We start from the raw sequence: 285,216 nt of genomic DNA, 5'->3' as shown, positions 1-285,216 counted from the left end.
AGCCCTTCACTGGCAGTTCACAATAGAATGTAATGGGATAGAGCAACACCTGTGTTTGGTAGGTTAACACAAACTCTGGGAGCACATGTACAGCTAGATAGGGAATGAGAGGTTCTCAAACACTTTATGTCATTGTATCCTAAAGCCTCGCTTTTAGGCTGAACCCTACCATCCAAATATCACTGAGATACTAAAGAATTGCCCGATGTTTGTCATAGTGTCGTGAATTGTTTGAGCTTGACCTGTGTTTGATTTTGGGAGCACAATAACTACCTTGGTATTAGACAATTGAAAGATTCATAAATTCGGCATCATCTGATTTTTTCCGTAGCAGTTGTGACAGCTTTAAACAATTTATAAATTAATTTGGAGATCCAAATTGCAACACTTGTTTGTGTTGCATTCTTCCCTCATTCAGACAATTATTCTTAAACCACCTGACCTTTCCCAGCGACAGGGAAACATACTCACTTGGACTGGTAGGGGTTCAGGCTGGCGATGGGCACAACTTTAGAGCTGCCCCCTGGAGTGCTGGGCATTGCAGACGGGGCTTTCTTCCCAAAGTCTTTATTGTAACTTCGTTGCACAGGCGGTGGAGCTGAAAGACAAATGAATGATCCATGAAGATGAGTCAAGAGAGAGGCACATATATAATTCATCTGAGGAAAATTACAAAAAAAAAAAAAAAAAAATCTAATTTCTGTGGATTGCAACTTCTTGATCACTGTAATTATCAAACTTCAGGAGGGAAGTTTCATCAAAGAAGAAAACCTAATGACTTTAAGTGAATTTAGCACCCTTATGTCACGAGTCGAGAAAGAGGAGCGACTGAAACAGGAAACAACAAATTCCACTCAACCCAAGTTGTGGGAGACGTGTGATCCAGCGTTTCAGCGAGAAGGATGATTCATATTTCACAGAATCGGGGCAGAGTGTGAAATGCTATAACAAACTGGAGCTGCTCCTCCCCAGGAGAGCGCTGCTGCCTGACTTTGAGATTTTTCCGTTTGAACAAGCGCTGCACATTTGATTTGTGTGCGTCTCACGTGGAGGATTAGAGTTCAAAGTGTCCACTTTAGTCCTCCCACTTTGCCAACCACTGCACTTCTGGTAATTAAGCCCCCAGATCAAGCAGCACACACACAGAGAAAGCAACAATGACTGTGCTGATGAGGACGGTGCTCGCCACAACCTCAATTCCCATAAGGCAGATTAGAGGGATGAATACCTGCTATGACACACACAAGAGAACAGCAAAAGCCCTCTGACGGCTGGACTGCACATCCATCATGGTCCAAGTTGTTTACTCTGCTGTGAGACACATCTGTACTTAGAAGGAACAGCTGCCGGCTTCATAAATTAAAAAACATATCGATAAATATTCAAGTAGTCAATGTGGCTACGTGTATTTATCATTCACTTTGCATCCATAACAGATAAACTGAATGATTGACATGCATGGGCAGTGATCGCCACTCAATCAACTCCAATCAACACAGGCTCACAGGTGTTAAGTTTAGAAAACTAAATATTCACAAAAGCGGGTGTTCTTCTAGAAAGAGTGACAAAAAGATCGGTGAAAAACTGAAAGACATGCGAAGGCTTAAGGAGCTCAATGTGTCCCTCAACAAGGCTGTCAAAATGACTCGTGTCCTGTAAAGGTGTGGGTCACCCATAACATAGAAAGAAGTGGAGAAATGCTGCCATCTAGTGGTCATTTACGAGCTTCTCATAAGCAAAATGGGACCTGAGCACTTGCACCCATTTTAATTTCCTTTCAAGAGTTAAATAAATAAAAACACACCATCATTTAAGTTCTGTGGCTGTAGTGGAGGGCGTTGTTCAGGGGTCGGCACTGGCTGTGGGGCTTTACCCTGACCTGCAAGGAAGACGATATCAGTATAAGTGTGCGATGGTACCACCTCTCATCAATGTTAATGAGAGTGTCACTTCAGAAACATATTCAGTGTTCAGTAACCAGAAGGTTTAATCAAATTGTTGTGGATTTGAGGCCTTACCCTCAGTGAAAGGTGTAGGGTCGCCTATTCTTCCTCCGACAGCTTCAGCAGGCTTGATGACATCAATTTCCAAAATGATTACCACCCGTCTGTAATAGGACACCCACACAAACATCAGATTATAGCCTTGAAAGTATTTAATAGTGGGCAATAGTGGCGATAAGGACAAGAAATTACAACAACTGCATACCTTCCATCCTTCAGTATATTGGTCACATGCCTTTTCAGGAGGCAGATGCAGTTCGGGACCAGTTTGTTCTCCTCAGCCATGAAGTTGAGCTGCGTTGACAGCATGAAGGCTAAAGACGGGGCAGAAAAGTCAAAAGAAATCAAACTGGAGCGGCAGCGGGATCATTCAACTTAGAAGCTTTAGAGAATAATCGCTCCTAAAACACAGCTAAAGGCTTCAACCCCATGTGCAGGACACATTCATTATGTGCTAAAACAACAAAAAAATAAACACAATTACGATATCAAATGTTAGAAAAAGCTTAACATCTGTCATTTTATTACGATAATATCTATTCAGGAGCGCAAGAAAATCCTCTAAGAGGGGTTTACAGACTATACATTTGTTAATAAACGAGCCACAACAAATAAATGAGAAAATACAAAGAAAACAAACTCACAGGACAGTGTGTGCCGTCCATCACTCATCATCACCCTCCAGCGAGTGTGACCACTTCCTCCTTCAAGCTTGCGAATATTCTGAAAGGTGATTTATCCACACAGTTATTAAATGTAGAAAAACATTAGGTTTGTACGTCTTTATGTGGATATATGTATTATTCATGTTATTTCAGAACTTCTTTTGTTACGTTTAGATGTGTTCAAATGCTACTTTGGTTATGTGAGTAAAGGCTCCTTTCCACAGGATTTCGTCGTCTTTCACATCATGAACTGTGTGTTAAATTATAAAAAAATTGAATGTTGGTAATTTTTTCACCCTAAAGTGCATCCTGCTTTGTTTAGCAGGCTGCGGCCTAAAAGTCGTATTCATACTGACTGCTTATCAAATGAAGATACATGGATGATTTGTGCAAAGATGTCATGTCAAGTGTTATCAAATACAAAAGGAGTTAATTCAGTGGAGATTTAGTGGATGAGTAGAGAAGTGCCATGAAAAACAGAATGTATGCTTTTTTTTTTTTTTGTTTTTTTTTAAACTCACCACCAGCTGAAGAACTAGGTCGTTTTCACCAGTGCCATTTGTGAGAGCCTGGAAACACATATTTTAAGTTTTCAGTAATGTTTTTTAATCATTTTCTCTTTTATTTAACTTTAAAGTAGGTCTTTTTATCCAGGGAAAAAAAAACATTTAACGGTCCTATAAAAGATTTACTTTAAATTCAAATTTAATAAAGGCTGATGTAAACATTTTTAAGAAACAAATGACACAGTTTAAAAAAATACCACCATGAAATTGAGCTAGCAGTGACAAACGTCGAAATTATAAATTGTTTGGTGAAGTTGAGATGGAAACAAATGACTGCTATCCTCTTAACTACTTTTAGCTGTAAAATAAAATTAATTCCCACGACTGTGAAAGTTGAAATGTTAAACTTACCTCTATAGCACCCTCTGATAGCTTTGTCATGTCTGCGAATAGGTTGTTTAGCGACAAAAAGGACACTTCACTGAAATGTAAGCAAGGTAACTAACTCCAACCCTCTCCTGCTGACAGCACTTAGTGAATGAATTGTGTCTGTGGCGCCAACAAGTTGGACAAACGCGCCAAGCGTAGTATTTGCTGCTTCAACTTCCGTTTCCGTTCACAGATCTGGCTTCAGTTTGGAGGCTGTGAGCACTGTGGATGTACTGCACTGCTTAACACGGTGAAACTGACCACAGATCAGCTACAGGAAAATCAGCGCCAAACAAAGTGTGACGTCAGGCGCTAACGTCGATGCGTTCAAAGCCGTAAAGAAATTCGAGTTTTCCGGACTCCACTATATAAAAAGGAATAAAAGCGCGGTGAAAGGCCACATTTGTTTTGTAATAATCCTGTTAATACATTTTAAATAATGCTATAATGGAACGTTAATATAGTGGGATGTGTTATTTAAGTATAGAGGTCTTAATCTTTCCGATTTTATCGGGATTCTTTTTTTGTTTACCTTATACATTGCTTTTGGAAATAACTGAAATTAAAAATAACATATAGTTGACGATATATTGAGAACATGGAATGGAATTATAACACTGAGAATACAAAAGCCTACTGAAACAAATACAAAAATATGTAAAGTGACTGTAACTCTTTAGGACACCTCTTTAATCATTCAACTGTTAAGCAAAGAAGATAGTTGAAAACTGTTTTAAAGACACTAAGTACCACTTAGTAACTTGCAGAATCACATTAAATAATGGTTATTAGTTTTTACAACAAATAGTTTAAATTTGAATCAGAAAGGGTTAATTGTGTGTTGACTACCACTATGGTCCCCACAAAGTCCATCGAGTTTTGTCTTTTCCTAAGTATCATCAATTTACATTCTTATTATCAAGGAGAAAAAACGTGGTTCAGATCCATTTATTACACCAGTAGATGAATTTAAAGTGAAATACATTACGGTAAAATGATAAGGTAAAAACGATTCCCTATCTTTAATTAAGAGTTGCTTGACAAAGATGTGTGATCGGATGCAGCAAAACTGTATATTTATATAGGAAATACTTTTCACAAGGAATATTGGTCTCCTCAGATGTTTATTCTGCAGGGAAAAAAAGACACACGAAGCATTTGCTTTCACACATTTCATTCCAGTGGTATAGTACATTTCAACTGTACAATCGTAGAGGTCTTGGTCTGGGCTTTCTCTGGTACATCAGAGCGGATATTAGTCCCTACTTGGGTGGGCCTCCCAATAAGCCTTCTTGATTCTTATCAATTGGGAATCCCACTTTATCTTTATTTCCAGGTTCTCCTCTCTCCAAGAAAGGAGCTCCAGGATTTGGGTTGTTGATGACACCCATGAAGATTGGTACTTGAGTCTTTTCATCAATAAGTGCAAAGAAGAAAGGTTGGGTGAGGTGGAAGATGGGGTTGGATGCCCTTGAGATCACAACGGTGGTGGCTGCAGCAGCCTCTGCACCCTCCTCATTTATCTCCATGCTGGACTTGTGCATCACACAAGACACCAGCAGGGGGCCGTCAGCCATGTCAGCCAAGTTGGGATTAGAAAACATCTCTCCAAGGCCTATAAACGAGCAGAGAGGACAGGGTCGATTATAGTCTATTGTACAACTTCCAACAAGTAACAGGTATTTGGATATGTGGTGAAAAAAGGGAAGCCTAAAAAAAGACCTTACCTAATTTGGTAAAAACATCCCGTAGCTCTTGAGCATACTCCAGTTTGAATTTGGGGACTTTAACCTGAACGGCCCTCTGCTTTGGCAGACGATTATACAGGTCAGAGACGTTAAGCTTTGCAATGAAAGAAGACATGTTCACCTGGCCCGAAAAAGGCATGACCACCAGGAGGCTCATGGACTTCTGGAATGGGAAGCTTGCTACCTGCACAGTAAAAAAAAAGAAACGGCCTTTAAGTTTTATCCTCAAAGTGTATGATCACCGCTCATGTAAATACAAACTGAGTGATGAAACTGTTCATTACCTGAGCATCCAGGTCATTGTCAATAAATAAACTCAAGGGATGTTTGGCATCTTCCATCACTTCAACATCAACCATGTTCTTGTCGTCAAGGTAGAAAACGCCTCTGGTGGTAAATCGCGGGTCAAAGCGAGCCTTCCACTCTCCTGTTGGAAGAAAAAGATGGGGACTCAGTAAACAAGCTCTCTAAGAATAAGATCTATCTTCATCCACATGTTTGACATTTCACCTTTGAAATGGACAGCATTGATGAGCATGACGAGCAGATTGGGTGGTAAAGCAGAGAGGAAGTCAGTCATCATCCCGTTGGTTGCATTCGCTACCCAATTGTTTATCTGCTCCAGGCTTTCCAAGACTGCTGGCTCCGAGTCATATAACCGCCGGGATTCATTGACAAACTCTTGTTTTGGCTCAAACCCTAAAACACAAGGCAAACACTCTCTCAGGCTTAAATTCACTGAAGGCCGACTAAATTAAAAAGTAAACAAAATGTTTATGAAAGCAGAAGCTGCTTAGTCTTAACTTTGATCAAGTAAAACATATTTTTTTATATATAAAAAGGAGTAACCTTGGCGCAGGAAGATACGGGTAGCTATTTGCAGGTCCTGCCTGAGATGAACTAAGACATTATGCAGGGACTCGTGGTAGCAGGGGAGGGTGTTATCATGAAGGTGATGCATCAGCAGCTTGTGCGTCTCATTTACTGCCCCTGTAAAGAAGAAGGGAGACATAATTGGATAAGAACCTTGACAGTCTCTAGATGACAATAACCACTTTCAAGATGCTGACCCAATTCATCAAATGTGATTAAATATTTGTAGAGAAAACACAATGTTGTCATGCAATGTGTCCTGTATAAGCTGCAGCGGGAGATGCATACCTAAAGCCAGCTGGGAGAGAGCTAATGCTATGCTGAAAGGAGATATAATGACATTTGGCTGCTCTGGTGTTGTCTCCAGGTTCTGCAGCAGCTGCACTCCTAATTTTTGAATGGCTGCGGCGATGGCCTCTCTGGACTGTGATCTTCGACTGATGGACGTACAGCTCTCATCTTCTTCCTCCGCTGATGAGCCCCCGAGGGCACCAGCAAGTAAAGGCTTTTCTGTGGTGTTCGCAGTTTCTGGTTGTTTTGTAGTTTCATTTTCTACTCGCTAAAGGCAGAAAAAAGTCAACAAGGTATTTTTAAAACTGTGAATTTACATGACTAGAACACTGAAAGGTAACTTTAAAACTCGTAGATCTTATTTTGCCTCTCACCTCTATGGGTTGACTGGGCATCAAAGGAACGAGAGGCACCAGAGGAATTGACTCATTGTCAGCTACCTCAGCATTCTGTAGATAATGGATCAGAGAGTATAAAACAACGCTATGTTCAAGAAATGTCTTTCAGCAATGATAGTAATGGAAAGGCAAAAACTTAACAGTGACTGAAAAGAAATGTGAGTGATTTACAGTGACTCCTCGGCTGCAGAGACAGATCAACAGGAGTGTCAGACGAAGGTCCATGTCTTTACAATGCAGCTGAAACAGGACAAAAGTTATGCAGTGTTACATGCCGTAGTTTTGTGTGTTTGTGTTTTCTCTCTCTCCTGTGTGTGCTCCCCAGGTGTTGCTCCTCAGCCTCAGAGTGCCCAGCCACACCTGTGGCTAATTACTAATCAAAGGCAAATTCTAAAGAGCAGGCATCTTGATTGTTAGTTTTGAGTTGTGTTCGAGATAGATTTGCATTTGTTTGGTGGTTTTATAGAAGACGCTTGTTTTGTGTTGCACATTTTGCTTTAGTTTGTTAATAAATCATTTTAAACTTTGCTTATATTTTCTTCCTATTTATTTTCCCCGGGTTATAATTCATTGTTACTCCCCTCATCCCCTAGCCATCTTGGGGAACGTAACAGTAGACAGAGAAATAAATTCCCTTTCTCTTTTACGAAACAGTAAAGAAATGCATTTCAAGTTCAAACCTATTCAAACACAACACTCCTACCTTTTTATAAAGTTCTTTAGATGTATTCTTTACAGGTCTCCAACACTTTGCTCCACTTAAGTCGCCCTCTTTTAAAGGAACTCAGATCATCTGGAAATGTGCCTAAAACACAACGGCCACACACACAAAAAAAAGATTTTGGAGAAACTGCATATTACGTTATTTCAGCTGATACTTGGGCTGTCTACAGCCACAATCTTACACTGCAGATATATTGTTCAACACAATTATATGTCAGTCAAATCAAACTGTTCTGGATATCATGCATTATAGTGTCTATGTTCAGTATTCAAGTCCACATAAAGCGTCTGAATGTAAAAACCACGATAAAAGTAAAAACTTGTAAAGAGCCATATTCCCATATGCAGACCAAGCACAACCATTCATATAGATAAATCCGTCAATAACTGAATCAAATTTAACATTCTATAACAAGTTTTCAAATCATTCAAATATGTAATGGGTCATCATTAAGTCATAAAAATATACTTGAGCTTACCTTAAATTTAAATTAGATAAAAAACTTGCTGCCTTGTCCAAAAAAGGAGCGACTAAGTGACTGTGGATGGCAGAATTCCTGGGAGTAAAAGATTGGCATTTGCTCAGCAAACAGTTAAATATCAACTTACATTGATTGGGGCCTCTTTAAGCCACTATTTGTTTGTAAAAGTAGCTGCTGACACTCATCCACGTTTCAATATTTGAGGGCCGAGCTTTTGCATGTCAACAGGCAGGTGATAAAACCATGACACAACTAAATGGTTGACAGGACAGATGACACATTAAATTCAATAATGATCAATCTCTGTGTGGACAAATACAAGTCTCTGACAGCAGTTACTCATTTGATTTCAGAGAGCACAAGCCCACGCTTCCCAGAAAGCATTGGCTTCCATGTTTCCAACTTCACAGAACAGAGAGTGACACTCGATTGCTGCGTCTAGAAAACTTAGTGTTAGGTAATGACCAAAAATTAAGTCAGAGAAAGATTATAAGAGAAAAGTGATCGTATTTGGTTGATTTGGGTCACCCTCAACACTTAAAAAGTGATATGTTATACATCACATGACAGCTGTGGACAAACACCAAAGGGGACTTTGTCCAATCTGAGCCCTAGTGACCCAACCATGATTTGAAAGCAGGCTGGGAGGCAGGAGGAATGCAGATGAACCACACAGAACAACTGGGACACTGGAAGCAATTTCTTTTTTTATTAATCCAGTTAATAAATAGGCATTTTCATGGACCTTTCATAAAATGTTAAAAGAGGTGCTGGAATAATTTTTAGCCAATTTTGCTGCTACAAATTTCCTTTTTTTTTTTTTAACAAAGTTTGTTATTTTATGATTACTGAGCTTTAACTCCAAGTTTACAAAATAACACAACATATCAAAAGATGTAGTACACTTGTCAGAGCATATTAGGCTTTGGGCAAATAATTACAAAATTAGGCAGACTGTTTTACACCATGAAGAACTCATAAAAAGGGCTGAGATGAATGGATGCTAAAGGGCTTGGAAAGCTTGAACAGAATCCAGCTGGTTGTAAGGAACACAAATCTCTACTGTATATTCATGTGCACTACACATACGGAGCAAGTTCAACTACTCTTTTTATTTTTTTTTAATTGGTTTACAACTTTTTCCATGTTTTTTCCTCATCATATTCTTCTGCAGTAACCTATGTTAAAATAGAAAATTGTTCATCTTGGCATTGATTCAATGTTAGCTTCTGTTTTCAGAAATGACAAAGTGGTGAGTTTAACTTCTGGGAAAACCCAGTCAAACCAGCATCTGCCACATACTCCCAGTACAATGCTGCTACAGGTTCTGACTGCAAAATAAAGAGTATCTAAACAAAGTTTAAAAATCCCAAAGCAACTTCAAGTAATTTATTAGTGGATAAAAACATTCAGTCTTTAAAATCTGAGTGAGGATCTACTTGTTCCGATTCAGGCCATACTTGTGCAGGATAATAAAGGCTGTGCATCAGTAACTGACTTTTGTAATGTGATGGCCGCTGAGGCGTCTCCACACTTGGAGGATGCACCTAGACTGTCCACCAAACAGTTAAATCATGAATGATGTATAAACAATTGATCTGTGGAATACCTCATGAGAAACACAATGACTCTAACACAAACAAAAAAAAAAAAGATTTGATCTACAAATACTGCATAGTTTAATCAGTGCATTTGGATACGCATGTCTTCTAACATCGAGGGAAATGAAAGTGGAGGTCGATGTATTTTTGGTGTTGTTATGCATCTATTTGGAAAGTGTAAACACTACATAAGAACCGTGTTGGTCCCACCTTCCTGAGCACTTCTAATTCATACGTTTGAACAGAACGACTGACCTTGTCAAAAGAATAAATGACCTTGTCAAGATAAGAATTTCCCATTATATACTATCTATACATCTATAGGCTTTTAAAAAAACGTCATGGGATCTTCTGTACATGATAAATGTTAAGTGCTTTGCAAGCATATCCTGTCAATCAAATTTGGTGCAAGATTCAGACACGTGTAGCTTATACAATGCCTTTGCTTGTGCTGCTTCATTGAAAAAGCAATTTAGAGGAGCTGAAAAACTGCCTTCTCGTTCAATTGACCTCGAGCTCAGTGGACGGGACATAGAGCTCAGACACCTGCCTGTGTTCACCAATAAGACACTTTGGAGGTCAGTGGTAAGTCTGTTTTCGTGGATCTGGGTGCCGTTGGTTTGTCCTAAGCTAACAACCGGATGGCGCCGTTCTCAGAGCCCAGCAGTAAGAGCCTCTTGGTGGGGAGGACTGCCAGGCTGGTCAGAGTGCCGCGGAAGTTCTCCGAGCTCAGCTTTGTGCTGCTAACAGGGCTATGGGAGATGTCCACCATGGAGTACACCCCGATCTTGTTAGCCACCGTTCCGGTTACAATCTCTGGGCCGTAAAGGTCAAAGGCGTGGATGGGGTCAGACTGCGACCTGTACTGGCGGAGAGGCTTGTTTTCCAGGTCTTTCCAGACATTGAGTGTGTAGTCAGTGGAGGAGCTGATGACCAAGTTTCCCTCTGCAGCCTGAAATGTAATAAAACAAGGAAGTCACAAAATGTGTGGACCGGCAGTATCCCAGCCAATATGGCCTCATGTTATCAAGTGCCTTGTGATGTGATTCAATGGTCCTTCTAAAACCTCAAAATTGATAAAAATATGAACAAGTGAACTAATAAGAAATACTTTCAAAGTACTTTTAAAATCACTACATTTCATTGATATTAACATTTGTCTATCATAGAATACTTGAAAGTAGAATCACATGGTACAAAAATACTCAGACAGATATATCTATACGTGTAATTTCCTGTCCTTAGTCGTACTGTTTACATATACTGACTCACTCTCAAGCACTTCTCAACCACATGTACCCGCTGACTTTGAGTTGAGAGTAATTGTATACAAGTCATTTACTACAAAACTAACACCAAACAAGATAACTTTTTTCTTCTTTTTTTTTAAACATGAAGTTAATTTGTTTTTGAAGTTTCTCAGCTAAATATGAAAGAGTCACCCGTTGATACACAAAAGAGCTGAGGGGACGTCTGAAGTCAAACGAATGTGCCAATGAGAGCCACTGTAGTCCATCTAATGAGTAACTTGTGTCCATATTTGCCTAAACTTGTGCCTTTAAAACTAGAGCTACAATCCTTGACCTCATTTGGGGTTAAATAAAGTTTGCTAATCTTTGCGCTCTGTTGACAACAGATTTGCTGGGTACAACTTTCCCCATCTCTGCACCGCTTCGTATTCACATCTATTCTTTGGGCCAAAATACATCCACCTGGTCGATCGTCTTTTTGAATATTTATCACACGACTACTGAAAGTACAGCCACACCTTCTGGCTTGACTCCGGGATGTCGACTAAGAATACAATACCTTGCTCTTAAAATGATCTATTAAAGTAATGATATCACATAAAAGCCAAGGATGATATCTAAATTATAGTTCATGATCACTAAAAGAACAACGTACAGTATATTTACACCAAACATTATTCCCCTTCCTTACAACTGCAAACCTACATGTTGTAAAATAAGGTTTTATTTTTTTGTCATAGCCGTCAGCTCTCATCCGCCATCAGAAAGACATAAACAAAAAATCTGATCCCATGATCCCTGTAGACAAAGACAAGCCAGTGTAGGTCAGACATACAGGGTGGAGATAATGTTGGTTGTTTAGAGAAGATACAGCACAGAAAGAGTGAAAAAGTGATTCATGTACACTGTTAACTTTGTGATTTCCACCCGATGTGGACATGAAAAAAAGATTTCCTCTGGTGACCCTGAAGCCTGAGTGTCCACCAGATTCTGCTGCTTAAAGGAATGAATGACAATGTAAATACTCTCCACCTCTGACTCCTTAAAACGCAGAAGATATTTTCTGCACTCACAACTGAAAAGGTAAGTGGACTCATGTGGGATTAACTGCCCACCTCTTGGCTGCAATCTATCAGGCAGAATACAAAGTTGGAGCAGTTGTCCATTTCTGTGACTCACTGAGTGACCCCATGTTCAGCCCACGACTCATGTAAACACTTGACCGTTAACAAGTCCCCCGAGAATGTCAGCCCAGTTATTGTGAAACACAGTATGGACACGGATACTTGATGCAGCTAGAAGTCACAGATGTTTCTGTAAACACTCCTGGATAGGCATATGAATCCAATAAGAAGTATTCGTAGTTACCCACATAAGAGTTTTTTTCTTACATGAATACACTGAAGTTGAAATAAAGAGATCAACAGGGACATACACAACGCTCTCTCCCTCTCCTGGTTGACATGTTTCTGTGGTTGTGACTTGTAAAATCACAGGTTGCAACACCCTTAAGTACATCTTGCTTCATGATCAAGCATGACTAGGACTTGAAAAAAACATGCTGTGATGAAGAAGACTTTTAATAAAAATTCAAACATTACACTACTCAATTGTAATTTCATTATCTGAGCAAAGAATCAACTATGAAGGAGGAGCATTTTCTGATCGGTTTGCATTCAAAGTATGAAACTTTTTGTTTTGTAAAACTAGTCAAGTCGACCTCTGCTGGACATTTAAAATGACTCATGTTTCACGCTTCACATTTTGCTTCTTTTTAGAAACCAAGAAGCCACCATCATTTCTTTAACACAGTCTATGCTTTTCTAATCTCTAGAACGTCTACCTTTCCCTGACTCACTCAGTTTCTCCAGCTGTCTCTGTAAAACTTTGCTGTCTGCTGACTTCTTTGGTGTTTCTGTATCATCACACCGACAGTGTTCACTCGTAATGCCTGATCTGAGTAAAAGATTAGATTGGCTGAGTAGCGTAACATGTGATGGGTCACCCTAATGAAGGCCACAAGCCGAAACGCGTCGGTCTAATTTGTTATGTTGCTGGAGCTTTTTGACCTCTTCAAAGCCTTTCACTCTTCATGCAACTTGGTAGTTGGTGAAGTTCTGCCAGAAAATGCCAGTACCTTCCTGGATGCTGAAATTGCTACCATTAAGGCAAGAAAAGCTGCGCTGTTTAAAACAGAAACACTCGCCAAAATAAACCTGCGTCCTCACATGACGGCAGCTGGTGCAAAAAGTTAAACTCAAAGGCCTAATTTTGCAATACATACATTACTGCCACACCTTTTCCGTCTCCTTTTTATAATAAGCTATCTGAAAAGATGCCAACAAAATATAAAAAGTCACTTCTTTGTTGTATGCTGAAGTAAAGCAATCCGCTTACAGATCACCATCCTGCGACAGCACCGTAACATCTACCCTCTGTTACTACCTCTAGTGGCAGATCAGGGGAGGAACAACTTCACCCCACTTTTCTGCCTCCATGCGTCAGACATAAGGTTGTATCCTGCCTTCAACTGGCAATCTGTAAGCCCTCACTGTAATGCTTCTTGGAAATAGTTTGACTCTAATTGTAATATTAAATTCCAGTAGTCCCGTAGTGACTTCTGAAATCTCATTTATTTGACAAACCATTAATGCTGTTAAAATAACCCAGAGGCAGCCTGATTGAGTTACACAGATTAAAGGTAACAACCCACACATTCTCAAAGTATACCTTCATTTGGAGGATATCTCCCTCATGAGCCGGCCAGCCCTTCAGAATGAGTCCGGTGCGTGCGTCGAGCAGAACAATGAAGCCAGATGAGAAACCTGCAGCCACGGTGCGCCCCGAGGGGCTCACTGCCAGGTAGCGGATGAGCCCAGCGCTCACATTGTTGTATGCCAGGCGGAATTCATGCTGCGGACACAAGGAAGATTTGTCAATGTCAGAGCTGAAATAACTCTATAGTGGAGGGAAAGTAAAATTTAAAAAAAAAAGCACTTCTATTTTGTAAAACACAGTAATCGATGTTAATTAGCAGATGTTTTATGGATTGGGTCTCGCCAGAATGAGCTTGCTAAATTAAATTACAACCTGCAATCCTGGTTTGCGAGGATCAATGAAGCGGAGAACAGAATCTGCGCTGCCAAACACAACACTGCAATGTGGAGCTGGCATGGTGGTGACAGCTGTGATGGGATTCTTCCCGTCCACGGCTTCGTATGAGCGGATCTGCTTGCCTGCAGACAACAGATAGAGACGTTAGAGAGGAAGGTTGAGTTTTATAAATTTGAGTTTAATATTCTTTAAATACATGATACTTTAGATGCACTGGTCTAATCAAAAGTTTGGATGCAATGTGCGGGATTTCTCTTACCAGTATACTGGTCCCAGAGGTGCACTGTGCCATCACAGCTGACTACCTCCTGTGAAGCTTCGAGCTGTCCGACATAGAAGATTGACTTTCGATGGTCATTATACGTCAGCCTGGGCTCTACCTCCTGTGTTCCATCACCGTGGTTATAGAGGGGCCAAAGCTTCACAGTTTTGTCTTTACTACCAGAGAGGAAGTAATCCTCCCCTGCCAGAGGAGCCAAACACTTCGTGGTGCCAGAGTGACCCAGAAAGCTCTGCAATCGGATCTGGTGAAAGTGGAAATGTGGATCCTGCTGGTTTAGGCCAATCTCATATTGCCAGTAGGCCAGCCAGTTCCCCTGCAGGGAGCGGCCACTGCGAGGGAGCTCCTGCTTCAGGGCGCTGTCCTCTGGGGTGGGGTCTGCCATCCAGGAGGAGGACAAGGACGCTGTGCCCATAGATGAAGTGGTAAAGGTGGAAGATGTGGTGATAATGGGTGTGATGTGACTGGTGCGCCCCCAAGAGCTGGCCAAGCCCAAGGTTGAACTACCATCAAAATCAGCGTCCCGGGACACTTGGATACGGTTTCCTACAAGGTGGCTCCCAAAAGTGCCTGACTCAGGGAGGGCTTCACCAAGTTGGGTAGAGTTGGTAGAGGGGGCAGGGAACGGGCTTCCACCAACACGTCTACCAAAGGCAGATGAGAGACCCGCAGAGGACGGAGGTAGGTCTACTTTCGATGTTGCCGTCAGGTTTGTTCCTGGACTCACCTGACTCACACTCTGGTGGTAAGACTGGGCTAACTGCCACACCAGCTCATGGTTTGGGACCAGTTTTCGAATTGCTGTGCCACCTAAAGAAATCATAATAGAGCTTGTTTTTTTTTTTTTTTACCATTAAAGAGTAAAATTCTATTTTCACACAGAGTATATTGCCTTCTTCCTCCCAAACAGGGTATTTTGTTACGGACAGAACGTGAAGGTGTCCCCCTACCTATGAGGCAGTAGAAGGGGATGTAGGAGGCATGGGCCATCTCAGGGTTAAACACAGTCTGCAGCTCCTCCAACACCCCCAACTCATATGTCACATTCAACCCCTCAGCAGTGCACACGTCCACAACCGAGACTTCTCCCACCATCCTGTGAGGGGCGCTTTCAAGCTACAGTGTAAAAATCCACACATTAGCACACATGTCGTTACAAGAAGATGCAACAAAAACACAACAACATCCTGCCACGCTAACAAAGTCATGCACTCTTTTGTTCTCACTGACTGTCTGTTTTGTTAAAATTAAAGGACAAGCAATAATGAATAAAAGAAAATAATGTGAAAATGTTTATTAAATTTGATACTTTATTGGTTCAAAATCAAATAGGTATTTTGTGTTTAAAAATGAATCTCTTATACTCGTATTTAAAGGTGTTCTCTGCACAGTCAGCCTCATTGTGTTTAGTTTGCTCAATAGAGGGCAGCACCTGAAGTTTTGTGCAAGGAGTGCGAGGCTAATTAGCTGACACAAGCCAGGTGTGTAAGCAGGCTGAGGTGACTTAATAGGGAGGCAGAAGCCGTCTCGTGGCTGTGTGTGTGTGTGAGCAACAGTGGAGGTGTTCAGTGGAGGTGTTCAGTGGAGAACTTCACAGGCTCAAGTCATTGTAGAGAAGACTATAGAGATGCCATTGGTAAGAATTGATTCATGTTTCATTGTAGTTTTTGAGCATAATAAACCTTGGTTAGATGATACATGTGGTAAAATAAGTTAAATGCTCTACAGTTACACATTGAGTGGTGCACAGTCTTTATTTTAAGATTTAATTGACTGTGCAGCGTGCTTTGTATTTGTTTGTTAGATAAACTAAAACAGCATGATAGTTAAATGCAGTGGTTTAAAGAGCTGTTTGCATAGTTCATGCTCTTTTGTTATTTACATTTATATCCTGTTTGTGGGAAGAGTTAATTTGACGTTCAATAATGATTGATGCTTCAGTTATTCGTTTGAAACAATTAGAAATTCTGGAAAGCAGATTAAATTTGGAATGCTGATTATTATTTACTCTGTTTAAATGAAAGGAATTAAGTTTTACATTTGTTAATCAAGAGATATAGATTGAGTTAAAGTTAAGCTCTTGAGTAAATGAACTCTGTATTTTTGTTCATAAGACTTATTGATTTAACATGTCTCTCTACTGTTTAAGGTTTACAACCGACTCATTCTAATTGTAAAGGATTGTTTTGAGAACTGTATTAATAAATACAATGGAACCAAAATCCGAGTTGTTCAGCGTCCTCTGTCACCTTCTAGGCCTTTTTCAAGTTCGGGCAGGCATTTTCAAACACACCATAAAGTAATTTGACACTGTCAGAGAGTTTATCTTTAAGTGTCTGTCCTCTGTCTTCTTAATCCTTATCTAATCTGCTGTTGTCTTTTATTTTACAGTTAATTTTTTTTTTTTTTTTTTTGTGACTGATCTCATATTCTGGAAATAAACCTGACAACGTGCATGTCAATCCTTTTTCCATTTGTGTATTTTGTGTTTGTGGGTGCATACCTGGGGCTGCAGAGAATGCAGAAGAGAGAAAACCGCAAAGAATCGACACAGAGTGTCGGCCATATGCTGTTGCACCATTTCCCTCCCTATGCGCAGACAGATGAGAGCCATCAGGCTCAGAGTCTTGAGACAGACAGCAGTGCGAGTCTGCACCCCGCTGGGGAACCTGAATACAGCAGGACGGATACAACCATCCGGAGGGTGAATGAGAAATGTTGCAGCAGATTTTCTGATGACATTTCATGTACTAGTACTCTTTATTTATCTGTTAAATGAGAAGTAATACACCTTAACAATCATTCGAACGGTCGCTTGTATATTTACCCCATGCATGGTGTGGTGAGCAGGTCGAGTAGAGGCAGGAGCACATCCTGATTGATCTTCATCAACATGTCCATTAGGGTGGTATCAGAGAGGAAGACAATGATCTTCTGTGTAAGTGCAACGGCTCCAAGCAGGCTTGCCTCCTTCCGTGTGTTAAGCCGCTGTGAAGAAGGGGGGGAAACCTGGAGCAAACATTTGTGAAATCAATCTTTAACTATACTGTAGTTTACAGAGAAAAAAATCTTTAGTACAAATTTCCTTTGACCAAAAAAAAGGATGCTTTTCTTTCTTACCAAATATCCGATATAAGGCAGGTACTGGTAAGTGAGCACAGGTTCTCCATACAGTTGAGCTATGTAGATGAGACACTCCAACACAGGTCCTGCCGTCTGGTCACCAACCACAGGTTTCTTCTCATAAACACTGCCCAATCCCACACTCTCCAGACTGCTGTCCTCAATTGAAGAGGCCACAAACTGGTGCTTCTCAGGCCCTATAGGAAGAAAACGTGCCAAGAATACGGTTTAAAAATACAAACACAAGGAGCAGCACTTGATGCCATTAAAAAAAAAAATAGATACAAACTCTAGAGCATGGTTTACTGTATGAATAAATAATACATTAATGTGCTTACCAATGTAACAATTTGTGAGCAATCGCAGCAAATTTCTGGCTACATATCGAGAAGTCACAGTTGGTCCAAGTTTGGCCGACAGCCATCGCACTGTTTTGCAGACTGTATCTGTGTAGAGACGTGATTTAAGACATTAGACACTATCAGCAAATAAATAACTAATACACAAGAACCTCAGTCTGTCACTTACCTAAAAGAATCTTTTGCTCTTTCTCCTCCGACTCATCTGAAGGACCATGATCGTCCTCTTCCCCCTGCTCTCCAGCAGTGTCTTTATCTTTCTCATCCAGCGCCATTCCGTTCACAAACTCGCCCTCCAGAGTGGCAACTGTGTCTATTGTGCAAGCAGAGAGTGTGAGATCCAGTTGGTAACCAGAGAGGTCATCGGTCTCTTCTTTACCCACATTAGTTTCAGTCACCTCTTCTTCCTCCAGCTCTCCTCCCTCCTCTCCTTCACTGGCCTGTTTGAGGTCCTGGCTGCTGTCAGCCGACTTGAGACTGGCACGATCCCTCATTGAGTCTCCATCACCCAGTGACAGCTCACTTGTGCTGCTTTTGTCACTAAGTTTCCCCACACTTAGAGACTCCTGATCTTGCTCCTTGGCTGCGGAGTTCTGGCTCGGCTGTTTCCCAGCAGCCACCCCTGCTCCGTTGTTGACATAGAACCCATTTTGAAAGTCTTCTGGCTCTGAGAGAAACACTTGGTCATTGAGACTGATGCCAGAGGAGTAATCAACCAGCCCCGTGTCTCCCACCCCACCAACTCCTCCACTGGCTCCGCTGCTGCCTCCCATAGTGCCGCTGACAGAACCAGACGATGACCGCTGCTCGCCACACTGAAAGTCCTCTTCCTCTTCCTCTCCTAGATTACACGTGACTCCCCTCAGTCCTTTGCAAGCGTCCCCGCCAGAGTCGGAGTTGCCGCTTTCAAAGCCAGTGATGACCTGAAGCACATGGGGGAGTAGGCTGGACAGAAAGGCCTGCAGGCCAAGTCGCACAATGAGCTGCAGAATAAAGCAGTCAGTGTAGAGATAGAAACGTCCTCGCAGGCAATGAGGGTTTTCATAAACATTGATCAGCGGCTTCAGCAAGTACTTGCTTGCATTTCTGGGACCTAGTACCCTAGAGATTGGCTCAAAAAGGTACCAAGCAGCATACACAGCTGTGCACTCCTCAAGCATGAGGCCTAAAATGAAGGGCAAGAGAATCTCAAGTCCCTCAGCTGTGATGTTACCCCGCAACAGCGTCTCAAGTTGCTGCCATAGGTGAAAGACGATATCTCTTCCTTGTTGACTACACGTAGTCTCCATCTTTGTGTGGTAGGAAAAGATAAAGTGATGTAGTGGTGCAAAATAGGAAGGAAAAGGAAAGGGAGTGATGATGGAGTTTAATAGCTGACAGGGGTTTGGAGGAGGCAGACCATCCCGGATTGGGTCATATTTGAAAAGAAGTGGACGAGGGCAATCTGGTTTTTCTCTATGTGCAATTCCAGAGTGCTTCTCTATTAGAATCAATGTCTCCAGAGCATGATGCAAACACAGTGGCACATCACGGAGGCTGGCAGAGCAGAGCTTCATAACAGCTTGGAAACGCTGTCTAAGAGGGTTTCCTGGTTTCACTCCCCGCAGTTTGCAGGAATAGAATATCTCAGCGATGAGAACACCCAGGGCCTGCATGTCCCTTTGGTAGAGCTGTGTAAGAGAGGGCAAAGACTCAATTATCACATCGTCTCTCGTGCAGCCACTTGATACTTCCGCATGCAGACTCTTTACCAGGAAATTGTTCAATTTCTCCAGCTCCTCCAAAGGCTGCAATGCGTTGAATCCCTCAGGGAGGCTAACTTTGATTTCATCTGCATTGGTGGCAGTCACACTACCCTCTCCGTGTTTTTTGTTGGTAGGCCCGCCTCTTTGTAACATGGCACTGCGAAAACCCGGGCCTAAGCTGCTTGCTAAATCACCAGGGAATGAACTTGGGGACTGTGATACAATAAGTGCTGTGTGTTCTCCTCCAGTTATTACCCCAGCAGTGTTGCCTGGCAGTGGCACAGCGCAGGACGCGGTGGATGTGAGTGAATCAAGGGCTTCCATTCCTTGTTCCAGCTCTTCCTCTCTGTCTACCACGGTCCAGCTGCTGGACTCACAGCCTGTGGACTCGGGCACCATACCATCCACGGTGTCCGCCGCAGTGTTGATTTGAGGGAAGTTTAGAGAAGGCACGTTAAGAGCAGCAAGGCCAAGGAGAGGAGGTTCTGTTGGGGCATACTGGGAAGAAGATAAGCGGGGCGGGTGGGGTTGGTCAAACAGCTGAACTACACCATAGGTAGTAAGATTGGTGTGGTTATCCACAAGGTGCAGGCACACATTTTTAGCCTTGACAGCCTCTTTACCAGAAAGCTTATAGCCAAATGTGAGATCTATCCAGTGATGCAAATACTGGGACACTTCTCTGCTCTCAAGAAGGCGCCGGTGGACCTCTATAAACTCCTCGTACGACTTGCACCAGGAAGGCACGTCCAGGTCTGGCATGTCAGAGTGAATTGAGCGGAAAATAGAGGGATCTGTGTAGAACTCTGGAATGCACTCATCAGGGCTCCAGCTCTGCATGCGCTCCATACTGGCCGGGTATTCATTAGGCTCCCACTGGGATCTGACGTGGCTGCACAACACTGACTTGGGTGTCTGCCGGGCTTTATAGACATAGTAGGTGATGTCTGAGAGCACATCGGATATGTGATGAGGTACATGGAGGTGCTCTGGCTGTCCAGTACCACCAGCACCAACAGAACCACTGAGGTCTGCGCCTATACCACCTCCACCGACCCCATTGCCTACTGCAGCAGCCAAAGCCTCTTTGGTCATCTCATATGTGAAGTCCAGCTGCTTATCTCCCTTTGTGAGCCTGAACTTTGACCTCCGGAGGTCCCGGAATTTACCAAATGGCACAGTGAAGTCCACCACCCAAGGAAGCACTGGATGGTAATTTGGGTCTCCTTCTCGTCGTCCTGCTAACCTGTTCAGCTCCATCAAGTAGCGGAAGTTACTGACTCGCCCATGGACCCAGTCCAGAACCAACGTCTTGAGCTCCCCGAAGCAATCTTTGCAAAGTATCTTGGTCTCTTGGCTCATACATGAACTGTCACTTGGCATGACACTTTTTGGCACTCGTCTGCCAGTAACATCACTGTTTGCATCCCCTTCTGTCCCCAGATCCTCGTAATGGGCTAGGTTGAGCTTCAGTCGGCTGCAGAGCTGCTCATCCACTGCTATGTCCTGCAGGGAGAGCTCTCCACAAGACAGACCAGCTGCATGACATGCCTGCAGAGCTATTAGTAACTGGTAGAGAATGAACAAAACTTTGGCATGGCTGTTGGCGAGCTTGGCTGGGCTGAACGAGACAATGTCATGGAGAGAATACTGAGTGTAAGGTAGAATCACATAGAGCATCTCTGCCGTCTCCAGCAGACACTCAGCAGGCAGAACATTAGGACACAAATGGTTCGACTGGGACTTGGAAAAGCAAGATGAACTAGATGGCAAGCAGCTTTCCTTCTCCTTCTCTCTTGCCGGAGAGAGGGAGGGTGAAACTTTTTCAGGGGAGATGAATGTGGAATTGAAAAGCTTCTGTAAAGCATGACGGACTGCATCTACAGCTGCAGCATGCATCTGCTCATTGGGTCCTGCATATGTCTGCACACGTTTCAAATGAGCTTCCCGCCACAGATTCCTGAAAGAGGATGAAAAAGGACAATCAAATTAGCAAACGGGAACCTATAGTGACAACTAATTTATCAATAATATTATCTAATGAAGCAAACACCTAGGTGTTAAAGCCGAAATATCCCAACATTTTACAAGGAGGTTAAAGTATGTTTTATAAATAGTATAAATTAACACCAATAACAGGGAAAGTGAAAAGTTGCCCTACCCATAGCAGATAAAGTGATATAGCGTAATTATGAAAAAACAATTGATTCTAAAACCATATGATTTCCCTTACAGTGGTTCTGATTAATTCAAAGGATCATTGTTAAGACATGAGTTTTACTTTCATTTTTCAATCACAGACACATTTAAGAGTATCACAATATAACTGTTTTACCTGACATTGTGATGCGACACACACTGCATGGTTTTGACATAAGAATCCTGTGGCATAAATTCTATTAGTTGATGGCAAGGGTCTCTGGCCAATCTGTACGTCAGCTTGCTTTTCCTCAGGCCCTGAATGCACACTCGCGTCCATCCAGGAGGCAACTTTGCCTGGGAGCACTGAAGGTAAGTGTTAATTTCAGTCTCACTGATGCTGTCAAAGCGGGCACAGCGCATGACCTTCTTCTCCCTCAGGCCCGTAGCCCAGCGTGAAGGAACAATGGCTATGAGCTCCCTGGGACGGGGACCTGGGCCTTGCTGCCTTCGGTCAATCCCCAAGTCTTTCTCAACTGCCAGCATCAGCCAATCCATGGTGAGTCTTGAATGTCTGCTTGAGTCCCACAACGTCCTGCTGAGTGCAAGCTCACTGTCTTCCACCGGGTGGCCTTTCAGACATGCATGTAGAAATAAATCCACCCCATCAAAACAGGGCTTAATCACCTCTTCCACCTGTCCCTCTGAGGAAACTGAAAAGCATAAATGGACAATTAGATCAGCAACAGATGCAATCAGAATGTAATGTTTTTGAATGCACATGACTCATTGTCCTTCTTTAAATCCCTGAAGTTTGAGCTCAGCTCACATGACTGAACTACCTCTGCCCCATCAGCACAGTTACTCTGCCCCCTGCTGGAAAGTTAGTTAAATGCCTCCAGTTTTAAGTTTAGATTATACCTGGGTATCTTTAACAAATACATTCAGTCACTGTGTCTAATCAAATCTGTTAATCACAGTGAGGAGGGAAGTAAAGATCGGATAGTTGTAGTTGTCTAAACTGTTCAGCAGAAATAACATCCAAGAAACAGCAATAGAGATAACAGTCAAACAATATGGACAACTTGAAACAAAGCATGCAAGTGTTATTCAACCAAAGACAGATTATGTCGCGGTTTTGAATATCGAAACGTTGTCAGTGATTTGAAGAGTCTCAAGACATTTTGTTTAACTAGCTTCAACTTAATGCTAACAGTTAGCTTAACGAAGTGGCTAACGTTACGATACCCGACGCAAGCAAGCACAAAGCTTCCGTGTTTGGACTAATATCCTAAACCCCCCAAGATTATACAAGAGCGGCCACACTGGTTGAACGCCACCAGCTGCGGGTACATGAAATCAACAACCGGTGAAAACTTATTATTTATTGTTAAACTCACCCTTTCAACACTTGTAGCAGTTGACAGCTAGGCTAGCATTAAAGCTAACGCGGCTCCGCTTCACGCATGACTATTCTGTTGACTCGTTTTGTTTTATTCAACGATGACATCCTGCGGGTTACTTCCACATTTAACTACGAGCTCCATTTCTGGTGTTCGCTTGAGCTTGTCGGCAAGATAGAAGACGTTCAGTCATCGGACGCTGTTTCGTTCTGTGCCACTTGGAGCCATGTTTTAGAAGGGACACCACACGTGACACAACACCAGCCCCGTCTCATGTGATCTCTGCTGACCGGAGAGAGACAGGACCACTTCCTCAATGACCCACAAACAACACTTAACAGAGAGACAGGACCACTTCCTCAATGACCCACAAACAACACTTCACAGTTAATGGTGAAATGACAAAGCAGAAGTGGACAGTTAACTGCACTTTAGGAGAAGTGACAACAAAGTGCTGTAAAACAACGGGAACATGTTTATTTTATTATCATTTATTCCCTCAATTCTTTTAAATCCCTTCTTAAAACATACTTTTACAGACTTGCTTTTATGTGATGTCGTCTTCTTAATGTCTTTTCTTACTGGTTTTACTTCTTTTACTTCTTACTGTTCTTTTATTTATGCTCTTATCTTGTATTTATGCTCATATCTTAATCTCTTGTGTTTTAACTTGGTAATTTCTTATCTTACTTACTTTGTCTATTTATGTTTCATATTTATATTTACTTTTTGTTTGTATTAATATTATATTTTTGGGTTTTTTGATCCTTTAACCACTTGTTTCTATTTCTTTTACTGCTCTTACCTTCTTATTGCTGTTATCTTTTGATTTGCTTTTATCTTTTAGTTTCTTACATCTTCTTAAATCTTTGGTTCCTCTTGGTCTCAGCTCTTGCTGTTGGGTTCTTGTGTTTCCTGGGTTCTTATCATGGTTCTTGTGATGGTCGGGTTATATATGTCTGTTGGGTATCGTGCACTTTGGGTTCTTTTCTGTTGAATTGTATTTAATTATTTTTAGTATTTTGCATCTGTTATATTCTTACTGTTGTTAATGTTCTTCTGTGTTTAGTTTAGTTTGCTTTGTTCTTGTTTTTGCTGTTTGTCAAAGCACTTTGTAAACCTGTGTTTTTAAAAGGTGCTATATAAATAAAGTTATTATATTATTATTTTTATCATTATAATATTTTATGTAATTTTAAAGATGGCTAAATGAAACTTGGCGTATTTTATAAAGAAAAGAGAAGTATTATAACCACAAGGTAGATTGTTCTGTAGGCTACTTTTCATGCGCTTTTCTTTATATGGGGAAACCACCTTTATCTACTGGTCATATTATTGCACAGCCTACTTTCCAAACAAACAGTCTTACAGTTGGCAGAGCCTTTTTATCGGCCTGGGTACGGTGGCTGGGAAGTGCAAAGCAAAATTACAAATGTGAGACAAATTTACATTTTGAAAAACACACTTACATTTTATAAAACAAATTTACAAGATGTGAAACACTTTTACAGTCGATGAGACAAATTTACAAACGACAGAATCTTGACAAAATGGGAACGTACCAAATGTCGTAAGTGACCCAAGCGATCGAGTGAGGGGTCATTTTGTGCGTTTTGTTTTGTCGCGGTACATTCCCTCTCTGTCAAGGTTTGTAAATTTGTTTGGGGACTGGTAAAAGTGTTCTGCCTCTTGTAAATTTGTCTCAGCGATTGTAAAAGTGTTTCACATCTTGTAAATTTGTTTTGTCCTTGGTAAGTGTTTTTGGTTTTGTAATTTTGTTTCATAAAATGTAAAAAAATAAAATAAAATCTAAACGTAAATTTGTCTCACATTTTGTAAAAGTGTTTAACACTTTGTAATTTTGCTTTGCCCTTCCCAGCCACCGTAGGCCTGGCCTGTTAGATTTGATGTAGTCTGAGTCATCTCCACAAGGTGGCATCATGTCTGTGATTTCACCAGACAAATCTGTCAGCAGTGTCGTGCAGAAAATCTGTGTAACGTCTCAGACGTTAAAGATATCCATTAAAACAAACTGAGGGAAGACTTTGTGTCCCGGTTCTGTTTTTTTATACAATGAATGTGGTGATGTCATATGATGGCTACAAGCTAAACGAGACTGTCTGGAACGTTTGAATCAGGACATCTTCCACATCATAGCTAATGTCATTGTTCTATCTCTAAAATTATACTGAGTGTTTTACATATTCATTTATGTATTTGTTTATTATGTCAAACTATTTCCTATTAAACCTTGTAATTTCAGTATTTTGAGGTTGAACGTGAACTTGCCTTTCAGTTTGCAAAAATATTTTTGTTCTTGTTCAGCACTTGGGAAGGCTGTCTACTGAATGGTGTGTACAAAGCTAACCTAACTTATTATTGGCATATTAAATAGATGAATATTTGGATGTTCTGCAAGAATGTCTGCTGGGCAATTTTCATACAACAAAAAAAAACAATCATGAAAGTCAAAATAGCCGGCAATAGATGAAAAAAATACAACATTGATAAAATAAAGGAGAATACAGTTATTGTCAAAACTCATCAAATGGCCTGTTCTGATTATGACATGTTTTGCATGTCTTTAGAAGCCTATTGGTAAAAATTAGTCTTCAGTGATGCATGTCAAAATCCCACATTGGGTAGATTCTCAATTACAGGGGCACAAATTAAAAGCTTTCCTCATTCTGCTCCACCAATGCAGCATAATTGGCATCAGCACTTTTAAAGAAAGTATACAGCCAAAGAACATGACATTCTTTGCTCAGTAGGTCTCATTATGTCTTGGGCTCTGCTGGCAGTCGTTTTAAAGCACTGCCAGGCAGAATATGTTTCATGTCCAAAAGCACAGTGTTGGTTTGGGTTAAAAGCATTCCTGCAAAAGGCCAGAATGCACGATACTTCCAAAGCGGTTGGACCAAATTAAGGAGTTTTTGCAATGTTGTATTTTGTAACATGACTTGAAATAATGTCTCCGTCAGCATACTGCCAAACTCATGCAGGCGCGTCCAAAGTGACATAATACAGCAACATCATTATGGGGAAATCAGTGGTTGAAAATCTTGACATTTCCATATTTTAGGTGTTCCGAAATACAATGTGAACGTTACATCCAAATAAACTATTACCAATATGATTTTTAAAGTTTTAACTTCTTCCTACTTCTTTTCAGGCATGTAAGAACGAATGAAGGACATTGACTTGTCTTTCCTATGTTGGGTATTTACTTTGTTTTCTACATACAGTATTTTTAATTACAACTTTTTTTTGTGTATTTTTTGTTATTTACATTTTCGAAAATAAATAAATATAATTAAAAGAATCCAAGCCATCATTTCCACTGCACTGACATAAAAACTAAAATACTTTTTTAAATCTGTTGAATCTTCTCTATCCTTTTTTTAGTTGTTTACCAAAAATCCCTTTGTCCACTGACTGGTAAATAGTCATTTGAACCAAAATGTAAGGTGTGCCATGAAATAAGAGGTTGAATTAAGAACACTAAGCACCACATAACCAAACAACACTGACACAGCAGGGTTACATTTAAAGCCAAGGTAATTGTATGACTTACACAATAAAGGAAAATCTGAATTACAGTAAAACAATAACACAGTGTATGGAGAAATGTATTTATAGAGAATCTATTGACCTACATTTAAAGAAAACATACAAAAACCAGTTCATGTCATTATGCTGGGCACTTTTGCCTTTAAAATTGGTGTGCAAAATAATAATTAACTTTGAGAGGTCATATGACCCTCCTCTTATACCTACCCCTCATGCCATACTCATGTGTTACTGCATTGCATTGAATTTGTGTCTATCATAACATGCAGACACAAATTCAGTCAATTTATCTTGTCAGGGAAAATGGGATGATGAAGGTCAAGCCTTTTTATGGTTGTTTCGTTGAAGTTGTTGTTAATCATTTCTAGTTTATAATTTCACACAGGACAGATGCTGAAAGTTACACAAGTCTCTAAAAGTCAACATCTAAGGTAAAGGAGAGTTATTCTAAATATCAACCAGTGTATTTTGGACAGATGTATTTGAAATTAAATGGAAGCTGTTTTTCCAGAAAAGTTGAATCAGTAAAGTTCATAAGCATGTAGATAGTAAAAAAAAACTTGCACAAGCAATCTACTGCAATGCCAATTATTTATCATTTTGCGATACAAATAAAAACAGTGACCCATTTCTGGTTTACCGAAATACTGAGGTGGAGCAGCAATGACTCAAATCACAATCCTCATGTGTAAACACTCGCTGCAATTGTATTGCATTGCTGAGCCTCGAGAAAACAGGTGTGGAAACTAATCCTGGCATTTTTCGGACCAGGGTATCCTCATTTTGATGTTATGCTACTTCAGATTATGAGCTTTACAGACCAATCTGTGTCGTAGTCTGATAGTGTCAGGGGTGTAATCGGCATTCAGATGAGGAATTTATGCAAGGAATTAACCCATTGTCACAATGTTTCAAAAGCTGAAGGAACAAGTTTTCCCAGTGCAGCAATTCAGCCAGTTTTGGGGTGGGGGGTAGGCCTATTTGTATTTCATTGCTTTGGTTCGTTTAGGGAAGACATTTTTTTCTTGTGGCTTCAAAGATAATCAACCAGTCAGTCCTTTTGTTTTGGTGCGAGCACCCTGCACATATCTCGCTCCCTCGCTCTCCCTCCCTCTCTCTCTCTCTTTCTCTTTTATTTGCTGTGGGACTCCCCCCTCCTCCTCTCCTCTGCGCCTCAAAAGCGCGGTCCATGGTGCGAAAGCCTTCTTTTCTCGGTTTTCCTTCAGGATGGCATTCCTCAAATATCTTCGCTCTGTTAAGAATGAGCTGATCCTTTTTTCGACTCCATTTATTCTTCTTCCTCTGCCTTTAGTGATCGGGACATCGGTATGTAACCTAACTTAATTGGATAAAACAATAGTTAAATTAATTGAACGTAGTTTTCGCACTGTTGGATTAAATTGGAGAAATCTGGCATCTTTTGGTATCCTATAACGCACGGCATAATTTAAGAGATGAAACTATGCTATTATTGATAGGCCTAGGCCTAAGCTAATTGTCAAAATATAAACAGCAACATATATATTTTTTTAAGTTCAGTCAGAGGTTACATTTAGCTGCATGTTTCTATTTTGTTTAATAAAATAATTAAATCAATTCATTCGGGAATTCGTCGCAGTCGGTCTTTTTTTTTCGCCTAACAAAAAGCCAGAGCCCCAAACGAGTCAGATTTGGACTGTTTCTCTCGTGCACCTGTTGCTCAGAAGCGCGCGCGACGCACTTTTGCAGTAAAAGCACGAGAGCTGTCCCGGTGTTGCCCCAGGCATGACCCCTCTAAGGTCTTGTTATTTTAACTTCTTGTTGTTAACATGAAGGGTCATGTCCAGCGTGGGAACACCGAGTGAAGTGGGGTTCGTCCGCGTATCTACCGCTACATGTGACTCAGAGATGTGCACGCAGGCTGTCAGCATGTTATCATAGTCACAGACTTCAATGCAAAGCAGCCACGAACAGGGGTGAACACGGGAAAGAGGGGGATGATTGAGTAGCCTATGACGTCTCAAACTTAGATTCCATTTATTGCCAACAAAATATAAAGACAAATGACTTTTTCTTTAAGCCAAAAAGTAAGGCACGTCATATCAAGTGAAGAATTGTGTTTAAAAATATGTGATTTAAAACAAAATGTGTTGGCAAACAAAACACCAACAAATAGAAACGTGATAAAATGATAATGTTTATTGGTGTTTAAAGAGCTAAGCGTGATGATCTAAGCAAAATGTTCAAACAGGTGACTGACAAGACATTAGAACAATAAGCGCTGTTATCTTTACCCTTTGAACCATCCCATTAAAGATTATGCAATATGTTGTGACCAGAGAAGATGTTTTCAGACCTTGCATGGCATCTTTCCAAGTTTGATCCTGACCCCTAATGCAAGGTGTTCCTGTGTGTTTGTCGCGCAGGAGGCAGAATGTGCCTATGTGATCATCCTGATGGCAGTTTATTGGTGCACTGAGGTCCTTCCTCTGGCTGTAACGGCTCTGCTTCCAGCCCTCTTGTTCCCCCTGTTTGGCATCATGCAATCCAAAGATGTAAGTATAATAACTGCAGCAGGGTGTTGGATTTGCTAAGCAAGTACTTCTTCAAACAACATATCTCCCTGTGCTCTCAGGTGTGTATGCAGTACCTGAAAGACACAAACTTGCTGTTTGTGGGGGGGCTTATGGTTGCAGTAGCCGTGGAGCACTGGAATCTGCACAAGCGCATTGCCTTAAGGGTGCTGCTCCTCGTTGGTGTGCGTCCAGCACTGTGAGTGCTAAAAATCCACACTTCCACTGTAGATTATCAGCTAGGTCTGTCATTGTTTAGTTACATTTCCGAAGCTTATCTAATCAACCATGTCATTAAAGGCATCAGCTAGATAAGGAAACTACATCCTAGGTTTTTTACTGCTGTCAGAAAGTCTTTCCTTTTTTCTTTTTATAGTTTGTTGTAAAACAATTGTGGTCACCTCTTCCTTACTATGTCCACTCACACTTTTTTCAATCTTCCTTCCAGCTTGATGTTGGGTTTCATGGGTGTCACTGCCTTCTTGTCCATGTGGATAAGTAACACTGCTACCACAGCCATGATGGTGCCTATTGTCCAAGCAGTGCTGGAGCAGCTCAACAACAGTGATGCAGAGATACCTCAGATTCTCAGCCAGGAGGAGCAGCTCCATACGTCAGAGCCTGATACTAAACAGCCTCCCCAGACAGAGAAACAGAATGATGGACAAGGTGATCCATGGCCCTCTTAAAGTACAATTCTCTCCCTGTTTTGCCAAGAAAATGTACAGTCTAAACAACTTTTATTTCTACCAACAAAACGGTGTAACAGTATTTATTGCTCTATGTTCGAAGGTTCATTGGTTGTGACTTTCTTGGATGCCACGGTGGAGGCTGCCAGGCAGATGGAGGCAGCAGAAAGGCGGAAAATGTGTAAAGGGATGACCCTGTGCATTTGTTACGCTGCCAGCATCGGAGGCACCGCTACACTGACAGGAACAGGCCCTAATCTTGTGCTCAAAGGCCAGATGAACCAGTGAGAATTTCCTCATGCATTGTTCTGTCATGTACTATTGCTGTGAAATTTGTCCTATAAAATTGCTCTTTGTTGTTTACCTTAGACTCTTTCCCGAAAATGGAGATGTGATTAACTTTGCCTCCTGGTTCGGCTTTGCGTTCCCAAACATGATCCTCATGCTCACGTTGGCCTGGCTTTGGCTGCAGTTTGTCTTCATGGGATTCAAGTGAGTTTGGTGATGGTTAAAGCCTAATTATAGTGACAGACTTGAAACTGCATCAAGAAGCTTTTACCGCATCATGACCATGACTGAGTGGAGAGGTGACACAAAGATTTTTCCTCATGTGATCCCTTTAGCATTAAGAAGACATGGGGCTGTGGGGCTGTGAAGACAGATAAGGATATTGCTGCCTTTAATGTGATCAGAGAGCAGCATCGTCTTCTGGGGCCGATGTCGTTTGGGGAGATCAGTGTCCTTGGCCTCTTCTGCCTGCTGGTAGTGTTGTGGTTCACAAGGGAACCAGGGTTTGTTCACGGCTGGGCTACAAACATCTTCAACTCCAAAGCAGAGTATGTAAAACCTAATATTTTTACACATTACTTTACCAACATTTTTTCCAAATTTACATTGTTCTTTCATTTCCTTTATCACTCGACTTCTCAGGTATGTGACAGATGCCACAGTGGCAATCTTCATCGCCATTCTTCTGTTTGTTCTGCCCTCAAAACCTCCACGCTTCTGTTCTCGGAGGTCTCATAGTTTTGACACGGGTGAGTCATTCTACGAGAAAACAAACTCATGTCAGACAGTTGTAACCAAGGTGGAGATTATGCAATCATTCAATAATGTCATTGGATTTTGTTGGATCTGTAGTATCCCGTCAAACTTCTGGCTCAACTCCGCGTCTGCTCACCTGGAAAGTTGTCCAAAAGAAGTTACCTTGGGGCATTGTGCTTCTTCTCGGAGGAGGTTTTGCTCTGGCGAAGGGCAGTGAGGTAAGTGGAATTGACAGTCACAATATTATAGGGAAAATAGCCAAGTAGCTAAGAACTACTATGGTAACAATCATCAAAAAATACATAAATCATACAATTATAATGTCTCTTGATGGTGGTGGCCTACTTGTTGTCTTTGTCCACACAAATTAATGAGATCAAACTGTTTTATACTATTTATTGTCTTTTTAAGCAATTGCCATTCCATGGATTTACATTCTGCAATTATCTTTCTTTAGGGTGGATTTTAATTATGAGGGGCAGATTTAGTCATATCCAAACTTGATTCAAAGGTACTAACTATAAACAAGAAGTTCATTATTTTTCTATTTTTTTGTTACTGCCATGCAAACTAAACATTTCCTCTTCCATTAAGCTTAAATGTCCCCTAAAATGAGTTAAATTGGATATAATAATGTCTATGATGCACAAACCTGAATTAGACTTTGCTCAAAGTAAATGAGCCGTTAACTCGGCTGATAGTAATGATGAGCTAGGTTGAATAGTTTGTACATATCTAGAGGAGACTTTAACCCTGTGTATGTTTACCTTCTTTGTAGATATCAGGGCTCTCAAAGTGGATGGGAGATCAAATGACCCCCCTCCAAAGCATCCCTCCCTGGGCAATAGCTATCATCTTGTGCCTGCTGATTGCTACCTTTACAGAGTGCACCAGTAATGTGGCAACAGCGACGCTCTTCCTACCTGTCTTAGCCTCAATGGTAAGTTCTCAGGGAGAAAGTAGAATGCGTGCAGGATCTCAGACTGCAGGAGACCAACAATTATGTTCAGTAGCAGTGGTTCAGTGAGGTGAAGTGCTACATAGTGTGACTTCTTTTGAACTGATGTCCTCAATTGGAGTCTAGCAATGAAACTACTTCCGGTGGGAGCCAGCCTATTGTCCCATGTTTGGTCTCCCATCTAGTTGGTCATTCAGACTGAATATGTTTGGTCCCCTTTCTCGGGCCCCTCCTCTCATTAATAACCTGCCAAACACACCAATTCAGCCCAGTGCCTCGTAATGCTGCCCACCCCACTGCTGCTGAAGAATGGCATTACTGTGCCCGCTAGTCTAGCACTCGAATGAACGCCAAAGCTTGGTTGTGAAAGACTGTGCCAAGCAGGGGGATTCAGAGAGATATTTATAGGGGACATAGCCAAGTGGGTGCCCAAGGGTGTCCAACCCTTGTGTGAACATAGAGTTGAAAAGAAAAGAGAGAAAGAAAAGAACATCTGATTTGTTACACGAAGCACAAAGAAGAGGGATGACACTTAGTGGTAGTCATGGCTTGCGGTATGTCACTTTATGTGTCAAACCCTCAAGTGAATCTTTCGCATTTTATCCAACTAAAACCATGAGACACTGTCATTGTTGTGTCACTGTCATTGTCGTAAGCTGATATACAGCCTACATTTGAACTTTGAACAGGCTACTGTGAAGTTTAAATCTTCACACATTGTTTATTTTGAGAAGTAGAAATTACTGTTCATTTGTAACATACTGTGAAGTTGGATATGTAATTCAGAAGCAAATTCCAGAGTAATGTATTTTTTTTTCATCCAAGTAGTCTGCTATTATCGCTACATGTAGTCCTTTTCTATGTCAGATACCATGACTCAGCCCAAAGCTTGCAGGAATTACATCTTAATTACACCCACCTAATGAGAGTTTTCACTCCTCACAGAATTGCACACATTTCACTCTGACTTATGAGTCAGTGATTACTGTCGCAGAAACTAGCCAGATAGTAGGAGTGGAGGATTTGTTATCGAGGCTATGTTCATCCCTGTCTCAGACTGTTGAATCTTTCTGTGTGATTATTGCAGGCTCAGTCTATTGGAATGAATCCACTCTACGTCATGGTGCCTTGTACTCTAAGCGCCTCGTTTGCCTTCATGTTGCCTGTTGCAACGCCTCCAAACGCCATCGTTTTCTCCTATGGATACCTCAAGGTTGCTGACATGGTGAGTTTGGCAGTAGTTTGTTGTGATGGGTCAGTAAATTATACTGTATGTTGAGCATACAAAGTGGTCGGTTTAGGGTCACTGGTACACTGCAAGGATATCTGAACTACATGTTCATTGACTATATTCACATACTGGCCGTTTTACTATCAGACATTTTTTTATTTAGCTGTGTGTCTTTGATGAACAACTAAAAAGACAACTCAGCATTAGCTACCATGAAACAGCAACTAACATAAACATTCAGACACTTTCTTGCTAATGTAACCGTAAGCTTCAAGTGAAAAAAACATGTTGGATAACTCTGGTCAGCTTTAACAGCTCTAACAGCTAATGTTAGCATTTAACCCTGTCCTTGCCAACCTCAGAATAACCTGCCTTTCCAAAGAATAAATGGATTTTTTGGAAAAAGGCTCATATAAGACTCTGTTAAGAGGATCGATACTATTAAAGTATTTTTAATACATGTCATTCACCAATGAAATATTTAGCTGTTTGTCCATTGTTGTGCACCAAATGGCTATACCAATGTTAGCTGTAATCCAAAATACCAACATACCAATGTTAGCTACTTGTAACATTAGCTGTAAGGTACTTAAAAATATATATGTACCAAGTAACATTTTTGGGCAGCTCATGCTCTTAACGTTGTAACTGCCTCTTCTGACACCTTTATAATACCTTTAAATCTTTCCCTGTGGTCCATCTTAACATACCCTTATATTTAGGGTTTTTGTAAAACTACTGGCAGTGGCCAGTTAGCTTTTTTTTTAGCATGAAGACTGGCAAACAAGAATAGAGCTAGCCTGGCTTTGTCAAAGGGTAAAATAATCTGCCCACCAGCAACTCTGAACCTTATTATTCAACCTCTTAGTAAAATACAAGATTTGACATGTTACAAAGTGAGGTTTAGATGTGCTGGTAAGTGGAACTTGTCCAATTAGCAGAGCAAGTGTAGCTGTTTCAAGGTTTTCTCAAACTAAGCTACCCTAACAAGATGAATGCATTCACTTCAATCTGTGGAAGGACCTGAGAGCTGTATGTGTATTTGTATTTGTCTACGTCTCAAAAGGAATGCCCGGCTGTGCTTTAATATCACAACTAACTGTTCTTTTCAGGCCAGGACAGGAATAGTGATGAACATCATTGGCATCATATGTATCACACTGGCCATCAACACCTGGGGCAAGGCCATGTTTGAGCTGGACTCATTCCCCGCCTGGGCCAATGTCACTGGGTTATGAGCCTTGGTCTGTCATAGGAGATGGTCCACAGAAACCCTGCCCTCCCTCTCCACATGTGCCGCACAAAGACCTCTGGTCAAAGCGACGGGACAACACCACACGGTGGACTGCATGCACCTGATTGCTGCTCGAATACAGGCTCCCCAATGCTTGTTTTCATTAACACCTGTGGGTTGCTTGGCAAAGAAAGTGGTGATATTATTGAAGATGCAAGGAGAGTAGTTGAAGAAATACTTTTTTTTTAAAATTTAAATTGTATTTATATTCTTAAGTGGAGAGACTTTTAATCCTCATGAGAAGCCAACCTTTGCAATAACATTCAGTTCCTGTTCAGAGGAAATCAAAGGAATGGCTTCTTTTTAAGGTCAGAGTTTTTAGAAATGTTTTACATAGTCATATGTAGCTACAGCTTAATATATATGAGTCATGCAAACGATATAATTTAAGGACTTAAGTCGGCACATTTACTCAAAAACTGCACTTTGTTTCGTTTTTAATTCTCATGTTTTTTACTTAAGTTTTACATTTTATTTAAGGACATTTAATAGAATAATACTGTATTTTTTTCTGTACTGTATTTATCAGTAAGAAATATCATAACAATTAAAATGTATACATTAAAAATGACTTTCCAGTACATCACATTTAGTACAACACTGACAAGTAATGCCCAATGAGTATTTTTTATTATTTATAGGTAATGTATTTGTCAAAATCAACTTTAACTTAATTTAACACTTGACTTCAAGAGTTTTGTTGACTTTTTTTTATACACTGGGGTTTTTCTTAACTTAGGCTGTTGGCTAAGTTTTCCATTTTGATATTTACAGATAATGGGCTAAAATGTATTGTTGAGAAGCAACTGGACGCGGGTACACTTGTACTTTTGCCCCTTTTGTATCAAAGCTGACAACCTTGCCTTGGGCCACATCAGGGCTGATGGTAATGTGTTACAGTTCCAGAATCAGTTGAACTTTGAAATGTATCCTCACTACTGTACGTAGCGCGAAACATATGTGCCTTGAACAAACAAAGAAACTGTACTGTAGAAACACTTGTGATATTATGGATCAATACATTTTGTGCTTGCATTTCCAAATAACTCACTGCAATAATATCTGTCTGAATTGCAATAAATGTTTTCTTGTCTGAAACACAAGCCCATCTTTTCTTAAAGACTTCTGTACCCCAGACATAACAAATAAGGTCTTTGTTGCCTGTGTTACAAAATTGAATGGGCAGAAGAAGACAAGGGGCTGCATGGTGATCCAGTGGTTAGCGCTGTTGCCTCACAGCAAGGATGTTCCTGGTTCGAATCCCCGTCGGACAGGGCCTCTCTGTGTGAAATTTGCATGCTCTCTCCGTGCATGCGTGGGTTCTCTCACAGTACTCCAGCTTCCTCCCACAGTCCAAAGACATGATTGTTAGGTTAATTGTTGACTCTACATTGCACGTAGATGTGCATGTGAGTGTGGCTGGTTGTCTATCTCTACAGTATATGACAGCCCTGTGATTGACTGTCAAACAGTCCGGGGTGTACCCAGCCTCTCACCCAATGACAGCTGGGATCGGCTCCGGCCCCCCAAAACACCTAACGGGAAAAATGATATATATAATGGATGGATGTAGTTTTATCTAAGTACCAGTATTTACTTCACGCAATAAAAGTCATTTTTAAAATGAGCGGAATAGATAGATAAGTCTTTGCTTTAAAAAACAGCAATGTCTTTCTACGGCATCATCCAAAACAAGGTCACCCCACTTTCATCAGCAGACGGCTTTTTTAACTCCTCAAGACAATTATGTCTTCTAAAGTGCACACGTGTTTCCCTGCCTCTTGCTTATGACCTCTTGTCTCGTGCATAAAGCTGATATAATCCTGTAAACACAGTGCGTAAAGCCACAGTAGTCCAGCAATGAAAGGCCACGCCTAATGTATGTAGGAAAGGGCTCTCTGTCATTGTCATTCTGCTGAGACACTGCATGAGCCAAGGGTCAAGATAGTCATATTGTCCGGCATTGTTTTTGCGTCATACACATTATGAGCTCAACAAAGACCTTTTACATGTCTCCATTTAAAGTCTCCAGAGCCCTTTATTACAGCCCTTAAAGTGTCTTCAATGATCTTGATGACTATTGGTTCCTTTTATGAGATTTTGAAGCAGAAAAAAAGTCAAAATCAAATTAAGCTTTATTTAAAAAAAAAAGAAAATGTATATGATTATATGACAATGACAAACATGTACCAGATGGTACAAGTCGGAAAAGGTTGTTTATTACGCTTGTTTCTTAACTCGGAACATGTAGAAATATGTATTAAAGTTGTAAGTAACTGGCACCTGTAAACTTCCCAACAGTCTAGTTGTTCTTTAGTGTGTGAGTTGGTACTAGATGACTTCAGTGTAGAACTTGGCTGAAGAACATCCTCTGCTGGGCCTTTTTGATTATTGAATCAATGTTCACCCAATAGTTGTTGTGGAAGATGTGGATTCCAGAAACCTGAAGGTTTCCATGGCAAAAACAGCACCAAACCATGTTTGAGGTTTTGTGTGACAGACTCACATGTCTCAGTCAAAGGTAGGGAGGAAACCTCATAGTATCACGACATACAGTACTTTTGACTTCAGCTCTGTTGGACAATTAAAATGTAACTCGGTTTAAAAGTGGTTAACAAGCGGTTGGGTAGATTGGGCAGCTCAGATCACTATGATCTTGGGTCGCCTGCGGGAAAATGCTTACGTAATTATAGTGCCTTTTTCTCCTTTTGCTGCCTCTCAGCCACCCACTCATTATCCAATTGAAACACGTCTTTATGCATCATAGCCTCCATAATTGGCTATATATATATATCAGGCTTTCAAGGCCTACAAGTTAATCTGTTCACTTCATGTAACTGAACACAAAAGAACTCTAGTGAACCCAAAAACTCATTTCTGTAACATGGTATATCAACCATGTCAGTGTTTGCTGACTCAGCAGTTGGACAAAGCTATGGTATGATGGGAAACACAATCTATGCTGTGATTTTCCAGGAACACGAGAGGCCAAAAAGCATCATTTCTTTTTCTGCCCAATCCACCTGTTGCATTTTAGAATATTTTATGAATGGGAATGGTTCTTAAAGCAATGTTGGCCTTCTTTTTAGTATCAGTTACACATGAGGACAATATGGAGCCTGTCTGATATAATCAATCCTAGCTGGCACATAATGACTTGTGTGAGATGGGTTCAGTTTGCAATCCGAGTATCCAATTAACCTGCGGGACATGCCTCAGGCCAAACACTAAAAGATCCAGACCAAGACAGAGGGTCTTTCTTTGAACCTTTGGCTACATTTATAATGACCAGTCTTTTAACAAAATGCTTTCACAATGATTGTCTTTTTGGGATCAAATATAAATAATTACTTAATGCAATGGATACAAGGGATAGAGGACACCAGCAAGACAACTTCAGATAGGTGTACATACAAACAGAATTCAAATAAATGAGAAACAGTCGACTGTATTAAAGGAGGTTTTCTTTATTTAAAAAAGGGCACTACCTGATTCAGAGATGATGACACTGCCAAAGCAAACACTAGCCTAATTACATTATAAACATTACAAAAACTATACAAATTGTACTTCTACTATTAATTAAAATCTACTATCACCATAAATACTATAATCTTCTGTATTTATGAGCAATTAGTTTACTTTTGGTGATGTTTCTGTTGCTACAGCTTCGACCATAATTTTGATAGTGAGCCATTTAGCACATTGGCTCATAAATGCAGTGTGGGTGAACATCACCAGTTCATCACCAATCCTTCACAAATAAACAACTACTGCACTGATTGCATTTAAATTTTGTGTAGCCTTTAGATTATTGTCATACAAAGAAATTGTATTCAAAACATAATCTTAAAAAGTAGCTTCATGTTGACTGTTTTTTCTGTTTCATCTACGGGATTCTACCTCTCAGCAGAAGATGCCACCAGAACCCTTTACTTTAAAGGAAACGTGTACAACACGTGCCGAAAGACAGGGCAAATGATGAGTCATCTGACTTTATGACCACAGTTCATGTGTTCTTTATGTGCTCCAGTCGCAAAAAGGACATTTTTAAGTTAATAAGAGGTTAAAGTGCTGCAACCCTACCATTGTGTCCGTCTCTCTGAAGTTCTAAAGAGACTGTTATATTGAAACTTTCTGGTCAATTGAGCTTCACGTTGACAGTTCCGTCAGCTGATTCAAAGTCTATTTTTCTCTTGCATGGCATAACAAAGAACAGATGTTTTTGTGATCATGCATCTCCGTCCTAAAGTTGCCACAAAATTATGTCTTTCCTACAGACCTACAGGACAGCATACCCTCAAACTGAGATTATACAACATAATAAACAACATAGTAGAGCAGTTTAGGTTGTTGTTATAGTGGCCAGAATAATGACAACTTTGTCTATAGCGAGCAAACGATGCCACAGACAGTAGGACCACAGCTACCAAGTTTGTTTCTCACTTTGCGTCTTTCATTCAGTTTGGCAGATGTTACAGCTTTGAAACCCTCCTGAAATTAGATAAAGTAGATACTTTGGAGATATATATATATATATATATATATATATATATATATATATATATATATATATATACATATATATATATATATATACATATATATATATATATATATATAAATATATATCTATGTGTATTTAAAACAAAATTCTCCAGATTCCATCTCTCATTGTGTAATACACAATCATTCATCTGTGAAGCACTTTGAACCTATATGTCATCTGTCAGTTACAATAAAGTTGAATTGATAGATAGATAGATTATTAACCTTTGAAATCTTGAAGGCAAGGCATTCCAACAATAATTGTGAGTCTATGACATTGGCTCTAAAGAAATTAAGGACATTTAAAGATGGACATGTTTTGCTCAATAATTCATGTTCATTCACGTCATGTGACGTCATCTGTCAACTAGTCATGCACACAGTTACACTTTACATTTTGAGAAGGTCTGCAGTCTCACCAGTGTGCATGTTTTTGTTATGAAGAAATGGCGCCATCTGTTGGTACAATACAGTAACAACGATCACATGTCCAGACCTATTTTCTATGACAGAAGAGTTAAGTCTACATTGCATTTTTTATAAATATATTTCAAATATTAAGTCAGACAGACAGATAACATAATTACTGTTTTCTAACAGTTATACATGAATAAATTATTATCTCAATGGAATTTCAGTGACAAGCAACGCACTGTCATAACAATATAACTACAAAACACGTTTTTATGAGTTTTATCTTAATTTTACAAGCTTTTTAAACGTTTTTGAATAATATTTCCTTAACTTTTTCCTGAGTTCATGTGCTGTTCAACAGCCTTGTATGGCCATGTTTAAGCAGGCTATTTCAGTATCACTGACTGCCTGCTATGGTGACTGTCACCTCACCTTTTGATATTTTGACTGGTTTAATATTTACAGTCTATGATAGGCTATAACTTCTTATTTTGCTTAATTGTCCAGCCAAAGATTTAACAACAGATCGCATCAAGCTATGCGGATAACCTCTGACTCTGTTCCATCCCACTTTCAGAAATGAACTACATTAGTATTTGGTAAAAAAAAATGTCTAAAGAATAAAAAGTTGTGTAAAAGTAGACTTCCTTCCCTAAGCTATTGAGTTGAGCATTAATGCACATTTTAGTCTTGTCCTTTTAAAATCTGAAATGTATACACATAAGTAGACATAAAGGAGTGCATTTATATAGAAATATTTATTTAATCTGAAAAACAACATTAAAAAAAGTCTGTTTTTATAGCAGAGATGAACATGTTTACAGCTTGGTACAAAACAAACAAATAGATCTGATTAGCTCATGTCTCGATGGACACACACTGTACGGGGGGGGGGGGGGGGGGGTGAATGTTTTGATGACTCATCAGTTTTGATTTGATGAAGGATAAGAGTTATTCACAATAAGGCGTGTAGCTGACCAGCTTGACAGGTGGGCGCGGTGTAACGGTTTGTCAAGAGGTTTAAAACCCGTCTCAGCTCCAGCTCTCAGTCTGTGGGTGACATCACTCAGGCCATCCGGGGGAGACCTCCCTCACAGCGAGCTGTTGAAGAGAAGCAACCGAAGTCCACCCCAGAAGAACCAACAAATACAGATGTTGTTGAGGCTCAGGTTTCTTCCTCTGTCTCTGCAGCTCTCTGGGCACCTCGACGGACAAGTCACCAATAATCCACACTGTGTCTATAGGAGAAATACAGAGGTGTTCAATTAATGCCTCACACAAGACAAAATGTACAGTTAACTACATGTGACAGCTCAGGGTGTTTTTTTGTTATGAGCCTCATCTGAAGGAATAATATTGAACAAGGTAGCTGCAACTCATCATAATAGATGCCAGTCTTAAACACTATTTTTTCTAATACTTAAAGTTTTTGGTGTGAAGCTGACACTTTCCACAGACTCCATGACTTCACGGGGTTCAATAGAAAACAAATATCTTATAATAAATACTAAAAAATTATTTTTCAACTGTCATGTTCACCTCATCGCTGTTGACATCAGTAAATATAAAACACAGACATTCCTCTTTTTGTCAGAACAGTAACATGAACTGTATGCTTTGTAATATTGATTTCTTCTGGATGTCTCATATTTATTTACAGTAACTCATTTATTATTAACATGAGCTCAGTACATGGCTGTATTCTTCAAACTATTTCTTATACTTTATATCTATGTGCTTTAAATCTTATTTTCATTCCATATGTTATTTATATTTTATATTTCTACTGCTATATTCTGTGTATGAGTTCAGTGAAAATTAATATGGTTATTAATATAGTTCTTAATGGTTACAGATGCTCTTACAAAGTGAAGTTTTTTTTCTTTGTTAACAGTTTGCTCAAATCTTAAGACACTACATCAACCATGTAACTTTAATGTCATCCTCTATAACCTACACAGCACATTAGGTTCAGTTCAGTTTATGTTACTGACGGATAATTACTACACAAAGTTTGTTTTTAATGTCCACATTTACGTGGAGTATAACATTCATCATAACGTCAGATAACCACCGAGGTGAACCTTTAGCTTCTAACATCACACAAACTCACTATTTTCAACAACAACATCTTAACAACAAACATTTCTAAACCATTGACCGTAAATAATGTAAATAATGAGCTACACAGTTAGCTGACTGGTTTACAAGCTAACGCTAAACAAGCTAGGTCCGTAAATATAAACAAATGAGTAAGCAGTAAATATAACACTACCATATCACTTACCGAAAAAAACTGAAGCATCAACTTGTTGGATGGTCACAGCAAGCCATGTATGTTGTCAGATATGTGTTAAACAAACTCTCCAAACAATGTAAAAAAGAGGAGAAATCAGACGGATCAAGCTGTTAGCCTCCTGACCTGCTGACCGCGCAGAGCTGTCAATCAAATCTGCCACAACCAAATATGGGCATAGTCGTTTTCCTAAATAGAATAAAATCCGATGAGTTATAAAAAAATTCACTTAGGCTTCATTTTTCGAGACCGGAGGTTGCCCCTTGGGATAACCTGAAAGTTATTACGTTTGTCTGCCGCCTGGTGTTCGTGGAGTTCCCTCTTGAGTGAGTGTCATCGTCATGGTCAGCAGACACACAGGAAGTGACCGCCTGTCCCGTGAATATTTCACATGAAAGCAGTTAGATTGCATAATCTTACTGTCTGACAGATAAATCGAGTGACCTGAACGGGTCCAGCATACAGCTGGGAGAAAAAGAGGAGAACGGGTCAGAAACCTACTGAATCATGGAGAGCAGCAACCAGACTTCCTCTCATTCCTCCTGGAGTGAATGTTTTTTATTCAAGCGGCTCCGCATGTTGGTCCCTGTTGGGTTCAAGACAGAAATAATCGAGCTGATTAAACTTGCCGGACCAGTGGTGAGCTACATGCTTAAAAAAAAAAAAAAAAAGGAATATCAGTGTCAAATAAGTCACCAGTACTATGATAAAAGACAGATCAACATTTTTGTATTTTCTTCTAAATTTGTTTATCTCTAATTTCCCTCTTGTTTTTTTCCTCTTCAGACTATATCCCAGCTCATGGTGTTTTCAGTGAGTTTTGTGAGCACAATTTTCTGTGGCCACCTGGGGAAGACAGAGCTGGCAGGGGTGACTTTAGCCATAGCTGTAAGTACAACTAAGTACAGAAATGTATCTGTTTAATGTTAAAACAGTAGATCAGAATAACATGAACCACACTTGTCTGTCTTTATCCTCAGGTTATTAATGTTACAGGAATATCTATTGGGTCTGGTTTGGCAGCAGCATGCGATACTCTTGTTTCTCAGGTAGGAGCCCGGCAGACACATTGTTTTCGTTATCAACAAGTATGGATAATGAATTTAAAGTAGTTCAAGACCATGACCCTTTTGGTTTTAGACCTTTGGGGGTCGTAATCTTCATAGAGTCGGGGTCATTCTGCAGAAGGCTATCCTCATTTTGATACTGGCGTGTTTCCCCTGCTGGGCAATCCTCATAAACACAGAGCCCCTTCTGTTGGCTGTCCGACAGGAACCAGAGGTGGCCAGGTCAGCTGAGTCAAAATTCACCTTTCAGATTGCTTTTGTTGTTTTGTACTGAATCATTGTTAGAAAAGTTATTGAGAATAAGTGAACATCTTTAGTTCATCTAGTGAGACAGAATGTGATTTTTTTTAAAGCCGTGGCTGAACAACAAAGCTGTATTCCATTTTTTTCCCCCTGTTGATATTGATGTTAGCTCTCTCTTCAGGTTGTCCCAGTTGTATGTGAAGATCTTTATGCCAGTGCTTCCTGTGAGTATTTCAAATTGTTTTGTATGAAACTCAACTTTCCTTGAACTATTAATTCTGCTGATATGTGGCATCAAGAAACTCATGTTTTCTCTTTTTTTTTTCTAGGCTACATTCATGTATTCATTACAAACAAGATATCTTCAAAACCAGGTACGTTTCTTCCAATTAAACTTTGAGGAGCTCCACAATGACTTGAAACAAGACGTAATGGACTGAATGAGCTGTTACATAGGCCTAGTGTGCTATTTTTATTTATTCATTTAATTTTTTATTTTACTTTAAGGATGGAGTGAGTATACAGGAATATTGGATTGTTTAGTTTTCCATTTATTTTTTTTGTATTCAAGATTTGTTTTGAGGCTTTTTATGCCTTTTCTTGAGAGAAAGGAAATTGGATAGAGTAACTGCCTGGAGTGGATAGAAACTAGGGAGAAAGAGAGTGAGGAAAGGAGCCACGGTTCGGATTTGAACCCAGGCCGCCTGCTCTCGAGGGCTAAGCCTCTGTACATGGGGGTGCACGCGCTTAGCGCTATGCTGCCAGTGCCCCAGCCTTCTATTTATGCCATTACCGTGTCACTCCTGCATTTGATCATTTGATCACAGTTTTTTCTCCATAGTTATCCCCAGTCACATCTTCTGGATTGTGTATTCTGTATGTTGCATGTTTTATTCAGAACTACATACTGTGAGGTATGGGGTACTTTGGAGGTCATTATGTTGCACATTCCTGCAAAAACTGTACAGCTCTTTTAATATCCTGTTTTATCTAAGTTTTTTTTTTTATGATTGTACTACTGTTATTTTTTTATGTGTATTGTTATGCCAAAAAACACCACAGCAAACATGTACTTGTATAAACTAACACAATTGTGAATCCGGGGTGCTGGTGGCGCGGTGGTTAGGGCGCGCGCCCCCATGTGTCGGGGCTGTGGTCCTCCAGGCGGGCGGCCCGGGTTCGGATCCTGATCTCTTTCTCCCTGATTTCCGACTCTATCCACTGTCCTATTTCTCAAATAAAGGCAAAAATGCCCAAAGATAAATCTTAAAAAAACCCAAAACAAAACAATTATGAATCCGATGTCTGAATTCAGTATGAAATAAATGTTCTTTATCAAGGCCCCTTAAATAAATGTGTATGAAACCACAAAGCTCCAAAAACTCTAGCGTATTCAAATTCTACTTTCCAAGTATAGAGTGGCCTCTGTTGATCAATTTAAATACTTACTACATCTAGATAAAGTACATTTTTTGTCTCGTCTTCTGAAAGTTGATGAGAGGATAACATAACATGTGTCTCTTCTACTTTAGGGCATCATATGGCCACAAGTTATCACAGGAGTTGTGGTCAACCTTCTTAACGCTCTCATCAACTACATCTTTCTTCACGTATTGAATCTGGGAGTAGCGTGAGTATTTCCCATTGACTTTTTAAGTTCCATCATTTATATTTCTTAGCATCACAAGAAATCACTATTTACAGAGGTTCGGCTGTCGCCAACGCCCTCTCTCAGTTCTCTTTGGCTACCGTTCTCTTTGCTTACATCATCTGGAAAGGACTTCACAAGGTCACCTGGGGAGGTGAGTACAGCTTTGGAGGAATGTGACCCCTGCATGTAATCAGAGGCAACACAGTTTACCTCAGCATGGGTTAATCAGTTCTCACAGAAATCACAGTCCTTCCATTAAAGATTTTGCAGGACAGGACAAAGGTGATGTGCTCTACAGTCACCGTGGAGAAATTGACATGTTTGAGTACAAATAAACAGTAGCTTACAACATGAAAATGAACTGTAAGGAATTGGAGATGATGAGTGAATAGTTTGTATAAGAAGGTCAAGGCATCTTGAACTGACTTTACTAAAGCCCATGCTCTTTGAAATAGCCCTCTTCAGTTTTTAAGAGTGCTTTATTTTGAATGTCTCAAGTGGGACACAATGTCCGCCATCTTCTCGAGCAGATTGCTAACTGTGACAGAATAATGTCATTTTTCTACATTGAACTGTGTCTTCCTCCAGTGACCCAAGTGCAACAAGAGCATCTGGCTTCAAGTTGACATTTAAAACAAGAGATAGAGGGTGAACTGTCATGTTCAGGAAAAAAAAAACAAGAGCGGGACCCAAGAGCAGAAACCAAAAAATATTTTTTTAAAGATATTTTTGGGGCCGTTTTGCCTTTATTATGGATGCTGACGACATGCAGCAAAGGACCGAGGTCAGATTCAAACAACACAGCTGCTACTGCGAAGACTTTATCCTCTGTACAAGGGACGCGCAACATAACTACTGGGCTATCTAGCACACCAACAAGAACATTATGTAGACGCTTAATAAAGTAATCTATTAACAACAGTATGACATAAATTTCCCACTCTATTTAGTGCTTTTAAAACTGATGTCACAACTTATTAGGTTCAAATTCAAACATCAAGTTTATTATGTTTATGGTGTTTTAGAAATCGAAAAACCAAAACTCAGTGATAAACTTTTTCTGCACTTCTTCCTACAGTAACATATGAAAGGGGAAAAAATAAAAAAGTCATCTCAAAGTAGATCATATATCATAAACATGCATACTCATGCTTACTGCTTGCAGTGGGACATTTTCCCAGCAGAGCTCTTTTATTTGAACAAAATCTGAATGTTGCCCCAAGATTTGAGACACAGTAATCCACCTTATTTGACCAATATCATTCTATTTTAAGTGATTAACATATTTACAAGCAGTACTATCATTGTCTCTGCATATCTGTAGTTTTAATTATTCTAGCCTATCAAGTAATAATGATATATTCTATCATTGTTTGGCCCTCCAGGCTGGTCCAAAGAGTGTCTGCAGGACTGGAGCTCGTACATCTACCTGGCCATCCCCAGCATGGTCATGTTGTGTGTTGAGTGGTGGACATACGAGATAGGAAGTTTTCTTGCAGGTAATGTCACCGTGGTGTCTTGTGATTTAAAGCATTCATGTGTGCTTAAGTTTATCTGAAATCTACCTGCTGTTTGTTATTGACAGGTCTCATTAGCGAGGTGGAACTTGGAGCTCAATCAGTCGTGTATGAACTGGCAAATGTTGCATACATGGTAATTTCTACAACTAAATCCACTTTTCTGTGTTTCAATTCAATTTATTTTTGTATAGTGTCAACTCATAACAAGTGTTATCTCAAGGCACTTTACAAAAAGCAGGTAAAATACCTTACTCTTTGTCTGTTAACATTACGAAAGAGCAGGTAAAAATACCTTACTCATTGTTATGTTACAAAAAGCAGGTGAAAGACCTTACTTATTGCTATATTACAAAGACCCGGCCTATCCATCATGAGCACTTTAGCAAAGCAGCAAAAGTTACAGTGGTAAGAAAAAACTGCCTTATTAAAAGGCAGAAATCTTCGGCCGGAGCCCCGGCTCATGAAGGTTTATTCTCTGGTGGGCCCACTGCCCAACAGACCTGTAGTATTGCTTAATATGTAAATTATGTAACCTGAAACTTTTTGTTGTTCTGTGTATCCCCATGTTTAATTTGTATTCCCTTTTCTTTTTTTTTTCAAAGTTCCCTTTGGGTTTCAGTATAGCGGGCAATGTGAGAGTGGGGAATGCTTTAGGAGCAGGACACACAGAGCAGGCCAAGCTGTCAGCTAAACTGGCAATGTTCTGTGCAGGTCAGTACGCTCTTTAACCATATTTATACACCATAAGATAAGTCTTTTTTTTAAACAATATTTATTTATTTAAAATGAAAACAGATCTAGAATTATTCTTGTGTTTGAATTTGACTCAAGCAAATGATGGCAGTAGTGGAAGAAGTTAGAAAAACAACTCTGTGTGACTGAAGCAGAGTGACATGGCAGAATCCTCTGCTCATGTTTGCGATAAGCTCCAGCAGAGCAACTCATTGGCAAAGAGTAGGAGAAAGTGGTTGTCCATTGTGTGAATGTGCGTCCACAGAAAATAAATAATTTCAGCACCTTCTAAAAGATGCACATTGTAGATACTTAATTCTGTTTCACTTTCCCACAGTGTCGGTTTCCATATGTTTGTCAGTTCTGGTTGGGAGCCTGAAGGATCATATTTCCTATGTCTTTACATATGATGAGTGAGTATATCTTTTATTTTCTTTACCACAACATAAGCTGGCTAAAAACACAAGTCTACACACGTAGTTGGTGTCAAGTGTGTGAGACATAACAGGTCTAGTAAAACAACCTTTGAATCCTGCCTTCATTCATCACCTTACAGTGCACTTTGCTTACACAATCGTTGACATATTAACCTGACGTAAATGTTTCTGACTCTTGTTCTTGAATTACACTGTAATGATTCATGTTAAGTCAGCGTCTAATGTATGATGTCACTTCACTGAAATACAACACATTAAAAAGAAATATCATCGTTTGTTACGTGACTGTGTAAATTAGAAATCTCTCTTCTTTCAGACAAATTAGGGAAAGGGTTGCAGATGTCATGACTTTATATGCCCCATTTGTCCTCCTAGATGCAACGTCAGTAAGTATCTACATAATTGTGTTCACACAGGACTGCATGACATGCTCATGCTCATACACTGTATTACAGAATTTGCAAAACATACCATGACTTGACACAGATTTATTCTGTTTGTGTGACCAGGCGGCCTCAGGGGGAATCATACGTGGAGCAGGTAAACAGAAAGTGGGGGCTATCTGCAACATTTTGGGATACTATGGTGTTGGATTTCCTATTGGAGTGTCACTGATGTTTGCAGGGAAACTAGGAATAAAAGGTAAGATTATTTAACTTCATTCCAAATTTAGTCCCCAGTATTTTTCAAAGGAAGAAATTCAGCGCAGATTCTGCCTCCCCATGCTGTGCTTAAAACAAGATGTAAAACTTTTCTCTTCCCCTCAGGTCTGTGGATAGGCTTGTTTACCTGCGGGTTTCTTCAGTGCTCATTTCTGATTTGCTACCTGGTGAGAATGAATTGGAAGAAAGCTACAGCCGAGGTTAGTATTCAGATGTTTCTCTTCCCATTCTCAATGGCCTCGGGCTTTTTCTTTTTGAATAGAAGTTGACACATTGTTTTTCTTGCAGGCTCAAAACCGAGCAGGAGTGAGTGGGAGCTTCACAGACACAAGTAAGTCTGATTGTGCAGTTTTTAAATCTTGTATGTTCTGTTCATCCTTTTGAGCAAATGATACATTCTTTCTGCGCTCAATTTGACGACAGGAAATGTATTTAAACAGTGCCATATTTGTAAATTAAAATATATATACATTTAGCTTTAATTCATTCATTACAAAAGCTTAATTTTTTTTTAATCATTTACGTCACATTTCACTAGCAGGTCCTGATCCCCAGTCAGATGATGCAGGGAGCTTACAGGACCTGACAGACAGCTTGGACCTGGTCGGTACTGAGGCAGCAATAAAACCTGTGGAGAACGAGCTCCCTTTTAGATCTCTGGTCCTGCGTCGGGGTCTAGCTGCGGCTGCCATGCTCTTCATCCTGGCTGCTGGAATCATTCTGAACTTGCTGATTACTCACTTGGTTACATGATCAGGGGCAAAGTCTATTACGTGGGGATTAGTCACACATTGGCCAACAGTGCAAAAATTAATGGCTCAGGTGTCTGCACTGTGTGATGACACAGCAAGACAGCCAGAAAGAAGGCACAGATGAGCAGAACGGAGACAGAGCGCTTTCTGAGGTTAATCTCTGAAAGCAAAAAATGTTCTATTAACATTTGATCATGAAATGTTCCAATGAATCTACTGGTGTTCGGCTCCCGAGAGAATGAGTCAAAGTACAGAGTTTGTTTTGACTACATTAAAGAGAAACATTGTGGTTATCTCCGACCATCAGGGTCAGCCTGACTCTTCATTTAAAATGTATTTGACGAGGAGAAACTTCAGATCAAGAATCTCATTTACAATTTAAGACTGGTGGTCTAGATTTGATCAGGAGTAAATGTAATGAGGTCGTAAGTTAGATTCATCTTAAAAGGCAGGGTCTCTGGTATGTCCATGAGCAAGTCATGTGAGTGTTCTGTGCCCAGCTTCCTTTTAGAAGAGGAACCCAATCTGGAGCATTAGCTCTGTCTAGCATACCTCCTCTGTCATTCTCACCCATTTCAGCTTGAAGAGAACAACGACATAAAACATGGATTGGTATATGACTCAAAGAAGCAGTCCCAGACAAAACCTGTAGAGGAGAAGACATATTAGTGAGTTAGATGGACAGACGGTTTAACTTGTAATTTGATTATTCTAGATGTATTTGACAAACTTTCAGTGAGACTCACCACGAGACTGTCAAAGACCAGAAGGGAACAGTAAGCAGGAATCAGTTGTCAAACCAGACCCCAGATCTTTTTGTTATAAGGGTTTATTATCGAGACCTATGTCACTCAGCCCCTCTTTGTATGTATGAGAATTCCAGTTGTAAAGATACACTCATCAGAGGTAAAGTTAGAGTCAATCGCTGATTTAGAGCAGAGAAAAGATCCTCAACGACTACAAAGTTACCTGGAAAACAGGAGCTCTTTAATAAGTGCATGTATAGAATAAATGCAGGCTTAAATGTAAACGTCTGAGCTTAAGCGGATCCTGAGTTTGAATGTGTATAAATAAGACTGTATGGCTCAGACTTCATTAGCACCAGGTTATGAAAGCCACCATTATGACAGCATGTTATGCTGCCTGCTCAGCTTCACTCACACATTCCCGATAGTTTGGAAACAAAGAGTAATCATATCCAATGTTTGGATTACATACAAATAATCTTCCAAACTAAAAAAAGACCATCATTCCAAACATGTCATTGAAGTAGGGAGGATGGCCTGTTTCATGTGGGAGCACCGCTGCTGCAGTGATTCTACGGAGCAGCCTGCAGGGGGAGAGAGAAACCTTTTTATATAGTCTGTAAAAACATGAAGGATGAACAGAGTGATGCATGAGAGCATATGCAAACTATGAATATTTAATCCCTCTCCTTCACACATTTTAACATGGAGCTTTTTCTACCTAATGAGTACAGATGTAAATCTGACACTGAGATATATTGATATCACTGTGTTTCATTTCTTTATCCTGATTCAAAATGCTATGAGGCACTGCAAACAGAAAAAAACCTTGTCAACTCTGTTAGAATGAGTAGCTACTGACATAATCTGCATACAAATTAAGAACCCATGTACTGGTGGGGAGTTTGTCAAGGCAATTGAATGTTGGGCTTATAATAGTCCTGTGACTAGAAACTCTAAAAATGTAAGGGTGACAGGTTCTCTAAAGTGTAAAGGAAGGAGCAGAAAGAACAACAGTAGGATGCTTATTCCCCTGTGAGGAATCACTTCTTCCTGCAGCAGGTTTTCTCCTATAAATGTTTGAATACAAACTCTGTATCAAGTATCAAGGGGGGCATAAGCGCAGGGTTCAAAAAAGGTCCAAGTATTTGAAGGGCTGTAAAAGAAACATGAGCAACTAAAGAAACACGTGCAACTCTCAGACCACATCCTGGTTTTTCCCTTGCAAAGAAATTTCCTCCTGCCTTTTTTGTTAGCCTCCACAAATCTGTGAGACATACAGGTGATCACTTAGGATAGGATAAGGATAATACTTTATTGATCCCCAGAGGGGAAATTCGGGAGCAGAACTTATACCTATAAGCAGCACTTATAGCAGAAGCTAATCCATAGCTGGCCATCTCTTCATTTCCCCTATGCCTACAGAACATTTTAACCCCAAATAGAAGCAAGTAATTGAGGATTTGAGAGAGCAGCTACAAAGACAAACAGAGATGTTGGTGCAGTTGTTAAAGGTGTTGTTAATTACAGCGGAAGACACAAGTTGCAATTACTTCTCAGCACTTTAAATTGGCTTTATTAGCCAGGTGTGTGTAAACATACACTCAGACCGTTTTGGCAAATGAGGTTCCACGTCCTCATACTTTGGCAGGCCCATCTACCAAACACTGCTTTAGGTCTATTGATTTCTGCTATTAACGCTTAGGCACGCAAGTCTGTGTTCCTGAAACCTTAACCTTTTTTTTGGCAACGATCAATCTTCTGTTTTATGACTCAGCTTTTTAGCAGGGGCACCTTCAATCCAGAAGGAGCAGAGTGTTTACAGAGCCAATTCATAACAGAGGCCCTGTCACCCCTTAGGGTTTGTTACAGTTCTTCTCTTCTAGCCAGAGACGCCCTGCTGTGCACCCACCAGCAGCAGCAAAGGCTGTCACAAGGCTACTCCATGTCCAATCACAAGATAGGGCTCTCCACCAACTTGTGTGTCTTGTCTCTTATGTACTCATTATAGTTTTTAACCAGAATGGAAATATTGCTGTAGCCAAGTCTTGGCAAGTCAAGAACCACTGAGATAACAATACAGATTTAATGAAAACGAATGTTACTGTGCAATAGCTCAACAGTGATGGGATTTAAGTAACAATGTAACTTATATTAGGACAATGTGTACTTGACAATTTTGTATTCTGTCCTCTTGTAATACTTAGAAACCTAACTTTTTTGCACATCAGTGAAAGTATTTTTCTCTCCAGACCAGAAACACGCTTGATTTAAACTCGAGGTATTTCAATTTCAAAGGTGTATTGCTGCTACTGATGGAGATTACATACTTTGTCTTCTTTATGTCTAATGTTTAACGTATCATAGACCAAATATAATACACACGCCTACAAATACTCCTATTTTACCATTTAACCAATAATGTTTTGTGCAAAGGCTGTGACTTTTTTCTTCACATTTTCAATAGAGCATATTTTCTTTTGTTTGTACTTCAAATTGTATATCGAAACTTTGCACATCTATTTCATGAAACAGGTGCATAGGAAAATAATGCACCCTGTCTTATTTGCAATGAACTAACTGGCATATACGGGACAAAAACGTTGCCAATTAATGTATTTATGCAATTAGACTGTGCAGGAGGCTGCATGCTGAATTAGACTGTGCAGGTGGCTGCATGCTGTTTTTTTTTAAATACTTTTAATTGTGACTTTGAACGTAAATCTTCTTTTTGTATTATTAAAAATTAAACGTATGTTGTCATTTTTATGTGTTGTGAAGTAGATATTATTGATTCGGTAAGAAAAGGTAAATAATTTATACATTTGTGTGGGTTTGTGCGCACATCACAATTCAGGCCACCCCTGCATAAATCAGTGCGTCAGTTGGGCCACCGCAGTCAAAAAAGTCTGGACACGCCCCTGATTAAATCCAGCCCTTTTTTAAGCACTTTATATTTAAAAAATGATTCAACAAGCATCTAAAATTCAATATTTTTATGAAACTGAGCACAAATTGTTATTTTCATTATCAAGGATGTCAAGGGCTAGTCTCACTCTTGTATTGACACCAACACAGTTGAGATCATTTGATCAGGGATAAATGTGGCATTAATGAGGTCCAAAGTAGAGTTGCCCCCAGTGAACGGGGTCTCTGGCAGGGGCACAAGGAAGTGCACACATGCTCCCACAGCCAGAAGAGCAACAGCTGCAAACATAGTGAGGCCTCGTCTGAGGATCAGCTGGGTAGTGGAGATATGGCCACCTTTCAGCTGCTGGACCACATGTCCAACCTGTGACCCCATGTTCCCATGCTCCTGTGCGCTCACATACATGTAGCCATCTTCTGACTGAAAGAACATACAAATATTTCCAATTACTGATTTAACTGGTACATTTATACCGGTGTCAAACAAACGATGAAAAGCCATTTGGGTTGTAAGTGTAAAGAATAAAAGGCCACTTACTTTCCCATTACTTGATGCCCCGTCAGGAGAGTTGTTACCTGCAGCGTCACACAGAAAAGGCGACCTCAATAATGTCAGCTGTGTCTTTTTCTGAGCCCGTTTCACGGCCTGCAAACAAGCACAAACAAAAACCTCACTGCCAGATTCTCCTCACAAATACAGAACACTTAAGAAGTAAAAAAATCGAATTTAGCCAGATTTTTCTTCCTTGCTGATAAGTCAGTGTATCCAAACAGCTGAGGCCCTACTACATAATCCTCATTGTTCATTTATAGGCAGCTGATTACCTCCTCTGTCATTCTCTTCCAGTTGAGCTTAAAGATGACAATGATGTAGAAGGTGGATTGTAAGACGACACAAATGAGCAGTCCGAGCCAAAAACCTGCAGAGAAAAAGACCGAATATTCTGTCAGGGGCACAGCAGGCTCCACTTTTAATAACCTGCTCTTTATAAGCAGCCATTCATCTGTAGGAATGCCCATTAAAGTGTCCAAACACGATTGTTTCATGCAGTTACCTAAAACTCTCAGTTTTGCAACAAACATCAAAGTAACACTCAGTGAAAGTCCTATGCAGTAGTATCCGATGAAGTTGGCCACAGCTGGTATCTTCTGTTTGCCTGTGCCCAAGAAGATGCCTGTGCAGACACACTAGAGGCGGATAAACATTCAACATTAATGTTTTTTTCCCCTCCATCTGAGAATAGATTTTGCTCAGAACACAAGATAAGACGGTAGACTTACCACAAGGCCATCAAACAATTGAAGGAAACAGTATGCATTCATCAAGTGCGAAACCAGACCTACAATCTTCCTGAAATGGAAATTAAATTTGTCTTCATGCATTTGGCAGTTGTGCATTAAATTGAGATATTTTATTGTGTGTTTAGCTGAAGAGACTTACTCATCAGAAGTGAATATGAAGCCAATCCATGTTTTGGTGGAGCCGAGCACAACACCTTCAACGACTGCAAAGCTTGCTGGAAAATAAAATTAAATGTCAAGCATAAAAAACCAACATGATATTTGAATATGATAACATCAGCTATAATGTTAATCACCGACCTGCAAGAGTTAATGACAATTTGGTGGTGAGGATGGCCCTGGCAGTGTCTCCTGCACCGAGGGCGTTTCCCACTCGAGCACATGCTGCAGCTTGAATACCAAGAGGGAACTAGGGATACATCAATATGGAGGAAAAAATGGAGGAGCAGAATACGTGAAAGAAACTCAGCTTTTTCAAAAGCTAAATCAGAAGATCTAGTTTGAATCTGGAAATGAGATTGTAAAACTCAGACTTTTTACAAGTACCATGTAGGTTATAAAAGCGATCATTATGACAGCGTGTTGTGCTGCCAGCTCATCTTCACTCAGCATTCCTGATCAACAGAAACACAGAAGAAAGAAACAGCATGAGTCAGAGTTTGTTTTACATGCTGGTTTGAAAAAAACAACAACAATAGAAAATGGGTTGTTTAGAAAAGTTATTTCAAACTCAGTTTTTTTTTTTTTTTATCTGTAAGAGTAGGCTCAATTTGATCAGAAAAATACTTCTCTTACCTGCGAAGAATCCCCCAAACTCATAAACCCACCATTCGAAACATGTCATTAAAGTACTGGGGATGGCCAGTTTCATGTAGGAGCCCCATTCCTGCAGTGATTCTACAGACCAGCCTGCAGGGGGAGAGAGAAACTTATTTATGCAGGCTATAAAACATGAAGGATTACCAGAGTGATGCATGAGAACATATGTGAACCATGAATGTTATACCCTCACCTCCCCACGTTTTCACATGGAGCTTTTTCCACCGAATATAGGCATACAGAAGAGCACAGATGTAAATCTGAGAAAGAGTATTTGCTGCTGCAGATCCACTGTTACACATGAAAACAGAAGGGTTAAGTAGGTGTGTGTAATTTAAAAATATATATATTTTGTATTTAATGTAATACCTGTATTGGTTGGTACACCTACCTGACACCCAGATCCAGCCAGTAAAGAAAGATGTAGTTTGTCACTAGGTTGGCTATGTTAGCCAGGGCGGCTGTGTACAATTGTGGCATTATTATACCCTGACAACACAAACACAAGAGAGTACAATAAGTACAAATAAGACTTCTCTCATCAGGAATATATTAACATGTATTCATTATCATTTATGTAAAGAGGACATAGGTACACCTGGTTCTGCAGATAAGACACCTGAAGCTGATGTAGAAACATCGCCTAAAAGAAAGAAAAAGTCAAGGTTTGTGAGAAAACAGTCACTCTACACATCACTATAAATGTATACAAAAAAGGTCAGAGAGACGTCACAACTCACAGGTACAGCTGGAATGAAGGCCGTCATGTACAATTGGGCTATTCTGAAATGAAGAAGCTATTTTCTTATTTAAGGAAATAATCGTTTGCGGTCATAAACACTGTTCAAGCTCATTCCTTTCCATTGATACTCAAAATTGTATTAATGTATAAAGACTGCCATTCAGGGTAAATATTATTAGAAGAAGTTATAAAGCACGTAACAGTATTCATTGATGTGGTGGCGCAAGGCATGTTAAACATACTGGAGAGGTTTAACAGAACTTCCCTATTATGTACTGTAGACTTAACACAGAATCAGTAATCCTAAATCAAGAGGTCGTGTCTGAAGCTGAAGAGTTTTTTTTATTCTGTATTGGTGCCTAAAACGTGGTATTGGGTATTGGAGAGTAGGCAAGTAAATGCTAAACCAATGTATAGGTATGAGCCCTCCTGCCGCTAGATTATTATGATGCAATGCTATTATAGAGCAGCATGGTGGTAGAAGCTAGCACATTTTCAGCAATCAATGTTCATCCTCAAATATCGTTCAGATATATTTTTAGCGCAGTCGGGGGAACCCAGTGTCATCCAAAACTCGAGTCTTTGCTGGAACCATGGTATCCCAACATTTTAAGGAAAGGTCGACAGGAGAACAGAAACCACTCAAGTTTTACGAGCATGTTTGGTACTGTCAGTTACCTGGCTACCTCAGGCTCCTGGCCCATGCATAGCAGGATGGACTGAGCATTAATGAGGAGACCCCAGCAGGGCAGACAGAACAACAGCAGGATGATGATGCCCCGCTGAAGAATCACTCCCACCCGCAGCAGGTTCTTTCCTCCAAATGTCTGAACAGCAGTACACACAGTGTTAATCATTTCAGAAAATAGAGAAATGTACAGTTAGGATCTGGACTGGAGTTCCATTGACGGTCAAAGGGCAAAATGTTTTTCAAACCTGAGACACTAAAGTATCACATGCCAGTCCCAGACCGCCTCCTGTAGCTGCAGTGGTAACATTAATGGTCTGCAATGAATAAGAAACATTATTCCTGTGATTCATTCAATGAAATGTCCTATATTGTGATTTAATCATCAAGCTTGTTACACAATTGTAAAAGCTATCATGGGAGAAGGAGGTTTTATTTGTTATGTTCAATTTTCTCCCTTGAAATGACATTTCCTCCTGTCTTTTCCTCGTGTTACCCTCCACAAGTCTGTGATGACCACTTACAGCAGAAGCTAATCCATAACCAGCCATCACTTCATTTCCCAGACGTCCACAGAACATTGTAACCACAAATGGAAGCAGGTAATTGAGGATTCGAGAGAGCAGCTAGAAAGACAAACAGAGAATATAATGCTGTTGCTGGCAACTACAAGCTCTTGCCAGCACTTGCAAGCAAGTACACAACAGGGGACAAAGGTTTCCATAAATTAGCCTGGTTCTCTATGCAAACGATGTGTCGCACTATCATCGCAGTTTGAAACTTGGCAAACACTGCTTTGGTTTGACTGATGTAGCTTCTAATACTCCAACAAAAAGTCATTATTTACTGATATATCAAATAAAGCACTCTAACCAAGATTAAATAAATCAACAATAATGGAAGAGCTGGGTTTGCAAACCGAGCCAATGCTTACCAGAGGCCCTGTCATCCTGAGGATGTGGTACAGTTCTTCTCTGTGGGTCAGTGGGATCCAGCTGCGCACCCACCTGCAGCAGAAAAGCTTGTCACTGGACCCCTCCATGTTGGCAGGATCAGGTGTTAATGCAGCAACCGTCTTTCCTGACATGTTGGTATCTTTGACGCTGGCTTAGAATTCATCACTGGGTAAAGTATTTCAACACCTGAAAAGGTTACTAATTAAGGCACTCTAGGTTAGTTTCTAAAGAGCCTTGACAAGGGTGCAGGGTTAATCACATTTGTGAGTTTTATAGTTAGAAGAAGTGCACATGAATGTCAATTGTAAGTATTTCAGATAAAGTCTCGTTTTGCGTTTCATTGCATTCAACTCACAACTAGTCATAAGGCTGATAGCTGCTCCTGTGTGAAGCATACTAAGTGCTGACCATGAGCTTCCTGTGTTCTATTTCTGTCGTTAGCTATGAAAGCCTATATGAATAGACAGAGGGTGCGAATACATGATTATTCATGAACTTCTTCTGCATATTAATAGTTGCGATGGTATACCCTTTGAAGAAATGAAATCAGTCAAATCGACCCTATCAATTCAGGTAGACGTGTTCATCATACTGTAAAGGATGATAAAACATTAACATGTCACATGGATTGGTGTTCCACTGGAGAGCACTGAAGGTTAACCAGTCAGTGCTCTGACAACATTTGAAATGAGATAGAGCTGTCTGCTGCAATCAGGCAGAAACCTCATTCAACCTGCCATCTGCAGCAGAGTGATAGCATGCATCAAAGCAAGCATGTTTTGCTGATTCATGCATAGAAAGTATTTTTGCAAATGAGACATGTGGTGCTCAAACTCTGGAGTAGGAATCTGGGCAGATGTAATGACACATAGATCATGTTTCAGCCTTTCCTCAAGTGCTACCTCAAAAATGAACTGTAAACATGATTTTAGCACTTTATTAAAAGTAATAATGTTTTCGGGTGAGTTCATCTTCCTTATGTTTGCTGCTGTGCCACATTGAAAACTTCTCTCATTATAAGCCTGAATTAAGGATGAAGCCTTACTGTGATGAGAAGTCATATCCATTTGGGGTACACTTGCAGAAAGAGACTGCTAGCACTCACTCGCTCAACTTGCTGGCATTGTATTGTATTGAATTCAATTGCAACATGCCCTCTTCGAAAAGCTTGACAGCCCCTCTTTCAGATTTGAAACCCTCTATTTAACTTAGCGAAAAGTGGAAAGAGAGTGTAACAATCCTTCCCAACAATAATGTGTTTTTGGTAAAAAAAAAGAAAAAAAAAAAAGAGGTTGCAATAAGCTTCAGAGAAACAAATCAAACGTTTGTGGATGCTGCAATCAATGTTATGCCTGGAGAACTAAAGCTGGAGGGGTTTAAATTTAGATTTTCTCTTTCCTCTCAGGTACCTCGCAAGCCTGAATGGGAGTCTTTGCTAACACAAGTACAGCATGTTCTGTTTCACAATGGCTTAGGGCAACAAAAAAAAAAAAGGTTTTGCTAAGATAATTACTCCTAACGCAGGGGTTCATGCATTGTAAGGCTGTAAACTTAAAGCTAGCTGCATGAAAAGGGTTTTTATAGGGTTTTTTATACCAGGAAAGGAGAGAACAGGGAAGGACAGACTAATAGTGGCGATTCTTTTTATTCTGCATGTCCTCTGAGAGGCTCTGACAGTCTCAGTTTGAGAGGCAATGAACCCCCTCAGAATGACAGCCCAAAACCCTCTGGGCTTCATGTTGGCTAAATCAATCAGGCTGCTGGAGTGAGAGCCATGGATACCATGTACTGCAGCTCATGTGATTTGTGTCTGTCACTTGTTATTTTCCCTAACACCACTCTTTCATTTGTGTTTGCTTGGTCAACATGGCAACCTCATATCTCTGCTGTCCTTTCTCAGCTTCACACTGCCGGGGTCTGTAGCCTATTTTTCTCAGTTTTATTTAGTTCAAGGATGACCAATATAGGGAATCATATTATTATCATTTCACATATTAAAACAACTCATGTAAATGTTACAGATTATGTAATTTATGTCTGTGACTAAGTGACTGACATTAGAAAACAAATGGTCACGTTGGCTTTATTGTAACCACGGAATTGTATGAGCACTTTATAGTCTTTTTTTTTTTTTTTTTTAAACTTTGCTGTGCATTAGTTATTTTTCTCTTAAAATATTGCCTGATGTCCCTCTGTATCACTTTCCAATGGCTTTAAGGAATAATGAGGTGAGATTCCAGACGCTTGTAAGATTTTAAACTTGGAATAGAACATTATAACAGCATTTGATCTTCCCACCAAAAGCGTGATGTTGAAGGAAAATGGTGGCCATGTGAAAATATAAATCAGTTCAATGCTATTTATGAATTTGTGGAACAAGCAAATTCACTTTTTATTAATGAAATATTCTGGAAAAAAAAAGCCAAAAATGCTTCAGAATGTAAAATATTCTTGTGATGTGACTTTAGAATTGAGACTCAAGCATAAGCATTGTAGGGTCAGTTATGGCTCTCTCAAAAGCCGCTAAAAGCTGTTCAATGTTACAGATGCTATTTCACTTTTCTAAGGCATGAATTAAAAATGATGTATTTTGATTCCGCCTCCAAACGGCGGTCTGTTAGCGCCATCCTTTTTGCCTGATTTGGGGATTGCACTACGTGGAAAATGTTGATTAACTTGAACTGAGACAAACACTTACTGGTAGCGTCAGTGTTAAGTAAAGATAAGGATATTCAAATCAGTTGATGAAATGTAATAAAGTGTTAGATATTTGTGTGTGTGTTTAAAATTGCTGACGTGTGTGTGTGTGTGCCTCTGTGTGTTTAGATTAGTGATGTTTGTTTGAGTGTGTATGTGTGTGTGTGTTTAAATTGGTACTGTGTATTCTATTAGTTTGTGTGTAGCTTTGCTCTTGTTTATGTCACTGATTTTGCACCTTTACTCTCACTATTTGTTTTTTCAGGTGTCACACTGAGTCTGTCCTCCTCTGGGAGCCAGCTCTTTTTGTCTCGTCTTTCCTCAATACGTTTATTTAGAGTATCAAGGTTTTAATTAATGCACAGTAGCACTGTCTCATGCTCTTTATATTCAGCTCCATATGTCAGCTCATCAGTTGTCCTCTCCTCTCAGTGGTCTGTGACTTGGCTGAGTGACACTGTGCAGTCATGTCCTGTATGTAAATCCATCTGTGCCACTAACAAAGAATAAGAAGAGAACCACAGTCTATGAGGACCATGGACATACTGTTGTCCCTTACACTGCCTGCATAATCACAATCTATTGATTTACAATGCTGATTGCGTCGTCTGTGCCATTTGAGGAATGTTGAAAGTTAGCCGTTCACTCTTATGTCTTCCCTCAAAGAAAGTTTCTCGGTCCAAAACAAAATGCTTTTCGCAATGCAACAAAGGCATTTCTAAAGTTAAACATTAAATTGCCAAGTCTATAAGCTTATCTTGGCTAAACATTAGCTGCGCTACAGGGTTTCACTTTAATCCCACTTCTCCCTGAAAAACTGAGTAAAGCACAGCCTTTGGTTTTCAGGTGGATAAATGGATCAAGAGACAAAGTTTTTCTTGACAATTTATTCCACCAGTGTTACATATTTGAAAGAGTTATACCTCAGAGGAGGCACATGCTGCTCATTATTTTGGTTCTTCCTTAATATTTCATTCTTATTCCGGCTTTCAAATTGCTGCAGGTAAAACAGATCGATTGCTCCCGAGCAACAGGCTTGACAACATTTAGCTGTAGCTTGAAAAAAAAAAATAGATACCAGTGTTAACCTGCAGGATTCAGATGAAATCCAAAATCTTAAAATTAAACCATACAGTGGTCTCTTGGTTTTTTATATTTGACATCTTGCTTGTACAAATAAAATGAATGATTCAGTTGAAATTTTGTTTCCTGTGAGTTACATAAAACCTCTTAAACACCACGAGGAGGCACATCTTTGAACCATCCTTTCCTAGAACAGTCAGACCATTAAGCTCAGTTAAATATTGATGACTCTGGTTAACGATGGCACTGAAAGATATGAGCTCTGCTACGAAGGGGCACAGCCTGTCACATCTGATGCCACTGTGAGCGGTGATATGTTGCTGTGGTATCTGACCCTCTCTTCCTGAGGGCATTTTTAGATAATTGCTTTCTGCAATGCAATCTACAGATTGTTTTTTTTTCTCGTGTAAATCTTCGAAAGTAGCAGGATGCCTAGTTTTTCATAATTTCTTGTGACCCAGATTGAAATTCACAGGCAGTGCTGAAGGCTAATGTAACAGGATTTTGTAGACATCTGAGTGACTGAGCTTCCAACCAGTTGCTCTGCCATCCAAAATCATGTTTAGGCTTAATTTTAATCTCAGAGCTGTGCACCCTCTTGGTCATTTCCCTGAGTCTTTTTTTAAAATAGCTAAACCATTTATTCCAGTGTCACCATGGCTACAGACAACATAGGGTCAAGTTACAAACTCATTTAAGTCTTGCAACCAATCTCAGGGCTCATGCACCACTGCAGGGACAAGTATTTGAAAGGAAATTGAATCAAAGCCGCACAGACAGAATTTGAAGCAAGAGTAATTTCAATATGTTTTTTTTTTTTAAAGATTTATTTTTGGACTTTTTATGCCTTTAATGGAGAGATAGGACCGTGGATAGAGTCGGAAATCAGGGAGAGAGAGTGGGGAATGACATGCGGGAAAGAAGCCACAGGTGGGATGTGAACCTGGGCCGCCCGCTTGAGACTACAGCCTCCATACATGGGGCGCGCACACTAACCACTGCGCCCCCAGCGCCCCGAGTAATTTAAATTTGTTAAGGAAAAATACAAAACCTGTTACCATGCCAGCTAGGTACAAACATTTGTCACTGTCTCCTTGTTGGCCGTCAGACTGTGCTTCGGTAAAAAAATGTGTACAGGGTCATTTACAGTATCTTGCCTAGAGTCAGGCTTCCTGGCTTATATTAATATCCAGTCTGTTGATCTATTCACCTTTGAATGCAATCCTCATCAAAGGTATAGCACCCAATAATCACCTGCCAGACCACAGGACAAATTAAAGCCTGGTCTACTGTTCTGGAATAACAAAAAGGCTGCTTCAGCTGTTAGTGCAGTGCAGCGCTGCAGAGGTCATGGTTAGTGTTGAGTTGCTGCAAGGCAACTGACTTGTTTGTTATGTCAGACACATTTATTTTTAAAGCACATTTTTGACAAAAGTGTGTCAGGGATCTGACTTCCTCAAGACAAAATATTCACCTCGTAAAAGTTTCTTCTTAGTCCTGCTATTTGAATCTCTACACCAACCTCATCAAATAATTCACAATTACTGTCGATCCATCTTAAAGACAGTTCTTGCTATCTGCTATGAGCAGATACACTGACCCAGTCGCTAGCATCAGTATTTATTGCTGACCTCACTAGTCGTATAATATCTTCAGGGTTTTTTTACGTTTACCTCACAGGGAGAACACAAACAAACAGTTTTACCTTGAAGCTAATTTGCAATGTCGTTTTTCTTACATCTACTCTTTGCATATGGTTATATGTTAAGTATATAGGCTTGCATGTATGTGACCAGTGGACCTATTCAAACTCATTCAGTGTCCTTGTATAAGCCCCTGTTTTGCAGGTGTAGGGCTGATAAGATGTTATCTACTTATCTGTGAGGATCTCACTGAAACAAGGCAGACAAATGCTGGCAGTTATCACTTCTGAATGTCCTGGTTGTGGCTCCTCAGCTGTTTCAGTTGTTGATCAGTTGTCGGATTATAGAGGAATTTCTTTAATTTTCAACTTTGGCACTATTATTATTATATGCTTAGATGTGTTAGTGATCTGTCAATTCAAATGTATAGGTGCTCCAGTAGATTGCCAAAGACAGCTACCACAACAAAGCTGCAACAAGTTGTAAACGTTGAAATTGTGGAATGTACCTATATGACGTACTATGTTGCTAAGTTTCTAGGGGAGCGACGTCACTAGATGCCGCCTTGTTTTCATCCTTGAAGTTAGTTTTGAGCTTTCACAATGGACAGATGCCTTTTACCGAGCTCCTACAACCGGGCTTTGAAAGGATGATGTGTAGTTTGTAATAAACGATGAGCATTGTGGAAACCCCAGACACGTGTGGTTGTGCACTATTTGGATAACTTATTGTCTCCAATGCTCTCCAATACACCGTTAACCAGGAGAGACAGACCCAAACCGTGACAATATCTCGTCCCTTTAAGATATTTGAACAAGTGATCTTGAGTGAGAGCATATTATATATACTGTAGGAATGCGTTCCGATGTTGTCAGGCACTTAGAATAACCACTGTCAGTGGCAAAACAAGCACTTTCACTGGATCTAACTGGGTGTCTATAATTGCCCCAATGGATTACTGGCTGTATCAATCTACAGGAGCTATGTCAAGTCATGTACTAACCTAAACATCTAAAGGACAAAAAAAGGAATTTCCATTCACTCTTTCTCTTTTCATTTCTTTATTAATGCCATTAGAAAGTTCAGTGTTTCAACTGTTGAACCCCCTCCATCCGATTGAGTGATTTTCATCATCAATTCAAACTGGCAAAGTAATCTTTTTATCTAAGACGTTAAATTAAAGTCCGATCATTCTTGGAACATCTTTGACCCTTTTTTTTTTTTTCTTCTACTGTGAAAGAAAATTTCACAGTAGCCACTAAATGGATTTTGTGATGGGACCACATTGTTTCCAAGGTCAAGATTAGTAATTTAACCTTAACCTGTTTAATTTGTAATGTAATTTGTTGATCAAGGCATGTGGCTTGCCTCTCACTTAACCACCTGGTGAAAACAGAGGACAGCGAATTAAGAACAGTACACTCTACCGAAAGAGTCTAAGCCTCAGGTTTTTTTTTTTTTTTTGCTGAAGATATTGATTAGCTGGTGTTACTTGTACAAACAAAAATAATAATTGACTAAAGAAGGTGCCTTTTTAACACTTGTCTTCAGGACAAATGGGAACCAAAGAGAGACACAATTAAAATCAGCCTGAAAAGGAGTTTGACTTTCAATCAGTTAATTTGCAGCTTAAGCCTTCTTCCATGTTAATCTTGAAAGCTGCAGAATAACAAACCAGCAGTCCCTCCTTTCACAGGGGAGCATTTTGTTTGCCTGTTTTCTTAACCCATATGTTACTACTGAAGTTTTAATGTGGCCTTAAGAATCACTGTGCCAGCTAGTTATACCACATGCCTGCAGGAACATGTAAAGTACTTCTTACAGATTTAGGTTAGAGGTCATTGTTGTCTCGTCACCTTCACGTTAATCAAGGCAATATAAAACTTGATAAAACTGCTGGTATTTGTATGGCAACTGTAGATTAAAGGATGGCTAAATGACATGGACATGTGTGGATATCTCATGGATACAAGGTAAACAGGTGAATAACCTACATGCATTGACCTCAATCTGTTGGCTCTGCCAGAGAGTACCACTGATCCATCCGTTGCTACACATATGAGTTTCTCATCGCCCAGTCCCGCTTGGCGATGTGCCCAATTATTTCAGCACAAGCATGGTCTGATTTATGCAAATTTTCCACATTTGCAAAATTATGTTTTTGTTGGGACATTACGGCAGGGAGCTTTCCCTTCATAACCGTAATTTCAACTGCTCTCCTGTGAGCCAAACTGTTCAGATGTTTGTAATTTAGGTTATTCTGTGACTTGCTACTGACATTACCATTCATCCGCACGAACTAAATGATAAGGAGGAGGACTTCAGGTATAAGAGGCAGCACTGTAATGAACACTGCAATAGAAAATTGCTTTCCACTGATTGAATGCTCCAACAATAGTTTAGTTAGTTTGGAAATTACACTTGTTAATAGCTAAGACGACCTCCCATATCAGTGGTGCACCAAATATTACATAAATACAATTTATGTTACAAATAATGAGTTTCAACATAGGATTTCGAGGGGACTTTTCACTCAAACACAAGACAGAACTTATAAAACAGCTTGTACAACAGGTCACAGGTTGGTAAACAGAAAATCCACAAAAACAGACAAATCCAAATGGGCAGGCGAAAAGGTCAATCCAAAACAAGGCTGGAATGAGGTTGCACAGAGGAATACACAACAAGCTGGCAACATGAGGGAGGGCACACAGTGATTAAGTATACAGACAATCAGGGGATAACGAGACACAGATGAGAGTTGGCGGTTTGACACACGAGATGGAAAGGACGGGGCAAAGAGACAAGGGTGAGTATACAAAATAAAACAGGAACTTACTAACTGAAACTATCTAAAAATACAAAAAACAACAATATGGCCTTTGAAAACTCGACTAAGTGTCATATTCTTGTCTTGTTGTTTTGGTTTGCTTGTTTTTTTGTTTTGATTTGCATGGTTGTCAATCACTTTGTCAACTCTTGTTTTCAACGAGCAACATGAAAGTTATTATTGTTATTTTAGACTTTTTTGACAGACTTTCATTCATACAACTTTTATAATACTTGTGCTACCTTTGTGAGTGAGCTAGAAACAAGTCTAGCAGAAATGAAAGCTTTTTAAATGTAATCTGTTACAGTGTCATTCCAACAATTGAGCCCTGTGGAACCCCACAGGTCACATTAACTCTGTTTGAAGAGATTATTCTAGTAGATTGAAAACTGGACCAGACAGTCCCACCCACTTTTGTGGTCTGTCTAATAAGATCCCACGATCAACAGCGTCAAACGCAGCACTAACATCTAAAAGTACAAGAATTGACAGTTTCGAAAAAAAACACAATTATGAACCATTCATCCTGACAAAATCTGTATAAGATGATATAACAGTCCCTGCATCAAAACTTCTTACCCAAAAGTTAAAAAAAAAATCATCACAGGTGATTCAGCGTCTACCTTTGGAGGTGAGCAGCATGTGGAAGTGAGCAGCATGTGGAAGTAATAATAAGACACTCTTAGAACCAAACTAAACTCTCCAACTGTGAAATATCTTTATTTATGCAATCAAGAGAGACGGACTGAGTCCAATAAACACATTAACATGTTTATCATCACAGGAGATCTGTACAAAACAAAAACGATGTAGCTGCGAAACCAATTAATTTCTTTTCATTAGTTAAAAGGCCAGTGTCAAATACTTATTAGACTGGTAATAAATCTACAACAAAAAATAACATAGGCTACTGAAGCTTATCAAGTCATTTATAATGTTACTAAATGGCCAATTAGGTCAACTCACAATAGTTAAGTCATGATTTCGTGAATACTACTCATTTGACAGCTGTAGTAAGTGGTTAGTTTAAAGGATAGTAATTGCGTTACTTAAATCTCTTGATACATACAATCATTTTATAATGTATAATAAACAGTAATTTGTCCTTTCTTTGTCATTTTAAATGACTTGTCAGTTTTGTATACGGGTCAAAGTAAAGGGTAACGTACCCTTCTATATTTATCTTAAACTTAAGTACCAATACTCAACAAATGGTGGTTGAAATTACATCGATGAATGATTTATCACCATGTATGTATAGACAATAACTCTTTTTAACATGCACAGAAAAAAATCATGGTTGAACCATAAGATCCTTATTTGCCATTTACTAACATTGCTGTACTCAAAATGCCCAGCATCAATATTTCCCTTGAATAATCATGGCAGAAATATATCAGTATTTATAATACAGACCTACAGAGTCACTTGGATTAGTGTGCATACATTGATGGGAATGAACATTTCGCTGCTTGTATAACAGTTTTCTAGAAATAACAAACTAAATGCAAAACAAAATGGAGTTAAATATTCCACTATAGTTTTTTACAATATTATACAATTACCAAGTAATGTTAATTAGTGCACTGTGATTACAGGGGCAGCACTACAGGGAGTTAAACATTTTTTGTAATTAAAGAACTAATTACCGCCAAGGCAGGGAGAGAAAAAGAGTCAAAGACAATTTCCTCCTGGCTAGCATGCTCCACTCTTTATGCAGGTTCTCAGTTTTTTTCAGACACTGTTAGAACTCATAAGCCCCTTTTCTTTTATAGCAGGTATAAAACCTGGACTAAGTTATCCTCTGAAACACTGCTTTAATCCAAAACTACAAAAATGCACAGTCAATCCTCAAATCCGCCAATAGCGAGCTGCAGTGACATGCAGGTATGTTAGCACTGGCCTCCCAGTTTACTAAAGCTTGTCGTAGCTGTCTTCATGTTCACAGTAAACACAACTCCACAAAAAATACCAAGACACACACTCACACATGCACAGAAATATACAGTATCTAAAACATGTCAATGCAAAATATCAACTAGATAAAATGCACTCTGTCAATAAATGACGTTAAAACTTATACTTTGGTCAAACAAATCTAATACATTTGTATCTTTACACAACATCAAAAATAATTTAAGGCAAAAATAAACAATTCAAAAAGTCAAACAACCCAATGTTCAAAAACATACATTGAAAATACTTCTTCTCACAATATTTCTTCTTAGAAAAATATGTTCGACTCGCACAGAGTTTCAAAAGTGACCAAAGTAAGACTGGAATCGACCTTCAGTGCACAAGACGGCATCAGATTTCATCCAAAATCTGAGTTCCAATGCAGCTGTACTAAATGTTGGAAATGGAACTGTATTCATGGGGTCTTTTGTACTGTACAACTAAGCCTTACTGCAGGCTAACAAGCAACGCAACTAAAGCTGCAAAACATTAAACTTGCATTGCCAGTTGAATTATGTGGATAAAGCTGATAACTTTTTACAACTGTGTCCATCACTATGTAAACATTTTTTGGTCATACCAACACTTACCTACAAACTACTTTTTTTTTTTTTTTTTCAGTAGTAACAGCCACCAACAGGCAGGGACAGTGCACAATCTGCAGGAAAAAAAAACCCAGAAACTAAATGGACAATAAAATGCAAACACAACTTTATGTTTCAGAAGCGGGCTGCTGCTGTATTGAGAACCACTGTGGTGAACTTTGATAGTGCAAATGTGACCTCAGAGGCCCGAGCGGGGTGCACCGCAGCGCTGTGGACCGCACTGGTTTGAGGTGGCTGTCCAAAGTCTGCCTGACTGGTTTAGGGGAGAGAAAGGGCTTTGGGAGGAGTAGTAAGCCAGACATAAAGCAAGGGAGACATTTTACAGTTGGAGAAACATGGAGAAGGAGGCGGCTGATATGAACTCCAGATTTCAGAGCTTCTGTAAAAATTGAACCTTTACGTCACAGTGCTTCTGTGTCCAGAGGCTAGCACAGGGATGATGTTTAATGAGTATTTACATGGATGGATGTCAAAGAGGAGTCAGTCCACATGACCACATGTCATGTCACAGAAGTCTGAAAGACACCATAATGAGGTGCAGCGTCGGATTTTGTTTCTCAAAGTCACAATGGGGTGTGTGTGGATGTGTCTGCATTTGTCTATTCAGGAATATTTGAGTATATCTGCAATCAGAAATACATTCTTTTCTTTTACAATTAGACACAATTTGAGCTTCCACAGACATTCACAGACAAAGTCGCGATCCCAGGCAACCGCTTAAAAATGTAGGCACAAAGACTGAGTGACGCGATCCATCGAGCAGGTCACAAAAAGAGCCACACAGGAAGTGAAGTGAAGAGGGCAAAGCAGGCGGTAAAGCTGAGCTGCGCGTGACACCAGCAGAAGATCCAAACATGTACAGAAGTGAGAGATGACACTCTGAAAAGAGAGAGGAAAAATAAGGGATTTGAGGACTTGTTGAATGAAAAGTCAACACACTGATTCATGTTTGGGTGTTCTTGATCAGCAAATTTGTTCCTTCAGTCCCTCTTGGTTAAACAGCCCTCATTTTTAAAATTGCACAGACAACATATCTAAATCTAGAAATAAGTGGATTACTAGCATGAGGGGACAATGCAGGATTAGCTCATCAAAACTTGCATAATCACAATCATGAAAGAATTAACATTCAGTCCTCCTAGGGAGCTGCTGCTAATAATAGCTTCTCTTATTCAGGTTGCAACAGGAATATTAATCATCCAGAAAAGAAAGTATTTCACCTTTTGGTCTTTTTACATGTTTTCATCTGTGCTGGTAGACTTCAGGTTATTAAAAAAAATAATACTTCTGTGACTGACAGACCACAATGTATCGGGTACATCACAGATTATAATCTAATCAAGATGGACGTTTATTGACTTTGCTAGAACTCGACAGTAGCCAGCAAAATCAATCTGTATTTGCTTCACAAGATTTGCTGAGCCTCGAGCTCTTAAAAGCTTCACACACACCACAGTAAAGTAAAAGGGGAACGGCTGCATTATTCAACAAGGACTTATTCATGCTACGCTGATGCTGCAGTCATTAATACAACAGTGATTGTTTTTTTTATTAAGTGGGGAACAATAAAACATGACTTCACAGGTGTTGCAGTGATCCGAGACGGCGTCTACAAACCACTTTCATGCTCTTAATGTCTGTTGATGGGTCCTATGAGAGAGCCGGTGCGTGATTAAACAGCAGGTAAAAGTGTTTGCATTCCACAACATAGGAACTATTTTCTATTGTGAAAAAAAGCAGAATGGCTGATCTTTGCAAATGTCAACATTTATTTGGAGAGGGGGGGCCAAAATTAGACCTCAGGTTACTTTATTTGAATCATGTAGCATCTTCTGTTTTCAAAGCCTAAACCAAAAGTAGGCTATTTTTTGCAACCAATATTATTTAAAGGAAGAATGTGTGACTTTTTGATCCAGTAGATGTCGCCCTTGAGCACCTGCATGAAACCAAAACAAACTGCTGTCTGGCTTCACCTTCACCATACTGAAGCCTCCACTCTCCTCCAACCACACTCAACTTGAGTTCCGACAAAGGAGTTTAATGCAAGTGGTGGACAAAATTGTCCTTGGCTCAAGCTGCAATTGCCTGTGGCCTGCATTATTGTGTTAGCAGGCTAATATTAGCAAACTTTAGTTAGCTCGCAGCTTCACATTGCATGTAAATTGACACAGAATAACTGAGATCTAAAGACGCCTACGTGACATCAAAATAAACAGTGAGTTTGAATCTCTTACATTTAAACAATTAAAATCTCACCGTGGCCCTGGACACTAAGACCCCTTTGTTTTCCAGTTCGATACTCCTGCAAGCCTTCTTTCTCTTTTTTTCTGATGTCAGGGAGTCGTGTCTCCACGATGCATGGAGGCTCGTCCCCATGCACCTTGTCCCACACCTCCTCCTACTCCTCCACCATGATCCTTGTCCGACTCTGGCTGGCTCTGGGCTCGCTCAGGCTTGGGGTTGGGTGTGCAGGGCGGGTCGGGCTGTTGGACCGACATGGTTCTTCGCAGGTGGGTGCGCTTGCACAGGAAGTCAGGCTTTGCTGAGAGACCGAATGAGCCTTTTCTCAGCACCATCCGAACCGAAGGGGACTTCTTTGGTCTGGCTCTGTGGCCAAACTGAAGTGTGGAGAGGTGAGCTGCATAGCCCTCACTCAGGAACTACACAAAACACACAATAAAAGGCTTGGATAAACAGAAAAATGATAAGATTGAAGTAGTTAAGGGGAAAAAAACAACTGAACTGAAGTAAGCAGGCAGACAAACCCTGAAATACAACCACTGAAAGAGATAAAAAGTCACAAATGGATATTGAATTACCGTGCACTGATTTTGGTACTTTTTGGAAGGTCTGCCAACAATATAAATCTGTGAGGGACTGAGGCCGAGCATGTTGTAAACAGAGATGTCCTTCATGGAGCCATAAGCAGAGTTGATCTTAATGTGACACTGGAGAGAGAGAGAGAGAGAGAGAGAGAGAGGAAACAATCACGTGGCATTTTAATACAGCACAATCAACTAACCCAAGCAGAAAGTAATGCAGAGGAAAGGAGAGAAATCTAGGGTAACTCAAGAGCAGAGAACAACATGTTTTGCATGCTTTATAAGAACTCCTGAATTGATGTCAGAGGGCTGGTTTGTCTCACAGTTTTACCTCCTGTATGAGGTTCCTGAGAAAGATGGTCTTTTGTCGCAGGGGATCATGGACAAGGCCTTCAGAGAAAAAGATCATCCCGTGAGGAAAATTGTGCTGCGAGAGCCACGACACCACGCGCTGCTTCTGCATATCAGGGCGGCCTGTGATGTAGATGATCAGATAGCCGAGGTCCTGCCAGTGCCTGCATGAAAATATAGAAGATTAAACACGCTTTTAAGTTGCTCTTTTAAATCCTAAATTGGGGCATTACTAGGAATGAGACCTGGTTAAATACTTTAAGTGTCTGCTGTGCACACAAGCATACATATGAAACCAGAATGATGATCCCTCTGAACTTTTCTTTTGTTAATCTTAAGAGAAGAGACACACTCAGAAGTTGTTACCTGACAACATCGACAGCTCCGGGACGGACCTTAGGGTCACTTCCCATGATTGACACGCTGGCAGCAAACGATCCATCGATGCTGAAGACCACACACTCCATGCCTCTTGGCAGCACAGTCAAGTAGGCCTCTGCACTTGTTTGATCCCCCCTTGGTAAAGGAAAATACAGTGATTCCAGCAGAAATGAGAAGCCGCAATCAATATGCAAGGCTCTTCATACTGCACTCTAATGTACCAATAAAGAGCATGGATAAAGGACTTATTTATAGAAACGATTCATTGTCTATTTGATTACGCAGAAGTCTTTCAAAAGGCATGCTGCGCGGTTGCTTACTTGACCACCATTTTAATAGGATAGACTCCGAGGTTGAGCTTCTTGCTCTTGGGGATTGTATATGTGACTCTACCGCTGCTGTTCGTCACCTCTGTGTCAAAGTGCACCCAGCGGCCAGACTGAGGTTGTGTCATCAGCAGGATGTCCACCTAAGAGTGATAGGTTGGTCAACAGGTGTGAATTAATGTATGTCTCAGAGGCACTTCAGTATATCTGTGGTCATCAATCATGTCATTGCTTTTCACCTTTTCTCCAGTCAGCGTGACCATGTCCAGGGGGCCGTACATGAAACGGCCAACCAGAGTCTGAGGTCCGTCCTCTGTAGCAATCACATCATTCACCCTGTGGTTGCCAGTGACATTCTGCAGTTGATAGTAGAAAATATCATAGTAAAGCAGTAGAGCCGAAAATGGAGGCTGAGAGAATCTGATTATCCTCTGACGATGAATGTGAGATAAAGTAAAAAAAATAATAAATAAAAAAAAAGGCTTTGAAGGAGCTGCTACATGGCAGTTGAGCTGGGCTGAATTCATACATTAATAACTCAAGCTCAAGAAATAAATGGCAACGCTCAAATCCTGAGAAAGCTTTACAAAAAAGGGACTGAGAAGAGCCATTTTAAAGCCGCTTTAATCATTTTTTCCAAACAATAATGGATCATGTTTTTTATTTTTGAATGGGCATGGCTTTGGTGAGGTGATAAAGCCATAGAATATGATCACAAAAGCTGGTTCAAGTGTTAAATAAACACTGGTTTTGTGAGTTAACATGGACATCAGCTCGAAACATGAGTCCAAATGAACAGCTCTATGGTTTTCATAGACTAGCTGTTTACATGGGAAACTGTTTGCTAATGACAACATCAACATGCCCATAAAGCAACACACAGAATTTTAAGCATCATTTAAAATGTACATGGAACTTAAAGTAACAAATAGGGAAGGCCTGGATAGTGATCTTAAGCCTGCCTGAAACGCTGTGGGGATCTGTGGTTTTGTCTTTGCATCCGTCACATGTCCACAAGACATTTAACTTTTAATAAGTTAAGGTAAAAGGCTGAAGTTTTAATCTGCTTTGATGCATTTACCAAATTTCTCTGCACAGCCAAATGCCCCTGAAGTATGCACCTTTGGTTGGTCCAGAAAAGCGGGTTTACTCTCTTTTACGTTTCCTTGTCTTGTTCTCTTCCTCATATTGCCACATCCAGTAAGTACCTCCAAGCGAGCCAGCAGAAAAACACTAATCCCCAAATCTCATTTTGCAGAGATGGGTTGCATCCTAATAGCTTATTATCAGCAGAATTATACATGACTTATAATTCTCAGGACACCGTGACAGAAAATGTAATCGTTCTACTGATTTCTCTGCTATTCCTGTAACCTTTACTTTGACCTGAAGCCTTCTGCTCAGCACAAGTACTTTTATTTAAACATCCTGCTTTTCTCCCAAATAGTTAGACTACTTAAAAAAAAACTAAAAAAAAACATTAGATCAGCTGATAAAGGCAACATCTCCTCTCGAAGCTTGTGAAGGATGTATGTATGCTGATGAAGAGATGATCAAATGTTTCTTAAAAGAGTTGCAGCTTATACAAACATACTAAATTGTGAGCAAATGTATGTCTAAACCGAAGCAACAGCAATAAATGTAATAGGTTAATTCCACCCTTGCTTATTGCAGTGATTGCATCAAAATAGAGAGGCTGTGATGAGACTTCGTTTACCATAAATCGGCACTGCTGTTTTGACAGCACTCACTAGGAAATAATGGAGCATCTGCGAATAACAAATATTGCTAAGTGCTGATGTGAGCAAACAGGTTGTGATTTTTTTACTAGTAATGATAAGAGGATAATGATAATTGAATCAAAAGGATGTGACGTCTAACAAGGCAGTTTTGACATTTACTGCTGTTATTCTGCATTAGTTTTGTCAACAACTAATTATTTTCTTGCATGAGGTCATACTGATTTTGTGATGGTAAAGCATGTAGAGTAAACATATACCATATATGCACACCTCCACACACACACATACAGCACATCAAAGCTAGTGGGCGACTTGAGGCAACCTGACAGTCATCAATATCTGGTTAGAATTTCCTCAACACTGCTCACTTAGTATTCTGTGTGCCTTCCTATGTGAGAACAGGAAAGCAACACTTGCCTCAGTATAAACCACCACTCACAGCCATGGTGTGGAAAAGATGAATGGGGGAGGGGGTGGGTCAGACCAGAGCAGTGAGAAAAAAGAGGCACGCAAGAGGTCCCCCTCAATCTGTGACAAAGACCTCTCACCAAAGCGAGGCAGATCAGAAATAGATGCTAAGTCTGTCTGAATAGTATCACTTTGCTGCAGATGAACTGGCTGTGCCCAAATTCAATCAGCATGAAGCACGTTCAGGACGGGGGCCAACCGCTTTTCTTGAGGCACTTACATCAGAAATGCATCACTCGGCCAAGGTGAGGCATGAATAAGATGACACAATAAAGACGCCTTCACAGGGTCAAATATAGATATGTTTCCATGGTACTCTGGCTGCACACTTCTATTTATAGCCTCATGAAAAGCAAGTAGTCCCTAAACTCTTGTCTTTAGAAAATGACAAATAAAGGGAACATTGGCTAGAAAGTAAAGTGACCTTGTTTTTTGTATTGCACAGCTCAGAAGCATTAAGTAATTGTGTGTGTCTGCTCACATCAGTGATACAAGGTGAAAGTGCAGGAGTAATTTAAGAAAAGCCAATCAACCAAACCACAGAGGTTTTTGACTTGATTGAATACACTCCATTGCAGCAGAAGAACAATGTCAGCTCTATCTACAGTATGAATTTGTATGTCTGTGTTCATGTGTGTTTGAGTTGATGGTTTTATTTCTGACAATACCCCAGGATGTGTAACACTTTGAGTCCAAGCTAAAGGGCTTTGTTTAATGAATCATGACTTTCTTGTTTTACATAAAGTTTGAATATGAACTACTAAAAGTCAATTCAGTTTCTATAAATTCAAATTTTCATTCTGTGATAAACTTTTAAATATACAAGATACAACTAGGAATTACCCTTAATTTGACATGTGTCCTCCTTCGGAGCCATTTCTCTCGTGGGCTGGAGGGAGAGAATGGAGCAGAGTCCAGATTGTCCGCTTCCTGGGCCTTCACACAGTCACATCGCATAAGCTGTTGATAAAAACAATGTGCATTTTTCAGAGTAGACAATCATATCCTGTTTTCTCTCAAAAATCCTACATTTGGAAGGCAGAACAAGTTTAGGATATGATACAATATAAATGATAATGTACGTACGGTAGGGTATGGTACTATACCATACCATACACATTAATAGTCACTACGATAAATACCATACACTTCATGGTCCCCTTCAAATGTTTTGTCTCAGACTTGAATATTGCATACATCTAAAGGACCAATATGTAAGATATATTCTACTGAATTAAATTTAAAAAATGACCTTTATTATATGATTAGAGATCAAGGAAATCTGCTATGTTGATGTGCTGGCTTCTCTTCTGGCAACAATGGAGCAGCCACTTAGTCCTCCCTCTGCGTTTTAATTCCGGTCCGGAATGGTATTTGTTTTGACCAGAGAAGTTAGGCTGTTTCGCTGTTCGACCGTTTTTGAGGCCCCTCGGTTTGCCAGGCAAACAGCAAACCAAGAGGTATTGCAGCAATGGAAGTGGTCAAGCAAACTCTCTCCCATGTTTTGAATTTGGACTTCAGTACCCATTTCAAATGCTACATATCGAAATTACATATTGCTCCTTTGACTGCCTCAACAGTGGTATCCCGTACTTAAAAAACAATAAATACAGCAATCATCACACACAGAGAAGCACATACCAATGATGTGCTTCTCTATTTTTCTCATAGCAACAACCCTAGATTCACCTGAGTACCCCATCTGCACAGTAAAAAGAGACGATAACAACATCTGAAGGTTTTAAATTGAAGCCGCATTTATGTAAATGGTTCATTAAACACATTTCTGATGGGAAGCATTCATGACAAGAGCACCTCTGACACAGATTAAGGGATGAGAGCTGATTTAGAGGACTCATAGAAGCAATCACACATCAGCTTGAAAAAATCCAAGAATATCGACTCTTGTAAAGACACTCTTTGTTCCCAATCTTTTGAAGACAATCTGCTGCATACTAAACTCGGACGGTGAGAATAGTACCGAGTAGTAAACAAATCGTTTTCTGTGCAGCCTTGGAATTCCATGACAACCTCTAAATATGATACAGCATTAAGCAAAGCTGAAAACCCTGAACAGAAATGATCAACCTCAGGTTTATTAGCCTTCTGGAGGCGTTGATAGCTCTCCTTTTGTTGCACTCACCTTATTCCATTCACGTTAGAGCACAAAGAAGACACGTTAGAGCACAACCACAGGTGGAAACAAATTGTTCGTCTTTTCTTCTCTGGGAGCTCGCCACTCTCTAATGATCAAGTTCAATGATTGCTGGTGTTTTTCGTGGCTTTAAATAGAACACGACGTGATGCTCTTCTTTTTTTCTTGTTCTTCAGAGGATTCAGTGAACATCCTGTATCAAAGATGTGATATTTTCCTGGGCAGCTCAGTGGGTAGAGGATTGTGGTAACACTGCTATGGCTTAAGGTTTAATTCCTACTTAGTGTTAGAAATAAATGCTCTGATGGTATTATTATTCTCTAAGGCTGGGTTCTTATGACTTAAAAAAAAAAAGTTGATGATGGAGATATGGAAATGAATGGGGACCCATTTAAGATTGGGACACAGCTGCGCACTGTTACAATTCGAACCAATACACCATAAAAGAACAAGAACCACACATTAGAATTCCGGCTTTTACGGTTTGTAGTCATGCACTTTTAGACACACACCAGCCCGTGCTACAAAAGCCTGGTTAGATTTGTTCAGATTCTAGTGGTGAAAACTTCAAGCATGTTTGATAAAAGGGTTTCGCCTTGTCTCAGGCTCAACTGTGAGGTGTGATGTGAATGTTAAACATCCTTAGATAAAGTGTGCTGACTGTTGATAGTAACCTTGCTGACGTTTTTCAGAGTACTTCACAATCCCCACAATCTTGACCGCCACTCATAGAGGCTAAATTGAGGTAAAATGGGCCGTTATACCGTGTAGTGTGTTTAGAGCTGTAGATCCACATGTCATGACTCGGTATTGGATTGTTGTTTAACATACTGAAATAATTCTGAGGTAGACTTCATATATTTTTGTATGGACCAAATCTAAAAGTAAATCTCCATATCATAGATTATTTCTTACTGCTGGTTCTTTACACAGCTACATGCAGCCCATAAAAGAGTTTTTACAAAATTCTTGGCTTGCTGCCAGACTTGTGTTTATTACACATTCAGGTTGTCATCTGCACAGAAGGAGCCCTTGAACAGCTAAGCAGCATCATACTTTTCTGCTTTATAGTTTGTGAAGCAAGAAGACGTGATTTAATGGAAACATCTGTTCCACAAGAAATTGCATTTGCTTCAAAGACATGGCATAAGAAAGCCAACAAACAAACCAGAGTCAGATTTCTTAACCTTAAACTAAACAGGAAAACATGAAAGTTAGAGAAGAAGTAGCAGACTATAAAAAACTACATTAACTTTGAGAGGACCAGTAGGACTTGCATTTAGTTCCTTCAAGTAGTATTATATTTATGAAGATCTTATCTTAAAGCAAGTATCAAAACAAACTGAAAAAGCATAGGAATTCCATCCATCGATCCATCCATTATCTATACCGCTTTTCCTGTTCCGGTTCATGGGGGGCTGGAGCCGATCCCAGCTGTCATTGGGGGAGAGGCCGGGTACACCCTGGACTGATCGCCAGTCAATCACAGGGCTGACAGACAACCAGCCACATTCACATTCACACCTACGGGCAATGTAGAGTCCATAAGGAGTCCCCCAAGGGTCAATTCTGGGACCCTTAAATAAACCAAAACAAGACTCATACATAAACTCTGTAAATTCATATTGGTTTTAGATTTGCAAAGCAAATTCAAAAATCACTGGTCTCTTATTATTTGTCACAACCAGTGTTTTAACACAAGTTTCTAAAACGCCAATACTTAAAATGAAAACAACGAATAATATAGAAAAGACTCTACTACTGTTTCAAACATCACCCTCTATCCAGTACCACACAGCTGTCAGCAAAGAAACAATTTGTTTACAATAAGTTTACCAACCTGCCGGAGAACAAAAGCTGCTACGTCAGTTGACTCCCAGTAGGAGGCATGAAAAAGGTGAGGCAGAGCCACAGTAGGGAAGGAGGTCAGCACATCAGGGCAGAACAAAGCAAAATCCAGCCTCTTTGAGCCCCACCAGCTACTGGAAACTGGAACGCACAGACACACATATGCAAGCATTGATTGTATATCTGAGTGCAACTAAAGAGTTGTGAAACGTTGCGAACCTGAATTCATCTCCAGGAGATAATTGAACAAATGAGACGTGGAAACTGTAGCTCCCCTCCCACTCACTGTTACTGATGGTGTTTCCCAGCTGGCTCATGGAGCAAATCGACGTTTCACTTTCCACACTGGTCACACTGGATCTACGACCTCCATCTCCTCCTCCTCCTCTTCCTCCTCCTCCGCCTTCGGTCTTTGTCTCAGACGACGACTGTGAAGCTGGACCTCCTGTAGTTTGATCACCCTCCAGAAACACATTCGGATGGCCTTGAATACTCTCGGCTAGAAAGAAAAGGAGAGAAAGAGAAAAGACATCAGAGAGGGAAGAGTTGATTAAATGCTATGATCACACAACAAATGACGGGTTTTAATCTTTAAATCAATGCTGTTATTTTCCCTAATACCACAGCCTCTTGCTGTGTATTGACTTGCTTTGTGTTTGAAAACCACAGAAAAGCACTACGAAGGGGTACAATTAAAGAAAAAGCCTTTACTCTTCATGGGGTTCATTTTATTTGTTTTGCTTCTATAAATCACAAAAAGCCTTTTTCTCTTAGCCCCTGCTGAGCAGAATACATTTATGAGGTTAGGTTCTTCTCTTCCAGAGGCATGCCTTAACACATCTTTTGTTCAGGGATAATACTGTGTAATAGGAAAATTAGAAATTTCCCTGAAGACCTGAATTCTACAGACATCATGGATCTACTTGTTATTCCCTGAGATGCACAGACAAGAAATTGCAAATTACATCAATAATTCAACCATCATAGAGGCTAGCGTCTAGCAGCTCAGTTCAATATGCTTTCATCTTCAACCCTAGGTTACATCAAGGGGACAAATGAGACTTAAACCCTAATGTAACATAACTTCTATTAGCAATCATAGCTAAACAACAGAAAGCTGAACAAGACAGCTTTAAAGAGGCATTTATTTTTCTCTGAATACACCTCATTTTACTTTTGTCCCTGCATTATGAAATTCTTAATGTTTTTTTTTTTCAGCCAGACTTCAGAGAGTACTTATTATCCTGTTACCTATGCCTTCAATGTTGCTGCATTATGACAGTGGATATGTCTTGACTCAATGAGTCTGCACAGTATGCTGCACAGTGTGCTTCAGAGGAGATGTTGACCTCAGTTGGAATGGATGAACCAAATCCATGTTCTACCAAACAGTTGAAGAAGATGTTATCTTTGTTTGTGCGTTATATAAAATTGTAAGCAGGCACAAACAGGCAGAGACCCATAGGAAAGATGACCCAGCTTCTGTAGCATGTCATTTACTCTCTGCCATTGACTGTAACATATATCAATCAGGGGAGATGTCTTCTTATGTGATGGAGGGGACATAAAGTGGTAACTGAGAGCTGGAGTAGGAATTAGAATGGCTGACGTGAGCTCTATGCAGATGGTCTTTGCTCAGAGAGAATCCTGCTGCATCCTGGGAAATAACAAATTCTCCAGATACTTTCCACTCAAACAATTTCCTGTCTACATAATGATAATAATAATGATAATATTAATATATCTTTATTTTTATAGTGCTTTTTAAAAAGTTAAAAGCAGTTTGTATATTGAATTAAAAAGCCAATAATCAACAGTTGATTGAAAAATATTATTTATCATAACGCACAGGAAAAAAAACAATAACACATAGAATATAAAAAAACAATTCTAAATTTGCAAGACACTTAACCCCAAGTTACTACCACTGCTTCGTTGTCAGTGTGTGAATGTCTATGAATGGTTTAGTAAATACTGATGCATACTTTACATAGCAGCCTCTGCCATCAGTGTGTGAATGGGTGTGAATAGGTAGGTGTGACCTTTGACCTGTGGTGTAAAAGCGCTTTGAGTAGTAAGAAGACTAGAAAAGCTTTATACAAGCTCAAGTCCATTTACCTTTTTCCATGACATGACATGACATGACTTCAATTCACACCAAACAGAACATTTCTCTCTCCGTTTAAAATCTCTTTACCTGATTCAATATTTCTATCTTTGGATCAGCTTGTGTTACTTTTTCACCCAGAACAGCCGCTAATTGGCAGATTACCCCCTCTGTCCCCTTCTTGCTGTAATGATTACAAATAAACTGTCAGATGCAGCCACATGTTGCGTGTTTGCTCGGTGAAGGATCGGCTACAGCAGAGGAATACAGATTAATAGCTGCCCCCTCAGACATGACAAGGAATCAGGTGTGATTCATAAATGAAGACAAAGACTGATTCACATTCGGACTGATGGGATCTGACACACACACACACACACACACTGGATGAGTTTCATGGATGCCAGATTGTTGTTGATTGATAGTTTTCAAACTAATGGGTTTGATTTGAGGGGTGGAAATTATATTTGTGGTTTGGAAGATATTGCAGAGAGAGGTATTAAGAAAAAGAATAGGACTTTTTTTTGACAATATTTATCCATAAAAATAAAAGAAATACCACATTACTTTTTTCTCCAAACTACAAATACAACGCCATCCATAGATGTTCCCTGTACATTCATGCATGTTTCCACAGCATTCATATGTGAGAGATCATTCTTTTTTAAACTCTTTAGGAGGCTAAACTGATAGTAGTAATTGGTTAGGTTTAGGCACAAAAGCTATTTGGTTCATTTTTAAAAGGAACATAGTGGTGCTATGTAGATGAGGATATTTTATAATGGTGAAAAGAATATGGGTAACACTTTATATGAACCCATCGCTTATAATGCATCATGAGCACATTTATAAAGTGGCTGTATAACAGTCCTTACAAGTAATTATAAGCATTCACATCAACTCATAGCAATGTTTAGGAAGTGTTATAAGCAGTGAAAATAATGCATTATGCATTATACCTTAATGCAAAATTAACAACAGCAATTCAGAAATAGAGCTATAAGATGTTGAGAATGCTTGTAAAAGCAAATAAGGGCTGCTATATAGAAAATACAATTTTCTTATTATGCATTATAAGTGTTGGCTTTTTGACTGCTGGTCAAACAGACATACCAACAACATCAAACAAACTATAAGCTTGGAGTTAACAACTTTTATTCTTTAGGCTAAAGTTTGTCAAAATCTAATCAACTGATAAACCCGTCATTCAAGTATTAACGGTTTTAGAAGGATCATAACTACTGCTTCTTTGATTAAGAGACTTCAATCATAACCTCATGGTTGAAGGCATGCAATTACATAAAACACTTATCAGAAGAAGAAATCAGTGAAAATAATTGTTCTTTGTAGCCCTGCGGGAACCACTTTGTGCTTCAAGGAAATGTGTTGGACATTATTCTTATACCATTTTTCTAAAAATGGGTAAAACAAACAGAACATATATTCTCCAGCTGAAGTGGGAGAAACGACACAGGTCTCCCTTTTCCTCTCCTGGCTTTCAATACATGTACAACTTCGGGGAAACCTAAACTTATTATGACCAGAAGATAAATATATGTCCTTTGTATCATGAACCTCTGTGTTTTTAACCTATGCTAACGAGTAGACTGAGCTAACATCGCTATCGAGTTGAATATTTCATCCATCCATTCCAATGCCGTCCATACAATCCATCTCCTCTGACGTCTCCTTTCTTTTCTTTCTTGCAATAATTGCAGTATATCGCAGTACAATCAACGTCTGGTCATTATTTATCCTCTCCAACTCCAACATAACACGCTTGGTTTCAGTCACCATGGTTTCCTTTACACAAAAAAGCAGAGAACGTGGCGGAAACAGAAATCGATGATTTTACTAGCATAGAAATCAGACCGTCAACTAACATTTGTAGGCAGACTACTGCAGAGCTATGCAGACACACGAACGCACAAGTGCTCACAAAGCGTAGGCCATGCCCAACGTAGGCCACTACTGTAGATTCAACGCAGAAGTATAAACCAGGCTTTACAAAGTAACCTTATTCTCCCTCAGAGTCTGGAACAGCTGTGTCTTTCATTGAGAGCACAATAAGCAGAGAGAAGCAAAGAGAGAGGAAAAGATTATTTCAGCAGACAGAAAGAGGAGAGAAAGGGACATTGACTATGACGCACACACATTAAATTTCAAATGATTTTTGCTGAAGGAGAAGCAGAGACAGCAGGGAGTAGCATCAAAAATCTGCTAGCAAGAAAGAATATGTTACATAAACATAAGACATAAAGGGGGGGGACGAAGGCGAGTTTAAAGAAATAAAATGTTCAGAAAACACCCAATCAACATGGAAGCAGAGAGATCATGATTAAAGCATGAGGCAGGGGAGAGTAAAACAGCTGATGACGGTGGTTAAAGGAAGGACAAGCAGAGAATTCAGACGGTAAGCAAGGATGATTGCTCCGTGGCCTTGAAACGTCTTTGTAACAAAAAGAGACAGAAAGTGACTTTTATCTCAGCACCCTTCTCTCAAGCCCTCATCACACTCTCAGCTTTCACATGGAGGGTGAGCAAAAACTACACCACTATCTTTACATTTAGGCACGGTTAGCCCTGTGATCAATACTGATAAAAAAGCATATAACTCCATGTGCATTTGCTGTCTTGACTGATAACATTTGCCATTGAACCCCAGCTGGAAATCAATAAGAAGAGGGCTTCTTCTCCCTATATTAGCAGCATTCATCATAATAAAAGCTCCACTGTTGACGGGTGTTGCAGTCAAAGTCATACCCAAAGGAGCCTGATTTGATTGGCTCTCCATGCCTTCGTAACAACTAATTACCATATTACAGAGCAGGAAATTGGTGATGTCTGACTGTGCGAGTGTGTGTGTGTGTGTGTGTGTGTGTGTGTGTGTGTGTGTGTGTGTGTGTGTGTGTGTGTGTGTGTGTGTGTGTGTGTGTGTGTGTGTGTGTGTGTGTGTGTGTGTGTGTGTGTGTGTGAGAGCAAGAGTGTGTTAGTGTATGTTTGCCTCTGTCTCTGTGCACCTGTCTGTGGTTTTTAATTTAACACATAATTTGACAGCTTCAAAGCCAAACCAATAAAACTGGGATGCTGCAGACTCATTATTAAAATCTTGTATAGCTGCAAGACTGAGATGTGTGCTTGCTTTTAAACTTCATCACTTTTATTAGCAGTACTGGCTAGGCGTTCCACCTTGTGACTGGCTGATCAGGATTTTATTTATAGATCACAGTTTAGGCAGCAGTTAACAGTGCTGTGTAAAAATCGTCTTATTTACTGTCATGTGTCAGACATGTTTTGTAAACAGGTCACATTCAAGCACAACCCATGGATAAATTATAGGTTCCCTGTTGAACAGGAAAACTGTACGGAGATTGATGGGTGCAATTGATTGGTTGTTTGGGTTAGCTAAGTTTAGTTAATAGATTGTTGGTTGATTTGTTTTGGCTTTGTTGGGTTGTTTCTTTGTTTTAGCAGGTTCATTGGGTGTTCGGTTTGCTTGATGGTTGGTTAGTTGGTTGTATTGAGCGATGGGTTTTTGGGTGGTTGGTTGATTGGTTGGTTTGTAGGTAGGCAGGTTGTTGGTATGGGATGACTGGTTGGCTGTATTGTTGTTTCACAATGTATTTTAGGGTTTGAACTATTTTTTCATGTTGTGCATAATAAATGATAATTGACAAATTTTTTGACAAATGTTATTTAAACTTGTGTCAAAATTGTTGCTGAGTTACTGATGTAGCATGGTTATTAATGTGTTTAAATCATCTGTAATTATCTGCAAATGGCCATTATTGTTGTATTAATACAAGGTGTATTAATATTGTTGAAAAAAAATGATGCCACTCTTAATAATAATAACCCTCAAAACCTTTATATCTACAACCTTTCTGGATTGGATAATAAACAAAACAAATTTGTCCTAAGGAATGTAAATACACTTAGCATTTTCCGGGTTTAAATAAAAAGCTTAAACATGAGGCGGCTGTTGGTAGAGTCGTCGTCTCTCAACCGGAAGGTCGAGGGTCCGATCCCCAGCTGGGCAACATGTCCGATGTGACCTTGGGCAAGACACCTAACCCCCGAATTGCTCCCGCTGCTTCGGTGGTGGTGTATGAATGGGATTAGTTACTTCTGATGGATGATACTACATAGAGATCACTACCATCAGTGTGTGAATGGCTGTGAATGGGTAGGTGTGACATGCGGTGTAAAAGCACTTTGAGTAGTCGGGAGACTAGAAAAGCGCTATAAAAGCTCAAGTCCATTTACCATATAGGGTCTTGTAGCAAACACATTTGTCTTTTTTTATCTCTTGTATTGCACTTTGTAAATCTGCTTTGAATTATACTTTTTCTGATAACCGGAATTGGAGTAAGGGGTTTAAAAAAGTGTATTAAGGCCTTACACCAAACCAGAGTCTTATCTTCTGATGTGGGTTCTGGCCCCCATGTTTTTAGTACGAGAGCCCAGTCGTCCTATTTTCTCTCAAAGAGGAGAGACTGGGAGCATGGAGAGACAGGGGATACTAGCGATGCGTCATAACTGCTGTTAAGAACGAGTCTCTCCGTCCCAAAAGTGGGTTAAAACATGCTTCAAATAAATCAGTGGCTCGTTAAGGACTCAGTCTCTACAACCAAATTCTCCAGAGGGATTACAGCAGTGTTGTGCTACAGTATATCAAGTAGACTAATAACTCCCATACCCTGTCTCATCGTCAGATCTCTGGCAGGCTAAAGGCACTGCATCACAAACAGATGAGGTGTAATTACTTCAACTTCAGACTACAGGGGCAGGATTTAGCACAGCCTCTGCAGGGAACGATCAGATGGATGGGATTGAAGTTCACATATGTGCCTGTGAAAATTCACACTTTTTAGTCATATGACTTGTCCTCTGCTGTAATCCAGTATCACTACCAGGATTCCTCAAAGGTTCCAAGCCAGCATAAAAATGCAAAGTCCAAAAAGGTTATTAATGTGAAATTTCAAATACACCAAAAATAATTAGACTCATAAAATATTCACAAGGAGCTCCCCTTGCATCTTTTCCATCCTGATGGTAAAATTGATTCCCATCGTCCAATCACGGCCCTACCTATGAGCATCGAGCGCCCGTCTCCTAGGGGGTAGCGCTGGTAGCGTGGAACAGCAAACGGGGGCAGCTTGTGGAAGAGGGGCTGCAGCAGAGGCTCCAGTCTGGAGGCAGAAGGGTCCGAGGGGTAAAACAGATTGAAAATCTGAGAGCAGGCTGGATGGAGCTGGCTCACTGAAAACACAATGAAAATTAAAAACCCATTAGGAAGAAGAAGTTAAGCTGTGTTGTGTTACAAATGTTTAAAATAGGAGTAGGGCAGAAAGTAAACCGGTACGCTAAACAACTAAAAGATTCACAAAGAGGGAAGAGCAGCAGCCTGCCACAACCCACATTCAAGAAACAGTCACGGCTTTCAGCAAGAAAATACATCTGCTAAATTAGGTCATCCAAACAACATTTTGTCTCCTTATTAATCTCTTCTAAATCATTCCGAATTGCTTCTGATCTGCCCTTGCTGTGTTTTAATCCGTGCTGGACGGAGCTCAGCCTGCTTTTATTACTGCAAGTTAACGTGGCCGCGAGCTTTCACCGGCACGTTGCAGCTGGCTGCAGCGCTGTGGGTTTTTGGCAGGCAAACGTTTTTGGCAGGCAAACGTTTGGTGCAAAACCTCGCAAGTCAAATTTGAAACGGAATAGGTTGTTAAGTTTCATGGTATTCTGTTTTATTCCAACAACACAGACAGCAGCTCAGGTAAGGTGTGTGTGAGATAACGATCAGGGGTTTCTCTGTAATTCATTTCAACAGTACGCGACTGTGCATCTTTCTTCACTTCATAAACACAGCACTTGAGGAGGGGTGCGTTTGATTTATTGTATTAATTTCTTTCTACTCCGTACAGGTATTATAATATGCAATCGTTTGTTTCAAGGATGCATGAAGCCGAGGAGAGGTGAACAATATTAAGCGATGAAGGTTGTCGTAATAGTACCTGCAAGAATGTATAACTACCTTCACCCCTGCATAGGAGGGTGTGGAAAACCCAAAGGGCTCACAGAAATCCTGCTTAAAGTCTTTTGTTGATATTGCTATACTGTCGGTGCAACTTAATCATCAGCTCAGTTACATTTTCTACCCTGTTACAATGAGGGGAAACATATTATGAGATCAGTTTTATGGTAAAAAAGGAACAAAGTTGCAGAAAAATCACATAAAACCACCTTAATAAGGGCAAATCAAAGTCAATACCAGTTGAAACAGAAGTCATGCCATTTTTTTTGTGTTTTACAAAAGAAAACATGAAAACCAAAGAAACCATCCAGGCATGTCATATTCTTATCACATATCAATCAATCAATTACACATTGGTCGGTGTATCACCTTTTTGCAGTTCAACGAAAACAGACAAGCGATTCAAGGGAGAATAGTAAAAACAGTACAACTTGAAGAATTTCATTCCCCCGATGTGTTTTTGAAGCGTTCGATTCTCACCTTGGACGGCGGGCAGCACTGTGCGTCTCATAGCCAGCACCAGGCCCAGCGGACAGCCGAGCAGGAAGCAGTCTGAAACCTCAAAGTCAAATCTGCCCGGGTTCAACACCAGACTGGTGCTACTGCCACCTCGCAACTCCACGCCTTCCTTCATCAGACTGGGGGAACGGACATGGACACAAATTATTGCCTGTTATTGCAGCAGCCCATTGTGGCAAACCTTAAAATTACTTTTTTTACTTTGTTAACACAAGCAGTGCTGTTGATTTATTAGTTAAATGCGGAAGAGGATTAGGGCCACTGATTTTTTTTTTTTTTGGGGGGGGGGGGGGGGGGTTCTGACTGTTTTTTTTTTTTTTTTTAAATCTGACAAAAAAAAGTCAGAAGTCTGACTTTGATCTCATATTTCTGACTTTAACCTTGTTATTCTGACTTTAATCTCCGAATTCTGACTTTTTTCTTAGAATTCTGAGATTAAAGTCATATTCTGAGGAAAGTTACAATTCTCATTTTTTTTCAGTGGCTCTTATCCTCTTCTGTAGTTCAACATTCGAGTGTTACCTCGGACTCTATTTATGCAGCAGGGAACAACCTTTTCAGAAAATGCTCAATAAGACAAAAGATAATTTAAAGACAGTAAATTTGGCTTTAAGTGAGGTATTTAAACAAAAAGATTTGGTCATATAATATATGATCAGATAATATAATAGCACTTAGCTGGGATTATTTTACTGTTCAAGTAAAACAGAACTGAACTCAAACTTTAAAGGTCAATCATATCCATACTTAAAATGGGGAAAGCAAATATCTCAGTCTTGGCAAAGATGAGTCAGTGATGCTTTTGCGTTGTCCTTATTTAATTGTAGCCTGGCTTGATTTAACATTCAGAGGTCGTTGTAGGCGCAGGGCCTTTATGACTCAGCCTGAGCTGGTCTTTACTCTGCCTTCACAGGCGGCTTCATACTCAGAGCTGTTTGAACAGCAGAGCTTCTCTCAGCCTCGACTCCCCGCTGACTGACGAGCTCTCTCTGCTCTCTAGCGAGCCAACATTTCCACATTAAGTCCTTCATGGGGAGAAAGGATTAGCAGAGAGGCTCCAGACATTTTGATGTTGAATCAATAATGCTTTGATTGCCTTCCACTTTCTTTTGTTTTGGTCTTTTATCTCATAATGTTTCCACTCCTTCTCGCCTTAATACCAAGCCATTTAATTTTTCAATCTGTATAAATTCTGCAGGCGTCCACATTGCAACTTCCTCTAAACATCTAGAAAGTTCTAAACATGAAAGGATAATTTATGCTAAAAACAAGGGGCAGTGGATGATTTGGACATTACTATTTGCAAGAAAAGTACATGTGAAAGGATTATTAAAAGAGTGGAGGACTACGTGTTTTCTACTCTGTAAGAAGTGCAATATTTGTTGGAAATGATTGTATTTAATTCCCAAAGGAATTGCTGCCTGGGTGAGCAATGATATGATAGATAAATCTGACAGATATTTTTCAGTTAAATAAACAGCTACCTCAGTTCTGATACTGATGCCTTCCTATCAAAAAATAAATCCATGACATGTTTTGTCATGAAAATGAAGTGTGAATGAAGCCTCTCAGCAGCTCAACAAGCACAGCATGTGTTTTCTTAAGAATAAGAGGTTCTTAAAAATACGTAGATATCGAAATGCTGTGTATTACAGTATGTCCTTTTTCAAGTATGAATGCCTTCTGTTTTTACATTACACTGTAAATAAATATAAACACATCCCAAGTGATGTCACCCATTGGTTACTGAGGGGGGCACTTGAAGCTCATGAATGGCGGTGGCCATCTAATCTAATCTATCTAATCTATTCTCTATAATGTGTATTTTGTATTTTGAGCTTACGTGTCCCGTGCTGCTGCAACGCCCGAATTTCCCCTCTGGGGATCAATAAAGTACTATCCTAACCTATCCTATCCTATATTGAAAATGCTGTCTCAACACACCTAACAACATTATTTGCTGTAGTTTCTTAACTATATGGCTTTCTATTTCTAACAGGCAGAGCTGGTCTGGTTTTAAGTCTCCTGACAAACAGCTACACCAAGCGCTCATCATTCATGTCAGCTACACGCTTTATTATGAATAACTTTTATCCTTTATTAAATCAAAAGGGATGAGTTAAAAAAAAAGATTCAGCCCCCATAGAGTGTGTCGATAAAGATGAGCTACCCAGACCGATTTCATATTTTGAACCAACATGTTTATTACTGTTTATCTAGAATGAGCTACAAATGAGGAGCAGAGGTGAGCATCCACGCTGCTGATGGGGAGTTTTAAATAAGGGAAAGGTGATGGATGCATTGCCATTAACACAGAGTTTTTAAACTGTGAACTGATCGGGTCCTCCCCTCAGTGACTCTGTGTCTTTGGTGGTGTAAGCCTAGTGGACTATGTTATTTGTAAAGGGAACACTGGTTGCTTGAAATGAGTCAACATGGCAATTTTACCCCCTCCAGCCACTCTGACCCAGCTAAATTCACAAGCACTACTCGGTCTCCCACACAAACCGGCTGGCACAGGCTCAAACAGGCTATTTATAGTTCAGCTGAGGCAGGTAGGCAGGAGTTGCAGTCAAGCTGCAAATAATGATATAGAGCAGGAGCGAAACAGGGCAGGGGAAACCTGGATGAGGGCTGGCATGAAACATCTGGGTCATCATAAGAGCCTCTAAAACACTTATCAGTGATCAACAGATGCTGTTTGACAGACATGGATAAAAGAGTTTCTATCAACAGTCTGTGTGCCCGATGTCTAAGATGCTTTTTTTTTTCCTAGGTTGTGAGTGTTTGTGTTTTCTTAATTAAGCAAGATGAGCGAACAGATAATCCAAATGTTGTTTTTTATTTTAGATAAACTGTATATAGTCAATTAATTAATGGAACAGTCATCTGTGAAATGATGATATTTTTTATTACAAAAAGACTCAGTCTCCTTTTGCATCAGTGTTTTGCCTGACTGATTGATAGAATCAAACTATTACTATGTAAACGTCATATAAGTTTGACCGTACTTGTGAACAGTTCGTAAAAATCATACGCGTAGAAAAATCATACAATGTTATCCACAAAGACACCTGAGTCTTTATTGTCAAAATGTCTTGGTGGAAAAAATTAAACCATCATATCACCTCTTGTGTTGGTGAGTTTATGTGTACTGTCTCACCTCGAGAAGAAGCTGTGCTGGCCCGTGGACGATGTGTCTCCGTCATATGAGTCACTCTGCTTGCGGCTGAGCGGCGGCCCACCCTGGCCGTGCCCTTCGTTTGGGGCGGATATGTCGATGTTGCTCTTACTCAACCTCTTGCTGGAGCTCAGACTGGACTCCCCGAGCAGGCCCGAGTTATCCTGAGAGGAGGCACAAGTATCACACCAATGGGTGTGCTGGTACATATAATCAGATGGAAGGCATTGTCCCAGGTGATCTGTTAAATGTAGGAGGGAAAATGGTGCATGTGCGAGAGGGACAGAACGGACAGCATGCGTGTGGGTTTTAATGGCTGACGGGAGAAGTGAGAACACAATAAAAAAAAAAAAAAAAGGAAAGAAGGGATTCACATAGAAATTGACATGAAATGACCAGCTGCTTCAGGAGAGCAGATCTTGCAGATAGAACGATCTATACTGCTGCAGGAAGGAATTCTCGGAAACTTTCAGATTTCCATCAAATCAAGCCTTGAAAACAACCAGTGAGCCAAAAATACTAAATTACCATCTCCACTGCAGCATTTATTTACAGCATTTATGTATGAGACTGGAGAAAACACGGTGCCAAGGACATTGCCTCTAGTGTAAAGCAACCCATCTACAAGACGTGTCTTAAAAATGACAGGAAATAGACGGAGATGAGTTTCGTGTATGAAGGATTTGTGCAAAGGACGCCGCCACCGAAGCACATGTGCACACTTTGTACACACTAATTAACTCCTCTGATTGAAACAGGGTTGAACAGGCATGTAAGCTGGCTCAATTTCAGTAATCTTTTAATCATCTATCCCCAGTAAAATGTTCTATAACCAGCTGTTCAGAGTGTCCCAAACCTTCGACAGGCCTGTGCATCGCCATGTTGTCACTGTTACATTGAGCTCTTTCACCTTCAGGCTCTCAGTGCTGATGTTTCTGCTGCTGTTGTTGGGGCTGCCGGGCCTCTGGTGGTTACTGAAGCACAAAGCGTCAAAGCACAGCACACCTCCCACACAGTCGCCCATCAGGCAGACCTGCAGAGAAAAAAAAAAATAATAATAATGTAGACGCCTTCTACATTTGGTGGAGTCAGTGAAAGCATTTAAAGGAGAACCGTTAAAGATGTGTTTGAAGTGGGTTTTAAAAACAAAAACAGCTGATTCTGCTTGAACGGAAAGGCCACTCTGACGTTGTTTAACAGTTTTGCACAACAGACAAAGAGGATGCTGTATTTACTGTACATTGTAACAGTATCCTACTTTTTAAACTAGCTTACAAGATTTTTTTATCTACCAATTTGTACCAACAGGAGATGGTACAATATTTGTCTTACACAATCACTGCTGATAATATTCACAAAAAGGAAGCTTTACCTGTTTACCTAAAATGTAATGCAAATGTGTATGTTTCATTCCTCTAAATTAAATGTATCTCTATGTTTTTTTCAGGTGTTAGCACCTGTCCGTGTCCATGCGCAGCATTGCAAAACAACATCACATTGTTGGGTCTGGCCTGACAATCAGTTACTTTCCATAACAAGCAACTCCTGCAGCTGGACTTCAGCAGCTACTGTAATAGAAGAAGCAGAAAATATCTTTAATTTGCTGTACACTCGATGATCTGCCTCTGTAATTACTTACAGGATAGTTTACGTAGGTTTAAGCTAAGTAAAGAGAAGTTATGTTTCAGAGCACGAACCAAATGTGGTTACATTAACTTAATTGTACACAGTTCCTCACAGATCATTACCTCTTTAGACACTGCAGCTTGTTACCAAGAGCCAATTAGATGTTATGTGCAAGACAGTGAAATGTGGTCCACTTAAACTATAGAGATCTCGAGCTCTCTGAGGGGCCTGAGATCCCACAGCCCACTCAAAAGCCATCTTCACTTCCTTTGACAATCATTGACTTCTTTTGAAGTGCCTCTAACTCATTGTTCAACGATGAGAGACTACAGTGAAGGAGTTCTCCTCCACTCTCCTCCCAAACTAGACAAGAGGCGACACAGACCTGCCCCCTGAATCCCTGGCCGTCCTCCGACTGCAGAAAGCTGTGGTACACCTGGTTGGCTCGGGCAATCACTGTTGCCACGGCGTCCTGGTAGCGAGGGGAGACGATGGCAAGGAGTGGGAGAGCGGCCAGGGGAAGGTGGTCCACGCTGCTCGACACGCAGCTCTCGTCATAGCTGTACGGGTTCAGGCTGGAAAGAAAGAACACAAGAAGCACAAAACATTTGAAGCACATTAAGTCTCACAAAATGTCCTTGATTTATCAAGAGAGCTGTGAAATAAAGTCGTTAAAGGAAATAGCAGATGTGTTTAATAACCTTAATTCATGATGTTAAAAATCCTACATCCTTCAAGTGTAATTACATGTGAAGGATACATCTATTAATATCCCATCCAATTTGTTCACCAAACACTCTATCAGATTTTAGACAAGACTTTCCCACAAAGCAGCTGTGCCAGTGTGTGTGTGTGTGTGTGTGTGTGTGTGTGTGTGTGTGTGTGTGTGTGTGTGTGTGTGTGTGTGTGTGTGTGTGTGTGTGTGTGTGTGTGTGTGTGTGTGTGTGTGTGTGCGCGCGTCGGTGTGTATTTAAAAAAGCAAGATAAGGACAATAAAGACATGATCTCAAGGAACAAAGGAATAGAAAACAATAGTAAAACAGCAGAGGAGGCACTAATGACAGCATAGTCTTTGTGTCTTCACTGCTCTGTAGACACGAACACATTTGTGTGTGTGTGTGTTTGCTTTCCGAGTGTCACAATGACAAGGCAGACACATATCAGGCGAGACGCTTCATGTGACAGAGCAGGGAAAAACCGTGAGACATGGCGTCGCGCTGCATTCTGTATCAGCAGCATGAGCCCCCTCCATCACCATCCATCAGACGATCTGATTACAGGAAGAAGAAGCAACACACAAGGCTGAAATTTACCAGAAACCACGAACGCATCACTACACAGACGGGCACATCCTCTGTGTAAATATAAAAGCTGTTGGTTGTAATGCCGAGGCACAAAAAAGATTTGATCCAACATACGAGTGAGTCACAGTTGCTGCCTCAGATATTGCTTGGTTTGTACGATCAATAATAATAGAATTTCTGCTCAGTCTATTTAATACAGATATAGATTTGTGACAGGTTTAGTCAGGATTAATACTCCAACTGAGAGCACAGAGAGAAACAAAGCACATGGAATGAACATGTTGAACTATCCAGGCAGCACATCATCATGATCTTTTAGAATCAATGTTTAATGGCATAAAAAGGTGCTAACACAATAAGTGCAGCAAAGCACTCACATGCCAACATCTACAAATCTATCCTGTTTGTAAACAGCCTCCCAAGCCCCATTATTTTTCCCTATTAACCTGCTTTTTGATTTATGTCATGCTGTTCTTTTCTACTAGCTGAGAGAATATTCCAGTGAGGGGTTTTAAGATGGTTATGAAACATTCTAAAATTATTACTGATGCCTTTTATGACAAACAAAAAAACAATCATGACCTTTAGCAACAACAATATTCTATATCAACCATCAACCCTGAAGCATTTCACAGTGAGTCACAAGTAAAAACATTTAAACTCAAGAAGGATAAGAATTCACAGAAGCTTAAAATAAAGTAAAATTAAAAATCCAATGCAATAAGTGAATTGGGGGGCGGGGAGGGGGGGGTCCTCGCTTTAAATCATTGTTGGTTGTGATGCACTGTTTAGCAAGGACTACACTTTCTTTGTGTAATGAAGTATGTATGTATTTAATCTAAGCACACTAGGGACCACTCTGTCTCTTGAACACACAGAGGTTAAATAAATATCAATCTTCTTATCTTATCAACAAAAAAAAAGAAAATTACTTTATTTGCTTAACATGGGAGATGTTCTTGTTGTTCTGATAAATGGACTGGCATTATTCAGTGGTAAACCCGCAGTACCAGCCCGCAGGCATATTGTGCCTCTTGGGATTATAAACTTTGTCCAATTAGAGTCAAACATTTTGCTGCTCACCACCCAAGAAATGGGAAATAGTTTTTTGCTGTCAATGGAGTTCCTTCACTGCCAGTAAAATTAAGTCATGGTTTATTTTTCTTAGAGTAACTGCGTTGTTGTGTACATTTATCATTCTATTCATAGTTCAAAATGTAGCTGTCAATCTGAGAACCTCTGCTGAAAAAAATACTCCAGCTCCAATATCAACCCGTTTTTTTTCTTATTACAGCCATGATTCTGCACTACTATTTGTTAAAAGCAACCAAAAGCAAATCTCTGCTGCAGTTGTAAAGTACCATGCTGCAGGCTTTGGCTTACCTGTTGGGAAGAGAAGAGACAATAGATGTGATTGCTTTGCTCTTAGCTAAAAAGTGTTTACCAGTCACTCTACGACAACCTACCACCTCCACAATCCACACAGCCAGCATCACAGCAAACAGTGACAGATCTGTGTTGGAGGGCAATTATTTACATCATCGGCTAGAGCAAATAAGATAAATGGTGGCGTCAACCTCGGCTTGCCAGAAACATGTGTAAATCAAGCTGCCAAATTCATCATCCACAAAATGTTTGTTGAAGCTTTGAACAAGCCTAGTTTAAACATGTTAATCATGTTTATTTTAATAGCCAGAGATTGAAAAGCCAGAAACAAGACGAATGTTTGCATCTTTTACCTGAGAAGGGAGTTGCTGCAACCAATAACAACCAGCAATGCTTGACACTGTGCACTGTTACATCCATGACTCCCCCTCATCTCCCAACTGGACGAAGAGGAGTTTAAAGGAAGTCACCAAAATACAATATCAAGTGGGTGCAGGGAAGTGAGCGGAAAAAAAAAGGGAGACAAGCAAAATATGCCACTTGCACAACCAGAGCAGCAACATACTATGAGGTGTCATGCAGATTCACCCTCAGAAGGTTGCGAGTAATTATAAAAGGGAACAATAATATACTTAACCCAATAGAAAAGTTGTTTACTTTAATTGTGATTTAGGTCATTTTTTAGTGAACGGGCCATGGTGTGTTTTGCCCTCTGAGGGCTGAGAGAGTTACTCAGTAGGTGCAAACATTAGGTGCATGGTTGGTTAAAATCAGGTGTGCTAATCCTACAACTAGCAATTAAAAAACATTGGGCTGAAAGTCCACACTCAAGGTTCTTTATTCTCAATCTCCCTCTCCTTAGCTAACCCTTTACCACTGTTGTTTAAGTGGCCTCCTTTAGAAGCATGTACCAAGGCCTGAGTGTCAGTGGATAGAGGTCAATGGAACCACTAATGACACACAGCCTATAAGTGTACACGCATTTTAAAGTACTGGTTAAAAACAGCTTACTGCAGCTTATCTCCACTTGAGTAGCACACCAAACGTTAAGTGCCTGCATAGTTTTGACTATACTATTAACTTACTGAAATGAGGTTTAACCTTCCAAACAACCTCATGTTTAATTGCAAACCGTCACAATTCATGAATTTAAGTATCTATTCAGTTTCCTATTAGGATGTTGTAAAGCCATAAAGTATGCAAAATGAGCTGAGTGAGTTTAATATGAAATTCTCAAAATTGTATTTTTCTGCCTGTCAGAGACGATGCTATTCGCATGCAGCAATTGACCAAAGAAACCTCACTGTTCAAATATGTATAAATTGAGTAATGAAAAAAAAGAAATACAATAAAGGAAAGACAATCGCCAGGTTTGAAAACATATGGTGTGAGAACATTAATTATAACCAAGGAGCTCCAAGTTATGGACCTACTTCTTTGACTATCTTTGTTTTTTTTGCATTGACAGGTGGTACAAGACAAATAGAAAAGCATAAATGATTTTTTTTTAGATTTGGGCCTACTTCACAGTGGCTAAAAAAATGATGTCCAGGAAGGAGGAGAAAAATCTCTTCAACATGAAGCCACTATGCCACAGCAAGGTTGCTTCTCTCAATCTGCTCTATAGCCAGGGATTAATTATGAGGCGAAGGCCCCCTGGGCACTGAGAAGGCCCACACCCCTCCTCAATAAAAGCATGACTCTCTGAATCAGTGACGCATCTTTAAAGGGGTTTCGTCATTTTGGGGATTCTATAAACTCCATATGTGTCTTAATGAAGTTTATATAAGTTTGTGAGGTTGATTTTAAATTTGATCAGGTAGTTTTGTTCCTGTGAGCTGTATTGTGTATATTCCTGCATGAGGTTTATGGTCATCATTTTAACTTCTTCTTTGTTTCTTGTAGTATGTTTTTTATTTCTTTGAAGAGATTGTTCTGGATATATAACAGTGTCAAAAAAAAAAAAAAAAACAACTTTTTTTTTTAAAGATTTATTTTTGGTCTTTTTGGGCCTTTATTGTAGGGATAGGATAGTGGATAGAGTCGGAAATCAGGGAAAATTTAAGGACAGCTTTCTGATAGAAAAGGACATCTGACATTAAAAGTAACACATGAACACCAAGATAACTTCAAGTGTTTGTGTCGTCGTGTCGGCATGTCGGCTTGTCTCCACCACCCCCCCCCCCACGCTGTAAACCTAGGAGAAACACTGTATAATGTTGTTTGTATCTCTTTGTGGTTGTTTTAAGTTGCTGTGGTTGTTTAGTGTATCTTTGTTAGTTTGGTTCCCTTTGAAGTTGTTTTGTGTTTACATCAGGTGGTTTGATGTCTCTGTGAGTTTGTTTTCGTTTCTTGTAGTTTGTTTTTTTGTTTCTTTGAAGAGTTTTTATCTGGATGTATAATGTTTGTATTTATTTGTTGTTCTAAGTTTCTATGGTATCTTTCTTGTTATTTAGTTTCTTATTCCAGCTGTTTCTGTTTCTATGTGGTTGTTTTGAATCCCGATTTTGTTGTAGTGTCTCTTTTGTATTTTTTAAGTATGTGTTGTTTTGTGACTTTTTGTTGTTCTTCTTTTTCTCTTTGTAATCATTTTAAATCTTTAGTAGTTTGACCGACCTCCTAACAAGAAATTTGGATACAGACCTATATCAGATGCAGGCTCGTTCCCATCAATCCCTTGACCCCTTTGTCACCTGGACCTGTACCCAGTCAGGCTCAGTTATCAGATGCTGACTCCAGTTCATAATGTATTTGTATTATTTAATGTTTGGTGAGGGAACAATGTTTTCTAATGATGTCTACAGTGAAAGGTCAATAAACGTGAAACTTTGCTCTCTATAAATCTTTATTTTTTGGGTAAGTTGTGTCCCAGACTCTCAGTTGACTAGTTTCCACTAACAGCAAACAACCACAAGATGTCGCGTTTAAGTTTTGCTATCAGTCGAAAACTCTAAAGTCGTCAAACCCCTGTTTGCCTCCGCATTGTCAGTGCTGTGAACCCTGCCCCTCAGGGCAGCTTCTTATGGATGATTCTGTGCTTTGAGACACTTTCATGCAGATTTGCAAAAATCAGACAAAGGGGGAAACCTTTGAAAATATATTCTGTGCTGCTGGTACGGCTCTGCACACTTCTATTTGCATAACAACAGTGTGACTCATTCTACAAAAGCTGCTGTATGAAATATTCAGCTCAGGAAACACAAGTGCAGAGATGCATTGCTCCAGGAGGAAGACCTGCCGTGTGACAAAACAGCATCAGCTCCCTTCATCCGTAAACTACGAGGATTTGTTCAGCAGGTGTTTGTTTTTTTTAGCTGAAATGAGAAATCCCAATATCCCAAGGAAGTGCAATAGAGGGTCCACTTAATAGTCTTATTTACAACCGCTACAAACACAAACACACACACGATTTCTCACTGGGAACCCAGAAAAAAGCTCAAATAATTATTCCAAACACAGCTTTGGGTCTGAGCAGGGTCTCATAAGTCACAGGACAGGAACAGAGGTTCAACACCTGCTGGACTGCTCAACAAATGTCAGGTGAGACTCTTAATTAGTATTTGTCTTGCATAATTACTACATCATGCAAGAACTTGTTAGTATTATTTCCACAGAGCAGCCAGTGTTTAACATCCTAAAAAGTGCCTGCAAATGATTTATATTTGTGTGCATGAGTCAGACTGTTCACCAGTTTATTTGCTGAGGCACTTTGAGTGTTTACCGTCCTCCACTGCCGCCGGTCATTATCTGTTCGGAACCGATGGCACTAATTAATCCGAAGCAATCATTAACACCTTTGTCTATTCAAACAGGTGCTTTGGGAAAAGGTTGCTCAAACCAAACTATCCAAATCCCATCTGCATGTAATAGCTATAATTAATTTTTAGAATCCTCGGAGATTTCCTCTCAAACTCAGGTGATCAATATGGGAGTATAGCTGTGATACCAGGCATAACGTTTGGATGAAGAAAAGTGGTTTATTCGCAGGAACAGATGGTGGTTTTATGGTCTGGATGGTTAACTTAAGAGATTTTTTGTAGACCTCTTTTTATTGACAGGTGTTAGTATGTATTTTCATGCATTCATTCACCTTGGGAACTGTTGTGGATATTTTTATTTTAAATCTGTCTACCATCTTCAGGACATTCTTCTTCAGGTCTGTATAGATGTAAATACAGGTGTAAGAGTCTTATAACAGAAGGTCTATGTTTGGATAGGAGCCAAGTATATGTTGTGATCTTTCAAGGAAACAAAGCTGAGAACATAATGTTTAGGTCTGGAATTTACAAGTAAGGGTAATGTCCTCTTCCCAGCCTTTTAGATTCGGCCAAAATATAAAGGAATTTATGGGCTGTACCTGCTGAGATAATATAAGCAAGACTGTGAGCATGAATAGTTTGTTACCCATTTGTGTTCTGTTGCTGTTGTCTGACTTCGGGCCAAATAAATCAAAGAGAATCCAAAGTCCGTCTCAAGTTTTCATCTCTGAAAAAGAAAAACCCCACCTAACATGTTGTAATTCTCACATTTTATCAAATGTCTTCTATGTATTTATTTAGTGAAATATTATTTTTAAAATGCCCTTCTTTTTGGTATATCTTCCTTTTTATTTACACATTGTTGTATATTTATTGATTTTTTTTATGTTTTGTACCACACTCAAAGAGGACGTTTTGATGAGTGCTTACTTTATTATGCTATTACACAGGAGCCATGAAAATATCATTCAACAGGTTACAGGAAGAATAAACCGACATAAAACTCAAAATCCATGAAACGACACAGAGACGGAAGATACTTGAACTATGCTACTCGTGATGACATCTTTACTCCTTAAAAAGCCTTACATCACCATGAATCTCTGAACAGCAGAGGTGTGTGCATCCTGTTGCCATGATGAACCCGCCTCTGTTATTTCAAGATGTGAGTCATTCCCTCACAAGTGTCGGCATTTACCCAGCTCATGTCTCTGCTTTCATTAGCAGAAGCAATAGATACAGGGGTCATGATGAGGTGTCAACGACTGAAAAGTCAGGAGATATGAAACACACACAAAAGCTTCATTTGCTGCTATGATATGAGCGTCAGGTTATCTTTCGTTCTTAAACCGAGAGAGCAGTTTACCGCTTTGAATTCCATGTACATTTTTCAGTCTTGGAGTATCACAATACTTTTCATAGCTGAGAGATGTATGGAAGAGTTGCACAAGGTTTCATGGTTATGTGACGAGGATGAGATCCATTAACAATGACTTGGTGGAAGATAAGGCTGAGTGAGCTGATTAAACCTGAATCAGGCTCATCCCACGCAGCATAACCTTGAGATGGACTTTTCTATTCTGCTCCCCCTACCTCCCGCAAAATAATGCCAAAACCGAAAAACTCTGAAGTCTGTCACATTCCTGTCTAATTGCTCCCCCGGTCTCGTAATGGCTGGCTTAGCAGTGCGCAACGTTCACACAATTAACATGAGCAGCAATGGGCCTCCGCAGGATCTTCCCAATTAGGGCCCAGTGACGGCACATCCTCAGCTGCTGCTGGTCAGAATAATGAGTCTCTTTCTCCCTGAGCTTGAGGTCACTCTCTCTGCACACGGACAAGTGGACCTTCTCCTCCGCCTCTCCCTCAGCTCGAGAGAGATTGAATTCATTTCCCTTCACTTCTGCTGCTCAGAAAAAAAAAGTTTTTTAATGTAAATGTTTCTTTTCGTGCTGTGAGAGGAGGCAGGGTGTTGGCTGAGAGAGGAAATCAATTTGGGAGCCTTTTCGCTGTCGCTGTTAATTGGGTGTGCTGAGGCGCAATAATACCCCATCAGTTGCTCTTTTTTGAGTGTGTGCGAGTCTGTTTATGTATTTCAAGCGTGTGTGCGTGTGTGCGTGTGTTGCCTTGACACCCAGCTCCTAGCCATCAATGCCAGGTACATTCGTTAGCGCACAGAGCTCATAATTAGCGTACTCAGCTCAGCTAAAAGCCCAGCGGGCTTTCCCCACACACGCTAACACAAACAAAATAACATGTTTATTCACTGTTGGGGCACCCTGAGGTACATAAGGAACTATGAAACAACCAGTCAAAAGTGGTGTGTTTATGTGAAAGTTGGTCTTTGAGGCGCTAAGAGATTTTGCCACCTCCTCTCCTCGCTGCGATTTTCAGCCAAGCTGTTACCCAGAATGAGAGTAAATTACCCACACAGCAGCAATTCCTTCCAGCCGGGCTGCTTATTCCTCTCTGTGTTTATGTTTGCATGCAAACAAATGAGGCTCCGCACACCCACAGGTCCAACACTGTCATTACAGCAAACACTGTAAAGTGGGGTTGTATAAGAGTGGTGTTTCCAGCTACTGTATGTGGGCTTGTTTCAATGCTGACTGGCTGAACATATTGTGAGATGTTGATCAGGACCTGGAGCCTTCTGGGGACAAGTAAGCTTTGTCTCATTTCAAACACACTGTTGCTTCTTGCCATGAGCAGAACTTTGGCTTCACATCCTTGTGGCTTATTGCTAACAATGCAAATGTCGTAAGAGATGTACCTTCCAAAAAATCAGTACAGACATGCAAAGGGTTATTTACGGACTGTAAATGGATAGTGTAAAAAAATCTTCCTTTGTGTAAGATTCTGAGGAAAGAAGACGACTAAGAGAACTAACAAAAAGACGTATGAAATTAGATCTTATTTGAGTCAACACTGCTACAAAGTGAGTGCGTGACCTATGTCATCATGCTTGTTTTTGTCCAATAGGCATGGTGTTAGAATATTATTGTTGCATAATTTTTGTAGTTTCCTAGTGTCCATTTTCAACCTATTCTCCTGACTGTAGCCTTATTGGCTACTTCCCATAAATGTTTTTCCTTACTAAACTATTACCAAGCCAGTACTCAGCAGCTTGATGTGATTGGTTTACATATTTAAAATTTAACAAGATAGACTGACCATTTTTGACCATGAGCAGAGTTCAAAATGTTTTTGCTAGAAGTTGGACCTTGAAATCACAATATAATTGTAGTGGCTTGATCTTGCTTATCAAAGAGTTTGAGCCACTGAGGGGCTGATAGCCTACCGCACTTAATTGACGCGTTGTTTCCGTGTTTCGTGGCAATAATTCAATCAACTCCGTGCTGTCACACTCAAACGGGTTTATCTGAATCGTTCATTTACAGTACATATTCTGGTCGTCTACATACACTTATTCCACTATAACTTGAATGTAAAACAAAGCCAGGATAAATGCTCCATTCACGATACATTTCAACAGCGGTCAAAAACTGTGTGCCTCTCACGGTGGGCTGCTCACCTGTCCGTGATTAACTCTTCCTCTACTTGTAACCTTCCCAACACCAAAGTGAATGTGCCCCCTACTGTGAACACAAGGAACTACCACAGAGCACACATACATACTGAACACACAAATGGCTTTAACAATAATGATAAACCTAAATTAAAGTAAAATAAAATCCACAAAGAGAATCTACTCCAGGGAAGAAATGTATCAAAAAATTCAAGACCAAATTAAGTTTAAATTGTTATTTTTTTTAAATTTATTTAATGATTTAATGATTCAATGAGGTTTTATTGTCATTCCAGGACATGTTAGTACATGAAGGAGAATGTTAAAATTTACCTAGGTCCAAGTATTTTTCTTTGTATTTCACTATTTTATTCATTCATTCAGCAATTAATTGAGGTTCTATTGAGGCAGCTTTGGTCCATTTAAAAAACGAATAGGTCTCCTTTTATGTAAGTGTCATGCGTGTCTGAACATAGTGGTCTATCTTCTCATGTGTTACAACTTAAATGAAGCAATCGCCCAACCACGCCTCAGTTCTGCTCGACTCCCAGACAGAGTTGTTGTTTTTAATATTTCATGTTTGGATGCTGTGAATGCTAAGTGACGTCAACCTGCCGAGCTGCAGCAGCAGCAGCAGCAGCAGAAGACACGTCTCTCCTGACTCGTCTCTCTCGCAGTCACTACCTCCCTCTTTCCCGTTAACGTCAATCACAAACCCAGACAGAAGCCTCGACTCTACTGCCAAAATCATTCTCTCTCCACGCTGATCAGTGACAATTTAGACAAAAGCACCCTCAGCACATAATCGGAAAGCAGAGACAAACTAAGTGATGCTGTCAGATAAAAACCGGTGACCACGGGGGCATGTGACATGTGAAATGAAATCATTAGGTACGCTTACGCAGCTCTCTGCATGGGCAGCAAGACAGGAGAGAAAATAAAAGGGCTAAGACATGTGCTTGGAAATATTTTTACCTGAGAAAGATGTACCAGTGGAGGACTTCATGAATTCACAGTGAGGATGTGAAATAATTTATTTGGGAATTTAACTTTTTACAAAGGCTCATAACACAAACAAACAAGGGTCAGTGAAAACCCAATAATGTCATTAAGAAGTGTATTTTGTCAACTAAGGGGCCAATTAAAACAACAATTAAAAAGAACAGAATTTAAAAAGGTTAGGAGTTAAATATCCCACATGGCTGAGAAATGACATCACCATACTAATTAACATTGCATCTGTTTCTTGGTTTGGGTCAATACATTTTCTTAATTAACCTTCACCGCCTATGCCGCTGAGGCTTTTTACCCTTTATGCTAATTTTTTGCAAGCCTGCATCATAATGGGCTGATTCCTCTAAAGCCTTCTTTAACAGTAAAGGCATGTGTGCACTGTTTGTTAATGATTAATGGTCATTAAGGCCGTCCGTCAAACTAGAGAGAATTTCTAGAGAGAAGATTCATATGAAGATGGAAATTCATATAAAGTCACAAGAGTAAGGAGGTGAGAAAATTCCAAGTGGCTGATTTATTCATGCTTTACAACTGGCTCAATCATCAGCTGACCAGCAACATCCAATCACATTAATCCAATCTGTTACTTTGCAGAAATATTCATTCCAACACTATTTGTTGCCACAGCAGCTCCCTACAACGCCCCAACTTTCCTGTTATTCGTGAAGTAATGTTGAATTTATGCGGATTCAATGCTAACATGTTAGCAACAAACTAAATTACCATTTGCTAAACATACTTATTCACACATTTCTTAAATAATCAGATGCCATAAAGGTGTCAATATATCCATCTTCAAGAGGTCTCCTTCATAGTGGTTGCTAATGTCCCCTGTGTTTGTCTTGATGAAGTTTCTAGCTACAGTAAAATGTATTAAGCACATGTAGTCTATTGTTAATTTACTTTTAACTGAACATCTGCCTCCATTTCTTAGTGATTCTTGAGAAAAGCATGATAGCCTAGATGGAATCAGATTTGTGATCTGGCCACAAGAGATGAAAAGTTACAAATAAAAAGAAACAACATTATCCATCAGCCGTTTGATGCATTGAGTGAATAACGGCTTGTTGAGTGAACCTGTGTCTGTGGCTGTTAGGACTGTGAGTTAGCATAAGACAACAGGTGTGTACTTCTTTACTTGGAGATTTCTGGGAAATAGGTAACGGGAAACAAAAGTTATCCCACTTTCAAAATCTTAATGTGACTTTCTAAAGGCCTTTCGACAGCAGACAGGTTAGCTAAGTGTTCGCTAAAAGGTTACAAAATTCAGGGATGATCTGTGCGATTGCAGTTTTTCTTTGTGATTAAACAACTGTGTGTCAAACATAAGAGCAATGGAAGACTTATTTTTAAACCAAACAAAAGATTATTGGAGAACTGCTTCAATTAGGCTGATTCCTAACATCTGCTCCTTGATTTTACCCAGATAAAAAACAATTTAAATGAGAAGAGTTTAAAAAAAAAAGGGGCCAAATGTGTGTCTCTGTTCTGGCTACAGCACTCACTTTGACACCAATGAGAAGGCTTCAGCGCACACGGCCGGACATGGCACCAGCTTGATCATCACGTGTTCAGCGGCCGCCTGGAAATGAGCCCGGGCCACTTTCTCCAGCACTGAGCCCAGGGTGGCAACATCCCCAGACTTTGTGCTGGGGTCGCCGCCCGCTGTGTCCAGGATGTTTCCGCCATGCACTACCAGCAGCAGCACATGTGTCTTACATTTCCTCTGCAAAAAGGTTTCAGGCAGATGGAAAAATGAGACTGTTAGGAAGAGAGGAAGGGGAGGAATATTGGCAGCATTTTGTGAATACATTGGCAAGACAAATAACTGCCCACCTCGCTGTCCTCCAGGCCTTCAATGCTGCTCTGAGGGGCACAACGTGGACCGCCCAGCTGGTAGAGACCCTCTGTGTTGAGTGAGTAAAGAGCAGAAAGAAGAAGGGAAGAAGGAAGGAGAGAGGGAAGAATAAAGGGTCACTGAAGGAGCCACTTAACTAAGTAGCAACGATAAAAGAAGCATAAATGGATATTGATCGGTGACTATGGTCAATATTACTAATGCCTCTTCATCTCTCTTCATTCCAACTCTAAACTGGGTGATGGGTCTGTACCCTCAGCCTCAAATGGCCTAAACATACGATTCAGAAGTCAATAGTGAGGGTAAACAGCAGGATAGAGGCTGTTCTTTAGCTTTAGCATCATATGTGATTTAATTTTGGATTCTCTATTGCAGATACAATCTTTTGTCTCCTTTCTGGAGAGAAAAGATGAAAGGATTTTGGTTTTGATTTTTTTTTTTTTTATCTCGACATAAAGGTTACTGGCATCTCCTTCTCTCTGCGTGTGGTGCAGAATATTATGGGAACCTGGCCAAACTCATTACACTCTCCGGGAGCTTCTCTGCAGGCTGTGTCATCCCAACTTTTTTCTCATCTCTTTCTCTGTTTTTCCTTTCCTTTCGCTCAGTGCTTAGCTCGCTCACTCCCTCGCTCGTTGTTTTGTTTGGCCTCCTGGTCTGGGACTGACTGTCATGGGAGACTCTCAGAGACTCACACACACTGTCATCTCCCCTACACTCTGTTCCCAGCCCCTCAGCCTCCGACTGCCTGCTTGTCTAGCACAGCTCAGCACACACAGGGGACACAGCGCACTGAACTATTTTGGTCACAGAGTAACAGGAAATCAATGCAGGGAGGTTTTCTTTTCTCTGAAGGATGAAAAGTTCCTCCTAAACCTTGTAAAGTAGTTTGAAGAGTAAAAAACATCACTAGACATGTCCAGGAGGCAGATCAACTCTACCATGTTTGATGTAAAGGTGGGGCAAGATCATTGGTGTGCTTTTGAAACCACTTCGACTTATTTAACTTCGAAGCTCCAGCTGTCAATCATTTCATTTTTTTAGTCAAAGAACAGACCACTGCTGCGATAGTAGATTTGATCATTCGTCATTGTCTTGCAAAATCTTAATTTTTTTTTTTGAATTTTAGTTTCTACATTTTCCAGATTTTGCTAGTTTGAGTCTTGTCACTATTGATTTAGGATTTTTGATTTTCAGGAGTTTAAACAAGTTATTCTGAAGAACTGTATAGAATTATTTTTTTTGTATTTTATTGATTTAGAGACTATAAGAGAAGCATCACATTAACCATAAAATAAAAACAAGTTGCATCCTTTATGTATCAAAAAATCAATTATATTTTTGACTGGTCAAGGCAATGTGGAATCAGAACAATGAAAATATTATGCAAAACACCAAAACTCAATAAATAAATCAATGATTTTATGGGAAGTTGTCAACAGGTACACAATAAAACAAAAAAAGTTGATTTGAGCACATAGTATTATAGTAATTTTATGAATTTAGGAGTTTGGCTGTAACAAATGGTGATGGGGGGGGGGGGGGGGGGGGGGCACGTTTGCCTTTATTAGACAGGACAGCAGAAGGGAGACAGGAAATGTCAGGAGGAAAGACATGCCGCAAAGGTCTTTTCTTTTATTAGCGATGTTTCTAATATTAACAACTGGTGAGGCTACATCTTCTACAAAGCTGTGTGCATCTGCTGGATGAGACCAGCATATGGTGGTCAGTAAACACCTCCAAATCTAGGCTGGCTGTTAATCCACTGCGCATTGTTGCTGTGTGTGCATGTGTTAAATATAGAAAAATGCATGTGAAATGCAGGTGGAGAGGATTTAGAGGTAAATATGTGACTACGTTTGAGTGTCTCTTTGTTCATTGCTGTGATCCCAATATAACAACATGATACGAAACATCGGCACTCGGATCACTCGTAAATGTCATATAATGTGGTAAAGGCTACATTTCAGATTTCACATACTTTTCATTGGTTATTCTCTGAAACAGTAAGTGTGTGCATGAAACTCTGGACTGAAACCCAGACGACTAAATTATGTTAAGAAAGTTAGAGCAGCGGCTCAAAGCAGAAAGCTGAAATAGGTTTCATTACAAGTTTCACAGACTACAATTATTTTGGATTATTAAGTGAAATTAGATTTTCCAGGTTTAAAGGATGGAGAATTCTGTTGCTGCATGTGAAAAAGTTCAGCTGTTCGAGCCCAAATGTGGACTGAATGTGTGAATAGTGATTCAGATGTTTTGAAGAGAAATTATTTTAATTAAATGCAATTAAAAGTGTAAATTACATGGAATAAAAGGGTGCATTGTGGCCTTTTTTCAATGAATACACAAGCCATGAGAATAACAATCTGTTCAAGCCCTCTCACTCAAACCGAGCCAATATAAAGAACCCTACATCTCACACATAGTGTGGCACTAGAAAATGTCCTGGCTGCCGATCTACAGCAAACAGCTGCCTTCAGCAGATTGTAGGACAGAAAGTCAGAGGAAATAGCAGAGCTGCGCTCAACCCATCATTTGTGAGAGCAGCGCACATGCTGGGATGCTCCTGAATTTAACGATAAGAAACACATTTGTCTGATATTGAAGCAAACTGACAAAATCATCTTTCTGATGGTGAGGCTCGGTGGTATAAACTGGCTTCCTGCAGCTACAAGGCAAATCGTTTTTTTCCCCTGGCTACAGATTTGTGCAACTGTGGGGATTCAAACAATCCATCTGCTTTTCTGTTTTCATTTCTTGTGATTCCTCTCAGAGGTCTGAGCCCTGCCAGTCAATAAATGCTCCATGTAGCTTAGTGGTGTTTAGCAGCTCTCTCACTGAACAAATTCCCTCCCAACAAATGACCTAAGCCAGAACTGTGGTGTGCTGTGGTGTGTCAAAACACTGTGGTGTGTAGACAATGCCATAGTTCAGCAGCACCACGGTCATTTCCAGTAGCCTAAAGCCCAGTCAGACGACCACTCCCAACACGTACACACAGTGCATCAGTGCATCTGTTATCACACTGCAAGTCTAAGATATTTCTTAACTTATCTACAAGAGAGGAAGAGAAAATTGACCTCCTGAAACTGAGTGAGAGGATGAAAGGGCTCTACAGAGAAGTCTACTGGAGCTGAATGAGAGAGGATGAAATATTGATCTATTGATCCCTGTTTGGACCCCTCTTGTGTGTCCTTCTGCCTGCGGAACTATGATTTAAAATGTCATTTTCCCATGAAACGCCAGTCCGTCTTTTTTGGTCTCCAGCATGCAGAGTTTTTGTTTTCTGTTTTTCCTCTCCCTTTAAGGTCTCAACCTCATCTCTCACCTGCACACATTCATCACCTTCCATTGAGCAGATGGAGGGGAAAAAAACAAGAGCAGGAGGATGAGGGTGAGAGGCAAAAGACCGTATTCATCATCGAGAACATTGGCTTCCAGACTACAGATTTATATCTTCCCGGGGAGTAGGAAAATGGCAAAGTACCCTCAAAGTTTCCTGCCTGCTGGAGTGTGAATCAGCTCATTGGAGACTCACACAGTGAATAATCTTTGTTCCGTGGGCAAACATGCAGAGAAAACTGCCGTGTCTTGCAAATGATTGTCGCCTCTGAATCTTTAAATCAGTTCAACAGGGCGTACAGAAAGATGCTTTTACGAAACATTACGGGAGATTTACAATTCAGAACAATGCGCTGAGTACATTTGTGGGAACTAATAATCAATAAAACAATATTTTACATAATTGTATGCAATCAGACTCATACTATTATATGGTATCTTTATTGTTATTACAGATCTCTGACATATTTTAGGGTCTTTGTCACTCACTCAATTAACACAAATATATTGCAAAAACAGAGGCAGCACGATTTGTTTAAGCTCTGTTCTGGTTTCCAGTCACTCCTGAGAGAAAACATCTTGGTCCTTAGTAGCTAGATTGCTCTATTTTCTGGGCAGAGGGCATACGCCGAACTTTTTTTAATGGAAAACATTTGTTGCTGCTGAAAAAAAAAAAAAAACTCATTAATTTGGTGACACTAAAGCAAAAGTGGTAAATCAAAAACAATGAGCTGAAATAAGGAATGTTTTACACGGCTCCATTTCTCTCCGAGGTCTGTGACTACCAATGTCATGTACAACTAGCTATTAATCCAATCCAATTAAATAACGCATGCACAGCAACATTATAGCGCATGCTTGGCATGTGGGGAGCTCGGTGATGTGGTACAAAAGCAAACAAAGCCCATTTAGTATTATGGAGTGGCAAATACTTTCCCATAATAGACCCTGATTTAAGTGCTATGTTAAACAAAAGTCCATTTGGAGTAATTGATTTATCAAACTGACCTTGAGAAAAGAACCCAAAGGTATCCTGTTCAAAGATTTGCAACAACAAAGGACAATTAATCCAGTGTTGGAATGGATGACCTTGGGAGGAGAATATGCAGTCTTCCACTCGTTGTGTTTTATTTCAACTCAAAGGTGTCTTTTCGAAGGAGAAGAACGAGTTCAGTTACATCAGATCTTCAGAAGTTTCTCTGTATTTCCGTATGAGACTTCATCACGTTTGTAGAGAAACATGGCATTCCTCAGCCAGCCTTCTTATTATTTGCTCACAAACATTGACTGAGTCTAAAAAGCACCATTCAGATTTAGTTTTTCACTTAGAAACCACACATCTCTATAGAATCAAACAACACCTCCTGGTAGTGTCTTGTACAGTGAGATATGAACTTCACCGACATATATCCACATTTGTTTGTAATCATCCAGGCTAATGTAATCATAATTACACAACAAAATGTCTGAATCTGCACATCCTTATCAGCAGTGAACAGAAACACTGGGAAAACACAGTCCCCAGTCTGGATATAACCAAGGAGATTGTGATTACATGGATAACATGCCTATTAGGCAACTGGGCATGATGACTCTACTGTGATTTGAACAACTGTGCTGTTGTGAAGCAACAGGCTGGTCAGGAGGCTCATTTGGAGGTTCGCTGCCCCCTGACTGATTGAACAGCCCCCTCTGACCCCTGGCACTGTACAGGCATGCTAACATGCTCCACCATCTGTTCACTGCTGCTGGGTTGCTCTTGTCATCCTGCTGGGGGAAAAGACCCCTGGAGACACCAACAGCTCTAACGCATAGCCAGCAATATTGGTTTCAAAATATTTATCTAAGTATTTCACATATTGGGCCTGGAAATGTGTAATTACAAATGCTAATGAATGAACGACAGTGTTAAGAAAATATAATCATGTTGGTAAACAGATTTATTTAATCTTACTTTCTATATTTGTACAACTAACTGAGTTTTGGATTTTGGACTCATTCTTAGCCCCACCTCTTAACTTTCTTTGCCCAAAATGTCAAAATAAAACACTTTGGAAACAGTTTTGGTGTCTTATCTGCACTCTCCTCTGACTTATTGTTTTTAGTCTGAGAGTACACTTGTGCTGAGGTTTGGGGCTATGAACGACTAAACTCTGGACCTTTATTAAGGAGACTGAGACAACTGTCAATATTGACATCATTTATAAAGTTAAAGTCCCTGTAACGCACAATTGGAAATTTGTCAGAATTGATCAGAAAATTGTTGTGAGTCCAAAAGTCATGCAATGTTAAATCTTTATCAACAAGCTTTATTTTGACAGTCCACTTATAACCTTTCTTTTGTCAACTTGGCTGCTTTATTCTGAAAGTCTAATCAATGTTGCATATTATTTGCGCAAAAAAATAACTAAAAGGCTCTGCAAATTCACAACACACTGTAGGTCAACATATTTCAAAGGGAAGTCAAGCCCATTTTATCTGAGGCCTAGGTCACACATTTGTCTTGGAGGATTTGACATATAACCATCTACATCCATAATTAGCTGTTTAGCATGATTATAATACACACAAAAAACCTTCTAATTTGATAGAAGGTAACAAATAAGTCACTGACTTCAATCCCAGAGTGCTTCTCACAACAGTTGTCTTGCAGCCACCTTCCCTTGGTAGTGACAATTAAGTTGTTTTTAGAATTGCTCTGTTAGCTTAATATTTTATTCATGGACATTTTATGAATCACGTCCTGGTGAGAGCACCAGTTCTAGACCTGGAAATGTTACCCTTGAAAAATAAAAAGTATTTGTATACTATAAACTGCTGGGATAAGTTACTTCTGTCATGCTGTGATCAAGTTGATAACCAAAGTTCAGCCGCTTCTTGATATTGACGGGGCGGTAAGGGAGAACTGACAATGAGATTTTGCTGTGTTCAAAAGTTTGACTATTTTCGACAGAACGCTCCGATCTCAGTGACGAGAAAAACAGCTGATGCCTTGGAGGTTTAAGAGCTGAGGATGCTCAACACTGAAATGAACTTCATTGGTTATGAATTGAAAATGAACTCTGCCAGCCCAAAAAAAAACAAAAAAAAAACGCTGTCAGATGACAAACGCTTTTTGAAAGCATCGTGGGACTTAAGTGGTATGGATTTCTTTTCTACCTGACTGTTACCACTATACCTCTGTTGCTTTCCTCTAGCGCATAAACACAACACTTGATTAACATTTGTAAAGGGTCAAGGAAAGTGTTATCTATGTGAAGCTGAGGGACGTGTTGTACTGCACACTGGGTTTGTTGCCTTTTATTATGTACAGTTTGTTCCTTTCATTCGGCCTCTTTCACCCCCTCCCAGAGCTCCATGGGGCAAAACTGTTGTTTGGGTGTGATTATATGTTCTCAATGTGCGATCACGCACCATTTCTTACAACATATCCTGTAAGGCAATATAGACAGAAAATACAGACAGATGGCAATACACACTGATAGAGAGCCAAAAAAATAAACAGAATGAAGGAGAAAAAACATCTTCAAGGAAATTACGCCTAAACAGATGTTAAAATAAGAGCTGAGTGCTTAAGGTCAGTAACTTTGTACCATCATCCCACCTCTTCTGTTTTTTTTTTCCCTCTTTTATTATAACTCTGCTGGGAAATTGCTTTCACCTGTAAAGCTGTTAAGCCCCTTAAAGAAGTCTCCCTGCCAAGTGAAAAATACGGAGAAGAAATAAAAAAATAAAAAAACGGAATTAAAGTGCAACGGCGATTGTGCCCATGCAAGCATGTGTGTGTGTTAAAAATGATTCAGCTCATGGTGGGGGGGGGGGGGGGAGAGAGAGAGTTGGTGGGTAGAGTACAGATGAGACTCAGACTGTAAATTTATGTTTTCAGTCACTCCCTCTGCATGTGTTTTTGAATAGAGCCGCAGGGTGCATGCAGAACAGAGAGCTGTGGCGCACCATAGGAAATGGAAAATCATTCCTCCTTTCAATATAATATATTTCTCTCCAGGGTCACTTTGTGTGGAATTAGATTCTCAACATATATTTTGGTCCTTGTCAGGTTTGGGGGTTTTTGTGGCAGGGTTTATCACTGATTCATCTCCACTCGAATGTCTGCTTCCACTGACAGAGCAATTTTAGCAAATGTTATTCTAGCTTGGCAGAACATACCAAGGAAGCAGCCAAGTCTTTTTCTTCCATCACGGAGTCCTCGATCAGTTGTGCAACACAGCTTTTTCAGGTTTGACTACATTAACAGCATCAGCCTGTGAATGAAGTGCGAACAATATGGCAATAAAAGGAGCCCAGCATAAATATATGAACAGGATTGTTTGCAAAGAGAACAGATGGAAGATTGATTTTAGATTACAGGATTTTCACTGAGCCTAGACAAAGTAGAAGGAAAAAGAAGAGGAGCAGAAAAGAAAAGAGCCAGAGGTGCGCCAGGCTTTCCTCACTGTCTCTGATGGAAACCCATCACTGTAGCCTCCATCGAGGAGGAAAGTGTTTACCGTCGCCTGTGGCTCGTGGAGTAATGAATGTCGGAAGATAGAGAGCAGGGGGAAAATATGAAACATGATGAGGTGACGCGATGGGAATAAAGTGAAGGAGCCGGGGGCAAATGGATGCTCAGAGAAAGTAAGGAGAACAAAAGAGAGAGTGAAGGAATCATCAAGAGCAAACGAGCGAGGTTACAAACGCAGAGATGCATTTGAGGAACTGACTCATTTACTGTGATTAAAGGGGAGCGGCCGTAACATTGCCACACAGGCTGACTGAGTACAGCTGCACCTTTAAGGTCCCCTGATGAGCACAGGGTTTAGAGGAAGATGATCATGCATTTGATAAGAAACTCTGCTCCCTGTACTCATGGACACTATTTCAAGATTCATTATAACCGCAAGAACACAGCTAAAGGAGAACAAACAGACTCTCCAAACCGAAGAATAGAACATGTTAGGCCTAAAAAGATGAACAGATAATCAAAACAAAGTTCAAAATGCATATCATCAACTTGTCTGATGCTCTCTCCCATTTCAGAGACTTGCCAGTGAAACAGTAAGCAAGATAAGATGGGGGGAGGTCAGTTTAGGGAGGAAGGTGTGTCCAAAGGGAGCATTTGTTTTGGGCTGAAAATCTGCTCTGAAAGTCGAATGTGTCTAAATATATAGCCATTTAGGAAACAAAGTTTAATCAACAACTTTGTTCTTAATGGGACATGAATAGACAAAATTACTTTCACACTTTAATCAAGAGGACTTTATTAAGACCGCAAACTCATTGGAACGATGTGAATGAGATAAAAGTGAACCAAGTCATGAACCAAGGTTTTTGGAACCGGTGGAGTCGGCCCCTCCTGGCCTTTAAAAAGAATGCATATATAAGGCACTTCCTTGCCTGAGGCTTTATCCAACACCTCATACAGTCTTCGATGGAGACAGAATTTCTCAATTCATCTTAAAATTACGTTTGGTATTAGAAGTTTTTGGTTTCCTCAGACCCTAATTCCAACTGTTTTTTTTGTGTGGATTATAATCATATTAAACAGCTAATTCTGGATGTAGATGGTTATATGTCAAATCATCCAAGATAAATGTGTGACCTAGGCATTAGATAAAATGGGCTTGACTTCTCTTTGATTTGCCAACGATTACACAATCGGAGTGTCAAAGTTGTTGAGCACATGCTTAGAACTCCTGCAAGATTTCCACCACCTTTGCTGCTGCAGCTATTGTTGTTACTGCTTTGAGATCTTTTTTTTTTTTGTTATTGTTGCTATGCCCCGTTTTCCTCCGCTAAATTTATTTTAATATCCCTTTTGCTCCCACGAGTGTAGGATGTAAACAAACAGACGCGGCAGATCCTCAGCGGGCTGATGCACATTTATATTCAGCACCGCTGGGGAGTGTTTCTATTTTGGGGTGTGTTTGACTTTGTAGAGCCTCGAAGATGAGAATCAGAGATCAGGAGAGAGGGAGAATGCAATTACCATGAACTTAAACAGTGTGGGTTAAAATGTAAACAGCAGCCTCAGAGCTTAAATGTGTACTGGAACCAGCACTCCCAGTATTTTATTACCATCTCAGAGGTCTGTGAGTGGGACAACATTTCAGGCTCTGACAACAGGTTTGCTGGAAAACAGATTTATGCACACATGTTTTACAGTTTCAGCCCTGTGTTAGGATTGAAATGGAAAGTAGGAGTAACATCCGCCCTTAAAGAAGATTAGCCTCACGATTTTTTCAGACATTATACAGGACAGAGAGAGAGGGTCTCGGAGGTTGTCAGTCTTCAGATACTGGAGGATCACGAAGAACAGATCATGTATGAATGAGTAATAATGTTTTGGTTCAGTGGCCCTTACTGTGGATACCCAGAGATGTCATATACTGTACATCACACAGTCTATTTAAGGTAACACATTTCCAGCTGTAGATGGCAGGTCTTTTTCATTTTTTCAGTGGGCCCTAGAAGGTACTTAACTCCTCAAGCGTCAATGTGTGGAGCAGCTTCAACAGCAGCAACCCTGTCATTAATGGAGAAATTGAGTCATGGAAGTACCTCATTTTTTTCTAGACGAATAGATATTTACAGTAACTGATGACAGAACCAGCAGGAAGCTGTCAACTTCATGAGCCTTCTGTCCTGTCCAATCAAAAAAAACGACTTCAGTCATCTTACTGTGTGCCTTGAAAAATACGTGTTTAAAATGACTGTTCTCATTGATTTGACTGTACCTCAAAGTGCAGGCTTTTGATAACTACATACAGTGGCTTTTGGATGAAGAATGAAGATCAACAAGTGGCTTTAAAGTATAATTCTAAAATGATGATTGTGTTTAGATGCACATGTGGACATCAACAGTAACTGATCCGAGTTTCCTTGCTGATGGTTCTGACTTCTGTTTGTCTAAATCTAAAAGTCAAATACCTTTCTTTTTATTTGGATTTGCACTTGTTTTTGAGGTTTCATTCACTTTAGTCACCAACCATCTCTTTTTATGTTTCATCTAGTAACAATATACTCGCAACTCAGCAGAAACGCATAGAAACATAGCATCTGGCCATCTCTCTCTAAGGAATGTGTACTCCACACCGAGATTGTTACACTAATAAATACAGCTGATGCAATCTTTGGACCAAACTCACTCAGTAGGTGAAACCGAGTAACTAATTTTAAGTGAATCTATTGATGTGAAAATCTTCAAAACCATAATGTTTATGTACAGTAGGTGTTTTGAGACACTTAAATGCACTAATTTAGAGTGTCTAACATACTTGCTTCTTTTAGCTGTAGTTTTAGTGTTAATGACTCTACATAAGTATCCAGGTCTTCAAAAGCTAAATGCTCCTCTGTTTTAGCCAACAAGTATCTCTGTCTGTCTGCTGTTATTTGCTGGAAGGTAGAATATTGTGAGCTTTAAAGGTCACATATAATCCCCCTTTATAACAAGTTTAAATAAGTCTCAGTGCTCCCATAGACAGGTCTGTGAAGTTTCTTGTTATAAATCCACCCTGATCTATGTATTTTATCAGGCCTATGAACCCCTCTATTTCAGCCCAGTTCAGATCAGGCTGTTTCTGTGTCTGTATGCTTTAAATGCAGGTGAGCTGTTTTTGATCAAGCTCCTCTCTGGAAGGGCTTTAGTGGCTCTAAGTTTCTTGCACCATGCCCAATTGTTTACAGTGAGAAGGTAGACTCAGAGCGGAGAACAAACAGCAGCTTGCTGTTAGAGCGTCACCCACCTGGGGGAGGAGTTACTGCCCTTTGTGATGTCATGAAGGGACAATCTCCAAACAGCATGTTTGAGATCACATTTTCTGAAAAGTGGAGCAGGCAAAAGACGGAGAGGATGGAGTTTTATCATAATTGGGGGGGGGGGGGGGAGGGGTTTGTAGACAGGCTAGGGACACATATTAGTGTTAGGAGAAACATGGTGATTTTGCATAATATGTGACCTTTAAGCTACCTGCTGTGGTCAAAAAGAATCTGACACATAACAGTAAACTTGTGTAAAACCAAGATAAATTACAACTGGTAGTAGAGTATAAGCAATCCCTTTCATAAGACGTTTTTAACAAGCTAAATATATATCATTATGAACTGGTCGGCCCTTTTTGTTTTATTCATTAAAAAGCTGATATTTCTCAGGCAGTAGAAAACCTTCATGTTTTATTTTCTTTACTGTTTAGCACTGCAAAAACTATGACCTGCTGCAGCGGAGCACTTCACAGGTCATTACTGTTTTTTGCGAGGGCTCTGTTGATGGGGTGCGTGGGGGGTGTAAAATATTCACAATGTTCCTACTTTATCAGTTACCACAGCGTGACTTGGTACAGCATCTCTGCATGAGCTGTTTCTTTGATCACTGCAGGACCAGACGAGACACACACACACACACACACACACACACACACACACACACACACACACACACACACACACACACACACACACACACACACACACACACACACACACACACACACACACACACACACACACACACACACACACACACACACACACACACCACACACACACACACACACACACACACACACACACACACTGATTAAAAGCGTCCACTCCAGTTTGTCAAACCTCAGAGCTGACCTTTCGGATAAGAACCGGTTCATTTATCAGTAAACAAAAGGAGTGCTGTGCTATCAGGACATGACTGACAGACGGAGCTGTAAAGCACGGCTGAATTTAAAACGGTTTATCATTGATTTTATTCTATAAAGTTGAATCAGTCCTGATATTTCTATGCTTGCATCCAATTTAAACCCCTCACTACCATTTTGTGTAATATAATATATTTGTGTAAAATAAATAAAGGCAGGATTGATTGTGGAGAAGGAGAAACTTAATGGTATAAAAATGTATGTATAAATGCATGTGTACATTAAGTTGATAGGTAACTGCACTATTTAATGTGAACACATTACTTACAAATCATAATGGACAGTGGCATAAAATATTAATGGCATTCGCTCCTGACAACAGTGATTGAATTTCTCATGAAGTCCCCTCTGTGGGAGTTCAAGTATTCTATTAAGACTCACTGATCCCTGTGAATCACAGCACTGATTTATGATGTGTGCAGGTGTAACTGATCTTTTTATAATTCATGTTGGAAAAAATACTGTGAGTAAAATCCCAGGGCGATATGTTATTTAGTTACTGTGGTTGGAAAATCACACCTGAGACTTTGATAAATGTATCTAATTACTCGACTTTCATACAGGAAGAACTCGCATTCTAAAATGTTTGATTTAAAATCGGTGTTCAGGATGAAAACAATTGAACCCCTACTGATGCATGAGTTTGTTCCCCAATTATTCCCTCTACAAAAGGTATTTCACCAGGAAAGGATGAATCAAAATTTAAAAAAACAACAGATGCCATGTTAATCTGCTGGGCTTTGAATGATGGCACTCAGAGGGATTGAATTTCTCATGAAGTCCCCTCTGTGGGAGTTCAAGTATTCTATTAAGAATCACTGATCTCTGTGAATCCCAGCGCTGACTTGTGATCTGGGCCGATGTTACTGATCTTTGGTTGGACATACATTAACTGGAAAGGGGAAAAGAGGAATCTCGTGGGCTGTACTTGAGTCTGCATTTTTTATGAAAGTTCAATTGGTTCCTTGAATTCCAGTTCAGGGCCACACCAAACTCCTTTCTGCCGACATGATACTAGTAAAGGATTTACACGCTTGTGAGCTAAAGCTAGCAACAGCTCTACTCACAGCCTAGCTAACCCCTCGGATAAAAAAAACAACTTATTTTCAACCTTGCATTTGGCTCTGTGTTAAAACCTTCCAAGAAATCAACTCTAAAGAATGACCAAGCTAAAAACCATCAAACAAACCTCTGTGGATTTGACTACTGTCAAACTCTTGAGACCGATGAAAACTGAAGGGTCAGTTTGGGACTCTGTTTGGAAAGTGAACAGCCTGCGATGCTGTTCGTTCTTTAATGTTCTTTGTACAATGATGCAGCAAAAAAAATAAACAAAAAGGACCAATGTTTGCAAAGATTTGTGAGTTGGAATCATGGACTTCAAGAAGATAAGACTTGAAATCTTTAAGAACTAAAGGAAATTCTGTTAATGAAGCATATTGCCATGTTTACAGTATTCTTTAAATTCAATTACATCAAGAAATGGAAAGGACAAAAATTAAGAACAGTTGCTCTGGATGTGCATTAATACACCGACAAACAGATAGAGCGGAGAAAAAACAGTAGCAACATGTCCCAAGCTCAGTTCTCTTCAGGCATCGTTGAAAATGGAGGAAAAGCAACGAGAGCAGAAAACACATCACTTAGATCTCAGTCGCACTCGTGTTTATCTCTGCCCATGTTTTTTTTCATGCATTAGCATCAAACCCCTCGTATTTAGATATAAATATTGTGTCAGATGATTCAGTGTAAAAAAGTGAGTCATTACACCTCGCATGGATAAATTAAAAGAGTAATGCTTTCAACACTTTTTTCCCCTAGTGGTTAAAAATGACTTAATGTGGCTTTAAATAGAAACAACTGTCCATCCATTATTATCATCATTAGCCACCATTATGGATGTGTGAGCTGGCAAAACTCACACCTCATTGGGAGTAATCATAAATGTGTATATGTCTGTGTGCATGTTTGTGTGTTTGTACCGTGTGACTGGTCCTCCATGTGTCCAAGAGTTTCAATCTGCTCCACCAGGTCGTTTGAGTTCCACTGACTCATGCCAAGCAGCATGGCACTCTTCCCCTCCATAACATCTGCTGGGACACACACATACACACACACAAGTACACACAAACACAAAGAAGAGTAAGACGGTGCAGCGATGACAAAATCCTTTTCTCTCTGAATTTAAATAATAAGGCAGCTAATTGTTCTCAGAGCTGGTACTTGTCATTTCATGGTCAACACACCTGCATGACATCTAAACAACATGTCTTCTTTTGACTGTTTAGACAACCTTAGGCTGACAATTTGCCTCTTTTTTCAAAAAGTGTACCTCTAAAGCCAGACCAACACAGATCTGATTTGTGTCAGTTGGGCATAATTTCCTCTCCATTTACATTTTGTTTTCCAAGCAATGCAAACTGTTCATGCCAACATGAGTTGACAGCTTAATGTTCAGCTACAGTAGTAAACAAATGAGCAACATGCTTCATGACAGAAAAACAACATGGCAATCAGCAGGGACATGTAAACACACCGTCTTTTACAGAGCTTGTTAGGGCTGAACACGAGGGGAATCGCTATTGTGCTTCTTTTTTCGACCTGAATGATGTTTACACACTTAATTAACCCTTAATGCAAAGACAGCGGTCTATTATGTCAGTTAAGCTACTCTGCAAACTATTTCTATTTGTATAAGTATTATTACACCTTCAGCCTCACCACTGCAGTTTGATAAAGATTTAATGGCATATATATATATATATATATATATCGTGTGCTGCCTGAACGTCCTTCAAAGGAACCCCTGTGGAGTTTTCTTATTAACAAGAACATTCCCAGTTTCTTGCAAAAACAGTGTATGTAGGCTTGATGCCAAATTCTAACCTTTTGCTTGCCATACTCTGCGGTTGTTAACATTTGACTCAATGTACTTGCTATATATACGGTATAACCGTAGAGAATTCTGCCATGATGTCCACCTGAATACAACCTGTAAGATTGCATCAGGACTCCTGGTTCTCTTCCTGTTGGACCCATTTTCAGACCTAATATATAAGAGTTTTCCTTCAGGCATGTTTTCTTACCTCGCTGCTGTGCCTACACTACCAGATTGAATGAAGGTATTCCTATTATTACAAAGCGTTTGGCGTTCTGATCACGACAGCTGCCTCACTTGTTTTTATATTTGCCCAATCCGCCTCTCAGCCAACCTCCCACTTTCCCCTGGCCTCTGCGTTTCTATGAAGCGCTGAACTCATGAAGTGCTATTCTTCAGCTGTTCACAATATACCCTCAGGATCCTGAGGTATTTCTTTATAATGTTAATCTACACTGCTTTGCATCCTATCTTCTCCCTTGATGCGAAAATACCCCTCGGCCATTTTTAAGGACCATTCCATTTTGCCAATTGTCCCTGGAGGAGCTCAAAGTGAGGTAGAGTATGTAGAAGGCTTTAATCAATTCAATTTATGTGTGCTACAATGTAAAATGTTGCACACAAACTGTTGCTGCTTTAGCCTGAAAAAATGCTTATCCAGAACCCTGCTACTGTTTAACCCTGAATCTGATTGCACTTGTCGCCTTTGTCTGTAAACAAATATTATTGGTTTACTATTAATATCAGATCTGCATGTGGGTCCTTCCTCTTGCAGTAAAAAAAGCTTGTAATTCCAAGCAGGGCTTCACAGAAAAAAAACAGCCATAAAATTTAAATGCACAAGTGTTGGCATGTGGCCACTTTAAAAACCTTGAACCCCCACATTGGCGCAGTGTGTGACAAGCCCTGTCATAGCGCAGGATATCTTGAGCCAACAAGGTAAAGAAGCCAGGTTTGGTGTGTGGCTCAGCATGACCAAAACGATCGTCCACAGCTGTCCGAATGACATCCAAGACAGTCTGAGACAGGATGAGTCACACAGCAGGATGAAAACCCTCCACCTGACACCCATCTCTGCTCACATTCCTGCCGGGTGGCTCTGAAAGACTGACACGGCTCTACACAGCCTGTCCGTTTGGATCACACAGCGGCTGGTCTCTTGGTCACAGTTTGTCTTTTGCTTTCTGCTCCGACTTCACTCGTCGTTAATGCCCTCTCTTCCCTCTCCAGTCGGACAATACAAGACTGAATATAATGATGCAGGGACACACTCTTGCAAATAAGCATAGGGGAGAAAATAAAAACAAGAAGAAACCAGAAAGTGACTCATAGGTAGAGGAATTATTCTGTATAAAGATTCACAGGGTGCAAAAAAGCCTGTATTTTGGACAGGGTGGAATGCAAAACAGGTTTTAAACGGATCCCTGAAAGAGACAGGCTACCAATTCATCTCCTGAAGAGCACAGCAGAGACACAGCCAACACAGAAGCTCCTCTGAGAAGCAAAATGTGTCTTTGTTGAATAAAACACTACCTATGCTGAAACATGTCATCCGCGGATATCAGGGGCAGCACAAAGAGACAAACAAAACAAAAAGCACCAACAATCAAATCAAAAAGAATAAATCGGCTGTATCACCTATTTGTGGAATATAAGCGAGAAGAGCAAAATAGGATTTGTACTACAAGCGAAAAGAAAAACAGGAGAGTGCAATGTGCCTGCAGCCAACAGCCTCAAGGGAGAGACAAGAGATTTAGAAACATCCTTCAACCTGTCAGCTCACAGTGAGTAAGTGTCAGAGCTGAAGAGAGACGAATAGTTGCAGTGATTGTTAAAAGATGACGAAACTGCCTCCCCCTGACCTCTAACACTTTCATACATTGCCTTTTTTTTTTTCTGCAATCCTAAATTTCTTGATCCCATCACCGTGTGTTACGTAAAGAAAGGCTACTTCCGGCTTTATTGTAGGTCCTTTAAACTACTTCCAGTGACAAAGTATGAAACTGGGATTGCTCAGGGGATTATCCTGTGAAATGGCGTAAAAAGAATGAGTCTGCCAGGTAAAGAGGCTAGCAAAGATTAATGGCATCTTATGAATTCAAACACCTCGAGCGTAAATCCCAGGGAGACGTTGTTTCTGTAATTGCATTTATGAGAGTGATAAAAAAAAATTGATCAACTGTGTTGAATTTCATGCTAAATCTTATAAACTGAGGAGGAAAAGATCTGCTTTAGCCTATTTATATTGGGTATGTAACTCTAAGGATGCTGAAAAAGATAGGTATTGGATAGATAGCCATTCTGTACAGACATTTCTGGTCCTGAGATGAATAAATTAAATCTCATTACTTTGATTATCTGTTTTTCCTCTTCCTTAAAGGGGTCATATTATGCTTTTTCTGGTTTTATATGCTCTTCAGTGTGTTTTCCAAGTGTCCTGTGCATGTTTTGGCACATCTATGTGCAAAAATTCAAAGTCCGCAGAAACGCAGCTTCTCCCACTCCTCATGATAGCTGCAGCATTAGCTGCAGGTAACGCTCGGTCCCTAGCCCCCCTCGAAAAAATGTGCCAGTGTGACGTCTTGTCAGTGTGATATAATTGATCTAAGCCCATTGGCTCGTTGTGGCAAGCCCAGCAGCTCATGTTGCACGCCCATTAACTTCTGTAGCACGACCACGATATGCCGTAGCCGGCGGCAGCACAGTAGTGCTAAGGTGCTAAGGCACGTTAGCTTGAGCAAAAAAAACGGACTTGGAAAGAAGTTTCAGCTCCTACTCTCTGTGGCAGCTATGGAGATTCTGGTGCTTCTGGAAGTTCACAACCACAAATATGCCAAATATATGTCAGAGTATTTTTACATCACAATAACTGTAATATCTCGACGACTGCAATCAGGGGCATTTACAATTTTTTTCAACCAATTAAAAAGCTTTGTCAAGGTCAACTTTTCAATCAAATTCATCCAGATGTTGTCCTGCCTTCTATCTTGTGATTTGTCCTATCCCTGCAGCAAATACGCCATGAAACGGCAGTTAGATACTCTCAAAGTTTCGTGTCATGGGGACCATGAGTTTGCGGTTAAAGTTTCATCTCTGTTTTAATATTCTGACATGTCAACTCACTCTATTTTCAGCGTCAGTTTGTGTCCCTTTGTGTCATTACAATGTTGTGCCGAACACTTGATGAAACAGGTGTTGTGCAGCAACAGATTCATTCAAGTCAAACACTGCAGCACACCTCCAAATCAACACACCTCCAACCAGAGACAAAGAGGTAAGCAGTGAAATCAGCAGCTGCAGGGACTGGTTTAGAATGAAAAATGTGTTTCCTCTGTGATACATGGTTCAAATGTTCTGTGGCGTGAAGTGCAAGCAAGAAATCTGTTGGATGGATTGTCATGTAGTTTGTATTTTTTCATAATTTATTTTTCCTGGCTCAATTACCAAACAAAATGTCACTTAAAGTAAAGACAGTTAAGCCTCAGAGTATCTGGATTTGTGGCTTTACCAACAGGCGGTTTAACAGTCTTCTGGCCCATGAAACTAGAACTTCTGCATTAATGTTTCTAAAGATAAAATGTTGAACGATGCTAACCACCAAAAATGTTGCCTCTTCAAAAAAAAAAGACACCATGATACAGAACAGTTGAGAAAATACACTGGCTGGAGAATCTATTCATCAGAGTGATAGAACAAAATAGAATTTATCTTTTATTCACTCTCCCTCAGACACAAACATGCCCAATAGTTGTGAGAATAAAATGAGTAAGGAGTGGATTACATTACCGACACTGATGAACAATCTGATATTCTTTCACCATCAGCTCAGACAAACAAAATCAAGACAGAATAAGATGTGTGTGACTGCGGGCTCTTCTGTCTTTTTGAGGGCCAGCTTTTATTTTGCAGAGCAGAAGAATGATTACAGTTTTGGAAAGTAACTTTAAAGTGTTTGAAGGGGAGAAAGGTCTCCGAGAGTAACACTAATATAACATCATAACTGCTGCTCCCATGTCCCTTCAGACTTTTTTCTAATAGAGGGACTTTATTACTATAACTAGCCAATGGAAGACAGCCATCTTTACACTGAACAATGCCTTTAAAAGGTTAATGAATAAAAGTGAATCAGCAACAGAACTGATAATGCATGAATCCTTCCTCCTCTTTTCCTTTTTGGCTACAATTGTCATCATGTATATATATATTTTTTTTTACATTTGTATATTGATATTTGGCATTTTTAAAGGAATGATGACATCTTTCACATAAAAACAGCAGAAATCAAGTATATCTATATATCTATATATCTATATGTATGTAAATGTCTCTCTGAGTCATGACTGTCTACAATGAGTGAGAAGCCTTAATCTGCAAGCTGTATTGTTGCCATAGCCTTGTTCACATCTTGTTTACATGGACAAAGTGTCGCCATGAATATAAAGCTGTTTTAGTCAATGACTAGAGAAAAGAAGAATAACACAGGCCTACTCACTGCTTATTTTATCTCGGCCATTCCGTGTCAATTTATGTGCAATAAGCTATGAGTTAACCAAAATGTGCTAACCTTAACAAAGCTAACACAACAATGCAGGCCACAGGCAACTGCAGTCCAAGCAAAGTGCAATTTTGTCCACCGCTTGTGCTTAATCATTTTGCATTCTAATTGATAACGCCTTTGTGTGAATGCGAGTTCAGAGGGGTTGGAGGTGTGCCGCTGGAGGAGAGCGGAGGCTTCAGTATGGTGAAGTAGAAGCCAAACAACACTTTGTTTTGGTTTTATGCTGGTACTCAAGAGCGACAGCTACTGGATCAAAAAGAAGACATTCTTCCTTCAAGGAATAGTTTGGCTTTTTGTGAAATATATTAATTTTGTTGTTATTTTTTTTATGATAGGGGTTTAACAAAGATTAATACCACTCTGGTATCTATTCCGTATTGACCCGTCTGTTTTTTGTTGCCTTTTTGAAGCACATTGTAACTTGTATTTTAAAGGGGGTTTCACATAAGTAATTGTTATAATGGTGTACATATTGTTTATAACTGAAATTAACAATCATCTTAATAACCTGTTTTAAACTAACTGTGTTTTATTTATATCATTGCAGATCAATAACTACTCAGCAACTTGTGCAACAAAGAGTTTTATTTCTAACTTACAAACCAATCTGCCTCCACAAAGAGTGGAGAGCCAAACCCAGCAACACAATAGGCTGCAGTCGTATAATAAAAAGATGTCCTACTTGTATATGAACATGATTTATCTCCAGTGGCAAGTTCATGGCTCTGAACTGCTGAAGCGGATCACAGCGTGAATTTGCTTTCACTTCCTCTCCCATTATTCAAATTCATGTCATCAAATAACAAATCTGGATTAGCACATGGCAAATTTGTCAGCAGCTTACATCAATAAAAAAGGTGACAATTGAGTTGGCGCTCGCTTGAAGGCACACTCAGTCCTGATTAAAAAAAACATCGCTTCAAAGCCTGATGTGCAAAAACTCGGTTAGTTAGCTGTGGGAGCTTGGTGGAAGCAAGTGGCGTGATTTTTCATAATTGTGACGTGAAGCTGGTGGGGGGGGTGGCAGTAGAATTTAACAAACTCTTTAGATATCTATACCTATCTATCTATCTAGTGCAAAAAGGAGTAAGGGCAGCCCTGAATAAAATGTTCTCTGCGTTTGTAAAGGCCTTGAAAGAGCTGAAACACGCTGTTGAAAGAACTACTACTTGTATAACGGTACATGGTTATAAGGCAACACTACACAGGACATTTGTTTCTCTAGAAACACAAGCAAAATATTTTCTTGGCACGTAAGAAGGGATAAACGTATCAGTGGCTGCAGAAAATTGAGGTATTCATATTTCATAGTGTTGGGATTAAGTTGATTAATCACTAACATCCCTCATTATGTGATCTAATACAGTCTGATGTAGAAAATACATCTCATCTGAACAGGTATGGGACATGCATTAACAGGGTACACTCAGCAATATATCTTTGGCTCATCAGATCCATTAGGATGGAGGGTTAGCACAGTTATTACTGCAATTGTGGTGCTGTTTTAATAGAGGTCTAGTTCAGGCTTGGGAAAAAGTTTCAATCAAATAGGGTTGGTTAATTCTGATGAGGGTGTTTATATGAAGCATTTGGGGCTTTTATACCAATAGAAAATCTGAATTAAAGTGGCAGACACTTTGTGGTGTCACTTGATGCATTTTCATGTAGAACTACAATACTGTTGCATGTACACTGAAGTGTAAAAAAGAAAGTGTGATGAAGAGCCTGTGGCACATTATGAAACATTCAAATCAAATGTGCTGTTTGAAATATGAGCACGTTGGGTTGCATCATTACATTTTCAAGTGGCTGCTGAAAAAGTACATAAAGATGAATCAATATTGAAATAGAAATTTTGTATGCGCAAGAAAAATGGCTCATAAAAAATATTCAGGCTTCATCTTTTCAGCAGAACACTGTGAAATATGAAATGTTCATATATTTTCATGTTGTTGTTATTTTACAAAAGGCATTCATCATAACCACATAAATGAAACTCCCCCAAGTCCATTGTTGTTGTTTGAGCTGTAGCCTATAATACAACAAACCCCCACTCAGTCACTCGTCAACGTCATTCTTTCACCTTCTCTGTTCTCCTGTTATGAGCTGAAGTTACCTTCTGCTAAAGAAAGCATATATCCAGTGTGCAGGGAAGAAATGAAAACTAGAAGACCGGTTATTTGCAGCAGAGATTGAGAGTCACAGTCTTGCAGTTAACAGGCCACTGTGGAGGGTCATAATTTAAACAACAACCCTTTTATGACCTTGTTCCCTTTTAAAGGTGCTGGAAGGCATCTGTATCACTGAGTTCATGTTCATATTTGGAAATAACTTCTCTGGGTGCATTTTCTGCAGGACTGACAGCCCCTCTTCCCCCTGAGCTCAGGCCATAATGTCTCAGAGCAACCATGCGGAGAAAACAACATCTCCATCTCCTTGTTCTTTCTCCATTATATTCCTGATTACACAAATAAGATAGCTTTGCTATCATTTATCTTTAAATGTTCCTCCCTTCATAATGAAGCCTCTCTCTTGATTGACATAGTTGTGCTTTCATGCAACTTGTGAGGATGAGGGATGTAAAAAACGAGAATCTATTCACAAATTATTTAACTCTACACATCCAATGTGCAATAGCAGCCATGTTGCTAAGTAGAAAGGATAACATACTCCTCCTCAGAAGCCATGTCTGGTTCTGTATAGGTCACAGAGTTATGTCTGTTCAATATGAACCTGGCAGCAGCTTAGCTTCGTGAAACCAGTTGAAACTAGAAGATAATGCTAGCCTAGCAAATGTTTAAAAATGAACCCTCCAGCTCTTCTAAAGCTCATGAACACAATATGTCCTGCTTGGTTAAGCCATCCAGGCAGCCTCTTGCAAAAAAAAAGTTTTCAAATTTTATCTGCCATAAAAAAACTCAATATTTTTGAAAACCACTTTTGTGGCATTTCCATAATCAAGAGGCTTAATAAATCCACACAAACACCAGATGCTTCCTTTGCTATTGTTTGCTTCTGCGGTCTCTCCCCATGCCTTTTTAATATTAAACCGATAAACGAGACTCTTTTTATTTGTCTCAGTTAAAAAAAATCCATCTTGTGCTCCAGATTGATTGAGGATGGTGAGGAACATCTGTTCCCATACAACACATGAAAATGATATCTTGTCCCCTTGTGATTCCTTGGCAAAGATAGATGCCTTGACACCGGTCTCATAAAGTGCATTCTGAGCAGTGTACCGCTCTGCTTTGATAAGATAAATATTTGATGCTTTCCACGAATGTGTGCAGTAAACGTCACCTCTAATGGTAAACAACAGACTAAATGCTAGAAAGAAAAGAAAAATAATAGGGTGGGAAAAACTGAGGAGGAAGGAGTGAGGGGAAATTAGATTGACAGAGGAGAATGGAAAGCATAAATCAAATTTACATACATAAAATGTGACATTTCTATGACGACAGTTACCAGAGCGTATTCAAGAGACAGTGACACAGTGTTCACTGTGTCACTGTCTCACTAACCCTTCACTTCCAGCATCTTTTATAACACGTGAAATAATGTTGAACAGAATCCGTCAACACACCGCTGGCTGACTGACGATAAAATAAGAACACATTATTTTAATAAAACTTAATTGATAAGTATCTCTACCTTTTTTATCTCAGGGGATAAGTGCTTGAAGAGGATAATTGGTGGGATAAGCGTTCCACTTATTCACTGATGAACCTCCCCCGGGACTATGGAGAGGCTAGAAGTCGAACAAGCATGTCTATTTCTTGTCAGTAACAGAACTTGAATACATTAAAAAGGACCTTTAATACAAAAATGGATAGTGGATTCAGGTTTGAACATGAGGAAAATTTAAATACACAATGCATCTGAAAGATATGTTACTGAAGCTATAATTTCACCCAAGCCATGACAACAATCAGAAATACACACTTTTAGGGTGCTGGTAGCCTAGTGGTTAGTGCACATGCCCCATGTGCAAAGGCTGTGGTCCTCAAAGTGGGCAGCCCGGGTTCAAATCCGACCAGTGACTCCTTTCATTCCCCACTCTCTCTCTCTCTCCCTAATTTCTGACTCCATTCACGATCCTATCTCTAAAATGAAGGCAAAAAAGTCCCAAAATAAACATTTAAAAAAAGAAAAGAAATGCACACTATTTGATCAATTAAAGCATGAGAACAACAAACTCATCTGGATCGCATGATTCATTCAGTTGTCCAACATTTCACTAGTTGATAACACAAATCAATACGTTTTTAATATCAACTGTGTTAATCTAACTTGTAAAGTGAATTTTCTCTCTGAAGTAGTTGTTAAAGTTGGCTGACATTTTTCCTGTTGGCTAATACTCCTTCCACTGGAGGAGCTTAATGACCTGTACCCTGAACCTTTAACAGCTTAATGACCTGTACCCTGAACCTTTAACAGCTTAATGAGTTTCTGGTCCTTCATTTTTCCTAGAGAGCTAAAAGATTTGTTAATGAAATTATTATTCGACTAAGTGACAATAAAAATGAAATGTCAAATTCTTTTAATTCAAATATGTCATACAAAATATTTCCGTGTTTCAGCTTCTCAGTTTTATAGATTCACTGCATTTATTTTCTTTTAGGCTAGAATGTGATGTGCTTTATGTTGTGTCCTCTTTGTGTATTTTAAATATATACATATAGATACATTTAGTGATACAGTTACAATCTGTAGCACTACTGGCAACCTCTGAAACTATCAGGAAGTTGTATTGAAAAAACTTAATATTACTGATAATAAGTTTCAGAAATTGGACACAAAAGCAGCATCATGCATAATTTCAGAAATTATTTTGAACCATTCCTGTTGGACAGACACAACAATGACAGGATCAGATGGCAAATAAAATGTTATACTAACCTCTGGCATCAAAGAACTCCTCATCGGAGCTTTCAACTGATTCTTGTGCAATATTCTGCAGACACCAGTGTGTGGCGCTGTGCTTTCGGGATGAACCTGTGCGTAAAAAGACAGAAAATGTGCTTTTAGACATAGAGAAATGAAAGGGGCAGGGTTGTGCCATAACCACAGAACACAAGGACGAAATCAAGCAGCTTTTTACCTTTTATTTCCTTTCTATTGATAGCTTTAGAAGTTCAGATTGAAAAGCAAAGCATGAATGCCGCCATGTGGGGGGCGATGGGCTTTTGAGTGACACAGCAGGTGAAACGACCTAAATGGTCTTCTCTTTGAGCGGTGTCAAAGCACACAAGTGTCTCAGTAAGGGAGCCAGACAGTGAATTTATGACCTTCAAGAGCAATGATAAAAATGGATTAAGGGCACTTTCCTTTTTTACAATTTTCACTGTGTCGTAACCAGATATAAAACCACTGCCAATAACAAGTGTAGCAAACAAGGTCATTCAAATCAAAGAAGCAGAAAGTGGCTCTGACACAGCGGGATGAAAGTGATGAAAATGCATAACTCAATAAAGTGATGACCCAGCAGTTAAAATGTGGAAATGTGTTTAACAGTAACTTAAGCGCATCATGCAGGACAGCGCTTTGTTGTGAGGGTTTATCCCTCAGCCCAGGGTAAAAAGAGGAGGCCTAGAAAACATATGTTTGGACTTTTTGTGATTAATGTTATGGGTTATATCAAAACTCTGTTAACATGAAATGGTTTATTTCTAGCCAGTGTTTGATCTTGAAGACAACTAGACAATGACAACCCAAAGTCAAAGTCTGTCGTATGTTGGAGGTACTCAATTAAAGGTTAATGTCCAGTCAGAGTTGGGGTTTGACCTCCTGATTTTTTATTTCCATCCAAAACTCACCATCTACCCAATGTTGGAGGTCGATGTCAATTCAACAATGAGTATTTAAATCAACAGGATTTCATGTTGAACCAAATATCAATATCTGAATATTGATGTTTTCTTTTTTTGACCAGAGTTCCACATCTGTCAATATTGGGGCAAGGTCAAACTCCAACATTTTAGTTTTGATGTTGACCTGATTTTAATATCAAAGAAAAATTCACATCTGCCCAATGTCTGAGGTTGATGTCAAATCAACATCAGGTTTGAAAGTCAACCTGATTTCACAAACCCAACCTTAACTGCTTTAATCATACGTCTGTTCCAACATCAGAGTCCAAAGTTGGAGTCAAACATCTTTTTTATATATGTTTTCATCCTGGTGTCTTTTTTTTAGGAAGCTTGTAATTCTCAAAGTACAAGTGCTTATATCAGTGGGCCATACGCTCTATCACCATTGTGCTCCTTCATTTGGTGATAAAAGGTGACATAACAGGCTTTGAAGATTAGGACTTTGGATCATTACTTTAAACTACTGAAAGAAAGCGTGTAACATTAATGTTGTTTAAGTTTTCACAGAGTTCCCCACAGGTTTTTTCTTCTTTGGTAAAGTGCCTCAAGTATCTAATCCTCTTAAGCTTCACTCAACTGATGATACAGCAGTAATAAAGAGCATGTTTGCCAGCAGGCCCGGGGTTAAACTTTGAAGCCTCATTTTCTGTAGTCTGGGTCTATTGCATTTTTCCCGACATCACAGAAAAGACACAATAAGGCCACAAGCAAATCTAAGGCTTCTCTATACGAAAGCAATCACACAACACTGGGGAAGATCGGGAAAATTGCTCCATTAGACTTATAAAGCAGGCCAAAATGGCAGCATTTACTGGATTCCAAGAAGATGAGCATTTACTGCACATCTGTATGCATACAACAAAGAGACGTTTTGTTCATTACATTTCAAGCATACGTTCACTCCTCATTGGAGGAGACATTTCCCTCCTGGGACAGTGAACATTTTCTGCCCGCCACCAGCATTGCACTTCAAACACTGCAAAACTCAGGCTCATCTCCTGAGCTTGTTTTGAAAGATGTTGCTGAGAAACTTGCCCCTTGAGATTTTGCATTACTTGCCTGTTGTCAACTCTACCCAACCATGTCACACATGGGAATATTCCAAGGCAAAATCACGTTTTTCTGTGTGGTGGTACAGTAATGAAAGAACAATATTGCAAAGACTCAAAATCATTGCTCTATTGTTTCTCTTCACAACATTTGTGTTGAAATATTTCTGTCAAAAACAGACCAGACTAGGCCACTACAAGGTGGAGGAAAAAACAAGAAAATATTGTATATTCTAAAAATGTCAACAGTTTTACTTTACTGTTAAGGAGCTCCTCAGAGAAGATGGAATCTTAAAAGAACCATGACTTTCTACTTGACTGTGGTCATATTAAGATGCTAAAACATCTGGTAGCTTGCATTGACAGTTTAAATAGCATGAGGGTTAGCTGGACAACTAGCTTGCGATCAGAGGTTTTAAGGGCTGTCCTTGATTTTGGCCGGTTAGAGGGCTTTGCAGTGTGGCATCACACCCCAGCAGGCAAACAGGCCTTTTCAAGTTGGGGCACAGAGTAGGCTCCTTCATGAAGGTCATTAAATCCATCAAAATTATCATTATATATATTTTTTCTATATACTGTACATTAATCTGGAGGAGCTTGCTCTCATAAAGGGGTGACTCTGTAAAGACTCAATATACTTTGTGAATCAGATCCTGAAATGAAACAGAGAGTAGCACAACTGATGCACAATTCATAGAACTATAAGCAGCTGCAATCTATTCTTGGTAAATTCCCCACTGAATGTGTAGTGTGAGTACATTAATTGAAGAGCCTTCCTAAGTACATTTTGGAGAGACTTGTACTCGAACAGTTACCTTTTTTGTTACTTTACACTTTGATGAAAACATTTCTTTTGTTTCCCTTTACTTCTCACTCTACTACTTAGACATTTTCGAGTAGCAAATAAACATTTTTTTTTTTATTTAAGCTTTATTTATCCAGGAAAGTCCCATTGAGATTAAAAACCTCTTTTTCAAGGGAGTCCTGGCAAATCATGTATTTCTATGGATTCAGTCATCCTACAGGAAATGTAGTAGTTAGGATTACATTGACCTTTATCCGCTGTTACATCAGTGTTTCCAACACACCAATGGATCACAGACAAATGTGATGTGTTATTCTGGAATAGGCCATTGAGCATGAATTCAAATGGGAGATTTTCTTTAACCAAGTGTCTAGACTGTTGTATATTTTTTTAAATAAGTGAAATCGGAGCACTTCTTACCCCACTGATTCTGTAGTTTTTCTGACAAGTAGAACCATGACATCCTCCAGAGCATAAATAGTCAACATGCCTACAGAGTTACGCTGAATCTCTGTATTCAACCTTTGAACTAGCAGCAAGTGTATCGTTCAGGAAACCATTCTCCTGGGTATCCTGAATCTGAGAAGCACCACAGAGCCTCTAACCCTGTCATCCTGGCCTTTACGTGATGACGAGTGAAGAGGCTCAGGGGAGGATTGGCTTCTCTGAGCATTGATTGTGCTTCAACATACAGACTGCCCGCAGGCGCAGCATTTCTTCTTTCAATCAATTTAGGTTAAATAAACGTGTGAGGAGCTCAACATATAATCACAAGGCAATTTAAACAAATTACACAATTCTGTGCTTGCTGAGAAACAAGCAATTACTGTACAAGACATCAACAAACGACTATTTTCAGGAAAATACTTCTCCCTTAGGGAATGGAAATGTGTCTCCACTTACACAAAATACAAACTTTAAGTACATCTGATATTCTCTGCAAAGACTTGGGAAGAGTATAAGTAAATACCTGAGCTAGGGACTGACAGTATTCAGTTATGCTACTCATGTGTAAACAGGGCTTAGTAAACAAAAGACAGTTGTTTGTTATTTATTAATGGACCAAAGTTCACATCACAAAAATCATTAAAAATGCTACAGCCTTGTTCGTAGCGCTGGGTCACTAGTGTTGAAAGTCAACTAGGTTGCCTTGAAGGCTAAACTTGTTGGCACGTGTGGATGCAAATTTCTGCTAGGTGGTTCAGCATCTAGTATTAGTCCTCCCACACTCACAGCTGAGCTTTCTTCTAGGATTTGAGGAAGCCACGCTGCTAATGAGGCACACCCATGTGCTGAGGCATTCCTGTGTGCCACCGTGTTCAAAGCTGTGGTTGACAGAAAGCACACGCCAAGCGAGAAGAGGCGCTGACGGGGTACACAGCGTGAGCAAAGGAGAGAAAACACTCCAGATTCAGCCATCAGCCAAGCAAGCTGCTTTATTGAAAAGAAGAAAAAAACAACAACAACGGCAAAAAAGCTCCCAATAACTTTGGAGTCACTGTTAGTCACCTAATGAGACCTCACAAGGGACCTCAAAGTAAAGTTGTCTTTAATGCATACACTGCTGGAAAAGATACCCATTTCATGTTACTTCTGGAGTTGCACATCCGCTTTGAATTTCTTATAAGGTTCAGGCAATCTGTCTGACTGCTTGTGCTTCTGAAGTCTTGCTCAAGCACATATCACCAAGTGATGCCTTCCCCGCTGGGTAATGGACATGATTGAATTGGCTCCCTGCAGGGCATTTCACTACACTATATGTTTGAAAGAACTACAGATCATTATCATACAAGCAGTGGGAGTGTGAATCTGTGTGCAGCCATTCCTGTTTGTACATTGCAGCCAGGCACTAGAAAAAAAAGAAGAAAAACTTGTCAATATGAAAGATTAACCTCTCCTTTAAAAATTCAATAGCCAACCACTGTTAGATGGTAAGTTGGTTTCCATGTGAAGTACAAGGAGACAAAAATGTAATTTCAAACAAGGTTTATGGTTGGTTTCATTTACGAGCCACTTAACAACATCACTTACAAAGACAGTTGTTTACAGGTTGAACAGCTAAAGCTTGATTTATACTTCTGCATCTGATCGACACTGTAGCATATGCCATAGCTTCGAGTAGCCCTGCCTACACAGAAGCCTGCGTACAGTCTGATGTTCACCTGCTCAAAAATGTAAATACGTGTCAGGTGATGACAGAGAAGCGCAACTTCCTTTTTTGAGTATTTTATTGAAATGACCTGGATGAAGTTCAGAGTGGATGCTGGACATTTCTCACATTCACTGCTTTCAATCCAGATCATGCAGCAGGAAAAATGGACAAAAATGTTTTTGTTTTAATCCATCAGGTGCTAAAACAAATGATACAATCGTTAATGATAACAAGGTCCAGTTCTATTTACTTTCTATAGAAACGATATTTTCTCCTCTCTGTCAAATTGTCATGCCCATCTGTATGCTCATCCCACAGTACTGTATTCCTTTTGCTGACACTGCACATCTTCTACAATTCTACAATTTATTTAGCAGATGCTTTTATCCAAAGCGACGAACATCAGAGAGTAAATACAACACACATCCGGTATTTTTCTAATGAGCTCCATGTTAAAAGTAGAATACGTATTGGAGATGCTTTAAAACAAATGGAGAGACGTTAGAGCCCAGAAAGGTTTCAGGACAGATGCAGAGCTAGCTAAACACTGAAGCTTCCGTGGTTAAAGGAGGAGGATGCGGGGGGAGACAGCTCAATCCAATGTTTGAAATTGTACTGCAGAACCAGTTTTAAATGTGATGTGTCAGAGTTACATATTGCTTCTTTGAAGACATGGTTTTTTTTTTACCCCAGTTATGTATAACAACAGCAAGACACAGATAATGGAGCCTTTTTTGTAAATACAGCATCAGTTTCCTCTCCTTTTCACTCTTATTGAATTGAATTTCATTCAAGGTAGAATATTCTGTCACTGAAATGTTTCCTTCAATAAATGGGTTAGGGGATTCATCAGTTATTTTATCAAATTGCCTATTTCCTGTCAAATGTATGCTAGACAATCCTAAACAGCTTGTCTTATAAAAGTGCATAATGCAGCTAACAATGAGACTTCGGTGGGCTCTGCTTAAAGAAAATCTGTGTCTAAGTATCTAAAAGGCTTTACTTCAGAGCACGAACACACAGGGTTGCTTGTGACTCGTGCTCCTTCTTTCATCTCTTTCTTTCCATTTTCCACTTCCAGCCAGGTTACACAGGAGTCTGCAGCGTTCATTGCTTGAGCAGCTCCATTGCAATCACAAGTAATACCCCCTTCTCTTTCTGTCACTGGCTTACGGTTACAATTGCACTACCTCGCCACAAATAGCTGCAAAGGTAAACATATTTGGTAAGGTAGTGTTGACATTTTATTTCTTTGTCACAGTGCACACCAAGATATATTCGTGAAAGCCTATAAGAGCAGGTATGGACAGCCCACTGTGATTTTTTTGTGGCTGCAAATAATTGCTTTATAGTAAACATTTCTATCAAGGGCACAGAGAAAAATTTGCCAGTTCTCTTAGCTATTGTAATCCTTTTTTTTCATCAACATAGGCAGCTGTTTTATTTCCACTCCAGTAAATCCATGACTGGCTCTTCAAAATGCAGACAAACACAGTTAGCAACTAACTAGTGAACATGATGGAGCATTGAGCAGTGAAAAAGTAAGATATTAACACAAAAATGAATTAACATTAATCATCAAATGCTAACATTTAAATGTTAAATTTGCCTCCTGGATGCTACACAACTGTTTGCTAACGCCTTCAGTAAGAGTCAGTTAAAGGCAGTGACACATTACTTAACGTTAAAACTGTCATTCAGTAACGTTACAGTAAGTAATCCCAGTTAGGCTTATTCAACAACTCCCAGTTACATGAGAATGTAATTTTATCCAGGAAGTGCCAGTGGGTTTTTCTTCTAAGTCTGTGGCTGTTGTGAAGCTGCTGTCTGGTTCAGTGTGACAATTTGCTTTATGCAAGATTTGATCAAATGTATCAAACATTTGGATTGATGCCTATAGGATCAATATGTAAATCTGACACCTAGCGTTTAAAATGGGTATACTGCAGTCCAAATTCAAAACATTGGAGAAACCTGTCTCCCTAGAGTCGATGCACACGCGTGTTGCCATATCACAGACACTGAAGCTTCAGCGTGTAACCAGCTCTGCGTTTAACCAGCTCGTCGTGAAATCTTTCTGCGTTCTTCTAACCTCTCTCCATTTTTCTAAAGCATCTCCAATACTTATCCTAGTTTCACCACGTTTCTACTTCATGGAGCTCATGAGAAAAAATGCCAAAGGGCTTTTTAGTTCGGGTAGAATTAGTTGTATCTGAACGAGTTCACTTGCTCCCTTCCATCGCTGCAACACCTGTTGGTTTGATGTTTGCCTGGCAAACCGATGGACCTACCTAATCCGGTCAAAACAAATACAGACCAGTCCGGACTGGAGTTGGAACTTAAAAGGAGGACATACTGGCGGCATGTTTCCTTAATGTCTGATTATATAGTAAGGTCATTTTGTGATTAAATTAATCAGATATCTTACATATTGCTCCTTTAAAGTTGCCATGATGAAGCCCAAATTACAAAAAGCCAAGAGCTGTTTTACCTCTTTTATTTCTAGCTTCCAAGCCAGAAGACATTGTGACTTCCCCCTGTTCTTGTGTTATGCTCAAAGCAGCTTAGAGAGAAAAGAAGTGACTCTACCAACACAGACTCACCTAAGCTTTTTGCACAAAGGAAACCTATTGAGCTGCATCTTTCAACATCCAATTGAGCCTCACACGACATAGGGGTTTTTGCTTCAGGGTATTTGCTGGTAGTGTGAATGACTCGCATTTAGCTAAGTCAAACGGAGGCAAGAAGGCTAAAGAAGCTCATTTGCTTTTTGGGCAAACGTTTCTGGAATCTGAAAAAAATATTTCAGAATTTTTGGTTTTGGGTATTACTTATTTTAAATGAATTTGGCACAGTCAGTATAATATGGAAGTCAAGACCATCTCATCCTCCATGACTCATGTGTTACCTGGAATTCACAAAGAGATAATCCCTCAGTCTCCAATAGCTCTACAGCAACAATCCCCATAATATTTTTAATTCATATGGTGTTTCTCCATTGAGGGAATTCAATATATGAATTTTAATTTAAAAATTTTAATGCAGGGATGTAATATACTTTTTTTAAAAGATACATTTGAAAGCAGCTGTTGGAGTAGCTATGAATTCAGGATGGAGAGAAATAGAAATAGCTCGAGTGCAGCCCTGGAAAGATTTGTAATTGAAATAATTTATCTTTCCGTCGTCAATATTTCATGGTATACATGTCTCGAATACTCAAAACCAAGAATATAACATCTAACCTTGGACAGCACAAGTACCTCAGGGTCTACAGAGACTGAACTGGAAAATGTATCAACCCCCACTTGATCAGATGGTTGAATGATATGAAATGTAAAAGATAATGCAGGTAAACGTGTTTAAAGTGTATAAAGACTTATCAGTGTGAATTGAACTGTAAGGTTATCTAAAGGACAGTTCTTAAAGACAAAAAAACTCTCAAAGGCCCCGGTTGGCCCAGTGATATTATAACAATCATACAGTTCAAAGGTTTGAGAGTATTGTATCTGGTTTCTGCTGCTGGTTATCGTACAATGGGTCCTATCATGCATTTGGCTTTAATTGCAGCTGAAATCATCGCGCTCGAGACTTTCACAGAGGGGCATCATTTGCACAAATCTAACAGCGTATATGCAAAAGCATCTCCTCATAGATTACACTCGTATCATTTCTAAGTGGCATAAACGGAGTGAAAAGGTGTAACTCCTGAAATTTAATGGATAATAAATCAGCAGGAAGGGAAATAAACGTCAAGTACAACTGCCTGCATTATTTACTGAAGCCCAGAAATATTTGGAGAAAGAAGACTGACATATGCAAAGACTCGACAAATTTAACTGCATTTTGAGGCATTTCACACAAGAGTGTCTGAAGTTTGTGTCTGCTGACGCTCTGTCTATTTAGTACAGGATGTTTTTAGTTTAGTTTAGTTTAGTATGTCAGGGACCATGTACAAAATATACATTAACCAGATTTAGCTGATCAGCTAGATTCTGGGCAGGTTTACACACAAACAATATAAAATACACAATTAATCATTACAACATAATATTAAGAGCTAAAAATAGATTACATCATAGCCACATTCCCTTACTTAAAACGGGGGGTGGCAGTAGTTTAGTCCGTAGGGGCTTGGGTTGGGAACCGGAGGGTTGCCGGTTCAAGTCCCGGTATGGACCAAATCTGGAAGTTGGTCTGGTAGCTGGAGAGGTGCTGAGCACTGCCGAGGTACCATTGAGCAAGGCACTAAACCCCCAACCGCTCTGATGCGCTCCCTGCGTAGCAATGTGAAGCAGCCCCACTCTGACATCTCTCTACTAATGCATGTCCTGTTTGTGCATGAGTGTGATTCGGGCCTGTGTGTGTGAGAAGCATGTCTCTATAAATAACAGAGTGTAAACCTGAATTTCCCTCAGGGATTAATAAAGGATATCAAAAACAAAACAAAAAAATCTAAACCTTCCACCCTCCCAAGCCTCCCTCCACAACAACAAAGAGCATATTACCTGTAAAAAATGTACTAACATTTTTTGGGGCACGTGTGAAATTTACATATGAAAGTGGTTCGGTGCATAGACGCCGCTGAATGGTTCCACTGCGCCCCCAAACGTCACTCAGGGTACTGCTGTTAACATACATACACGAAAATTGGCGAGCCATATGTAGCTCAATGAGACGAGAAAAATTATATCTGGCATGTATTTGATTGGCATCCTTGACACTAGGTTAAATCAGCCTTTGTTAATAATAATGTTAAATCAACATTTGAATTTTATGGAGGGAGAACCCTGCCCCCCATCCTGTCTGACAGGAGTAGTCTCCAGCCGTGTGAACAGCAGGTCAGGAGAATATCCAAAGCACTCCTTCTGAAATGATCTACATATTTTCAGGAGTGCATATGGGAAAACGCCTAAAGACGCCACTTCAGCACCACACTTTGCAGCTGTGCATCATGACAGTGCATCTAAATATTGTGATCATCATAGCGTTGCCTGTTTGAACTTGCCAGTACTAAGCCTTATACACAAATTGATCTGCACACCCCACTGCTTAGCCACATTCCTCTGCTGCTGTGCTCCCCGCGGTCACAACACACCCCGACATGAACAGGGGTGCGAGGGCCATTCATCACCATTCATCATTTCTTTTTATTTTATTTCTTTTGGGGGGTATTCTCCAGACAACACTCAAACAGGTAGTTGTTCCTATAAGGCAGTGTAGTGTTTTAGTTATGAATACTGGTAGTGGCAAAGTCTGATAAAAACAAATTAAATTAGTTGATGAAGGTGTGAATTACATGTTTGTTGATTATATCTGATGTAATCTATAGCTATGGAACACAATTCATTTAATATATATGTAGTTTGACTTAGATTAGATTGCATATTAGATACCTGCAGTCAATGACAATTCTATTATTATCAATTTAATCATCCAAACTGATCATCTGCTGTTTTTTTTCAGTTGTTTCTTTTCTCTTCTTTCCCTAAACAATCTCAACTCAACAGCTCGAGCACCAGAGTCAATTTCAAAGAGTAAGGTATAAAGCACATTTATTATTTTCTGACTATGGCATTTCGACTATTAACAGCTCAGTGTGACCATCTTATTTCCCCTGCCATGAGATTAAAACAAACTTGAGAAATATGAATGCAAGGTGAAAATATTCCTACATTAAGTTGCTAACTTGCTTCAGCGAGAGCTCGAAAAAGGTGCTTGTGAAGTTATTTTTGGTTTTGCGAATAATGAGCGGGCCCTCTGGATTGAAGACGGCCCCACAGGAAGAATCCCTCCTCATCAGAGGGCCGATCTGCTTTTGACCTGCTGCTTCTGCCCTCAAGGAATTTCTTCTCGCTGGAGTTTTCTCTCACTTTGCCCTCACCTCTCTCCAAACCAGATGATCTGTAAGCTGCCAGAGTGCTAATCTCCTTGTTTTGTAATTAGCAGCATTTATCATACAACAACCTCATAGCAACTAACAGCACCCAAAGAGAGCTACTGGGCTGGAAAAGATGGCAACTGCAGTCGCCACATTGGAGAGGAAAACAAGAGGGCTCTGTAATGATGCAAACCTCTTCTGAGGGAATAATGGAAAAGTCACAACATCAGAGAGTGATATCACCACGTCAAGAGGAAATCCAATAATGTTTTCTCTCTGTGCATGGAGGAAGAGGAGGAAATGAGGAGTGGCTACCACCTTCATTTTAACATGCATCATCTCCAGTACAGAAATCACATAGACAGCTAAATACTGAAATCTACACACAGAAGAAAAAAGGTTTGGATTCTGTGTCTGCTGGGTCTCTTTATGTCCTGCCACAGTGAGCGCCCAAGGGTCCATAAAAGGTAAACAATAAAAGAGTCTGCCTGGTCCTCTGCAAGCTGGAAATAGCTATTAATAGCCTGTCCTCTTATTTAATTAAACCTCATTTCAGCACACTGTTGAAATCAATCTTTCGAGCCAGACAAGACAAGAGATTGATTTATCCTCAAAAAAAGGTTGAATCCGTCACACATTCTCCATCCAGGCATTATCCTCCTGGATGCTGTTTATCTGCAATGCAGCTACGCACATTAGCGCTGCATTGACTCTTAATGGACTGCAAGGCTACAGCTGGGTGATAATTATCACTACTAAACCCACTGCCTCACCCCTTCTGTCTATGCAACAATGAGCACATGTCCTGAGGAGGGTGAGCGCATGTGAAGAGGTCACATTATGAAGTCAGTGCTCTTAGGATTATTTATTGGATATGCACCGGGAGAGAAAGCAATCAAGTAGTACTTTGCGTGTTGGCTCAGACCACTTCAAAACATGATTTTGTCCCAAAATCTAAGTGTATTATTGTGAATTTGGGACGATGAGGAAACATGGCGGCCAGAAAGGGAGATGAATAATTTTTCCACCAGCACCTAAATACCAACTACAAAGTAGTCCCTGCATGGCACTGCAGCAACAGAAAAAAACAATAACAAGTCTTAGACACAACTGGCAGTCTATTAACTACAATGTGTTCAAGAAGTTTCACAGTTGATCTATACAATTTATTTTAAGGAATTAAAATCAGAGGCACACTAATACTACAAAAAAAAAAAAATGTTCCAGAGTTGCACAAAATATTCTCTAATCATTGCAAAGTCGTGGTACATATGAGCAATAATCACATTGCAGGACATGCAATGTCAAGCAAATGGCCTGAATGCTTTTAGTCTTCCATAATTAACCTACAAGAAAAGTCTGTCTGGTATCACGTCATTGAAACCCTTCACCAGAGCACAAAGTGAACTTGTCGACGTGCATGCTGAGCGTGTCATATGACTGTAAACAAGCACAGGGTATGGCTGTCGTCACACAAAATGTCTGCTGGAATGCTCTAGGCAAACGCTCAGTTACGAGAGGCGGCATATTTCAGTATGTGTGGTCCCGTTACCAGCAGCGCCTCATCACCTCAGCAGGTTAACTCTGTGGCTACACGCAGTAAGGGTTACAGAGTGGTCGTCTCGCCATTGTTAACTAATCTACATTCAGCCCATGTATTGTATAACATGTGTGAGTGAAGGCACAAGACGGTGAGCAAAGTTAACTGTCACAGGGCTGGAATTAAACAGTCAACTACCTCACGTGACCTGACAAAGATGGTGCCAGTATGTTCGGCCAGCCGTCTGTCAGCGCCTCGCAACATCTGCCTTATGTTTGCTACTCTGTTATTCATATATTTTTGCTGTTGGGATATAACTGCTCTCCTGGTTTATGATCGCCAAGCTCTACTCAACATCCAAGTCTCTTGGAAGGAACTGTATCTGTCAAGAGGCACTTTGGGAGAACACAAAAGGAGCCTTCCGCCTCTTTCAAACATCCCGCCTTACCTGCGCCGTCTACCGTGCGGACTTCCTCGTAGAAAGCGCAACAGGAGGCGAGGAAAGCGCGCAGGAGTGCTGGTTCGACACAAGGCTTACCTGAAATCCTCAGATGTTAGTCCTCTTCGCTTCCATGATGATGATGGCTCCCGTGGCTTCCGCCGCCGCTTTCCTGTTGTCCCGCGCCCGCGATGGATCCAGCCTGTCTATCCCGGCCTGAAGGCTGCTGTGCATGGCCCGATAGTTGCGAGCCTCGACCCTGCCAGTCTGACTTCACCACCTGATCCACTACCTACAGCGCGGCATCCTCCTCACAGCCTCACTGCTGGGCCGCTGGGGCCTGCCACCTGTTCCATGGATCTTGCGCATACGAAGGAGTCTCAGCCGATCCATCGGCGGTGCGTAAACCTCGCCAATCTTCGCCCATTATGCCGTGCTGTGTGGATTTAAATCTTCAGATGGCTCTTATTAATGCTAGATCTCTAGCCAACAAAACGTTTGTGCTGAATGATTTTTTCACATCCCGTGAGCTGGATTTTATGTTCCTGATGGAAACCTGGCTACAAGTTGGTGAGTCTACATCCTTCTCAGAGCTTCTCCCTCCTGATTGTACAATTTTCAGCTCTCCTCGTACTTCTGGCCGAGGTGGAGGGCTAGCTACTGTAATGAAATCTGCTTTTCATTGTCGCTTGAATAGACCGGTCACATACACAAGCTTTGAGCTGCAGCTCTTTGAATTAAACCTCTCCTCTCCCGTGCTCTGCGCGGTAGTGTACCGTCCACCGAAATACAACAAACATTTCATACATGAGTTTGCTGACTTTCTAGCGGGTATCATGCTGGATTATGACTCTATTTTAATTTGTGGGGACTTTAATATACATGTGTGCTGTGAAAATAACTCTACAGGTAAAGACTTCATGAATTTACTCAACTCCTTTAACTTCACACAGTTGGTGACAGGTCCCACACACGAAAAGGGGCACACATTAGACCTTGTGCTGTCCTATGGTGTTTGTATTGTTATAAACGAAATCTGTCATGCTTGTTTATCGGACCATTTGCCTGTTTTGTTCACTGTAACGGCTGCCGCGCAATATATGTAACACTCCGGAAGAGTTCTCTGCTGTGTTTAAAGACTCTGCATTCTACAACATGGATGCTCCTGCTCGAGCTTTAAGTGCTGAGGAGCATATAACTCTCTTTAACTCAACCTGCTCAAACATTTTGGATTATGTGGCTCCGTTGAAGACAAAACGCAAAATAGCAGCCACTGAACCGTGGTTAAATGACACTAGCTGCGCTCTCCGACGGGCCTGTCGGCAGGCTGAGAGACGGTGGAAAAAGGACAAGCTTCGCGTGTCATCAACAAGCTGTTAAAACTGCAAAAACGGTGTTCATTTCAAATATGGTTTCAAATAACTGCCATAAACCACAGATACTGTTTAGCGTAATTAATTCTCTTATAAATCCATGTGACAATAATTCTGCTGCACCCTCCTCTACTCTCTGTAACGCTTTTCTTAATTTTTTTGTAGAAAAAATATTAGTCCTTAGATCCTCCCTAATCACACCCACTGAACCTGACCCGTCTGTTCCTCCTATGTGCTTAGCTGTTTTGGACCAGTTAGAGCCCATTTCAATGTCCTGTCTATCTGAGATTGTTCTACATCTTCGGCCCACTAACTGCCCCTTAGCCTCCCCTCTCGTCTCCTTAAAAAAATATTTGATACAGTTGTCACCTCAATTCATACATTGATAAACACCCGTCTTGTATCTGGTTGTGTTCCAGCTGCCTTCAAACAAGCTGCCGTGCAACCTCTGCTAAAAAATCCAAATCTCAATCCCTCTGTTCTCTCTAACTTTAGGCCCATTTCAAAACTCCCTTTCCTGTCAAAAATCCTAGAAAAGACCGTTCTGACACAGCTCCGAACCTATCTAGCTACACATGACTTGCATGAAAAGTTCCAGTCTGGTTTTAAACCATGCCATAGCACTGAAACTGCTCTTTTAAGAATTTTTAATGATCTGATTTTAACTGTCGACTCTGGGGATTTTGCCATTTTAGTACTTTTAGACTTATCAGCTGCTTTTGACACCATAGACCACACAATTATTTTATCACAGAAAACTGCGTAGGAATAAAAAACACAGCACTCAAGTAGTTTCAGTCATGCCTGTCTGATATGACCTTCTCTGTCCACCTAGGGGACTATTCATCAGAGACAGCCCCACTTACGTGTGGTGTCCCACAAGGGTCCGTGTTAGGCCCAATCCTGTTCTCATTATATATGCTACCACTGGGATCAAGTTTTACAAAATACAATATATCTTTTCACTTTTTTGCTGACGATGTACAGGTCTACATGCCTTTGAAATGCAAGGGTTCACCACAACCCTTACTCGACTGCCTTTAAGACATTGAAACCTGGATGACCCTAACCTTCCTCAAACTCAATCCCAATAAGACAGAGGTCATTGTGTTTGGAGAACCTGGTGCTGTAGAAACGTTTGGTCCTCTTGCTGTTCATTTGAAAAAATCTTTAGAGTCTTGGTGTGCACTTTGATCATATAGCCAAAATAAAATCATACCTCCCTGCCAATGATCTAAAAACAGTAATACATGCATTCATAACATCTCGCCTGGACTACTGCAACTCACTATATGTGGGCTTGGACCAGTCATCCATCCAACGCCTGCAGCTTGTCCAAAATGCGGCTTCTCGCCTCCTAACAGGCACAAAAAAGAGGGACCACATAACCCCTGTGCTCCGTTCTCTCCACTGGCTTCCTGTTCCCTACAGGATTGATTTTAAAATTTTACTTCTGGCTTTTAAATCATTAAATGGCTCAACACCTCACTACCTAAGTGAACTACTACATGTTCATGCTCCATCCAGAGCACTAAGGTCCTCCAACCAGCTGCTCCTGGACGTGCCCAAAACAAGGCTCAAAACTAGGGGCGATTGAGCCTTTTCTGTTGCAGCTCCGACACTTTGGAACAGATTACCATTTAAAATAAGATCTGCTGCCACAACTGAGCAGTTTAAGTCACTTGAGGATAAAACCCATGTTTTTTTCCTTGGCTTTTACCTCTAGTTGAGTGTTTTATCCCAGCAGCAGTGTCTATTAGAATTTTTACTATTGTTTTGTGTTTTAATTCACTTTAAATTTTTGCTTTTATGTGTTTTTATGATGTTTTGGATGTAATGTATTTTGCCTGATTTACTGTACAGCACTTTGGTCTGCCTCGGCTGTTATAAATGTGCTATATAAATAAAGTTGACTTGACTTGACTTGACTTGACTTGACTTGACTTGACTTGGACACGCTAACTAAGACGCAATCCAACATTGTTACTCAACCATGAGACATGTCTATATTTGAAACTTCTGAGAAATGTGTTCTTCACTGTGCATGCCGCTTTCTGTGTGAATCAAGTGTGGTAAAAGTGGATTGTTTGGGTAGCAGAAAGAAATTTGAAGTCCAAAATAGTAAAACGATTTTGAGGCATATAAAATGAATACATAAATATGTACATAAATAACTCACTGCATATATCTTGTTGTCTCCACCACCAATCTGTCTCTACAGCTTCAAAAAACACCACTGCACTAGCTACCTGCATACTTTGTTTTAGTTTTATGATGGGTAATGTACAGTTGGTTATCAGAGCTTTTTACTTAAACCAGCTGCCAACTTGGTTTTAAAAACAAAAACAGCAAAGTAGCAGGAAGTAACTAATAATGATTTTCCCTGTCTTACAGGTGTTTCTAATCAATTACTCGTGGAAATCGTCAGAAACCAAAAATGCAATCAACTTTTTTGAATAACAAACTCCCTTCTAGAAGGTCACTCGAGAATATGTCACTAAATATGTTTGCTTACAGTGTTGCTGATTAATTGGACTTCAGAAGCTATGAAGAGCATTTTCATAGCCAGAAATCTGACAAGAAAGGCACAAAAACAAACTGTTTCTGCCTGACACCAGTGTGACGTCAAGACGTGGCTTGGCTGTGACAAACAACAAGTGGACTGGTGCCCGGCTCCAGGTGAGCCTCAAATGGCAGCGGGCCAGCTGCTGTGTGATTTGTGAGGAGCTGCTACCATCGACACAGGCCTAGTGTGCTTCCCCATGACAAACAGTTATTAAATTTGTATTAACATTGTTTTGTATGATCAAATAGAATAACAGAGGTCACAGGCTGAATGCATTAGCACACGCCTCTGTAGAATCCAGAGAACGCTGTGGTGCTGCTTGTTGAGCAGGCTGTCTGGAACAAAGACACTACACGCACAAGAAGCTGCAGCAGAATAAAACGTTCTCCTGTCTTAAACTGAGGGATGAGACCTGCTTATGGGAAATCACTGACAGCGTCAAAACACAAAAATACAGTGTTTTTTTTCCCCCTATGTCATTCGTCTTTACAAAGAAAAAGAAGGAAGCAGAGAGAAACCAGGAGAGACTGATGATCAGCATCCTTCAGTTCTATTTTTAGCCTGATGCTGGATCAGACCAAAACAGCAGGTAGGCCCTCACTTGGACAACATATAACAAAAAAAAACCCCACTTCAGACCGATCTGGTTTCATCAAACATGATGAATACAAAACGCTCAGATTTGTTGTACCTCACACAGAGGAATCTTGGAGGGGGGTTACTGAAGGTGACTGAGGGCGATTAATCAAGCAAAAGATGTTAAAGAAGTCTGGCAGCTCAACATCAGTCTGGATTCAAGCAACAACCTATGCTCAGGGGGGAAAGTAACCACAAGAAAAGAGGGATAGACTTTTTAGTCAAGATTTTATGGTTTGAATTCCCATGCAGGCTGGTTCACAGGGGCACCATCTGTTGTCATGAAGCTCTTCGGTAGCTGTAAAAAGACCGACATGATCCCAGGACGCCCAGTTTTTTTGAATACGATGCAGAACAGTGCAACAGTTTTTCGGCATAGAAAGTTCAATTTAATCAAAATATGTTTTGTGAATTGGCTTATATCCAACTGGCCTCAATGAATGTTTATTCAGCAAGATTAAGATTCGACAGCCACTGAAGCAGCTCTATGAGATGAAATCATGGCAGTTTGGTTTTGAGCACTGCCATTGCTAATATCAGCATGGGCATAGCTCAAAGTATGTAATGGAGAATCTATTAAGTGAACATAAAGTGTATTTTCAAGTGTATTTTCCACCAAGTTTGCATAATCATCAGTACTGATATATGGAACAATTTATAATGTTGACAAGACTATGGGTGCATGATAAAAAGTTGAGGGATCCCCGAAGTGACTATAGCTTATCGAGAAGAAGACTTTAACGTGGCTACCAAATCTAATGGCAATCCATTTGTCAATAAATGTAAATAATTAACTTCATGAAGGTCCTAGAGGGAATGTCAGGGGCTCACCAACATCAGTTTGGCTTCATCATCTGGGGAAAATGAATTTAAAAATGGTAACAATCTGTAAAAAAAAGAAAAAAAAGAAAAGAACATCCATAATTTGTTTCCCTTTTAGTCACACCTGATTAAATTCAGCCCTCTTTATTCCATTATCACCCTGCTCAAATTTTTCTTTCAATATTGAGATTGTTTAACCCGGGCTTCTTTCTGTTTTAATTGACAGTTGGTGAATCTGGGCATTAGGCCATGGTTCTGCAGGAGTTGCAAAAATACACAACAAACAATAAAGCTGGGACAGCCCATAAAATCGTGTAATTACAACAGCAATAAAAGACACTGTATGCCATTGCCTACATTATTCTTTTTTAATCACAGTAAGAATTCTTGATATAATTCAGGTTCTGTGCTACAGAGAAAGTTTTAATTAGCATTGAGAAGCATAGAAGCCCCTGCAGCCCTCTCATAATTGAAAATGACAAAGACAAAAATCTGCATACATAAGTAGATGTCATGAAATCTAAAAGTTTACCCTGTCGCTGTTCACTGGACTCTGAAGAACAACGTTTCCATGAGAATCTCTCTTACTTCACAAGTTATCCTGGGAGCTGAGGTCAAGCGATATTTAATGAAAACAGATGAATGCTTGACTTATGGCTGTATTAAACTCACATGTACAGTAATGCAGCTGCCATCCGTTTGATCCGGCCTGCTGGAGCATCGCAGGGTTAACATGATTTGATGGCGCTCCGCTGAAATAATGTACGGACTCACAGTGGAGTTTCCATCAGTGAGTGGATGTTATGGCGAGGCTCAGTGAAATATAATTAAGATTAAATGGAGAAGGCGTCAAGAAGCAGCTGTTGAGATTTAATACCTCTTTTTAAACTGCATTCACAGAATCTAATTTGTGTTCTAGGATTTATTGCAAAAGCTGTTTTCTTGATTTCCAGTGTAGGACACACTCTTGTTTATCATCCTTATAATCTGCACCTGACATTTTTGTGTACTACAAATACACTGAAACATAAAAACTGAAGCAAACAAACTTTACATTGTTATGTGCTCTCCAGCTCTAATAATTCATCCCGCTTTTATCTGACAGCTGCACACAGGGAAGCAGTCCTTCATCTGAACTGATACGACTATTCTATTATTCTTTATTTATATTCGATTTTTCTGACATTGCCAGTGTTTTTGAAAAGGTGACTCCACTGGTATACTCATTGCTCTCCTGTGTTGTTGATTCACGTCTTTCATAGTCACATAGAGCAGAAACAAAGATCTTATTTGTTATTTTTCTGTTATTTCAAAACCAGAACCACAGACAGTTTGGTTCATGACTCATGCTAGTGGCAGCTATGTAGCTTCTAGCCTTTTTCCATTTTAGTATACAGCCTCAATTGTTGCTGCCTTGAGTGACATCACTTAAAGCAATTAAAGAGTTCTTACAGCTTGTTCTCAGCTATAAGACTTAAATACACGTTTTTCCAAAGCCAGGAAATGTCCCTAATTTGTTGGTCAAACTTTATCTCTCACAGTACGAATTTTTCAGTGTTGAACAGGCGAGGCTAGGAGGCGGGATATGATGCCAAAAGGACGCTGCGGTTGTGATATCTACAAGGTGATCCGTTCAAAGTGTTGGATGAAGCAAAGTCGGATGCTAAAATCTTAAGTACGTTGTACGTTTTTTGTCTTCATATCAATGTCCCTGCTATGGAGGGCACCGGACTGCCGGAGCTCAGGCGGAGGTGAGCCACAACGCAACGGACCCAGTGGAAGCACACACATTGAATAAAGTGAAAACCTATCACCTCCACTGCCGGAACGGAGTGGAGACGGACCGGAAACGCATCTGGTAGAAGTTGGCCTACGTGATATTTTACAAACCCACAGTAACAACTAAAAGAGTGCACAAGAACATACTGGCGAGCAGTATGAAGCAGTGTCATTAAATGCAAGGAGCTCGCACCGGTTGCTCACTGGCTCACTCAGGTTAAGTCAGGGTGAAACATTTTGATGTTTGTGTTCACACATGAAGCTTAACCAGAACATTTCAGTTTATTGCATATGTGGAAAAACACACTCACAGCAGCATAAACAAACAATACCTGCAAGAAGATGTATAAACAGGAAGATACAATAGACTTTATAAGAAGCCTGGTTTTTACTAGGTTATGCAACTCCTGATCCTAACCTTAATTTGAACCAGCTTGTTCTCCAAGGGGGAATATTTTATTCATATTATTTTAAAGACGTTCCACTTTGCCCCCTAAGTAAGGATGTCACTTGAGATCCCAGGAAGGACTTGTTAAAATCTGAAACCATACTGGTTTAAATCTCCTCCCTTTTCTAACACTTGTCACTATTAGAGTGGCATAATATTAATCTGATATTTTATTGATCAAACAGGAATACATTTCTCCTCCACTCCTGCCTCCTGGAAAAGGTCAGGTCACAAAGGCATAGAGATCAGAAAGCAGGGAGCTGTGACTTGCTCAAAGGCTTTTCAGCACGGCAGATGCATAACAACAACAAGAAATTAAACCAATGGCCTCTGGCTTGAAAAAAAAAAAAATAGTCACACTAGCACTGCTTCTGCTCACATGATAGTCAAGGTTTTTACACCCAGTCGGAATTAAATCTCACTAAAACTTCCACCCAAATGGCCATCAGAAATGTCATGAGAAATGGGAATTTCCACACGATTAAGCAGTGAACAAAGGCTGAGAATGAGGATGCAAAAAAAAAAGAAACACAAAAAAATTATACATTTCTTGAGTGCCACAATGCAAACAAGTGGCATGTTTAAGCAGCAAAGAAATGAGCAATAATAACCCTTAAATGCAACAAAAAAAAAAAAATCGACTTTTTGAGGCTGTGCTGACGTTTTGCTGTCATCATTGTTTCACATAAAGCATATCCAATTCAACAGTCAAAGCAGCTGCATCAATAAAAAAAAAAAAAAAAAAAACTGACTGCTATAATTAGAATTGCATTGAACACCCCTAAACCTCCCTTTTTTTTTTGACTATAGGATACAATACAGCGTGTGATATTGTATTGTTCTGCAGGTAATTTCAGTGTGTATGCAAAAGTTTGTGTATATGGACCTGAATTTTAATAGCTGTTTCCAAAAATAGAGTAACCCTGATGTGGCAGCGTAGTAGTTCAGGCATATAGTGCTGATAGCTGTGATCGCTGAAAAGGAGGACCATGGGTCTGCAGGTGTGTCTTTGAGTCACTAACAGCTCAATATCAAGTCATGAATCAGTCATTTACCCATCTTTGACCCAGAAGCGTTTTACAATTTGACGGGTCAAAGAATTCACGGTAACACCTGCACAGACACGCAGAGACAGACAGGACACGCTGAAAGAGAGACAGACAACCTCACGACAGACCGAAGTGGACCGAGTTCTTTTTTTTTTTTTTTTTGTTAACAAGCAGGTCAGTTTTGACCGTCTCGCATTCCTCCAGATTGCCTCAACCCATGCAGCACGCGGCTGTGCGCGCGCGCCAACATCCAGTAGCAACGAGACGCAGCTTCCTACCTGTTAGCACGAGACTTACCTTTCCCTCTCATCTCCTTTGACATAGTGTCCTCTCCCGTGTGACTCCTGTGTTGTCTTTCGGTGAAGCCGTGGCTGTTGCTCTGCGCAGCAACGTTTGGGTCCAGTGGTTCTCTGAAACAAGGGCTCTCCCTCCTGCGGCACCTTGACGCCTGCCACGCCGAGGCAGGGTGAAGGAGGCACGGGGAAGCTTCTGCCGCCGTGTTGGTCTCGTCTCACCGTGGAGATGACAGAAAATCAAAAACAAGAGAATCTGCAGCTTGGCTCTCATTAACCTGAGTCAGGTCCCTCACAGCGTCGACCCGCCCCTGCCGCAGACATACTTTGGGTATTTGTTGTATCTGTGCAGACTTGGCTCACATGTCATGCTCACATGTTATGCCCAGCCAGCTCCAGTCCTCCTCTCCATCGCTAACATCAGCCACAGTTCCTCCAAACGAGCCCCGGTCTGCAGCTCGACTGCCTCCAGCGGTGCGCACACGTCCGCGGCTGCTGAAGGGCGTCCATGCTCTTTCCGATCACCTGTTTCTGACTGCATAATGCTTTCAAAGGAGTATTCAGAATACGACAAAAAGCTAATTCAGTCACTTCGAGTATCTAAGAAAAGCTTATATTGACAGTCATGCGGCAGATTTTGTAATATCTTAATTAGCATAGGTTAATAAGTTTAAATTCATTGTATACCACAGCGGGATATTCCCAAAAATGACAGGAATTGCACAGAATATTAAAACACAAGGTCTAAGTAAGGCTATGCAAGTGGCCTTTCTTGTGTCTTTTTCTTCTCTACAGGGTGTGGCTGTTGTCTGTAACCTATTAAAGACTATATGGAGAAGATGGAGGATGAGAGGGAAAGGACATAGCCTAGTTACAGTCAACAGAGTCTCCTAAAAAGATATGAAGATATGTATTCAACCATCCACATCTGCTCGATAGCAGATCTTTTCATCGAACAACTTACTTTTTGCTGCAACATTTTGCTGTATTAATGCGGCATTTGTTGAAAAAATGAACCACTGTTTTCTGACACAAGACCTGCAAACATGATGTCCACGATCAGATCTGGGAAGCTGCAACAAGTGTTAATGCAGTGAGGGTTTCTCTGAAGCCGAAACACATAAATAATGATTATATTGAGAAGTGACTATATCAAAAAATAACCCTAATATTTTGGATGAAAAAGGGCAAGACGTCATTGTGATTTTAAATTCAGCATATTTTATGAGATTGATGATGAAGAACGATCATGGGAGCCTGCACAACAATATCATTTGAGTTAAACGTAATTTTACATTTCAAGCACACAAAAATCATTGGAATGTCCAATGTTGTACATTTTCTCAACGCAAAGCCTGGTTGTTCCATGAATGCAATATTAAAGAGGAAATAGAGAAGATGAGGTAGAAAGATAAAGAGCAGACAATAAATCAATGGGGTGGAAGCTCCCATGCCTGTTAACCCTCCATCACTGGAGCAGCATGTCACCTAGGCCGCGAAGGGGCAGTCATCAGAGTAGAACAGAAAATCTTCTGGGCTCTGACAATCTGCATCTCAAAATAAACCCTCTTTAAAATAAAGATCACTGACTTTCTTTCTAGGGATATCAGACAAACACAAGCCATATGATCATGGTCCCTCGGCTCTAAATCCACTAAATCCAGTCATGCGATCTGCTCTAATCTTCCAGATGCTTTACCCAGCGGGTTCTCCAGTTCCTTTTTTTAAGCTTAACTTAACCCTCTCTACAGCAATGCTTGACCTAAATTGCTGCAAAATGGGTTGCCCCTTGAGCACTTCTTGTACACGATACACACAACAGGGTGTGAAGTGGACATTTTGACCACATGTGAGGTCACAGCGACCCAGGAGGATTGTCTTATTGGCCGAGGCTTCGTTTTGCCACCGTGTCCACACAAATGGATATTACTGGCAGAGGAAAATGCCTTTGGCCGAACCATCGCTTTGGAATCCATGATTTTGGCATGCCACATTACCAAACTCAAGCTGGAATACATGCATGCAATTTGGATTTATCTTGAAATTAAATGACCAAACACTTTTAGAGCGCCTTGTCCAGCTAAGAAAAACTAATAGTGAAAAGGCCTTAAGGCCAGGGAGCCAGCGAGACAGATTGCCCTGATTACAGCAAATGGCTGCACTGACTGGACCCAAGCGGAATAAAAGGCTAATTGAATTTAATGAATGTCTTTTGTAAGGTGATTCTCTCAATGCAAGGACATACTGTACCTCAAATTGTAAAACACTTCCACATCAGAGAAGACACATAAACAACAAAAAGCAATGAAAAGAAAAAAGTTAAATAAAGTGCAGCTCAAAAATGGTAGGTATAGACTCTGACATAGAGTATAGAGCACATTGCTAGAATGACATAACACTCTTGGAAGATGAAGGCAAGACCCCTTTCAGCAATGTACGCTGTCCTGGGAGCCATAAAGGAGTCACAAAAATCACACTACAATATGTGGCAGTCAGCAAACTAGGATTCCAATACCTGAGGTGCAGATTTGTTGCTGTTCCCTGAGAAAACAATTCAGCGCCTTTGTTGGTGGAACTGGAAAAATCAGCAACTTCGATGAGTCAATTGCAGCATTGGGAATTGGAATTGGGGTAGTAAGGAATTCAGTGTCAATGGAATGTTGTGGATTCCATCCTTCAGAATTAAAAGAGGAAAGGTAATCGGGAATCTTTCCAAGAACAGCTTTATAAAAGAAGATATACCAATGACCGAGCTGGTGTGCACTAAAAGCAGTCCAGTTGACTTTAGACAAAGTACCATTATGAGTAAGGAATCCACATTTTCGGGAGAAAATCTCTGCAACATGATCAACTGTCCAGCTTTATAAGACTCTAAGCAGAGGCATCATGTACAATACATCACCATAATCAAGGACAGGTAGAGAGGTGGACTCTGCTAGTTTCTTTGCGACATTAAGGAGAATCTGGACTTATTTCTGTAATAAAACCCCAATGAGACCTTCAGCTTTTTCCTTCATCACGTTCAGAAGTGACAATGATATGCTGGGAAGATTTTTTAATAATGAGGAAATGTAAAATGCATGCTGGCCTCGGGGGAATCTGTTGCCTTGAGCTGCACTTCGCATATGTTCACTTATGACATGTGAGCCTTTTGCATGTTCCATATTAACATCTCAAATATCTTTAAAGTTTAATATACAAATGTGTCCTTTAACATGAAGCCAACGAATTAAATTTTAAATAGAGGGAGGGAAGTATGTTACATAACTTTTATCTTGGTCAGATGACACGTTTCCTGATTTGGGTGTAACGTTCCGGGCCAGAGATCAGATACACTTCTCTTTTTTTTTTTTAAAGTTGAAAAACACTGAATTTTCCACATTACTCTGTGGTATCCCCCTTGCTTCAGAATCAAATTTGCTTTGAGGTTGATAGATTTGATCTTTCAGTCTCATAATCCATCATAATGCATCTTTTTTTTCCCCCCAACACAATAACGTTACAACTTGCAGAAAACTCAGACCATAAATCAACCCAGCAATGCACAGCTATGGTTGGATTACTGATGCAACCAGTCAAGAAATTCCAAAGTGTTTTATGAGAACAGCTAACAAAGCATCAAAATCATTGGACTAGAAGGGACCTGCACAGGGATATGCTCCGTGTAAAATGCTAGTATTTCCATGACAGGTGTCTCAGCAGAAATCCTCTAGAAGCTCAGTAAGAGCAACCTGAGAAAGAAGTCAAAACATGTCACCATCCATCAGGTTTAGTACTTTGCATCAGCTGAAAATGTTTCAAGAGCTACTCAAATGCATCAACGCAGCCTTTACTTACCTGAACTTTAAGTGGCCTCTTTAGTGCAGCATGAATATATTGCAGTCTACTTCCTCTCTAGTTCTGAAATTAGCTCTGATAATGAGTCAGCGCTGGCTGGTGGCAAGGTCGACCCTCCTGGACCATAAGAATTAATTATGATGTGCAAAACTGTTCTGGATCTGTGTACAGAAACATCTGGTTGTGCATGTTCATGATTAGATGACATCTAGGCATAGTGATCATAAAAATGCATATTTTGGCATTACTACAGTCGGATTTGCATAAAGAAATGTAAAAACAGAGGACTGATTTCCCAGCTCTGTGGTTTGCTGACAACACAGTTTCACATTCAAACTCTTGAGTGGTGCCTGCTGAGAAGGCAGAAAATAAAATAAAGAAGGCTTTGTCTTTCAAATGACACATTTGGCAGACATAGTTGAAATTTCTGAACCATAACAATCCATAATAATTAGAAATCAACCCCTGAAATTAAGAGCTTCATGTCTATCACCCACAAATGTCAGAACAGCCTCAGTTCTTTTACGTGTGTGTGTGTGTGTGTGTGTGTGTGTGTGTGTGTGTGTGTGTGTGTGTGTGTGTGTGTGTGTGTGTGTGTGTGTGTGTGTGTGTAAAGATGACAACACTAACCCACTTGCCTTATGCTGACTGATTTCTATCTGTCCTTCATAGAAAGGAAGAAATTTGCTCGGAGCTTGCGCCTGTAAAAGGCTGGATGTGTGCTGACACCCACACAGAAACCCAGCCTGTGAGAAAAAAAAATAGGGGGAGCTGATTCAGTGTGAGCTAATTTATTCAGTCACTGTGTATGTCTACTGTCAAAGGCTGGTCCCCACAGGCCAATGCAACATCTGGATGTGTCCTCTCGGCTCTGTCCTCACAGCTTTCATGTTACTCTCAAGGGACTTGGCACTTTTTTGGCCTGCCAAGTCTGTCATGTTAATTTTGCATTTAGAGTTGACTTTTTACACTATTATTATTTAGGATTCAGTTGGTCAGAAGCAACACTATATATACCAATCTACAACATGTTCACACCTATCAACCTTTCATACATCAAACAGTGAGGGATAACAAGCCTTTTTACTGTGTTTAGACCCCTTTATTAGACATGAAAGCAAACGAGGATAACCTGTTAGTCACAATAGATTTAACACATGATGCTCTCGACTGCCTATGCAATTCATTTGCGACCGTATGCAATTAATGTATTTCCAACGTGAAAATAGAAAGTGCAAGTAATCCTCGGGGAGATTTAAACCAAGTGCAACAGGAGGGCGGTAATCTTATAATCCTCTGTGATGTCGTAATGGTCTCTCGAAGCTTATCGAAACTAAACTAACTTTCCCCTGTGGAATTCAATCACAGCTACAGATGGACCACAAAGGGTAACGTGACTCACGCTCCCTGAGAAATTCAACTATCTTTGTCTGGTGCATCTTCATTACAAAGTATCTGTAAACCTAATTAAATAAAGTCATATCCATATGATATGAAAGCAATGATCTATGACCAATTTCTTAATGTCAAAAAGAATAAAAAGGCTCCCCACCAAATGAAATATCTGCAAATAATCATAGCCCTTATTTGAATTTTTTCTACTTGATATTCAAATCCTCAAATCCTTTTTTTGCTGAAAGTCAAAAAATTCAGATTTTCAACAAATAAATATGTTTTGGATATAGTTCATAAAAAAACCTCTATCTCAGCCACCGTGCTGTAGCTTCCTATTGGTTAATCAGAGCCGCAGCAGTAGCAGGAGGTGACTGGACTGGCTGGAGAAACTCTGAGGTGAAGACGGCCTCTGCGTAGTCCTCCACGACGTCCTGAAACTCTGCAGCCACGTCAGCCAGAGCCTCCGACAGCAGCTCATCTGCCAGGCTGCAGAACACGACAAAACAGAAAGAATCAAGTTTAAAACAGAGCTGCGGAATTAAAGTCCAGCACGTGACAAACCACACAATGAGACAAAGTGAGCATGAATAAACAAATTACTGGTTCACAAAAACTGAAAGAATCAAGACAGTGTCTTAGAAGTGGGACTTGACCTTTTAAAATGAGTGGCTGACAATGTTTAAAAAAATGACACAGCACTGGCTAAGGAATCAAAAAAAATATAAATCCATGTGACATTATTTTCAAAAACTGCAGAAGCTGTGATTAAAGCAGATTTTATCCTCAGCAGCATGTCTGACTTTCAGAGCTTGACATGAAAAACTGAAATATGCGCTTCGCCTTCAAAGGCGTAAAATGAATGAAAATAACTCAAAAAGACTGGTGGGCTGGGAGCGGCACAGAGCTAAATTTCCGTGTTTTGATCATTATCTAGGTCAACACACACACACACATACATACACACACACAGGCAGGGACATAGGGGAAGAGTGAGCGTGGCGTTCTCTTTTGGACCACCCTTGTTAAGCCCCCCCCCCAATACCTTGAGTCATTCGGTGCAACTAAACAATGAGTAATGTTGTGTTGTTGAACGGCCTGTTCTTTTATTGTGTGAATACTGGAACACTCTGAACCAGGGTGAAGAAGCAACCATTAGGGAACGGATTGGGAACAACCGTTGGGGAATTTTAATAACACTAATGTGCTAAAAGCCACGCTAACGCTACTGAATGACACTTCATATTCTGTGTGATTAATGCTCCAAATACAATGATATCTCACCGTAAAAACCAAATTATCAATCCTAGCATGCGCGAGTAATTGTGCAGCAAAAGCTTGGTATTAATGTGTGAATATGAAGCATAAGTTCCTCCAACCACTGAATAATTACTGTTCGCTGTTTTGCCTTGCATTTCCATATTCATCTGTCCACCACAGAGAGCATACACAAATTAAAGAACTTCAAAGGGAGCCTAACACAGCTTGATGCAAGCATGTCTTCAGTGTTTTCATGAAGTTTTGCTACTTTGTAATCAGTCTCTTGGCAGAGTGAGATCATCCATGATGGTGTGACTCCTCTGCATCACTCGGCTGCTCATTAGCATCTCATCACACAGGAAGGTTTCCGCACCGTGTCAGAAAAGCAGGGGGAGTACCTGCCTGTATGTATGTTCCCTCTCTGCCTGCACAACCCGCTGAGATAATTGGCTGGCTTCTCCTCACACAATATTGTAATTGTCCTCCAAACTAAAGTGCAGACCCATCTCTTGAACATTTTGGTGTACTTGGGATGCCATGCTTTGGACAGAATTTGTCATTGTTTTCTGAATTGAACTGAACCTTATTGAGCTGTTCACACTCCAACACGTCTCTTTGCAGAGAAAGGAGTCTGAAACGTATGTATCAAACAGATGTAGTATATTTAGAGTTTGAGAGGGAGTCTTCTGCATTGCAGCAACTTAAGGATTCTGTTAGGTATGTAAATGTATGAGTGGGTGGGAAGAAGAAAGGCAAACACCAGAAATGCATCGTCTTTTTTATCTCTTTTTTTATGTCTTACGACAGATTCTGTGACGCAGACCTTAATTAACCTTACTTGTTACCTGTCTGCGATGGCCCAGGGGTTGAAGCTGCCGACATTCTCGTGTGCCACTACACGCAGGTAGGCCTCATAGTCTTCCCTGTATCTCCGGATGTTTCCCAGCATGCCGCCTGGCACAGAGATAAAAGTCCCTCGGCTCCGCTCCGCTGGGCCTGGGAGGAACACGTTGCTGTGTGTGGGCCGCTGCTCATCTTGGGACGCCTCCTCCGCCAGGCTGCTCTCAGAGAGAATGCTGTTTGTGAAGAAACACAAGAGGAGGCTTATGTTCTACGACACCTTTTTATTACCTTGACGCCTCACACTGTATGAAGAGGGTAAAGGGCCTCTGAGTGCTGCGGCTGTGGAGAAGAGTTTATTGACGTGCGGGAGCCGGCATGGAGTGCAGCCCTGTGATTGACCAGAAACCCTCGTTGCTCTTGATATGCGGCCGAGGATGATGAATTTAGGAGAGGTGTCGTAGTGAGCCGGGGCTCAGCTGGGCATTGCTGTGGTCTGACTTTATAATCCTCTCTGCTCGGACAAATCAGCCTGGCTCCTGCGACGGCACTCTTGGTGCTATATTTAGTGTTGCAGCGGCTACAGAAGCAAAGTGCCTCTCTATTGTGCTCGCCGGCCTCAGCTGAACTGGTTTCTGTTTTGACTGTGGCGGCTGCAAGCTGTGGGGTGGCCATCAATATCAAAGTGCCAGCACAGTTAGCTCTGCTTCCAGTCCCAAAATGGGTCGATTTGCTGTCTGATGATGAGCATCTGAGGACAAACAAGGTTGAAAGCAACAAATACAGCATCCTGAAAATTCCCTTCACCATAAAGTCAGAACAGCACCCATGCTTTCTGTGCCTTATTCAAAAACAAACAAGCAGCCCTATCAACAAACACCATCCAGACATTGTCTCAAAATTATTCTCCAAGGGCAAGATAATTCTGTGGAAAAATACAAGTATCCAAGTTGTTCCCACTAATTGTCAATGGAGAATTAATTTCTCTATTTTGCCTTTAAGAGCTCAATTAGAGGACAAAAGGATAAGAAGCAACTGTATATGATGGCTGTCATGAATTCTGTGTTTTCCGCGTGGGCTGCGATTGACAGGGAAGCACAAATGAGACGACTGAATCGCAAAAAAAAAAAAAATCCTCTTCCCGTCATATTCGCCCACCCACTGTGCAACTTGGCCTTCACAATACATACGCAGACTCAAACCGATGAACAGCACTGGCAGAATAAACATCAAGTGACTTTGAAGATCACAGTCAGTGGTCTTCTTCTTTTGCTCTAAACGCTCTGGCTATGTGTCACCAGGAAAGAAGAGAACTTGGCAAAGGACTAGGCCATACAGTAAATCAAAAGGGACACAGTCGCTGTTAAAGCTGTGCTGGAAAGGGAGGAAAGAAGCGCAGAGATTGTCCGGTGTGATTCAGGCACAGATTCACAAAGACCCGAGTGAGATCAATGGTGGAAGAAACAGAGGGAGCATGGACCAGTTGGAGTAAACTCATAGATTGATGCATCTCATTTAAGTAATGCTGGATTCTTTGATATCCCAACACAGCTCTTGGCTTGTTTGAAATGCTGCTTCCATTAAATAAAAAGGGGGCAGGTGGAGTGAAAGAGCAGATAAGAAAACAATACATGAAAGGTTGAGAATATTGCTGAGTGGGCCTTTCATCTTTTCATTGATGTGTTTGACCTGCTGATGGAACTGCAGGGCCGGAATTAGCCAAGCGGGCACGCAGTCAGGGTCCGTGTCTGAGCTCCTCACCATGGATACATAAATCTTATCTGCCGCTCCGCTGATGTTTCCAAAGATCAAATCTCTCACCTCATTGTCTCAGCGGCCGCCTGATAGCACTCAGGCGAGCACAAAGGCAGGCAGGGTGAAGAATAACGGATGCTGTTTTGGAAATAGATAATGGAAGTGTTAAGATATTGGCGTTATGTCAACAACCACCTTCTAACAAATACTTTACCTCTTCAGTTAGATCCTGAGGTACCATAACAGCAGAGACTCTGAGAACTGCCTGAACATATTACAGTTATGAAAATGTAACACCCTCTTCCTCTGCTCTGTGCCTTTCTTACAACACCTGAATGAAAAAAATCAGGATTGCTATAACCAGGAACAAACTGCCAGTGCCCTAGTTAGTGCAAACAATACAATCAAAGAAAGCTCTGGAGATTAGCAGAGTTAGAAATGTCTAATAATACGTAAGCTGTCACTGTCTTCTTCCTTTGTGAGTTTCTTCTGTGTAGGTGTCGCACATGACTGTGCGCATGACACTGTTTTCCTTCTAATGGCACAGACTTCTGAGTCTCTCTGGGCCAACAAAATCAATCAATCAAAACAGAGACAACACACATGATGATGAGCTCTTCACATGTTCTGCTGTTACAAACCACACAAATGAAAACCTCTCTCTATTCTGTCACGCTGAATGCTAGAGGAGTGAGCACAGGGAGAGGCTTTAACACAGTCCAAACATCTTCACTCCAACTGCTTTGTAAAGGCTCTACAGGGAAATGCTCATTAAATCAGATCTAGCGAGTGAAAGGAGAGCCGAATGTTATTAATGGAATCAATAGTTCTCCATTCTCTGCTGTGTGCTGATCACTACACCAGAGTATTGATTGTCTGGACTTACAGCATAGGCACAGTACAGTACAATGGCTGCCGTATTGAATCACAAGTGGGATCAAAGTGGGAGTAAAATGGGAGTTGATATTTGTCATTATCAGGAAAATTATAAGTCTTTGACATTAGGGTTAGGAATATTTTGCAGAACACAGATCCCTGAAAACAGAATGTTAGACTTCAACACACCAACACAATCAAACTCAAATAACCTGGCTGGTATAATGTAGTTCTTGTGTACTATATTTTTTAGAGCCCGACTGATAAATCTGCCAGCCGATAATCTCGGCAGATATCATCATATCAACTGACTATCGGTATCGGCTAATTTTATCTCCGATATGCGCCGATATTACTAGATTTATTCACCAGTCGAATAGTATTTCATTTGAGTTTGATTGTATTGCACTAGCAGTTCTCTTTCACCAGCAGAGGGCGCTATATGGATTACAAGTAATGAGCAGTTACTTTCCTTTTGAGTGACCATCTTGTCTTCAATATATATCTTTTTGATAACTGCATTTTAAGGATCAACACAATAAATGTGTATATCTGTATCTATATCGTTCAGTGTCTCCAGATCAAAGATAGATCTAAGAAAGATATCGGCCATTATCAGATTTTTTCTCTCTAATATCGATATCAGTATCGGCCCCAAAAATCTCACATGGGTCGGGCCTTAATTTTTTTTGTTTTTTTTGTTTTCTGTAATTTTTTTCTCTGCAGATACAGGCTGTTGTTCTGTGTAACCCTGCTTTACCTCACTTCCTCTCCTCTGTTGTTTGTTATAAAATGTGTCACCTGGGTCGTTTTAGCCGGCAGCACAGGCAGCCCACTCATCTCCTTCTCCTACCGCTCAAGCCAGCTTGCAAAGCAACTTCTTGGCCCCAAAAGACAGCTCTACTTAACAATGTGCCTAATCAACACAATTCCTCTTTCTATCTCTCACCCAATGACTCCCAAAGTCTAACTTTATTACTTCTAAAGGGACTAAATGCTGTGGGGGGGGAACAAGCTGTTGTCTGTGTACAGCACTTTCTGCATGCACTTTGTTGTACACACACAAAAACCATGAAGAAATATAGCATATTTGTAAAAAGTCATTCTGTTGGTAGAACATCACACTCTCTGTCACAAGTGTTCATTTTATTGGCAGAAGCTTTATTGTTTCCTCTTTTGATACATAAATATAGATTTGTGCCAGCACAGAAATCTCACTGCGCCCCTTAGGTTTTTGAATTTGGCTGTGGGAATTTGAATTAAATATGAAAATCAAGACTATTTATCCAAACAAAAGCACTTAATCGTCCAAGCCGTGGGAATTAATTGGTTTGGTCCCCATTGAGTGTGTGGAAACGGGGCGAGTAATGTGGACGATGTATTCAAATCGATGGTAATTATTTTTCAAAATGATAACGAGGTTCAATTACTGCATGCCAAGCAGTCTTGGAGCCAGAAAAAATATGATGCAGGAACATTTCATAGACACAACGCTCATCAATATAAACAAAGTTGAGCTGGCAATTTGTGGGGACTAATGGAGAAGAGATTCTCTGACGCCATGATGATGTGTGAGTCAGCTGACAGCAAAAGCTACACGCTCTCCATCGATGATTCATATGTACGATTAGTATGCAGATCAATGTTCCGACAGAAACTGACAGTCATTACTCCAACTGTTACTAAGATGTCTTAAATGTTCCCATTAAAAACATCCACCAAAAAATTTACTTTCGAGAGAGTGCATATCAATCACTTCCTGTGAAAAGCCGGCTTGTGCTGAAAAACTGAGCTGATTCATCCATCAATGTCTTTCTGATTTAATCTCAATAAACCTGTTTTTGTTAATGCAATATGATAACACACCACCCTCAAACTTGTATAAACTTGTTTCCTTTCTTTATTTGTAACTCGAGAATTAAATTCTTAAGACTTGTTCAGGGCTCGATATGCTCACTAGTTATTCATTTATTATCATTTTATACCATGTCTTCTACGTTTGCATTTCATTAAGGTTAATTTGCAATCAAACTTTTTTTGAACTGGTGTCAGAAAATCGTAACAGTATCTCCTGTGATCCAGTGTGTACAAAACGAGAACAGAAAAAGGGCTCCAGCAGGGTGCCAGTACTTTTAAAAAAGGCACTGTAATGAAGATTGAGGATAAAGTGCTACAGGCAGCTCTGTCTCTGCTTAATGCCAAAGTGATTCAGGGAGTTTCACAACAACTGAGCTGGCAGTTCTCAAAATGACTTCTCTTTAGAGAGCTGCAAGGCTGGATACCTTTGAAGTAAGAAATAAGTCTTAGAAAAACATAACACCTCCTCTGAAAAATCTAGACACTAACTCTGCGCCTGTGCTGCCAAAAGAAATAGAGCTATTACTTGATGGAAGGAGAGTATTAGATGAGTCAGAGTCGATCTCGGGGCAAAGTTTCCATTGAGGGAACTGAACCTGAGGCACTCCGAGTCTGACAGACTTTAATTTGCTAATGGTGCAGCATGAATTTATCAGAAGCAGCATCCTGCTGGCTTGACTGTGTCAACAATTTCTAGTCCTTCCGCTCTCTTTCCTCCCCTTTCTAAGTTCCTCGTTAATTGAAGCACAGAGCAGCTGCAGCCAAAGCCCTGGGCAGCATAGGAGCTCTCGGAGGAGTCGCTGCCAGAGTCAGGAATAGACTCAGCCCTGGGTACGGTAGCCACCAAGTGGCTTTTGTGGGATGAGTAAGGCCTCCCAGTGGGAAAGTGTTTATGGGGCAAGCGACACGTGATGTGGAAAGAAACACTGCATCTTTGAATAAACATTAAGCACTGCACTTTTTACGAGTCTAGGGGCCTAATTAAAACAACGACTGACTTACTGGGGTTAATGCTAATGTTGTTCTTATATACTACAGGGAGTCTTTAACTGTGGTACATTTATTCTCCTGTAAAAAAAAAAAAAAAAACATGTGCAAAATCTGACCTAGAAATACAAAAGTAATCAAAAATTTGGGAATAAATTATGTAGCTCAAAACCTCATACTGCAACCCAAGTTATAGTCTGGGAACACTCCAAAATGTCCTACTGCATAAAACATCAAGGAGGGACATCCAGCAGGAAACGATGAGTAACAGAAATGATTTAAGTGTCAACAAAGGAGAAGGCAAATTAGACAGTTAACTCACCCAGTCTCCACTGGTCTCTCTAGGACAATATCAGCTGCAGAGCTCTGAATCAGCACTGGCCTTGTGAGCCTAATAGGCTGAGGAGAGGCTGGCCTCGAGCCCGGAGCATGACACAGGGGTCCTGGGAAAAAACAGAGAGAGAAAAGAGTGTGTCAAGAGAGATGGGGTGAGGCAGGGACCAAACAGATAGACAAGAGATGATTAAGACTGGTAACTATACAGCCTATTCTTGTCTGTTGCAGCGCTGTCTCCACCTACAGGAGACATCTGGGAAGTCATCTCTGTATTGCAGTGTTGGATGAACAGGAGTGTGTTTGTGTTACCTGGCGCTCCTGGTCCATCCCAGTAAAGAGGGTCTGAATAGCTGATGGTAGCAAACCGTCTCCTAACTTCCTCTTGATCTCTCTGTTCACAAACACACACGCACACACACAAACACATATTTCATAAACATGTTGTCCACATGCCATGACAGATCATCATGATCAAGACTGCATCAGTAAACATCACAGGATCAAAGCTTTCAAAGCAGTCTGAGTAAAATAACAAACCAATGACTAGTGACCTTTCAGGTTCCAGACTGACCTTTCATTGGCAGACCTGTCTGCTGCTCTCACCTGTATCTCCTCCATCCGAAGTAGCATGCTCTCCAGGGTGGGGGCCTGCAGCCTACACAGGGCCGCGTCCTCCAACTGTCTGTCTGTCTGAGCTGCCCACGCTGCCCGCGCAGTGTCCTCCAACAGATCCTCCAGCAGGGCCTGGCTCAGCTGCTCCGCACTCTCTGCTGCCTTTGGAAAAAAGGAACCACATTAAAAAAAAAAACAACAACACAGAAAAGATGATGAAATTGTTCCATTTAGTTGAGTTATTTTTGAATAATAGCCTCCGCTCTGTATCCAGCTTACCCGCTCTGCAGCCTGATCAGACAGCCTATTCCTCAGCGAGGGGCTGATTCGGTTACTGGACTCACTGATCCTCTGAGGAAAACAGACAAAAGCAAACATGATTTACTCCCTCTTTATCCTAAAAAAATAAAATAAAATAAAAAAGTACCGGTAGATATTTAGAGACACAATTTACTCTACTGCGCTAAATCAGAAAATGAATACATGCTCTATGTCACAGATTTAAAGTATTGATCGTTTCTCTTTGTTTCACTTCAAGGGAAGGGAAAAGAAGTTCCGGTAGTGTCAGATCCCAGAAAAAGTCTCCCTACCTGAGCTTTATCCAGAAGCGGCTGAATTCTCTCTCTGGCCTGCTGCTCGGCTCGCTCAGCCCACTGAGATGGTGAGACAACTTCTGACCTGTACATCAAAACACACCCACACTGCAAGCTGTCACAGAAGAAGTTGTGAGGCTGATTAGCTTCCAGATACGAAAATGAGCGAGTCCCCAAAAACACGATCAAAGCAGTGTACTGAGAAAGTCCTTGCATGGGTGAAACTCATTTAGAGCAACCTTCTCCAGGCCCCAAAACACAACTGCATATGCAGACTGATTTCATTTTACTACAAATGTTTTCCATCCTTAAAAAGCCAAGTCCTGTATTAAATATTCAAATACTGCTCATCACAAGAATTTACACTACACCGTGTAAATCCAGCCTCATCCTGTCCTCTGATATAAACGGCAAGAAATGTTACCATCAGCTGTAGCTTTGTGTTTGAGGAAGAAGCATGAAGGGCAAACCTGCATATTGCTGTAATGTAATCACAGCTTTATGGGTTATGTTGCTAGCTTTACTATCCAATCACTACTTCCAAAAATGTAAATGGATATAAAGGAACATATGCCCCCTTGCTGACGGGAATATTGCCGCAATAACAACCTTCATTATTTTCTGTTCTATTGCTCGGAGGTAATTATACCAATGTTGTAATTGACAATTTAACTGTTTATTTAATTGTGAGGCCCGGTGCTTTGAGCAGTACGGAAGATCGCTGTGTGGTATATTGCCTTGGGTTGGCAGATTGACCCATACTTTTTTTTCCATCACTGGTGGCCATATAATCCTTTATTTATTTCTATACTGGCTAAAGGTAGTGTTGTAGTACAACACAATTGGTCTTTGTTTCAAGACCGGTCTCGAGACCACTTTTTGAAGGTCTCATCTCGGAATCGAAAGCATTTTTACTCAGCCTCGTCTCCGTCTCAGACTGGGCGGATTCTGGATTTTAAAACAAGAACAGTAAAGACCACCACTGACAGGCATCATTACTGTGATTAGAAAGAAAATGCCCCTTTCTAAAAGAACAAATAACTTAAACCTTCCCAGTTTTAAAGACTCAGTGAGTGCCCGCTGCACACAAGATGATGATTTTCATTGATAGTTATGGTCTTGTTCTTGTCTCGATATCGCCCTGCCTTGGTCTTAATCTTGACTCTGTCTCGATCCCTAAATGTCTTGGTCTTCTCTCGGTCTCGGAGCATCCTGCTCTTGGGTATGTCTTGGTCTCTGTTAGTGTGGTCTTGACTACACTAGATATAGGAGACATATTAGCTTGTATTATCATGACGTCTATGCAGTAGTAGTAGGAGTGTATTTTGGATAGCATTTTGTAGAAATTGTACAGGCTTGAACTAGATAGATAGATAGATAGATAGATGGAGAGATACTTTATAGATCCCGAGGGAAATTCAAACTATCCTCAAAAGTAAGCTTTGACCTTGTAATCTTAACCTTGTACCCCCCTCAGATACTTCAAGTATGCTTACACTGTAATGATATTTCTACCAAACCTTAATGTCTGAATGCGGTCGGCCTCCTCTTTGCTTAGTTGGTTGAGCTCTCTCAGTCTCTGCATGGTCATCTTATCTAACCAGGCTTTCCTGTACAAAGACAGTAATCATCAGATGAAGCAAAATGAAAACCTCAATTAAGCAGTTCACATAAATAACCCATAATCTCTTCACCCAGGCTGCTAGTCTCTGATTAATTGCAAAGCACAACTGTAGTAATTAATATTTGATAAAACTGAGACGTGGTGTGGAGTACTGAATCAATGAGGTGCGTATTGGCAGTGAACAGGCAAAGCTATGAATCACTCAAAGAGAAATGGCCTCAATCAAGCGGGCCGCTGGATTAATTTATTGGAAAGAATTAACTTTGAATTAGAATCAAACTGTTGCCGAAGGCTCTCAGCAAGTGGGGCCTGACACAGAGATTAAAAATACCTCACTGAATACAGAGAGTTATGTTACTTTTCCCAATAGCTCATCTAATTTAAACTTTGCAGGACAGATTTCAAAACCAATTAAATAAGAAGACACAACAGTTTTAATGTTATGATAGAAGTGTTTAGAATCTGGCTAAAGGTTGCACGTTAGACATTCACCTTAATGCTTCGTTTTGAGCGTGTGTTTCCGTTTCCGAGCTAAAACCAACAGCCACCTTCTGCTTCGGAGGGCTCAGTGACGGCTTCACAGGAGAGAAGAGACAGCGAGGCTCTGGTCTTCTCCTTGGAGGGGATCTGTTGAAATAACAGCAGAAAGGAGGGGGAAAGGAGCATGACACACAGGCAAAATACTGAACAAAGACTTTAGTGTAATGAGGAAAGTTAGAGGTGCTGAGTAGAAGTTATAGTGAAATCAGAGAAAGCCAATTAAGACAAGGAACTTGCAATATCGCAATTTTGTCAATTTCTTTGACATTTCTCAGTTACGCAAATGAGCCTAAAAAAAGACCTGATACATTTCAACCCGTGTCTTTGCTTTTAATCATCCAGTTAACTTGGAATGTGTTTGTTTTTCTGCTTTACTGTCCCACGTTACTGAATCTATATTCATTATAGATTGTCTTAGGATCACTGTGAATGTAAGCCAGTGTCCGTCAAGCATGTTGATGAATATGACTCACATCCACCCACATGCTGAAAAATAAACAACTTCACAGATTTTTCTCTCCTGGCACATTTTGCACTGATTCACGTGTATGTGTTTCAAGTTTTTTGTGTTCAGAACACATTTGTTGAAAGAGCATAAATGAGCTGATTCATACAGGCTGAAAAGTTTTACCTTGAGATTCAAGTTCCCTACACCATTAGTACAAAAGTAGGTTAGGCTTTAAAAAAAAAAAAATCAAATGTGTCATCAGCTGTAGAGAGCGATAAAAGGCTCACCGCTGTGGAGGAGGAGAGTGAGGGGATGTAGGTATCCAGGGCACAGAGTGCTCTTTTTGAGGGAGCTGGTTCACTCGCAGCTGAGAGGAGACTGTGGGCAGCTGGAAACCTGCTTCTTTTATCTGATTACGCTGTGACAGAAAAGGGATCAAATTCATGTTTGGACTGTTAACATGATCCTCACATTGTTTGATTTGTTAGATTCTGACAAATTGTTAAATACAAATTCATTGAAAAAGATTGCTTCAAAGATCATCTGAAGCATTTCTAGAGTGTTTTAACATCTTCATCTGAGTATTCCTTCATACCTTGTTTATAATGTCAGCCTTGTTCCTATCAGAGTGTTGGTCCCCTCCTTCTCTGCAGTTCATGTTTGTCTGAGCTTGTGTTGGCTGCTCTCTCAGTTCCCCCTGTTGTGCGAATCTCTCTAGGCCAGCCCTGAGTAACTCTCTCCTGTTTATAAGCTGCTGATGAGACGCTGTTCTAGGCTTCTGCAAGGCCCTTCTCCTTCCTACTGGAAAACATGTAAGCATGTCATTTTGTTTAGATCTTAGTTTCTTATTTTTATTGAAATACAATTGAATAATTGATACTGTTACATGAACCCAAATGCTTGTCAATCACTTTTACACACATAAATCTGTTCAGAAGCTGCTCCAACACAACATTGCCAGCACTCTTGACAACCAGCTGGATCCCCACTGGCCTCTTAATAAGTGACACAGGGATCTAAGTACTGCAACAAAAGAGGAGAACTAGCAAGAGCTAAAGCTCACTGTAGGTGTTTGTGCCTCGTCTACCACAGGATGCCTCTCTGCGCAATAGGAGCCAGCAGGAGTCAACCTCTCATAAGACTAAGCAGCAGGGGGCTGAGGGCCACAGTTCTGCACTTCAGAGCCAGTTTTCTATCACTTCGACTTGTCTTCATGGCTCCTTATCAATTTTCAGCCAGGTGCAACCATTTAGGCCCAGCAGGAGGTCCATACAACATCATTACAGCAGCCCTAGGTAACCTCCAGATACACAAGAGAGTAAATCAGCTGTCCTTCTTCAAGAGGTGAACATACAGTTTTTTCTCTGTGTGGCTTTAAGGGGCGTTGGGTGCTGGTAGGTCTTTGCCTTCCTCCTAAAATACTGCTTGTTCATAGTTCCATATTCACAGATGGATTACAAAAAGGGAAAGGATTTTAAATTTGCTGTTATCTTTTCCAAAAAAAAATCAAACACTCACCATGGAGACCCCTTTTGGGATTCGGGGCTTTGCACGGTCCTCGAACAGATGAGGTACTTGGACCCTTGGGTGCCCTAATAGGTGACATGCTGTGATGGGGAGACTTCCTGTGTGGAGGACAAGTTTGGGCCTGCTTCTTTTCGAGCATCTCTTGTTTATTGAGGGCAGAATCCAAAACCTTCGAGGAATTGAGTAGCAAGACATTTAAATGTTAGATCAGATGTGAAATCACATTCACAAAATGATGACTTAGGCAATCATTTTTCACAAGCTGTATGATGTGGAATTTTTGCACTTTAAAACAAAAACCATGACAAAGCATTTTATGTGCATACTAATTCCTCACCTCCAGTTTCTGCAGGATGTCGAGGGCCGTCTCAGGCACAGCTGAACCCTGCTCCACCTCAACCTTTGCTGAGCACAAAGAGAGCTGACGAATCAGCTGCCCCAGCTCTCTGTGGTAAGAGGGCAACTTTCCATGAGATAGATCTGAGAGCTGGTGAATAACAGCCTGCAAGGTCCTGAGTGCCCCACGGTGGGCAGCTGCCAGTCTGCTGATTGCTGTGGACTGAAAAATAGAACAGATATTGAAACATCTGACATTTTAAAACAGATATCTTGTTAATGTTGCTTGCCAGTACAGTTGGTGCAAATTTAGGAAAACGTCTTTCAGCAAAATAAAACCCTTTTAAAAAATAAAACAAAAAATGCTACAGAAACTGTGTCAGTTAAATATCATGGTAATAAGTTTCAGCCTTATCATTAATAGTTTAATGACGGTCTTAGGAACAAGATACTATTACAAGCGAGTCCACAGACCACTTATTGGTGCGTATAGATACATGGTGTGCATGTAGAACATTTGTTTGTTGGGAGATAACGGGCTAAAAATTAAAATTCACCTATTTCTTTTTTAAATCATAGTACACAGAGGAAGAAATTGTTGCAGCTCTACATATCAACAAATCTGTGTCGGTGATAAAGTTCTACCTTTTTAGTGTCCCATATGTTCTGGCATCGTAGTTTTACAATATCATCTTGAATCTCTTTTACCTGTAAAACAAAAGTATTGATGATCAGTTTAGATACAAGGCATATTCAAAAGTCAGTGAAGGTTCATTTTCGATGACATTGGATGGAGATTTGATAACCTGCTGTTGGAGAACATAAATCATACGTCCTGATCGAGCTGCCTGCTTCTGTCTGCGCATCTCCAGCTTGTAAAGCTCTTCAGGCTCCAGAGGCTCCTCTACTTTGTCTCCTGTTGTAAAAAAAAATACCTTTAGTCAACAATATCAATCACTGTTCGAGTTTTGTTAAACAAAACTAAAGGTGTGCTTGTTAAAAACAGCTGCCTATGCTATGACTTTACAATATGATCATTTGTTAAACATCAGCCTGATGTAGCAAACCCCCTTTTTTTCACCTTTTTGTTTTGGATCACCTCTGTTGGCTAGCTCTTCAACTTTCTGGATATACACCTCCAGCTCATTTTGCAGTTTGTGGATCTCATGGCTTAAAGGAGCCTCTTTGCCTTTTTCCAACTTCCCTGGGTCTCTGGTTGGGGGTGACTGGCCAGCGTGAGGTATGGGAGAAATTGGATGTTTGTGGAAAGTGTGCACAGACAGTTTGGCTCCAGGTCGTCCTGCCTTCTGTTTCGGACTGGAGGCCTTCAATTTTGCTTTAGTTGGAGTGGCTGCAAGCTCCTACAGAGAGAGAGAGAACGACTCCCTTTGGTCAATGACTGTACTAAGCAGCAACCATTCCTTAAATATCATACCATTTATCAAGTATGGTTACCTGAAGTAGCTCTACGTCACTTGTGTAAAGAAGGGAGGGCTCCTGAGAGGGTTTTGGAGGGGATTTTGTGAGTGACTTACGGCGCCTTCTCCTCAGATCACGCTTTGCAAGCTGGACTGCAGCGTGCAGCCGCTCCTCAGAGAGGGTGGTGAAGCTGATGGAGCTTCTGGCGCTGTCCATCTTCCCAGACTCCTCTGTCGGCGGCGGCAGCAGCCTTTCAATAACGATGGGGGCTGGTGGGCGCACATGGGTGGCTCGTCGGCCAGTACTTGCAGGGATAGCTTCATTGAACAACAGCTGTGGGTTTTAAAGATATCAGTCAGACATTATAAGTATGATGCACAATCTTGCTGCTCACATCACTTTCTCATAAAGTATTATATTCATATGCGTCTTGTTTGTTTGATTATCTAGATCCAAATCAATCAAAAGACCTTCAAGTAATTCTACAAAGAGATAGTCGGTTCACTTCATTCGGCTGTCTACTCGCCGTTATATTGTATAGTTTCTACTTATAATATGTCTACACTCATGCACTTGAACTTATGTCAATACTGTCCATTTACAACTCTGTTTTTGCACATTTACATTTAATCTTTCATATTTAATTTACAACCATTTACGACTCTGTTTTTGCACATTTACATTCAATCTTCCATATTTAATCTTCCTATTTAAGACTAGTAATGCTTAGTGAAATCCTGGTTGTATATATTCACATTCTTATTTTTGATATCTTTTAGTGCTTATTTACTTTGTAGTTAATATTATATTGTGTTTAGATTTACTAACATTGTGGGTTTTTTTTAACTCATATTGTGTGTTTGGATAACCTGCTGCTGTAACGCCACACTTTCCCAGTTTGGGATCAATAAAGTCATTATATTGTGTTCATTTAAATATCTGACCTTTCTCATGGTTTTATTATTCTGTTGAACTGCATTGATCTTCACAGAGTGATGTTTGTAATATCTCCTCTATTATCTCTCTTGTGTTATATACAGTGTATGCAGATGTATCTATAGAAGACATACATATAGACATTCATTATTCACAAATTATCGACGTACCTTTGTTTGCGACATCCCAGTAAAACCACTGTGGTTATGATCCAGCCCAGTCTCTACCTCGGCATTGTGGGACCACTTTTCAAGAGCTATGCGTATGACTTTTTTTTTTAGTAAATATTATAAATTAATGTATGTACAGAGAGAGAGAGAGAGGCTCAAAGTACCAGCTGAATTGAAATATAGCTCATAGTTATCTTTTTCAAATTGAATCCTACTTCGGCAACAGTTTGAAACGCCGCCATGACAACAACAAAACGCCAATTGACGGAAGTGCTTTTACCCAGTACGGATCGTGCGTGAAGTCAAAAATCACCACAAGCGCATTTTTTTTATGACATGATATATATATTTTCAGATTTTTTTTTTTTTTTTTTAAATATATCCACGGTGTTTCTGTTCAAATGCAATAATGGCAATTACATTTGACGTCTTTGTCTTTAAAATTGAGTTTTAAAACGTCTAAATAAACATCTCTGGGACGCGGTCACTTTAAGAGACTTTGCACAAACCGGAAGTAGTACTGTCTCTTATTTTAAGCGTATTTCTACCAGGTCCCGTGTGCAGGTCAGCAGTATTTCAGTTAACTCTTGTTACTCCCTCATAGTTTAATAGTTTATTTAAGTGCATAGACGTCACTCGGTTCAAACGATGGCCCATTACGAAGAAGTCACTGTGCGGGGATATGAGGAGTTCTGTAAGGCTGTGTCTGGAAGAGCAGGGAAGGATATTTTTGCTTATTTCTCTGGTGATAAAGACGCCCAAGGTGCGAGCTGGTGTCCAGACTGTGTAAAAGGTAAATTCACATGATTTTACAATTTTACTGTGTTCTTCTTAAGCGTTTACTTTAATAATCAACTGATGTGTGGTCGTGTATGTGTAACATCATGTAGGAAACTTCTGTATATGTCCTATTATTTCATATGTGGTGCTCTGTCAATGATGTTAAAAAATGTTTTCTTCTCACCCTTCTTTAGCCGAGCCAATTGTAAGAGGAGAGATGTCTCATCTTCCTGAGGGCTCTGTTTTTATCTACTGCCAAGTTGGAGAAAGAGCCTAGTCAGTATATTTTTAATTCTGAAAATGGTGTGGAAAGTGTTTTATCACATCAGCAGCAGCTTGCGTCCCTGTGCTGACAAATGATGTCATAAAAACAAAAACAAAAAAAGCAACAGCACAATATGTAAAAGCTGAAAGTAAAATTATATAAAGTTGTCTCGTAAGTATTTTAAAATCACAACCTCAAAGGGGAAAACATTTTAGCTAATAAATATAATGCACCCTTTAAATGTGCTTTAGGCCTAATGCTACTTTAAAGTTGTAGTTTGACAAAGTAAGCCAAAATGTAATCTTCATTCGAGCTAACTTGATTTAAAAAAAAAAGTATGAAATGGTAAGATTATTTTTTTTAATAGTCCTGAAGTTGCAAGTCGTTTATCTCTTTGAAGGATGACATTGAATATATATAAAACATATATTGAAGATTGTTGAATTTAGACTTTTTTTTGTACTAACTCACTTAAGTTTCCATTTTTCAGACAGTCAGAATTTTCTGCAAGAATATAAAATGTTTGGTACAAATCACAGCCCTGATGGAGCAGACTAAGAAGGAAGATTTTATTTCCGAGCAGTCTTATAATTCTATCTTAAATATTTCTGCATTGCGGTATTTACACCAATAATTGTTTATCTGCACGCAAACAGGATTTAGTGAGGCAACGATTTAACTAAACATCACAAACTCCTTTCTGTTTCAGACAGACGATCTTCTGTACAGTGTTCATCATGTGCTGTAAAAATGTATTTACTTAATCAGGGCACAAAGTGATGCGTATTATATACTTTTTATATCAATAAATTAACCATTAAATTCTAAAATGAGTACTCTTTATAAGCCTGCTCCTTTGTTAACTGTATGGGTAAAATATATCAGCTTCCCTTTTTCTTGTTTCATGCTTCAGTTGGAAGGATCCTAGTAATGACTTCAAGAAGACACTGAAGCTGAGTGGAGTTCCCACTCTGCTGCGATATGGAACGGTAAGAATAACTTCTATTTGCGTCACGATTTTCTTGAAACCGATTACATGAGAATAGGTCTTACTAAAAATAAAAAAAGAAGAAATAATTAGAAGTGACTTAATAAGAGACATGTTTTCAAGCTATAGTCAGTCAGTCCCTTATAAAATGTTGCATATGAAAAAGCATAATCTTGGAATATATAATGGATGAATGTCCACATAAAGCACAACCTGTCATCTGTTTTCAGCCTCAGAAGTTGGTGGAGGAGGAATGCTTCAAAGCTGACCTTGTGAAGATGATGTTCACTGAGGACTGAGAGATCCTGCCTCGTCCACATCGGTCATGATCATTCAAGATTCCTTAACCAGTCAATGTAATCACCATTCAGTTTCAACACTATTGATAACCATACTGTACATCCGAGGTACATTTCTTAATGTAGTTTAAATCATATCAGCTACTGCGTAAGTTTACAACCATACTAACAGTTCTTCTTTGTGAGGTTTGTGACACAGCTGTTCAATTTAACCAGTGCTGGATAATCTGCAGACAATCTCATAGAATAAATGTGATTCATGCTGCTTACTCTTGTTGCTCTATATGTGCTATCACTTAATTCTGTGTTATCATTTGAGTTTGATACATTTCTTTGAAATATGTATCTAATTATTACACAATTATTTTTATTGTGACACTTTTTATGTGATTTGTGTTTCCTTGCAGTGGGGCTCAAATAAAATGATACTTGATGATGAAAACATTTGCAAGTGGAAAACATTTTTTGTAACATTTTACTCCATACATTTTTAATGTGTTTTTGACAGATCACAGATCAATTCCCATGCAGGTGAAGTTGTGCCAAAAATCCCCATCTCTACTTTAAGGCTGCCTCCGCTCTTAATGATTTTGTTCTTTTTCCTTACAGTTGGATGTTTAGGTTTGCAATCTTTTACATTCATCTGCTGGAGTGGAAGTTTCTAAGTGCTTTTTGCAAATCCCATATTCAGGGGTAATTTGCAGGAAGGACTTGTTTACACGTTTACTTTGGAAACTCTTACGGCAAATTTTGGTTCAATATTCATTCTCCAAAATAATGAATACGAAAACTGGAAATTTAAATTCACATGCATTGATTATAGGTTTTACATTAAAATAGAAAACACCTGATGACCAGCAAGACAATGTAGGTTCTTTATTTGTAACGATTGAAAGGAATGGTAAGGTTTGTATTTTAAAGAAAATATATGATTAAAAAAAAAAAGGCACCTAAGAGCAATTTCATTGAGTGTCCAAACCGTTCAAACAAGTCTGGAGAGCATTGAAAATGTTTGCAACTCAAGTAGTTTCAGTTTGTGGCCACTAGGTGGCAGCAAATCCATAGGTATAGGAAATTGCTAAATGCCCTTTTTAAATTTGCTTAAATTAATTTAGCGTTGTCTATCAAAGTTTGTTAAATAATCACAAACCAAGTAAATAATTGAATAAAATGTAGTTTAGAAGTCAAACCTAACATTCAGGTGCTTTCATTTGAAAATAGGTTCATTTTTAGGAAATAAAACATTTAAATTCAGCCATTAGATTAATATAGCTGTATTGGAAAAAAAAAAAAAACATACTTAAAAAACGTGATAAACTAAAACAAAATTGATACTTATAAGAGATGCCATGATTAAAGATGATTCTCTTGGGGTAAAAGAGCGCAACCGCTGTTGCAGTCGGGTTGATAAAGCGGAGCGCATTCCTGCACAGCGCTCACACCGGAGCACGAGCCGCGGTGGAGAAGCACAGACCGCAACGCCTCACAGGGGCTTGGGAGCTCACCTAGAACCTCAGATTGGAGGTGCAGGAAGTGCCGGGTTTCGCCTGAACACTGTGGTGTGTACATGTACAACAGCCTCAGCTGAAGGTAACGTTGTGTGTGAGAGGACTGTACGCTGCCATGTCGGAGTTTCTGGTGAGTCTGTTCGGGGAGCGGCTCGTCAACAGCGAGAAAGCCGAGGTGGACGTGCAGTCGCTGGGCGCCAAGCTGTCCCTGGTCGGGCTCTTTTTCGGATGTAGCTTGAACGCGCCGTGCAAGCAGTTCAACGGCAGCCTGTGCGAGTTTTACAGCAGGTTCAAAAAGACGTCTGAGCACAAGGAGAAATTGGAAGTCGTCTTCATCTCGTCCGATCAGGACCAGAAACACTGGCAAGACTTTTTGCAGGAGATGCCATGGCCTGCGTTACCTTTCAAAGACAGACACAAAAAGGTAAGAGGCTGTGGGGATGAAGAGGGACACTGCTGAATCAGTGCTTGTTCTCTGGGGATGTTTTTGTCTGTGTGTTTAGTGGGCTGGAGACCCCACCAGAGAACCCCCCTGTAGGCCGTGTGTGCTTCCCCTGTCAGTGCACAGGTGTAAAAAGGCTTTAATTTGGGTCATTTAATCGTCTTTCCTCACCATAAACATCCTATTAGGTTGATCAACTTTACTAACTCTCATCAACTGGACGTCATTCCTAAATGATCTGCCCTCGAAGACAACCAGCCTATCCTAAACACAAACAAACACACACTCGGCTAAAATAACACGTGATAACAAACAGTCAAATGTATGTAGCCTCTTTATTTCACATTAAACACATTTAAAAAAAAGGTTTTGTCAAATGCCATTCGTGATAGCAGATAAGCTGTAAAGATTTTTATGAGAAATAAATCTTTTTAATCCTGCTTCACATCCTGCAGCCAGTGTTGGAACCATCTCAGCATTTAACTTAATTTGATCAAGATAATCCAAATATGGCAGAGCAGACATTCCTCGCTTATTAACAGGGAAGGAAACTCTTATTTCCCTCTTCTTTTTTTTTTCTCTTTCCACTGACTTCCACATGTGACCAATTATTTTTTTTTTTAGTAACATGTTTCCCTTAAAATCTGAGAGCCAGGTTATTGTTGTGTCTATCACATGTAGCTGTATGTGCAGCCTGCTCAGTAAAGGCCTTTATTGTGCACACCATCCAAATTTAAGCAGTTTTCTCTGGTTTGATACAGTTTTTAAAGAGCGTATAGTTCACTGCATTAAATTCTCTCTTCCATTTTTTTTTGTCTATTTTGTAAAACTACAGAGCTTAGAATTATTTATCTCTTTATTATATATTCTTTGAACACTTGGTGTACATGTTTACTCTGCAGAAGACCAGACAAAGGAGATAGATTTACTTGAGGATGTTGGTAAATTCTTCAATTCATATTAAATTGCGTAATTTTCCTCTTTATAATTTGACTGCAATCTCATATCTTGATAGATCAGCTCATTTTACTGAAGACAAATATGACGTATTTTGTCGGTCACTTTAACCGCCCTAAACATACAAACATCTGGTGGGTTGAATTTCAAATCTACTGCAAAACATAAATAGCATGCGTTAGAGAATTCCTCTACCGGTTGGTGATTTTTGCAGCTGCATAAACATGAAGTGATGTCTTGTCAAACAAAATTAGGCAAAATGATGTTGCATATGTTGTTTGTGTTTGCCGCATGATGTGAGTGGGCCATCCCAGCTTTCTGTGAGCAGCACAGGTCTCTTTTTTTATTTCTTTATTTCAAGTGGCAAAGATACTGTGGATTGCTTTATATGCACATGAGTATGCATGTCAGTGAATGCTGATTTTTATTAGCAAAGGAAAACCGGTTTCAAGTTATACAGATAATGGTGAAGAGAAATGTGACCTCTCGCTTTGGAAGATAAAGACGAAAGAGAATATTTAAAAAATAATATTATACATAAAAATAAATATTCTAACCATAGGCCAAAGATTACATGTAGAAACCCTTAGACATCAAGAAGCCCATGTCTGTTATTCTTCAACCAGGTTGCATCCTTGTGCAGCCACTTACGCCCCCCCCTAACTGTTCTTTGTGTAGGTGAGGCATGACTTGGGCTGAATCATTGTCTCGTAAATTCTTCAGATGGCCAATGATGATTTCCGTTACACCTCATAATGAAGACCAGGCGTGAATGAGGCTCGGTGTGACGACAGGCGGATTGGGGGTTGTCCTGTTGTTGTCTGGGGCGGAGCACATCATCATCCCCCGTGCCACAGTGCAGCGTTATTGTGTTCGAAAATTGCTGGTGGAAAAAAAAAAATGTCTGTGGCGTGATCATCATAACCATCATTACTGCTCCTGTTGGTGGTCTGCTGGCTGTGTCGGCCTTATGAGAATAGAAAAACACAGGCTCAGTGTGTGTGTGTGTGTATGTGTGTGTGTGTGTGTGTGTGTGTGCTTTTGCAGAGGCCTGCAGTCCTGGTTCAGTTTGGACATCTTCCATCCTTCAGCCTATTTTCTTCTCACTATTATAAGTCTAAACCATCTTTTAGGATAGTACCAGTGTGTTTTATATTTACATGTGACATCTCTAGAAGCATGCAGAGCACCATAATGCTTCTCATTATCCGCTTATTTCTAATTATTTTATGTTGGCATTCAATTATTTGATTCAGGACAGTGTATGCATTAACTTGTGTCCTTACAATGCAACATGTGTATTATTCTTCTCTGATAGACCTGTTAATATAATGTTATACTCATAACTCAGGTACTTGGTTTCCCGTTTTTTCCTCCGGATGTTGTTAGTTTCAACAGCCACTATTATCATTTATTTGTCCATCAACACAAACATTTATAGGATGGGAATAAACGTCATAATCATTTTTCATAAAAAAAAAAAGGAATGTGCTTGTTCCAGCTTCATCGTCCTGTATGATAATTAACTGAAGGCTATCTTTGGGTTTCGGACGGTTGGCTGCTGCTGTTGTTACATTTTGCTGTGAGAAGTTTTGATGTCGTTGCTTTCTATACTTTTGACAATCACTGACTAATTGGAAAAAAAAGAATCTGCAACTAATCACAGATTAATTGATCGCGAAAGCAGCTGTTAATTGCAGTTGTAATTAGTCGCCTATTGTGTGGTTGTGGCTGTGTCCTGATGGGATGCAAGGTGGTCGATTCAGGACAGTAATGCACACAATTTCATTTCTGGGCTCTGATTAAATGCGTCTGACACAAGTGTAACATTCATATTCTGCAAATCAGGAGGTGTGAAGTGAGCTGCCGATAGAATTTGGACGACGTGAATTTGATTTGCACATTTGGCCGTGATTAACAAGACGTGCGGCTGAGTCGAGTCCTTGCTGGTCTAAAATGTGAACGTTTCAGAGGATCGTTCTGTAAGTAGCCTACATGTGGTGAGTCATACTTGACACAGTGGTCGGCTGTGTTGATGTAGTGTGGACGTTGTGGCTCTGCAGAGACTAAGTGGCCCTCTCACCTCTCTTCTCTCGGGCTGCAGGCCGAGCTAATCTCCTGAACGATGCAATTTCTCCTCAATCATGTCTTTCAGAGCCTCTCCGTCCAACTTAGAATCCCCCCGACTGTACCTCCTCCTCCTACTCCTGCTCTGACCCGGAGATCTCTCCCTCCCCACTGCAGACTGTCCTCTTTTCTTTTTCTCTCAGGAGTTATCCAGGCCTTCCCGTCGCAGGAAATGTTTGTTATTTAATCAAGCAGGGATAATATTTTTGATTAAATACAGAGAGAAGAAAAAGTTGAGAACAATCCTTTTCTTAATCTGTCCTTTGAAAATAGTTGGAAAGTATTGTGCATTTCTTAGGTGGTATTGTAGCCAACATAGACAGACTTCAAAGTGTAATTGCTCTTTAAATTTCAGCACCAATGGAATTAATTAAGCTATTTCTTCCTTAGCATGTGACTTTGTAATGGAATGTAAAGTGTCAGAAGTCTTTCTAACTTCACATGTTCTACATTTAATGTGGTTGTATCTCACTCACACCCTTAGTAAATCGACGTCTTCTTGTTGCAGTCGCAGCCAGCTGTCTGCCTGTCTTCTTGGCTGGCTGGCACTGCCTTACATGGACTTGTGCAGAAGAGTTTTGTGTAAATCAAAGAAAGCCTATCCATTACTATTTGAAAACCAGACATGACCAAAGTTGGGGGGGGGGGGAGAGAACAGGCTGAGGTGCTCCTGCTGGACTCTGGAGGAGGCAGGATCACAAATCTCAGCGAGAGAAAGGCCTCTTGTTCAAGTCCTCCTGGTCGAGCGATCTGCTTTGCAGCCGGCCCCCAGAGGCAGTACGCCCGCTCACTCGGCTGGCAGCCAGGGTCTGAGTGTGCAAGGGGGCTTCGTAGAGGGGCTCTGAGTTCACCTTTCATCAGCATGTCACTGATCTGTTGAAAACTGCAGTGTGCCCAAACCATCATACCTCGTCTCCTGATGACAGCAGAAATTACTTGAAAAGAGGCCTGAACTGTTTTATCTGCAGGTGGTGACCCCCCCCCCCCCCCCCCTCTTAATCAGTCATTGTTCACTTGGCTTTTGAAGGCCTGTATTGTTGGAATATTTTCTTTTCCTTGTTCACTCACACACATTGTTGGCTAATATAACGTCAACAGATTGAGACATTTTTTTTTGAGGCTTGTGTGATCTGTAATTAATAGCTTTAAGGGATTACTTGTAAGATTTATAGAGGATGTGTTCGTCGACCGTTATACTGCAGCTCATGGGATCAAACGTCATGCATGTTAGGAGCAGGAACTCAAACTGGGGTCTTTAAGTTTAGCTTCTCATACTCCTCTCAAAGACTAATGGGAGTAAATTAATCAAAAATCCTTTAAAACCAAATTCACAATCTGTGAGATGAAAAGACCCCCAAAAAAAATTCACCTTGAAAGGAAGGTTTATTAAAGACAATTTATGCAAAGTGGAAAACTGCATATCCCGATGATGAACATCACAAGAACAAGGTTAACATTTGTGGTCCTTCCACCCCGAATAAAGCTGTGAACCTGAAACAGTGGCACTCACTTTTTTTTAGATTCCTAACTCTGATCAAAGCGCAACAGGGTTTAATAAGAAGCTTATTACAAAGTTAGCTCTGGGATTATTGGGATAGAATTTAAAAAAAGAAGATAATCCTTACTTCAAGGCATTTGACCCCAGCAGATTAAATGACTGGTTAAACCCGAGAGTGACAGTTATCCCAAAGTTTCCTGATGTTTGAGCTCGTAGGGAGGTTTGATTTACAGTTTGACGGCTATCCAGTAAAGGATGTCAAATCCAGGAGAAATGTATGGTTACGTTTTTTTTCAGTTCCAACACAAATATAAAGAGTGTAACTTCTATACACTTAAACAAACATGAACACAGGTTGCTATATATTTGAAGTTTCTAATTCTAAAAAAGTTAAGCTTGGAGAGTTAAAGAGTATTAGCATCTCTAGATTTTGCTCTTCAAATTTGATTCAGGAAGGTTTATTATTTATTTTTTAAACAATAAGGATTACTTTTGTAAAATGATGTACAAAAGTCTCCTGAGAGAGGACTGGCCGGGTCAACGTCTCAATAAACATGGCCTTGTGGAAACTGGTCCTTTTGGTTTAGCCTTGAGGTTGCCTGCCCGGCTGCATTGCTCTTGTTTGTGTGACTTCATTGTCGTGCAGCTGTGAGGACTTGTTGCAGTGGGCCATGTTTGACAAAAGCTTATGTGAAGAATGTGGGCACACACACACACACACACCTGCTCCACTGCAGCCAGTCGTAGCCAGAGGGTATGGAAACAGTGTGTGTTGGTGATGGCTCGGGATACTTGGCCATGCCAACTGTTACAAGCTTGTGTTACTGTCTCCTCTCACTGCCCATTGTGTCCTCTTTACTGGGAGATCTGTTATATTGTGAGTGGTGACAATGGAGATCTAATCAGAGGTGAAGTTCAGAGGCTTAAGTTACTCAAGTGAGAGTTTAGTGAACAGTTAGACTGTGTGTCTTGTAAAACTAATTCCCACTCGCAACTGTATCTGTTTTTGCTCCTGTTATCTAGTCATTGAGAGACAACACACAATAGTTGTCAGGCTACGACCTCTGTCCGCCATCCACAAAACCGCTGAAACGCTACTCTGAGATTGACTTTTCCTCTTTGTCCTCGTGCTTTCCAGCTGGACTCTGCTCCTGAACTCTGTGTGGTTTTCAGTCACGACTTTCCACAGCAGAGTGACGTTAAAGGTAATAGACATGGCTAATGTGTTCACCACCACGTCTGCAGTTGCTCTCAACGAGAACAACAGATGATTCATCCGCTTGCGTACATTATCCCCAACCAGTCTCAATTGTCACATACTTAGCAGTGAAATCATCCAAACCAGTGCGGCATAAAGTTCAGCATTGATATAATTCTGGATTCCACTGATGGCAGGAAAGCAGCTTAGACCAAGCTTCTTTCCACGGAAAAAGCTGATGGTTATTTTAATTCATAAATCCACCATCATCCACTGTGTATTCTCTACTGTTACCATATCAGGGAGATTTGCTCGTCCCTTTTTTCTCTGAGCTGAGATCAGTTCACGGACGGTTTGTTGTGCCTGGACCCTCCCCCACTCAATCCTCCGGTCTGTAATTGCCCCACACCACCGCTCAGCAGCCCCTTCCAACATAATAACAGCATAGCTGCCCCAGGGGCATCCTGCCATCCAGAGCTGTCTTTCGTCCTCCTTTTGTTATCTCTCCGAGATTGAATGTAGGCTCTTTGTGATTGCATAGTTTCCCCCTCGTCATCCCTACTGATCGTATTTCTGAAGCTAAATGAAAAGGGACAGAATGATTGATACGTGCTTTAGACTGTCTACACTCTCTGCACATTTTAATCCTTATCACCGACACTCCCTGAATCTCCTTCAGGACATCTCCTCTATCAGTGAGTGGCAGCGCTGATTTGATGTAAATTTATTCATTGTATGAACATTTCTGGCGTGCCAAGTTTCCCCTTGGACGATAACCCTTTCCCTTCCATGTGACCAGCAACCTGCTCATCTGTTAGAATGACCATTGTCTATATGCAGGCTGTAAGCCCCATCACTGTTTTTTTTTTTTTTTTTTCTTTTTTTAAACCACAAGTGCTCCTGCAGATCCTGTCTAAAACGGAGCTTGCTGTATAAAGAGAGTGGGTGTCTCAGCATGGCACACTGGCACCAGCCTGCTGTCTTGCCTACAGTTTAGCTGGAGCATGTGGCGAAAGGATTTTTATCTTACAACTGACCAGCATGCACTCTGACAACACGGGGGGGAAATGTAGCTTGATTTTACTGACCTCCATTCACTTTTTTTTTTTTTTTTTTGTAACATTGATGCTAAGTTAGCTTATTTAGTCTCAGATCTAATCATTGTTTTGTAATTATGTAGCTAAAAATAAGTGATAAGCGGTCCACATAGTAAGCTTATGGACAAATAGTTGTAATGACTAAAAATGATAGTACGCCCAGAAGTGCATACGCTGTTTAAACTGTTAGCTCAAAGCGACGAATCAATACTTAAATTAGCCGAAAGCGATTGATAAATAGAGAAAATGGTTAGCTAAAGGTTTTGGATTCATGGTTGAAATGTTGAAATCGTGCTGTGACTCTGATTTTTCAGGCTTCCAGGTAGAAATGAACCTAAATATCACAAATGTTGATGCTGTATGATAGAAAATATTTTCCCGTGTCCACTTTGTGATTTGTCACACAACAGGTGGTGTTGATAAGGGGAAAGCTACCTTCAAGGGATGTAGTGGTGTTTCAGACACACACAAAAGGACTGGGTACATGTGTTTCTCTGCTTTGATGTAAGGATAGCACCAGTAGTTGTGTGAGTATAAAGACGGAGGACAAAGAGAAATGGAAGTCCTTGCCTCAGGCTAACAGAGTATACTGTATGTGGATAGAGAAAATGCTTCACCTCTAAATGCTGCATGACAGAGGACAGAACAGCATCCAGCCCACATCTTCAAGGCATTAAAAAGATATATACTGTAAAACGCATGGCCAAGGCAGTGAATCTTTTTTTTTTTTATTGTCTGCTACTGTAAGTGTCAGTGTGGGATTTTAATAATGGTGATGGATTTGTGAGACAACGTTACGTGATTTTTCCATACATAAACCCTAATCAAGATATAATGGAGAAGGACGACGGTCTTCATGAGGCTGTGCTAAAAGTCAAACTGTGGGGAAAAAATATCAAGTGGTAGAAGATTGATGACGGGTAAAGAGAGTTATCAAGATGTGATGCATGCATGATCAGACTAGTGGTCGAAATACCTATTTTCCTTTGACTACTGCAGGATTAAAAAAAAAAGATATATTTGATTTAATTGTCAAGATTTAGAAAAGGAGACTCGGCACCGCACAATGTCTTTATCAGAAAGATGAAGCTTACAGTTAGCTTAGCTTTACATAAACTCAGAATGGGGGGGGGGGGGTAACATCAATGGCGTTGTCCGAAAGGAAACAAACTAGTAGGAACCACTAAGAGTAAATGTTATACATAATTCCACATGTTAAATCTGTACAAACAACTACAACATTTGTATTTATTTAAATGGGGTCTTCTTGTTAGTGAGGTGACGGCTAAGGTTAGCTTAGTGCAAGCTCTGTATAGCTTATTATTCACCATAGATATTTGAGGGTATTTTTATTTTATTTTAAGTGGATATGCCTATCAGCATATATCCCAACATTTTAGAAATTCCTTTAAAGAAGTATTTTTTAACAAGCCATGATGTGGCATTCAATGACAGCCTGTCAGGATGTGACTACCAGCAGACCACAGTGACTCAGCTATGGATATAACTAAAGATTCTCACTGAGCACCAGAGGAAACTGAGCAGTATTAAAACCTGGAAATAGCACAAAGTCAGTCATTCTGACATTTGCAGTTTGCTCTTATTTTCAGCACCATCTCCTCTCAGGAGTCCAGCAATGTCACCAAACTTCTTTTTAATTCACTTCTTTGTTCGTGTACATGCACCAAAAGCTTCAAGGTGCAAACGAAACACTCCTCAAATGCTACATTTTAAAGAAAGATGTTAAACTCCTATAGGACAATGAGCCAGCTGGGCATATATCATATGTCTTAAAGGTCAGATGCCACAACAAGAATGTCTTCTATAATACTGAAGCAGCAAGGTAAGAGTTTGAACAGGTGCTGGTAGAATGAAGCTTTATAAGCACATTTAAATAAACATATTTTCCGCAAATCAGCAACTCAACAAGACTCAAGAATTGTGTATAATTTAAATGCTGTCCCCGCTAAGTTGGCACATTGCATTCAGAAAAAGATGGAGAAAAGAGTCTGGCTGAAGCAGATCTCATGGCCTTTAGTTTGCTCATTATTTTTGTAATAACCAGAGAGTCACTTGGAATCATTTCGATGCGTGACCCAACTCCTGCTCCTCCAGGCAATTGCACAGCAAATAAGCATTTTGTGAATCTGGATACTTAAATATGCCATTATTTGTATTATTTGTATACAATTTTCAAAGTGATCTGCAGCCAGGTTCCCTGAGTTATTTCTGCCTGCGTGATTTGACGCCACTGCATCTACACACTCTCCACATGATTACGCATTATTGGACAAATGGATATGTTGATACTCGCAGTTGGTAGCAGCCATCAGGCTTGTACACGTCCAAGTCACATGATCTCCGGAATATATTTGTGAGATTTTATTCAAGGTCACCGGTGGGCAAGCTAATGTGGAAAGCTAATCATGTCGCTTCAGGCTGGCCTGTAAGTAAACCCATGCTGTTGCATTATCAGGAAAGAACAGAGGATTGCAGCAAGTTTAATTTCTTTCAGCTGAGCATAAAATAATGACTGGCATAATAATGTCTTTGTGTTTTATAGGCGTATAGAATGTATTGTGTAAGGTTATGCCTATGGTTTTATAATTGTAGGTTTCTTACTGGCAATTTCAAAAAACCTCTAAAGTGTTTTTATTTAAATTTGAAGACATACTAGCATTCTGAAGTCAAATTGGCTCTTATTTTTTTTTTAAATATTAATTATCAGGCTCTGCATTTGTGAATTTCCTATACAGTTCCTTTTTATAAAGTTTTGTATGGAATGATGCAATCCAGGATCTATTGAGTTACATTATTACTAATTTGGGGCTGTGGAAGTTAAATATGGATCCAATATTCATTCCACTTTTTGCTGTGTTTTGGTCTCCACCAGTAAGGAAAACTTCGGTCTACATACCTTCTAATTGATAAACTTTGTTTACTACCTACTCCCAGCGCGGCTCTTCGTGCAGATAAGACCCTAGAAGTCTCTATTGAAGTTAAGGGGAACTCTGTAGTGTTGCATTCTTACAATGCTTTTGTGAGAATATTAAATAGTTTGAATGGTTAATCTGAAACAGGTGTAGAAGCAAAAAGGGTCAACTTTGTACTAAGGCTGTGCAAAACAAGTGTGTACAACTTTATGCTGTGACGTTGTGTTTATATTCTCACAAACACACAACCTACTGTTTCATCCTATTATGACTGTATGCATTGGTGTTGATGTCCATCTTGTTTTGTTCACCTCAGCTGCCAGGAGAGTAAACAAGCACAGATCCTGACCTTGCTGCTGAGAAACACATGGAGGCTGTATAACATACAAGAGCTACAGGCCAGATGATGCACTGATGGCAGCCCATATGGAGTTATTGGCAATGTTGCTGCCTGCAACAGGGGGAGAAATTAGAAGGAAGGCTCGTGGAGGCTGGGTAACACGCTATGCTGTCATGGGAGGTTGTGCTGATTATGTGAGTGAGATGATTCTCTTTGAACGCTCGCTCAGTGAAGAAGGAGCCTTTGTTTCATGCTATCAGTGGGCTTGGAGTGTTTCCCATCTTCTGAGGCTTGCTTTTCCTTATATTTCCTCCGCTGTCACATCCCATTTAGAAATCAACAACGCTACATCTTTGTTCCATGAAAAAAAAAAAAAAAACACACCGCATGCATTCCACACATATTACAGCTCATGTAGTTGCATGGAGGAATGTGTTGGTCACACAAATCATCCGACTCTTTTTTAGTGTTGGAGCGAGTGGACCCCCTGCTGAGGCCGCGCCGTGGCTTAGCTCGGCCTCTGCGTCGGAGGCTAATCGCGGTTTTGATTAGTCTTTTTTTCGCCCAATCTGTTTGCACAAGTAGCGATCCCACGGCAATGTTGAATGAAAGGGTTTATCAGCTTAAGCCTGTTGTAAGGAGCACGAGAGGTCTCATCTTTTCACTGAGGAATGAGAGAAACCCCTCGGACACAAGTGTCCAGGCAATTAGAGACGCGGGGCCTCAAAGAGAGATTACTGGCAAACAGAGTCGCGGTTGGCTTCTTTTCTTGTCCTACACATTATTCAAGCCGTGCTGAGACACATCATGAACACGGCTGTTTTGCTCTCACAGGGCAGTGGAGGAGAAGATAACTCAACACAGACGCAGAAGATTTGATGCATTCAACATCAAGTAGTAGACTTTAAGTCTGTTTCTTATTAAATAGTTGTTTTACAGAGTTATAGTCTGTTTAACATCCATAGTGTAGGGGTACATTGTCTGAAAGTTTTCCCATCAAATTATCATGTCTGTATTCACTACTCTAATGTGAATGGTTTTGTCTTGAAGTTGGATTATTTCTAAAAACAGCAAGGTAGCAATGTAGCACTTTGCATGCTAGTTAGCAATGTGTGACCAGTACCAGCCCTAGTGAGCATCAGAACCTCATTTCTGTGTCCATACACATAATGGAAATGTGTTTGCACCCATATATTTCAGCTTTTATAAATGATTAAAGAATTCCAGCGCCAATGCGATTACTTTGGTCTGACGTCAGAAGGGACAGTGACTCACGGTTTCATTACTTCGGCTCCTGTGGCTGTCTTTGGAAAAACAGACCGTAATGAGATGGAGGAGATGAGATAGGAGAACACAAGTCCTGCATTGTTCACTGCAGTTTAAAGCTTTGGAACTATTCTCTTTCTCTTTAATTCTCTTTTAAGTTGGCCATTAAAATGTAAATGCTACAATCATTGTTACTTAATCATTCACAGTCTCAACTTTGATTTCCTATCAAGTACTTTTTAATTCCTCTGTATTTAATCACATACAAATGAATCACAGTGATTTAGGATTTCATACTTGTGTTTATTTAGGTTTCTGTCTCTGAAGAAAATGAACTTGCAGAAGTGGAATCGTTCCTGCTGATGTGACTTGTAACCTGTGAGCTGTTAAATTGACTCAGGAGACGGAGCATGTGTAGGGAGTGAATAAACAGAAAAAAGAAAAAAAAAAAATACTTAACCCCCGCTCTGCTCCACAGCTCTCCCGTCATGTCACTCGCCACCTTCTCATTTGACGGTGCTGCTGCTTTTTGAGGCAGCAGGTGTGCTCTGTAAGTCACATGATGGGAGCAAACCGTGTCAGTGTGTTGTGGTCAGTCAGCCTGCTCTTTCAAAAAGGAACAATAAAGACTACAGTACACCGACTGGGATCATTCAGTGCCTTTTAAGTTAGCTGAATCAATCGTTAACTGTTTGTGTGCACACAATCCTCCACAGCAGAAGCTTACAAAGCTGATGAAGTGAGGCTGAACAAAAACAAAAGTTGAAGGGTTCTTGTCAGGAATGTCAGAGTTTTGCCAAGTAATGCACCTTTTTTTTTTTTCACTCTTTTCATCTATCATATAATTATGGTGTGCAGCAAGAGCCACAGGTTTGAACTATGTTTTTAAAAGGCTGAAAGGGAGGGAATCAAACTAGAGAATGTTCTACTAATGAAAGTAGTTTTTTTTCTTCTGTAAGCTAGTTCTGTTTTCTCTGGGTGCAAAAAAGGAGCCGATTGTAGCTGAAAACCCAACATGTGGAATCATTTCCTTCCTGACCGCTGTTCAGGTTCACCGTGTGGCCGAAAGCCTCTGGAGAAACAAAGGCAGCTTCATCACTTCATCGCTTCCCTTCTTAACGCTTTGTTGCTCCAGGTGTTCTCGATCTGAGCCCTGGAGATGAAGAACAGATAGAAACTGCATTCCAAAAAACGGTCAAAGAAATCTGAGGAAAATATGAACTAGAAGCTTTTATCAAAACTGTCACAGGTTCTTTATTCTGAAACTCTGCTTTTCTTCAGTTTGATTTCTTGAGGGAGTGCGAGGAATCCTCTTAACTCTGTTGTGGGGACTGAAAAAAAATGTAGGTAGGGCCAATGCCAGCGGGGTGGAGGTATGTTCATAATGTAAACTGTAATTACTACTCCCTCTAATTACTGAGCACAATCACAAAATAGCAAGGCACTATTTCACATCACTTGTGCTAACAGGCTTTTATTTGTGGGTTTTTTCATTAACTTGCATCCATTCCCACGAGTCAGAACTGAAACATTTGACAGCTTGGAGTCCAAAAAATTGCTTTAGGAATAAACAAAAAGGAAGTGTAACCTGCTGTACTCTCTGCATCCCGTTTACATCTTCCTCCACATTTCTGCAATGTCAGAAAGTGAAAGTTGAGCCAAGTTAAATATCTGGCTTGGCCTCTAAGCTCTGAATGTTTCCGCGGAAAGCAAAGCAGTTTATGTGAGTTCACAGATAGAGATAACAGATTGGATGTCTTCTGTGGCCTGTTAGTTGCCATTTATTTTTGAAGGAAGGATACCACTCTGACCTAAAATATAGGGTAACAATATACGGGGGTTTCACAAGTTTGACCCTCTTGAATTTGAGTCATCTGGCATCCAATTGATGCTTTGAATCTTTGTGTTAGTAGTGTGACAAGTATTTATATAAAACACATAAGTTCTTACAGGTGTGTCCTTCTTTTCGGTCTTATTTTCCTGAGTTGAATCGATTTTCAACTCGATTATTTCTTCCATTCCAACCTCCTATTGAGGATGGTCTTTTCCTGCTCTTCCTTTATCCGCTCCACTTTCCTCCCATTGTGAAGCCCTTGAGTAATTTAGTCCTTGAAAGCCAAAAAAGCTTGTCCCAATATCTATTCATCAAGCTGCCTCCTTTTTCTTCATGATTCCCATTTTTCACTGTATCACCTGTGGGACATCAGAACGAGCCAGAAGAGTCAGAGGCAACCTTTTTCATCATGTTCCTCAATGATGAAAAGAAGCAAGGAAATGGTGCATTTTCCAATGATCTGCGCCATCTTTGATCTTCAAATTGCTGCCATTACATGTCATAATAATTCATGTAAATCTCTTCAGATTTCCATGCTTTTGATATTCATTCAGACCCTTTGCTTATGAATGTAACTCCTGATTTTGTGCAGCATTCAAGCCATACAACAAAACTCACTGCTGCTACTGCTCATTATGCCAATACGCTGATAACCCTCTTCTTTATGTGAATGATGGGAATCTGTTCCAGTCACAGCGTGTTTGTGCAGATGCCAGAGGGAAATATGCTGGTGGTTTGGGGGTTTAATACAGTTTGTGTACTTGGCACTAAGTGAACAGATTGAGAGACAAGAAACAAGAGCAAGGCTTCTTTCAGGATCCAGTGCTTGGTTTTGTGTTTGCCAGTGGTGAAGTGTGAGCAGCTGTGGGAGGATGCCAGCATGAGCACTGAAATAATCACTGCAGTATGCTAGCTTAGTCAACACCATGCAAGTGCAGCTGTTTCCTTTAGCTGGTGAAAGAATTTCAAAGGAGGAAATGTAGCTTTTTTTTTAGCAAGCTAGGGCTGTAACCACCATGCGGGGATTGTGAGGGGCTGCACGGCCTTTTTGAAAAGTAAATAAAGCTTCAAGTTTAACGGTCAGAGGCTGTGACATCGAGTGGGAACTGACACTTAAGTGTGGACAGGACCACTCTGGAGATTTATTATCAACCTGCTGGGCTTGGACACACACTTGCACACTCACACCGTTTTGCTATGTAGCTTTTTATAGTCCCCGCCCACGCAGCAGGGTCCTCTTCCCACCAACACAAAAGAGCCGGAAATGAGGAAACTGGGTCAGGTTTCTGTCTATTTCTGACGTTCATGAGTTTTCTCTCTCCTGATGAGGCTCTGTCTCCTCAGTGGTCTTTTAAAGGATCGGATGTTTTGTGCCTTCTCTGCAGAGTGGGACTCAGCTTCATCTTTAATCCCTCCAGTTCTTGAAAATGTTGTTGTTGTCTTACATTGTAATATTTACTAAGACTTATGGCTGTACAATGTTGACAATCATTCATTAACTTTAAATAGGTGTGTGGATATGATTTGATAATGACCTTGCAACCATTGGACCACAATGCATGATTATATGCTCTACTGATAAATGTCTTATATATTGTGATAAAATGCCCATTACAAATGTCCTGTACTGACGTCTTCATATGACTTCTTTTGACAAACAGAAAGCTAAAAGAAAAAAACAAAACTTTCCATTTATAAAATGGCAAAAAGCAGTAAGTCCCTACATTGAAGAAGCTCGAACCAGAATTTGACTTTTTTTTTTTTTTTTACTCTTTTTCTCTCATAAAATTGGTTAACATATCACAAAATTTGGCATTTCATTTTCTTTTGATCAATTAATTCTCTTCTTGCAATGTCAGCAAGACCTTTCATCATAATTCTACTCATATCTGTGTACGAAACAACAACACTCCCACTTTAATTCAATAAGAAGAACACTAACAACCAGCACAAACAAAATCCGTCATTTAAATAATAGAGCATTATTGTCAACTTAGTTTCCTTTGAGGAAGTCCAGTTAATAATGCTTCCTATTGCATAGAGTAAGACATTCATATAACCAATATGTTTTCCCATTTTTAATGGGTTATTTACAATACAACTTGGTTTTTCTTTTTTTAAAAGATGTATCTGGAGACGTTTTTCTTTTTTTGGACAGGATAGTGAATAGAGTAGGGAATCGGGAAAGAGAGTGGACATGTCGGAAAGGAGCCACAGGTCGGACTTGAACCAGGGCTGCTCGCTTGGAGGACTACTACCTCAGCACATGGGGAGCAACCTAACCGCTAGACCAAGTGTTTTTAAACCTGCATACTGTAAATTCATCTGTCATGTCCCAGACTCTAAGATAGTTTTATGATTGCATTAACAGACATTGATGTTTTTGCCTTCAGCAAATTCTCCTGTTCCCAGATGAGCAGCACTATGTCACTCTGTCATTTGAGTCAGCCAGACACAGCGTCTGAAAAATGAAAACACTCCCAACAGTCACTAGTCAAAGTTATGATAAACAGACCTTTCAGTTGACTTCTGCATCCCCCCCCCCCCCCCCCCCATTATTATGCTTAATACTGTATTTTTTGTGTGGATGGACATCTTCATAAATGTTTCTGTGCACAGGTGGAATTGTGAACATTAAGGTAACTTCAGAGATTATAGGCGAATAGTGTGCATTGTCGTGCAGACCTGTAGATAGACCATCGATTCCTGTTATTTAGCAGGAAGGCCTTGGTTTGTGCCCAGAGTGTGTGCTTCTCTTCCTACACACTTTCTCAGGCTCTAACAATGGCCCCCTCGTTGCTGGCCCCTCGTAATCCTCTTTACCGCCTCCCCTCCTGCTACTCCTCCTCCAGCCTTTTCCTCTCTCTACTTCTGTGCAACAAGCTCTTTCAAAAGGACAGGCACACCCGCTGTGTAGTCAACATCAACCAATAAGGCTGAGAGCTGCTGCAAATGTAATGTTTGGCATTGATGCAAAGTTGCTTATTTGGGAGTTAAATATCTTGAATTTAATTTTTATAGACGTTCAATCAAAACTATAATGAGAAATACGTTAGTTTTCTTAAATTGAGGTTAATGTATATGTACATACTCTCTTTGTCGCCTTTTGTTTTTTTTTAGGTCTGTTTTTTGTCCCAGAAATCAATGCATGTTTCATTGTACAACATGTTCTCCATCTGTATTTGCATGACTCAACTGAGAGATTTATGGACTGAAGCTCTCAGGGTTAAATCTCTCAACATAGATAAAGCCTGTTGCCACAGAGGGGGGTCAGTGGATCTTTTCTTTTCCTTCCAAACGAGCAGATCGCTCTTCCAATTGTAACTCTACCCTGTGATTCTTTCAGCTTGATTTAAAATGTACTTACTTATCCATTCATCCCATAATGCATCAAACAGCCTCTTTTCTTCAATGGAATGGCAAGTGACTGGTGATAATTGTAGATCAAGGCGCAGCACAGTTAGACTGGCTGGCTCTGCCACTGGATCGAAGATATGCTGCTTGTGGTGGAAACTGAAAAATGGGTCCTGCTCTCCCGTGCCAACCGAACAGTGGCTGCTCTTTTCATGTGAGCCCTCGCTGAGTGATTCTTGCCCTCTGCCCCGGCCGCTGCAAGAGTCGTTGTCACTCAAGTTGAGTGAGAGCGAGCGCTGGAGGAGGGCCGTGACACTCCAGAAATCCACTTCAAACAAACAATTAGAGCATGCTGCTACATGGGGCTAATAGGCGTTTATGAGTATGCTTAGTGGCAGCTTTGCTGTTCAGATGGTTTTAATTATCAGCTGGGTTTATTGCATTATTAACTTTTTCAGGTGATGCATGAAAAGTAGTTTCTGTCTGTGATTATGTGTGTTACTGATGTAGTGTAGTACTCTGAACACTCTGAGTACTGGAGCGGTCCCTCATCAGCTCCCACAATGCACCTCAATATATGCAAAGCTGTCTGTCGACAGGGCTTGTTAAGCATCAATACTCCACCCCTGCTCCAGAGATTTATTTCAATATGGGCCATTACTGGTGATAAAGCCGCTGCTCAGCCAACTGCTCGCTCCCTTTGTGACTGCGGTGTCCTTAAAGGAGCCACATTTTCCAGCTGCAGAGGTGAAACACTCGCCCATTTCTCTTTGCATGAAACAATCCCGCATTGTCACGACAATTACGATCAGTCCATAAACTGCTGTGAGACCAGGGAGATGACATAATGTTAAACATTACACCACAGAGTTAAACAGAGCATGGCTGGAGTATGTCTCATTACATCTTTCAGCAGAAGGAAACATTGGATGGTATGTGCGAAAGAGCAGAAACAGTATGAGGACAGCCATCTTTATCTTCATTACTATCAGCTTTTGTTTTGACATTTGTGTATGGCAGCAAATGAGAAATTTTAAGTCCAAGACAATCATCCTTCCAAAATGTGTGCAGATAAGTTATAATCCACATTTAGCTTCAGAGGACCGTCCTTTAGAAAAAGCAGTTAGCCTGATATAACCAATGACACTTTTTAGTTTTGGTACTTTTACTCATGTTCTTTTCCATTCCCCCCCCAAAAAAAGGATTTCTGTATTTGAGATTTTGGCCAAGAACCATATACAAGTATAGAATAAGACGCTACTGGTCCAATCATTTATTTAGATAATCTATTTTTGCTACCCTCTGAACATCTTGAGCCTGAGAATATCATTAGCACAATGAAAGGGATCTTTGACCAGGATATGTGCTTTATATTTCACTCCTCCAAAGCCGACTCTGTTGCTGCTCATCACAGCCTAATGGCACACAACCCTCCAGCAATTAAGCAGCTGTTTAGAATGAATCAAATAAACCTCCCAGTGCTTTTTTCTTGGTCTTCCTAGAGAAGGAAGAAAAATACCTTTCCCGTATTAAGTGCTTTTAGGTTCTCAGCCAATTGGGAAAATTGGCTGTGACGCTAACGTGATCTATGCCTGCAACACTTCCTTTCCTTTCTGCAGTCCAGTGGCTGTGCACAAACAGAGGGACAGGTCTTCAGATTCAGATACTGTCTGTGGGAAAAGGAAGGCTCTTTTAACTGTTGAAAAAAAATCCCTTCGTGCTCAGTATAGACACATTTTTGATTCAGTTATTTTGGTTGCAGGGCTATTTACATTATTTCTTTAGTGTGGAGACTAGATTACATGATGCTAAGGAACAATAAGAAAGACTTAACACTTTTGACATACGCTTTTTTTGTTTTGGGTTTTAGCAGTGGCTGCTTATTCTATGCAGGACTGTGTGGGGAGCGAGCGGCATTCCCAGGTGTTGAAAAAAGGAAGCCAATGCGGAAGTGCAAAAACCTTCAGTTCATCGAGTCTCTGCTTGAGGCTGGCTGCAGAAGCCTCAGAAGTTACATACACACCCATCCAAAAAAAAAAAAAACAGAAGTAAATAACATATTTTATAGCCTTGTTCAGAAAATGAAATTGGTGTGATGAGCTCATGTCGGCATACACTGTAGACGTGGTGATTTGTTTTTAATAACTTTTGATTTTGTGAATGATAAGAGTTATTCATAAGAAGGCATGTAGCTGACCTGACTGACTGGCTGACGCACTGTATCTGTTTTCCAAGGGGCTTGAGACCCGCCAACCGCCATCGACGGGCTTCCGAAGCCCCCTTCAGTAACCAATGGGTGACGTCACTCAGGCTTCGTCCACTATTATTTACAGTCTGTGGTGTGGCCAAAGGTCTGAGTAGATATAGATGCTCTCATAACACACTGTGTAATTGCAATTTGACTGACACAGGAAAAGTTTCCAGGCTGCAGATCTCTGTTGCTAAGGGACCAGACTGGTGGGCTTCTAATGGCTGAGTGGACCCTGAGCAATCTAAGGCAATTACATCACTTAATCATTAAGATCTAAAAAGAAAGGGAGGGGTGCTGCTCTGTGAATTCATTACAGGGTGGAGGCACGAGATGAGCTGTATTTATAGAGACATGAGAAAAAACTGAGTGTGAGAGACATGGAGTCATTACCAGCCAAGTACTCATGTTTGGAGCAGCAATTAGTGGTTATTGGATTTCTGTAGACCATTATCGAATGGACTGTGGAACAAAATCAATTATAAAAGCAGCATTGCATCATGTCCCTTTAGTCTTCTTATTCCATGGTAATTTCTTGCAGGCTTGGAGTTTTTTTTTTTTTTTTTTTGGTTTGTTTTTGTTGTATGGAGTATGAAAATTGCTGACTGATTCTTCCTGTTAAACAGTAAAGCAATTTAGGATGCTTGTGAGCTCATTAAAAATGAAAAATGTCACCATTGTACGGTCTGTCATTTCACAGGAGAGAAATGCTCTTGAGGGGATAAAAGAAAGTGTCCCATACAAAAAGTCCAGTCTGGGCTGAACCAGTCCAGGCTGGTCCGTTTGGTCGGACCACCCAGACTGATCTGGTGGGCGACACAAATGAACATTGTGTTCCTCTGGGAAAAAGATCATGTAGCAGAACTGCTTTCCAGATTAATGACTTGTCAGGGACAAAAGGACTAATAAATGAAAACCTGAACATGGGGAAAGATACCTAATTGTCCTTATCGCAAATCAAAATGATAATTATAAAACAAGACAATGGTCTACTACTTTGCATCTCGAGAACTAAGCAGATCCCAATAACGTTGAACATTTGCCCAAGTAAATGTATCTCCCTTTTCCAACAAAGTATGTCAAAAATAATGTGTCCAAAGTTACCTGAAACTTGCTTTTGAGTTCATGCTCCCCTGACGAGATGGCATTACATTTACTGACCTTTACATTTAAACTTATTCATGATCAATGCCAAACATTCTGCACATTATGAATCTAACGGACAATAGGTGCTACAAATACACTGAAAATAAAAAAAACCCTCCAACCTCTGCATAGCATGATAGTGTTCAAAGACTCACCAGAATTCGCCTTTGGCTAACCTCATACGCAGACTCTCACAAAAACAATGTGCTGGTTGACAAATCTTCTTGCGAACACAATATTTGCCATCACCCACCTGCAAGTTTGAGGGTGTTAAATACCCTTAGCAAGAACTGGCAGAGCTAATATTGCTCCAGTGGTCAGCTTCAGTATCTTCCTAGGACTTTTCTTTCTTCTCTGCTTTAGCCCTCACACTGAAAAGCAAATGTACATAGCAAATGTTTTTTAAAAAAGATTTCTAATGCATAGATTTTATGGTAACTACAAAGGTAGGTTTTCTTTTGGTTGTTCCTACTGATTCTTTTTTCCATTCTGTACTTAAAGCATGCCTCAGGCTGTGCATTACCGTATAATGTGAGGATCCTTTATGGCAGGACCTTGGGGCCATTTCCTTCACATATCTCTTGGTCCCTCCAGTAGAGTCAGAGTGAATTCAAGCTGTTTTAAAGTGGCCTGTTATGGAATGGGGGTAAATGAAATAGCAGGAAATATTTCAAGGCCATAAATCTCAAAGTGAGCAGGACTGACGTGCAGCAGCAAAGCTCTGGCTGTGCGGTCTCCTCGTGGTGGGTCATCTGCCAGAATTTATAAATATTATTTGAGCAAAGTCGTTTCTAGTCCATCATGTGGAGGAGCAACCGCCAAGATTTTGACCAGTTGTTCTGTTGTCTCAACAAAACGTGCGAGGGCACATAAATGCAGAGCAAGGAGAGACCGCCTTGCAACACACTGTTTATATTTTGAAGAGCTGCTGTTTATAGCTGAAGTTGTTCAGCTGAGATATCTTCATACTTTCATTATGTCCATTTTGACTATAAGTTCTGCAGCTGGAAACAAGTCGGCGATATGAAGTCAGAAGCTAGGTTGCAGTGATTGTTGTCATTAAAACAGAATTCATTTCATGCGTGTTGCCTCTTCCCTTTTGTGCAGATTATTGTGGGTTAACGTAGAGAAATGCTTCTTAATTATATGAGCAAACCCACATTCAGCACTCGAGAGTTAACCGGTAGTTTACATTGGGAAATGCAACCACATACAAACTGTGATCTCTGTAGGCCACCGCACATACTGTGTGTTTGACAGACCACAGCTTCCTGGTTGGTATTTAGCTGCAACCAGAGCAAAACATGAGCTACACAGGGTTTGATCCAAAGCCCTCAAGCCCACTGACAACAAAATGACTGCAGGCAAAAATGGATTATATTCAATTCAATCCAGATGAGTGAGATAGAGCTATAGACGTAATTAGACTGAGATTGAGACTGACATTACAGGTTACACCTCTAGATATATTGCCTAGGGCTACATTAAGACCCTAAGCCTTGAAGAGCAGCACCACCATAAGGATTTCTACTGTTGCCCATTGTGCGACTCTTAACGTCGCTGCCATGCTGCCATGTTTAACCACCCCAAGGCACAATACATGCTGGTCATCTGTGTCTATGGATGTCGGTTTCGCTTGTGTCTGGCAGGACGTGTATGTATTCTAGGAAGCTCTACGTCCGGTTCCTGCTCATATCCATTACACCGCGTGCCACTCACAGGCCGCGGGGAGCAGAAAGAAATCTGTAAGTTCGCTCAATCCTGTTAATGTGGAACAGCATTTAATTAGATTCGCTCTACATCCAGCAGCTGCATCTGTGGCTGCAGAGTTACAACAGTCCTCCTGTCGCTAAACACTGGTGTTAAGGCACTATTCACTTTGGATGGACCTATAAAAGTTCATTTTAAAACTGCGTTGCAGTTAGTGTGAAGAAGAGCATTTAAGTGTACGACTTAACTTGAGGTGTAATAGCATGATGTCATTTTAACTTTGCTTGACCTATGATCTTCAAATACTGTTTTAGGATTGCAGGGTTTTTCTTTTTGAACCTCACATCATTATTGTGTTTAACTAACTTCTGTTTAAATGTCCAAATACGCTGTAGATTGTTTCTTGGTTTGGTCCATACCTCATCAGAAAATACAGTTAGAATTTTCTGTATTTGTTCTATTTTTTCACAAAGGTGAAAACTGTGTGAGGTACGACCACATCAGACATCAAGGTTTGGTTGTGTTAATAGCGTTATGTTGCTCTGATGTATTGTTCTGTCACTTACATCACTCCCTTAATGTGGTGTTTTTACATCAGTGCATGCAACACAACTGCACTCCACTCGATGTCCATCACATCACAGGAAAAACTGGAATTCTCCATCAGGAAATGTTCCCCCTAAACACATATTCCCTTACAGACATCCACCAAGATAGAGAATTTTGTCATTCTTTCATAAATGGCCAAATGTCAAAGAAGTAAACATTTACAAACATAGATCTGAATGCATTGTATTCTCTTTTTAAGGTAGTTCCTTGAAACGTATATTTTAAACTGAGTTTCTTGTTACAATTCTTTAGAAAAACCTTCAAGGATGGATGCTACTGAGAAGTAATGGATTTTAAACTTGGCTCCTTGCTATGGAATATATTTCTGTTTTGTACTTGAGGATGGAAAAAGTTGGATTGAGGTGTTAACAGACTTGATACATTTGCAGCAGACCCATCTATTTTGAGGGTCTGTTGTTTTTCCTCCATGTCATTGTTGACTCTTTTGTGTTAACGCCCTAAAAGGAGATGAACCTAGCTTCTTGGCCTTGGAAAACGGACCTGGTTTGGATGATGTATCTCATTTGCAGTATATTTTGGAGCAGGAAAAAAAAAATCCCTGACAAATATCACTGGAGATCTGATCCTGCATCACAATCCAATTTCCACAGCGAGAAGAACAGAACATATGTGTTGCTCAGCCCTGCATGCTCACTTTCCATTTTGACTGTATGTTGGAGAAAAGCATTTAAATATGGTGTGACTGGCTATTGTGCAGCCCATCACCTTTTCACCCCTTCCTCCCTTATCCCCTGCCTCTCTTGTGTGCTCATGCGTGCTGTTACAGTCCTGCATACAAAAAAAAAGGGAGGCTGAGGGAAATTGATGAAGGATTGGGAAGGTGACAAATAGGCCGAGAGCTAAAAAAAACAGGCTGATTTCTATCTTGGTTGAGATCCAGGCGCAGGCAGCAGTGCGATCCTGCTCCCCAGCAACCAGGAGAACAGGGGATGAAGGATTACAATGTGGCAGCACGGATTGATTCTTGTCCTAATCTGTTCCTATCAGCTCTGGTGCAGCACCTACTTTTGTCACAGAAGCCACTCGCTGTTTTCAAGAAGACAGCCTGCACACTTTTCTTTCCATAAAGCTACAGTATGTAACCACATCCTTACAGCCACATTGTCTCATTATTTTCGAAATCCGCCTTATCACTGTTCGTGCTGATAGCCATCTCGCTATTCGCTTACAGACAGATGGGTTTTATATTTATGATTCCCAAGGGTCACTTTTGCAGGTGTCAATAAAATATGCAATTGAAAGTGTACGCAAACATCAGCAAGCAATGTCCAATTCAATGTCAAATAATATGTAAAAACAAAAGTTGTAAGACCTGTAAAGGAGCTTAAGACAAAAATAGGCTCGCTAAATCTGGTATGTTTGGTAGCTGCCCCGAATGTAATGAAAATAGAAGAAAACCACTTATTTATCCAATTATTTTGTATACCAATAGTTTAGCTAAAGTAGACTTGTGCTTGAAGTTCAATTAGTTAATCTCGTAGAAAAATGGCTAAAAGAAATAAATATCTTTAATGGTGACAATAATTGATACAAGGTATGGTAATTATTTTTGTGACCGATCAGTCAAGGCACTTTTCTCTTACTAATAGCCATGGATAGATGTAAACGTTACCTTACAAGCCTATGGATAACTGCTAAAGCTAAAAAAGCTCAAAGTTATGTTTAAGCAGTAGGAAAAGTTGACTAAAGTATGGGTTCATTGGTTGAAATGTATTAATAAAAGTATGTAATTATAATTTGCTAGTAAGTGATGGACATACAATTAAATTCAAGTAAAACAAGTCAAAGGTGAAGAAATGATAGCTTACATACATAATCAGTCAGCTAGCTTAAAGTTTTAGATAAATAGTAAAAATTGATCTGCTAAATTAGTGTTTTCAGACTTAAGTTTACTGATAGTGATACACGGTTAGAATTATTCATAAGAAATAAGAAATTAATGGTTAAAAACTAAGCTAAAATCAGCAAATTGGGTTATAAAGCTATCTTAAAATTAGTGCTTGATATTGACATGGCAACAAGTTAGAAACAACCAGCCCCTCCAACTCTAGAAACTGTACACACAAAAAAAAACACTTACCAAAATGATAACATTTTATTTCTATAAAAACAATTAGTAATAGTTAAAAACGTTTACTTTTATAAAACGTGATTATTAAAATAATTATTGAAAATTATGAACTGTGAGGGGTGGTTTCAATAAAGAAGTTACACAATCAGATACCTACAGGGTTATATTAAGTTCTCGAATTACTGTGGATTATTTAAGAGGATTACACACGATAAATTAACAAAAATGAATTGAGGTTGCTGCCATAAAATCCCAATTCTTCCTCCTTCCTTACTTACTCTACCTCCCCCCAAAAAAAACACTACCACCTTGTATGCTCGTAAAGATTGCTTTGACTATTCCTGTCTGTATTTAGGCCAAGCTGCAGAGAAACACAGGCATGCAGCAGGCGGGTTAGATGGGTGGGTTCCGTCACTGGTGCTAACTGCCCCGGTGTGACACTGGTAGTAAACACGAAAGGTGGAGAGGGTGCTCTCTCAGAGTGGTCCAGCTTAGAACAGCAGCCTCTTTTGTGTCTGCAAGTTTCTGACGGTTATTTATAAACCCAGAAAACCCACAGCACATTCCAGGCTGCCACAGACGCAGAGAGAGCTGCACCTCACATGTGTGTCCTCTTTGTCTCTGCACACTGCTCGATCCAGAGCTGTCAGGATAAGGGATGACCTTATTCACATCTGGTCTAATGAAAAAGACCCAAAAAAAAGTCACTGACTGTCTTCTATCCTAATTCCATAGTTTCTCTCTCTTATTTTTCCTTGTTTTTTTTTTTAATTTGCTCTTGGCTGTTACATTTTTATGACCTCTGCTTGTGGTCTTCCATGACTCATATCAATGGGAGGGCTTCCTTCCTTGGCAATGGATTCTTCAGTTTAATGTTAGCCTATTACTGAACTTGACTTCTTAACGAAATGCAACTCATTTTCTCTCCATGTGTCTAAATCTTCTGAGACTTTCTCCTCCGAGTTTGTGGAAAACATTAATCACATTTCCCTGGATGGCTTTTCAAAACCAGCATTGGGCAATACTGCATTCAGGGTTTTCCTGTTAGCACGGAGCCATATTTTTTTTCTAATCTTCAGACTGTGGATCGCTCTTGGGAGATGAGTGTATAAAGTATTTGGCTTTCACAACTTCCCTTTTGTGCAAGATGATTACTAAATAGTTTATTTTATATACGTATTCCACTTGCAGCTCAAGAGAGTAATTCGAGGGTCATCCTCCTCTTCCTCGTCTTCCATTTTGTTCTGGCTGCAGTTATGTTCAGGTTTCCTGTAGCAAAGTCCAGAGAACGGCTGGAGGAAGTCCAAGCATTAGAGGATACCCCTTCCCCACCCTTTGAACCAGACTTCCATTTCTTACTTGCTTCAAAATTCCCATGAGCTAATTTTCACAGATGTATAGTTTGGACGCAGTTTGGTCTGGTCTGTAATTTTAGTTCTGAACTTATTTGTCTGACTTGTATTGTGTCTCTAACGTGGTCCAAGATGGCCTTGAATCTCTTGTTCTTGTGGGTTGCTTCATGTCACCGATAACAAACATTAAGATAAAGATGAATTTCCCTGGCAGTCATGTATCTCTTCCTGTGTCTGAATAAAGAATAAACAGATCTTAACAATGCAGAGCTGCTCTGGGTTGTTTTTTTTAAGCCTGTCTAGTATGTAGGTAGGCCTGATTACAAATCTCAGGGCCTGGTGGACTGTTAACTAAAAGGGGAGTCTTGACTTCTCAACAAAGGTCTTTGATTAATTTAATTCAATGACTGCAGCTCTTTATTTACTGCTCTAAAGTCAATTTCAGATAGCATTGCTGAGATTCAAGTCTCAGCCTGATTTAAGCCTTGAAGCCTTGCTTTTTTTACTTGCTATTGTGGTGTACTAACCTAACAAGTTCACTAGAATGAAACCATTTTTGCAAGTTAAGTTTCAGTGCAGTATTGAGGTTACAGGAATGATCCTACAAAATCAGCCCTAATCCCAAATCGGAAATCTGGGTCACAAAAAAGCTGGATAACTGCTGCAGTAAAAAGTTGTTGCAATACAAAGACAGAACCAATGATTCACTTAAAAATGAATACAGCTTAAAATGTTGCCTTTGTATGATCTTAAAAATTGAACATTGAACTTTGGACTATCATCAGCATAATGATTGTTCTTTTCAGCCCTTCATCATTGCAAACTTAGCTGGTTTGAGCGGGACTTACTTTACACTCATACTATTTTCTAAATAGTCCTTGTTTGATTTCACACTTACAGAAGCTGGTCCAATAGGCTGCTTGATATTAAATGTTGAGGTATTCTAGAAACAAGAAATCTGTCCTGTTGGCTCGTAAATCTAAAACACTTGCCAACCATTTGCATTCTTGCCAAGCTCATAATTTCCTCCACATTGTCCTTTATTCCCTTTCCCCACAGTATAAGGTCACTGCTTTCATCCAAACATCATGCCACCAACCAAGTATTTTACTGCCAGTAGCTCAAAGTTTTCCATCCATAAACAGTTTTAAAAAAAGGAAATTAATATATAAAATGTGTTTGAGTGCAGAGTATTTGTGCCAGAGGATTACATCATCTTGAAAAAGGGACGTTGAACGGCTGAAATAAGATATCAGAAGAGTCTCTAGGAAATCAAGGCTTAGCGAGAGGCTGGTGACCTCTTGCTTGCATCCGTCGGAGTCCTCAGATCTGTCTTTCAGGCTTGTGGAGCTGAATTACAAACACACTGCCAAGTGAGCGCTTTCTCTCTGATGCCTCTTGTTGCAGTGTATTCTGGACGGCTTCAGGAAGAAAAAACACCTTTGGGATGTGTTGCTTCCTGAGTTTCTTAACAGGTGTTTATGAGAAAAATACCCCTGAAAGAGTCCCTCAAGTCTACAAGATGGGAAGGTGGTGAGAGCAGAGATTACTGAATGGTTATGTACACCTTTTTCTTTTTTTTTCTTGGTCTCATTTCAAAGCTGTGATGTTTTGGAAGTGGAGAGGATCAGGCGTGAATGGATGACATGAAGGCTGTGCTGTTTTAGCCGGGCTATTAAAGGCTTGAACCCTGAACCTGTGTTCTGCCCTGTCAGTCAGGCCTCTAACAGGGTGACATGACCCTGAAAATTGACACTCGAGTCTCTTGCCCTCTTTCACTCTGTGTCTGTCCCTGTTTGTCTGTTCTTCCCTTGTTGCATCATCTCATTCCTTGCTGTTTGCCCACTCTTACAGTCCGATGTTTGCTTACAGTTATCAAAAGTTCATGCTACCTTCTGTGCTACCATTCAGCACAACATTTCATAATATGAACAAACTAGCACTGACATCAGAGTGCTCTCATCAATCATAGAGCCCGTCAAACCAACCTTACTTCCCACTGCCGATTATTGGCTGAAAAAAGGTCCCTTGGAACAGAAAAGTTACACCATAATAGCAACAGTTTCACTTTTGTCACTAATTGTTATGATTTCATATTGAAGACATATTCTGATGCATATAATGAACTCAAAACTATGCCGGTGGTTTTTGCATGTTTGACTGCATCAAAATGGTGTGAATACCCAGGAAACCTTCCAACAGGCACAGCTTCTGGATGCAAATGTGTTTATTGTGATAGATTCAGACCTAAGTGATGTTGCTACAGGTCATATCGCTATAACGATGACATAGCAATCTATTGCACAGCCCTTCTTACGCGTCAACATGGACTCTAAATTGAAGAACATCTGAAATTTTCCAAAATTGTTATTCACACGTCTTTCAGTGAGAAGTTTAGACAGAAGTTGGATGGAGGCAGAACATGACGTAAAAAGGAGTGTAGGTCTGTAGGTTGTGATGAATTATCAAAGATGGCAGGTGAGGCATAGCCGTCATTATAATGACTGTATTTTGCCTTTATATCAATGCTATGTCACATGTTAAAGCTGGAAAGAACATACTGGCAGGCAGAACAGAGTATGAAGCTGCTTCATTAATAAGTACCCACTGGTTGCTTGGTCATCACCGCCTCCTGTGAAATTCCAAATTATTGCCTGACGCGTTCAGTGGTTCACTGAAATTCAGCGGTTTGCGTTCACACCATAGACTGTGAAAAAGTTCACACATGCAAGCCGCCCCAAGTTTTGTTAATGTGTAAACAAAGCATTTACTTCAATGGATGGAGCCAGTGCCAGCCGGTGCCAGTTGAGGCACCTGAAAGAATTTCCCACCAACCCTGCAGCCTCTTGGCTGAACTTGGCGCTCTTGGAGATCCCCTAAGAGAAGCTTGAGGAAGTTGTAAGAGGAAGGAAAAAAAAGACTCTTAGCTTGCTCTGCCGCCACCACAGCCCTGACCCCGAGTATCTAGAAAATTGATGGATGTTTATTTTGAGGCTCAGTGGGGCTTTGGCTCCGAGCTACACATTAGACCTTTTTATAACCACAGTGGGGGGGGGAAGCGTAGCCTCAGGCCTTTTGGCAGAGCACTACAGGTTGTTCCAAGGACTCTGCTTATAACAAAAGGTGACCTGGTCTTTGCAGTCGAGGCTCTCGAGGCCTGAAACTCTCTGCCAGAGCAGAGGCTAGCCAGATCAGTAGCATCTTTTAAAGCACTTCTCAAAGCATTTCTACAGGGAAGCATTTTTACACTGCACTTTTATGTTCTGTGTTTTATGTCTGTTCCCAGCCTGTCTGTCTCCTCTCAATAGAAATTGTTATTTCTATTGTCTTTGTTTCCCTTTTAGCTTGTCTTTTCATTATTTTCTTTTTCGAAACCGTTTGTAATGCTCTCTGTAGTTGATGTAATTGCTCTGAAATGGTATCCCCAATTGCCCAATTAAGTTCTGGGAGTCTGATTTAAATTTAAGGACATTCAAATGTCAAATGTTGTATTTATTTTTAAGATCACCTACATAAGTAGAAACAGTTTGGTAACTGAAACCATCTGTGTACAAGTTTATTCCTATAGTGCCTCCATAGACATCTGGGTCAGACTCGATGTTTATTTGAGTTATCTGATGTTGTGTGTGTGTCACTTAATCTGCCTGAAAAGAAATCTTTACCCAAGAGCCTCTTCAATAGGCCAATATGGACTCATTTTGTTAGAGTGGGAGCTTATGGAAGTCTGTCGCTGCTGCTGCTGTGAAAAGTATCAGGGAGGAGGGGGTGGGATAAGCCGAGACTTAAGCGTGCATGGACTGTGGCGGAGGGGGAGAAGTGGGGGGGGGTTTGTGAGAGATACGAGAAGGGTCCAGATGTACAGCTCAGCTATAAAATGCACAGGGCCGGTCTGCAGCGGCAGCCAAACAGATGTGACTTTAAATGGGTGTAAGACTAGAAGGGAAAGGGCTAAAGGGTGGATCACTGAATGTCACTGTAGAGCTGTTTGAAGTTAAAGTAACGGGGCAGAAATAGTAAGAACTGGAACTGTTGTGAATGTAGCAGGCCATCCTGGATCATCCTGCATCATAACCAGCAGAAGACGCAACATTTTGATGATTTTAAGTTTGACTACATCTCAGGCGGGAGGCAGTTTGCAGGCTTATTTCCCCACACAGTGTGTTTAAGTGTATGAGTGTGTGTTTATGTATACCTGCATGCTCACACACTGTGAGCCGCAGGGTGCTACATCTGTCAGAGGTCTTGGTTGTTTTATGAGGCTTTGATTTATGAGACACGTCTCTTGCTGTGGAGGGTGCAATTGGAGCAAAATACATGGTACCTTACAAAGAACACAGTACCTCAACATCATGCCACTTATTGTGTGAATGACGCTTTAGTGGATGTGTTCAGCACATAAATCAATCCCTAAATAGACTATTGGGCTTTTTTAGGATGGCGGCTACCCTAAGATTCCTCAGCAGAGATTTAGCCACTGCAAAGCCTGAAAAAAAAAAATCCTGAGTAAGGCTTGGTGACATCTTTGGTCATCCATCAAGATACTACACTATAGATCATACTGTGAGACTCATCCAATGATGTCTGGTTCAGATTTCCGAACCTGAATCCAAGTCAGTCTTAACAGCTGATAACTGATATGATGTGTAATCTAGTGCTAACATGTGCTTATTGCGTAAAGATATCTTTGTCTGGTTTGTGTATGTCGCCTATTTTCATAACGCAATAATATGATTGTGTGAAAGTGTGAGCCCAGAAAGAAATACACAATGAAATGCTAACCAGCCATCTAAAGATGTCAGACAGATTGTCCTGATATTGAATTCAGGACCGCTCTGTTATGCACAAAACACTGATAATGTGTCTGAAATGTTCCTTTCAAATGTGCATTAATATTAATGTGTTGTGTTGTGATGGGGGGTGGGGGGGGGAGGGATTGAGCCGCGGCTCCGGGAGGCTGTCGTACAAGAAGGGGTGGTGGGAGTTAAATGTGGGGTCAAACAGAGGTCACAGCAGGGAAGCTGTCTGAACCCGACACCCATCCACCCCCACCCCCTCCGCCGGCACTCCAGGAAACCGGGGTACCAAAGGAACAGTAATGCGGAGGATTATGGGTAGAATTAATGCACAGTTGCTCTGGGTCTGTTTGCTGACTGTAGCTAATTGAGCAGTGAGTGTAAAAGGCACATGCATGAAATCATGTTGTGCTGAAAGGTTTATTCTAGTGTGTGTTTAGTCTCATTATTAATATGTAATGGGCTGAGATTTCAGACTTAATGAGGCTACAGTGCCTTTCTGTCTTTTACACTGTCTGTGCATATCTTAACTTTCTTTATTTTTATGCCAAATTCACTCCTTAATGTTAAAAATTACCGTAGTGTGTGTTAAATTATAGCTTTCACAAAATAAGAAAATGCCAGAAATGCAGCAGTCTCTTCCAAGTCATGAGTTGGCCGACCACTGTGAGAGTATAATGGCAGTGTGAGAGGGTCATGCTAAGGTAACTGATAAAGCGTATCCAGCTGGTCCAAAGCCAGATTCGCTTTATATCGTCTGTATCGGTCTGTATTTTAGACTCTGCAGGCCTCGACTTGATGAAAGACAGGCTCATGGCAGAAGGTGTGAGTTACAGCTAAACCGAAAAATCATGACACAATGTTCACACAAGCTTCTGTAAACATGATTAGGTAAATCATTACTTCTGAGTTTAGATACAGCAGCATTTTTCTGCACAATTTAATGATTGACCTGCACAGATTGACTTGATAAAGAATGTTGTGTTTACCCATTATATAATTCTGATGTCTGAGCTTGTCTATTTTGGGGTTTTATTTTCACATTTAGTCAGGCTAAACTGTGTTTGTTTGTTTTTACATCAGTCGTAACCCGCATGATATTGTTGTCTAAATAGTGAAGAATTGACAACTAGATTTATTTGATTGCATATGATGTCTGAGCTCACATTCACACTGAAACTATTCAGCGAAGGTGAATTGCTTTCTAGTAAGTGACGCGTTATTTAGTGTTACCTAGAGCATTGGGTGTTTCTTTAATAACAGCAAAGCATGAAGGGAATGCAAGTGCAAATCAGGATTCTCACAAATGGATCACATGACATGTGATGCCTCAAATCACATGGTAGTTGCACATCAGTGTCAATAGGATTGGTGTTTATTTTTCTTTAGTCTTCTCAAAAAGATGTTTGTGGTTGAAAATGACAGCTTAGCATTTATAGAAGACTAATGTGAAGAGAGAAGGATGCAGTTCGAACCACATAAGTATTGGTATATTTGTGTTTGTGTGTGAGTGCATTACTGCTTTAACCTTTTGCTTTTTGTTATCCATTATAAAAAGAGGGCTAGTGAGAGAGAAATAAAGAAACACTTATGGAGGCAGGCAGTCTGGTCTAAACACCTCTGGGAGTGAAGAATGCACCCCCTGTCGTCCTGGCCTTTGACCTTGCCAAATGTAGGCCTCAAGGACAGCCCACGCCTGTAGAGACATAATGCTGCAGATTCCTATTGAGCCCCGGCTTTTTACTCCTTTACAATCCCCCCCCCCCGCGCTTTTTACGCTGCGGTCTTTACTACAAAAAACTTCTCCCCGTACAGGGTCTAAGTTTGGATTTAGAGCCTGTATTCAGGGGTCGCTTTTGTGCCTCTACACAAGACTGCCATGGGGGATACACCCCCCCCCCCTCTCTCTCTCTTTCTATGTGTATTTTCTCTCGCCCTTTTTCTTCCTTTTTTTCCTCTGGGTTATTTACCCTAAGCCCTCTGACATTCTGGCACCTGTTTCCCTCACAAAACCCGTTAATTTATCACTGAATTATTAACTAAGAGCCCACAATGTGTCTGGCGCTTGGTGACATGTCCTGACTTCATTTGAGGGGGTCGTGGTTACCGTGGCAACAGGGGGGGGGGGGGGGGCTTTATCGAGAGAGAAAGAAAAAGCAATTTAGCCAGCATCTCTCCCGTCTGCTTTCTGGAGGATCCACCTCCAAAATGGCTCTGCTGGTGAATTTTACGGGATTAATAAAATACACGGGACGCCAGCAGAGCATTTTGCATTTAAAAGACGACATGCGAGAGGCCTGGGCAGTGCATTTGCTCACCACAATGGAGCATGAAGTGCAGGATGAGCTTCTGTAATGAGCACAGTGGAGTGAGTGGCCTGTACTTTTATATTTTGGGAATAAAGCTGGCACTCAAGGTGGAGGGGGATGGAAGTGGTTGGAAAATAGAAAAACCTGATAGCATTTTTAAAATCATGCCGATATCGACGATATTAAAGCTGTAAAGATGAAAGCATAGTTGTTGTGGTTTTTTGGTAAGCCAAAATGGCATGCACATGATGAAGTTAAGGATATGAAGAGATAATTCATCAGTGGAGCACAGAGAAAGGGCAGCGACTGTGCAGCTGTCAGGGTTTGAGAAGTGAACTACCTGGGAAGCCACGGCGTGGTGAACGCTCTTCACCGAGGTAAGGTGATAGTCAGGTCAGAGCTGTACAGATGGAAGCGCTACACACACTGGCCTGCATCATGTGGGCTGAAGTATGGCTAAGGGGTGGACAGAGAGGGCTCCCTTTGTAGCCTTGAAGAGCAGCAACAGGGTTTTGAAGTGGATACAGGCAGTTACTGAGAGCCTGAGGAGCAGAATGAGCAGAGGTGGGCTGCAGCATGGAGGAATGTAAGTCAGAGCTGGCTCGAGGGGCCCAGAAGAAGAAAAAAAGGTACAACAGTAGAGGTAGGAGATGTCCGGCACAAGTGAGTCTTGACTGCAAAAAAGCCACTGGTTGGATTTGAACCCAGGCCGCTTATTTTTGAGTACTGTAGCTTCTGTACGTAGGGCGCTGGACTAACCACTAGGCCACTGACTCCCCTAAAATGCTGTTTTAATGTGAATAAATGGTCTTTCTGAGTTGTAGGACTGCAGGGATTTTTCCAAATCATTATCAATCCACCATTTCCTGATTAAATAATAATAAGCAACTGAATAGATACAGGATAAGAAAAGTGAGGGTCAGTTAGCCGTAGTTCAAGTTAAAACTGCATATTTGACGACAAAATCAAACGTTAGCACTACAGCTAAAATTACCATTAGCTTGATTTGTGGTTGAATGCTAACATCACCCCTTGCCCTTGTTACCAAGGAAGTAAGTGGTTAAATGCTAATCCATAAGCTCTTGTCTGATGATAGTTAAGGAGTCATCAAATACACGTATGTAGTTTGATAACCAAGTCTGTTGTCACCCCTCTTTTGTGTGTAATAATAACTCTTTCAGAAGGCAGTGTTCAGCCACTTACAGTATAGCTGGCTGTCATTATTATTATTTATTTTTTTCTCCACATATAGCCTGTGGGCCTCCAGGATATTACTTGTCTTTTTTGGCTTTTCAATTCTGAAGCAAAACAAAGCAGATGATTGAAACTAACAGCATTTGGTTTTCCCACCCTGACTGTCTCCACTTGACCAGCATTTATGCTTGAATCCATGTTTAACAGTTCAAATCCAGATGTCTGGTGTTGTTTGTTTGTGCCTGCCAAGAGGCAAACCAAGAGTCCAGTCCGGTCTGCTACCCTCTCCAACACTACATTAAATCTTTATGGTCAAAGATCACAGCTCCTGCAGGCTGTGTCAATAAAAAAGTCGCAATGAAAGACAAACGCTTTTGTAGAACTTGACTTGAGGGGGCTGGACAGTCCGTCAGTCAAAACAACCTCGAGTTTTCTAACAAGTGGTTTTCTGACACTACCAGCAAAGATCTATTGAAAACCATTGATCCCCTCACATTTACATGAGCAGTGAGAAGATCATTGCATGAATCAAATTCTATATTTGAAGATTAAAGTCTAATACAGCTAGAACATAATTTCCATTGTGTCCCCTCTGAAAAAGGAGAATTCGATTCTTTTTCTTATCTGAGCTGTAAAAAATTGTGCACATAAATTCGACTTTACCTGAATAAAAGATTATATTAGGAACAGTTCGTCCTGGTAATAAAAGCCGATGCGAATTCATGAGCAGGGTTAAATTAAATTCCTCAAATCTTTTTTGTTCAGACATGAGTGTACTGTACATGAAACGTCCCTTCAGTCCCCCCTTCTTTATTCAAGCTTTCAACTGTATTATCACCATTTGTCCCTCATGTAACACTCCGAGATAAAGGACTGTGCTGCTATCAGCTTCACAGCAGGATACCTCTCATGTCCTCCGCTGTAACTGCGTGACTCTCCTTTGTAGTGCCACTGTTGTAACGAAGCAGCGTTGTGAGCTTGTGAGCCTCTTATGAGCGTCTGGCAGATGCCTTAGGCCTGACTGGCCCAGTGAAAACAGATCTGTGAGGAGATAGGGCTTCAACAATGATGGGTGAATTGGGAGCTTTGACTGATAAAAAAAATATCTTCCACTCTAGTTCTCACACCGCAGCAACAGCAGAGACCCAATGGCTACTGACAGAGCCCGGTTTTTACTGCAGGATCTGGCTGCAAGTGGCTTCAGAATGAACTTAGTTAAAACTGAAACACGTGTGAAGATTTAAAACTCATAGCCCTGAAATCTGTGGGGGTAACTCAATGTAAGCAAACCTCCTCTTATAGTGCAGATTGTGGCCATAAAATGCAACAGTGCAGAGAAGCATGAAAGTGATTGCCATGCATGACATTTAACACAGTAATGTGTGTGAGGAGGGGTTTCATATTCCCCCCCTATTTTATTGCTTACTTGCAATCCAGGATAGGTATTGCTGGTTAGAGATGTCGTTGTCTTCCCTTAAAAAAAATGATGCTACTTTAAAAAAAAAAAAAGATTCTGCACTTAATTTAAGCTAAGGGGCAAGTTTATTTTCAGCCCTTGTACAGTATGATGTTCATGAACACTGATCTACCAGCCCTACTGATTTGTCTTCTTCTGGGTATGGATCTCCATGCAGCCATGCGTGATCCAATTAGCATGATGAGCACTGGGCTAGGTTTGAGGCTAATGCCTGCATGTCCAAGAGAGTAAATGGATTGTTATTATGGATTTTCAGCTCTCTCTAGAGTCTTAACAGTTGGTGGGCTCTCTACAGGGGTTATTGGCCTCCTTAAACCAGCATGTAACTATATATCCCCAAGCCTACCCATTGGCCCTATAGTTACACACTCTGTTGGTGCTGGTAATGAATAGAGGCGCCCTCCGAGAAAGCTGGGAGTGGCAGCATGAAATATCAATGCAGTGAACACAGTCTGCAAGCTCTTTGCATGCTAATTAGCTACTGCTAATGTGCTGGACATTTTAACATCGTGTTAACCTCCTGAATATTCTCTGAGTCTGTGTTTTTGTGCGAAAATGTCAGAAAACCACAAATAATGCCAGGGTTTCACAAAGCCCAATGTGAAATCTTGAAATCTGTTTTATCCAATATACCAAAATATCAAACCAAATACACTAGTTCCTGTTTTCTTTTCTTTTATGTTAGCAAACCATTTCTTTGTGAAAGCTGGAATAACCTTGAGGTTTCTAACTATTGAATCTTTTAAAAAAAAAAGGTTAGTGATTTATTTTAAAGCATTTGGTTGTCATTTTGATAAATTCACTTAGATGATAAAGTGAGACCTTACTCAATCAGTGAGATAACCTAAGGCTGGCTAGCTTTTGAAAGGGCCAAGCTAGCTGTTTCTCCTGGTAGCTAGCTGGCTACTGGATATAGAGTAATATTCATCATACAGACACAAGAGCTATATCAACCTTCTCATTTTACTCCAGGCAAGAAAGCGAGTATTTATTTCCTGTCAAACTATAAATCTTCATCTCTACACACAGCAGCGCATAAGAAACACTTTGAACCAAACGAGTCATGTTACAGACTCATAAAAGCTGACAAGATGACTAAAATATCTCTAACACCCCTTCTTGCAATGGCAAGCTGTTAAGTCAAAGAATGGGGGCAGATTTGACACTCAGATTTATGTGGGTTTTTTTTAGCACAACATATCACGTCACATTCTGTGTTTATTGTCTCAAATGTAAAAGACTGCCCGCGGGTCTCGACAATGAAGCAGTGATTGGAGTAACCGGTCACTGCTGCATGTGATCCTCGTGTTTTTTCTGTCACGAGGAGGAAAGAGGAGGGAAGATTGAGCTCTAGCTGCTATGAGAACTTTTGTCTGCAGTGTTTTTCAAGGAAGATTCCGGGTTTACTATGAAAGAAGACAATGAAAGCATAACACTCCACCTCTCCCATTCATAGGGATCTTCTGTCTTTTTAAAGGTCCTGAAATGCACATCATGTACACTTGTTTACATCTGACTCCACAACATGTTGCTTCTGTAGTAACAAGGTCAGTCATCCTCCATGAAATCATAACATCTTTATCATGCTAAAGGGAGATCTAAACCCTCAAAGGATTGAACACACAGGAACACTCTGTTCTTCAGCCAACACACCGGGAAGACATTTTTCAGGGATGCTATAAATTAGTAAAGAGGGTGAATCAGTTGTTCCTCTAAGGTTGATACATAAATCTTTCCAGCTGTTTTCTTGATGTAACTGTATGAGAAAAGCCTTTGGTATAGTACGAAGCCATCTTCCTCTACTCCGAAAATAACTTTACCTTTGCATCAGTTATCATAAGTTTGATAAAAAATCTTATTAAAATACATTATGTGGTAATCAGTTCGTGTTTTTTATGCTTGAAATCATGCTAGCTGCATGTAGCTGGATTTCACTTGGAACAATCTGTATGCTCAGGTTTTATTTGCCGTGGCAGATGTTCCATTGAGGCATTTTTATAAACAACCAAGATGGCTGCTGCTGATATGGCATGTTCCGAATTGGCTGTCCCAACTATATTCAACAAACTGGACAGTAGGTCACATTGCATAGAAGTGGCAGATTTTGACTATTATTTCACGTTATGCCGAGCATCAGTGTATGAATGTTGAACTAGCTTTACAAATAAAATGATGAACAAATAGCTCTAGCTAGCAGCCCTTTTTTAAAAATCTCATGAGTCATTTTTGGCCATCGATGACATCCCTTGGAAATAAAAAAAAAATAATTAAATTCACCATTGGGCTGCATGGTGGTGCAGTGGTTAGCGCGGTCACCTCATAGCAAGGAGGTTCCTGTTTTGAATCCCCATCAGAACACTTTCTGTATGCGTTTGCATGTTCTCCCTAAACATGTGTCACATTATTCCTACTGACTTCGGCACAATAATTTGTTTATAACTAAATGCCTGCAAAATAATAGACATCATATCTGTCTCAATAGCGAAAGTTAGCATGCTAACAAGGTAAACTTAGATGTTCTAACATGCACAATTGCGTTGTTATTGCAATGTCATTGTAAGCATGTTAGCAGGCTGACGTTTAGATCAAACTGTTTATTATAGATGCAGCACTATATAATTTGAATCATCTTACTCATAGCACCCAAATCATCTGTGACAGGGTGCACGCTGAGAAGGGTTTTAGCTTCGATGACTGAATGGAAGGAGCAGATGTAAACACAGTTATTTATCGTATTTCACTGGAAACAGTGCAGGGCCAATCACCCTTACACTCATTCTGTTTATTTCATATGTCCCTCTCACACTCTTTCAGCTAAATCCTGCTCTCAATCTCACATCATCAGCAGGCAGCTGATTGAAAAGCGGTAGTCACCCAGCTGTAGTTGGCTTAAGGGAGACAGTCACTGTTAATGTCCTCAACCTCATCAGTTTGTGAGCCGAGATTGAGTTTCCAGAGCAGCAGGGAGTGTGTGGTAAAGCTGTTGACTGTGGCAGACACTAAAGTTTGCTTTTGAAAGACTTCCAGACCAACATTGTTGGGAGGCTCCAGATCGTCTTGTCCATGGGTCAGACCGTCTGACCTCTGGTGTCAGGGAGGGCCTGTGGTTGACCTCCAGTGAGTTCATGAGAACATATGTGCAGCCTTTGCAAAGAGGAGACACACACAACATCTGTGTTTGAGCTCAGTTTGTATAGTAAAGTCACAGGCATGTATGTCTGTATATACAAGCAACTGAAGGACTTCATCAACCTGGAGATCACCGGTAACCAAACTCCAAGCTTAGATCAGGGAGCCTCAAGAAAAGCAGGGCTCACTTCATTTGGCACACTACCTCTTAACTACCCAGACGTAACACTTATTACACGGGTACTTAAATGTTTGGCTGGATACAGCAGGTAATAAAAAGAACAGTAGAGTGTTGAACATGTTTATTTATTTATTTATTTTTCATCCTTTTGGCTGTTTTTTGAACGTGTCTCTTTTTTAACATCCCTGCACATTTATTGAGAGAATTTTTAATTCATCCTACAGATCAGAAACTTCAGCATATAGGTTGAGTAAAGGGACAGTGTGTTCCCTAGTTTCATTCATCAATTAAAATTCTCAGCTGGTCTGGGATTTCACATGAGGGATATCCTTCACCATCTCCTTCTTCTCCTGTAGTTGCTGCTGAAGCACAAACATTGCACAGTGCCGATTTGCTGCTCTTAACAAGACAAGGCTGTTTTCTATTCACAGCACAGGACTCTTCCCTCTGATATGGAAAGTGAGCCTCAGATATGTGAAATGCTTGATCTGCTCTTTGATGTTCCACTGATGGCTGAACTCTATAAATAGCATCGGTTCATGCTGATTTCTGGCTTTAAAGCTTTTTCTTTTTCTTTATGAGACTGTATTGGTACTTACTCTTTGAGATTTATAAAATCTGATGTTGTTTATAAATACCTATGAAAAGTACGATTGGTCTCTCCAAGAAGCTCCAAGAGTTAACATACTTCAAGAAGACTTTCTTCTTCCGTCTTTTTTTGTTTTTTTTTAGCTACAGACTTTTCTTTTAATTGTATTCATGGCACAGCAGGGACAGCATGGGTTTGCTCCAGTTCCGCCTCTTTTAAGTGCAGCAGCGTGCTCCTCACCCTCTGCTAATTCACCTCAGGGCTGACTGCACCCCTGTTCTTTTACTTCGCCTTCTAGTCTCCTGAGTCTCTTTCAAACTGCAGAGATTATGTTTGTCCTATAAAACAAAATAAAGTGCTCAGTCAGTTGGCATGTGTTTCTTTTACACTGTACTCTTTCAAGTGAAAACACTGAAGCTGCTCTGGAAACGTAACCAAAGACTGGGCCAAACTCTGTTCCAGCATTTAAATCAAATAATACAAACTTAAAGGTATTTGTGCCTATCATTTTCCAACCTTTAATATTCCTTTCTCTCTCTCGCTCTCTCTCTCTCTTCAGATGAAGCTGTGGAACAAGTACAAGGTAACCAGCATCCCCTCTCTGGTGTTTGTAGACGCAGCTACAGGGAAGGTGGTTTGTCGGAACGGTCTACTGGTGGTCAGAGATGACCCTAAAGGTGAGATGCACAGCCACATGTACACATTCATTATCGCTGAAAACAATAACAGTGATTTATTTTCAGTCCCTGACCTCAAGCTCTGACCTTCATCCCTTTTTTACTAAATGGTTAACCTCAACCCCAGCCACAAACCAATCAGCCATAAAAATACCACTCTTCAACGTGCTAATAGGACAAAAATTGAGGGTCAAAAGGACAGGACAACATAGATCACTGTCTAACACACTTTGTCTGTCACACTGGTGGGACCATGAAATCTTGGTGGGCCGCATCCTTCATTCTCATGGGGCTGTTTGAAATAGATGGGACATCTTGTGCTCAGCAGGACAGGAGAGTCAAACAAACAAATACACACCAGCTCGGTCTTTTTTCACCTCTTCTGGTCAAAGCTTTCGTTTTAGGTTGCACGGTTCATGATTAATACCCCAAGTAATCTAATGTGAATCTTTTTCACCCGAGCCTAGTCTGTACATTTTACGGATTTTGGCTGTTTTGCAATAGTATGATTAAGCTCATTATGAAATGTGCATAAAACATTCCTGTTTGGACACTTCATGTTAGAGTGCTGAGAGAGTTGGTAAAGAACTTAAGTAATGAAAAGTAAACAGTTTATATATGATTTTATGGGAGTGTTCCAACCAGACATAGCTTGTTGACAGCTTTAGTTTATACAGCTTAGAGCTTAGTCCTACAACCTTACTGAGAGTGATAAACTGTTATGATTACAGTGACTGAGGTCACACCTGCATACACACACACACACACACACACACACACACACACACACACACACACACACACACACACACACACACACACACACACACACACACACACACAGACTCAACATTCTCTGTGATGATGTTTACACCATGCCAGGTCACAGTTTCCTCACAGACACCTCAGTACCACATCATCAAAACATTTAGCATTTATTTACCCCCCCCCTTGTCGTTTGTGGTGATGTTTTCATAATGACAGTGCTGGATGAATATTATAGCGTGTTCATGTCTCACTCGCTCATCTGCAAACCCTATAATTTCTGCACTTTGAAGTGGAAACGGAGAATTAAAAAGAGCGGGCTTGCATTCCTTTGCTGTACAGATGTCGTCTTTTTTTTTTTTTTGGCTGAAAAAGATCTCAATATTTAAAAATGGTGCCTCTTCAGACCGTGTGAGGTCAGCATGGAAAAAGACATCAGTCATATGAGAAGGGGGGGGGGGGGGGGTATGGGGGGGAGGGGGACAGTGGCAGTGCAGCAATGAGGCAGAATGGATTTTGCATGATTGTGACAGATTTTGCTGCCTGGTTAATGAAGCCGGTCCAAGCCTGCAGTACTATCCGTGATTCATTAACTGTTCTTCCAAACTTCACAAGGCTACAGAATAGATTAATCTATGACCTCATGAGCAAATACATGCACAGACATCTACATTTTCTATGAATATTCTGCCACGTTTATGGAAGAACGGGCCAACATCTGAACTCCATTACACGTCTGGACACATTTTCATGTTCAAATTATTTGAGAGGCAGAATGGGATCAGTCCCCGACGTGACAAATCAATTCAAGCTCTGGTTTGGAGAGGAAGAGCACACTGAAACTTTGCTGAACAGTGTGACAGGAAGGGGCGGGTGCGCAATTCCGGGCCCCCTCTGCCTTTCACTCTCCATGAAAGGCTGGACTTGAGTGGCGGTTCGACTCGCCTGCAGCGCAAAGATGGAGTGCACTTTTACAATCAGGACGACAATAAAAAGGACGCTGCAGTGCGGTGCAGATGTGTCATTCCTGCCTAATGACGCCCTAGACAACCTCGCTCGCATAAAGAGGTCATTATGAACAAGCCGTACAAGGTTTCATCCATTTCTGCTTCTCTTTTTAAATCTGCCTGTATTAAATGCATCTCTGGAGTTCGACAGTGACAATGAAGACACCTTGAAAAGAGTAAAAGAAAGAGGGAGAGAGAAGGATTTCTTGTAACCTTTATGTGCTTGAGAGGCATCGTTTGTACTCAGTCATCATTAAAAGCATGCTTTGCAGCTGGTTTATATTCTCAGCCATGACAATTTACTCGAAAAATCATTTATTCATTCCACAGGAAACCATATTTGATGAATTGTCTTTGGATTTGGTAATAATGAATTATAATAGTTTTAATGATCGCTGTGATCGACTGATTTTTTTTAACTCCCACTATTAGCAAGTCAGAATTTAAATAAGTTCACTTTATGAAGAAATACCTGCAGAACTAATGACATTACATCATCTTGGCTATTCAAATCTATTTTATAAGACACACTAAACTTGAATGATGAACCTGGCAAATGAAGAACCTGCTACACATTAGCATGTTAGCATTTTCATAATTAGCATGTAAGAATGCTGCTGTAGAATGTTGTTTTTTCTTGCATTTCTTCTCCTGATTTTACTTTCCCTTTTCCACCTTCTGTTCCATTTTCCTTCCCCCTCCCAGGCCTGGAGTTCCCCTGGGGTCCGAAGCCATTTGCAGAGGTGGTGGCGGGGCCTCTTCTCAGGAACAACAGGCAGACGACAGACAGCAGCTCTCTGGAGGGACACTACGTGGGAGTGTACTTCTCTGCACACTGGGTGAGTTCACAGAAGCGGAGAAAAAGAGGGACAAAGATGACCTGGATTTTTCCTTTTTTTTTTTTTTTGCTTTCCTGGCCCCCTGAGTTTATCAAAACACTGAGACATGGCTGAGAAAGGGCAGCAGAGCGGAGCAGGAAGGTATGGAGCAGATAGTGGAAACAGTTAAGAGAAAGAAGCAGGAGGGTGGAGGCGACTCCATTGTTTTTGTGTGTTTACATTAACAGTGGTTAACTCTCCCTGTCAGCCTTTTCACCACCACCTTTAGACCTCTGTTGAAGCCAGAATCAATCACCACGCCCCTCTGACATCATCACTATTGTCTCTTTCTCTGCTGGACCTGCTGATATCCAGTAAAGGTTGGCACTCAGTGATGCATGCAAGGCATTTTTTATCATCTTTGGACTCTTCCCTGATGCGCTGCAGCACAGGCTCAACCGAGGCCAGTCAGCTGAGCAGCTGCCAGAGCCGCAGCCTCAGAGACCGGCTCTGCAGAACAGTGACGCCTTGAGGCTGGCTAGCACCCCAGACCCACAATAAATTGAGAAGGACAAGTCACAAAAGCCATTACTGGAATATATTTGTGGGATTTTTACACCGAATTCCCCTCAGTTGCTCATGTCAATCCAGCTGCTATTAAAGTCACTTTACAAATGTGACATGCCAGCACCTGGTCTTGGCATTTATTTACACAGAAGCTCATAGGAAGTTTTTTTCCACGCCTTTAATGTTCAAGTGACCTGAAATGGACCTTGGCAGAGAATAATGACATAAATGTCCCACCACATTTGACCTGTTGCCTGTTTTGTGAGGGAAATCATCTCTTTGACGATCATTATTACAGTAAAATTATAGTAAACATAAAGCCTTGTATGACTGATAGAAACTAGCACACAAAAACACATAATGATTCTTTAGCATTGAGAAAACATTGTGCGTATGCATAAGTGTGTGTAAGTATTACAAATCATTATTAAATGGTGTTTTCTTCCATGAGCGACAAGAGGAAGTCAATAAAGCTGCAGTGTATTGATAAGTGCTTTACTCTCTTTCCCATAATGCCTTTGTGTTGGTATGATCAGTGTGTACTTCTGGATCAATGCAGGTGTTTGACACCCTGTATCCACTGTAATCTCTGTGAACAGTAATGAACTATAAATCAATAAGTTACAGTTGATTATTTACTTTACTGCATGTTCAATAATGTTGAGGAGATCTTTTTTCCACATGAAATAATTCAATTAATAAAACCAACACTTACATTAAACCACATTTTATATGATTTAAAAACAAATAGCCTGTTTCAAAGAAGTAAGGAGATGACCGGTAAATCATAAACCTCTCCTGGATATTAAAGTAAGGTAAACAGGATGATGTGAAGTCTTCCTGGCATACTAAAGCATTGATTTCCAAATTGTGCTACAATTGTATGTATATGACTATTAGAAGTTCTTGATGATATTTTTACAGTGACAGTGTTGACATTGTGTTAATATTTGGTTTGTCATTGTTTGACATCTCCTGATATATTAGTTATTTTCTCTCATTATGTCTCTGCTCATGTGTGTGTGTGTTTGTAAGCTAAATTTCAAGATTTAAATCCAGAGACACTCCACTTTTATACCTCCAAAATATCACTCTAGCAGAGTTCCTGATCACACGCATAGAAAAAATAATCCTGTAGAATGTCACCCCTTTATCACGACTGGCACAAATTCTTTCACTTGTGTGCTATAAATATTTAGTGATTGTATTTTACTACTTACTACACTGCTGGAAGAGCTGACCGAATGAAAACAGAGACTGAATCTGGAAATGCAGACTTGTTTGTTTGCTGAATGCTGCCATGGCGCACTGATGTCATCCTAATGCCAGCCATACCATCACCACCCTCACCCCCCCCCCCCGGCGGAATAGCTTTGGCTCTCCTAATAAACACACACTCACTTATTAGGCAACAAAAACCTCTCAAGCCAGAGAATTATAGCAGGATTCATTTTTAAAGAGGTCCAAGCAGCTGGATACAAAATGAGGCAAAGGAAAGGTGTCGTTGAGTTTGAAAATACCTAAGGCAGTGGTAACTATTGTGACTTTTATGTACAGTTATTTACCTCCTGTCCCTCCTTTTTATTCCTCTTTTCTCTCTTTTAGTGCCCACCCTGCCGCAGTCTGACCCGGGTCTTGGTGGAGTCGTATCGGGCTGTCAAAGAGGCAGGACAGAAGTTTGAGATTGTTTTTGTCAGCGCTGACAGGTGAGATTTACTCTGCAAGAACACGGACGACATCGCATTAAGTGACACACACATTGATTCAACGTTATCTGTAATATAAGTCTTCACTCATCAAGTGTTTATTGACACCAATAAATCACCGTCTGTTTTTCTGTTTTTGTTCCCTTACCCCTCCAGGTCAGAGGAGTCCTTTAAGCAGTATTTCAGTGAGATGCCGTGGTTGGCGGTGCCGTACTCAGACGAGGCTCGGCGATCACGACTCAATAGACTCTACGGAATTCAAGGTATCTTGCATCAACATCATCATTATTTATGTCACCTAAGTGTGTAGGTTTCTCTCTCCTACTGAGCCTAGTTGTGTCACAAACTTAAACCTTGGCACAATTGTTGACAGCTCTGAATGCAGGGCAGACGAACTGCAACAGAGATTACCCTGCAGCCTGAGGAATGTGAGCCTCTTTTACAACCTTTTACAGTCTTGTTCATTACCGAAATGCTCCCTTTGCACCTCGGACTTGTCCTCTAATTCCTTCCTCTGTGCCAGTGCAGAGGACTGTGCATGAAGTTAGCAGGAGCTCGCTCTCTCCCGCAAAGAATGTGAGGAATGAACTGAGGAAGAGTCAACACTGCCCCGCGCTCCTGCACACGACCCCCACCTCTGTGTAGCCTTGTTCACAAAACTCTTTAAGAACCCTTTTGCGGGGTGAGCTGCATGCGTGAACACAAACAGCAGAATGTTTCACCCCAGTTTTATCCGGAGTTCCTCCTGCCAGCCCCCTAGGAGGTTTTCCTCATGAAGTCCGAGTGAGCTCTCAGCAGGATACCATCAGGAGAATTCACCTCGAGGGAGTGGGCCTGCAACCGTTTCCACCTTCGTGCACTAAACTGTTGCGTTACGTTTTCTGTTTGCCAGTACGTTCTTCTCCACCATCTCTTTCGTTGATATTGTGATTCTGTCGAACTACACATAGCATCGATATGAAGGCAAATATTCTCATTACAGCATCGTATAGCCGGCTCTGATCTTCATCCACCACTTCCACATTGATCTTTTTATGTCATGCCTCAGAAGACCCCCACCACCCCCCCTCCCGTCTGACAGATATAGAGATGCATGTGTGAACAACCAGATCAGGAGGATTTAAAGGAGAGTCCTCCTGAAATTCTCCAGGAATTCATTTGTTATTTATTAGTATTTGGATGGTGTTATTTTTCTGATAAGGCTAGAGTAATCTAAAGGTTGATGGTAGCCTATAACATAGACAAAAGCGTCATGGAAATACAAACCAAACAGAAAAGTTTCAAAAAGTGAAGCAGTCAGAGGTGAAGTCGTTTTGCAGCCTCTCAGTTTCAAAACCATCTTCTCTCTTTCCAGGTATTCCCACGCTGATTCTCCTGGACGCAGAAGGTCACATGATCACGCGACAGGGCCGCGTGGAGGTGCTGAACGATCCCGAGTGCCGCCTCTTTCCCTGGCACCCTCGACCTGTGCTCGAGCTTAGCGAGTCCAACGCCGTGCAGCTGCATGAGGGGCCCTGCCTTGTCCTGTTTGTGGGTGAGTGGACTCTGCAGCTCCACCCGTGGGGCTCCTGCCTGTGTGTTTGGATGAAGTGGTATTTACAGTATGTGGAACGTATTGCATGTCAGACCCTGTGGAAAATTCTTACAGAGCTGAAAGGGTAAAAGGTATTTTAGGATGTGTATTTATCCATCTATTTGTTTGATAATTAAGAAAATCCAAAAAAAAGGGGGCTCAGGCATTAATGCTGGACTGTGTGCTGCTGATTTTGTGAGGACTGAGAATGTCTGAAGTTGCACAGTTGATCTTGATAACTCGTATTGATGCTCTTTTGATTTTTTTTCAAAACTGCTTTGGTTTCTCGAGGTCAAACTGGACTCAAAAAACCCTAAAGTGACCGCCTGAATAGTTCCTATTATATTCTCACCTTTCTGTCTACCAGTCGTCTCATTATTTGCTTCAAATTTCAGTCATCTGTGTTATTTTTCCTCTCCCACGTCGCCTTATTTCCATACTTTAAATGTCTCTCTGTATCTCTGTCCTGGTTCATTCAGACGCAGAGGAGGAAGGTGAACTGGAGCCAGCCAAGGAGCTGATCCAGCCAATAGCGGAGAAGCTGATGGCCAAGTACAAAGCCAAGGAGGAGGAGACGCCGCTGCTGTTCTTTGTAGCTGGAGAGGTGAGATATGCCGCTCGAGGCCACTGCAGACAGAGTAAAATGCCATTTGCAGACCTGAAATGGGTTTGTTCCAGAATGACACAACATGTTTGTTGTGCTTTTATTATAAAGCCTGTGACAGACATAAAGACTCTATTTTTAAAGCAGTTGGTGGTAGTAGTATGTAAGCGTTCTTGAAATCAAATCTGATAATTATTCATCACATGTTTTTTCTTTTTTTTTACAAAAACATGTCAAAATGATCGTCATTAGATTTTATATCTAGGGATACAAATCTAATGTATAAAGCAGGAGTCTTAATAGTTTAGAAATATACTTGTTGGTGCTCTCAAGTGAGCAAAATATTTAATCTGTGTATCTGGTTCATATGTCTAACCTAATCATAAAATACACTTTCATTGTAGCTTTATTTTGGTCTCCACCAACTCCAGGAAATATTTGGCTCCCTAGCTACTAGGTGCTCAACCAAGGTTATTAGCTCGTCCCTTTTTTTCTTCTGTCTGGTGTTTGGTGCTCAGCAGAAAGTATATGGTTGATTTTTAAGTCTTCTAAAAAAAAAATTAAAAAAAACAGTAAGGTAAAAGACGTAGAAAGAGAAGAACTGAGGGGTTAAGAAGGCTGAGTGGTAATTCCACATGACTTTGATTACAGATTTCAAATCATCCAAAGCTGTGCTCCACATTGTTTGTACAAAGAATTTGTTTAATTCAAACTTAAATTTGGTTATTAAAAAGATGTAAACAATATTATGCACTAAGAATCAGCCAGTATATGAAATAAACTGATATGGGCCTGTATTTATTTCAGCCAATTTGTAAGTAGGAATCTAATCATGTAATTCAAGTGCCTGGTTGGTATCTGCTCCCAAAGCCCATCACCATCAGCATTGATGAGCCTCTTGAACCCGCAAAATTCCCACTCACTCCTATCCATGTCTCAGAATACAACCTGGGGCCTTTATCATGATGTGTAAAACCCGGAGCGTGCCAGCTGAACTTTCTCCCTCCGTTTAAATAATCCACCCACTCCCTAATTTCTCTCCTTGCACATCCTCCCTTTGTGGGATGGGCCTCTGAGTTTTTGTTACTCCTGTTATCTCTTGTTGTTCTGTCTTGACCTCCCCAGTGCCAGAGGAGTTAGCAGCAGCAACAGGCGTAATTACCAGATTAGACACCTCTCCCCATTCCCCCACCCTCCAACCTCCAGCTCCCCTTCCTCCCAGTTCTCTCTACCCAGCCGTCTGAGAGGACTGCACTGGTTTCTCGTGTCAGACACTCCAGGGCAGGCTCAGGTTTCGGCTGTTGGACTAGCACATGTGCCGACTGTCTGACCCTGCGTGTGTGTGAGATTGTACAGTACAAGGCCGCTCCACCCTGGTGTCAGGCTTGAAATGTCACTCTCATATGAACCATGAACAAGAAAGCTCAAGTTTTCAGAAAGACGAGATTGACATGATAGTATTTTGAGTCTGCGTGCCAATATTTATTTGACCTAACACAAAGAATCTTTGTTACACGAGAGCTCGCAGTGGTTTATAAGGTTTTTATTTTGCAACTGGGGTCTTAGTTTGCTTTGTTTTTTTTTTACATCCATGAAGTACAGGTTTGATTTTCTGGCTTTAGCCCAACTGGCTATAAAATCAGCAGGTTTGATTTACAGAGTGGGTTCACGGTAAGATATCACTTCCCGTTTTAGGCGTCCAGCAAGCAAAGCTTCCAGGCTCTGGGCTCAGACTCTTGCACCTCAGCCTTGGTTAGCCCTGGAAGTAACAGGCTCCCTGCCAGGCCAGCTGCTGGGTTTTCTGTGTCCATGAGACAGCAGTATGTTGGAAGTCTCTCAGGGGGAGGCTGAGCAGAGTGACACAGGATCTTGTTACCCTTGTGAAAAAAAGAGTAGTAAACTGATTTATAAAGGAGAAAAATATATATTTTTTCTCTCCATTTCTGCTGTGAACTGGTTGATGGATACGAAATGAACTCTAGTGGTATTATCTAGTCACAAAAGAATTTCTCTTGTTTGCAGCAAAGAACGGCGACTGTGGCCTCTTTGTTCTCCCACACTCTATTTTGTGGATTAAGTTAAAAAAAAATGAAATATTCTAATCCATGCTTGTGGTCTAATTTGAAGTTGATGTCTTGGTATTTCCTGACGTGTCACCATGAGGTCTTTGCATGGATAAGAACTGTTTCAAACGTGCATGGTTCCCTGTGGATTAATATTGATCGTGATCCTTTCTGTTTCCCTCCACTGCCTCCAGCAATGTTCACATTTAGAGCTGAAGTTATTCCACAGGCAAATATTCAATATTATATTATTTTTAAAGAGGTTTTAAGATCAATTTAAGTTTGTTTTACAGCTAGCTAAAACTCCTCTCATGACCTTTAAATTGTTTTTTTTTTAAGGGGTTCAGAAAAATCCAAGACAGTTTCTGAGACATTTGATGATTTCACATTTGGCACTAAAATTTAGCAATAGGCATTTTTCTGATATTTTATAGACCAAACAAGGCAGAATGAATAAGCACATTCTGTGATGACAAACAGGAACAGCATCTCTCTAAACTGTGGTTGTGTCTCTTGCTGCCTTTTGATTGAATAAGCAGGAAAGAGAGCCACCAAGTCCTGGTTAGTTTAGCAACAGACTAACTTCTGCTAACTTCTGCCACCACTAACTACTTGTGTTTAATTCTTTGTAGCTATATCACAGCTCAATGGGTGTCTTATTGTATCTTGCTGTACCCAGTTTACTCTCTGTTTCTCCATGTTTAACTGTTTTAATGTTTCATTTACACAAAAGCCCTTGTAGCGCTGGCTGTTGCAAATTAGCATTGACTATCAACACTATGCTACTTGCATTGGATTTCTGTTTTCAGTTTTTCTATGTTTGTTGTATCCGTCCCTATCAAATAAAACATAAAATAGAAAAAAAAATGATAGCATACTCGTAATAGCTTTAAGCTAAGAAGCTATTAACTTAAAGCTAAGTACAGCATTCTTGTCTTTGCTATTAGATTAAAGCTAAGTTCAGCTTCCCAGCTGCTAGCATGGCATGTAGCCTTCAGTATTGTTTGATTATAAAGCTTGTATTTAGAATCCCAGGAGCGCAGCTGTTTAACTTTAATCCAGTCATGTTACGTCATGTAAACAATATTTTTGCTCCTCAGTTCTTTATAGCTGCAGGCTGTTTATCCCACATTAGCACACAACCAGGCAAAGATGGTTTCACTTTCAGTAAAGTAAACTGATGAGCAAATCTAGACGAGAGAATCCAAAATTTCGCAATGGTGACTTTTCCTGAAGACAACAGGCTGCACAGTGAGACGCATGGAAGCCCCCCCACCCTGCTCAGAGGCCAGCGGGGATGGAGGGAGGGGCTTGATTTATCATTCTCAGTTCAGGCCTTATCAGATGGTCATCATCCGTGAAAAGCCACAGTGCATCAATAGTCAGAATAAGCCTGACACAGTTCAGCAGATTCCACACTGTAAACATACATCAAACCTTATCACAGCTGACTGTGGGCTACAGCAGAGAGGCCCCCCCCCTTTGTCTTTTTTCCTGTGAGCTGAGCTGCAGAAGGCAGGCAGGGGGGCCTCAGGAATGCCTGCACCTCACGAAAAAGCAGTTTACACAAGAAGAGAAGCCAAACAGAAGAAGATGCAAGGCTCCATAAGATGCAGAGATTGCATCTCCTCGTATCAGACAGGCTGGAAAGGCCACAGAGTACGATTGTGGAATTTATCCCTTTTTGTTGATACTGTGTGCCCAGACGATCTATAATCTACACCTACCAGGATGCAAGTGAGCATTCAAGACAATGATTTAATTTATATAAGCAGGATCAAGCTGTATTTCTCTTTTAACAACATTGTCTTTGGTGACGGCTAACATCTGTGAGTATTAAGTGTTCATTGTTTAGTGATTTTCAAGGAGGAAGTTTGCTGCTTGCAAAGAAATACCACATTGCAACTCATCTGTCCCATCTGTTAGTGGTTTTGCTAACAAAGCAGAGTTCACAAGACTTCATCTTGGCATACTTATCCCTTTTTAGGTAGTCACACAGACAAGCTTTTCAAAGAGAAGTCTGAGAGCTGATTGTGTGGTTTGATCCATTTAGCAAGAATAGCTGCAGGATTTTCTGATAACAGGGGAGACTCAACAAAGAGGCCTGAATGCCGGAGCAGGAAATCCAGCCAGAGTTGCTTTATCTTTTTTGACTTTGTTTGGATAAAACTCAAATTGGCACATGAATCTGTAACAGTATTAAAGTCAGAGGCCCTGCCTGGAGGAGAGGTCCTGCTCTTTGTTGCACTGCCCCCCTCTGGTGCTTTTCTGTCAGTTCTACATTTTTGACCTAATCTTTCCCATATGAAACTGATCTGTAATCTTTGAGAATCTTCCTCTAAGCCAAAAAAAACTTCACTGTGGGCAACTCAGGTCACGATGTTTGAAGTGGAGGAGAAAGTCTCAGATGATGTTGGCTGTGCACATCTAATCTGTGAACTTTGGCCTCAAAACACATTGAATAATTGTTGCTTATGGACAATGTAAGTAGAGTAATGTTACTCTTTTTAAGATAGGAATGAAAATGTACGGACTGGTACTAAAGCTGAATTACGAAACATTGTGATTTCTTATTCAGTCTTAATAATTAATGACACTCAAGCTTGTTTGAAAGCTGCTGCCTGCCTGCCTGTGATTCATGTCTGTTACCTGCAGCTACAGGGGTTGTAATCCTGACTTGTAAAAGGTTGAAAGGTGCCATCACGCCCCAGGCAGAAACGTGGGCGAGGCCCTTTCAGATAAATCAAACTGGAATCCCCAGTACATCTGTAATATCTTCCAGACTCTACATTTCTCTCTTTCTCCTTCTGTCATGTGCTGCTCAAACACTTTGTGATGACACCTAAATCTGATGTGAGTACGCTTTTGAAAAAGAGGCTACGTTGGACCCCCACCTGGTTCCATCCTGACTGTGCACACAGCGGGATGCGTGACTCAAGCAGCAGCTCTCTGGTCTCTCTGGGCAGGCTGCCTGCAGGAAGACAGGAGAGAGTTTCATATTCTCTTTCAAGAAGTGTGCATTAATAAAGATTGTGCCAGGCGGTTCTGAATTTGATGGGGTTATCTTAATGTAACACAGTTGAAGTAATGGCTGCTGTCCTAGTTTTCTTCCCCTAAAAGGAAGTCTGAACTGATGAGAAGCAGTGAAATGCCTAATTAAGAGTGTCTTCTCTCCTGGAACATTTTCAGCGTTTGACTTGCACGTTTGTTGAAGTAATCTTAATGACATGTTATTATGGACTTAAGATGAGACAAGAGCCACTGAAGAAGACCGCCCATGTCACAAACAAAAAACAACATTCACAATCCCCCTTTGCAAACTTCTTTGAGATGAATTGCTACATCTACCATTTACCAGTTTCTTGTTGGATCATTTCTAAATCAGCAGTTTTTCATTTAACTGAAACAAAGCTATGTCTACTTGTCCAACCCTTGTCACCAACCTGTGGCCACTTTAACCAAGCATGTGTCTTTTCTGTCCTAGGTCCTTTCATATATATATAAATCAAAGGACGGAATAGAATAGATTTGACAAGTTAAGATAATAAGATCAAATAATTCAATAACCACCATATGCATGATGAGGTGTAAAGAGATCAAAATACCTGTTCATGAAAAAAGAAAAGAGTCCGGGTCCGTCAACAGCACACAGCAAGTCAGCAGCTGAACGACTGAAGTCATGCAAAACAACATTTTGAATTGACTTCATCCAAATAAGTAAATCTGTGGGATTTTTTTTTTTTCAAAGTTGAATTCCTGCACAGTGATAGCACTCATTTTTAGTTACCTTTTCAGCATTTTTCCTCTAATCTGATTAATATACCATGCACCACTCTCATGTTTTTTTCTTCTCTTTTCCCTTAGGATGACATGAGTGACTCCCTGCGAGATTACACGAACCTCCCAGAAGCCGCCCCTCTGCTCACCATCCTGGACATGTCGGCCAGGGCAAAGTACGTCCGCGACGTGGAGGAGATCACGCCAGCCGTAGTGGATCAATTTGTCAGCGACTTCTTGGCTGAAAAGCTCAAACCGGAGCCCATCTGAAGAGGAAGTCCTAATCTGAATTGGACTAAACTATGTGGGACTCTCGCTCCATTATCAAACCCTGACCTGTTGCTCTCCCCCACCCTGACTGAAAGAGAGATGTCTCACTTTTTACTGACATTTTAACCTTTTTTAGACTTGTTCCTCTTTTCATGGAGTCCTCTTTCTCCTGTGGTGCCTTGCATTGATGATAGTCCCTACAGTAATATATACGAAGATTCTGTTGGTTCTTTTTTTTTTTTGCCTCGAGAAGAGGATTTTTTTCACTCAATAGCTTTCCTTAACTCGAGAGAAAACCAGAGTAAAACCCAGTGGACCTACTTACTCAGCTGATTCTTTGCTTTCTGTTTTGTCTGCAAGATCCTTGTTACTTTCTGAATGATATTGAGAAAGAATAAAATGCATTTTTTGGATGTAGTTGGATGTAGCTGTAAGCCTTTATGGCCCAATTTAAAGAATAGAACTTGACGACCGGTGCACAGCCAGTAAAGATCACATTATACCTGCTTGTAACAGACCAATGACTGATGTTTTCAAGCCCCTGTGTGTCTTGTTGTGTGTTATGATGTGAGTGAAAGTCATCTCTTGCCAGTTGTTAGTGGTGGTTCTCATCTCATTCTCTCAAGTCATTGAGGATTTTCTGTGAAGGTCCCCGAATGAGAAGGTCAACTTATTTCTGAAGGCAACAAAAACTGGCATTTGAAAATTGTTGAATGTATAAATCCCTGTATTCTGTTACTCCAGTCATGACTTCTCACACCCATTAAATACTCACTGGTGAAGCACAAAGTTCTGTCGCTTTTTAAGCTCCATCAATAAAGGCGGCTCTCGGATATGTAAAATACACACAGTGAAACGACTCAGCAGTTTTTTTTTTTAAGTATCAAAATTAGACTCGTGGGCTCAATGCAAATGTTGGAATCTATTCCGGGGGAAAAGTATTTTTTGTTAATATGCAAAGTCCAGGTGGAATAAGGTTGTCCCGAGTTTTGCATTCCACACAGGGGGGGCTGCATATATGAAGCAGACTTAACTGTCACAGTGAGTGGTGTCTTTTCTATAATGAATTTGCGTAAAGGGCATTAATATTCATGACTTTACTATTATTAAAAATAATAGGAAATAAGAAGGTGGGGAGGCACGGTTCATTCTATTTAAAGGACACTTTAGATATTATTTTTCAGAGAGCAGAGGTTAATACATATTTTGTAGTCATGGATTTGTAGTTAATGTCAGCTTACCTTACCTAGGAGTTATGAGCTGTTTAGTTATTGACCAATCCTAACCCTCAATGTGCACCAATAGTAAGGGGGCGTTTATTCCCAATAGAACTTAGAAAAACATTTATGTTAATACTAATGATGATGCTTTGAACATGACAAAGGCAGACGAGATTAATTCATTTGGCAAAACTGTCCCAAATTCAGTATTTTATTTTGGGCAGTGAAGGATGTAGAATGGAGAATCTAAATAATTGTATACAGTCTGTCGTAACAAGGACGAATAAACACAGGAAAACACACACTGATATTTAGAGCTATCATCATGAAATCTACTGCTCAGCTTTAGATCTTTGTTTCCTTCCAGCTGTCTGCATTATTTCTAAAAGTTGCTTCCTGCCCTCGAACAAGAGTATACTAGCTGCCATGGCTGAATTCAAGCTGTCCACATCAGGAAGGACAGGGATAAAGAGCCTGTGGCCAGAAGTTTTCTCAGCCATTTGGACTGCTTCAATGCTCAAACCCTGTGTCTCTCCACCAATCACCAGAGCCATGGGTCTCTGGGCCCAGTTGTCATGGTACAGCTTCATGTCCACTCTGGGAAGTTGTAATCCCTCAAATTCACTGTCGGAATCCGAATCGGAGTCATACTCCTCATGTTGTATTTTACTTTTCCTAGACCTTGTGCTGATCCATCCATAGTCTTCTGCTTTGGAGGACTTGAGAGACACGCTTCCTTGTGATTCCTCCGTTTCTCTTCTTGTGTCAGGGCCACAGCTGTTGTCAGCCACGTGGACAGTCACCCGTTTAGGGAGGTGATTTTCAATATCATGCCAGCTCAAGTTGGGGTAAATGGGAAGGCGGAAATGTGCGCCCATTGCTGCACGCAGAACTTTAGGCTCCCAAGCGTCAACACAACCTGTGGTTGGAAAAATTCAACAGACTTTTAAGAAGAAGATACATCATTTTTCAGTAGGGGTGTGGAGCTACATTAACGGCTTCATTAACTCATAACAAAAGCGTACCCTTGGTGAGCAGGACGTCATGGCAACCAGCTGCAGCAGCACATCGCAACATAGTCCCAAGGTTGCCCGGATCTCGGATATTGTCACATATTAGGGACAACGGCACTGTATGACGTTTACTTGCAAAGTTCAACCGTGATGGGTCCGGGCGAGAAAATATGCCTGAAGAAGAAAATGTGTAAGTCAGCATCAATTTACAGGATCAATGTTTGGTGACAAAACCAACTCGACAAACAAGTGACCCTCACCAATCACGCCTTGTGGGGCCACAAGGTCAGACCAGATCTTGATTTCCTCAAACTTGACTTTGACCAGCGTGGCCCTTTTCAGCTTGTCTACAGGAAGCTGTCTAAGTCGATCCACTGTACTAAAGAAGACCATCTGTGGGTTGGCACCAGCATCCAGAGCGTCGCAGATTAAACGCCGGCCTTCCAGGAGGATTTTACCCTGGTGCTCCCGAAATGTCCTGGAACGGGCAACACTCACTACTCTCCTGTAGGATGGAGAAAGGGTGACAGAGCGTGATTACAAACAGCGTGAACATTAAAATGTATAATGATGAAAAAATTTTAAAAAAAAAACATTGTGGATTTATAAGGCCCTACAAACATACTATCTAAACAATAATTTCTTAGACAAAAGAAGTAAGACGTGGGGAGCAGGGGGGATTGTCAGTATTCTGGCACAAATATCAAACTACTTATCTTTTGCTTTGAGGAAGATTTGCATAAACTTCCAAATACCATTTTTTTTTTCCAGTGAAAACACATCACACTATTCGCTTTCAACAGGTAACCTTGCATGATATCTGCAGTCTTACATGATCTTATTCACTTTTATATCTACCATAATCTGGTTATAGATTTACCAAACAAGTGTATGAGTATGAACACACTTTGATTTCTCTACAGATACATGTTGATCAGAGTCTAAAACACAGGGTTATATCTGGTCTAGGTTGAAGCCTGGCAAACCCTCAGGTATGTTTACATTGTATTACATGACTAGTGCACTGTTTCTTTTTTTTTTTTTTATCATATTTGCAGTCTGTTAAAAATATGATTAACTGCCCTGACTCCTGATCAATACTTCCTGTTTAATGACAGTGTTGTTAAATGTTGACATTTCACCTTCATGTAGTCTTCTCATACTTACGCCAGTCTCTTATCTCCGGGGAAAGCTCTCTCGAAACGCAGTCCATCAATTGAATCGTCTGCAACATCATCAAGTGCATGTTTTATACTCGACAGTGCATTGCTCCTCGTCCCGATAAAGTCGTTTTCTTTCACATGTCTCGATTTAGACGCGACTTTTGCCTCCTTGTCTCTCTTCACGTCTTGAGGCCTTTGAGACGGTTTGATGACTTTATCCGTCTCGTCACCTGGTGAAATCACTCGCACAGGATTCCTCCTCAGTCCGCGTACATATCGCTTTGACTCGGCAATTATACCATTTCCCCGAGTTAGAAAAACAGTTCGCTCTGTAGAAACAACACACATCACGCTTCTCATGTAAGCTGCCATTTTTTCCCCCCCTCCCGTTTCTTCTTCTTCTTCTTCTTTGACAATTGGCGTACTCGCCCAAGCTTGCGTACTTACCGCCACTAGTGGTTAATGCAAAAAATTTTTACTACATACACGCTTGCAATATTCATAGTAACATATTCAAAGTAGTTTCTATTTTTTTTTTATAAGCATGCCTTTCATTTCCTTTTAAATGTTTCATTTTTTTCCCGTTTTTTTGCTTGCAAAATCTTGCATATAAAAATATGCTACACAAACTGTGACGTCGTCATAGCGACACTGGCTTGGCTGATACCATTTGCGTGACTGTTTGTGGTTGTGAACATATTTTTTTTTATCCCTTTTGCATACATCGCTTGGTTTGTCAACAGTGGTGTAGCAATAAAAAAAAAAAGTAATATATATAAAAAAAAAAAGAGCTATACCTTTTATTGTTGCAAGAGCAATATCCCATGTTGTTTCTTGTGTTTCCGTCATTGGCCAGTAAATGGAACAGTCGACTGTGGTTTAGAGCAATCGACGACAGAAAAATCGATGAGGGCAGTAAAACGCCTGGATGCGTCTGGGTCTAAACTGCAGGAAAAATTACAACAACAACAACAACAACAACAACAACAAGAAGCTTAATCGTTCCCTGCACAACCATGTCCGGACATCATTATCTTGACAGAATTGTGGGGTTGAGACGAGCGCTGCATTTTGTGTTCAAAGTTGGTGACAGAGCCAAAACAGCAACGTTTTACCGAGATGTTCTTGGCATGAAGGTACTTTCTCTCAGCCCTCATTGTTCTGCCATGTCTGACTGAGAAACCTTTCTTGATAATCGGCTAATGTCATTGTTGCACAATTGTTACGTAAGCTACCGTGGTCAATTCCTCTTTTGTCGCCAGACAGTTTTAATGAATGTGTTTTCACAGTTGCACGCTGATTTACTTCTCATCCATCTGCAGATTTTACGCCATGAAGAGTTTGAAGAAGGCTGCAAAGCAACTTGTAACGGGTAGATATGACATGTCCTTACTTAAATGAACTTTGTACTCGACAAGCTGTTTGACAGATAGTTAATATCCTTGCTCTGACTCCTGTCGTCATCCTGTATCCATGCAGACCCTACGATGGGAAATGGAGCAAGACAATGGTTGGCTTTGGTCGAGAGGATGACCATTTTGTTGCTGAACTGACATACAATTATGGGGTGGGAGAATATCACCTTGGCAATGACTTCTTGGTGGGTAAGAGTTAACTTAGAAACCTTACAGAGGCCGCAACATGCTGTGTTATATACAGCAGAGTCATAATGTGTCTTTTCTTTTTTTCTGACCTTAGGGGCTGACTCTGCAGTCCAGCAAAGCTGTGAGCAATGCTAAACGTCTGGGATGGCCTCTTACTGACTTAGGAGAGGCTCTGTATCTGACACAGGCTCCAGGAGGATATCCTTTCTACATTGTGGACAAAGAGCAGCCTGCCAGTGGTGCGACATCGAAAAGAGTTCTCGTTGTACTTCATCCTTTGATCAGAAAAAGTTCAAATTTGTTAAGACAAAATACCAAATACACGAAGCATCACAAATGCAAACGGTTGAATGGTTTCATTTATAATTTGATATAGAGTAAAAGTAATTACATGTTATTTTAATTGATACATTATTGAGTGAATCATTTATTCATTTATTATTAAATGATACAAACTAGTATGTTTGAACTAAACATTAATAATTAATCCCCATGTCTTGATTTATCTCTAGATTTTAGTTTGGGTTTTTTTTGTGCCTTTGTTAGAGAGACAGGACAGTGAATAGAGTCGGAAATCAAGGAGTCAAAGAGAGTGGGAAATGGCATGCAAAGGAGGTACAGGTCAGATTCGAAACCCAGCCTGTCCAATTGAGGACTGTAAGCCTCAGTACATGGTGCACGCATACTAACTGCAAGGCTGTTTTTTTTGCTGAAATTCTTTATTATCAAAATTACCCTCATTAGAATTTCCAAAACAAAGGTAGTGAAGTGCTTTGCTAAGGCGTAAAGCACTCGTTATTCTTATTGCAGGTGTTTAAATCTGGCCTACTGCTTATGCATCTGTTATTGAGCATCAGTAAGTAACCTTTAGCTTTTGTTGGCAGACCCTGTGCAGAAGGTTTGTCTCGGGGTGTCAGACCTACAGAGATCATCCCACTACTGGACCACACTCTTGGGCATGAAAGTGATAGAAAAGAACAAGGAGAAGAAAACTGTACTGATGGGATTTGCAGACTCGCAGGTGGGTCTTTGAGTAAACTCTTAAGTATCTAATAAAAAATGTGTTCCTTTTTTGTTGTTGTTATGTGTTAATTAACCATGAATGTATGTAAGTCTTTTTGTTACTTGCAATATTTGTGCTATTCGCAGTGTAAACTGGAGCTTCAGGATATCTCTGGGACCGTTGATCATGGAACAGCGTTTGGGAGAATAGCGTTTTCATGTCCATGCGAGCAGGTAAGATATGATACCATGAATACGTGTTTGTGCTTTTTTTAATTAGTGGGGAAAAAAAATCATCTTAATTGTCATTACCCATACTAACTTGTACAAATAATGGATGGGTGGGTGTTTTGTTACATTCCTCAGCTGTCTGACCTTGAAGCTTTGATGAAAAAAGAAAATCAGAACATTCTTACTCCGCTAGTTAGCCTGGACACTCCTGGAAAAGCAACAGTGGAAGTGGTTATATTGGCTGACCCAGTAAGTGTGTTATAAATATAGAATGATAAAATCAAGTGAAATCAGTCTCTGTTAAAATACTATAAACTTGATAATGTGTCTTATAGGATGGACATGAGATCTGCTTTGTGGGAGATGAGGCTTTTAGGCAGCTGTCCATGGTGGACCCCAAAGGAGATGAATTGCTTGATAAGGTCAGTGTGGCTCAGATATTTTCCCTCTGTTAAATCCGTAAAATGTGTTTAATAGTTACCAAACCTCGTGCTCTTCATGCTTTTCTGCTTTCAGGCCATGGATGAAGACAAGAGCGACGAGTGGTTTGCCAAACACAACAGACAGAAGGCTGCTGCATGAGATGAAGGAGCTTGTCTGAAGAATTGTTTACCGTCTATTTCTCACCCCTTGATATGATGATTAGTCTCTGTGCAAGGAACCTGTATCATGAATCTTCTTGTAATGACAATTCGACCGTCCTGGGGCAGACGATATGAGATTTATTAAAGCCTGGAAGCTTGCTGTTGGGCAAATGAATTTGGATATTTTCTCTGATAAAAATCTCTCCTTTTTACAAGATGCAGAGGCGAACCAATTAATGCTCATAATTATTGCTGTAATACTACAAGGCAGCATTATTTCTATTTTAGTTCGTTTTTGGGTATTTCGTTAACGATAAAACATTTCTACGCACCTTACGAGTGAATCATGATTCAAAGGATTTAACTGTGTAGTTTGGCACAGTGCCACAACGTGACATAATAATAGAGGCATGCAGTATTGTTAATGGTTTACTTTAGTGACAATTCTGAAATTAATCTTAATTATATTGCAAAATCCAACAACATTTTGTGTACTTTATCCCTTGATCAGAAAAGTTCAAATTTGTTAAGACAAAATACCAAATACACAAAGCATCACAAATGCAAACGGTTGAATGGTTTCATCAATTTATAATTTGATATAGAGTAACAGTAATTACATTTTATTTTAATTGCTACATTATTGAGTGAACCATTTATTCATTTATTATTAAATGATACAAACTAGTATGTTTGAACTAAACATCAATAATAAGTAAGGTTTTTTTTTTAACCAGGGGATATTATTTTTGAAATTATGCAAACTTGAGTATCAAATATTAAAGTGTACAACTGTGAAGAAAAATTACTTAAATTCTTTGATGTGGCAAAAGAGTAGTAATGCACTGAACCCTATCATTTGTACAATTACAAGTCTTATTTCAGATAAATAAATTTAACTTTTCAACTTTGTGAAACACTTTGTGACTGTGTGTGTGTGTGTGTGTGGACTGGATTTGGAGGAAAGTTATCAGGTGGAGATAAACTGTTAAACATCACTTTTTTTTCTTCTGTTTTTTCTGTTTAAAATGAATAAAAACGTCGACAGTGTATTTGAGGATGGTGCAGCTCTCCTCTCATGAGTAACTCAGTGTGTGTTTTCTGTAATGAGGAGCTGCTGCCACAAGGCGGAGCAGGGCAGAGAGGGGTGTTAACCCTGCCTTAGCACAGGAAGCTGCTGGTAGCATAGCTCTGCTGTGCAACGACACACTTTACACTGTGAATATGTCAGGGTATGTACGCTTGTTTCTTACCTACAACTCACGGAATATAATGACATTTGCAGTAGCCACTAGAAAAGAATGCGAAGTTGTGTACAAGCTGTGTTATTATATGTTATGCAGTAGCAGTAGCGTGCTACAATGTTAGCACAGATTTTTTGCTACAGATTTTTTTTTTGGATGACGCGGATGACTTTAACTATTTCATGTTTGGGCTAAAACTGCCAGGCGTAAGCAGACAGTCATTGTTTAAGCCATTACGTGTGGATAGTAATAAAGAAGTTCACATGGCAGCTTGACATACTGTTGTGGGATTAAAAAAGTTGTGTCTTGTCATGTTTTGTCACGTTAACTTAACACTGTAGTTAAATAGCAGCGTTAGCGCCGCGAAGACAGCTGGTCCCGTTAGCCGACAATTAAACTCGAGAAATGACGTCTGTTAACGTGGTGTTACAGTCAGCTGCAGTGACAGAGAGGTGACTGATGTTTGTTTTCTCTGTCACAGCTGAGCACCTGACTGTAAAGGTGTTAACTTAAAGCTGAAGTGCACATCTTCTTCCTCATTGACAGCAGCTGACAGCAGACAAGAGGAGCAGCCTGACCCATGAACTCATTTTGGGGTGTGAACAACTTCGGGACACAATGTCTCTTCTTTTGATATTCTGCCTTCTTATTCTTCTGCTTGGAGTTGTGTTGCTGTGTGTCATTTTCAGGTAAGAAGTGTGGTAGTAAATGCTTCATTGTGTTGCAGGCAGCACTGAGTGATTTCACCTTGCACTGCATACAGTATTAACAGAAATGTTACATTACTTTAGTGGAAGTCTCTTTCACAGTTTTAATATGTGTGCTGTTGTCTCTTCCTTCTAGGTGGCTCATATGCACCCTGGCTGTGCATTTTTTTCAGACTGCACTGAACGCTGATCTAAAGATCAAATCAGTCGGGCTGTTTTCTGTCCAAGGAGTTAGTATCCAGTTTCACCCACAGCATACTCTGGTAAGACACCCTGTGTTTACATGACATTTATGTTGTATGTTCATTCAGTGCTGCTGCTCCCATGTTGTTTTTTCCACTGTTTAAAAAAACATTCAGGACAACGTTTGTTAAAAAAATTATACAAGAGTTTGACTCTCTGTGACAGTGACTCTTTTGTTTGACAGGAAATCGACAAGATATGGATTTCAAGTAAACTGCTTAACCAGGATTTGCCGTAAGTTTTCACATCTGTTTTTTTCAATTTCAGATCAAATCTTTCCGCGACTTGATTATAGAGAAAAGCTGTCGGTGTATACTTAATACTTTCATGTTTGTGTTTCAGGAGGTACTTAGCGTTGTGTGTCGGCGAAACCAGAGTGAGGTTTGACTTGCAAACACCACTCAAACCTTTGGTAAAGAAGAGACATGGAAAAAAGCCAGGAAAGATTTCAGTCAGCTCCACAACGCTGCGCTGTCTGTCACAAGTATGCATCCTTACTATACGTCCTACCTTTGTTATCTAGACTAGATAAGGAAATAATATCTCACTTCCTGTTTTGTTGTTGTCTTTAGATGCTGTCATTCCACATCAGCTCCATCAATGTGATGGTACTGAACATCGCACTGTCAGAGTCTCTATGGCACATGACCATTTCAGGCATAACCTTGTTACTAGACCACCAGAGTAAAAGGTAGCTAAAATGTACGCTCTGAATTAGAAATTCAACAGAAAAGAAAGAATCATGTTTATACGATTTTCTAACTTTAATTACAGGCTGGCGTGGGACTTCTCAGTCGGGCAGCTAAGCAGCAAAGTGCTTAAAAGCAGTCAATTGGTGAGTTTTTCTAATTGCACTCAGAGTAGCAACTTGTGATTTATTGTGTGTGGTTAACATGCTGTCCTTTGTAGGATATATGCTTGGCTGAAGTAGCCCTGAGCCTGCTGCTGTCTGGAGATGTGAGCTTACCGGACATGAAGCCGGGTAGTCTGTCTTTGAACGTGAGGACACTCATAGCAGAACTGCACGAGGGGCTATTTCTCAGCCAACTCCTGCTGCCCACCTCCCCAAAAAAGAGCATTCAGGAGGGATCTGGTGAGCGAAAATGTCAAAGAAGTTTATCTGAATGAGTAAAAAAGGGTAGCCATGACAATGACCAATCAAAACACAGTTAGCTTTTGTAATGTCTTCTTCACTTCTCAAATGTTGATTAATTAGTTTACCTTTAAAAACATGAAATGTAAAATAATTCTGTTTCCTCTCAGAAACTGAAAACGTTGACTTCATTCAGACTGAGACGGTTGAGCGGTTTCATCGGCTGATTCCCCAAGAGGTCAATGTGGAATTTGATAATACAAATGTAACCCTGTCCATGCACAGCCAAAAAAGGTGAGTCAACATTTTACACCCAACTGCATGTCGTGGTTATTATGAACAACTGGATCCTCATAATGAACGACATGCTGCTGTTAACATTGTTTGTCCCTCTCACCTGCCTGTACAGACACCTGAACTGGACCCTGAGGTCTTTAAAAGTCTGCTACGGACGTGACGATGAGCAGCTGCCCTTAAAAAGCTTCACTCCTGAGCTGAGCTTTCCCCAGAGCAGCCTGGAGCTCATTCTGGAGGGTGAGTCGACAGCCTGAGTGCCTGGCACAATGTAGACAAGATAAAAGAAGAAACAAAAAAATGACTTACACTACTTTTTTTTTTCTTCTTTTTTCTTCATTTAATTGGCAGATGGCCTTCTCCTCTCGCAAAGTAGGCAAAGAATCCTTTGTGTGAACACCCTGAAGACCACCGTGCAGGTGAGGAAGACTCCTCACGGTCACATGATAAATACCTGACTCGTAGTTTATATATTCACCGGTATGTTGTTTTGTTTTTTTTTTGTTTGTTTTTTTACTTTTAGGTTACATCAATTGACATCTCAGGGTCATTCACGGTCAACACTTGCATCATCCACTACCGTCACCAGGAGTTCTCCCATTGGCTAAACCTATTTCCATGGGAACAGCTCATTCACAGGAAGGCAGCACATCGGAAAAGGCAAGTTGCAAAAGTAAAGGTTATAGGTTTACATTATAATAGACATGCATGATCGTCCAGCTAATGACCGGCAGCTATACAGCCTGTTCGGTCTTCCCCAGCTGGTCCTCATTAATAATGCCTCGTCTGTGCCGATTATGGAGTCACACATGAGCCACAACTTTCATGCCATGCACACTGTGGCACAAACACACTCACACCCACGCACACGTCAGCAGTGTGGACGTGAGGTGCACTCATCAGCAGCACTCATTGGTTTTCAGAATTCAGACTGATTCCCAGCACTTGCTCCTCTTGCCTGACAGTAATTCCCTGCCCATGGGCATCTGTGCTTCAATATGTATATTTGTGCTCTTGTCTCTTTCTTTCGCTCCCCAGGGCAAGCGTAGAACAGTACATCAAAATATTATCAAATTCAAATTCTTTGGGTCAAGCTTAATGATAAAACCTTGTGTGAGCAGTGTAATTAAGAGTTAGCATTAATTATGGATTTAAAATTGGTGCATGTCTTGTTTTTAACAATCATGTTGTGGAGTTTTTAACCAGAATGCTTTGCCTGAGAAGTCTCCATTTTCTAATAATCTAACACCTCTTACTATTTCTTGTCGTCATCCATGTTTGTGTTTCTCTCATCACTCATTCTTTGTGGCTCCATGGCCTTTTTCGTGTTGTATAGTCCATTAGATTATTTGCCCACCCTCCTTTTCCTCAGGCGCCTCCCTCACCTGGATGCCCCCGTGATGGTCACCTCCTCCGTGTCAAACATTAATGTGTCAGTTCAGTTGGGCGACACAACACCTTTTGCTCTTGGATTCCTCTCTGCCTGTGCAGGTACATATTACACACAGACAGTCTGTGAGTGCACACACACACACACACATACACAGAAGGGAAGGTGAATGTCATGTGATGTTTTTGTCGCTTAGAAATGGCTTTGTTATGTTTAAAGTACTCCCTCAACTCCATGTGTTAAGCTATTGCAATTGACTTCATAATGCATGAACATCTTGTGCAACTCTTGCTAGAGCACTTCTCTTTTTGTAACTCTTTCTAGTTAGTGATCTGAAAAGAACCTTTGTGTTAAACATTAACTTATAATCCTTTTCCTCATTTTTGCTTTCATGGCTTTCTTTTTGTTGTGACATAAATTAAAGTCAAACTGATGCAGACACTTTTTTCCCCCCTTAAATTAATTGTTTTATGATAACTTTAACTTCCTGTATCCAGAACTGCAGCATCTTCTTGACATAAAAGTTGACCCAGAAAGTACAGAGTCCCAGAATGTGCACCAGAGGGCCTCACTGTCGCTGGACAACTTCTGGTGGAGAGTGGGTCAGGGGTCTCATATCCAACAAGCACCCCACCCTCCTGGTAAACATGTGTGGGGAGAAGCGCTTATTTTAGACTCAGTCACTCTTCAGGTAGGAAAACCAATTATTGAGCACTGTTTGAATTTTTGATGTATGTTGAATGATGCTAGAGATTGAGTTTCACATTTTTTTTAAATAAATGTACACCTCACTCTCATCCATCCAGGGGAGTTACAACAGACCCCACCTGGAGTCGAGCAGCCAGTCTCCGAGTCTGAGCGTGGAGTCCAGTTTGAAAGGGCTCCAAGTGGAGCTTTCAGACACATGTGCCCTGTGTCTGTCTCGTCTGCTGTCCCTCCTCTGTGTTCCTCGTGAAACACAGCTCCCAGATGTGGCCCCAGTGTCTCCCCATAGTGAAGATACTATCCAACCCATCCCCTCCTCACAGCTGCACATGCTGTTTAAACTGGACTGTTCTCTGGAGGATGTTAATGTGTTCACTCTTTCCAACTTGGCAGGTACGCTTTTTCAGAATGTTTTGTGACATTGCACAGTGAAGAAGTGTTTTTCTTTGCTCTGCTGACTTCGTTTAGTAATTCACTTACTGATGCGTACTGTGTAGGGACTAAGAGCGTCCCTGTAAAGACACTCCTAATCCTACCGCTCTGACTTGGAACCTAATTGTTTGTCCTTTTTTGGCTTTTCAGCAAGGCATACAAAGAAACACAGACCCTAGTCTTGAATTTTACAGTGTACGAGGCCATAGCAGAAGTAACACCTAAAAATTACAAATATATGGGGAAAATATTAGAATAACATATTCTAAATTGATTTGAAAAAATCTGTAAGTTATTGCTCCATTTTCCAGAGACTACAAGAACGCAAACGATGTGATGTCTGTGGAGCTGGAGTGATAGGTCAATTAAAAGAGTTTAAAGAAAGACACTTAACAATAATTTGATGATACATCACATCACATGTAATCAGCTAATACTTACATTTAAAGCCGCTTACAACAAGTGTTTTCAGAATCACACAAGTATGTCACCTTTATGAAAAATGTCTCTTCAGGCTCAATATTTAGAAACTATAGTGTAATTAATTTCTAAGCAAAAGTGCCAGACTTTTTTCTTACCTTAAGTGTGAGTTGACTGAATCTGTGAGGGCTTTGCTGACTGCTGGTTTCACAGTTTTGCTGTTTGCAATTCATAGCTTCAAAGATCAAAAAAGGCTTCAACCCTGTTGTCCTTCATCCTGAAAAGAAAAAGACATTTATCAGAATAAAATAAAATAATTGGTTAATAGAGCTGTCATTGAATCGTGTGGGACAAAACACTTCTTTCAGTCTTTAATCACCTTCTTTGTCGTCTATTTTCTTGTTTTCTCTTCAGGTGCCGTGTCTTTTCGGATGGACGCTGTCAGAGTCGTCAGCTCTGCAGAGAGCTCCACAGTGTCTCTGTATGGTGTCAGCTTATCGACGATCAAAACAGTCACAGAGAACATGGAGTCATGTTGCCCTGCCTCACAGACCCCACATCCTGTGCTCAAACTCACCGCCGTTGCCTTTTGTTACCACATCACCACACACACCTTACAGGTATTCACATCCGTCAGTCGTATTTGTCTTGGTCTGAATGAATTTCTGCATCAATATTAATGTTTGGTTTTTTTTCTCAATCAGATTCAATGTGAAGAGGAACTCACTGTCGAATGGACGCCTCCAGACCACATGGTGTTATATCAGCACATGACTGAAGTGAAGGAGTGTTGGAGAATGCTTTGTGGAGAGAGAGGAGTGGAGAGTCTGAATACACCTACAGAGACGGAAAGCATTCCAGGCCACGGTAGAGGTCTGTGTGTGCGGGTTGAACTAGGCTGCACTCGTCTGACAGCCCATGTCAGCGAGCAGAACTACATCACCCTGCACACAGAAGCCGTATCAGTCTCCAAGCATGCTGCCTCCATGCACATACGCTCTCCTTCCGTGATCTTCAACTTTGATGGCTACAACATTGTCTCCTTTAAAGATCTGGATGTTGAAACACACGCAGAGCTGACTGAGATGCAGCTGCACAGAGACACCTTCCCCTTCCTCACCACTCCTCACAACAGAGTCTGGGTCCTCGCTTGTCCCTCTCTCGCTGTTGAGTTCCCCTACCAGTACAACTTCTCAAACACCTTTGACATGGCGATTAGCGTGCAGAAGTGGCTGAAGACTCTGCATCGCTCCCAGAGCCAGGACACTGAGGACCAACAGCTGCCGCCTGACCTCGTGTTTAAAATCAGCCAGTTCTCATTTGTCTTCCTGGATGACATCTTTGAAATCAAGCTGCGTGACAACTACGAGCTGATGAAGGATGAGAGTAAGGAAAGTGCAAAGCGTCTTCAGCTCCTGGATAAGAAGGTAGCAGAACTGCGGAAGCAGCATGGAGAGCTCTTGCCAGCCAGAAAGATTGAAGAGCTCTATAGTTCACTGGAGAAAAAGCACATCGAGATCTACATTCAACGTTCTCGCCGCCTCTACGCCAACACACCTATGAGGAAGTCTCTGCTGACCTGGACTGTGTCGGACCTGGAGCTAGTGGCCCTGGCTGATCAGTCTCTTCATGGACCAGAGAGGGTGAGAGAGCAGCTGAGGGATATTGACTCAATCAGTCCTTTCCCCAGAGATGGACTCCCTCTGGTGGTCCAGTGGTGCCGTGCTATCAAGTTTAAACTGGCTGCTTATTTGGGTAGGTTAAAAAAACATATTTGCGGTTATAAAACATGATTTAGGTGACACTGAACTAACTGAATTGGTATTTACCATTTAAACATGCCCCACAGCTTTTTTTCCTACATTTTCAGAAGTCTAATTAATTTCCTCTTTTTCTGCTACCTCAGTGAGAATTCGGGATTACCCTCGCTACCTGTTTGAGATCCGAGACTGGGAGCTGTCAGGGCGTCTTATTGGGACGGAGCAGGATGGACAGGCCAGGGCTCATCGCAAAGAAATCGTCCCGCTGGGTGCACCGTGGGGAGATGTGACAGTCCACAGGAATATGCCCCCTCTGAAGTTCTATTATGACTTCAAATGTGAGTTAAGGAAAAAAAGTAAATCAGCAAGATGTTCTGAGTGCAAAATCGTTCCCACAGATCTGACCAGTCACATAGACCAATACACTATTTCAAGACAACTGTCACTCTGCATTCCTGTGCAAAATGGGGGAAAAAATAGCATCAATAATCATGATGCTACTTAGTAATAATTTGTATATACAATACAATCATGAACATCATTTTAGTCCCAGTTGAGCAGTCTTACTGTTGAATATTATCAGTATGACTTGTCCAAACTCAAAGTTAACATCTCTCTCTCTCAATTTCCTCTCCATCTAGCTAACATATCTCTGTACACTATTGTGTGGGGGCCATGTTGGGACCCTGCCTGGACTCTGATTGGCCAGTCTGTTGACCTGCTGACCAAACCCACTGTCGATCCCTCACCTCCTCTGGCCTGGTGGGACAAAAGTCGCCTCGTTATGCATGGGCGGTGGATGATGAACATCGATCAGGCCAATCTTCATCAGCTGGCTACAGAGGTGAAATATTGTTCTTAAAACAACCTTATGTCATTAATGTCCGATAGATACATACTGGAAAAAATGTAGCTATTAAAGTTTGTGGAAAAAAATGTGAGAAATGTTGACATTTTCACTTCAAGTTTGTTGGTGTTTTGAAAATCAGGGGCCCCTTTCGAAAAAAAAACTTTCACTGTCTAATAGAGCTAGTGAGCCTTTAGGTTTTACTTATGATGGCACTAATGTTGAACATTTTCATGGAAGTATTCAGTGAATTATACGCTTCAGCACTGAGGTCATTGTTAGTGTAGTATTGTAATGGGACCTAATCTATTCTGAATAATGCCTTTTTACAGGACCCTTACAACACGACAGAAAACATGCACTGGGAGTGGAGTAAGCTGAACTACGACTGGAACCAGGGACAGTTTGTTTTTAAAGGAGATTTGGACGTTAATGTCAGGACAGCATCAAAGTAAGTGAAAATAGTAGTTAAACAAATAAAAGCTTTTAACTGCATTTAAAGAGAATTCTTTATTGATAAAAGTATTTCTTTCCATGCCAGGTACGATGATATCTGTTTTCTACACCTGCCTAACCTGTGCATGACCCTTGACCTTCAATGGCTTTGCCATGGCAACCCTGATGATCACCATGCTGTGATGCTCTGCTGTGCTGAGAACGTTGCCGATGTGACCTCAGGACAGCCTCATGATTCGTACAGAGCGTTTCGCTCTGAGAACCTCAACCTCTCCATCACCATGGACCTTAACCAGCACTGTGGCACAGGTATGACGGCCTGTTAGATTTTCTATTGTGATTAAACATGTTTGAGCATTTTAATAAACAGCGATATAACAGTATTATGTATTTTGCTTTAGATAACATGGTTACTTTTTCCTTTTAGAAGCCTCCCAGCCTCGAATCCTGCTGTACAGCAGCACTCTGCGGTGGATGCAGAACTTTTGGGCCACCTGGACAGGTGTATCTCGACCAATCTGCCGAGGCAAGCTGTTCCACAGCCTCAGACCTTTGCGCAAGAAGCTGGGTCAGCACTACAAACAGATGTCCTACACAGCTGCCTTCCCACAACTACAAGTAAGTGTTTTTCTGGGCTGTCAACCAGCAACAGTCCACTAAAACACTCTGCACTGTGTTTCAACCCTGAAACCAGAGCACAGTATGTGTTTTGACTTCTGACCAAAAAGGTACTCTGTTCTTACCCTTTCATCTTTTTACTCCTCATAACTATTATTTTACTACATGTTTTCTTAAGGTGCATTATTGGGCCTCATTCGCCCAGCAGAGAGGTGTCCAGGTGGAGTGCAATAAAGGCCATGTCTTCACACGAGGGGCTCAGAGACTTATTCCACAGGGTACATGGATTAACAACATACTATTCAAGAAAAAACAGTTATCCATCTATTAAGTCATAGATTTGATATTATTCTATTTGAATGTGTGTGTTTGTGTCTCAGCTGGCACTGTGATGAGGAGGCTGATCTCTGAATGGAACGTGACTCAGATGGTTAGCGAGCTCTCTCAGGTGACAGTTCACCTGATGGCGTCCACCTGGGATGAGACGGCTGACCACCAGATCAACGCTCAGGTGAAGAAGACTCACCTTCTCAGCTTGTCCTCCCTGAGCTACCAGCGACAGAGCAACCGAATGGAGGAGGTAAAACTCTGCAGATGGCTGGTGTTGTTACCTGTTTTTTTTTTTTTTTACTGCGGCTGCTTTATTAATATCTCCTTGACTTTTATCTGACAGGAGGTGAACCAGAAGGATGAGACTAACAACTCTTACGCTCACAAACTGCGCTTGGTGGACCTGCGCGCTTCTTGGACCACCACAAACAGGAACATAGCTTTCGGGCTGTACGATGGTTATAAAAAAGCGTCCGTACTGAAGAGAAATCTCTCCACTGAAGCCCTGAAGGGTCTGAGGATCGACACACAGCTCCAGACGAAGAAGCTCAAACGCACTCCTTCCAACTTCTCTCCCTCCACAGCTCCAACCACCCCAGTCGTGCCCACCATCAGTAGAGCAGAAAAAAGTCAGCATGAAGGTGAGGAAATAGCTCAGCGCAGAAAAGGACAACAGCCCAGTCTTTTAAGCTAAACTAACTTAACTTAACTAACCTCCTTTTTTTTCTTAACTTTGTAGGAACATCGATGCTGCAGAAACTGATTGAGGAAACAGACAAGTTTGTAGTGTTTTCAGAGGAGGATTCGGGTGTCAGCGATCAGCTATGTGGTATTGCAGCCTGCCAGACAGATGATGTCTACAACCGCAACTGGTTTATTGAGTTGGTCAACTGTCAGGTGCGTTGATTTTGGCATTTTGATTTCTCTAGGGTTTTTTTTGTATTATTTGTAGACTGGTAAAGTTTATATAAATTATACTTAATGTCACTCTTGCATACATTTGTTGCGCCAAGTTTGGTTAGGTTTAATGTTAAATCTGTATTATAAAGGATTGCATGTTCTGTTACAGGAAAATCCATTGAGAAAAAAACATAGCTATACAAGGTTTTCTCTTTTGCTGTCTTCAGATGATGTTGCGCGGCACAGAGACGGCAGGCTGTGTGTTGGTGTCTGCAGCAAAGGCTCAGCTCCTTCAGTGTGAGCACCACCCAGCCTGGTACAATGACACCCTGAAACAGAAAACCACCTGGACTTGTCTGCTAGACGGGATGCAGTACTTTGCCACCATGGAGCTCAACCCATCTGAGCAAGAGGACAGACAGCTGTGGCTGGAGGTATGTTTGTATCAGATATGTATAAATGAGTACAAACAAGTTTAGAGCTTTCGTACAACAACATGTTCTATAAGGAAGAACTTTTTGAAAACTTATCAGTGATGCAAATTTAATGCAATTACAAGTAGATGAGTTATATTCTAGCACCTGTCTTTAAAATAGGAGAACTAACTTGACAATGAAGGTTTCATAGTAACTGCCAGGTTGTCTGCAGTCAGTGCTGTTTCCTCTGATTTGTTTCCTGACTCTTTCTTCGTGTTACCTTCAGGTGAAAAACATTGAGGAGCACAGGCAGCGTAACCTGGACTCAGTGCTGGAGCTGATGGAGAGTGGCCAGGCTGTGGGAGGGATGGTCAGCACCACTACAGGTGAATTACTTCACTGAACTGAAATTACCCTCCTCCCACAGAAAAAAAGAACACACAGCCTCAGCAGTGAAAATGCATCACTGAATAAACAAAGTGCTTAAATTATTCTCTGGAGTATTCTCGTAGAGGGAGTCGAGATTAATTAAAGAAACTTTTTGTTTTTAGACTGGAACCAGCCCGCCCAGGTGAATGAAGCTCAGCAGGTTCAGCGTATCATCTCACGGTGTAGCTGCCGGATGCACTACATCAGTTACAGTCACGACATCAACCCAGAGCTGGCCACACAGATCAAACCTCCAGAACTGAGGAATAACCACGAGAAAGAAGATCTGCTGAAAAAACAGGCCGGTATGTCTGGCTGCTCATATATTGCACAGAAGAATCCACTTGGGTTCTAGTTAAAGGGGGAATTGACTTGTTGTTTTGTTGACAGGGCAACAAACTAACCATGAATGAGCTTTAACTACTTTGATTATATGAATTTAACAGGGGCTGTGGACACCTTCACTCTCATCCACCATGATCTTGAGATCTCCACTAACCCAGTTCAGTACGCGATGATCCTAGACATTGTTAACAACCTGCTGTTACATGTGGAGCCCAGACGCAAGGTAGGCTGGTGGATCAATTTACACAAGATTTTCCATAGCAGTGTTTCACCTTTCCTGATTTTGTGTGTTTGTTTTCTATCATTTGAACGCATGGTTGGTTCAGGAGCACAGTGAGAAAAAGCAGCGAGTGCGTTTCCAGCTGGAAATTTCAAGTAACCCTGAGGAGCAGCGCAGCAGCATCTTGCACCTCCAGGAGGCTGTCAGGCAGCACCTTGCACAGATTAGACGCCTGGAGAAACAGATTTACTCCAACATCAGAGTGAGTCAAATAGTACATATCAGTCTAATAAACTATAACTTAAGTCAATACTGTCATGTATAAATGAACATTAGTGATGATTTCCTTACCTTATTCTTCAGCCCTTTGTCGCGCCAGAAGAAATGTTGTGCTGTGGTTGGTATTTAGTGCTCAATGCTTTTTATAATTTTGTTTTACAGGCACTTGCAGAAGAACTGAGCGGAGATGAGCTGATGGATATCAACACAAGACTCCAGAACCAGCTGAACCAGGAGAAGAACGACATGCAGATGAAGAGTGAAGAGCTCAACATTCTCATCAGGTCTCATATCAACTCTCATTCACGTCCAGTTCTGAGGGCGTTTGTACAAACAGGTTAATCATAATTGTATTCTCTGTCTGGCAGGTGTTTCAAGGACTTTCAGCTGCAACGGGCAAACAAACTGGAGCTGCGTAAGCCCCCAGAGGATGTGAGTGTGGTGAGGAGAACTGAGATCTACTTTGCCCAGGCGCGCTGGTGTTTGACCGAAGAAGACGGCCAGCTCGGGATTGCTGAGTTGGAGCTGCAAAGATTCATGTACAGTAAGGTGAGCATGGCACAGAATTACAACAGTGTGGAGTGGGAAAGAGCTAGCTGATGAATGTACTGCAGACAGAATGAGTAGAGTTACTTCTTAGCTACATTAAAGAACACACTATACTGCTTAATTATCTTTTGTCATATTTACTCCTTTATTTTTATTAGGGCCTGAGCACTGACCCCAGCCGCTCATATGCTCATATGCCGCAACACAGGAGTGGCCCAGAACGGCATATGCCACTCATATGTCGCAGCATATGCCACTCATATGCCACTCATATGTCGCAGCATATGCCACTCATATGCCACTCATATGTCGCGGCATGTGCCACTCATATTCCACTCGTGCTGCGGCATATGCCACTCCTATGTGGTATATGCCGCGTCATATGATGGAACATGAGCCACTCACATGCCACTCGTGTCGTTCTGACCTTGACACTAGGTTAAGTTAACCTTTGTTAATGATAATGTTGTTAAATCAACATTAAAATTTTATGTTAATGCAATGTCAGTTTTGCACTCTCCAATAATATTGAAACATTATTCAAGTTATAACTAAATATAGACTGAACTTTAACGATCCCTAAATTGATTTTTGTTAAAACCAAATAGGAAGTCCGCCATCATTTTTTTTTTTTTTTTCTTTTTTTTTTTTTTTTCAAAATTTCAAAATAATGGTCCTGGTCTTACTGCTTTTTTAAAACCTGAATGTAAATGTTTGATTATTATTATTATTTGAAAATTGATTATATTATAGCTTTCTAAGTTACACATCAGAGGTTCATAGCATTACCTGTTTGAACTTGCCAGTACTACGACTTTTACACAAATCGATCTGCACAGCCCACCGCTTAGCCACATCCCTCTACTGCTGCGACACACCCCAACATGCATAGGGGTGCGAGGGCCCTTCATCACCGTTTATGTGTTGTTGTTTTTTTGAATCACTGCTGGATGATAAATGTTGACCCTGAACTCTCTTCCCACAGCTGAACAAATCTGATGACACAGCAGAGCATCTTTTGGAGTTAGGCTGGTTCACGATGAACAACCTGCTGCCCAATGCAGCGTACAAGGTATGTTTTACTCTCATTATTCACTTTTTGTCTTTTTTTGTCGACACTTTAATATTTTTTATTTCTAATGAAGATAAAACCTGAATGTATTTTTTCGTTGGAGATAAAGTGTTAATGCAGATTTAAATAAACTACTACTGCTATTTTTCTGATTTAGTTTTTTTGTCTGCTTTTTGTTTTCAATTTACAAAAAGAAAAGACATGTTAATTTCATCTGACTTTAGCTTGATTTTAACCTTATTATTGTACAACAAAACTCAATGGCATCCTTCTTTTTTTTAATGCTAATCTTCTGAAAGAAGTTTTCAACCTAAAACGTTATTTATGACCATCTGTCTGGTTTCCTCCGTGCAGCGTGTGAGGGTATGTACAGTTCTGGTAAAATGACCAGACTTGATGCTAATGCCATCTAGTTCATCCCGATGGATCCCTCATTGGCTCTTCAGGGTTTCATATTCATTTATGCATGCAAAGTCATGAACTCACTGATGCATGAATGTCCAAGGACTCATTTCAAGTTCACATAAAGGACCAATGTGTAGGATTTAGGGCCAACTACAGGTGAAGTTTGCACCCAAACTGAAACTTGTAGGAGAACCTAGGGTGGACGCAAAAAAGTCTGATCTTGCGTTGTTTTTGATTTGTCTGTTGTGAGCTGATTGGCTCACTTTCAAGTAACCAAAACACAACAGCTTTTATTTTCATACTTATGAATATTATAATCAATCATCTTACACACTGGTACTTTAAATCTCATGGTGTTGTCGATACTTTGTTCATATCATCAGTGATGTAAAAAGTACTGTTTCAAATGGACATCAAGTTGGCATTTTCACACAGGATTTAATCAAAGTTTTTGGTTTTGTGATATAGAGCAAATTAACTCCTCTTTCTTTTGCAGGTTGTTATTCGCCCTCAAAGCCCCTGCCAGTCAGGACGTCAGTTTGCTTTGCGTATCTTCAGTAAAGTGCGCCCCCCTGTGGGAGGAATCTCTGTGAAGGAACACTTTGAGGTCAAGATCATCATATGTAACCACATCAAAGACACATTTTCCTGTGTTTAATTGAATTTTAATGACTCCTTTGCTCATCAGGTGAACGTGGTGCCTCTCACCATCCAGCTGATGTACCAGTTCTTCAAAAGGATGATGGGATTTTTCTTCCCTGGAAGAAATGTTGAGGAGGAGGAGGTGACAGATGAGGAAGACAAGTTCAGACTCGTTACCACAGGTGTGTTTTTGTCAACACTGGCACTTACTGTGTAATCTCTCTCTCTCTCCAGCCTGTGATCTATTCTAAATAACTGATCAATAACAGTTCTCACTTTCTCTGCAGATGTGTGTATGTCATATTGAATAACCCATTACCCTGCTATGTGATCCACCTGAGCTATTAAAAGGCTCTCACTCTTGAGTGACCTTGAGCTGCGTGTGTGTGTTGTGTGTGTTAGGGAGAGACTCAGTGGGAGTATAAGCTGTTGGGTGCAGAGTCACACAGAGGCCACAGTGCTGATGCTTCTCTGCTCTGTGTCACAGGTATCCCTGTCAAGACTCGGCAGTTGTCAGAGGACACCATGGGTGCTATGGGCCCCAGCAAAGGTGTCACACAGGGGCTGAACCGTACTGCTGGGGTCAGGAGGTCGTTTAGGAAAGCTCCAGAGGTATTAATGGTTTGGGTTTACATTTCTCAGATGTAAAAACAACAAAGAAATCTAATTTGCGCTTTCTGGCTTCCTCCCACCAGCATCCTGTTGATGACATTGATAAGATGAAGGAGCGAGCTGCCATGAATAACTCCTTCATCTACATCAAGATTCCACAAGTGCCCCTCTGTGTCAGCTATAAGGTTTGTTACTGAGCTATGCATCTACCATCATGTTTTATTGTTTAATTAAATCACTGTTTACCATTTTGGGCAATGAGACTGGACCAAAGTAATCATGGCAAACGGCTCAAAAGGGTGCCGGTGGTGTAGTTGTTAGTGTGCGCGCCCCATGTAAGGAGGCTGTAGTCCTCCAAGTGGGAGGCCCGGGTTTGAAACCGACCTGTGGCTCCTTTCCTGCATCTCATTCCCCACTCTCTCTGTCCCTGATTCCTGACTCTATCCACTGTCCTCTCTCTAAATAAAGGCCTAAAAAGTTCCATAATAAACCTTAAAAAGGGGAGGGGACTCAAAAATGAATAGTGTTATATCTTTACCTCAAAACAGCTCAGGTCTGGCATACAAAATTGTCTCCTAATTATGACACAAGTTCATGAACCTCTTTTTCCGTTTTATTCCCTGTACCCTGTCATGTTTAAATGAAGTTTTCAAAGAAGTTTAAACTTGTGTTGCCAGATTCAAGATAAACATATTGAATTATATGTTAATAATGTTGTGACAACACTTTATAGCCCTTAAAAATATATTGCTAGTGGATCTGTATCTGCAGGAGTTCTTAGTGGATCTTTGTTGTTGCTTTTTATTTCTTGTGAGTCAACTGCCTCTTCACATTCCTCAGGTTCAACTCTCTTTTAACCTCATCTTGTGAACAGTCAAATCTGACTCCTAGTACTCTGTGCTGGGGCCCTTCTGCTTCTGACACATTTTGTCTAAAATTGCAGCATCATTTATTCAATGGCACTGAATCAATAAAGGCTTAAAAAATAACAAATAAAATCTATCCTTCTTAGGGAGAGAAGAGTAGTGTGGACTGGAAGGACCTGAACCTGGTTCTGCCGTGTTTGGAGTACCACAACAACACCTGGACCTGGCTCGACTTTGCCATGGCTGTGAAGAGGGACAGCCGGAAAGCACTTGTAGCACAGGTGGACAACATTTACCACCAAGAATTACAAGTCTCAAAAACGACATGTATTTAACCTGACAAAGACTACCACCATTTCTGATCTTGCTCTCTTTGTTCCTCAGATGATAAAAGAGAAGCTGCGTCTGAAGCCGGCCTCGGGCTCCGACCTGCGGGGGAAGACGCCTGAGGGGAAGTCGGACAACAGCCTGCAGCAAGCGGAGGAAGATGAGAAGGCACGACTCCTCATCGGCCTGAGCACCGCAGACAAGAGCTCGAGCAAGAAAAGCATCTTCAGCAGACGCAAGTGAAACAAGAAAAGCTCCCATTCACATTGTAAGAAGTTGACTAGATGATCGGCTGCTGCAGCTCCAACACTCTCAGTATATGGATCAGGGAACAAGCAGGCGGCCACCCAAAGTCAGCATATCTTTGTGGTTTGTGAATCTCAAGGAAAAAGAGAGATTGTTGAGCGTTTATTCTCCTTTGGTTGCATATATTACTGTATCATAAGAGCCTGCTGAATTCAGAAAATATTTGAGTTTTTGTTTTTGAAAACAACACTCCTGAGGTGTGTCACTCCCTCAAACAGCTTCAGGATTACCAGGGTGCCATTTTGACCAAATAGAAATATATATATATATATATATACATAAAGATTTTGTTTCCCAGAGCTATTAAAAAAATCTCACTATTCTACTTTCAAAGTAATGAACTCTTGCGTTAAATGGAATGAAGCGAGGAAGATGAATCTAGCACTTCTACACATGAACAAGCAGACAGCACCTTTTCCTGCTGGCTCAGGAACACTGCATGTCTATCCTGTAGAACTGTACCACACATAAGACTTCATTTAAGCACCTTCAATACATTGAATGGCCATTGATAGATAAATAAGATATGTTTTTATCAGTTTCAGCTCAGATAAATTATATATGGCTGTATGACTGTCTATCTGACATGAAGGCCTTTTCCCCACACTAAATGCTATTTTAGATTTGACCTGAAAATGATTGTGTGTTGCTCAGCGCGATGTTTGACTGTACCTCACCCCAGTGCAATATATCAAGAACAAAGCAGCAGAAACATGTTGATGTGTAGTATTATGTGGCACTCGGTTTGATGGCATTGTGGCAAAATGGAAAAAAAAAAAAATGCAGCTAATCGCAGAGTGTATGTTTTGTAATTTTAATACTAAAGCACTTTTTTTATGCAAAGTATTTTGATATTTTTGTAACCACAGTTGTTCGCTGTCAATTCCTTGCATTGATGTGCTGCTAAAGCCTTTTATTTCAGTCACAATTTCTATTAAGAAGAAAAGTTTAAACGGATCATATCTCAAAATGAATACGTGTTCACATGTCTATCAGCTTCGTGTCTTATTGTTTATCTGTCAATAAAAAGTCTAAGTCCAATTTTGGATGTTTGGCTTTCTTGTGCAGAACAAAAAGGGGGGGGGGGCTGGGCTGTGAGTAACAGGAAGTTGGAGGTGATTGCTCTTTAATGTGACAGCTTTAACTGGAGCGGAATCGCTGTGGATGACTCCAACACGCTGAAACATTTCTCTCCGGTGTAAACAGGAGAGAGAGAGAGAAAAAAAAGCGCACAAACACGTGGATGAGAAACGACCTCGATCAGCGGGACTAAACTGCGCGTTTCTGAAGCGAACCAGGAGGCTGAGCTAAAACTGACACCTTTTTTTTTTTTTTTTGATCATTTTTGTTTAAAATAATTAACATTTTTGATGGGCAACGACGTCAGCAGAAACTACAAGGTAAGTTGTTAACGTCAGACTCATGTACTTATTCACATCAAGATAATCCTTTTCGGAAAAGCCAAAGGTTGAATTAATGGCAAAAACAAATCTGCTACAGTAGCAAATTAATCGCGTTTTTAAAGAGTTCATCGTAACATTAAATACAATTAAATTATTTTTCTCTTGATGTCTAACAGAAATAGTTCCCTGTATCTAAATATAGCCCTTGAGATGCTCTTATTGAGTGATGTCAAAAATAGACTTATTGATAAGCTGTGGTCGATCAATAACCTTTCGCCCAGCAGCACAAAGGAAAGTACAGTCTGAGTCTGTTCAGTGCTCTTCCACTCTGCCTCAAATGTCCTATTTCAACATCTTGGGGTTTTTCTTCGATATTTAAAAAAAAATAAAACACAACCTTGAAGTATCTTTGAAATGATTTTTATTTGAAGCAGGGGCACACAAAAAAAAGGTGTAGCACTGTGGCATACTAAAACTGTCTGAGGTGAGGGTGAAAGATAAAAGGCCCCAGCTCTATGTGGTATAGAATGTTTTTAACAACCCTTAATAATAATAATATAATAACTTTATTTATATAGCACCTTTTAAAAACACAGGTTTACAAAGTGCTTTGACAAACAGCAAAAACAAGAACAAAGCAAACTAAACCAAACACAGAAGAACATAAACAACAGTAAGAATATAACAGATGCAAAATACTAAGAATAATTAAATACAATTCAACAGAAAAGAACCCAAAGTGCACGATACACAACCAGACATATATAACCCGACTATCACAAGAACCATGATAAGAACCCAACAACACGAGGCCTCTTAATGTTAATCCTAGAGAGCACTTTCTTGTGTTTTCTCCACTAAAAGTTATCTGTGGAGGGTATCTTCCATTTTCTCCCCTGGAAGGGCCTCATCACAAAACATTGTTATTATTTTTGGTGTATTTTCTAGAGAATTGAACCAGCTGCTCAGCGTCGTCACAGTCTTGGGTTCCTCCCAAACAAGTTGGTCTCAATCAACCACAGACTCGGACACTCGGCTGTGTTTTCACGACCTGCTGTGGGACTTGATGGCAGACCACCCATTTCCAATATCCTGCTGCCTCCTGAGGCAGACTCGAAGACGTCGCCCACCAAGACGAATACTCTGGCTTTCATCTCTGTCTTTCTGCCCGAGTTCCCACAGCGTAGGTTTCCTGGACCAGACCTTTACCAGGTATAGTCTGGAACAAAACACAAGACTGTTCATTGATGGGTAACCAATGATGTAACTCTACTTCTGTGCTCCAAGGTCCAAGGATTCATAGCTAAAGGATCGTTTGGACCCATCTTGAAAGTCAAGGATCTTTTTCAGGAGAAGATCTACGCTGTTAAGGTTCATTCAGATGTAATAAAATGGTACTAAAGAATAACAGCAATGTATAAGAACACATACTATTTTCTAAAATTTGCATTGTTGCACAGGTTCTACCAAAGTCAGAGATTATGAAGCGTGGAGTTCTGGAGCAGACCAAAGAAGAAGTAATTATTCAGGTATCATTTTGAAAAGTTTTCTTTTCACAGGTCATATGGATACTAGCTGCAATGGTTACTTGAATTATTGCTTAATCTGCAAATATAACCCAGATGAAAAGGCTGAGATGAAGCCGTGTTACGTTGCCAGGCATACTCTTTAGAGCAAGACCTTGGAGAGAAGCTCACCTGCAAGTGAGCTGTCGTCGAGCCTTGACCCATGAGGCCCTGATGAGCCCAGTGGAGCAACACTGAATAGCTGGCCCTGTGGGCCCACATCTAGAAGGGATAGGGCAAGGGGGTCTGTTGCAATGCAGGCTTTGTGCCAGCTCAAGGCGGAGTCCTTGGCCTGCTGATCCCAAGCAGACTGAGTCTTTGGCCATGAAACGTCACTTCAGTATAACAGTAGATAATGTTGCCATGCACAGAAGATATTCTGGTTCCAGGAGAACAGGAAGGTCATCTATTCATGTCTTCAAGTGTAAGAGAGAAAGACTCTGTCTGTGGTTTATGCTTATGCATCAAAAGCCGCCTTGAGTTCAGAGCCCAGCAATGAAAATGAGATTCAAATCAAGTAAGGACTTTTCTTTTTTTTTTTTTTTTTAAATTTAGCCTTTATTTTTCAAATGTTAGAGAAGGCAAGAGAATAAAAGTGAGTCTTCAGGTATTTTTAAGGCAGTCAAGACGCTCTTCAGATCTTATATGAAGCTGCGTGTGTGTGTGTGTGTGTGTGTGTGTGTGTGTGTGTGTGTGTGTGTGTGTGTGTGTGTGTGTGTGTGTGTGTGTGTGTGTGTGTGTGTGTGTGTGTGTGTGTGTGTGTGCGCGCGCGCGCGCTGCCCGTCGAATTGCAGCGGCAGCTCAAACATCCATTCATCCACAACCTGCAGGACTGCTGGCAGACAAAGCAGCATCTCTTCATTAGTGAGTAAATATCAATAGTAATAGTTAATACGTTTAATGTTGGTAAAGTCTGATCCTCTCTTCCATCTTTCTGGAGAAGTGTTTCCCTTGTTGACTCATAGTAATATAAGCTGTGTCATCCTTACAAATCTCAGCAGTGGATATTGAAGAGGTACACTGCCATCTAATGAGAGTACTGGGTAAAGTCCAGTGTGGCTGCAGTTTTTAGAAGCATATGTGTATTTGACTCATCAATCCTTTTCCTTCCATCTTCCTTTACCCAGCAACATGGGCTTTGCAAATATATATGATTTTGTCTTCCTGATGGCTTTGTGACCTTGTGTTATCTCAGTAGCTGTTTCAGAAGTCTGCATGTGTCTTGTCCTCTGTAGTGTGCGATTATTGCGACGTGGGAGACTTGCATACTCATTGGTTACTGAAGGGGAAGTTTGAGGAAGAAGAGGTTCAGCTCTTTGCTGCAGAGTTGGGCAGTGCACTGGGTACGTATTCATTAGAGACAGTTCATGACGTTGAAGTTAGTATTGGCAATATGAGGAGTTGTCTGGTGTGTTCAACAGGGTTTTATGCTACAGGTTCTCATTTGCTGCTTTGCTGTTGTTGTTTTTTGTTCTCAGGATTCCTACATGACTTAGGGATAGCACACAGGGACGTAAAGGTATCACTTTCTCACTTTTAATATTTAAGATCTCATATAATAATTTTAAATTTTTGTGTTATGGCTTTTAATAATAAAAAAATATTCTATTTTTCAGATGGAGAACATTCTTTTAAGTGATCGTGGTAATCTTTTTTTCTTCTATTTCAGGCCTGTAATAACATTTAAAGATTCTGTGGTCTTTAGATGAGATTAGATATTTTACATTTTAACACCACACGCCTGCATGGGTCCACAAAAAAACCCCTTGAAAGTTGAAATTTGTCAATTTACATTCACGCATGCAGCTCACCCCGGTAAATGCAGGATATTTTCTGGAGTATTTTCAGTGAAAACACCATTGAACCATACTAACACATATTCAAAGGCAAAGTCCTCCTAAAAGATGGACAACAAATGGAAATTCAAGACTTGTTAAAAAAAGCAGTCTTCGTGTGTCACAGTACATCAGTGTTAGTGTGTGATTCCATTCAGGTCACCTTCGTCTGTCAGACTTTGGACTCTCCCGACGGCTAAAACGAGGAGGAAGATTGTTCACCATATGTGGCACGATCCAATACATGGGTGAGGTTTTTTTTTCTCTGGAATATAAAAAAATACAATCCTGGAGAAAGTGTTTTTGCAGCTATTTGAGCTGCTGTCTGTTGTATAGCTACAGAAGAGAAACATCAGAGCCTCACCTGCCGTTTCTTTCCCATTTTGTCTGAGCAGCTCCTGAAGTTTTAAGGGGTGGTCCATACAACCACGGTGCTGACTGGTGGTCTCTTGGCATTTTGTTGTTCTCACTGGTGACAGGAGAGGTGAAGGCACATGAACTCAACATTTAACAGCTCTACATGACTTTCTGTAGCCACAGTTGGTCATTGTGGGTTTTTTTTTTATGTTGCAGTTTCCAGTTCCTGCAGAGCCAGACCACAGAAGCATGTTTAGTAAAGTTAACGATTTTCCTTATGCCATACCCAAGACCTCCAGTTCTGCTCTGACTTTTCTGCTCTCAGAGGTTTGTACATTAGATTTTCTTCCACCTTTTACATCCCTCAGAATGAAATCTTTTCATATCTTTTTTGTCTTTTATTATTGATGCAGTTATTGTGCAAGAATCCAGCAAACCGGCTTCGTAACCTGGAGTGTTTTAAGATGCAGGCCTTCTTCAGGGGCACTTCATTCGACTCTCTTATTCTTCAAAAGAAGCCTGTCAAAGTCATCCTGGAGCTCAGGACTCATCCCGACTGGGCAGCCAAAGCGATAAGAGGCCTTTCATTGGACTATTTAGATCACTTTGACTGTGATAGAATCCTTCGCTCTCCCACAACTCCCACTGAACAATCTCCCAGTTTGGTCGACATGGACCTGAGCCCAGGCACAGAGCAGACATGTGAAACATAAGACTACTCTCTGACTTTGTGTCAGAATATAAGAGCTGACTGGAAATGAGATACTCTGCTGCAAAGTATTTATTTAATATTGTACAATGATTGCTTATTCTGTAAATTAACATATTTGTTTTCTACTCTAGTTCAACTTGGTTAATTTTGCTTACATACTGTATGTATATGACATTTTTTTAGCAGAATCCCAAGTATGTTTCTTATACTTAGATTTAGAAATAAAACTTTGGTTTTGTAAGACAGAATACTTCCTTCCTTCCTCACACAACTGCTTTTTGATTTATATTGAATTTGATCAAAAACAAGAGCGTTGCATGACACTACCTGCAGAGAAATACTTAGATAGATAGAACTATAGTTTGACAAGAAAATATTGTAAATAAGAGTAAGGCACATATTACATCCCTGTTTTTTGTTTTCTTATTTAAAAAATGTTTCTTACAATCATCTATCACATTTATATAGAGCAATATACTCCAAACATTAAGCCTGCATGAATCATCTATAGGATCAGAGACACCAGGGTTAGAAAAACTAGTCCTACTGCTCTATTTGCTCCCTAACATAAATTGTCTTCATACAAATGTTGCATCTTGAATACATTATGACCAACTTTCAGCCTTGTCTCGACCTATTTATAGGGTGAGATGTGAACCCATCTAGGACAGCCTTAATAGGAAAGAAAATTGAGGCCCATATAAAGTATCATCATTAAATGTTTTTAATTAGGTAATAGAGAGGAGGAAAAAAGAATATCCCTGTGGAGACAGTCACATATAATTGCCATACTTGTTGAAGCCATGCATCTATTTAAAGCTGTATCTCCTGAATGGGAGTGCACAAGCTCCTCCTCCTCCCGCTGCCTCCTGACATTGGATCCCTCTCAGGCCCTTGTCTTAGACAGGTCCATCATGTCTGAGTTGTGCCTGTGTGATGACAGGCAGTCCAGTGACCCATATCTGTTGTCAGAGGCACACTGACACACAATGATGAAGAGAGAAGTCCCTGGAAATAACGCTGAGCTGCCCTAACACATTTTACCAAATCACTGTATGCCTCCCTTGATTCAAACGTATTGACCAGGTGTGGTGCCATCCTTGCCTTTGTTTGACACGCCCCTCACCTCCATGTTGGTGCTCATTGGTCCGGCCAACAAACTTAACCAGCCCACCTTTGCAGGTGCCTTATTGTCTGATATATATAAATACATGTGGATGCATTTGATTATGTATCGTTAAGTATATTTTCAGCTTTTTTAAATTTTGTTATCTTTTTCTCAATTTCCTACCTCCCCTATTTAAATGTTGTTTGCAACATGTTTCTTGATGACCTTGATGAAGGCCAGAAGTCGAAATGTGTCGGTCTCATTTGTTAATAAAGTTGATCTTCATACTACAAGTGTTGCTGGAGCTTTTTGACCTCACCAAATCACCATATAACAGCAGCACAAGAAAGACACAAAATCACTTATAGGCTGGTTTGCAAGGAATTTACTTCTGGGCTAATGTAAAGTTAGATAGTAATTGGTTGATTGCTAACATTAGCTGTTTTGAAGTAGCTTCTATGTTTTAACCAAAAGTATGACCAAATATCCCTCCAGTATTTTCATATCAATGATCATTAATCGAGAAGCAGTGAAAAGTATTGTCAGATACCTTCAATTTAGATAACTCACTAAATGAAATACAGTTGTGCCATTATTGATAACGAGAACAATATGAAGGGACAGCAGGCCAAGTGAAGTGTCAAGTGAACACAACATATTTGGTAACTCTTTGACTCTTTTGACATCAGGATTCTAACACAGGCTAACATCACCACCATTAGACAGAAGTTTAGCCCTGATTGGAAGTGTTTTACAATACACTGGAAAGGTGTGAATCAAACAGATACAATTTTCCTCTTTAGCTTACAGAAAAGCATTAACTGACTTTTCTGTAAATTTAACCAAAAATGTAGTATACAGTCTAAGAATACATTTAAATATCCGTAAGCTATTGGCCAACAGCACATACATGACACATAAAGGGAAAAGAGGAGAACATTCCTTTTTCATAATGTTAATTTTTGGGCTTCATGAGATTCCTGTTTCTAAAGAGATGCATCACAGTTTTTACAGTTTAAAGCTAACAAAAGGAAGCCACCAATTGCATGAGTTGCACCTAAGACTGAAGCTCCCCTGTGTATTTAGGTTAAGGACCGAATTAGCAGGAGACTGGAAACTTTCCTTAGGGCACGATTAAACTAATTATGACAAAAATAGCTTTACTTGGGGTATTGTTAAACGCTCAAATTAGGTTACTATAGGGATACGAAGGAGCAGACAGAATACATTAATATTGCACAATTGGCCCGAATATTAAATGGGACCGGAATGGGTAAAATTATACAGTTTGGAGGTAAGACTAATAATAAGGAGGACACAGGTTTTCCATGTTACACCAACACTATAGAAGATGAGTGATTAATTAAAAAGTGACCATATCAGTATGAAATAGAAGCATCCTCAGGACAGAAAAACTATATTTAAATAGAACAATGATTCATTAAAAATTGTTTTATTTATTTGGGACAAAGGTGGGAGTTTGACAAGCACCGCCCAGGGGTGGGGGCGTATGAGGTGTGACATAGTTGGAGCTGGATACAAACCAGAGCTGACAGAGAGTCCCTGCCAGTGAACATCTCATCAGTGAGACAGACTCATTCAGGCAGGTAAGAACTTTCACCTTCATATTTTTTAATCTAATAACGTTACATTACTGACTTTAGCTAGCAAAACGTGCGATAAATACAAAGTGTCCAGCTATTATCTGTGAACCTGCAGCTTAAGTTTAAGAGAACTTTGAAGTGGAAAATTGGTCATTCTTAAACGAGTGTGTAAAGTAGATTTTAGTAGATCATTTGAAGTAACTCTAAACTTCACTCCCACTTTTGCAATACATAATGTTTTTGGCTGAATTTACACATCTGTGATTTTGTATTTTCAGATCTGTCATGCAACTGTTTACGAAATCATTTGTCTGTTTTTTTTTGTGTGTTATTCTAAACACTTGGATTTTCAAAATACTTTGATATATTTCCTTTAGACTCCTGGTGGTGTTTGTTAAATATTCAATCAAACTGGTCTTTTTTTTATATCTTTCCATCTGCTTAGTTTTGTGGTGTATGTTCATTCAGGCACTTGACGAGGTTCCATGTTTAAGAAATGCATCAGTAAAGCTTATTATTCAGCAGGTTCGGCTTCTACTTGACTGTTGTTACTTACACCCATCAATACACTTAACTGGCCGAACTACCTATTAAGTACCTATTAGGAATGTGAAAGGGAGAGACACTTAGAATATTGATTTAACATATAATGTATGTCTCGTTAAAAATGTTAAAATGTGAATAATACAATCATAAGGTCACTTTTTCCCTTGCCAGAGGGTGAAGGGAATCAGTCGCTCAGGATGACGCATCACTTTCCTACACTCTCGGAGGCCCAGAAGAGGGAGCTGCATGAGACTGCTCTACGCATAGTTTCTCCAGGGAAGGGCATCCTGGCTGCAGACGAGTCTGTGGGTCTGTAACCATTCTGTTATTTCTTTAAACTATAGAAAAATCTAAATCATTGATAGTCAATGAATAAAGCCCAATAACACCTAGTATGAAATATGTTACCTGCAGGCAGCATGGCTAAGCGGCTTGCACAGGTCGGCGTGGAGAACACAGAGGAGAACCGCAGACAGTTCCGTCAGATTCTTTTCAGTGCAGACGACCGCATCAATGGTTGCATTGGAGGAGTCATATTCTTCCATGAGACGCTGTACCAACACACTGATAACGGTGTTCCCTTTGTAAAAATGATCAGGGACAGGGGCATCATGGTTGGCGTCAAGGTGTGTCAATTTAGTATGAATCTGTATCAACCTGTACTATGTTTTCTAATCACATCTGCATCTTAATATAAATGCTCTGGACAGATTTTACGTTGTGGATACGATTTAGCATGAATTATTTAACTTCTCTATTCCCTGTTCATTAGGTTGACAAAGGTGTTGTGCCCCTTGCAGGAACTTCTGGAGAAACCACCACACAGGGTCAGACTAAAACGACCTCAGATTATGAAGCATGAATGCATGTTAAAAGGAAATATATGGAGGGTTTTTTCTATCTCTTCCACAGGTCTAGATGGTTTGTCAGAACGCTGTGCTCAATATAAAAAGGATGGAGCCGTCTTTGCAAAGTGGCGCTGTGTCCTCAAAATTAGTGATGCCAATCCATCTAAACTGGGAATCGCCGAAAATGCAAATGTACTTGCACGCTACTCCAGTATTTGCCAACAGGTCAGAACTCAGCACTTAATATTGTATAATGAAATGGCTCTTCTATACATCTTTATACGTCTCATGATTCTGTATTTTCCTGACCAGCATGGCATTGTGCCCATCATAGAGCCTGAGATTTTGCCTGATGGAGATCATGACCTGAAACGCAGCCAGTACATCACTGAGAAAGTGGGTTGCATAAAAGAACAAAAGTCAAATAGGAGAAGATCGATATAGTTCTTCGGACTCTCTAGTGAAAAGCTCTATGTGTTTCAGGTCCTGTCTGCAGTGTACAAGGCCATGTCGGACCACCATGTGTACCTGGAAGGCACTCTACTCAAACCCAACATGGTCACTGCCGGACACAGCTGCCCCACCAAGTACAGCCCAGAGGAAGTTGCTATGGCTACAATCACAGCCTTGCGTCGTACTGTTCCCCCAGCAGTTACAGGTAAGCCAGAGGGCTGTGGTGTCTAGAGATTTCTAGAGTTGTGTATGAATTGTGCAGAAATAAAATTAAATATGTTTCTTTACCTGCAGGAGTGGCTTTTCTTTCAGGTGGGCAGAGTGAGGAAGAAGCCTCTGTCCACCTCAATGCCATCAACAACTGCCCTCTAGCCAAACCCTGGATCCTGACGTTCTCCTATGGCCGAGCCCTGCAGGCATCTGCACTTAGATCCTGGAGAGGACACAAAGAGAATGAGAAAGCTGCCACAGAGCAGTTCATCAAGAGAGCAGAGGCCAGTCAACCATTTGTTTTCCACATATGAATTATTTGATGTGATCCTAGATGTTCCCACCAACAAATGTTTCCTCTTTTGTATGTTTTTTTTACAGGCTAACAGTCTGGCATGTCAGGGGAAATACACTGTTGGCGATCACTATGGCGAGGCTGGCCAGCACGTCTACGGTTCCTGCCATGCATACTGATTAGTTTTAAGATTAGCTCCTTTCATGTAGCATTGTGTTCTCCCAGTAGGCTACCATAACAAGAATGAATTGTAATGTAGACAATTAAGGTATTCAAGGATTCAGACAGTCATGATTCTGCTACTGTATGCTCTTGTTCTAGAGACATATCTAAAGCTTTCAACCATTTAATACTTGTGATAAAATAAGCCGTATGTGCTGTATGTAAAATGAACTCTGGTTGTACAAGTGTGTAATGGCAGCACAGTTAATTGTTACTGAATTTTTGCGAATGTATCATATTTGCACAGTGCCAAGGGTTTTGAAGAAAAGCAACTGAAACATAATGGCTGTTGAAAATCCGGAGGAACTTTGGGCCATATTAAAGTTAAGAAGACATATTTTATAACACATTAACCTAGCTTACAGTTAGACAACAGCTAACTTAAGCATTACACCACTTAGTCGATATACTAATATTTTATCAAGGAAGTGGGCCACTTTCATTTCAAGCCACTTCAAGGGGTTGATAGAATTACATGATTCAATTAAAAGGGTGATCATTTCAGCCCATATAAAGTTAACTAGGATTTTACTTCTGGGTTAAAATAGTGTTAGTTGGAATTTTCTTCTTGGCTAACGTGATGTCAGCTAATACATGTTTGATTTCAAACAGTAAATGAAGCCAGTAGTCTATATCAAATGCCTGGTTTAATTTAAACTATTGCTTGATGTCCTCCAGGTTATCACTGTCAATTGTCTTTAACAGGTTCTCATTAACCAAGAAGCAGAGAAATGGAGGTGACCCATGCACAATCACAATTATTGCAAAAACGATTAGCGTCAAGCTTATTCTCCAAGTGTCTGCTGCCCCTGAGTAAAGTCGACACAATGGCAACCCGCAACACAATGTGATTTTTATGTTGTTTATGTTTATGTGGTCATTCTGAATAGAAACCTTTAATAGAGTTTTCATCACAGATGTGAAAATGTTAGCATTAAAACAATAAAATTATTCAGCCTGGTGTGAACATTTTGATGTTATTTTATACACTTGAAATGTAAAGGTTATTATCCTGTTTATCTTATGGAAAATATTCAAACAAGTAATATTTCATTGGCCTATTACAACATACAGTTTACTCCCTGGATATGTCGGATGAAAAAGACTTGATGCTAATCTTCAAATCCTGTAGGCTATTTCTTTTTTTTTTTTTTAAGTGTCATATTTAGGCTATAGTTGTAGATTTTCCAGAACAATCCTTTTTTTGAAGTAGGCTACCAGCATATTTTACCTGGAGTCACTGTAAATGTTGAATTGACAAAGGTGATTGATAATGAAACTGCAACTGTTAATTCTCATAAATAAAATACCTTAAGAAAATAAACAGACGTAATATGAAAACAGGTGTTATTTTCTTATTTCCTTTTTTTCTTTGATGTTCCCCTAATCTGGTGACTATCTTCCAGGAGCACACGCAAAATTAAATTTATTTGGTACATTTTCCCTATTTTTTATTTTTTATTTTTTAAATCAAAGATACATGTTATGTTTAATGGACCATCCTCTTTTTTTTTTTTTTTTTTTTTTTGGATGTGGTTATTACGCAGAAAACACGAACAAAAAGGGTTTGACTGCCACCACTAACACCTGCTGAATCGGCGGACTACTTTGTAAGGCGGATGCGTCTAATGGTCAGCTCCGACTGCAGTGTTTCCGGGTTTCATGAACGCCTCAGTGAAGGAGCGCGGTTCCTGGAGAAAAACAGAGGTAGGGGGCGCTTTGCCGGTGGAGTATTGTCTGCCTACCAAATGTTCTGAGTAAACCGGCGCGTATTTCACATATTTGTCGACGACTTGCAGGCACTCGGCGTCTTACTTTCTTGTGTTGCTTAGCCAGTATCAGCAGGTGTCTTGGGGGGGGGGGGAACAAAAAAAAAAAAGCAAAGCGTTATTATAGGAAAGCTAGCGAGCCTTTTGCAGCAATGTCTGGTGTTGTGCGAGGCCCCGCTGGAAACAACGATTGTCGGATATATGTGGGAAATCTTCCTCCTGATATTCGCACAAAAGATGTGGAAGACGTGTTCTACAAGTACGGGACGATTAGAGACATTGACCTGAAGAACCGGAGAGGAGGGCCACCTTTTGCCTTCATTGAGTTCGAAGACCCCAGGTGAGGTACCAGCTAGCCGCTAGCGTGTTAGGCCGAAGTCAGCCCCATTGTGAGGCTCACCAAAGTGGCATGCTTGACCCATTACGCGCGGGCTCAGACTACTACCTGGACTTCCAGTGTAACTCGTAAAGAAACGTGTTGTGGCTGCTTGTTAGTTCAAATTAGAGGCGTAAGTCTGTACTAGTGGCATGTCTTACTGATTTTTAGAATAACACCAATCTTGTTAATTTCTGCAGTGCTTCCTTATCGGTAACTTATTTCCCTGTGCATAACAAGAACGCCCACTCTGCCGTGTGTCTGCCTGCCTTGTAAATAACATTATGTTGTGCCACTAGGAACACTACTTTTGATTTTCTTATTTTGCTTCAATGTGCATCGTACCCCCCCCCCCCCAAAAAAAAAAAAAAATGTCTTGCATGTTTCTGACATATGTGCAAGCTTGTCGACGGATTAGCAACTCTAAACCAGATCCCGCTACCTGCTAACATGGCTGACTGTCCGTGGCTGTCTTCTCTCTCTGTGCGTGTTATGTTACATCTCATCTGCCTCCATGCGTAAAAGTGTAAAAGCGTGCCCTTGGTCTGTTCTAGGGATGCAGACGATGCAGTCTATGGGCGTGATGGTTATGACTATGACGGCTACAGACTGCGCGTAGAGTTTCCTCGGAGCGGCAGAGGTTCAAGAGGCGGCTTCGGGGGGATCGGTGGAGCTCCCAGAGGCAGATATGGGCCTCCATCCAGACGCTCTGAGTACAGGGTCATTGTGTCAGGTAAGTAAGAAGTCTAGTTAACTATTTATTTGGTCCTTAAACAGGAAGCTTGTGTGAATGATTGTTTCCCTTGAATACATAATGTTGCATTTTTCAGAGTATTTGAAATGTACTTTTCTAATGTAGTTATACTTGCACATGTAGCGTAACATATATCATGTTTTTATTGTAATGTAAAGACTTGTTGACCATTCCTTCATCCATCACGTTTAGCTTGAATTTGTGCCAATAATTGATGTAAAATAATTTCATTTGGAGATAAAAGCTTTCTTAATTTGTTAATTTACAGTTTGCAGAAGGGCAATGATGTAGGTGGGATATATTACCAGTTGATCTAAATGTACACACTAAAATCCATCTTGTCCTGGTGTTGTCTTATCAGCAATATGTAATGTTACAGTATAATACTTGGCTGTTCCTTAATGCACACTACATCAAATAAATAAATGAATGAATAAACTGGATAGTTCACGTCTTACCAGCTAATCTAAATTCCACTTTATATTTCAGGGCTCCCTCAGAGTGGCAGCTGGCAGGACCTGAAGGACCACATGCGTGAAGCAGGCGACGTATGCTACGCTGACGTTTTCAGAGACGGAACTGGAGTTGTAGAGTTTGTGCGCAAAGAAGACATGACCTATGCCGTTCGAAAGCTGGACAACACCAAATTCCGCTCACATGAGGTATGTGCACTGATTTGATCGAATGTCAATGGATAATGTGTCTTTGCTGTGTAGAGGTGAGTACTTCAGGAAATGCTACATGTTTGCACACCTGGCCCCTCATCTCCATCAATGGTATTTCCACGTTAGGAAGGATGTTGTCTTTTCAATGTCAAGTTCTCTTGTGTCCGCCAGGGAGAGACTGCTTACATTCGTGTGAAATTAGATGGTCCTCGCAGCCCAAGTTACGGAAGATCACGCTCCAGAAGCCGAGGCAGCCGCAGCAGGAGCCGCAGTCGCAGCGCCAGTCGAAGCCGCAGCAACTCCCGTGGCCGCGGCAGAGGATCTCCCCGCTACTCGCCTCGTCACAGCCGCTCTCGCTCTCGTTCCTAAACTCTTTCTACCATTGATGTGTTGCCCTTTTGATGTACTCCCTCCTGTTTTTACCTTTTTGAGTTCCTCCAGATGTCACCAAATGATTTTAATTTTTGCATTTCATTGTCCTGATGTCCATGTGGTTGATCTTGGTATGTAGAAGTACCCCCCACTCATCCTCTTCCAACGTTCCCCCTACCCCTTTCCAGCTGCTTTGTATGTTTGTTTTCTCCCTCTCTCCTCTTCTCTCTGTCTCAATTTTTTTGCAACAATAGAAATTGTGCTGTGCTGAACTTCAAAAATGTTGAGCTGTTATAACCTGCACTCAATGTTTTTGCAAGTATTGAAAATTGAGTTCTGTTTTGTTAATTTAAAAAAAAGAAAAAAAGAAGCAGTTTCTATCATTTGGATTTGTGGGGTGGGCTGGTTGGACACGGAGCCCAATGCTTAACTGTATTTTACCCTTGTGTCTTCCTTTAGACATCAGAAGAGAAGGATTAAAGTGATTTGGAATAAAACGATTGTGGAGCACATTTCATTTGTATGGTCAGGATAGGACATCTTATTGAGGAGCAATCAGGTCGAGGCAATGGTACGCTTCATATTCCATAAATTGAACGTTTTGATAGGACTGCCATATCATGCATGTTTTTAACAAAGCCATATGTGCTATACTTTGTTATATATACCATTTAACATGCTACTCTGGCTTGTGTCAGAATAAGCAGTCCTAGATCAAGTGTTGTGATGTAACTGTAATATCTTTGCTGTCAAATGTAAAAATCTGAATCTCTACTTCTGTTGCATAGCTTTCCACTTTGTACTTAAAATGTTTTAACTATAGGGAGTGTTTTTTTTTTTTTTTTTGTGGTTGGCATTTTTTACTTGATCTGACATGAGTGCTGAAATGGAAAAACAAATTAGGCCCAAAAAGCTTGACATTTTATTCTAACGGTCTGCCTCTGATTTTCTTCCTGGTATTTCAAGGTTTTGATTGGAGGAGTGGCTCAGTGGATCCCAATCCTTGGAGCTGGATGAGTGGATCGATTAGGAAAGGGATAGGCAAGGATGGATGCTCGGAACGGGATCAGTTTTCCAGGATTCAAATGAGTTTGATTACAGAACTAATTAAAAGGATTCCCAGAGCAACTTTTTTTTTTCTATTAGGCCCCCCCCGCCCTGCCAACCTTTTAAAGTTTTTCAGTGGTAATGGCTTTATTTTACAAGAAAAACGAAACTGAGGACCAGGAAGTTGGATCAAAGGATGGAGTCGTAGATGCCTGGTATGAAGGAATTAAAAATTGGGGAGGTTGGGAAGGGGTTTTATTTGGGAGTAGTTTGTATGTTTAACTTTGCTTAATCTTACTTTTTCTCTCTTAGCATTTTCAATAAAACACGTTCGAACAAGGACATTTGAGTTTGTTGTGATTTGAAACACAGAAACAGCATTTTAGATATGTAGTGAGTCAACACCAGAAGTTATTCCAGGACTATACATATGGATAAGGTCAAGAGAGCTGCCTTTCCTACCAAAAACTTCCTTAGAACAGATGGAAACCTTGAGCAAAAACCAGACTTGGTATACAACCATCTTTTGGAACTGGATTGGTCCATTTATTAAACAAAACAATGTATTTCATGACCGAAGCTCTTAAATAAGAGTAATTTAAAAGATACATATTGCCTAAAAAGCAATGGAAGAAAAACTGCAGCTATAGCCATAAGAAGACACCAGCAGAACCAGCGCTCATGTTTAAATCTCCAGTGTCTTAACAGCTGTGACGGTGATAGATGAAAAAAAAAAAAACCGTACACACAACCAAACGATACCATCCCACTGCCAAGGTCTCGTTTCCTTTTAGCCCACAGTCAGTGGTGTATACTGTGAATGATGCATTGTGGGATGAAATAAGATGCCGGCAGACAGGAGCTGGAGAAAAACGCTTGCAACACACGAGGAGGCTGCGGTTCGGCCAATAGCAGGGCAGCGTGCGGCAGAGGGGCGGGGCCCGTTTTGGAGCAGCACAGCAGTGAGCCAACCTACCTACACGCTTATTGTGTAAATCTTTAAAAGCAATTAGCCGCATCTTCCAACCGAACCACCTTTTTTTTTACACTCTGCCTGTGTAAAATACAGGATTTTACTGGAGAAGAGGAGTTTTCGATCGTCTCTGAAAAGGTGCGTTTATGATTTTTACATGTGTGAAACAGATTTGACTTGTATGTCTTGACATATTTCAGATTCGAGTTACTCTTCTGTGTGATGATAAGCTTACACTTCATCGTTTTTTTTTTTTTTTTTTAGCAGTATAATATCTATTGACGTAAGTGACAGCAGCCTGAGCAGATAACTAGCTACAAACACTTTGATACTTTCGCTCATCTTGATGCAGCAGCTGCTTTCATCTGAAAGTGATTTTGCCAAGTAATTTAACTCCACCTGTATCAAGTTTCGCAGCCAATCTATGCAACGCTCAAGTCATCGTGATGATACGATTTTTTATGTGAATTAAGGAGCATTAGGTGAGTTTATGAATTCATTCAAATGAGAGAAAAATGCGGTGTCAAATGGACATTATCCTGCGTATGATTGATGTTCGCGATGATCCGGCTGGCCTAAACCATCCCCATCATCAACCACGTGCGGTGTTAATTTCCAGTGCAGTACGTCTGAGTGAACGCGCTCCCGTTTCTTTTCACAGCAAGTCACCATCGTCATCCTCCAACCATGACTGACAGGAAAGCTGTGATCAAGAACGCAGACATGTCCGAGGACATGCAGCAGGACGCGGTGGACTGTGCCACCCAGGCCATGGAGAAGTACAACATAGAGAAGGACATCGCAGCCTACATCAAGAAGGTGAGGAGGACAGGAAGGGTGCATGGATGGATCCAAGTGCAGCTCTGCGTAAAGCAAACGTCACTGACACATGATCTGCAAATGCAAATCCTTTTTTAATTCTAACGTGAATTTTTCCTAAGTTGTTGTTTTTTTTTTTTTTGCCCCAGAACAGTAGCCACGTTTTCTTTAATTACTAAAGTCATGACTACAGAAGTCCAACCCCATCCCCCCCCCCCCATCCTCCCCAAAAGCACTGGGGTTACAGACACAAGTCTCTACATGATGGGCTGAATCAAACAAAGTTTATTTGTATGACGTCTTTCAGGTTGTAGGTTGGTACTCTTCAGGGGGCTTTAAGATAACAATACAGTACAACAACGAAAGTTAGACTTTCTTAAATTTTTTAAAAAACAAAGCCTTCAAAGCAGCTAAAAGACATTAAACAGATGAAAAATATGTCTAAATCAGGAAATGGTTAATTATCAATAGCCAGTCTAATTTCTGTCCCATGTAATCAATGAAATTGTAGCTTTATCAAATGTATTTGTATTTAACTAGAAACGCACCAAATTCATACGGACTGAAGCAGAAAATATGAGTGAGTTAATCAGTCTCCCATTTCAGCTTTTTTTAGATTCAAAGTTACCAATTTATTTTTGCAGATTTTAAGCTTCTCGAATTTTAGGATATGATGCTGTTTGTGATATCACCCTCAGCCTAACATCAAGGTGTTTTATACTGTCAGTCAAATATAATATGCAGCTTAAATATTTGACCCTTGTCAATCAATGTAATGTAAAAAAGTTGCAGACATAACCTCAAATTCCTTGTTTGTAGCTGTTGGATTTATAGATTGTTCTCACTGACCCTGGATTTTAATTGTGGTGTTCACTAATAACTGTATTTTTTTCTTATTTTTCAGGAGTTTGATAAGAAGTATAACCCAACCTGGCACTGCATTGTTGGGAGGAACTTTGGCAGCTACGTCACCCACGAGACAAAGCATTTCATTTACTTCTATTTGGGCCAAGTGGCCATCTTGCTCTTCAAGTCTGGCTGAGAAGTTTTCTGATTGGTGTTGAGGAGTTTTTCTCCCTGAACCTAAATTGGAAATGCACTGGTGGCTGATGTCTCCCATACACAAATAACGACATACCATAATGATGCAAAACCGGCCGTGCGCATTTGCATGGACTATACACTATTTAATATGTATGTTACAGTAAGTTTTCTTTTCAGTAGTTGCTGTTTGAATGCAACTGAAGTAGTTTTTGTTTATGCTGTTCAGATTCTCGGTTGTAAAAGATTTCAAAGTGGCCCTTGATTGTACAATAAAGGAAAGCTGTAGAATGTAGTGGCGCATCTGCTTTCCTTCACAAATGGCATCGCCAGCCCTGTTATAAGACTTCGTCTGTCAGTATAGACGGTAAAATCATACAGCAGTTAACACAGTTTAACTATCCATCATCATGATTTTCACATTGATCATGAAAAGAAGTCAGTCAATGGGGCAAAAAAAGCAGAAAGAGATCTGCGAAGGCCATCTTTGGTCTCCAGGAGAACATATAGCATGATATATTTTTATGACTGGATCTTACTATCAAGAAAATATGTTGGTTGTAGATGCATACGCAAAACCTTTAACTTTGAATATTTGATTTAAAATAATGTCGCCTAACAGATGTGAATTTCAGCAGCCGCTTTCAGAAAAAAAAAGATGTCACAACATTCAACACGCTTGACATTTTTGGAACCAACACAAGCAGTGCAATTTTTTTCAAGGATGTTTTAGTTTGTCTGCTCTTAATTTTCCACTGTGAAGGACGATGGACAAAATAAAGCACACACACACACACACACACACACACACACACACACACACACTCTCAGACCTTTGCCTGTAATGTAAGAGTAATAACGGTACAGGCTGGTTACCAAAATCTCCTGACTTCTAGATTCTAGTCTAATATCTAGTGTTTTGCATGTTTTGAAGCTTATCATATTTTCTTTAACCATTTGACAAAAACAAAAGCTCATTTTGAATCTAAATAATTTATTTACCGGTAACTTTAGAGTGTATAGATATTGGACTGAGCCTGTGTGGTGTATTGTCACAAAGTGATTTGGATAGAATCATCTGCAGTCTGCTCTACCAAGGCCAGCTACACCCATGTGTTTCAGATGGTTGTGTTGTCTTGTGATACTTTCAAGTTGCATTAACCCACCAACTTTTTATTGCAGAATGACTTGTGTACTGCCAGACATGCAGGACAGCAAAGGCGTTCAGAGACAGGACTTCTAAGGAAATGGCTAACGGTTGTATTATTTTTCTAGCGCCCTGATTTGGGAGTTTTCATTTTTGTTGTGTCGATATAAAAACAGATGGTAATGCACAAATTTGGACTCTGAAGAAATGTGTTCTCTGGAAGGGTAAACTGGAGGAGTTTAGTCAGTGAAACTGGATAAAACTACACATAACTCTCTAAAAACTACTCTTGGGTTTTCTCTACCATAATCCAACTATGGTGAAATGTGTGTCTCTGTGTTAGCATTGATTAAGGAAGTCTTCCTAACTAATGTCAATGTAAACTGAATTGAATATTGTTTTCCTCTGGCATGTATTTTCGCTGTGTATATGTAAGAGCCGTTCCAATGCTGTTAAATTTGCACAAAGTGTGTGCCTGTTGTTGCTCTCAACTGTAACTGGCTTGAGTACAAATGCACTTCATTAAAACTATCCAGTAGGTTGCTACAGAACCAAAATCGTACAAACTCGATTCAATAAAAACTAATTGTTGACTTACTACATTGTGGCATTTCATTTTGTCAAAGAGAACATTATTTGATCCCTTGATTTGCAGAAGTTCAATCTAAAACACCAAAAATGACATATTGAAGGAATGAATAAAACCTTTATTGACCCCAGGGGAATTTGCTTTGCACCGAGAGCATAAAACATACGTATCAAATCATGTCATAAACCATACAGGACAGCATACAAAAAAATAAATTAAAACTATAACCAAACAAATATGGAGCTCTCCAGTGCTGGTCAGCCACAGAGCACATAAGGGTCAGTGCTTTGACATTTTTAATACATTTGTTTTTTATGAATGCATATCATAAGTGAAGCAAACTTCTTGTGTGGCCAAATTACAAACACAGTTAAAACAAAGACACAAATACTGTAGTAACTATGGTAACTCATTGATTCAAGGTGTCACAAATGCACACAATCACATTACTGGTAGAGTTGTAATGGTACTTGAGGAAGTAGATGGTGGGATGTCACATTCCTATCAGGGTTCAGATTTTCATATCATGAAGAATTAGAATTGGGAACAAATTGATTCAGCCCATCTCTGGTTATCTGGAGCTCTGCTATTCAGTGTTTTATACTGTACAGAGACAGAACAGAAACAGACCGGCTTGAGGAAGGTTAGTAAAACTATTGGACTACATGATAGGTTCTGTTCATTACATTGAATCTCGTACTTAGCCACAAACTAAGAAAGTGATGGTTGAGGGCTAGTAGTCAGGAATTGGTGAATACTAAACGAAACACTTTGCATTTGTCTGAACGTACTTGAAAATGATCCCTGGAAGTTCTTAACAGTGCATAGAAATATGCTGCCATCAGTCATATGAGTCAAAAAGTAAACCGTGATTTTTTTGTTGTTGTAATGATTAAACAAAAAAGAGTTCATGTTTTATTTGGAATAATTTAAAGGTGATGTGATTTTTTAAACATTTCTGAAATTTTGCTTAATCTTCAATTGGTTGTTTTGGACTGTTTGTCACTATCATGAATTGAAGTCAGCTTTTTCTCCTGATAGTTTAAAAAACGAGTTAGATTCACTATCATCTGAAAAATTTGAGAAAAATTGCTTATTTAAAGAAACTTAAAGATACATTAAAACACAACTCTGCTGGTTCGTGTCCTACCTCTCTGGGCAATCCTTTAGAGTGTTGTGGAAGGGAGAAGTGTCCAAAGCGCACAGCTTATCCACAGGGGTACCTCAAGGGTCAGTGCTTGGTCCCCTTCTCTTCTCCATACAAGCTCACTTGGTTCAATAATCCGCTCTCATGGCTTCTCATACAACTGCTATGCTGACGATACCCAGCTCTTCGTGTCATTCCCGCTAGACGATGTTACAGTCTCAGCAAGAATCTCGTTATGCCTTGCTGATATCTCTAAATGGATGAATGAACGCCACCTTCAACTCAATCTTTCAAAGACTGAGCTCCTTGTCATCCCAGCCGGTCCCTCTATGCAACCACAGATCAATATCCAGCTTGGAACGACCAAACTCATGCCCACAAAATCTGCCCGTAACCTGGGTGTCATGATTGATGACCAGCTAACTTTTAAGGTTCAAGTAGCCTCGATTGCCCGGTCATGTCGATTTGCCCTGTACAACATCAGGAAGATCAGACCTGACCTGTCAGAACATGCTACACAGCTCCTGGTACAGGCTCTTGTGATATCACGCGTCGACTATTGCAACCCTCTACTGGCAGGTCTTCCTACATGCACTATCAAACCTCTGCAGATGATACAAAATGCAGCAGCACGACTGTTCTTCAACCTTTCTAAAAGAGCACATGTCACTCCGCTGTTCATCTCCTTACACTGGCTCCCAGTTACTGCTCCCATCAAATTTAAAGCTCTGCTGCTCGCTTCCAAAACAGCGACAAAAACGGCTCCTCCTTACTTTACTACTTTACTCATCCAGGTCTACACTCCCTCCCGCCCACTACGCTCTGCCAATGAAAGGCATCTGATCCAACCTTCACAACAGGGTCCTAGGACGCTGACTAGACTCTTCTCCTCTGTTGCCCACCGGTGGTGGAATGAACTTCCAAACTCCATTCGATCTGCAGAGTCCCTCTGCACCTTTAAGAAAAAGCTAAAGACCCAGCTCTTTCATGAATACCAACTAACTTAATGATGATGGTTTCGATATTATTGCTGATGATGATGGTTGTGACGATTGTTTTTGTTTTTATAATGATGACATAAGCTGGTTTCTATACTGATTAGAGCTCTCAAGAACTGCCGTCAATGTTGTGCTTTGCCTCTGTGCAATGCCTGTCAGCACCTGTGTGTCCAATCTGACTCAAAGCTGATCATTTGCTCTTACTGACATTGTTCCCTTTTTTCCAGATCCTTGCTTGTGTTGTACTTACTCTCTGATGTACGTCGCTTTGGATAAAAGCCTCTGCTAAGTGAATTGTAGAATTGTAGAATAATAAAAATAGTTGTTGGATGCAGCTTTCGTCCCTGTAGTTATATACCTCTCAATAGTATCATTGTTGCTGTATTTCTTTAAGTCTTATGATTCTGTTTTAATCCTAAAAGCCCAGACATGGGGCAGGGGTTGTAAATAAGCCACAGCTAGAAACCTGTATACATGGTTTCCACTATATTTTACATATGAGTCAATGTTCATGTGTCCCTGTTTAATATATGAATAAATAAATACATAATGTACAATACATGTGAACTCACATTAATACTTTCATGTTAACTGATACACCTGGTATAGCCAATTATATACGCTTAAATAGATGGATAATACGAAAACCTAAGACATATTTTCCATTAAGTAAACAAGAGCTTAAGGCTATTAAAAAGGAGTAATGCTTTTCTTCCATTTAAAAATGAGGCAAGTCTGTAAAGGACCAATATTAATCCATGCAGATTCTACAGTAAGTAAAACTATAAACAATCTTATGTAGCTAGAGACACAAACCCATACAGTTCAATATGATCTGACTTAATGGATAATAAAGAGAACATTCTGTATGTTAATGTTTTAGTGCTTCAAATCTTCAGACCACTCAATACATGTGTTTACTCTGATACAGTTTGGCTCCTGAGGTGTTGTGTGAATAATGTCAATGGCAACAGCTATGTCAGTTGCTGTACCGTTATGCTGGTTGCAAAATAATGTTTTATACACTGATGCAGCGTTCAGGTCATATCAGAAGTACTAAAAAAACATGTTAATAAAAAAAACAATAAACGTAGTATGGGATCCTGAAATGCTCAGTAATTCTTTACTGGAAACAGCGGCCCTGTTTGAATTCCAACTGTTTTTGACATTATTTTATGATTCTAAACATGAACAGCAGTGCTATCCCCATAATTTAAAAAATATAAATTTTCTAAACATTGTGTACTCAACAAAATTAAAATAGCTGTGATGCTTTAAATAGGGTTCTCTCACAAAGTCAGTTGATGAACCTTCAAACTTGATCATTAAAGTATTTATTTATTTTCTTACAGCTGGAGTAGTTTGAAAAATGTGGGCAGTCACTAATTTAACCAAACAGTGTTTTGAAGGTGCATTAGAGGAAACATAGGCTATAGCTGATGTGAAAATATACCAATAAACAACAATACCAGTAAACATGACATACAGAATATTCTGACCTTTGCTGCATTACTTTCTAATGTATTTTCTTTTTTAATATCTCTCACATGCCAGGCACAAGGCTATAGATGACAGGTCCCCCAGCTCCTTGTTTTTTGATTGGTCAGTTTATATTTTGCAAATCAGATAGTATGTGTGGGACAACATGAACAAATGTTACTTTTACAGTTCTTAGTCCAAGAGTATGCAATATAAATCCACAAATGCATACACAAATCACTAAATGGCCAAAGAGTCCGCAGTATGTTAAAGGAGATTCAGATGCATAAACAGATCTGCATAATGTTGACCAATTTGTGAATGTTTACAGTAGTTATTAATGTCTGTTATTGAAGTTAATTATTTTCCTCCTAAGAGCTGAACGTGCAAACAAGTCAACAGTTATATTTGAAGTGGGCATCTTAATTGGCTGCCTGTTTACACATGACTTCTGCTTCATTTCTGTTGCGCAAGATCCACAAATGTGTGAAACAATCCATAAATGTGCAGCAAGGGTTTGTTTGCCCTGAGCTCTGGCTTACTGTGGCTCACTCGAGTCTGCCTCACTGGTCACTTGTTGACATGAACTGAGCAGTCATTTCAATTAAACCAGCTCCCCACAATGTTTATTTCTAAAAAGTACACCACTGTAGATGGATTATTATGACACAGTTAAGGACAAAAGTTGTTAAAAATTGGTGACACAAGCTGCTGCTCACATTATCCTATGATGCAAATACACAATAACTGTGTATTTCAAGATCTGTTTATGCGTTTGTGGATCTATTAAGACATTTGGAAATATTGTTAATATCTCTATACAAGAGTAAGTACGAGTGTGGAATCTTTGCGATACAATACATTATTGGTTATAAGCTGATTGATTAATTGCCGCATTACTGGTTTATTGCTTGGGCGAGTGGGCGAGATTTCAGTTAAATAAAGATAACATAGCCTACATCTTATTTTAGCATTCAGACGATTCAATGGTTGAGGATATTATGATGTCAAAAATCTGGATAATGAACACCAGTTCAAAGAAGAAGAAGAGGAGTTAATGGACAAGCTGCATTAATACCGAAAGTTTAAGCTACTTCTGTCATTTGATGTGCGCTTCAGGCTAACATTAGCTGCAGCTGGCAGGCAGCTGTTAGCAAGCAGAAGTGTTACTGTTTATTTAAGTGGAATCTGCTTTATTAAATATTTTTTGCTAACAGCTAAATAATTGAGTAACTCCACAGATGTTTTTGTAGCGGCAATGATTTGGATATGAATTATTTGTTGTTGTTGAAAGTGTTTTTTTATATGTTCATTCATCATGCACAGAACAACTTGTGCTTGATTAGTGCAATTTGTACCAATCGTTACAATTCTATACCTTGGATAAATTAATCTAGTTTTTTTTTCTGTAGCAATGCAGAAATAGCTCCCCAAAAACAATTCCCTGGCCCTGCTGGACAGTTGTTTTCTCATTGACAAAAGCAACAACAGTGTCACTGTCAACTGAGTAATGGTTTCAGTTTGCTGAAGTTAAGTAATGTCTGTAAGTGAAAATCTGTAGAAACATGAGCACACAAAGCCAGCAGACCTGAGACAGCAGACAAATTAAAGGACAAGTGACTAATTAATTATTTCTAAAGACAGACTGAGGTCAAAGTGGGTGTAATAAGACACCATGTGGAGTTCACTGCACACTCTGACTAAAGAAAAATTCATTTTGCAATTCTCATTTCAACTTTTAGTTTTGGAGATTATCCAAAAACTCATGGGATTCAATTTCAGCTGAGACAGGCTGAAATAAATAAGGAAACAAAGACTGTACAGTGTTTAGTAATTTACTGAATCGTGTTTTTTATTTGTATTCACTTACTTTCTAAAAACAAAGGCTTTAGTGCTTTTTTCAACCAAGTGTTAGAGATGTTTTACACTCTTGTTTTTTTCCCATGAGTGTCTCCTCAGCCCTACATACAGTACCTGCTACTCTTTCATACTGTAGCCTCTGGCTGCATTTATCCATCTTCCCACACAAAGCTGTAATTCATGGCTAGAGCATATTCACATAGAGAGCAAAGATAATTGACTGGAAAAAGAAATTAACCCTTGCTGCTGCAAACTTTGAAATACAGTGTATGGTTAAAACGTCATCTTCTATCATTTAAATGTAACAGTTATATAAATGCATCCAAACTGTGAAGAACTTTGAGAATTGATATATTCTCATTTAACCGTTTTACTTATTGTATGACTCCAAATAAAATCCAGAATCATATCTAGCTCAATTCTCTTCAGACTGAGACAAACACATCTAATACACTACTTAAAAAGATCTACATATTTTTTTTACATTTGGTTTATTTTTGGACAGGCTGAATTTCACTAAAACAGACTGTTGTTTTGTCTCAGGCTCCACATCCTCTGAGCTGTTTTTGTGAGTGGCTCTCATTGATGTGGTAAATGTTTGTGCAGATACCTCATAAATTGTAAGATGACCAGTGGGTGGACTTAATACTAGTATAAACAAGGAGGCGAGTGACTCAGACTCAAATACAGGGTTGGGAATAGAAAAATGGGGTCACATGAATAATGTTAATAACAGCAACTGGACTTGTGGTCCAGAATGATATATTGGGTTAATGTTGAAGTTTTTATCGTCTGTTGTGTAATCAATGCGGAATCCCCTAATACATGGAAATCAATGTTCCTGTACACTTCTGACTTCTTAATAATCATGCTGTCTTTAATGAAAAAGCAGCATTTTCCTGTTAAAGTTTGCCTTAGTGAAGCGCAATTTAGCTATTGTATTCCTTTATTAGTGTTTTGTGAAATTCTCATTTTGTTGAAATGTTCAGAATGTATAAATAACCACTCTAAAAAATTGAATGAAAAATATGAAAAGGCTTAAAAATGAAACATAATGAGAGTCAGCTTTCAGACTACTTCACAGAAATTCTTGATATGTACAGTTCAAAGTGTGTAAACACCAAGGCAATGCAGAATATGGAAAGGTATGGATAAGTTATACAAAACATGTGCTAAAAAAACAAATGAGAAGCTTTTACAAGAATGAAGTATATGCGAAGATGTAAGCTTTTTCTTTCTGTCATATCGTAGTATACTGTATATAATTGCATTATAACAGTCAAACAGTATCACATAAATGTCTTACACACTGAATGATTATAGTTTAGATTATTATATATATTTTTAAAATTCTTTCAAGCTGCATAGTTTTGAACATTTTGACTGGCCAAACAGAAATGTTCTTTGAGATGCTGAACTTTGATGCACTTCTGCATTTTGACCACAAGAGGGAGACCTAAGTCCTTTTGACGGATTTCTCAGTTTTCTATCCTATTTTGTTTTTGTTAATGACGTCAGTGAAGAAACTGGAAGGACTCAGGATCAAATCTGAACCCCAGTTTTGAATTAGAATTTTAGCTCTGGTGAATCATTTCTCTATTGACACTAATAAAAATAATCACAAGCTTGATGACCAGTGAAGAACATGAATAGAACATCAGTATATTTGTTTTTTAATGTTTGTAAACCAATTTCACCTCTTTGTACTTTGTGAAGGTCTTATTTGTGAATGAAAAAACAACAACAACAAAAGTAGAAACATTTTTAAAAAATGTAGATTTTTGTGTGTTTAGAAAACCAAAGCCCTCAAATTATACAACAGCCACTAAACCAAACATGAATTGTTGTCACTAGATAACATGGATGTAAACATTCATTTGATAAACAGGAAGACAATTGAGGATTAAGAATGAAGAGATTTTTTCTAACACCAATTAGGTTCAGAATAAGAACGTGTCTTCAGTCCACAACTGTGTATGCTCTCATGAGGTGGTCCGTTCAATGGATTTCACAGGTGATGTAACTACAGATATTTTGCTGTGTAAAAAGCTTCTGATTCTCTTTGACTATCACAAAATCATTCCAGTGTTGAGAGTGATGCACAGAATGAAATGCAACAATGAGCCCTGAAGAATCAAATTTCCCTGGAATCCAGTGTTCTCCTATTAGAGAGAATAAAAACAAGACGCCAAATGAATATCCATCCATTTCATCGGAACGTTAGTGTTTCCCTGTGTATGTTTGCACAGGCTCGTGCTTTGTCCTTGCTCAGGGCATCCAGAGGCGATTTGCTTCATAAATGATGGCGTCCGGTTTGCTTTGCTGCACATGAGAGCAGTTTGTTCTAATGGTTTCCCTCTGAATGAAGAGTGCAGCCATGAAGGTTTGCATTGCAATACGGGAAGTTGCTGAAGCAGTCACCCCGCACAGTTTCGCTCAGGTGTGGTATCGCTCAGATGCCATTAGGCTCATTAATAAAGCCATTCTGAACATAAGAGAGGAGGACACCAGCAGGCGAGGCATTTCATTGGCATAACAACACAGACATAAAACTCAGCAGACTGATTACAATGGCAGGAAATATATTGATGATTTGATGTCAAAGCAAACATAAAAACAAAATAATGACGCAAACAGGTACAAAACGCTTCGCTTTAAAGTGACCAGCTCTTAGCAAACATCCTGCATGACTAAGTGAGGAGGAGGTTAAAGGTTGAATTGGCTGCCTTTCATGGGCCGCAATATTTTTATGACCTTGTCTGCCCTGAAACTACTTGAAAACAAAATATTGGTCCCAGAAAAATACTTCCTTGTTCTGTAATCAAAAATGTAACCTCTTCAAAATATTTTGAACCAGTATGTGACAACGTCAGCCCCATCCTCAATTAGAAACCCGTTTTTTTGCTGACCTAAATTCACCAGCCTCGTCTCTCACTCTCACAAACCTCCTTATCTGAGCCGAACCCTTTATGGACCATCACCTCGTAATCCCTCGCCTTTACTGCCCTCGCTGTGTGCTGCTGTCAAGGATAAGGTAATCAGCTTATCATAAAGACATGATTTATAAAACTTGTATGCAATAAGGCCTTCTATGTGATTCTTTGATATCTGTCAAAGAAGTGGCCTTGTTTCGAAATGACTTCCTACCTTAACATGGAGCGATAATAAGACACACGTATGTCTTTCATTCAGTGGACTCTTTATATCTAGCCTTGTTATATTAATTTTTAAAAAAAACAAGCTTTAAACAGGTTCCCACTCCTGCTGCTTTACCTGAGCGAGTAGTACAAGGTAGCAGGAGAGTGGGACTTGTTTCGGTACTTTCTTCCCTTATCTCAGATCATAACCCTGCATTCTTCAGGCATGTGATGTTGGGCAATAAGGCCATAAAGCCGGGCAGCACTTTATGAGAGGGACTGTGAAACTCTGGCTTCACTGAGTTAGCTCTGTGGCTGCAGGGGGGCTTCTGCAAAAAGAAGAGCTTGCAAGTTACGTTTAGTCCTTAAGTCAAAATCTTCAGAGAATGTGTGTGGGGTATTTTCTAAGTATTGCATTTTATTTTTATATGCATATTGTTTTATAAGTGTTTGTTGACCTGATTATATATGAGTCAGTTGATATATTCTATTTTTGTTTTTGTTTTGTTGCCTGATCAAGTTTAGCTCAGCTAAGCTAATGATTTCTTGTGAATTGAATCTTGTGAAAGTGGATTTAAGATCCACCGTTGTCATCCTGAGTCTATCTTATCTATGGCTTAGATAAGTCTGAATAGCTTAGCATAGCTTCATTTTTTTGAGTGTACCAATTATCTTGCTGGGTTCAGTTTAGTTCAAAGAGAAATACTGAGTCTGCACACCAGGAGCTGCTCCAATTCAATTACATTTAATGGAAAAATCACCACAGGTGACATCTCGGGAACCTCGCCCTTCATTCAGTTTAGTTCAACTCATTTAAGTTCAGTTATAAATTTGAAGTTCATAGAATTTATGAACACATAAACATATGGATTATAAATGATTAGATTGTGGGGTATATTAAATTAAATATGGTGTTTTAATGTTGTGCACATTTTACCATTCTGTTTTGATTCACATTTCACACAGCGTTCTTAATGCTTTGGAAACAAGGTAGTATTTTAATCTTATCTTAGATTGGCTTTATTGTTTACAGTCAAGACATTTCAAGGAGATCAGGTCCCTTGTAATTGTATTGATAAAAAAAAAATCCTTTCAAACAGTTTGAAATCTTTAAAAATTAATATTATTTTTTAATGTATTTGTTTGGTGCTTTTGATGTTATGACCTACCAGTAATTATTTTTTGCTGACTTTGTTAAGCAGTTATTCCTGGATTTTGAAAAGTTATTCTTTATTCTTCTGATCATTATTTACGATGATTTTATTTTGACTAAACCTCAGACTGGTAACTGTCTGCATCCATTTACTGATTTTGTAGATAAAATGTAAGTAATTTGGTTCGTCTAACACTCAAAGTGCCACAGCTCTGGTGTCAGTACAGGTGTCCACAGTGGGAGGATGGAGCTGAACCTATTCACTACAGAGCAGAGCAGGTGCTGTCAGACAGGAAACTGGTGGCTTTAAATTACCCGAACTGAACTTTAAAGCTGTTATAAAAGTGACTTTTTATTTGATTGCTTTTGGATTCTGCTGGCCCTGACTTTATCCAAGGTCTGTGTGACAACAAAATGAGAAACCAAAGGACATGGGCAGGTGTGTGTGTGTTCAGTGTGTGTGTGTGTTTGTGGGGGTCATACAAGGGGTTTGGTTAGGCAGGTCAAGGGGGGTGATGGGGAAGTCACACAGGTAGGGGACACTGATACAGGCGGTGTGGGACTGTGCAAGCACCATGTCTCAATCTACTAACCCACCCTGCATGACTGGTCTTGGGCAGCAGCTAATGGCCCCCAATTACAGTTCCTCTGTCCTTCAGAAAGCAGCCAGTGTGGCGTGACCCTCAAAATGAGTCTTCTTCAGAGACACATGGCAACAACAGATATATTAAGTAAGCAGGAAGGCCTAGCATTAT

General features: G+C 40.3%; 17 protein-coding genes and 1 long non-coding RNA gene across 26 annotated transcripts in view; 10 read left to right on the top strand and 8 right to left on the bottom strand.

Annotated features, from left to right (window-relative positions):
- Positions 1-3,741, bottom strand: part of rpa1 (replication protein A1) — a 23,680-nt gene extending 19,939 nt beyond the window's left edge. For both annotated transcript variants that reach the window (XM_065960583.1, XM_065960584.1), the window contains exons 1-7: positions 3,586-3,741; positions 3,190-3,237; positions 2,648-2,726; positions 2,209-2,317; positions 2,019-2,107; positions 1,805-1,879; positions 472-598 (exon numbers count right to left, since the gene is read on the bottom strand). In XM_065960583.1, the coding sequence (XP_065816655.1) occupies positions 472-598; positions 1,805-1,879; positions 2,019-2,107; positions 2,209-2,317; positions 2,648-2,726; positions 3,190-3,237; positions 3,586-3,615 (557 nt within the window). In that variant the 5' untranslated portion in view covers positions 3,616-3,741. The remainder of the gene's footprint in view (positions 1-471; positions 599-1,804; positions 1,880-2,018; positions 2,108-2,208; positions 2,318-2,647; positions 2,727-3,189; positions 3,238-3,585) is intronic.
- Positions 3,742-4,710: 969 nt separating this feature from the next.
- Positions 4,711-8,300, bottom strand: serpinf2b (serpin peptidase inhibitor, clade F (alpha-2 antiplasmin, pigment epithelium derived factor), member 2b). Its single transcript, XM_029281186.2, has 10 exons — positions 8,116-8,300; positions 7,617-7,718; positions 7,085-7,153; positions 6,890-6,964; positions 6,513-6,783; positions 6,201-6,341; positions 5,862-6,050; positions 5,636-5,778; positions 5,331-5,535; positions 4,711-5,218 (listed from the first exon to the last, which is right to left on the bottom strand). Exons 3-10 carry the CDS (start codon positions 7,136-7,138, stop codon positions 4,866-4,868), a joined length of 1,431 nt encoding a protein of 476 aa, XP_029137019.2. The 5' UTR covers positions 7,139-7,153; positions 7,617-7,718; positions 8,116-8,300; the 3' UTR covers positions 4,711-4,865.
- Positions 8,301-8,805: 505 nt separating this feature from the next.
- On the bottom strand, positions 8,806-23,381 carry wdr81 (WD repeat domain 81). Its single transcript, XM_020654281.3, has 12 exons — positions 23,130-23,381; positions 21,926-22,442; positions 18,015-21,550; positions 17,825-17,932; positions 17,484-17,683; positions 17,191-17,372; positions 16,867-17,032; positions 15,314-15,479; positions 14,343-15,173; positions 14,060-14,205; positions 13,700-13,882; positions 8,806-10,671 (listed from the first exon to the last, which is right to left on the bottom strand). The coding sequence occupies exons 2-12, from the start codon at positions 22,285-22,287 to the stop codon at positions 10,345-10,347; spliced, it is 6,207 nt and encodes a 2,068-aa protein (XP_020509937.1). The 5' UTR covers positions 22,288-22,442; positions 23,130-23,381; the 3' UTR covers positions 8,806-10,344.
- A 4,483-nt stretch (positions 23,382-27,864) lies between these two features.
- slc13a5b (solute carrier family 13 member 5b) lies at positions 27,865-35,573 on the top strand. The gene is made up of 12 exons (XM_020653899.3): positions 27,865-28,028; positions 29,108-29,236; positions 29,317-29,453; positions 29,703-29,923; positions 30,047-30,227; positions 30,313-30,435; positions 30,567-30,779; positions 30,874-30,980; positions 31,084-31,205; positions 31,766-31,927; positions 33,033-33,170; positions 34,289-35,573. The coding sequence occupies exons 1-12, from the start codon at positions 27,930-27,932 to the stop codon at positions 34,412-34,414; spliced, it is 1,758 nt and encodes a 585-aa protein (XP_020509555.2). The 5' UTR covers positions 27,865-27,929; the 3' UTR covers positions 34,415-35,573.
- A 4,598-nt stretch (positions 35,574-40,171) lies between these two features.
- LOC136180479 (uncharacterized) lies at positions 40,172-42,067 on the bottom strand. Its single transcript, XR_010667125.1, has 2 exons — positions 41,720-42,067; positions 40,172-40,670 (listed from the first exon to the last, which is right to left on the bottom strand). It is a non-coding gene; the product is annotated as an uncharacterized lncRNA (long non-coding RNA).
- A 17-nt stretch (positions 42,068-42,084) lies between these two features.
- Positions 42,085-49,093, top strand: slc47a3 (solute carrier family 47 member 3). 2 transcript variants are annotated; one of them, XM_020654923.3, is made up of 17 exons: positions 42,085-42,367; positions 42,515-42,616; positions 42,709-42,777; positions 42,869-43,017; positions 43,220-43,262; positions 43,368-43,412; positions 44,571-44,668; positions 44,743-44,840; positions 46,075-46,188; positions 46,275-46,342; positions 46,812-46,920; positions 47,279-47,354; positions 47,695-47,764; positions 47,888-48,020; positions 48,146-48,240; positions 48,329-48,371; positions 48,582-49,093. In XM_020654923.3, the coding sequence occupies exons 1-17, from the start codon at positions 42,236-42,238 to the stop codon at positions 48,791-48,793; spliced, it is 1,656 nt and encodes a 551-aa protein (XP_020510579.2). In that variant the 5' UTR covers positions 42,085-42,235; the 3' UTR covers positions 48,794-49,093. The 2 variants fall into 2 exon arrangements, with proteins under 2 accessions (XP_020510579.2, XP_020510571.2); XM_020654915.3 differs by having other exon boundaries at positions 48,579-49,093.
- A 3,426-nt stretch (positions 49,094-52,519) lies between these two features.
- On the bottom strand, positions 52,520-57,133 carry slc47a4 (solute carrier family 47 member 4). Its single transcript, XM_065960297.1, has 17 exons — positions 56,952-57,133; positions 56,542-56,643; positions 56,266-56,334; positions 56,008-56,156; positions 55,328-55,370; positions 55,186-55,230; positions 54,979-55,076; positions 54,781-54,878; positions 54,564-54,677; positions 54,315-54,382; positions 54,069-54,177; positions 53,908-53,983; positions 53,748-53,817; positions 53,522-53,654; positions 53,292-53,386; positions 53,005-53,112; positions 52,520-52,887 (listed from the first exon to the last, which is right to left on the bottom strand). The coding sequence occupies exons 1-17, from the start codon at positions 57,102-57,104 to the stop codon at positions 52,591-52,593; spliced, it is 1,827 nt and encodes a 608-aa protein (XP_065816369.1). The 5' UTR covers positions 57,105-57,133; the 3' UTR covers positions 52,520-52,590.
- An 8,787-nt stretch (positions 57,134-65,920) lies between these two features.
- pitpnm3 (PITPNM family member 3) lies at positions 65,921-150,875 on the bottom strand. 2 transcript variants are annotated; one of them, XM_020654565.3, is made up of 20 exons: positions 150,371-150,875; positions 128,567-128,662; positions 118,214-118,324; positions 104,181-104,251; positions 103,850-104,070; positions 91,739-91,928; positions 90,638-90,760; positions 89,710-89,891; positions 86,508-86,665; positions 85,079-85,249; positions 78,167-78,379; positions 77,873-78,021; positions 74,721-74,837; positions 71,907-72,023; positions 71,662-71,810; positions 71,327-71,476; positions 70,941-71,124; positions 70,607-70,735; positions 70,044-70,447; positions 65,921-68,666 (listed from the first exon to the last, which is right to left on the bottom strand). In XM_020654565.3, exons 1-19 carry the CDS (start codon positions 150,393-150,395, stop codon positions 70,121-70,123), a joined length of 2,883 nt encoding a protein of 960 aa, XP_020510221.1. In that variant the 5' UTR covers positions 150,396-150,875; the 3' UTR covers positions 65,921-68,666; positions 70,044-70,120. The 2 variants fall into 2 exon arrangements, with proteins under 2 accessions (XP_020510221.1, XP_020510228.1); XM_020654572.3 differs by having other exon boundaries at positions 118,214-118,321.
- A 4,436-nt stretch (positions 150,876-155,311) lies between these two features.
- On the bottom strand, positions 155,312-171,984 carry kiaa0753 (KIAA0753 ortholog). Of its 3 annotated transcripts, none has more exons than XM_020654024.3 (18): positions 171,712-171,982; positions 170,642-170,938; positions 170,268-170,547; positions 169,993-170,102; positions 169,832-169,894; positions 169,188-169,409; positions 168,842-169,019; positions 167,919-168,124; positions 167,611-167,741; positions 166,828-166,962; positions 166,232-166,321; positions 164,709-164,796; positions 164,398-164,469; positions 164,110-164,280; positions 163,816-163,897; positions 163,493-163,613; positions 157,701-157,931; positions 155,312-156,084 (listed from the first exon to the last, which is right to left on the bottom strand). In XM_020654024.3, the coding sequence occupies exons 1-18, from the start codon at positions 171,724-171,726 to the stop codon at positions 155,931-155,933; spliced, it is 2,646 nt and encodes an 881-aa protein (XP_020509680.2). In that variant the 5' UTR covers positions 171,727-171,982; the 3' UTR covers positions 155,312-155,930. The 3 variants fall into 3 exon arrangements, with proteins under 3 accessions (XP_020509680.2, XP_020509690.2, XP_065816859.1); XM_020654034.3 differs by having other exon boundaries at positions 167,919-168,121; XM_065960787.1 differs by having other exon boundaries at positions 155,951-156,084; positions 157,694-157,931; positions 171,712-171,984.
- A 252-nt stretch (positions 171,985-172,236) lies between these two features.
- On the top strand, positions 172,237-174,487 carry txndc17 (thioredoxin domain containing 17). The gene is made up of 4 exons (XM_020654789.3): positions 172,237-172,504; positions 172,686-172,767; positions 173,670-173,745; positions 173,975-174,487. The coding sequence occupies exons 1-4, from the start codon at positions 172,360-172,362 to the stop codon at positions 174,041-174,043; spliced, it is 372 nt and encodes a 123-aa protein (XP_020510445.2). The 5' UTR covers positions 172,237-172,359; the 3' UTR covers positions 174,044-174,487.
- Positions 174,488-175,470: 983 nt separating this feature from the next.
- On the top strand, positions 175,471-230,103 carry nxn (nucleoredoxin). Its single transcript, XM_020653865.3, has 8 exons — positions 175,471-175,975; positions 215,986-216,103; positions 218,581-218,714; positions 220,866-220,966; positions 221,123-221,229; positions 222,321-222,500; positions 223,019-223,143; positions 229,071-230,103. The coding sequence occupies exons 1-8, from the start codon at positions 175,667-175,669 to the stop codon at positions 229,251-229,253; spliced, it is 1,257 nt and encodes a 418-aa protein (XP_020509521.1). The 5' UTR covers positions 175,471-175,666; the 3' UTR covers positions 229,254-230,103.
- A 548-nt stretch (positions 230,104-230,651) lies between these two features.
- mrm3a (mitochondrial rRNA methyltransferase 3a) lies at positions 230,652-233,058 on the bottom strand. Its single transcript, XM_020654742.3, has 4 exons — positions 232,654-233,058; positions 231,747-231,991; positions 231,499-231,660; positions 230,652-231,392 (listed from the first exon to the last, which is right to left on the bottom strand). Exons 1-4 carry the CDS (start codon positions 233,019-233,021, stop codon positions 230,806-230,808), a joined length of 1,362 nt encoding a protein of 453 aa, XP_020510398.2. The 5' UTR covers positions 233,022-233,058; the 3' UTR covers positions 230,652-230,805.
- A 466-nt stretch (positions 233,059-233,524) lies between these two features.
- glod4 (glyoxalase domain containing 4) lies at positions 233,525-236,987 on the top strand. Its single transcript, XM_020654754.3, has 9 exons — positions 233,525-233,785; positions 233,972-234,021; positions 234,129-234,249; positions 234,348-234,492; positions 235,138-235,274; positions 235,403-235,489; positions 235,622-235,735; positions 235,822-235,908; positions 236,003-236,987. The coding sequence occupies exons 1-9, from the start codon at positions 233,666-233,668 to the stop codon at positions 236,066-236,068; spliced, it is 927 nt and encodes a 308-aa protein (XP_020510410.2). The 5' UTR covers positions 233,525-233,665; the 3' UTR covers positions 236,069-236,987.
- Positions 236,988-237,195: 208 nt separating this feature from the next.
- LOC109999666 (bridge-like lipid transfer protein family member 2) lies at positions 237,196-255,018 on the top strand. Of its 3 annotated transcripts, none has more exons than XM_065960786.1 (40): positions 237,196-237,302; positions 237,861-238,003; positions 238,158-238,284; positions 238,449-238,498; positions 238,607-238,748; positions 238,837-238,955; positions 239,039-239,099; positions 239,174-239,357; positions 239,528-239,651; positions 239,767-239,891; positions 240,003-240,070; positions 240,175-240,311; positions 241,024-241,142; positions 241,539-241,732; positions 241,848-242,139; positions 243,013-243,218; positions 243,303-244,353; positions 244,505-244,696; positions 245,000-245,202; positions 245,538-245,656; positions 245,747-245,970; positions 246,089-246,279; positions 246,458-246,557; positions 246,660-246,859; positions 246,953-247,250; positions 247,349-247,506; positions 247,737-247,943; positions 248,212-248,311; positions 248,477-248,659; positions 248,801-248,922; positions 249,026-249,181; positions 249,361-249,482; positions 249,567-249,747; positions 250,733-250,819; positions 251,721-251,831; positions 251,913-252,048; positions 252,354-252,478; positions 252,562-252,663; positions 253,491-253,625; positions 253,729-255,018. In XM_065960786.1, the coding sequence occupies exons 2-40, from the start codon at positions 237,933-237,935 to the stop codon at positions 253,912-253,914; spliced, it is 6,708 nt and encodes a 2,235-aa protein (XP_065816858.1). In that variant the 5' UTR covers positions 237,196-237,302; positions 237,861-237,932; the 3' UTR covers positions 253,915-255,018. The 3 variants fall into 3 exon arrangements, with proteins under 3 accessions (XP_065816858.1, XP_065816856.1, XP_065816857.1); XM_065960784.1 differs by having other exon boundaries at positions 240,988-241,142; XM_065960785.1 differs by having other exon boundaries at positions 237,218-237,302; positions 237,864-238,003; positions 240,988-241,142.
- Positions 255,019-255,083: 65 nt separating this feature from the next.
- Positions 255,084-261,236, top strand: rskra (ribosomal protein S6 kinase related a). The gene is made up of 12 exons (XM_065960788.1): positions 255,084-255,377; positions 256,329-256,592; positions 256,668-256,751; positions 256,841-256,909; positions 257,740-257,809; positions 258,181-258,288; positions 258,424-258,464; positions 258,562-258,589; positions 258,939-259,028; positions 259,176-259,264; positions 259,354-259,464; positions 259,551-261,236. Exons 1-12 carry the CDS (start codon positions 255,348-255,350, stop codon positions 259,848-259,850), a joined length of 1,284 nt encoding a protein of 427 aa, XP_065816860.1. The 5' UTR covers positions 255,084-255,347; the 3' UTR covers positions 259,851-261,236.
- Positions 261,237-262,457: 1,221 nt separating this feature from the next.
- aldoca (aldolase C, fructose-bisphosphate, a) lies at positions 262,458-266,104 on the top strand. Its single transcript, XM_020653664.2, has 9 exons — positions 262,458-262,564; positions 263,279-263,416; positions 263,522-263,733; positions 263,880-263,934; positions 264,020-264,180; positions 264,268-264,351; positions 264,439-264,613; positions 264,703-264,902; positions 265,000-266,104. The coding sequence occupies exons 2-9, from the start codon at positions 263,305-263,307 to the stop codon at positions 265,090-265,092; spliced, it is 1,092 nt and encodes a 363-aa protein (XP_020509320.1). The 5' UTR covers positions 262,458-262,564; positions 263,279-263,304; the 3' UTR covers positions 265,093-266,104.
- Positions 266,105-266,820: 716 nt separating this feature from the next.
- On the top strand, positions 266,821-270,460 carry srsf1a (serine and arginine rich splicing factor 1a). Of its 2 annotated transcripts, XR_002278628.3 has the most exons (5): positions 266,821-267,244; positions 267,835-268,013; positions 268,524-268,696; positions 268,871-269,642; positions 270,038-270,460. XR_002278628.3 is itself a non-coding variant. In XM_020654291.3 (4 exons), the coding sequence occupies exons 1-4, from the start codon at positions 267,057-267,059 to the stop codon at positions 269,066-269,068; spliced, it is 738 nt and encodes a 245-aa protein (XP_020509947.1). In that variant the 5' UTR covers positions 266,821-267,056; the 3' UTR covers positions 269,069-270,460. The 2 variants fall into 2 exon arrangements, 1 of the variants encoding a protein (XP_020509947.1); XM_020654291.3 differs by having other exon boundaries at positions 268,871-270,460.
- Positions 270,461-271,046: 586 nt separating this feature from the next.
- Positions 271,047-274,698, top strand: dynll2a (dynein, light chain, LC8-type 2a). The gene is made up of 3 exons (XM_020654305.3): positions 271,047-271,229; positions 271,753-271,910; positions 272,815-274,698. The coding sequence occupies exons 2-3, from the start codon at positions 271,779-271,781 to the stop codon at positions 272,950-272,952; spliced, it is 270 nt and encodes an 89-aa protein (XP_020509961.1). The 5' UTR covers positions 271,047-271,229; positions 271,753-271,778; the 3' UTR covers positions 272,953-274,698.
- The last annotated feature ends 10,518 nt before the right edge of the window (positions 274,699-285,216 follow it).

Source organism: Labrus bergylta, chromosome 11 (assembly GCF_963930695.1).
Source record: "Labrus bergylta chromosome 11, fLabBer1.1, whole genome shotgun sequence".
In the NCBI taxonomy this organism is placed as follows: domain Eukaryota; kingdom Metazoa; phylum Chordata; class Actinopteri; order Labriformes; family Labridae; genus Labrus; species Labrus bergylta.
The sequence above is the reverse complement of the archived record's forward strand: the minus strand, read 5'-3'. Positions and strand labels throughout refer to the sequence as shown.

Coding starts and splice junctions, on each gene's coding strand:
- txndc17 (XM_020654789.3), top strand. CDS start 172,360: ATGGCCCATTACGAAGAAGTCACTGTGCGGGGATATGAGGAGTTCTGT. Junction 172,505..172,685: donor GTGTCCAGACTGTGTAAAAG/GTAAATTCACAT, acceptor ACCCTTCTTTAG/CCGAGCCAATTGTAAGAGGA. Junction 173,746..173,974: donor CTCTGCTGCGATATGGAACG/GTAAGAATAACT, acceptor ATCTGTTTTCAG/CCTCAGAAGTTGGTGGAGGA.
- nxn (XM_020653865.3), top strand. CDS start 175,667: ATGTCGGAGTTTCTGGTGAGTCTGTTCGGGGAGCGGCTCGTCAACAGC. Junction 216,104..218,580: donor GGTCAGAGATGACCCTAAAG/GTGAGATGCACA, acceptor TCCCCCTCCCAG/GCCTGGAGTTCCCCTGGGGT. Junction 218,715..220,865: donor TGTACTTCTCTGCACACTGG/GTGAGTTCACAG, acceptor TCTCTCTTTTAG/TGCCCACCCTGCCGCAGTCT.
- dynll2a (XM_020654305.3), top strand. CDS start 271,779: ATGACTGACAGGAAAGCTGTGATCAAGAACGCAGACATGTCCGAGGAC. Junction 271,911..272,814: donor TCGCAGCCTACATCAAGAAG/GTGAGGAGGACA, acceptor CTTATTTTTCAG/GAGTTTGATAAGAAGTATAA.
- glod4 (XM_020654754.3), top strand. CDS start 233,666: ATGTCCGGACATCATTATCTTGACAGAATTGTGGGGTTGAGACGAGCG. Junction 235,490..235,621: donor TTTCATGTCCATGCGAGCAG/GTAAGATATGAT, acceptor TACATTCCTCAG/CTGTCTGACCTTGAAGCTTT. Junction 235,909..236,002: donor GAGATGAATTGCTTGATAAG/GTCAGTGTGGCT, acceptor TTCTGCTTTCAG/GCCATGGATGAAGACAAGAG.
- aldoca (XM_020653664.2), top strand. CDS start 263,305: ATGACGCATCACTTTCCTACACTCTCGGAGGCCCAGAAGAGGGAGCTG. Junction 264,181..264,267: donor ACTCCAGTATTTGCCAACAG/GTCAGAACTCAG, acceptor TTTCCTGACCAG/CATGGCATTGTGCCCATCAT. Junction 264,614..264,702: donor TGTTCCCCCAGCAGTTACAG/GTAAGCCAGAGG, acceptor CTTTACCTGCAG/GAGTGGCTTTTCTTTCAGGT.
- slc47a4 (XM_065960297.1), bottom strand. CDS start 57,104: ATGTCAGGAAAGACGGTTGCTGCATTAACACCTGATCCTGCCAACATG. Junction 54,678..54,780: donor CCATGTGAAAACGTGGGGAG/GTGAGGGTATAA, acceptor CTCCCCCTGCAG/GCTGGTCTGTAGAATCACTG. Junction 53,818..53,907: donor TTCATATTCACTTCTGATGA/GTAAGTCTCTTC, acceptor TTTCCATTTCAG/GAAGATTGTAGGTCTGGTTT.
- serpinf2b (XM_029281186.2), bottom strand. CDS start 7,138: ATGGACCTTCGTCTGACACTCCTGTTGATCTGTCTCTGCAGCCGAGGA. Junction 6,784..6,889: donor TGCCCAGTCAACCCATAGAG/GTGAGAGGCAAA, acceptor TTCTGCCTTTAG/CGAGTAGAAAATGAAACTAC. Junction 6,051..6,200: donor CCGTATCTTCCTGCGCCAAG/GTTACTCCTTTT, acceptor CTTGTGTTTTAG/GGTTTGAGCCAAAACAAGAG.
- pitpnm3 (XM_020654565.3), bottom strand. CDS start 150,395: ATGTCAAAGGAGATGAGAGGGAAAG. Junction 104,071..104,180: donor AAGGCCTGGAGGACAGCGAG/GTGGGCAGTTAT, acceptor ACCTTTTTGCAG/AGGAAATGTAAGACACATGT. Junction 71,811..71,906: donor TCACGCTGACTGGAGAAAAG/GTGAAAAGCAAT, acceptor TATCACTCTTAG/GTGGACATCCTGCTGATGAC.
- wdr81 (XM_020654281.3), bottom strand. CDS start 22,287: ATGGATTGGCTGATGCTGGCAGTTGAGAAAGACTTGGGGATTGACCGA. Junction 17,933..18,014: donor AGAGCAAAAGATTCTTTTAG/GTAAGTGACAGA, acceptor GTCTCTACACAG/ATACAGTCTGCAAAACAGTG. Junction 17,684..17,824: donor GCTCACAAATTGTTACATTG/GTAAGCACATTA, acceptor TTCTTCCTATAG/GGCCTGAGAAGCACCAGTTT.
- rskra (XM_065960788.1), top strand. CDS start 255,348: ATGGGCAACGACGTCAGCAGAAACTACAAG. Junction 256,593..256,667: donor CTGGACCAGACCTTTACCAG/GTATAGTCTGGA, acceptor CTGTGCTCCAAG/GTCCAAGGATTCATAGCTAA. Junction 259,265..259,353: donor TCTCACTGGTGACAGGAGAG/GTGAAGGCACAT, acceptor TTTATGTTGCAG/TTTCCAGTTCCTGCAGAGCC.
- mrm3a (XM_020654742.3), bottom strand. CDS start 233,021: ATGGCAGCTTACATGAGAAGCGTGATGTGTGTTGTTTCTACAGAGCGA. Junction 231,992..232,653: donor CCCGGAGATAAGAGACTGGC/GTAAGTATGAGA, acceptor TCCATCCTACAG/GAGAGTAGTGAGTGTTGCCC. Junction 231,393..231,498: donor TGACGTCCTGCTCACCAAGG/GTACGCTTTTGT, acceptor TTCCAACCACAG/GTTGTGTTGACGCTTGGGAG.
- slc47a3 (XM_020654915.3), top strand. CDS start 42,236: ATGGAGAGCAGCAACCAGACTTCCTCTCATTCCTCCTGGAGTGAATGT. Junction 43,263..43,367: donor TCTTTATGCCAGTGCTTCCT/GTGAGTATTTCA, acceptor TTTTTTTTCTAG/GCTACATTCATGTATTCATT. Junction 44,669..44,742: donor GTATTGAATCTGGGAGTAGC/GTGAGTATTTCC, acceptor CACTATTTACAG/AGGTTCGGCTGTCGCCAACG.
- LOC109999666 (XM_065960784.1), top strand. CDS start 237,933: ATGTCTCTTCTTTTGATATTCTGCCTTCTTATTCTTCTGCTTGGAGTT. Junction 249,182..249,360: donor AGATTTACTCCAACATCAGA/GTGAGTCAAATA, acceptor TTTGTTTTACAG/GCACTTGCAGAAGAACTGAG. Junction 251,832..251,912: donor CTGTGAAGGAACACTTTGAG/GTCAAGATCATC, acceptor TTTGCTCATCAG/GTGAACGTGGTGCCTCTCAC.
- slc13a5b (XM_020653899.3), top strand. CDS start 27,930: ATGGCATTCCTCAAATATCTTCGCTCTGTTAAGAATGAGCTGATCCTT. Junction 29,454..29,702: donor GTTGGTGTGCGTCCAGCACT/GTGAGTGCTAAA, acceptor TCTTCCTTCCAG/CTTGATGTTGGGTTTCATGG. Junction 33,171..34,288: donor ACCTCAAGGTTGCTGACATG/GTGAGTTTGGCA, acceptor TGTTCTTTTCAG/GCCAGGACAGGAATAGTGAT.
- srsf1a (XM_020654291.3), top strand. CDS start 267,057: ATGTCTGGTGTTGTGCGAGGCCCCGCTGGAAACAACGATTGTCGGATA. Junction 268,014..268,523: donor GTACAGGGTCATTGTGTCAG/GTAAGTAAGAAG, acceptor TTTATATTTCAG/GGCTCCCTCAGAGTGGCAGC. Junction 268,697..268,870: donor CCAAATTCCGCTCACATGAG/GTATGTGCACTG, acceptor TGTGTCCGCCAG/GGAGAGACTGCTTACATTCG.
- kiaa0753 (XM_020654024.3), bottom strand. Junction 166,963..167,610: donor CACTCTCCTCCTCCACAGCG/GTGAGCCTTTTA, acceptor TTATTTCAACAG/ATCCCCTCCAAGGAGAAGAC. Junction 163,898..164,109: donor TTCGGATGGAGGAGATACAG/GTGAGAGCAGCA, acceptor GTTTGTGAACAG/AGAGATCAAGAGGAAGTTAG.